This window comes from Capra hircus, chromosome 9 (genome assembly GCF_001704415.2).
Source record: "Capra hircus breed San Clemente chromosome 9, ASM170441v1, whole genome shotgun sequence".
Lineage (NCBI taxonomy): Eukaryota > Metazoa > Chordata > Mammalia > Artiodactyla > Bovidae > Capra > Capra hircus.
The window spans coordinates 59,078,205-59,326,474 of NC_030816.1; the positions used below are offsets into that span (position 1 = coordinate 59,078,205).

The following is a 248,270-nucleotide window of genomic DNA, read 5'->3' on the forward strand; positions in this document are numbered from 1 at the left end:
CTTAAAGAACTCCAGAAAACCCAAATTAAACTCACGCACTATGTTTTGTTGGCCTTTGGGGGCTCTCCAAGAGTTGTAATGCAGCAGTAACATTATCAAATTTAGTTCAAATCAAAAATACATTTTATGGCATTGAAACATGTATAATATATGTGAAATGAATCACCAGTCCAGGTTCGATGATACAGGATGCTCGGGGCTGGTGCATTGGGATGACCCAGAGGGATGGTATGGGGAGAGAGATGGGAGGGGGGTTCAGGATGGGGAACACATGTACACCCATGGTGGATTCATGTTGATGTATGGCAAAACCAATACAATATTATAAAGTAATTAGCCTCCAATTAAAATAAATAAATTTATATTAAAAAAAAATTTTACATCCCCCCCAAAAAAGAAATACATTTTAACACATAGAACCATTGAACAAAATACAGTGGGCAAGTCTTCCCTGGTGGTCCAATGGTTAAGAATCCACCTGCCAAAGCAGGGGACATGGGTTAGTTCCTCGGTCCAGGAAGATTCCATATGCCACCAAGCCGATGCACCACGACTACTGAGTCCATGCTTTAGAGCCCATAAGTCACAACTGCTAAAGCTCGCAAGCCCTAAAGCCTGTGCTCCTGCAACAAAAGAAGCCACCGCAACGAGATGCCCATGCACCGCAACTAGAGAGGAGGCCCCTCTCAACGCAACTAGAAAAAACCTGTTCACAGCAATGAAGACCAGCGCAGCCTTTCCCCTCCCTCCCAGAAAAATACTGCGGGCAATGTGATTAATACCTTTTACATTCTTTTACTTGCATTTAGTTTTGAAGGGTTGAAATAAACCAGTATCCATTATATCAGTGAAGACATATGAAAAAGTAGGCTTTAGAAGAACTCTGCTTGATTTATAGACATGATATTGTTTTGTTAGGAAATAAAAAACAAATTGAGGTAAGGACCAATTATGAAATAGTAGGTAAAACAAAAGGCTCATAAATGTGTTCTGAGTTATTTGTAAATGTTTTGTTTTGTCGTCTGATCCCTCTGTAACTTAGCAGTATTGTATGAGGAAATGGCCGAAATTCCTAGAAGCTATTTCACAGTCACATAGCCTGAAGTTAGTAAATTCTACAGTCCCCTTGGCAAACTCTCCATGTTCTCCCTTTGGAAATGTGATAAACTTGTTTATTCAATTTGTCAGTTTTCCGTTTCTGAGTTTCTTCATTGAATCTGTTATCTTCTTTATGTAACCAAGCTGTCCCAAGGACTGTGTGGCCACAGTTACAAACAGAAATTAAGGATATGAGTAATAACAAAGAAAAACAGTTTGGAAAAAATGGCGGCCAGAGGAACGAGAATGTTCAGCTGAGCTGGGAGGTGTTTGCTATGACTGAACTGTTCCTGAGAATCAGTGTGGGGATGGCGAAAGCAGCAAGGGAGAAAAGGCTTTTTTCTATATCAATTCTCTGTGAATTTGCTATTTATTTCCTTTGGTTTTACTTTGGGAGTAGAATGTCAAAGAACAATACGGTATATACATTTTATTTCTTATCTTAAAAAAAACTTAAGTAAGGGACTTCCCTGGCAGTCCAGTGGTCAAGACTTCGCCTTCCAATGCAGAGGGTACAGGTTTGATTCCTGGTCAGGGAGCTAAGATCCCACATGCCTCACAGCCAAAAAACCAAAACATAAAACAAGAAATACTGTGACTTTAAAATGGTTCATGTTTCTTAAACATCTTTAAATAAAAAAACTTGAGGAAAATAAATATTTTTTTCAAAAAAAACCCCCAATAGTTTGTATAACACAAGGTTTTATTAATTGTAAATGAGATGGGGCAGTTATTTCAGCTTTAAATCATACTCCATAATACTAAATGTGTCTTCCAAGTTGACTTTAAGACATGAAGTGTGTCTTCTCCATCTCTGTGAAAAGATAAGAGTTTTTCCTCTGCACGGAGTGCCACACATTCAGGTGCTGGGATATGAGGTTTCAGACAGGACTGGCTGGAAAGCCCTTCAGATCCAGTTCTCTTGGTCTCCTGAGAGATAACGACCTTGTGAACAGCAGCTAGCACAGACAAGAGGAGTCCAGGGAAGCTAGACTCTCTTTACTCCGCTTACATTGGGAGAGACCATGAGTGGACTGGCTGTGGTAGTGGTGACTATCAGTCATTGTAGAATTTTTCTTCAGTTAGCAATGAGGATATCACTAGAAAGACCAAAACCACTGTGTTTCAGTGACAGTCATAGAAATGGGACTTCTAAGCTCTCCTGTTCTCTCACTAGGACAACAATTTGTAGACAAGCCCATTGTTTAGTTGCTAAGTCATATTCAACTGTTTTGTGACCCTGTGGATTGTAACCTACCAGGCTCCTCTGTCCATGGTATTTCTCAGGCAAGAATACTGGAGTGGGTTGCCATTTCTTCCTCCAGAGTATTGTCCAGATAGGCCCATAGAACTGTAGAAAACTCCTAGGGAGTATCCCGGAGTTACCACTGGAAGAGGAACCCAAGGAAAGAGGGGTAGCCTTGGTGCTCACAGTCATTTAATTTAAATGCTATATGCTTCAAGGTGAGATAAGATATGTCAGTTGCATTTGTTACTTTAGAAAAACAGGGAAAATTAATTCTTTCATTAAAGAGTCAGTAACTGTTTAGTAAATAAATCCTGTCTAAATTTTGTAATACATCAGAAAAGAGTGGTAAAGACGTAACCCAACCTCTGAATGATGGTATTAAACAGATTTCCCTCTTTCCTCTGAAGGAAAAGCATAATTCTTCCTACATTATGATCACTCGGGCCTTTTGAATTGAATGAAATAGTGCTGAGCTTTTAAAGAAATTGTTGAAATATGTTGAATTATTCCTAATTAATCTTCTTCATTTTTAAAATAATCAGTCATCTCCTTCGATGAAGATCTTATTGGATAAACCTTGTAATTCTCTAAGATAATACTTTTTTTGGTGTTAAAGTTAATCTGTACATTTAAATTTATATACAATCCTAGAGCTCAAAATAGATTCATTAAATGTGTATATTTTCAAAATAGATTCATTCAATGTATATATTTTAAAATAAATGCATTAAATGTATATAGTTTCTCAATTGTAAAATTCAGATACATAAATTAGAAAAAAGTCTTTGGATTATTTCCAAAGGATAATAATTAATGTGAAGTTCAGCATTTTAGGAAGCATTTTCACATACATGATCTCATTTGTTATTCATTACAACCTCATGAGTTGAGCATTTCCCTATTTGATAAATAAATTAACAGACTCCTAGAAGATAATTAACTTCAACATCAGTAAGAGGCTAAGATGTGGGTCCTCTGCATCCAAATTCTCTGTCTTTCCCACTATAATGCATGGTCTGACATAACATAATACTGTCATAACTGACGGCAGCCTGTGTATGCTATTTCCTCTAAGTTTACAGATGACTTAGTTTTCACAATGATGGTCCTGTTTTGCTTGTATTTTTAATAGAGAAGGAAACTCTTTTCAATCAGTTATTTAAAAAAATTATAAGTTGTTTGCAACTCAATCAGAAGAATCAAGATCCACAAAGAGTTTGAATCTTATATTTGTTTTTTCAGTTGATATGGTAACTGTTCACTTTATTTATTACATTTCTCTTTGGCCTCTTTGACAGTGATGTTCTTGAGATGAGAAACTGTCTTCTTCCTCATTTTATTTCCAGATCCTACCATAATACAGAGACATAGGCAGCACTTAAAAATGTCAAATGGCAGACGCATGGGTGTATGGGTGAATAGGTAGGAAAAAGGATAGAAAGGAAAACGGAGAGGTATATACGTATATGGATATAAAGATGGAAGGTTGGCTGGGTAAATATTGCAATTTTTCAGTTACAATGAGATGTGCAATGGCCTAGTGAAGTTCCTGTCAGTGAGCATCAGAATGAGCACATTCCTATTTCCCCTCAACCCTCCTTGTGTCTATTTAGCAAAATTTATACAGAAGCTTGGTAGGGAGTTTTAGGGAAATCCTTCCCTATATCTCTAAGCTTTCCCAGGCTCAGAACCAAGCTGAAAAGAATGAGAAAAGGAAAGGTTCAAACCAAAACCACTCAATGAATACCAGTCCCAGGCACGGTCACAAAGAGATAATGCAGTCCTGAACTTCCAAGCAAATGTCTAGGTCAGCAATAAAAAACTTTTGTGTTGAGTTTTCAAACCTGATATTTAACTGTTTTCATTATTACCTCTAGTTTCTATTAATTGCCCTATGATATGCTTAATATTTTATAGATTCTTATTTACTCCTCATTTCTACTCATTAGGTTCAATATTATTAGCACTGTTTTACAGATGAATAAACTGGAAGCTTGTGGAGATAATATTACATGTGCCAGACCAACAATAGCAAGCAATACAGTCTCACTGTGAAAACAACTCCAAAGTTCATGTTATTTCCACTACACCATATCATTTGGCCTCTTCCTTTTCATGGATGTTTAGCACATTTAAACACATGCAAGAAGCTGCTAGAAATTAAGAGCCACAGTAAACAAATTAAGTTCCTGTCAATAGGGAGCATATGATCCCACATGGGAGAGAAGGAGCATACACACAGGATGGTTCAAAGCAGACAATGAAGTAAGCCAACCAAAAGCAGAATGCATCACTTCAGAAATGACCCCTGGTTAGCGTGGCCAGAGAAGAGTTCCTGAAAGGGACAGTATCTATACTCGTGCTCAAAGAAATGGATTTTCTAGAAAGAAAATAGGGGCATTCCAGTCAGCAAAAAAAACCCAATGAAGAAAATCAGGGTAGAACAAAGCATATTAGATCATCCCAAGTAGCCCAGTTTGGATAAAGTACACAGTGTGTATTTTGAACTAGCTGTCTTTCTCTCTATAGAACATTTTTTTGTTGGTGGTGGTGGTTCAGACTTAGAAGTTCTGTCCCCATCTCTGAAATTTGTGGACATGTATGTTGTTGTCACAATGTATGAAAGATTCTCCTGGCATTTAGTGAATGGGCTCAGTGAGGCTAAATGTTCCGTAATTCTTGGAACACTGTGATGCAACAAAAAATGTCCCTTCCCCAAAGGCCAATGTTGTTTGCAATGAGAAATATGGGAAAGAGTAACAGAAGGAAAGGTTGAAGTGAGACGGTTCTGGAGCACAGTAAGCTTTGCATACAAGGCTACAGAGTCCAGTATGATAGACAAGTATGAACCAATGAACTCCTTAAGCAGGAAGTAACGACATCAATGCTTTTGGAAAATTAACATAGGAAGGACTCAAAGGATAAACTGGAAATGGAGGAGACTGGTGAGAATGTTATAAACTGGCAGGTGCCTACCAATGCTTCATGAAGCACTAGAGGCTTGGGGCTTCTCAAATCCCCAAAAGATTATAGCAGATTAGAAAGAAAGCCCTTCTTTTGACACCTTTATGCAAGTTGCAAAAAAGCTCCCCTTCCTCTAGGTTGGGCTTCCCTTGTTGTTCAGCTGGTAAAGAATCCTCCTGTAATGCGGATAGACCTGGGTTTGATCCCTGGGTTAGGAAGATCCCCTGGAGAAGGGAAAGGCTACCCACTCCAGTATTCTGGCCTGGAGAGTACCATGGACTGTATAGTCCATGGGGTTGCAAAGAGTCGGACACCACCTAGTGACTTTCACTTTCACTATCCTCTAGGTGGACACAGACCTGTGCCAGGGTGTATGACCTGAATTTTAGCCCCTTTACCCCTTGAGAGAGTCACCTTTTTCAGTGGGGCTGATGGTACAAGAAGGGATGGAAAGGCAGGGTCAAATTCCAGAAGGTTGCAAAAGATGTAGAATAGAAATGGTTAACTGATTGCAGTCAAGGGTAAAAGAGAAAGAGAGCTGATTCTGCTTCATGAAGCCTGGAGAACTTTACAATGGTGATGCCATTATTACCAAGAAGTAGGTCAGAAAATGTTTGGAAGGTGAAATTATCTATTTAGCTTCAGACATTTTGAGATGACGGTGCCTTCTGAACAACAACAAAGAAATGTCTTAAGGCCACTGATTACAACAGAGCAAGAAGACTGGGACTGAAGAGGACCACGATAGAGTGACCAACTGCTATAACAAATGAGCAAACAAATTTTAGTGACTCAAACATTATTTTGGTTATTGTTGAACATAAAGCAGTCCAAGGCCAACATCCCTGGGCTGGAAATGGCTTTCTTTCACATGGTAAGTTGGGGACCTAGGTGCTTTCCATCTTTGGGTTTGCTTTTGTCCTGGGAACCTTTAGTATTATCTGCATCCATCCAGTAAAGGGTAAAGGAGAGAGTAGAGAAGGCATACCCACCTCCTCGTAAGAATCTTGGCCTGGAAGTGACACACATATTACTTCCACTCACATTTTGTTTAGACTTGCATGACCACATCTAACTGCAAGGGAGGCTGAGAAGCGTAATCTACCGTGTGCTCAGGAAAAGAGGACTCTGATATTGTGACAGCCCGCAGTCTCTGCCCCAGGGGAGGCCTAGCTCGTCTCTCTTTAGGTAGAAGTTCTGTGAAGGCAGAGACTATTGGTCTTCTCCACTCTTTCTCCATCATCTTGTACATTGTCTGAAAACGATGTACAACACTTGACAAATGAAGTTACAGCTGAAGTTATGGGTGTGGAAAACAACTTCAAAAGGAGAAACTGTGTAAAAGAAAGAAGAGAGATAAGAGGATTTTTTTTAAAGATTTATTTATTTTTGGCTGTGGTGGGTCTTGTGGCAGCAAACAGGCTTTCTCTAGGTGTGGCAAGCAAGGCCTCCTCTGTTGTCGTATGTGGGCTTCTCATTGCGGTGGATCCTCTTGTTGCAGAGCACAGGCTGTAAGGCACATGGGCTTCCGTAGTTGTGGCCCAGGGGCTCAGTAGTTGCCACTTGCAGGCTCTAGAACGCTGGCTCAATAATTGTGGCACGCGGGCTTAGTTGCCATATGACATACGGGATCTTCGCAGAGCAGGGATCAAACCTGCGTCCCCTGCACTAACAGGCAGATTCTTAACCACTGGACCACTAGGGATGCCCAAGAGGATACTTGCATAGCAAAAATTATTTTGTATTATTGTTGGTACCATTTGTGGAGGACCTGTTATATACCTAACCTTCACAACAACCTTACCAGGTTGTGGATTTTATTCACCACATTTTAAATATGAGGGAATCTGTACCTCGACGATGTCCACCACCAGAAAAGTTCAGAGCCAGCATCTCGACCCTGGGTCTTCTGATTGTTCATCTCAAAATCTTTCTAGAACACCAAGGTCCATTTAGTGGGCAAAAGGCTAAGCAACCTTGACTGTTGCATTGTACCCTAGAAGGAGAAAGAGGCCTTGGAAACTCATGGAGCTGTCGCAAAGGTAAGTCAGGTGACTTGGCAGATTTCGCGTTCTTGGGTTACGTTGGGACGCTTGCAGAGCTGCCTGGGAAATCATGAGCCACTCCATATATAACCAGTATTGGATGTCGTGCTCTGTTGCTTCATTCAGCAAGCCTTCCCCAGAGAACTCCCAGCTGTTGTGCCGACCTTAGCTTGGCCGCTATGTTGCAGTAACTTTGGCTTTCCTGTTTCTGAGACGTTTACCACGTGGTGACCTATTAATTGTCTGCCTTCTTCAGCAGCCACCTCTGCTGATGTCACATAAATGCCACCTGCCCTCAACAATGAGGAAAACAAGTGCCTCGTCAACTAAGGTTTAGCCCAGGCTTCTCAGTTTCACTGAGAACTCTAGGAACTTTCCTATTGATTTTTTTCTCTGAGAAGTTCCTTGAACCTCTCCACTTTCCTCCTCTTCACCACTACAGCTATCAGTTCTCCCCTGAATTACTTAACAGGTTTCTTTCTGGTCTTCCCTTATCCATTCTTTTCTCTCCCTCCAACTTACCCAGGCTTCCCTTGTGGCTTAGATGGTATAGAATCCACCTGAAACGTGGGAGACCTGGGTTTGATCCCTCGGTTGGGAAAATCCCCTGGAGGAGAGAACAGCTACCCATTCCAGTATTCTGGCCTGGAAAATTCCATGGACTGTAGAGTCCATGGAGTCGCAAAGGGTCGAACCTGATTGAATGACTTTCACATAGCCAATTTATCCTCACAATTCAGCAAGAGGAATTTTCTTTTTTTATGTTCATATAGTCTTGTCATCTCTTTGCTTAAAATACTGTAAGAACTTGCTCTGACCTTAGTATAAAGATCAAAAGAGGTTTTCAACCTTACAAGAGCCAGACCCACCAACCTCATGGGACACTTGCTTTCTCAACTTCTGCCTCCTGGGCACACCGGCCTTTTTTTGGGTTCTCACACATGCTGGGCTTTCTTCCCATCCTAGGACCATCACATATGCTAGCCCTCCTTGCTCCTACCTAACTGTCTCCTATTCATTCTTCCCATCACAGTTCAATAATTACCTCCTCACAAGTTTTTCCCTTAATACTTAGCTAAATCAGGTCTCTCAAGGTGGCCTGTGTTTTTCTTTTATAACACTAATCACAGTCTATGAGTATACGTGTGTGTGCACGTGTGTGCGATTATTGGGTTTATGTCTATTTCTTCTATTACTGTATCACAAATACTAGCACAATGCCACTTGGCACTTAACAGGTATTTGTTGAATGAGTAAATGAATGATTTTGCCATTTTAAAAAACAGAATGTGTTCTCTGGGAGAACAATCTACACCACACAGAACCCTTGGGAAAGGACTTTCAGATTTGAATCATTTTGTAATACGGTCTCTTGTTTGGCATTCAGGGAGTAATTTTATTTTAAATAAAAATATTCTGTGGTTGATAAGTCAAAAAATTAGTATGAGTCACAGCAGGAACAAGAAAAATTAAACCTCGTAGTATTGGTGACATTCTGTTCTGAATATAAAATTGTAGTATTTATATAATATTTATTAGCAAAAAGGTGATCCTTTAATGCGCTCTTCTGCTCATCTAGATTTACATTATTTAAAAGTCTTTGTTCGTCAAGTTTTGTTTTTCCTTTAAGAATTTCAATCCTAAGGTTTAGTAAATGAAGTATATATACAGTTCATGAACATATTTTAAGACTTTTGGGAAATACTCTAAACAAAAGCTATTTTGAGGATTAGGAAATAGCTTGTCTGAATATTGCCAAGTGAATCTGGAGTAACCTTTCTGTGGGATGCAATGAAAAAAGCAAGGCAAGAACTTCAACATTCTCAGTTCAAGGTTACAAGAAAATGTGAACAAAAAGTGTTTCTCATCCTGTTAACACTCGGACACACAGAACATAAAAACAGTGTCTTCTTTCACTTACGAAAATTTTTAAACACACAGGGAAACTTTGACCTTTTGCCTTTTAGCTTCTCTGTGAGGGACTCACATCGATTTTGACTTCTTTTTCTCCTTCCCAACTTCATACTGTGTATTTAATGACCCTTGTCTACCTGGCCATCCCACTGTATACATACAAAGTGAGTTGGCACTAGGAGAGGAAGAGAGGGCAGCCAGATGCTGTGTGTATAATGGTAACAACATTGTAATATCAGAGCTTCCCTCTCGGCTGCCAGCTGAAGGAGGAAGGAAAATGTTTCATTCATAACACATTAAATATAAATGCCCTTTCTAAAAATGGGCAAAGATAGATGAGTGTTGGCAGAGTCAGGCCAAACAGTTACTCAGGGCAACAGCAAATTCTTACACAGGAGTGAATACAGCTCTTAAGAACTAGGAAGCTTATTTTGAAGGGTCTGTGTCTTAAATCAAATGTTTTGCTCTATCATTAAGAACTTCAGAGCCCCAAGGACTATGTTGTTTATATGAAAACTGCTAACTATTGTAAGGGTGTTATACATAAAATAAGTGTATTATATAAGTAAAATAAATATTTAAAATAAAATTAAACTGTTTTTAGGGAGTGATGGCATTCAGAAATAACACTTTACAAGCCCAACCAGAGAGAGCCAAAGGGAATTTCAGGTTAAACTCAACAAAGTGGGGCCAGCGCCCCTACTGGCGAAGTGAGGCACTGCACACTCCAATGCTCGCCTATGTGAAGTACACTTGTCGGGTAAGCGGAGATGAAGTGAAGTGGAAGTCGCTCAGTCGTGTCTCTTTGCGACCCCATGGACTATAGAGTCCATGGAATTCTTCAGCCCAGAATATTAGAGTGGGCAGCTGTTCCCTTCTCCAGAGGATCTTCCTGACCCAGGAGTCAAACCGGGGTCTCCTGCATTGCAGGCGGATTCTTTACACCAACTGATTTATCAGGGAAGCCCCACACTTGCCAGGAACCAGGCACTAGAATCAGGGTATTTTTTAGAAAAAATGGGGCGAGTATGGTGCAGTGGAACAGGGCAGCTGCAGAGAGAACTGACAGTGAAGGCAAAACCCAAAACAATGTTTCTAAAAATGTTTCAACTGGGCAAAAAGGAATTCTCTTGTGAAAACAAAGACTCACAGCCAGACTCGGAGCTGAAAAGCCCATCCAGCTCTTTGTTCAAGATGTCTCCACTTGGGCAAACTTTCTCCTATAAGAACACACCTCAATTTTTTAAAAAGAACCTTGCTGCTGCTAAGTCGCTTCAGTCGTGTCTGACTCTGTGAAACCCCATAGACAGTGGCCAACCAGGCTTCTCTGTCCATGGGATTTTCCAGGCAAGAGTACTGGAGTGGGGTGCCATTGCCTTCTCCAGAACCTTAGATAGCATATAATCCACCTCATTCATGTTATAGGTAAAATATATTAGAACCTAGAACCAGACATAGGGAAAATACATTTATTCATTATGCTATGAAATATAGAAATAAATATATTTATGCCATGCACTACTAATTTTGTAAATTGAAAAATAATATGCTAAAGTTAGAGACTGAAAGAAAGCCGAGTAAGTAACTTTTTTTTCCTTAGGAAATCTAATGAGGTTCTACTTAAAATTCACAAAGAAGGGATACTGAATACAGCAAGAGAGGTCAGCTATGATAGGACAAAGCTAATTAAAAACCAATTACATTCTCAAATTAGCCAAGAAACTATAGCAACTCCTACTTCAGAAGCAGGGTCTCTTTCTTAAATTTAGCTTCTTTGGGAGTAGAAATAGTCTGTTGCTGCTGCTGCTGCTGCTGCTAAGTCGCTTCAGTCGTGTCCGACTCTGTGTGACCCCATAGACAGCAGCCCACCAGGCTCCCCCGTTCCTGGGATTCTCCAGGCAAGAACACTGGAGTGGGTTGCCATTTCCTTCTCCAATGCATGAAAATGAAAAGTGAAAATGAAGTCGCTCAGTCGTGTCCAACCCTCAGCGACCCCATAGACTGCAGCCTTCCAGGCTCCTCCATCCATGGGATTTTCCAGGCAAGATTGCTGGAGTGGGGTGCCATTGCCTTCTCCGAGAAATAGTCTAACATAGTAGAAATAGTAGAAATAGTCTAATAGCCATCTTCAGTGATGAAAAAAACCAAACCATAGGCTCCTGAGACAGCCACACACAGCTACATGAGTGGCAAAATCAGGACTCAGGCCATTTTTAAGGTCTGAGAAAACCAGCTCTTCATTTAAGATACAATCTTTGTTCTATATGTTTGCCACTCAAATCCCCTTGTTCTAGTATGTTTTCTTCTTTGACAATGGCCATAATAGCCTCTAATTTTTCATATTTGCGTAGTATTTTGTATATATCTGTTTCTATTTTTAAGCATTTCTTAGCATTTTGTTGGTTGAATCATTAATTTTCCATTTTATTTATATATTTTTGGCTGTGCTGGGTCTTATTTCATGTTCAGACTTTTCCCTAGTTGCAGCAAGCAGAGGCTACCTTCTAGTTGCAATAAAGGGCTTCTTGTTGCAGTGGTTTCTTTTGTTATAGAGCACAGGCTCTAGGGCTTGTGAGCTTCAGTAGTTGTGGCACGTGGGCTCAGTTGTTGCAGTTCCTGGGTTCTAGAACACAGGCTCAATAGCTGTGGACCATGGATAGAAGCAACCTAGATGTCCTTCGGCAGACAAATGGATAAGAAAGCTGTGGTACATATACACTATGAAATATTACTTAGTTATTAAAAAGAATGAGCTTGAATCAGTTCTAATGAGGTGGATGAAACTGGAGCCTATTATACAGATTGAAAAGTCAGAAAGGAAAACACCAATACAGTATATTAATGCATGTATATGGAATTTAGAAAGATGGTAACAATGACCCTATATGCAAGACAGCAAAAAAAGACACAGATGTAAAAAACAGACTTTTGGACTCTGTGGGAGAAGGTATGGGTGGGATAATTTGAGAGAACAGCATTGAAACATGTATCAGTGAAATAGATGACCAGTCCCAGTCCAATGCATGAAACAGCACACTCAAAGCTGGGGACAACCCAGAGGGATGGGATGGGGAGGGAGGTGGGAGGGGGTTCGGGATGGGGGATACATGTACACCCATGGCTGATTCATGTCAGTGTATGGCAAAAATCACCACAATATTGTATGGTAATTAGCCTCCAATTAAAATAAATAAATTAATTGTTTAAAAGAAATAGTTGTGGACCATGGGCTTATTTGCTCCTTGGCATGTGGAATCCTCCTGGAGCAGGGATCAGACCCTGGTCTCCTCAGTTGCCAAGTGGATTCTTCACCACTGAGCCATCAGGGAAGCCCCTGAATCATTATTTTTTTACTACTAAATCTATACGTAAATTAAAGACTGTACTGGTTAGGATGAAACTAAACTGCTATTACAAATACAAAATTTTTAGTGAACCAAAGGCAGTTGAAGTGTATTTCCCACTTATGCAACAGTTCAGGACTGGTATCCATGCTGGGTAGGCCTCTCTCTTCAACCTATTGTGTGGCTCTTCTATCCTCTATGGATACAACAGCACCTCTAGCTAGCTGGCAGACGTGGAAGGAGAGCCAAAAGGACCTAAACACACATTTCTGAAAAGTCCCAGCCCAGCTTGAACAAGTCACTTCCACTCCAAACCAAGGGAGAAAGAAAACTGAATTCTGAGTACTTGCCTGGCTATTGTCTTTCCACTAAAGAAGAGACGGGACTGATCATTGGTAGACAGCTGACAATCTTTGCCATAGTCATCCTCTCAAATCCATCACTTCAGGCTTTAGTCTTAGGTAATGTGGGGAAAGGAATAAAATGTACAGCTGCATTTTATTCCTCAGGTTTCTTCCATTTGTCCATGATTCATTGAGCTCCTGCTGCTGCTGCTACTGCTAAGCCACTTCAGTCGTGTGACCCCATAGACGGCAGCCCACCAGGCTCCGCCGTCCCTGGGATTCTCCAGGCAAGAACACTGGAGTGGGTTGCCATTTCCTTCTCCAATGCATGAAAGTGAAAAGTGAAAGTGAAGTCGCTGAGTCGTGTCCGACTCGTAGCAACCCCATGGACTGCAGCCTTCCAGGCTCCTCCATCCATGGGATTTTCCAGGCAAGAGTACTCTCTAACTTCTCAGAGTCTATATTAACAAAAAACACAAGGCTGTGAACAATTAAATATAAGCTGCACAAATAAGATTTTTTTTTTTACATCAAAGGCATACTCAAAATCAAACTGAAATTAACTTTCAACATTACCCAAGCAGAAAACTTTTACTTATTTTTTCAAATGTATCAGTCAGTAGGTTAAAACCCATGTCCTGAATATAGACTTTGCTCAGGGCCCCTTCTTCATCCATGCTCTGAATATAAACAAATATAATATTTGTATCCTGAACATAAGAAGCTTCCTCGCTAGTTCAAGAACTAATAATAGAAGTATATGATTTCTTTCTCAGTTTGAAAGTCTGCAGTGCTGCTATTACACATCTAAGCTAAAGTCACTTCCTTATTATATATAAACCATTTTTTAATTGGTTTTTACTTTTTGTTGGATGGATTTTATTCTTAAAGAGTTTCCCATCAAATATTTAAGGTATATGTGATTCATCCTTTGTCTCCTCTATCACCAGGTCTCACTGTAGACAAAGCAAGAAGCGCCACAGTCTTGGTCTAATTACAGCTTAGCCAAATGAGTACATACTGAACAGCGTCAGCCCAAATCAACAGGCCACCCACCACGAGAGTGAAAAAGAAGACACTGATTTCTCCTGCAGAGAACTGGAAGAGCTTTCGATGGAAACAGGAGATTATTGTGTTCTGTCATTGGCAAGTGCAAATAGTGCCTAGCACAGTCACCCACAGGCCATAATACTTAACAAATATTTCTGAAAACATGATAGTAAAAAGAAAAATAGTGGTTAGACAGATGTATGGCACAGTATCTTCCTCCACACTCCCTCCCCATATTCCTGCAGAAGTAATTCTAGGAAGAACATTGTACAGGAAAAAAAAAAATATATATATATATATATATATATATATATATAGTTGCTTATGGGTAAGTAACTGGGATTTTTGAACTAAGTTTCAAAATAATTTTAAATTGTGAAGCTCTAAGTTTCAAAATATTAAAACATAAGATCTCTTTTCTATTCCAACCTAACAGTCTAGTTTTTCGCTTAGTAAAATTCCTGCTTAGTTTTTAAGTATTGGTTTAAATTTTGCCAACTGGAAGCAAATAAAAACTTGCGGATGTGCTATAGATAAATGATTCTCAAATGGGAGTTGGTGGGAGACTATCAGCATCTCAGCAAGATAATGGAGCTAGGAATGTGTGGCTTGGAAAGCTTCCCCAAACTGACTCTACAACTCCCCCACCCTCATCCTTACTCAGAACTACTGTTTGAGTTGTTACTTAATGACTTAAGATTGAACTGCTGTCATGGATGCTTAAGATCGAAAGAAATGGCTGGAAACCTTGTGAATAAAAACAGTGGCCCTTGGAATGCAACTGGTGCAGCCACTAGGAAAAATACTAAAAATAGAGGTTCCTCAAAATATTAAAAATAGAACTACCATATAATCCAGCAACTGAATTCCTGGGTAGGTCTACCTTGACTCACAAGAGAGTTATGATCTGAGAAAAAATCATAAATTGAAAATATCATAAGTATAAAATGTATTTTTTTCTACCTACCAAACATCATACTTTAAACATGTTCAGAACACTTAGGTGGGCCTACATTTGGGCAAAAATTACCTAACACACAGCCATAGTAGTCACATCCATACATGACTACTGGAGAAACCATAGTTTTGACTAGACAGACCTTTGTTGGAAAAGTAATGTCTCTACCTTCACCAGAGACATTTTTTAATGAAGTGTTAAATATCTCATGTGATTTAGTGAATACTATACTGAAAGCTTTGACTGTGTGGATCACAACAAACGGTGGAAAATTCTCAAAGAGAAGGGAATACCAGACCAACTGACCTGCCTCCTGAGAAATCTGTATTCAGGTCAAGAAGCAACAGTTAGAACTGGACATAGAACAACAGACTGGTTCCAAATTGGGAAAGGAGTACATCAAGGCTGTATATTGTCATCCTGCTTATTAAACTTTTATGCAGAGTACATACGTACAAAAGGCCAGGCTGGATGAAGCACAAGCTGTAATCGAGATTGCTGGGAGAAATATCAATAACTTCAGATATGCAGATGACACCACCTTTATGGCAGAAAATGAAGAACTAAAGAGCCTCTTGATGAAAGTGAAAGAGGAGAGTGAAAAAGTTGGCTTAAAAGCCAACATTCAGAAAACTAAGATCATGGCATTTGGTCCCATCACTTCATGGCAAATGGATGGGTAAACAATGGAAACGGTAAGAGACTATTTTCTTGGGCTACAAGATCACTGCAGATGGTGACTGCAGCCATGAAATTAAAAGATGCTTGCTCCTTGGAAGAAAAGCTATGACCAACCCATAGAGCATATTAAAAAGCAGAGACATTACTTTACCAACCAAGGTCTGTCTAGTCAAAGCTATGGTTTTTCCAGTAGACATGTATTGAGAGTTGGACTATAAAGAAAGCTGAGCACAGAATTGATGCTTTTGAACTGTGGTGTTGGAGAAGACTCTTGAGAGTCCCTTGGAATGCAAGGAGATCCAAGCAGTCAATCCTAAAGGAAATCAGTCCTGAATATTCATTGGAAGGACTGATGCTGAAGCTGAAACTCCAACACTTTGGCCACCTGATGTGAAGAACCAACTCATTGGAAAAGACCCTGATGCTAGGAAAGATTGAAGGTGGGAGGAGAAGGGGGCGACAGAGGATGAGATGGTTGGATGGCCTCACTGACTCTATGGACACGAGTTTGAGTAAGCTCTGGGAGTTGGTGATGGACAGGGAAGCCTGGTATGCTGCAGTACTTGGGATCAGAAAGACTGAACAACTGAACTGAACTGTACTGAAAGTGGAAAACAGAATGATCATATGTGTAAAGAATGGTTGTATGATTACCCTCATAATCTCATGACTGACTGGGATCTTTGGACACAGCCACGGCCCAGCATCAGTAAAATAGAGTTCCTCCTACTACATATGCCAAGCTGCATATCTTTTTAGAAAAGATCAGAATTTAAATGGGGATCATTTTCACACCATTGTAAAGTTGAAAAGTCTTAAGTCAAACTGTTGTAACTCAGGGACCTTCTTATATCCAAAAGAAACCAAATCACTATCTTAAGGAGATATCTTCATCATATGTTCACTGCAGCATTATTTACAATAGTCAAGGCATGAAAACTAAGTGTTCAGTGACACATGAGTGGATAAAGAAAATGGATATGTATGTGTGTAAATGCATGTATATAATGTGTAGACATTTTCCCACTACTTCTCATTTCTCTACATATATATGCATGCATGCATGTTTAGTCACTTCAGTCATGTCTGACTCTGCAACCCCACAGACTGTAGTCTGCCAAGTTCCTCTGTCCATGGGATTTCCTAGTCAAGAATACTGGAGTGGGTTGCCATTTTCTTCTCCAATATGTATATAAATGTTCAGATATTTTCCCACTATTCCCATTTTCCTACATATATATGCAATTCAGCCATTAAACAAAAAAGAAGTAAATCCTGCTATTTAGGACAACATGGATGGAACATGAGAGCATTAGGCTAAGTGAAATAAACCAGACAAAGAAAGATAAACAATAATCTCCCTTATATGTGGAATCTTAAAAATCTGAACTCATAGAAACAGAGAACAGATTGGTGGTTACTAGAGATGAATGGTGAAAGGTGAGGGAAATGGGTGAAGGTGGTCAAAAAGTACAAACTTTCACTTATGAGATAAGTAAGACCTAGGGATGTAATGTACAACCTGGTAACTGTACTTGACAACACTCTTTCCGAGACCAGGGGCGGCGGCCGGGAGGAGCAACCCCACACCCAAGAAGTGGTGGCTGGGCGGCTGCAAGAGGGCCTAGAGGAGCCATCCCACGTTGAAGGTCAGGAAGGGCGGTGGGAGGAGATACCCCTCATCTAAGGTAAGGAGCAGCAGCTGTGCTTTGCTGAACCAGCCGTGAAGAGATACCCCACGCCCAAGGTAAGAGAAACCCAAGTAAGACGGTAGGTGTTGCAGGAGGGCATCAGAGGGCAGACACACTGAAACCATACTCACAGAAAACTAGTTATTCTAATCACACTAGGACCACAGCCTTGTCTAAGCCATGCCCACGGGACAACCCAAGACAGGCAGGTCATAGTGGAGAGGTCTGACAGAACGTGGTCCACTGGAGAAGGGAATGGCAAACCACTTCAGTATTCTTGCCTTGAAAACCACATGAACAGTATGTAAAGGCAAAATGGTAGGATACTGAAAGAGGTACTCCCCAGGTCAGTAGGTGCCCAATATGCTACTGGAGATCAGTGGAGAAATAACTCCAGAAAGAATGAAGGGATGGAGCCAAAGCAAAAACAATACCCACTTGTGGATGTGACTGGTGATAGAAGCAAGGTCTGATGCTGCAAAGAGCAATATTGCATAAGAACCTGGAATGTCAGGTCCATGAATCAAGGCAAATTGGAAGTGGTCAAACAGGAGATGGCAAGAGTGAACGTCAACATTCTAGGAATCAGCGAACTAAAATGGACTGGAATGGGTGAATTTAACTCAGATGACCATTATATTTACTACTGCGGGCAGGAATCCCTCAGAAGAAATGGAGTAGCCATCATGGTCAACAAAAGAGTTCGAAATGTAGTACTTGGATGCAATCTCAAAAACGACAGAATGATCTCTGTTCATTTCCAAGGCAAATCATTCAATATCACAGTAATCCAAGTCTATACCCCAATCAGTAATGCTGAAGAAGCTGAAGTTGAACAGTTCTATGAAGACATACAAGACCTTTTAGAACTAACACCCAAAAGAGATGTCCTTTTCATTATAGGGGACTGGAATGCAAAAGTAAGAAGTCAAGAAACACCTGGAGTACCAGGCAAATTTGGCCTTGGAATGCGGAATGAAGCAGGGCAAAGACTAATAGAGTTTTGCCAAGAAAATGCACTGGTCATAGCAAACACCCTCTTCCAACAACACAAGAGAAGACTCTACACATGGACATCACCAGATGGTCAACACTGAAATCAGATTGATTACATTCTCTGCAGCCAAAGATGGAGAAGCTCTATACAGTCAACAAAAACAAGACCAGGAGCTGACTGTGGCTCAGATCATGAACTCCTTATTGCCAAATTCAGACTGAAATTGAAGAAAGTAGGGAAAACCACTAGACCATTCAGATATGACCTAAATCAAATCCCTTATAATCATACACTAGAAGTGAGAAATAGATTTCAGGGCCTAGATCTGATAGATAGAGTGCCTGATGAACTATGGAATGAGGCTCGTGACATTGTACAGGAAACAGGGATCAAGATCATCCCCATGGAAAAGAAATGCAAAAAAGCAAAATGGCTGTCTGGGGAAAACTTACAAATAGCTGTGGAAAGAAGAGAGGCGAAAAGCCAAGGAGAAAAGGAAAGATATAAGCATATGAATGCAGAGTTCCAAAGAATAGCAAGAAGAGATAAGAAAGCCTTCTTCAGCAGTCAATGCAAAGACAGAGGAAAAGAACAGAATGGGAAAGACTAGAGATCTCTTCAAGAAAATTAAAGATACCAAAAGAACATTTCATGCAAAGATGGGCTCGATAAAGAACAGAAATGGTATGGACCTAACAGAAGCAGAAGATGTTAAGAAGAGGTGGCAAGAATACACAGAAGAACTGTACAAAAAACATCTTCACGACCCGGATAACCACGATGGTGTGATCACTCATCTAGAGCCAGACATCCTGGAATGTGAAGTCAAGTGGGCCTTAGAAAGCATCACTACAAACAAAGCTAGCAGAGGTGATGGAATTCCAGTTGAGCTGTTTCGAATCCTGAAAGATGATGCTGTGAAAGTGCTGCACTCAATATGCCAGCAAATTTGGAAAACTCAGCAGTGGCCACAGGACTGGAAAAGGTCAGTTTTCATTCCAATCCCAAAGAAAGGCAATGCCAAAGAATGCTCAAACTACCACCCAATTGCACTCATCTCACCTGCTAGTAAAGTAATGCTCAAAATTCTCCAAGCCAGGCTTCAGCAATACGTGAACCATGAACTCCCTGATGTTCAAGCTGGTTTTAGAAAAGGCAGAGGAACCAGAGATCAAATTGCCAACATCCGCTGGATCCTGGAAAAAGCAAGAGAGTTCCAGAAAAACATCTATTTCTGCTTTATTGACTATGCCAAAGCCTTTGACTGTGTGGATCACAATCAACTACAGAAAATTCTGAAAGAGATGGGAATACCAGACCACCTGACCTGCCTCTTGAGAAATCTGTATGCAGGTCAGGAAGCAACAGTTAGAACTGGACATGGAACAACAGACTGGTTCCAAATAGGAAAAGGAATATGTCAAGTCTGTATATTGTCACCCTGCTTATTTAACTTCTATGCAGAGTACCTCATGAGAAACGCTGGACTGGAAGAAACACAAGCTGGAATCAAAATTGCTGGGAGAAATATCAATCACCTCAGATATGCAGATGACACCACCCTTATGGCAGAAAGTGAAGAGGAACTAAAAAGCCTCTTGATGAAAGTGAAAGAGGAGAGGGAAAAAGTTGGCTTAAAGCTCAACATTCAGAAAATGAAGATCATGGCATCTGGTCCCATCACTTCATGGGAAACAGATGGGGAAACAGTGGAAAGAATGTCAGACTTTATTTTGGGGGGCTCCAGAATCCCTGCAGATGGTGATTGCAGCCATGAAATTAAAAGACACTTACTCCTTGGAAGAAAAGTTATGACCAACCTAGATAGCATATTCAAAAGCAGAGACATTACTTTGCTGACTAAGGTCTGTCTAGTCAAGGCTATGGTTTTTCCAGTAGTCATGGATGGATGTGAGAGTTGGACTGTAAAGAAGGCTGAGCGCCGAAGAATTGATGCTTTTGAACTGTGGTGTTGGAGAAGACTCTTGAGAGTCCCTTGGACTGCAAGGAGATCCAACCAGTCCATTCTAAAGGAGGTCAACCCTGGGATTTCTTTAGAAGGACTGATGCTAAAGCTGAAACGCCAGTACTTTGGCCACCTCATGCAAAGAGTTGACTCATTGGAAAAGACTCTGAAGCTGGGACGGATTGGGGGCAGGAGGAGAAGGGGACGATAGAGGATAAGATGGCTGGATGGCATCACGGACTCGATGGAGGTGAGTCTGAGTGAACTCAGGGAGTTGGTGATGGACAGGGAGGCCTGGTGTGCTGCGATTCATGGGGTCGCAAAAAGTCAGACACAACTGAGCGACTGAACTGAACAGAACTGAACTGAAGACAGTAGGACAATAACTACATCTAATGGGCTTCCCTTGTGGCTCAGTTGGTAAGAATCCTCCTGCAATGTGGGAGACCTTGGTTCCATCCCTCGGTTGGGAAGATCCCCTGGAGATGGGAAAGGCTACCCACTCCAGTTTTCTGGCCTGGAGAATTCCACGGAATGTATAGACCATGGGATCGCAGAGTCCGACATGACTGACCAACCTTCCCTTTCACTTTCTTTAAGAATAAAACCCATTTTTAAATTTCAGAAGTAACTCTAAATTTTTTGTGATTATTTTTTCACATAAGTTCATTGATTCCTACGAACTTGTTCAAAGCCTTCAAAATCTACTTGTTGCCCTGATGTTTTAAAGTTAACTTTTATTTCTATAATTTGTACAAAGCAGGACTCTCTCCAGAGTTTAAGATGAACAGCAGATTCACCTTTTCTGTCATCAAGTACCACTTGTCTCTATTTCTGATACCCACAACATAAAAATTAGTAATTGCAATGTTATCAGCCAATGTCTTAAAAAATATCATTAATTCAGTGGATGACACTGAGAGGAATGATACTCTAAGATAATAAATTATAGAAGGAGGCATTAAGCCAAATACTGAACAAATAATCAACCTTTCACTACCTAATGTATATGGAGTTTCAACAAATGATTAGGTCATCTTTGATAGAAACCCATCTCAATTATTAAATAATATCCAGTAAACCCCTTCCTTCAATTTGGCTTTGTAAACTTTCATTTTGTAAAAATCTGAAGTAAGCCAAAGAACAAGAATATACAATGGATTAAAAACCATTTCTTCAATAAATGGTATTGAGAAAACTGGACAGCTACATGCAAAAGAATGCAACTGGATCCTTTTCTTACTTATACAAAAATTAACTTAAAATGGGTTAAAGATTTAAATGCAAGACCTGAAACCATAAAACTCCTAGAAGGTAACAGCAGATAAGCTCTTTGACACCAGCCTTAGCAATAGTTTCTCTGATATATCTCCTCAGGCGAGGGAAACAAAGGCAAAAATAAACAAATGGGACTTCAGTTCAGTTCAGTTCAGTTCAGTCGCTCAGTCATGTCCGACTCTTTGCGACCCCATGAATCGCAGCACGCCAGGCCTCCCTGTCCATCACCAACTCCCTGAGTTCACTCAGACTCACCTCTATTGAGTCCGTGATGCTATCCAGCCATCTCATCCTCAGTTGTCCCCTTCTCCTCCTGCCCCCAAATCCCTCCCGGCATCAGAGTCTTTTCCAATGAGTCAACTCTTTGCATGAGGTGGCCAAAGTACTGGAGCTTCAGCTTTAGCATCAGTCCTTCCAAAGAAATCCCAGGGTTGATCTCCTTCAGAATGGACTGGTTGGATCTCCTTGCAGTCCAAGGGACTCTCAAGAGTCTTCTCCAACACCACAGTTCAAAAGCATCAATTCTTCAGTGCTCAGCCTTCTTCACAGTCCAACTCTCACATCCATACATGACCACTGGAAAAATCACAGCCTTGACTAGACGGACCTTAGTCGGCAAAGTAGTGTCTCTGCTTTTGAATATACTATCTAGGATGCTTATAACTTTTCTTCCAAGGAGTAAGCGTCTTTTAATTTCATGGCTGAAATCACCAGTCTGACACTGTTTCTACTGTTTCCCCATCTGTTTCCCATGAAGTGATGGGACCAGATGCCATGATCTTCATTTTCTGAATGTTGAGCTTTAAGCCAACTTTTTCCCTCTCCTCTTTCACTTTCATCAAGAGGCTTTTTAGTTCCTCTTCACTTTCTGCCATAAGGGTGGTGTCATCTGCATATCTGAGGTGATTGATATTTCTCCCAGCAATTTTGATTCCAGCTTGTGTTTCTTCCAGTCCAGCGTTTCTCATGAGGTACTCTGCATAGAAGTTAAATAAGCAGGGTGACAATATACAGACTTGACATATTCCTTTTCCTATTTGGAACCAGTCTGTTGTTCCATGTCCAGTTCTAACTGTTGCTTCCTGACCTGCATACAGATTTCTCAAGAGGCAGGTCAGGTGGTCTGGTATTCCCATCTCTTTCAGAATTTTCTGCAGTTGATTGTGATCCACACAGTCAAAGGCTTTGGCATAGTCAATAAAGCAGAAATAGATGTTTTTCTGGAACTCTCTTGCTTTTTCCAGGATCCAGCGGATGTTGGCAATTTGATCTCTGGTTCCTCTGCCTTTTCTAAAACCAGCTTGAACATCAGGGAGTTCATGGTTCACGTATTGCTGAAGCCTGGCTTGGAGAATTTTGAGCATTACTTTACTAGCGTGTGAGATGAGTACAATTGTGCAATAGTTTGAGCATTCTTTGGCATTGCCTTTCTTTGGGATTGGAATGAAAACTGACCTTTTCCAGTCCTGTGGCCACTGCTGAGTTTTCCAAATTTGCTGGCATATTGAGTGCAGCACTTTCACAGCATCATCTTTCAGGATTTGAAAGAGCTCTACTGGAATTCCATCACCGCCACTAGCTTTGTTTGTAGTGATGCTTTCTAAGGCCCACTTGACTTCACATTCCAGGATGTCTGGCTCTAGATGAGTGATCACATCATCATGATTATCTGGGTCGTGAAGATCTTTTTTGTACAGTTCTTCTGTGTATTCTTGCCACCTCTTCTTAACTTTTGCACAGGAAAAGAAATTACCAACAAAATGAAAATACAACTTAAAATGAAATGAAAAGGCAGCTAAAATTTCCTGGCTGGTCATTTCAATTATTCTCCTGAATATATTCTTAAACTTTCATCCTCCTTTGCTTTGTGAGATTTACTATGACAATTTCCAAATACAGTTACATATATCGCACTGCCAGCTGAACATAGATGGAGAAAAATACACAATTATATCAAATTTTCAACAGCTCTTTACCTATCCTCACTCTCAGTGGATGACCTTGGCTACTGTTTAAAGAGAAAAACAAAGTAACTTGAAGTTCAGTTGCTCAAGCTCTCACTCCAGCTATGTATTTCCATCTTTATCCGCATACTTTTTTTCATCCTGTTTCTATAAAGGAACTGTATATGGTCCTATCAAAGATCAACATCTCCTTTTGTGTACCATATCCCACCCCTTCTCACCTATTAAATGTTGTCTCTCCAGCAATTCTCCCCTTCCTCTTCTGCCTCATCAATTGTTTCCCTTCTCTTTGCATTATTTCCATCAGCATTTATGACCAACCTAGATAGCATATTCAAAAGCAGAGATATTACTTTGCCGACTAAGGTCCGCATAGTCAAGGCTATGGTTTTTCCAGCGGTCATGTATGGATGTGAGAGTTGGACTGTGAAGAAGGCTGAGCACTGAAGAATTGATGCTTTTGAACTGTGGTGTTGGAGAAGACTCTTGAGAGTCCCTTGGACTGCAAGGAGATCCAACCAGTCCATTCTGAAGGAGATCAGCCCTGGGATATCTTTGGAAGGAATGATGCTAAAGCTGAAACTCCAGTATTTGGCCACCTCATGAGAAGAGTTGACTCATTGGAAAAGACTCTAATGCTGGGAGGGATTGGGGGCGGGAGGAGAAGGGGACCCCCGAGGATGAGATGGCTGGATGGCATCACTGACTCGATGGGCATGAGTCTGAGTGAACTCTGGGAGTTGGTGATGGACAGGGAGGCCTGGCGTGCTGTGATTCATGGGGTCGCAAAGAGTCGGACACGACTGAGCGACTGAACTGAACTGAACCAATAATCTGTTATTTCACTCATCTTACAAAAAAAGAAAACACACAGACACACCAAAAAAAAACAAACTGGTTTTTGACCCCAATTCCTTTTTCAACTATTATCCCTCCTTATAGGAAAGCTCCCTAAAGGAATTTCCTACAATTGCTCACTTAATTTTCTCCCAGCATTCTCTCCTGAACCCATCTCATTTGAGTTTTCCTCCCCAGCCGAGCTGTGCCTGTCAGGATCATCAGTGACCTTATGATGCTGCTTCTCAAGGTCAATTCTCAGTCCTCACAATGCTTGATTTACAAGCGCTATAGGACACAGATGATAATCCTTGAAGGACTTTTTTCACTTTGCTTCCAGGATCCCACACCTCCTGGCATTGCTGGTTGCTCCTTCTCAGTCCCTTACCATGGCACTCCCTCCTTTCCTTTCTTGCTTTATTTGTATATCAGTGTAATTTTTCATATGTTTTTGTTTATTTTCTCTTTCACTCCATCAGAATATTCACTCCTTGACTGTATGAATGTTTGTCTATTTATTCATTACTGTAAGATGGTAGCATATAGAACAATGTCCAGATCAGTTAATACCCCAAAACACTTATTTATTTAATGAATAAATTAATGAGTGACACTAACCAAGAAAAGCTTTGAAGAATTCCAACTGGGGGACTGATGTAGTTTAAAGATGTAAATAAAAATATGGTAGACATTAATAAATATTGTTCAGTTACACACAATCAAGTGGTTTGCTGAGTTATCTGTCTTGAGTTAGAGAAGCTAAAAATAAAATGAATGGGGAGATAAAATAAAGAAACACTAAAAGTGTTATTTCTAAAACTATTTTATTACCAATCAAGATGAAACAGTAAAGTTGCCTACTTGATTTACCACAATAATTTGGATTAATTACAAATAATTTTGGATTAATTAAATTCAATTTGAAAGTGTATATATTTTAATCCTTTATCTCTACCAAAGCAAAAAGGTAGTATACAATTTCATAAATAGCTGTACCACTCTTGGTAGAAATCAAAATTCACTTTACCTCTGACTCCAAATTAAAAGGAAAGTCTTTCAGCCAGACTAATTACCTGCTTTCCAGTCTAACATTGTCCTATATTAGAGTTTTTCAACCTTGGCACTATTTGCACTTGGGGATGAGTAATTCTTCGGTGTGGGAGGCTGAACTTTGCATTATAGGGTGTTGAGTAGTTGGCTTCAAGCCACCAGATGCCAGTAGCACCTCCCCAGTTGTGAAAACAAAAAATGACTCGAGACACTGCCAAATATCTCTAGGAGAAGAGGGGCGTGCATATCATTCCCAGTTGGGAATCATTGCCATAGAGCAGTGACAATGTCAATAACGTTAACATTCCTGTATAGCTTCAAGCTGTAACCCATGAAATGCATTGTGGGATTATTATGGAAAAATGCAACCAAAACAAGAAAGCTGATCACACGTGTATGACTTAAGGGAATACTGAAAATATCTCCCTTGAAAAATAAAAAGCATCACTGATTTTTTTTTTTTCCCATAACATTGCTTTAGCATTTTAGAAAGATGTTACGTGGAAAGTAGAAGTTATCATTAAGTGGTTTGGGTTATAATGCTTTAATGATAGTCTGGGAACAGAGTTCAGGACCAAGAGAAAAAGTTTTAACAGGGAGAAAAAAAAGTGCAGAACGTGAGAAGCCTCTGAATTAGGGAATTCTATTTATTTAAGGAACTACACAGGTTTTTGGTGATAATGAGAAGTAGAGGATGTATCTCTGAGGGAAAATTCTATTTGTTGACTATTTAGAATGGTTCTGTATAGCAGCATCAACTGAGGAAAGAGTAAAACTGAAATAATCAATTTAAAATAATATGACAATTTTAAACAACATTAAATAATCAATTTTACTAATTTTATGATCTGTGCTAATAGTTTAAGTCTAAAATAGCTGAAAATGAAATTATTAAAAAGTAACTGGAACTCGGACATAAAAGCATCAGTCAAGTATCGAGAAATACTTTTTAAATCTATTTTTAAGTGAACTCCTCAGGTCTCGAAACTTTCTTTAAAAATTCCTTTTTAAGTCTTTTATGATGAAATTTTGTTTTCTTTTTTCTAGCAATTGTTAACTTCTCAGATTTAATTTTATTTTTTAAGTAGTAAGATAACTGGTTATGCCAGAGAGAAACGCTTACCAAGGAAGCAGAACAACCAACAATGCTGGCTCACTTCTTCTGGAAACCAAAAACGAGAGTTTCTAGGCAGATATTTTACAGCATTTGGTGATTGTCAATACATAGAATTTTAACTACTTATAAACAATTATCAAATTGTTATGTTTTATATTTCTCTCCAAAAAAGTGTTCCAGCATTGAAGTACATGTGCTTTCTATGATAATCTATTTTTAAATTATAAATACTAATTACTGAAATTGGTATAAATCAATCTAAATGCACATTTCATTAGAAATTCTACTCCAGTTTGCAGAGTAATTTGAATCTTAACTTCATCTACTTTTCTAGGGAAGCTACATTCAAGGAGCAAAATTGATTCATTTGAGTTTCAGTTTCTATCTTTATCCTGAAACAAAAAGTACACAAATAAATAACAACAGGATCCAAAGGCAGAAGTTAATGGAAATTTAAAAATATTCGTTAATCTCTCGGGTCCACAAATTGGATAACAATTCACAAAAATAATGTCCCAGTCACAATTATACATACTTTAAGATATGCTCAGGCTGACATTTAAATAGATATTGACAAACCAAAAGAAGATGCACCTTCATTTGTTTCAAAAACTCTTGAAATATGCTTTTACTTAATATGTCAGTTTTACATCTTTACATTTTATACTATGGTTTTGAGAAATAATGTTTAATCAAAAAAAAAAAAAAAAGAAGAAGAAGAAGCTCATCAGATATCTGAATTGAGGCTTTGAGTTTAAGAAGCAAACTTGGGCTGTGAACACAGCCCAAGTGCTTCAAGTACCCGTTAATAGAGGATCTCCGTTCCTCTGCCAAAGCTAATGAGTAAAGAAACTGCGTTAAGAAATACAGCAAGAAGAAACATTCAAGAGCTTCTTGCCAAACTGCTTGCAATATGCATAGTCGTGAGTGAGTTTTAAAGTCTCAGCTTTTATTTAGCTATATTTCCAACTGTTTAGTTAATCTTTATTGACTTGTATATAATTCCCAGAAACAGGAATGTTTGTGACTTGAGAGAAGTTTCCTGGTGTGCTAAAATGGCCTGTTTACTTTCCTTTGCTAATTCTCATGCTTAGTTAGGGATCTGGACAGTTGCAAGGCCAAAAAGAGTCACCTGGAATACTGTCCCCAGGGGAGAGGGTTACATTTTCTATATGTGTGTCCTGTTCAAATCATAGAAAGAGCTGTTTTTGTTTTGTTTGGGTTAGCACTGGTCAATTTTAATGCTTCTCACTAAAGTTAAAAACCAGAAGGTCTGAAGGCATGCTGTACCACAGGGGAAAAAGAGCCGGAGAAACCATGAGCTGCACAAAGCAAGTATAACTGTAAGTGAAGACACTGTGATGAGCTGAACACAGAGATAAACGGGTAAATGTGGTTTTGATTACACAGTGACCAAAATATTCAAACTAAAAATATCTCAATCTGAATTAGCAATCCATATATATATTCTTGCCAAACAAGAGCAAAACAAGCAGACCAAAGCAAAAACTTGTGCTGTGTCGCCATCTCAGTCCTGTCACAAACCCAAATCACATCATCTCCAATTTTAACCCCCCTAAACATATGAGCACCAGTCATCAAGTCTTGTTGATTATGCCTCATAATGTCCAATGAATCCTCTCCTCTCCATTTTCATTGTTGCTGCCTTGCTTAAGGTTTTATCCCTTTTCCAGCCACATGTACCATGGCTGTCTCCACCCTTCAACTCACACTCTTGCTTCAACAGGCTTTCCATGGCCTAGAAACACTACACATTCTTAGGCTGCTCCTTGAGTTGAAACTTCGTTACTTCTAATTCATTCCTCAAGGCCACCTGCATCCCATGCTTCCAGAAGAATTAGCATCTTTCCTAAGTAGTATACTAGTCTTGCTACCATAGTACTGCCACCTGCATTATACTTGAAAGTGAAAGTGAAAGTGAAGTCGCTCAGTCGTGTCCAACTCTTTGTGACCCCATGGACTGTAACTTGTCAGGCTCATCTGTCCATGGGATTTTCCAGGCAATAGTACTAGAGTAGATTGCCATTTCCTTCTCCAGCGGATCTTCCCCACCCAGGGATCGAACCCAGGTCTCCCGCATTGTAGATAGACACTTTACCATCTGAGCCACTGGGGAAGTTGCTCTTACTAGACAATGCTTTCTTCTTGAGGATTTATTCAACTTTCTGAATCCAGTTGCTGTAATAGTGTTCAGCATCTGATTAGCGGCCATAATTTATTTTAGTTTAAATAACCACATGACCATAGAACAACTGGTTAAACAACAAAGTATTAAAACTTAGCAACTTAAGATCAATGTATTCAATGCCTGCAATGTGGGAGACCTGGGTTCAATCCCTGGGTTGGGAAGATCCCCTGGAGAAGGGAAAGGCTACCCACTTCAGCATTCTGACCTGGAGAATTCCATGGACTGTATAGTCTATGGGATCAAAAAGAGTCGGACACGACTGAGCCACTTAAAAAAAAAAAAAATTCATTGATAACTTATGTAGCATTTAGTTTGGTTTCAGTGTTTTTCACAATCTTTATCCAGGCTTAACAATGTTTGTATTAGCTAGGGACCAATTCATGTTAGAAAAAAACTCAAAGAAGAAAGAGATTTAGGGCTTCCCTGGTGGTCCAGTGGTTAAGAATCCACCTGTCAATGCAAGGGACACAGGTTTGATCCCGGATCTGGGAAGATCCCATATGCCAAGGAGCAACTAAGCCTGTGTGCCGCAACTACAGAGCCAGCGCTCTGGAGCCCAAGAGCCACATCTACTGAAGCCACATCTCCTGAAGCCACATCTACCTAGAGCACATGTTCCACAACAAGAGAAGACACTGTAACCAACAACCTGCACACCACAATGAAGAGCGGACCCACTCCTCCACTTGTTGCAACTAGAGAAAAGCCCACGTGTAGCAATGAAGACACAAAGCAGCCAAAATATGAAATAAATAAATAAATCTTTTAAAAAAAAAAGAAAGTGACTTAGAATGAAATCTTTACTCTCAGTAGATGTGCTTGATAAACATCCGTTCCTCCATGCAGTTCTTGGGCATCCTGTTACCTTGTGCCTTATATTCTTGCAGCAGACAAATGAGAGCTATTCCAAGAAACAAATTTACTCAGCATTTCAGCAACGTCACAAAGAAAAGGTGATCATAGAAGACATTAATAGAATTCTTGAATGCTGAACCTGTTCTTATTTTACATTGACTTTTATTTCCTTAGATAAAAAAGCTTTCTGTATTCCATTTACATATTTCATCAGAACAAGAAATACCTGTTGGCTAGAACTATAATGATATTTTCTTTTCCTCAACATGATAAAAAATATTTGAGTACCTCTCTATGGGTTATTTTCTAAATACTGTACATGACAGGTTAAGAAAACACACAAAAAGTCTATTTACAGTGCCCATAAATAATACCAATATTTAACATTTAATACTATTGTAAATCTTATATATATTTACTCAAACATTACTAAAGCCCTTTGTATTAAGAATTATGTTTAGCTTCACTTTACAGATGAAGAAAAGGAAACTTAAGAGTCAATAATTTGAAGGTACTAGGAAGTGTCATGGAGAAGGCAATGGCACCCCACTCCAGTACTCTTGCCTGGAAAATCCCATGGATGGAGGAGCCTGGTAGGCTGCAGTCCATGGGGTCACTAAGAGTCGGACACGACTGAGTGACTTCACTTTCAATTCTCACTTTCATGCATTGGAGAAGGAAATGGCAACCCACTCTAGTGTTCTTGCCTGGAGAGTCCCAGGGACGGGGGAGCCTGGTGGGCTGCCGTCTATGGGGTCTCACAGAGTTGGACACGACTGAAGTGACTTAGCAGCAGCAGTAGCAGCAGCAGGAAGTGTCAGACCCTGGAATCAAACACAGCCTGTGTGGTTCCAGAGCCCACGCACTTAATGGCTGCCTATGCTTTGGAGGGAGGGGAACAGGAAGAGGGGGAAAATGCTACCAAGTAATTCTGCCAAGTTACATTATTCAGTAACCACATGAATACCTTTAAATGTTTTTGTACTTTCACTTTTAATCTATCTGGTGTATATTTGTGTGTGTGTATATATGTTTTGTATATGCTTAATATATGTTTTACATATATTTTGGAAAAGGAAATGGCAACCCACTCCAGTATTCTTGCTTGGAAAATCCCATGGACAGAGGAACCTGGGGGGCTACAGTCCCTGGGGTCACCAAAGAGTATGACATGACTTAGCAACTAAACAAATATATGTTATACTTTGAATTATCTAGAATTTTTTTCTAGGATGGAAAAATATACAAATCGTATAAACACATTTTGAAGAGAAAGGGAGTAAAAAAAACTTTTAAACATTCTAGAAGTCTTAGATATGGTAAGTTTAGATATCATGAAATTAAAGAAAAATAACCACAGTGCTGAAAATTGTCCTAGGAACAAAAGAAGTGGAACTTCAATACACTAACATTTTAATTCGCATTCTGGGGGAAATTGCATTTTCATGAATGCTGTGAGACCTTTTCCATTAGCAATGAAGCTTGAACATCCTCAGCCTTCTCTTATGCCCTCAAGTGAGAACTGAGTTATGACTGGTCATCTTAAGAAGAAAAAGACTATTCCAGGACAGGAGATGGGGTATGGTAGGGGGGTGGCTAAGGAAAGGCCTGACATGTAGCTTGTAAATTGCAGCAGCTGTGGCCTGTTTTCACTAATATCTGACATGTTTCTTTGGCCACTCGCCAAATTGAGCTGTACCCAGCACTTCTCCCATCCTTCCTGTGCCTCCAAGATCCTTTGTAACTGCTACTTGAGACCTCAGTCCACTCAAAGCAATCCCCTCGGTTCCTTCCTCCCCTTAATGTGCAGGCATCCCACCCTAATTAATTAACCCAACACCAGCTTCATCCAGGACCTTCCCACACTCGGCCCCTTCGTGCAGCCCAGAAACATCAGCACATTCCTTACTTCATCACTTGTCAACTCCCTTTCTGTTAAAGACCAGTGTCCCCTTTCCCTGACCTGGCCTCTGATTTGATCTCACTTTAAAGTATCCCACTTTAAGAGACAGTAACAAATGCTGCCTTTTTCCTGTTTGGTTTGTTTATTCATGTTCACCCGACCTACTATAATTAAAGACCATGAGACTTAGAAGAGCTCAGGAAGACACTTTATGCATTTGATACGTGGATAAACTCCAATACTGGATTTGTAATGAAGCCTCACTTTGCCGAATACTAAACGTGTGACCTTGTGTGAGTGCCTTAAGCTCTTGTCGGTTGCTCAAATACTTATTGGGCACTCGTTTACTACACTGGGTTCTGTTTTAAACGTTGGTGTTGCACTTTTTAAAAAAATACCAAAACTAAAAATATCTAAAGCTTATATTTTAGAGGGGGAGATGACCATTAATAAGATGTTTATAATATAAATAGACAGTCAAGGAAAAAAACAAAGAATAAGGGAAGATGAATAGAGAGTGCCAATTGGGGGGAAAAGAAAAGGTGTTAAGTTGCAATGGCATAGTCAAGAATTACTGGACATGGCATTTAGTCAAATCTAAAGAAGTGAAAGAGTGAACCAAGTGGATATCTGGGAGAACTGCATTTGCAGCAGAGGAAACAGCAAGTTCAAAGGCCCTGAGACAGGACGGCTTGCCTTGAGTGTTGAAGGACCAGTTGAGAGACAGCTGTTGCTAGTGGGGAACTGGCAGCAGTAGGAGGTGAGGTCAGAATAACAGGGGACTGGAACACAAGGGGCTGTGGGTGTGACAGTAGGGACCCTGGCTGAAATGGGAAGTCACTGAAGGGTATGTTTAGAAGAAGAAGAACATAATTTGACTTACCTCTAAGAAAACCTCAAGTAATTCCTAAAATGGGGAAAAAAATTATGTGTGGTTAAAAGCAGATTGCCTGCTCAAATCTCAGTGCCACCACTTACTAGCAATGCGACTTATAAACTAACCATTTGACCTTTCTAAGCTTCAACTTTCTCAGTTTAAGGTAGAATTGATCATAGTTCACATTTTCTAAGGTTGTTATGAAAAATAAATGTGATAGTATGGGTCATCAAGGCGCTGAGTATGATAGAGTCCAGCATACAGAAAGGGCCAGTACTTGCTATATTCTCAGGCTGGTGAGGATCAGATGATGTGGTGTGCATGGAGTACTCCGTACGCTGTCCAGCATAATGAGCACTTATCTGCCACCCTAGCATCATCAGTTACTAATCTATTGGCTGTTTTGAAATACTTTGTACATTTAAAAATTTTCTAATACCATCTTTATGAAGAGAGTCTTTATCTGTTAAGGAACCCAGCCCTGATTTTGGAGAACCAAAGGTGGAGCTCTAGAATCTCCCTTGCTGACTCTACTCTTAGTGGTGATCGACTGTTCTAAAAACTAGTTATACTCCATCGCTTTATTTTAATGGGAATGATCAAACCACCAAAGCAGCTAAACGCAGGGAGAAGTGACATCTAGATTTACAAAAGACAGAGATGCATGATTAGAATAATAAATTGCAAAACATGGAGAAATTGGGTGCTATTTTTTAAATGTTAACTTAGGGCACAATTTATGTCAACGTAAATAAATTATGTTAATTTCAGAAGTAGCTCACTCCTAGATATATTCTATTCTCTTTATGCAAAGGCTTGACCTGGTCTGCAGGGACAAGCGACTGGGGGGAGGGGGATGAAAACATGTAAGACAAGAGCCTCAGTTGCCTTGATCCTCACTTTAGAAGAAAATGTGGCCTCCTTAGATCCCTGATGACATCCATCCACTCCAATTTCCCTTATACACTTCCACTCTGGAAGTGAGGTGTGGGATGGAGAGAGCCGGTATCGACTTTACCTTAACAGTTCACAGCTTCTCTACGCCTTCAAATTTAAGTCGTCTCTTTTGCATAAATATTCATATGTGTTTTTTGCTTTGCTCTTCCAGGTAAACTGGGTCTCTTCTAGTTCTACCCCTCCCTTCTTCTCCTCCAGAGGGCGCCATTTCGACAGGGACCTCACGGTAAGTTCCTGGATTTGGGGTTTGGGGTTTGTTATGGGTGGGGAAGGAGCTGTCTTGTATCTGTGTCAGCGCCTTCGCCCAGTCTCTGGTTCCCTGTTCCCTGGGAACCAGGGACACATCCTCTGCTGAGTCAGGGCTGGATGATGGCACACGTGGTTCTCTCGCTCTTGGTGTGTTGAGATGCAGGGTGCTCCTCAAGGGTGCCTCTGCTGGGCTTAACCCACGACCAGCACCGCCCTCTGCACTCTCCTAAGGAGTCTAAGAGGCCTGGACCTGGAACTTCTACTCCAGGAGAGAAGCTGAGACATAGGTACCCCATTCCCTTGCATCCTTTACCCTCTCCTCCTCCTATTACCCTCTGAGGGCAAAAGAGACCAACTTTCCTTCCCTCCCAGTAGCTTCAGTCAACCTCTTTTCTGGATCCATTAAGAAGGGCAAGGAGCTTGGAGGGGAAAACTGGCTAGCTAATAAGGAAACACTGATTGGGAAACAGGTCCAAAATGTCACTCCTGTTGGCATGATACAGTAGTGATGGCCTCTATCATGAGGTCACTGCTTATAGGTCTTCCTCCAGCCCTGAGCTGGAAGCATCTTGAGAACAGAGCTGCTTCTAGTCTATCTTTGAATCCCCAAACGGTACTGCACACAACCCAGTATTTGGCACAGAGTGGAATGACTAATAATGATCTAGGCTGAGATTTCAGGTGAAAGTGTTCATCTTTGTGTTCTGACTTTCAACCCTAAAATTCAAAATGCAGAAGACAAACATTTACAATTTCATTGAATAGTTCTATTTCATAGCCCTATTAATATACCCCAAAAATGTTAATTAAGACTATGCCAGCTAAAGCTTCTATTTCTTGTTTGTTATCAGTAACATGGTGCAGCATTTTTGCTTTCTAAAAACTTTAAAACATTCCAGAGAAAACTATCAAAGTGATTATTACAGCATCCTAAAATCCTTGTGTTGGGGGTGGGGTACTTAATACAGCAGAAATTCATTATCTTACAGTTCTGAAAGCTAGAAGTCTAAAATCAACATATTGTCAGGGCCACGGTCTCTCAGAAGGGAGACCATAGGAAGGATTCTTTCTTGCCATTAAAAGCTTCTGGTGATTGTCAGCAGTCGTCGACATTCCTCACCTTCTGGTCTCATAACTCCAACCTCTGCTTCCATCTTCACTTCCTCGTCTTCCCTTTGTGTCTGTGTTCAAATTTCATTAGCCTTATAGGGACATCAGTCAATGGATAAGAGCCCATTCTAGTCCAGTATGCCCAATCTTAACTTGATTACACCTGCAAAGACCTTTACATGAGGTCACATTCACAAATTCTGCAGTCATGGATTTGAATAGCCAAGTATGGATGTGAGAGTTGGACCACAAAGAAGGCTGAGTGCTATAGAATTGATGTTTTCTAATTGTGGTGCCAGAGAAGACTCTTGAGAGGCCCTTGGAAAGCAAAGAGATCAAACCAGTCAATCCTAAAGAAAATCAACCCTGAATATTCATTGGAAGGACTGGGGCTGAAGCTGAAGCTCCAACACTTTGGCCACTTGATGTGAAGCCAACTCATTGGAAAAGACCCTGATGCTGGTAAAGATTGAGGGCAGGAGGAGAAGGGGATGACAGAAGACGGGATGGTTGGATGGCATCACCGACTCAACGGACAGCATGTATGCTCTGTTGCTTCAGTTGTGTTCGACTCCTTGCAACCCCATGGACTATAGCCCATCAGGCCTCCCTCATCCGTGGGATTCTCCAAGCAAGAATACTGGAGTGGGTTGCCATGCCCTCCTCCGGGAGCTCTTCCTGACCCAGAGATCGAACATGGGTCTCCTGCAATGCAAACGGATTCTTTACCACTGAGCCACCGGGTAAGCCCAAAACACAGAATAAATAAAGAGTTTACTAGAGAATCCCACAGTCTGTAGCCTGCCAGGCCTCTCTGCTCATGGAATTCCCCAGGCAAGAATACTGGAATAAGTAGTTATTCCCTTCTCCAGGGGCTGTTCCTGGCCTAGGGATCAAACCGGGTATCCTGCATTGCAGGCAGATTCTTTGCCCTCTGAGCCACCGGGGAAGTCCCAGAATGGACATGAATTTGAGCAAATCATGGGAGATAGCAAATGAAAGGGAAGCCTGGCGTGCTGTAATCCAAGGGGTCCCAAAGAGTCAGACCTGACTTAGGAACTGAGCAACAACAACCACCATTCAACCTAGTACACCAATTATGTTTGGGGATTTTAACATTCCAGTCTCAGTAATTGAGAGAATAAGTAAACAAAAACGTAAGCATCAACCAACTTGCCCTAATTGGCTATATCGGACACCATAGCCAACAACGGCAGAACACTCAGTCTTCTCAAGTGCACCTAAAACAGTCACCAAAATGAGTCATAAAAAAACAAAGTTACAATCAATTCTAAAGGATTTTAATTATACACAGTGTTTTCTGATGAAAATGGAATTAAAATAGAAGTCAATAACAAAATGCATATAAAATCCTCGAACACCTGAAAATAATGAACATACTCTAAATAACACATTTCTAAGTAATTTTGGAATTACACAACACACTTCCAAGTTTTTTCTGTGTCTAAAGAAAGAATTATAAAGAATGTAAGAAATATTTTGAACTGAATGTTACTGAAGACACAAGGAAACTAACACCTTATTTTTACACTTATGTAGAAAAAGACCATCTTGCAATCAAAAACTTAAAGGGATGAGGGTAAGAAGATCTTAACCAGTTGCACTTAAGTAAATGACCTTTATACTACTTGTTTTAGCATACTCTTTTAGCATTCTCTTTTATTTCATTAAAATATTGATTTTTTATAAGTTAGCATCTCTACCTGAATCCTATGGAACTAAACATCCCCTTAGACAGAAATGACTAAGATTTCCAAATTTTTAGCTACCTGGAGAGTTAACTTCATAACTACTTAAAGGAAGTTTTTTAAAAACAATTAGACATGTATATAGCGTATACATATATGCGTATACATACATAGTAAATCAGTTCACTTCAATTCAGAATTGAAATTCAACTAAGAAAAGATAAAGAGGATAAAGAGAGGAATATTAGTTCAGTTCAGTTGCTTAGTCATGTCCGACTCTTTGTAAACCCATGGACTATAGCATGCCAAGCTTCACTGTCCATCACCAACTCCCGGAGCTTACTCAAACTCACGTCCATTGAGCTGGTAATGCCAGCCAACCATTTCATCCTCTGTGGTCACCTGCTCCTCCTGCCTTCAATCTCTCCCAGCATCAGGGTCTTTTCTATGAGTCAATTCTTTGCATCAGGTGGCCAAAGTATTGGAGCTTCAGCATCAGTCCTTCCAATGAACATTCAGGACTGATTTCCTTTAGGATTAACTGGTTTGATCTCATTGTAGTCCAAAGAACTCTCAAGAGTCTTATCCAATATCACAGTTCAAAAGTATCAATTCTTTGGCACTCAGCTTTCTTAATGGCCCAATTCTCACATCCATATATGACTATTGGAAAAACCATAGCTTTGATTAGATGGACCTTTCTCAGCAAAGTAATGTCTCTGTTTTTTAATATGCTGTCTAGGTTTTTCATAGCTTTTTTTCTAAGGAGCAAGCGTCTTTTAATTTCATGGCTGCAGTCACCATCTGCAGTGACTTCTGTCACCATTTCCACTGTTTACCCATCCACTTGCCATTAAATGATGGGACTGGATACCATGATCTTAGTGTTTTTGAATGCTGAGTTTTAAGCCAGCTTTTTCACTCTCCTCTTTGATTTTCATCAAGAGGCTCTTTAGTTCTTCTTCACTTTCTGCCATAAGGGTGGTGTCATCTGCATATCTGAGGTTATTGATATTTTTCCTGGCAATCTTGATTCCAGCTTTTGCTTCATCCAGCCTGGCATTTCACATGATGAACTCTGCATATAAGTTAAATAAGCAAGGTGACAATATACAGCCTTGATGTACTCCTTTCCCGATTTGGAACTAGTCCATTGTTTCGTGTCCAGTTCTAACTGTTGCTTCTTGACCTGCCTACAGGTTTTTCAGGAGACAGATCAGGTAGTCTGGTATTTGTTATTTTCATCTCTTTCAGAATTTTCCACAGTTTGTTGTAATCCACAGTCAAAGGCTTTAGTGTAGTCAATGAAGCAGAAGTAGATGTTTTTCTGGAATTCTCTTGCTTTTTGTATGATCCAATAGGTGTTGGCAATTTGACCTCTGCTTCCTCTGCTTTTTCTAAATTCAGCTTCAACATGTGGAAGTTCTCAGTTCAAGTACTGTTGAAGCCTAGCTTGGAGAATTTTGAGCTTTACTTTGCTAGCATATGAGATGAGTGCAATTGTGCAGTATTTTGAGCATCCTTTGGAACTGCCTTGAGATTGGAATGAAAACCGACCTTTTCAAGTCCTATGGCCACTGCTGAGTTTTCCAAATTTGCTGTCATACTGAGTGCAGCACTTTCATAGCATCATCTTTTAGGATTTTAAATAGATCAGCTGAAATTCCATCACTTCCACTAGCTTTGTTCATAGTGATGCTTCCTAAGGCCCACTTGACTTCGCATTCCATGATATCTGGCTCTAGGCAAGTGATCATACCATCATAGTTATCTGGGTCATGAAGATCTTTTTTGTGTAGTTCCTCTGTGTATTCTTGCCACCTCTTCTTAATATCTTCTGCTTCTCTTAGGCCCATACCATTTCTTTCTTTTATTGTGCCCATCTTTGCATGAAATGCTCCCTTGGTATCCTTAATTTTCTTGAAGAGATCTCTAATCTTTCCCATTCTATTGTTTTCCTCTATTTCTTTGCATTGATCACTTACGAAGGCTTTCTTATGTCTCCTTACTATTCTTTGGAACTCTGCATTCAGATGGATATATCTTTCATTTTCTCCTTTGCCTTTCACTTTTTTACTTTTCTCAGGTATTTGTTAAGGGCTCCTTAGACAATCATTTTGCCTTTTTTAATTTCTTTTTCTTTGGGATGGTTTTGATCACGTCCTCCTGTACAGTGTTACAAACCTCCGTCCATAGTTCTTCAGGCACTCTATCTATCAGATCTAATCCCTTGAATCTATTTGTTACTTCCACTGTATAATTGTAAGGGATTTGATTTCGGTCATACATTAATAGTCTAGTGGTTTTTCCTTCTTTCTTCTATTTAAATCTGAATTTTGCAGTAAGGAGTTCATGATCTGAGCAAAAGTCAGCTACTTGTCTTGTTTTTGCTGACTGCATAGAGCTTCTCCATCTCCAGCTGCAAAGAATATAATCAGTCTGATTTCAGTATTGACCATCTGGCGATGCCCATGTGTAGAGTCATCTCTCGTGTTGTTGGAAGAGGGTATTTGCTATGACCAGTGTGTTTTCTTGGCAAAACTCTGTTAGTCTTTGCCCTGCTTCATTTTGTACTCCAAAGCCAAACTTGCCTGTTACTCCAGGTATCTCTTGACTTCCTACTTTTGCTATTCCACTTGTCCTCTATGATGAAAATGACATCTTTTAGGAGTGTTAGTTCTAGAAGGTCTTGTAGGTCATCACAGAACCATTCAGCTTCAGCTTCTTTGGCATTAGTAGTTGGGGCATAGACTTGAATTACTGTTGGTTTGCTTTGTAAACGAACAGAGATCATTCTGTCATTTTTGAGATTGCACTCAAGTACTGCATTTTGGACTCTTTTGTTAACTATGAGGACTACTCCATCTCTTCTAAGGGATTCTTACCCACAGTAGCAGATATAATCATCATCCGAATTAAATTCACCCATTTCAGTCCATTTTAGTTCACTGATTCCTAAAATGTCGATGTTCACTCTTGCCGTCTCTTTGACCACTTCCAGTTTACCTTGATTCATGGACCTAACAGTTTCCTGTGCAATATTGCTCTTTACAACATTGGACTTTACTTTCATTACCAGTCACATACATAGTCTAATTGTATGTGAAAAATCACATATCAATTTGTTGCATAGGCCTCCAACCTGCAGTCTACAAGTGCAAGTTCATGATGAGTCTCACTGAAAATTCATATTTTGCAAATATATGTGTATTTTCTAGAGAGGGGTCTAGAGCTTTCATTAGATTTTTAGCAAAATCTATAAACCCAATTTTTTAAAGCAGTTTTTAGAGATTAAAGTGTATTTCAAAGCTATTCTTTACTCTCCATATTCTCTTCCCTCTAGTGACACACAGGGTCTTGGTCTGTTGTTGACATTTTGGATGTCCGAGTAGTGAACAATGCAAAACATTGAGAATAATCCTTTTAATGCAAAGAATGACCAGATGTGATAACATAACACAGCCTTGTTTGAGATTCTTGACTTGTTTAAAATTTAAGTAGCATTACATCTCTTTACAGAACTGGCTTAGAATAAGCATGGAAACAGCTCTTATGCGGTCTATGAGGCCAAAAAATAAATGCAATTCTGCACATTTTTTATTTAAAAGCATTCACAAGTGACATGTGAGGCATAAACGTTGGCCAAAAGCCATAGCTAAGCATTGTGTTAAAAAGGATACTATTGTTTTTAAGCCAAAAACTATTTAGCAATCAGTTCTCCATTTCCTAATTATTAAATTAAGAATAAAACCAGAAATATATATATATATAAAGGGCTGTGCTTTAAGTATTGTCTTTCAGTTTAATATCCATGACTACTCTTACAAATCCAAACAAAATTGATCAGTAGCCTACATAAGCAGTCATGTAGAATAGAAGAGGACTTTCCTATTTAGGCTAGGAGAAAGAATCATGCTAGACATGGCTTGGTGAGATTTTGGGAAATAAAATTAATGAAATAGATATGTGCTAGGAGAAATGATTCTACACACATGTTCTGAATGCTTCTGCTTAGATTAATGTTTTCCTGCAAATAAAACTCTTTATTATCTATTTCAGGTCAAATAATGTAGCTATGAAGATGAATTTAGAGCTTCCCAGGTGGTACAGTGGTAAAGAATCCACCTCCTAATGCAAGAGACTCAGGAGATGCAAGTTGAATCCCTGGTTCAGAAAGATCCCATGGAGGAGGAAATGACAACCCACTCCATATTCTTGCCTGGGAAATTCCATAGAGAAAGGAGCCTGGCAGGCTACATTCCATGGGGTCGCAAAGAGTTGGATACGACTGAGCAACTGAGTACACATATACACAAAGACAAATCTACAGTAAGCAAGGTGTTTATTTGATCATTCAAAGCCAAGAGATGAGAGTCATTCTAAAAAAAAAATACTAAAATGAGCAAAACCACTTTGGAATTTCTAAATATAGCACATATAAAAGATTTAATCTGTGTGATAACAGATAATGAAACCTCAAAACAAATCCAAATTTTTTCCACATCCTCAAGATATGTGTTAGTATTATAGACCTTGAAAGAAACACATACCTTATTTGACATCACATTTAAATATATATGACTCTCCTCTACATCTGAGTGAAACGTTTTTGCTACTCACCCTTTATTATGCTGCTAACATATCAATCTCAGAATCCACTTCTGTCTTGGAAAGGTTTAGTAAGATGTACAAAAGTAAGCACTCTAACTTTTTTTTTTTTTTTTTTGCCATGCCACACAGCTTGTGGGATTTTAATTCCTTGACCAGGGATTGAACCCAGGCCCTCCACAGTGAGAGCTCTGAGTCCTAGCCACTGGACTGCCAGGGAATTCCCACTAACAAATCTTAATAATTCACTTGCAAATGGAGATAGTCTGAAAATTATGTCACAAGTAAAACATCCTTTTTGAATCTAAAAGGCAAGACTTAGCAATGTGTTTTTCCCATTATGTACTTTGCTTCAGGGTTCCATCAGAGGTACACTTAAAATTAAGAACTGTATAAATGAACATGAGTGGAAAATTTATGAGTCTAGGGCAAAAGACACTTGGAAGGCAGCATCACCTTCTCCTCTGTGTAAAATTGGTCTCAGGAAAGTCCAATGGACAGCGTCATGGCCTCCTTTGTGTTCTCTTCCCCAACCATCCATGTGTCATAGAATTAACAAACCCACATTCTCAAGTCATGTTTCCTAACTTGGTCTGACTCTTAAGTACTTCAAGATGTGCATTAGGTCCATTTGCTTTTCTCATTTCCCATTTGGTGATTCCGAAAGGACATAGAAATACAAGGAGGTTGACTAAGGCATCCTGAGAACTGGTGTTCGGAAAACCTAATCATCAATAAGGAATAGCTTTCTCTCAATTTTATACTAGTTTTAACTTACATATCAAAGTTGCGAACTCAAAGGCCTGTAGGGCCAGGTGGTCCACTGGAAGTCAACAGAGAACAAAAGTTTGTGGCCTTCAGAAAATGGGCAGTTGCCAGTCCGACTCACCTGTTACGGAGGAAGGGAACTCTAAGACAGCCCAGATATCTGAATTTTTATTTGAATACTCCAGATTACTAAATACAGTTACTAATTCCAAATTTCTTAACTACTGTTAAGAAAGAGTGAGGACCTGAAGACATGGCATGGCAACCCATGTTTCATGTGTCTGTGACCTCTGGAAAAGTCTTCTCAAAACCAGTATTGGCCGTATGTCTGTGTGCGCTTGGAAAATGATCGCATCTGTAGGATGGATGCGAAGTCTGCCCTAGAAGCAGCCACTGAGGTCCATCTCAAGGTGAGACTTCATTGATTCTGAGTTATAATCATCTTCCCCATGTCTAGTACTAGCTCTCAGACAAGGGCGTGGCTTCTGACCTAACTGTTGAACAAAGAATCATGTGTACCACCATCTGTCAAGACTCAATGAGACTAGCTTTTGGAATCAATTCCACTATTCCAATTTTTAAAAATTTAACATAAAAGAAATTTGCAGTTCTAATTACAAAATCAAGTAAAATTCACCCAGAAAAATAACAAATACAGATAAACAAAGGGAAATCTCTAAAACATTCACATTCCCACTACGTACCCACTAGACCCTTTTAGTCTCTAAGTGTTTATCTCTTTTAGAAAAATGACATCAAATCAAATGTATTTTGTAGTGTATATATATATATATATATAGTCAAGAAATACTGATTTTTAAAGGGGTATAAATGTAATTTTTATAAGATTAAATTTTATTCATTTCATTTAACATAAGCATAAATATGTCCATTTATCAAGAGTATGGTGTTGAAGATAAAAAATAAAGCCCAAAACAGGAAAAAAAAATGCAAAGCAACTCTCCCCTGAAGAAAACAGTTTCCCTCAAATCACCCACTAATTTAACAACAAAATTTTTCAAAATGTTAAGAAATCTAGGATTATTACTCTGTAATGATAAAGCCTAATAAATCTAAAGTGAAAATAGATCAAAATATATTCATTATATCACAAAGGATATTACTTAGATATAAGAACAAAGTATCAGAAAATATAAGTTGTTAATAGATTAAATAATGAATCTAGAGAGATTGGGAAGAAAAGATAAGGTCACTACAATGAACTCTGAAAATTCTATAATGTATATGTAAATAGGACAAGAAAAAAATATTATTCATATATAGTAATATATAATATAATAAATATTTATATATTAATACAATCAATGTATCTTTAAAATATAATAAGTAAAATGCAAAAATACAAAATGTATATGTAAATATAATGTCAAATACATATTTTGACCTCTACTAAAATCTCTTGCTAGTTAAAGCTAATATACTTTTTTTTTTAATTTATTTGGAATTCAGCAGTGGTACAGATTTTTGTTCACCTTTTCCCTGAGAAGGCTAATTAGTGAAATAAATTACTAATTGATTATTAGTCATTAATAATGACTAATTATTGATAATTAGTCAGATTATCAGATTAACTGATAACTGGGAAATTAAAAAATTAACATTTTGGAAGGTTATTTCTGTGTTAAATTTCTCTCCATTATTTGGCCTTCTCTTGATAAAAACCCTCTATGTTACAATAGTCAAGAATAGCCAAGAACAAATGAGTTAAAAGCAAATAAGAAAAACATTCTTATATAATACAACCAGACAATGAAGTGCTTTTTTTAGAATAGAATTTTCTCCGTTAGCAGCTCCAAATACTAATACAGTCTTGATTTCCAAACAAGTTTCTTTCTTAGATCTGTTTTAAATAAAATCTGATCACTCTAAGAGCAAAACTTTGCATGAAAACATATATTAGTGGAATTGATATATCCAATCGTCTTACAGTTGCCTCTCAAAAGTCACATGCACCCCAATATTGGGTTCCATTGGTCCAAAAACAAGACCTCCAAAATCTGTAAAAAATGCTGTATCACCTATCTTAAACTAATATTCAGAAATTATTAGGCCCATCCAGAACTGATGCAGCTTTCCATTTATTCATTTGCTTCACACACACAATCCAGTGATACATCTCTTCCCTGCTAAGCATCCTGTTCTCCATTTCTGAGATTAAATAAATCAGTTTTATGAAATCATCTTGCAATACAGATGCTCCCTTTTCCCAACCCACATATTCTCATAAAAATTTAACAGGAAAATTTTAAAACATCTCGTCAACATTGTTTTTGCAAAGCAACTGTTAGTTATAAACAGTCTTTTAGGTCTCAAGGAGATTTAAGATACTTCAAAGACTTGGTTTAAACCCTCTAAATCCAGGTTGCTCTTATGTATTTTCTAAAACATCATATGTTAAGTTTAATGCTTAAAATTTTTTTTAATGTTTTGTAACACACTGGAAAAATTTAAACTGATCTCATTCTAAGAAACAGACATTCCTGGAATTTCTGTTTTCACTAGTTCTTTTCTTTTCAAAAGATAAAGAAGCAAGTGCTTCTGCTCATTGTTTTTACATAAGTGCCTTCGAACTTATTCAAAGAAACCATATATCTCATCTACCCAAAGTAATATATAGTAACATTTTAATTCATGTTTTACCAAAAAAAAGAGAGAAATTACCACTTAGTTCTTTCAGAATGGCCTTCTTGGTTACTCTTCTTATCAGAAAAGAGGCTGGTCTGTTTTCTTTTCGTATATCTTATGGGTCAGTGGCAAGAAAAAACAAATAAAGGCCATCTTGATAATTATTAGAAGTTTGTCCAACTATTAACCAAGGAGTCATGCTAATCTGAATTGCTCAGTTAATAGATACATGGTTCAATTTTTGAAATTCTGACTTACATAAGTTATAAAAGCATACACAATGGTGAGTATTAATTTTAAACTGAAAATCGTAGGGTATGTTTTCCCCTCTAAGCTTTAGGTAACCATTGTATTACCCTGGCAGGCTTGGGTTATTTGAATTAAAAAAAAAAAATCTCAATTTGAGAAAGTAGTTTTCTATTTCATAGCAAAGATTCAGTTGGGCCAATTAAATAATTCCTCAGCTTTCCACTGTTCTTTGCACTGGTAAGAAAGAACCATAAGCAACAATAATTTATTATGTCTTGTTTTAGTACATACTTTGAAATTTTTATAACTAAGAGGAACACAGTTTTTTAAAGGTCCATTTCCTCTAAAATAAAACAACATGTATCTCTTACCGCTGGCTGGACATATCCCCTTAGTTTCAAAATTAGAGAATAAAAGACTCAATTGTTTGTCTATTTGTTCTACTTGTTGTAATGTCAGTTCTATCCATGCAAAATAATAGATGCTTTAGGAGGAATTATTTACATGTCTATTTTGCCCAGTGTGATGTGTACTCTTTCTATCATATGTGGGGAATATACAGGAAGTGATAAGTCCTCAACCAGATGCTGAAAAGTCATCTATAAAAAAGATAATCGTATTTTAAGATTAATTCACAATCAAATCATGGCTGTAATTACTATTTGCTTTGTGTTTTCTGCATTTTTAAATTTTTCCAAAGTGAGTGAAATGAGCCTACTAAAAAAAAGAAGAAAATCTGAATCCTGATTTCCCAAGGACTTGTGGCAGATTAAATACCATCAATTTCCTGGACTAGCTCTTGAACATGTGGAGACATTAATAAAAACAAAAGTATGACATCTCCCTCCCATCAAGGAAAAAAAAATTAAGTGGTATTCAGGTGTAATGATTGCTGCTAAAAGAACACCGTATTTATAGTGAAAACAGTTTATTCTCTCTCCCATTACAAAATTAATACCTTAATGCATTTCTTTGTTTAATTTTATAACTCTAAAGAAGAAACTTTCTTTTGAGCACTTCTGTGTCTAGTATTGTTAATTACTAGAGAATAGCAAGTTTGGAATCTTTTATTTCTTCTTTTTCTCCTTCTTCTTCTTTACTCCTCCTCTTAATCTTCCTCCCACCTCCTCCTCCTTCTCCTTCTTCTTTTCCCCCGACCATCACAAATGTGAACACACATATACACAAACACACACACACACACATACACACACACACACACACCCCCCAAGCACAGAGTTTCTGTCTGGCTATACAGTAATTATTTAAGCAATATTTGACACACTGTAATTATTTAAGCAATATTGAATAGTCATGATGTCAGTTAGTCAATGACAATCTACCCTAGAAACTTCAACTCATGAAGTCACAAAAATGATGCTTTTCATAGTTAATAAACACTCAGAACCCAGATTCCTACAGTGGAAAAAAAAAATCAGTGTTAAATCCAGTTACCTTGTCATTTTTTCTATATTATCTTCAAGATCCACCCCCATCTATCAATAGAAAATCTTTAAAAGACTTACATAAACAGTTTGAAATTCTCAATGAGTATTCCCAATGAGATTCCCCATTGAGTACATGCTTATTTTCCAATTTCTTATTCTTGATGACCTATATAGTAAAGTAGCCAAGCTTTCCAACTGTCCAGATGATAATAGTAATTAACATAGTATATAGAGAGAGATGATAAGTATCCTTAGAATAAAATGCAAATTAATTATATTGCCAAGGATCATCCAAATTTCTCCTTCACTCTTGTATAGACAACAGATACCTATATTTTATCCTGTGTTCATTACACCATTTATTCTCTTATTTATTCACTTTTGGGTCTTTTAAGTTTAATTGGAAGCCAGTGGACAGTCTATGGGGCTTCCCTGTTGACTCAGTCAGTAAAGAGTCTGCCTGCAATGTGGGAGCCCTGGGTTTGATCCCTGGGTTGGAAAGATCCCCAGAGAAGGGAATGGCAACCCACTCCAGTATTCTTGCCCGGAAAATCAATGGACAGAGGAGAATGGTGGGCGATAGCCCATGGGGTTGTAAGAGTCGGACATGACTTAGCAACTAAACCACCACCAACACCAGACAGTCTATTCAGTGGTTTTAGACAGTGATTTGTATGGTACTCATGTCAATATTAAAAGACATTTACTCCTTGGAAGGAAAGTTATGACCAACCTAGATAGCATATTCAAAAGCAGAGACATTACTTTGCCAACAAAGGTCCATCTAGTCAAGGCTATGGTTTTTCCAGTAGTCATGTATGGATGTGAGAGTTGGACCGTGAAGAAAGCTGAGCACCGAAGAATTGATGCTTTTGAACTGTAGTGTTGGAGAAGACTCTTGAGAGTCCCTCGGACTGCAAGGAGATCCAACCAGTGCAAACTGCCTTATGACCTAGCAATCCCACTTCTGGGCATACACACTGAGGAAACCAGAATTGAAAGAGACATGTGTACCCCAATGTTCATCGCAGCACTGTTTATAATAGCCAGGACATGGAAGCAACCTAGATGTCCATCAGCAGATGAATGGATAAGAAAGCTGTGGTACATATACACAATGGAGTATTACTCAGCCATTAAAAAGAATACATTTGAATCAGTTCTAATGAGGTGGATGAAACTGGAGCCTGTTATACAGAGTGAAGTAAGCCAGAAAGAAAAACACCAATACAATATACTAACACATATATATGGAATTTAGAAAGATGCTAACAATAACCACGTAACAATGAGACAGCAAAAAAGACACAGATGTATAGAACAGTCTTTTAGACTCTGTGGGAGAGGGAAAAGGTGGGATGATTTAGGAGAATGGCATTGAAACATGTATAATATCATATAGGAAACTAATTGCCAGTCCAAGTTTGATGCAGGATATAGGATGCTTGGAGCTGGTGCACTGGGATGACCCAGAGGGATGATATGGGGAGGCAGGAGGGAAGAGGGTTCAGGATGGGGAACACGTGTACACCCGAGGAAGATTCATGTTGATGTATGGCAAAACCAATACAATATTGTAAAGTAATTAGCCTTCAATTAAAATAAATAAATTTAAATTAAAAAATAATAATAATAAAGGAGATCAGTCCTGGGTGTCCATTGGAAGGACTGATGCTAAAGCTGAAACTCCAGTACTTTGGCTACCTCATGTGAAGAGTTGGTTCATTGGAAAAGACCCTGATGCTGGGAGGGATTGGGGGCAGGAGGAGAAGGGGACGACAGAGGATGAGATGGCTGGATGGCATCACCGACACGATGGACATGAGTTTGAGTAAACTCCGGGAGTTGGTGATGGACAGGGAGGCTTGGCGTGTGGCAGTTCATGGAGTCGCGAAGAGTCAGACACGACAGAGTGACTGAACTGAACTGAATGTCAAAATTCTATAAGATTAATTACTGTATCCTATTCTGAAGACCTGTCAGGAGACCACCTGTCCTGCAATAAGTAAATAACGTGGAGTTATAAATCTCTGTATATTTAATAGATAAACATGTAAAACTACAAGAAAGACTAAGCTTGTGCATATCCATGAAAGGAAGTCAGGTCTCATTTCTTTTCTTGCAAAGAAAATTATCAGAGAATCATTCTGCAATGAAGACTCAATCCTATGCCTGGGATGTCCAGGCACATCAAATAGTAACATTTTTCACTGCACCTAAGCACCTTCCTACACTATTTAGCACTCAAAGATGTTCTGTCCCGGGCAGGAGTACCCTTGGAAACAAACTTTCCAAAAGCTCAAGGGGATGTTGGCTGTGCAAGATCTCTTTGAAGTGCTAGAGCAGGAAAAGGGAGTGAAAAGTTTTGACCAATTAGCAATCAACAGAATGGAGTGTCTGACTACAATACCCCAGGAGTTCATGATGCCACGTCTCAAACCCCATTCGCAGGCCACTCATCTCATCCAGTTACAAAGCCACTTCTTTCCTATACATATTTTTAAAAAGATACTTTAAGCTAAAGGATACAACTTGTGTCTGTGATTTAAAACATAAATGTGTTTAATCAAAATGACACAGGAGAGAAAGGAGATTAGAAAGCCCTGAAGTCCTGTTGAATCTCACTGAATTAACACTAAACCTTATGTAGCTCAAGGAAATCCAGGGTTTTTTTCCAATAAAATATAATCCCAGATCAGGACTGTGAAGGTTATAAAAGAGTCAATGACATCTTTGGGGAGAATTATGATTTTAACCCTACTGCCACTACTGAGCTTCAATAACTAGAACCTATCTCTTTAAAATCCCTCTTGCAAATTGAATGAGATCTACTTTATCTCCCTTGAAACCACATGTATGTTGAGATTTTTACAAAAGTGACAAAAGTGTTGTACATGCTACTGAAAGAGATTTTCTTTCTCTGAATTCTCTACAATGATTAACTAATATTAACTATATAGTTACAACCACCAGCTCTATAACTGACTCTGCTGCTGCTGCTAAGTTGCTTCAGTCGTGTCTGACTCTGTGCGATCGCATAGACGGCAGCCCATCAGGCTCCTCCATCCCTGGGATTGTCCAGGCAAGAGTACTGGAGTGGGGTGGCATTGCCTTCTCCAATCCATGAAAGTGAAGAGTGAAAGTGAAGTCGCTCAGTCGTGTCCGACTCTTCGCAACCCCATGAACTGCAGCCCACCAGTCTCCGCTGCCCATGGGATTTTCCAGGCAAGAGTACTGGAGTGGAGTGCCATTGCCTTCTACGATAACTGACTCTACATGATGTAAACCTTAACTCAGTTGGAATTCGGTTAGTTACATGGTTTCTAACTGCATTTCAAAGCTAATAAACTCTTGTGTGCTACAAATTCAAATCAGTTCAGTTCAGTTGTTCAGTCACGTCCAGCTCTTCACGACCCCGTGAATTGCAGCACGCCAGGCCTCCCTGTCCATCACCAGCTCCCGGAGTTTACTCAAACTCATGTCCATCAAGTCAGTCATGCCATCCAGCCATCTCATCCTCGGTCGTCCCCTTCTCCTCCTGCTCCCAATCCCTCCCAGCATCAGGGTCTTTTCCAATGAGTCAGCTCTTTGCATGAGGTCCAAAGTATTGGAGTTTCAGCTTTAGCATCAGTCCAGGACGGATCTCCTTTAGGATGGACTGGTTGGATCTCCTTGGAGTCCCAGGGACTCTCAAGAGTCTTCTCCAACACCACAGTTCAAAAGCATCAATTCTTCAGTGCTCAGTTTTCTTCACAGTCCAACACTCGCATCCATATATGACCACAGGAAAAACCATAGCCTTGACTAGACGGACCCTTTGTTGGCAAAATAATGTCTCTGTTTTTGAATATGCTATCTAGGTTGGTCATAACTTTCCTTCCAAGGAGTAAGCATCTTTTAATTTCATGGCTGCAATCACCATCTGCCGTGATTTTGGAGCCCCCCAAAAAAAGTCAGCCACTCTTTTGGCCACCTCATGCAAACAGTTGACTCATTGGAAAAGACTCTGATGCTGGGAGGGATTGGGGGCAGGAGGAGAAGGGGACGACCGAGGATGAGATGGTTGGATGGCATCATGGACTCGATGGTCATGAGTCTGAGTGAACTCCGGGAGCTGGTGATGGACAGGGAGGCCTGGCATGCTGCGGTTCATGGGGTTGCAAAGAGTCGGACATGACTGAGAGACTAAACTGAACTGAACTGAACTTTTCACTCTCCTCTTTCACTTCATCAAGAGGCTTTTTAGTTCTTCTTCACTTTCTGCCATAAGGGTGGTATCATCTGCATATCTGAGGTTATTGGTATTTCTCCCCGCAATCTTGATTCCAGCTTGTGCTTCTTCCAGTCCAGCGTTTCTCATGATGTACTCTGCATGTAAGTTAAGTAAGCAGGGTGACAATATACAGCTTTGACATACTCCTTTTCTTTTGGAACCAGTCTGTTGCTCCATGTCCAGTTCTAACTGTTGCTTCCTGACCTGCATCTAGGTTTCTCAAGAGGCTGGTCAGGTGGTCTGGTATTCCCATCTCTTTCAGAATTTTCCACAGTTTATTGTGATCCACACAGTAAAAGGCTTTGGCATAGTCAATAAAGCAGAATTAAATCCCATGAAATGTGTGAGTTCCAAAAAGTTCTCAGGTATTCCAGCAGGTGCTGGATTAATATATGTAATGTATCCATGCAATAAATAATATCCTAAAACAAAAAGATTTTAATATCATGTTTGGAAGTTATAATTAAACACAGTCTCTTCCAACTGATGCCACAATCAAAAAGTGGCCCAGTCTTAGGCAGTACTTTACTTTAATGAGGAGAATGTAAATCCTTCAGTTCAGTTCAGTTCAGTTCAGTCGCTCAGTCATGTCCAACCCTTTGTAACCCCATCAACCGCAGCACACCAGGGCTCCCTGTCCATTACCAACTCCTGGAGTTTACCCAAACTCATGTCCATTGAGTCAGTGATGCCATCTACCCATCTCATCTACCCCTTCTCCTCCTGCCTTCAATCTTTCCCAACATCAGGGTCTTTTCAAATGAGTCAGCTCTTGGCATCAGGTGGCCAAAATAGAGCAAATAGAAGAAACTTGTCCATATCAACAATATCAGCACTGTTTTGACAGGCAATCAATAAGTATCTGTTGGATGACCCTTTTTTACAAAGAACATGTATAAGTGCTAACCACTCTCCATTCAATCTAATATCATAACATCTGATAGAGTCCTTGGAGTTCTATCTTGCAAACCATGTTTTAAAACACATGTTGGAGCCAGATTCATCACAATTGCAAGGCAGAACATCATAAGGATTCTGCTCAGCCCCTCAATATGCAAACATCAAACTGCAGTCATCAAACTCAAATGCTCACTGATGAAACCAAACCAAAAAAGGCTAAAGAGGCTCTTTTTACTCAGTGGGAGAGAAAACTATGTAAAATGTAAAATGAATATTCTGTGAGAATATGGAAATTACCATAGCAAGTAAGCAAGCATATAGGAATTTAAGGTTAGCACAATCAACAGCAACCAAATTATCTGCACCAGGTGGAAAGCCCCTAGCAGATATAACTAGTTCCTAATCTTCCATATGGGGCTTCCCTCATGGCTCAGATGGTAAAGCATCTGCCTGCAGTGCGGGAGACCCAGGTTCCATCCCTGGGTTGGGAAGATCCCCTGGAGAATGAAATGGCAACCCACTTCAATACTCTTGCCTGGAAAATTCCATGGACTGTTACAACTTCATGAATTTAACTACTTGCAAACAAAAACATTTTTTTCTGTTTTCCGGTTTCCTTTCTTCTACCTGGTTCAAATGAATAGACAAATTAAATAACTCTTTACTTCTACAGTGCTTCTTAGAGACAGATCACATGAGTATCTCATGGAAAACAATTCACAATCTGGTAAGTGGGCAGAAAGACTGGGATTAGATTTCTATTTCTTTCAAGGTGGAGAGCACATTTCCATGCTAGCACATGGACATACAGAGCATGCACTGTTTGACACTATATAAAATCAAAGAAGAGTGGGGCACAAAAACTTACACATGTGTCCATAGCAGTATTATTCACAACAGTCAAAAAATGAAACCAATCCTAATGCTCATTAGCTGATGAATGGATAAGTAAAATGTGGTATATCCATTCGATGGCATATTATTAAACCATAAAAGGGGATGAAGTACTAAAACATGCTACAACATAAATTTCAAAAACATTATGCTAAGTGAAAGAATCTAGTCACCAAAAAAAAAAAAAACAACCAAAAACATTTTTTTTAAGCTATGCCTTTGCATTTAAAAAAAAATTTTTTTGACCATGATGCCTATGGGATCTTAGTCCTCTGACCAAGGATCAAACCTAAGCGCCCTTCATTGGAAGCTCAAAGTCTTAAACACTGAACCACCAAGGAAGTCCCAAGACCATATATATGATTCCATTTGTATGAAATATCCAGAACAGGCAAATCTATAAAGTAAATTAGTCACTGCCTAGAGCTGGAGAGAAAAGGAGGGAATGGAAGTGAGTACTAATTGGTGGGGGTTTCTCTGTAGTATAAGAGGTAATACTTTAGATTGTAGTAATGTTTGCACAATCCTGGGACTGTACTAGAAAACCTTGAATTGTATGCTTTGTTCAGTTCAGTCACTCAGTCGTGTCCAACTCGTTGCGATCCCATGAACTGCAGCATGCCAGGCCTCCCTGTCCATCACCAACTCCCTGAGTTCACTCAGACTCAACTCCGTCGAGTCAGTGATGCCATCCAGCCATCTCATCCTCTGTCGTCCCCTTCTCCTCCTGCCCCCAATCCCTCCCAGCATCAGAGTCTTTTCCAATGAGTCAACTCTTTGCATGAGGTGGACAAAGTACTAGAATTTCAGCTTTAGCATCAGTCCTTCTAAAGAAATCCCAGGGTTGATCTCCTTCAGAATGGACTGGTTGGATCTCCTTGCAGTCCAAGGGACTCTCAAGAGTCTTCTCCAACACCACAGTTCAAAAGCATCAATTCTTCGGCACTCAGCCTTCTTCACAGTCCAACTCTCACATCCAAACATGACCACAGGAAAAACCATAGCCTTGATTAGACGGACCTTAGTTGACAAAGTAATGTCTCTGCTTTTCAATATGCTATCTAGGTCGGTCATAACTGTTCTACCAAGGACTAAGCATCTTTTAATTTCATGGCTGCAGTCACCATCTGCAGTGATTTTGGAGCCCCCCAAAATAAAGTCTGACACTGTTTCCACTGTTTCCCCATCTATTTGCCATGAAGTGATGGGACCAGATGCCATGATCTTCATTTTCTGAATGTTGAGCTTTAAGCCAACTTTTTCCCTCTCCTCTTTCACTTTCATCAAGAGGCTTTTTAGTTCCTCTTCACTTTCTGCCATAAGGGTGGTGTCATCTGCATATCTGAGGTGATGGATATTTCTCCTGGCAATCTTCATTCCAGCTTGTGTTTCTTCCAGTCCAGCATTTCTCATGAGGTACTCTGCATAGAAGTTAAATAAGCAGGGTGACAATATACAGCTTTGACGTAGTCCTTTTCCTATTTGGAACCAGTCTGTTGTTCCATGTCCAGTTCTAACTGTTGCTTCCTGACCTGCATACAGATTTCTCAAGAGGCACGTCAGGTGGTCTGGTATGCCCATCTCTTTCAGAATTTTCCACAGTTTATTGTGATCCACACAGTCAAAGGCTTTGGCATAGTCAATAAAGCAGAAATAGATGTTTTTCTGGAACTCTCTTGCTTTTTCCATGATCCAGAGGATGTTGCCAATTTGATCTCTGGTTCCTCTGCCTTTTCTAAAACCACCTTGAACATCAGGGAGTTCATGGTTCACATATTGCTGAAGCCTGGCTTGGAGAATTTTGAGCATTACTTTACTACCATGTGAGATGAGTGCAATTGGGTGGTAGTTTGAGCATTCTTTGGCATTGCCTTTCTTTGGGATTGGAATGAAAACTGACCTTTTCCAGTCCTGTGGCCACTGCTGAGTTTTCCAAATTTGCTGGCATATTGAGTGCAGCACTTTCACAGCATCATCTTTTAGGATTTGAAACAGCTCAACTGGAATTCCATCACCTCTGCTAGCTTTGTTTGTAGTGATGCTTTCTAAGGCCCACTCGACTTCACATTCCAGGATGTCTGGCTCTAGATGAGTGATCACACCATCGTGATTATCCGGGTCATGAAGATCTTTTTTGTACAGTTCTTCTGTGTATTCTTGCCACCTCTTCTTAATATCTTCTTCTTCTGTTAGGTCCATACCATTTCTGGCCTTTATCGAGCCCATCTTTGCATGAAATGTTCCCTTGGTATCTCTAATTTTCTTGAAGAAAAAGACCAGGCTCCTGGTCTTTTTTTGTTGACTGTATAGACCTTCTCCATCTTTGGCTGCAAAGAATATAATAAATCTGATTTCAGTGTTGACCATCTGGTGATGTTCATGTGTAGAGTCTTCTCTTGTGTTGTTGGAAGAGGGTGTTTGCTATGACCAGTGCATTTTCTTGGCAAAACTCTATTAGTCTTTGCCCTGCTTCATTCTGCATTCCAAGGCCAAATTTGCCTGGTACTCCAGGTGTTTCCTGACTTCCTACTTTTGCATTCCAGTCCCCTATAATGAAAAAGACATCTCTTTTGGGTGTTAGTTCTAAAAGGTCTTGTAGGTCTTCATAGAACCTTTCAACTTCAGCTTCTTCAGCATTACTGGTTGGGGCATAGACTTGGATTACCATGATATTGAATGGTTTGCCTTGGTGATGAACAGATCATTCTGTCGTTTTTGAGATTGCATCCAATTACTGCATTTTGAACTCTTTTGTTGACCATGATGGCTACTCCATTTCTTCTGAGGGATTCCTGCCCGCAGTAGTAGATATAATGGTCATCTGAGTTAAATTCACCCATTCCAGTCCATTTTAGTTCGCTGATTCTTAGAATGTTGACATTCACTCTTGCCATCTCTTGTTTGACCACTTCCAATTTGCTTTGATTCATGGACCTGACATTCCAGGTTCCTATGCAATATTGCTCTTTACAGCGTCGGTCCTTGCTTATATCACCAGTCACATCCACAGCTGGGTATTGTTTTTGCTTTGACTCCATCCCTTCATTCTTTCTAGAGTTATTTCTCCACTGATCTCCAGTAGCATATTGGGCACCTACTGACGTGGGGAGTTCCTCTTTCAATATCCTATCATTTTGCCTTCTCATATATCAACTACATCTAAATAAAGTTGATTTTTTTAAAAAGCAGAGGGAAGATTTGAGTAATTATCTAGGCTTAGATTTGTCATTTGGAGGCACAATTGTCTACTTGCTTTTCTAAACAGATTCTATCAAATTCACTAGAAAATTACTGTCAGCTCTATTTCCTTGATAATGTAATTCTTGTACTTCAAAACCATTTTTAAGGAGTTTTTTAAAATCTCCTTTTTATAAAAATCTAAGAAAGTTATAAAGCATGACAAACTTTTAAGGAAATTGTATCAAAAGTGATACAATCACTATCATTATTTTTGTCCTATTCCTTTATTTATTCCTTTGTTGTTGTTCTAATAGGACAATAATTTGCTTCAGCTTTACCCAAATGAGGCTTTGTTTTTATACGTGTCAGCATTAACCTGAAGCTAATCATTTACCCTGAGTGGTGTCAAAAAATGACTTATTTTCAGGATAAGTTAATAATATCTGAAATAACACTGTTATGCTCTGTCAGCCACCAACATACACTGGAGTGAGAAAAGAAAATGCAGTTGGTTAACTGACCTTGCACAGTTTAACTGTCAAATAAATTCCATAATGGACAGCTCAGAAATCTAATTTGGTAATCCTGAGAAACTCCCCTCCTCCTCTTCGTCCCTCCCTCATGCTCTCTCGATGGTTCAAGAAACAGCAATTATAACATTGACATCTAGCTGTAATATGTGGAGTGTTTCATATAGCTGCCTTGATACTCATGACATCATCCTAACTTTCCTAGAACCTAGAAGATGCTGTCTTAAATTATAATTTTCATACGCTGATGTAGTCTTTCATTTCTTTTTGGCAGAGAAACTAGAAAACCTTATAAATGAGAAATACCTCAAGTAACAAAAATCATGTGTCACATTTGGCTCCATGAAGAACTACAAATCTCTGAAAAATGGCAGATTTTTTCCCACAGGAAGATCTTAATGAACTCCCAGTGTAGATCTGTACCTTATCTTTGACCACTGTTTAAACTCCATCTCTGACTAACAAATCAGGCAAGATCTCCAAAAGCGACTTATGGAACAGGAAAAATCTCTGCTCAACAGTGTTCCAGAAGTTCATGATCATGGGAGTGATGCCACAGTAGAAAGTAAACTATGAAGAGTCACAGATCTTGACTGAAAATTGCACCCCACGACGGCTGAGCTAATCTCAGGCTGTTTTAGGTGACAGGAAAATTAAAGTGAGGGCCTTTGCACTGGCTTTCTTCTTTAGCTACCAACCAAAACGAGTTCTGTGAACATTTATTCAAGACCTGGAGCCGTGTTCAGTGGCACAAAGGCAGAGCTAAGCAGAAAACAACCCTAGACCAAGACCTTTGAAAGCCAAGAATTTTCAAATGAATTTTCAAAAATACTACCTAAAAGTATCTGCTATCTCTTAAACAGACTGAAATGTTTAGCATTATAAACACAGAACATAGTTTTCTTCTTCAGTATTTTATAAAGCTCAAGAGCTCTACATAATAATCATAAGCATGCCAAATGATTCATAAAGGATAAAATTCTGGGGAAAGGCGATATTAGAATTGAAAAATAGAATTTTATAACAGTCAAAACCATTTTATTATTGGACAGTTATGTTTTGCTTTTCTGAAAAGAAATATACAATAATGACTTTATTTGTTCAAATAAAACACACCTGATGCTCTTGCACATGTTTGAGAAAAGGAAGTCTGTCTCCCCTTACATGTATAATTTCTTTCAGTCTCCTGGTGGTAAACATTCACAAACAGGGAAATCATCAATGATTCACCTTACACATGAAATGTAAATAATATCTGGGAGTAAACCCACTGCAAAATTATGTTACTTAAATCTTTCTAATAGTTTATCACCAAAATAAAAGGAGTGAAATTTTCTACTTTTCTCAGCAATTTTTTTTCCCAGTTACAGATTTGGAAGCAAACAGAATAGTTCACTTTTACGTTAGATATTTTGAAGCTTTAAGTCTTGCTAGATCCCTTTATAAAAGCTACCTGTGGACCAATCCTAGGCCTCATGTTCATTTCACAGACGCCAAGATTCTACGGCTGCACACGGAACAGAGTCCTGAATGAAACGTGTTAAATAGCAATCATCGAGTCTATTAAAGTGGTTCCAAATTGTCCAGCCCTGCACTCAGGATTCACAATAAGTCCCTGGGTTGGCCCTGGCTAAGCGACAAGTTGATGGGGCAGAAGGTGGGGAGGAAAATGACCCCGGAAGCAGAGTGTTGGTTTTACACCCGCTGAGTATCTGTTACAAGTGAATTTCCTCTGGCGCCAGCAGGTATTTTGAGCAGGCATCCAGAGGGATCCCAGAGGGGACGGAAGGGAGTGGGGGAGATGGAGCTGGACGTTTGGGGATCAAAGTTTTAAAGATCTCAGAGGAAAGCGGTAAGATCTGGATTGATTGGCTCAAAAGCTTCAAGTGAGATGTAGAAGGTATTTCAAATTTCTGCGGCTTAGAGCAGCGGAGGAAGCGGTAGAACGGTGGAGAGTAAAGAAGATCCCAGGGGATCTTCAGACCGGGCCAAGGGAGTAAAATTCCAGACAAGTCCACAAGGACGAGAGGCGCTACCGTCGCTTTCTACCTCGGGATCCCCAGAGGGAAGACCGTGCCAGCACGCTGGGGCTCGGCTGCCACCGCTCTCACGGGTCCTATGTCGCAAGAGGGGAAGCTGAGGCTCCCGGGGGTACCAGGGGCGCTGAGGTGCGCGCAGAGGCCGCGGCCAGTCTTCTCTGGAGGTCTGAAAGGCAGAGCCATTAAAGCCTGGCTGCCCGCTGAAGCGCTCAGGAAAAGTGACTGCGATTTATTTGGATTAGTCACTATACAGGTCTGGGGAGACAGCTATTTATCCGATGCAGGTCCTTGACAAATTGACTGGGCAGGGCTGCAGAGGACAATCCCTCTGACCCAGAGCGGTGCTGGGGCGGAAAGCAGGATCCTCCCACCTGCTCCGACCCACAGCGGCGCGCACAACCTCGGAGACGCGCATCTCCACCTGCGGACGCGCGGCAGCCTGCCGGGGGCCCTCTCCGGGTTGGAGGGGCTCTGGCTCGGCAGCCGGGCCCTTTCAGGGGAGACTTCCATTCTCTCTCCGGCGGAACCTCCCTGGGTTCCGGGAAGGTCACCGAATCGCGATCCGCCCTGCAGGTGATCCAGTTCTGAGCCCACATTGAGGGGATCCACCTTGGTAAAAATCATTTGGTCTGGCAGCATCCGGGTCATTTATCAGAGCGGTCGTTTGGGGGTTTTAGAGAACTATCACAGTGTGAACCCGAAATTTTGGCGACAGTAATGTTCTCACTGGTTCTTAAGTGAAGATAACTTAGCCCCTGGTATCACCGATTCTGCAGTTGGTCCATTCCAAAAGCCTACAACTTGTGCTTTTACAGTTCATACATCTAATGAGAAAAGAACAAATCCGTTCATTCTATATTTCTGATCTTTTCTGATCAATTTATTTCTTCGAATTTATTTCTATCGGTAATATATGAAGTGCTAGATTAAAATCTTTTCAAAACAAAGAAGTTTGTACTAAGTATCGACCGACAAGGATAAATGGGTAATTTTCCAACTTGAAATACAATCAAAAGGGTTTGTTTTTCCAACAGTATAGGCTTTTCATGTAATTTCTTGTTACCTCAGCCTTAAGGCAAATGATGTATTATAGTAAGTAACGCGAAGATGTAAGACTAGACCTAAAATAACGGAATTTTGACCAGGAGCTCGAAATACTGAGGACAAGTGAACAAGATCTCTTTGCTTTCAGAATCTGAAACAGCATTTTTTGGACAATCTCTAAAAATCTCTGCATCAAGCCATGATGTTAATTCCTTTCATCTTTTGCCTTTATGTTAAAGACCTAAGCCTGTGAGAATCATTTGAGTAAATTCTTTGTTATTCAATAAAAGAAATCGGATCCCTTCAGTTAAAAGGATGAAAGTTCAGTGCGGCCAGAAGATGAGGGTTTTCACCCTTTTGATGGAGACTATTTGAACTCGAAAATTTTGCGTGGCTATCTATCTTGCTAAAAGTCAGGGCGAGATAATGTGTAATCTGGCTCTGATTTCTTCTGGAAAGAAAACATTGAAATGACTGCTCATTTATCACTGTGCCCACCCTCCCCCTCTCCCACCTTGGTTTAATTGACTATGTAACTCCGAGCTGTTTGTGTCTTAGCTTGACTGTTGGAAATGAAACCAACTCCGTGAAGGGAGAGTTTTAAATTATCAGGTTTATTATGGAAAGAAATCATAAGAAAAACATACAGGAAACGGTTGAAAAACTCTACCATCAGCCAAAACTTTGAGGAACCACCCAAATTTTGCGACGACTCATTAGGTTTTTCTTCTTGTATGACTGCTTGGTGAATCTGCAAATGTAGATTCCCTGACTAATAGTAACTACTTAAGAGTTGAAATACTATTTGTGACATTATCCTTAAACAGATTGCAAGAATACCTACTCTAGTGATTATGGAAATTAAAATGATCAGATCATTTGTTTTTAGTCCAAGTAGCTATTTTAGCCAAACAGACACAGCATTTATTTCCTCTAAGCAGATGCCTGAAATCACACACACACACAAACAAGTCATATAGACTAAAATTTAATCTCATTAGTAATCATTTATAGAACTTATATTTTTATTATATATATATGTCAAGATTTTTTACGATGGTAATCCACAATTTTGACAAGAAATCAGTGAAACAACTACTCCCGAATACTGAGAATGCATAAATTAGAATAATCTAAAAATGTTCAAAAGTATTATTTAGAAGATTAAAATACATATGCCGTTTAACCTAGCAATTCTATTTCAGGAAATTTACTTGACATAAAGAATTAATATCAAGGGATATTAATCATGGTATGTGACTAAAAATTATAATTTAAGGAATATTCACAATAACAAAACATTGGAAACTAATATGAAGAAAAGGAAAAATGATTTTGCCATTTAAGTGTGTCATAGAACATTTGGTGACATCCAAACACATAACATGTAAGATAAAATGAATTAAATGAATGTTTCATAAAAAATGAGTGTGTGTGAAAGTCTCTCAGTCATATCTGACTCTTTGTAACCCCAAGGACTGTAGCCTGCCAGGCTTCTCTGTCCATGGAATTCTCCAGGCAAGAATACTGGGGTGGGTAGCTCTTTCCTTCTCCAGGGATTTTCCCAACCCAGGGATCGAACCCAGGTCTCCCTCATTGCAGGCAGATTCTTTACCATCTGAGCCACCAGGGAAGCCCAAATTATATTCATAGAAAGTATTTGGGAAGACATATATATCACAGAGTAAGGATATTCTGTATTTTTTGTTCAAAAGTTTTATATTATATATATGAAATTTTAAAATACAGAAAAGCTATTGATAGCAAGTAAGTCTTCCCTTTCATGATTTTATCCATGTTGTTATTGGAGTTGTTGGCTTTTTCCATATTGGTTCACAAAGTTCTAATTGATTAAGGAAATAAATCTTCTTTCTATCATGTATTTCCAAATATTTTTCCCATTTGAAATCTGTTTTGATTTTCTTTATTTAAAATATGTATGTAAACATATTTATTGGTCTTTCCTGGCTTTCAGGTTTTGTGTTTGCTTGGAAAGCCACCTGCCCTATACACACACACTAAAATTACAGTGTTTAAAAGTGTATCACTTTTCTCCTACTAGTTTTATGGTTTTACTTTTTTACTTTTAAATCTTTAGTCCATTTAGAATTTATCTGAGTTCAAGCAGTGAAGTAGGGATACAGCCTCTTTGCACTAACATGATGAGGAATGCAATTTTCCATTGATCTGAAATATCACTATTTTCAAAAATTAAATTTTCATTTATATTTGGATGTCTAGACTCCTTATATTGTCCAAACAATGTGTCTTTTTACTCAGGTGCCAACACACAATTATTTAAATTAATGTAAGTTCATAATATATTTTAATATAGGACACCATTCCTCCCTTATTACTAAAAAAAAAAAGAATATATCTGGCAACATAAAATCCAATTTATCTAACAAAAATTTTATTTGTATCTGTATTGATATTACATTAAATTTATTAACTAAATAGGGACACTTGATGTCTTCAAAATATTAAGTCTTCAGACCAAGAGCAATATAAATTTTCGTGATGAGCTTTCTTTTCCAATTAAAAAAAGAAGTGTTCTTCAGTGAGTATTACACTGTCTGGGAGGAACTATATTCTATTAATTGAAACTACATGTTCTCAAGTTTATAAGATCTTGAGCAAGTTACATGAACACTTCATTCCTCCTTTTTTCCTGGGTATTAATAATACAGAAATAATAATAGCACCTGCTTCAGAGAGTTGTAGTGAGAATTCAATGAAAACCTCTTCAAAGCAGTTAAAACTGTGTGTAGCAACTGTAAGTGCTCAAAACATTTTTCCTTTCTTTGTTATTGTTATTACAAATGGAACCTTTTCCCCTTTTTTATTTTCTAGCAGATTGTTACTTGTATGAAGAAAACTGTTGATTTTATGAATCAATTTACAAACTACCATATTTATTAATTCTCTTATTATTTCTGTAGCTTTTCAATAGGTTCTCTTCAATTACCCAAGTATGTAATTTTATCATCTGAAAGCAATTGTAAACTGAAATTGCTTTCAGTTTTCCTCCTGAAAACAACTATAAATTTTCCTTCTCTTATGCAATTTTACTAACCCATTTCTTTCTCTTGTATAATTGCCTTGGCTAAGACTTCTAGAATGATAAAGAATAGTAGTAGAGATAATATAATTTTTTCTCCTTGACTTCAATGAGAATATGTCTAATTCCTCATCATATGTTTTTGTCACGTTACAGAAGTTTCTGTTTAGTTATACCATAATATTTATTTTTTCAATGACTGCTTGTGTAGTTAATGCTGTTCCAGAGGAATGAGGTTCACATGCTCTGTGTCCATCGCTTGGGAACAGAGGTACCAATGGGAACAGGAGTATCTCAATTTCAAGACTCGTAAAAATATGAACATAATTATTAAGTCAATGTGCCTATCTATGCAGTTAATATAGGCGTCTTCAGATATTAAAACTATCAAACCATGTCTCTGAAATAGTTCAAACAATTATAAAAAGAAGGATTCCCCAAGAATCCCCTTCTCAGAGAACACCATTTCATCTGATAAGGCATCTGGAAGTTACTCCACTGAAAAAGATTTCTATCAGAAAGGGGTAATTAAGCAGTAGAGAAATATCAGTCAGAAAAACCTGGATTCCATCAAATTCTCCCTACTTCTGAATGAGTGAATTTGGGCAGATAATTGCTCTAAGTATTAGTTTTATGTCTGTAAAAGGAGATGATATCACATACCTGGAAATGTTATGAGAATTAAACATGATGACACGTCAAGCACTCAGCCCTCCTGATATGAAGTAATTCTTTCCCTTCAAATCAAAGTCTTCCAAATTATTACTACATTTGCTTTTAATAAATGATTAATTCCTAAGAGCGAATCAACTTGTCCTTCACACCTTAGTGCAAATTTACTGCCTTTTAAATACAAATATTACTTTTGGAGGCTAATGTTGCTGAAATGTTTGTAATCTTATAAAGTCTTAATAATGAATGCAGAAGGAATTGTTACAAAGAGGAAATAAACCTACATTTCTATCAAACTACCAAATGAATTGAAGGAATATAAAACATGATATGGTCCCAGTGAAATTTAGTCTTTTAAAAGGCATAAGACATAGATTTTTTGAATGTAATTCTTTGCTTTGCACTTGTTTAAATGTCATATGGAAGAAAAGTGATTTATAATTATATATCATGGCTAATATTTTCATCAAAATTATAACAATAATTCAGTTGTAATTATGTTACAAATTTAAGAACTTAAGTATTTTAATTGTCCTGAAATTGGTGCTTATTAAATGCTTATTAAAATGCATAAATTAAATGTATTTACATTTAATGCATTTACAGTCATTTTGTTTACAGAAATTTTCATGGTAAGTGGATCTGCCCAAACACATAGAATGGGAATTTCTAGCTTAAAATTGATAAAAGCTCACATTGCAGACTATAATGATTAATTTCTCTAGAAACTTTAGGTTAAGATATACATCTAAATTGTCAGAGAAGTAAAATATTTTACTTAGAGAAAGGGGAAGAAAAAGAACCATAACTTGGAGCATACAATAAACATAAGATAAAGTGCATGCATGCTATGCTAAGTCGCTTCAGTCATGTCCGACTCTGTGCGACCCCATAGACGGCAGCCCACCAGGGTCTTCCGTCCACAGGATTCTCCAGGCAAGAATACTGGAGAGGGTTGCCATTTCATAAATAATAGCAAAAGGTCATGATCATAGAAAACTTAGGATGTACTAATCTGTGTGTGTGTGTGTGTGTGTTCTCACATCACCCTCATAACAATCCTATGAAGCTAAAAGAGGTTAATCATGCAGTTAGAGAGAAGCAGAACTGGGAACCACCTAACCGTCTAGATATGTGTATGCATGCTGAGTTGTGTCCAACTCTTTTGTGACCCCCATAGACTGTAGCCCACTAGGCTCCTCTGTCCATGGCATACTGCAGGCAAGAATACTGGAGTGGGTTGCCATGCCCTCCCCCAGCAGATCTTCTGGACCCAGGGATCAAACCTGTATCCCCTATGTCTCCTGCATTGGTAGGCAAATTCTTTACCACTGAGCCACCTAGGAAGCCCGGTGCATTTGGATACAGACTAGCAAAGCCCATTGTATCCTTGGACTTTGCATGTGTAACAACCAATAAATTCTCTTTGCTTAAACCATGATGGGTCTTCTGTCACTTGACACAGAACCAGTACAAAGGCTCATTTTTATTTGGGAGTCTAAACAATGCAAGATAGAGCATTCTAAAGTGAGTTTCACAAATAACAACAACAAAAAAATTAGCATGGCCATTAACTTCAACGTCGTTCCTATAGCTCTTACCAGCACAGTTTGCTACCAACGCTGAAATAACATTGAGTGGTTTGAATTTCACCTCCTCTACTCTCCTTTCCCTCCTGTCTAATGGAGCTGCTTAATGAGTAGTGAAAAGTCCCAAAAGGTGAATGAGAAAGAGAATGGGATAATCAATTCCAAAGGAAGTAGATGTCTTTAGATCTAATATCAAGTCTTATATAGATGGATGCAATAAATATCTCTGTGTCCTTTTGTTGTTACTTAGTCACTATCGTATCCAACTCCCTTGCCGCCTCAGGGACTGTAGCCTGCTACGCTCCTCTGTCCTTGAGATTTCCCAACCAAGAATACTGGAATGGTTTGCCATTTCCTTCTCCAGGAGAATCTTCCCAACCCAGGGATCAAACCCAAGACTCCTGCATTGGCAGGCAGATTCTTTACCACTGAACCACCTGGGAAGCCAAATATGTTTAGTAAAGGCAAATTAATAGTCATAGAAAACAAATCAATGTTTGCCTAGGGCTGAAGGCAGAAGTGAGGGAACTTCGCGGAGTGAGAGAAATGGTCTAAAGTTGGATTGGGATAATAGTGACGGCTGCATACCTCTACAAATTGACTAACACCTTTTTTAATTTAAGGGTGAAGTTTGTGGTATATACATTATACTTCAAAAATCTGCTGACAATTAAAATGCTGTCATAATAGCTCTGAAATACTAAATCTGATCATTGATTTCACTTAAGGCAATTAATAAATTATTTGGGCTTTTGAACAACCAGCTTCAGTACATTAAATTTTGGCATTTACATAGATTGCTTAACTAGAGCATTTTAAAGTAAAGTGAAAATAGGAGAGGTCTGGCAGCTTGAAAAGACTTGCTATTGAAGATGGCAGCTGAGTAAGAACGAGCTGGATTATTTACTAAGTGGCCTACAGTATGACACTGGAATGATAACTACCAATCCACATACTAGTAGAGAAATCTCAAAACAGCAGCCGATTTCCCAAGGGATCTTATGTCATGATGAGGAAGGATTACAGGAAACTTCTACTAACACTTTATTTTCCTTCCTGGAGCTCCGGGAGAGGTTTCAGTAACTCAGTAGACAGGTCAATGGCTACTTACCCTATAGAGTTACCCACAGCCTTCATGATAACTTATGCCTTGCCTACTCCTTTTAAAACCCTCCTTCCTTTTGTCAGAGGCATGTAAGTTTTGTGTTTCCACAAGTTTGTAACTCTCAATTGAGTTTGGTTTGTGACCTGGTAGTTGTTAACTGAAATAGGACATCACACCAAACATGTCTTCAAAGGAAACCAACTACAAGAAAGCCAGGAATAAGACCAATTTGGCCAAATCAATCCCACTCTTCTGGATATAATTTAAGTGAAACAGAGCATTTTCTGTCACAAAATGGACAGACTTAAAGCTAAAATATGTGAAAAGAAAGCTAAAATATTCAATACTGTTTCAAATTACAATTATGTTTGTGGAGCAGATAAGGAAAGGAATTACTTAGATAATTTAGTCTCTTTCCTAAGATACCAGTTTTGTCTCAGTTATCTTGATATTTCAGGAAAAAAAAAATTGTCATAGATTGTGCTAAAGCTGAAAATTCTTCTAATGGTTTTGCATATGTGCAAACAGTGTAAGTGAAGTATGTTAGTGTAGAGTTTAACATACTAGAAACAAGCAGTTCAAAAAGGCACTATCACTCTTAACATTTTCCCTGTAGAGAAAATTACTAGATGACAGAGCATGTGGCCACCTGACAGATAGCCATCAGCATAGTTTGTACTAGATTCTTTTTTATGTTATTTAAAAAGAACATTATTCCAGATATTTGGTATCTCAACAGGATTGAGTTTCTCTGGCACTGAATACTTTTTTAAATAGATATCAGTCACTTCATTTAAAAATTCATGAGCATTTTAGGATGTGAGAAAGAATATTTTATTCCTGTGTCATTCTTTTCTATAGGTGAAAGATATAAGAATATCTACAGGGGCTTTAAGACAACATGATTCTTTTAACTAGTTTCACAGTACGTGTCAATACCACAGCTAGTATAAAAAATGGAAGTCTAATACAATGTGAGTTTTTTTATATGCCAATGTGGTTTATTGTCTTTATATGCCAATGTGTTTTATTATTTTTATATGCCAATATGTTTTATTTTAGCACACATATACCTCTGAACGATCATTAAATAATATAGTGCACTAAATTTAGCTACTAAAATAATAGCTCACCTAGAAAATCCCTCAGGGAGGTCACTCATTAGCATTACTCCCACTGATCCAGTGGATTTCTGTTAGTATAAATTGCTATTTAAGATCTAATAAAAAAGAAAAGATCTAATCAGTTCTCATATTTCACCAATGAACCCATAATAATATGGCCACCAGAAGCAGAAAGAAGCAATGAAGGACTCTTCTCTAAAATCTTTAGAAAAAGCACGACCCTGTGTACACCTTGATTTTGAACTTCTGGTCTTGATAACTGTGAGAGCGTACATTTCTGTTGCCTTAAGCCACCCAATTGTGTGGTAACTTCTTACAGCAGCCATAGCAAATTAATGCAAGTCTTGTCCTTTAAAATCCCTAAGTTCATTCTTTAGTCATTAAGTCAATAGACAAGGGTTATTGGCCTTTCTTAATAAGAATGAAATTAGAGGGACTTCCTTGGTGGACCAGTGGTTGAGACTTCGCTTTCCAGAGAAGGGGGTATAGGTTTGATCCATGGTTGGGGAGCTAGGATCTCACGTGCTTCGCAACCGAAGAGTCAAAACATAGAACAGAGGGGCTTCCCAGGTGGCGCTAGTGGCAAAAAATTCACCTGCAATGCAGAAGCCGCAGGAGACACAGGTTTGATCCCTGGGTCAGGAAGATCCCCTGGAGGAGGAAATGGAAACCCACTCCACTATTCTTGCCTGGAAAATCTCATTCACAGAAGAGCCCAGCAGGGTACAGTCTAAGGGGCTGTAGAGTCAGACACAACTAAGCAACTGAACATAAATACTAGACCAAATATAAAGACTTTAAAAGTGGTCCACATCAAAAAAATCTTTAAAAGAATGAAGTTGGAGGCCACAATTATAAGATGTGACCTTCTGGTTTTCAGTTGGAACAAATTTTTTTTTAAACTGAAATCTAGTTTTCAAAGTTGGTAACAGCATTGCCAATGTATAGGCAGCAGATTGTCTTCATTATGAATAGCCTATTTTCTTTTCAAGAAATGCAAGCAATTATTTAAAATTGGGTCCATATAGAGGCCAAAAAAAGTCATTTATTAATGGAATTCCATCACTTTTTAAAATCACAAAAAGTCAAAAGAGATGATAACCCAGCATCAAATTTAAAATAAATATCCCAAATAAATAGGACTATTATATATAAATATAAATGTGTCTGTTCAGTTCAGTTCAGTTGCTCAGTCATGTCTGACTCTTTTCAACTCCATGGACTGCAGCACATCAGGATTCCCTGTCCATCACTAACTCCTGGAGCTTACTCAAACCAATGTCCATCAAGTCGGTGATGTCATCCAAGCATCTCATCCTTTATCTTCCCCTCCCTGCTCCCGCCTTCAATCTTTCCCAGCCTCAGGGTCTTTCCCAATGAGTTAGTTCTTCACATCAGGTGGCCAAATGCTTGTAGTTTCAGCTATTAATGTGTCTATAAATCTTTGGCAATAGCTTTTTAAATTAAAAATACAGCTACTTGAATGATAAAGAAATTTATGATTTTTACCTCTAGAGTCAAACTTAGTGATATCAGCAACTTACTATGAGGCCTTTACAAAACATGATATATCTTTATTCTACCACAGTCTAGACTTCAAAAATATAATTTTGGGGGAAAAGAAGAATGATTTCTAATTTAAAAAATAAACACATTTAAATCACCAGAAAGTGAAGGGAAAAACTTATAGTAGTTATAGCTTAATACTGAATAGATTTTTAATTTTGTGACTGCCATCATAAGCTGTTTTTCAGGACAGAATTCTAGATATTGAAATTACTCCTGTCCTCCCCCACGTTTTTAGGGCTTAGTCGTTAGAAAGCAATTTCTGCCAAGGTCAATTGTTTTTCATATTTTTATTTATTTTTATCTTAATGCAGCACGCGGGATCTAGCTCCCTGACCAGGGACTGAACCCAGACCTCCTGCACTGGGAATTCAGAGTCTTAACCGCTGGATCACCAGGAAAGTCTTGAAACTGATTTCTTTGTTGACATTGCTGTTGAAAGCCACATCCTTTGTAATCTTCAGTTCAGTTCAGTCACTCAGTCGTATCCGACTCTTTGCAACCCTATGAATCGCAGCATGCCAGGCCTCCCTGTACATCACCAACTCCCGGAGTTCACTCAGACTCACGTCCATCAAGTCCGTGATGCCATCCAGCCATCTCATCCTCTGTCGTCCCCTTCTCCTCCTGCCCCCAATCCCTCCCAGCATCAGAGTCTTTTCCAATGAGTCAACTCTTCCCATGAGGTGGCCAAAGTACTGGAGTTTCAGCTTTAGCATCATTCCCTCCAAAAAACACCCAGGGCTGATCTCCTTCAGAATGGACTGGTTGGATCTCCTTGCAGTCCAAGGGACTCTCAAGAGTCTTCTCCAACACCACAGTTCAAAAGCATCAATTCTTCAGCACTCAGCTTTCTTCACAATCCAACTCTCACATCCATACATGACCACTGGAAAAACCATAGCCTTGACTAGACGGACCTTAGTTGGCAAAGTAAGACGGACCTTAGTTGGCAAAGTAATGTCTCTGCTTTTCAATATCCTACCTAGGTTGGTCATAACTTTTCTTCCAAGGAGTAAACATCTTTTAATTTCACGGCTGCAGTCACCATCTGCAGTGATTTTGGAGCCCAAATAAAGTCTGACACTATTTCCACTGTTTCCCCATCTATTTGCCATGAAGTGTTGGGACCAGATGCCATGATCTTCTTTTTCTGAATGTTGAGCTTTAAGCCAACTTTTTCACTCTCCTCTTTCACTTTCATCAAGAGACTTTTTAGTTCCTCTTCACTTTATAATCTTACCCCTAGCCTAAAGTGAAAATCTGTGGGAGGAAGTGAAATGCAATTATTGAAAAGGGCCATAAAAGTAACTGTCTTAGCAACAACCTTCATCATCACAACAACCACTGTCTGTGTTTGCCACATCCTAAGCACTGTGCTGTGCTGTGCTGTGCTGTGCTGTGCTTAGTCACTCAGTTGCGTCCAGCTGTTTGCGACCCTATGGACTGTAGCCCACCAGGCTCCTCACCCATGGGAATTCTCCAGGCAAGGATACCGGAGAGGGTTGGCATTTCCTACTCCAGGGGATCTTCCCAACCCAGGGATCAAACCCAGGTCTCCCATGTTGCAGGCAGATTCTTTACCAGCTGAGCCAGCAGGGAAGCCCAAGAGTACTGGAGTGGGTAGTCTATCCCTTCTCTAGAGGATCTTCCCAAGCCAAGAATCGAAGAGGGGTCTCCTGCATCGCAGGCAAATTCTTTACCAGCTGAGCTACCAAGGAAGCCATGTTAAGCACTAAACTAAGTCATTTTACATGTTTCATGTCTACGAACACACCCTAAACATTCTAGGACGTATGTCTGCTGTTATCAGATTAAATAGGAGGGCTCTGAGACCCAGCAAAGTTAAATGAAAGGACTTGTCCAAGTTCACACAACAAACTGGTTGTAAAAGCAGAACTTAGACCCAGTCCCTTAGTGTCCTACTTGCCACAATAATTTAAGAGAAAAACATAAGAACAAAAGTCACGATTCTATTAAGAACATCCACATTTTATAATTTAATAGGATGTGAGCATTACATTATCCATCCAACATTTAGTTCACCCTTCTGCCTAGATTCATTTGAAAAGTGTTATACTCTACCCTTCCTGGGTAGATTATCTCAGTGTGGTCAGTTCCTCAATTGAGGTAAAAGGGAAAGAACGTAATAGTTCCTGTGAGGGGCAGTTTATTATGTGCCTAAAATTTTAGCTGAAAATAATACTGGTTTTATCTAAAATATGTGACCAGTTAAAAAGACCCCAGTACAGTCAATCAACTGTTTGTTTTGTCTATAGAGTAATCCCCCAAAAGACATTTATCAAATTTTATTACTGAATTGATCTAACCTATGTCTATTTCTGTGTGGGAACTGTGTGGAAAACTCAAATGCACGGGATGGAGAATTCCTAAATTCTTCTACTGATGGGCTCTTTAGAATTGATTTAATGCTTCTAACTAAAGAATGGTCCTCCTTTCTCTAGGCAGAGTACCCTCTTCAAATTTTAAGAATGAGTATCAGATGACCCTCCTCGTCATAGACCATGTATCTGGATTTAAAGCTCTTCATCCTAATGATTCCTCAGAAAAGGAAACCAAGACAAAGTCCGAGGTCTGTTGTTCTTATTGTTGTCATTGTGGTTGAAATAACAACATTGGAACACAGTAAACCCTCAGATGACAGTTCTAGGCATATCCTGATTGTATTGAAAGCTGGAAATAATAATAAATAAGGAAAACATTTTTTTCCAGTTATAATTTCCAAAGACAAATGCCAGGGATTGATTTGTGTCCTTTCTGCCTCCAAATACATGTCAAAACCCTAACCTCCAATGTAACTGTATTTGGAGATAGGGCTTTGGGGAGGCAGTTAAGGTTAAGCAAGGTCGTAAAGGTAGTGTCTGATAGCATCGCTGGCCTTATGAAGATGAGGAAGAGACTTTCTATTTTTCTCTTTACTCAAAAGTACTCAGAAGGGAAATCATGTGAGGACGGAGCAAGAAGGTGACCATCTGTAAGCCAGGAGGCAAGTTCCCACTAAAAACCAACCATGCCGGTCCCTGATCTCCCATTTCTAGCATCCAGAACAGTAAGAAATAAATGCTTGTTGTTGAAGTCACCAGTCTATGGTATTTTCCTGACTAAGATAATAAACTATTAGAAAGCTTTAAAATATATCAGAAAAATGAATAAATTTTTAAAGTGTTCTACTTGCTCTAAACCCATATAAATTTACCTGCTGCAAGATCAGATTGATAGAAATTAAACAGGCAACAGAGAAGGTTTCAGTTAGGGCCAGAAGTCATAACAGCCTTAACAACCTACACATTTTTATTGATCATTTCTCAAATATGGTAACTCTAACAAGCCATTTCACCAAGAGTAAGTTAATCACAGCATTAGCTGGAATGGTTCACACTGGAAAGGCTGAATGAATGTTCTCAGATGCATAATCAGAAGTAGGTTGTTAAATATTTTTCAACTAATTCTAAGCTCCAAATAAGTGAAGTCCACTGGTACTTAGAACAAATTACAAAATTCATAAAGAACTTATGATCTGCCTTTTCTATCAGAATCAAATAAAAAATTTTATCCTAGCTACAGTTAATTTGACCCTTTATGCTACAAATATACTGGCAGAAACTAAACTGACTCCCTTTCTTTCTACCAACGGGTCCCCTCAGCTCTGAGTTTAGCAGAACATATTCAGACACTACATTTCCAAACTTTCCTTGCAGCTAAAGAGGCTAATAGAATGGGAGCAGAAATGATATGCATAACTTCCAGCTCCGATTATTATAAGGAACCTGCTTGCCCCCCACCCTCTTTTCCCTCCTTCCCGAGGGCTGGTGAGGGTAAGCTGACTTCACCTGTGTATCTGAAGTCATCCTCCCAAAGGATGACAGAGTAATACGACCGAAGAAACCTGGGTGCCTGGGTATCTTCATGAAGTAGAGTCAACCACCCACCCTGGACCGCCTGCCAAGGTCTGCACTACAAGAAAGAGAGAAGTAGAGTGTGATGTGTCTGAGACACTGTATACTGAACTTGTGTTTAGTCCTCTAAATAATGAACATAACTTACAGTTCACGGTGTACTTTCCACATGCTATGGCCTAACATCCACCTGTGTATTCAACAACTATCTTTTAAGTACAGATTTTGTGTTAGCCCTGCACTAGGCTCTGAGCACACAACTAAGCCATGCACACAAAGTCCCTGAATTCATGAAACTTTCATTACAGTAAAGGAGGAAGACACTTTCATTACACTGATGAGAGAAAATAACAAACACAATAATTTCAAGACAGTAACAATAATTTAAAGTGAGGGTTCTAGACTCAGATTTGTCCCGTTTATATCCAGACTTTGCCATTTATGCCCTATAAGGGCCAGCCTCCAAGAATGATCCCCATTCCCTTACACACACACACACTGAACCACATCTCCTCATTTATAGGCCTTTCCCTTGAATCTGGGCAGGCTCCATGACTTACTTTTGACCCACAGAAAGAGGCTGAAATGATGCTGTGTAACTTTTAAGTTGAGGTCATAAGAAAGCCTTCAGCTTCCACCTGAGTCTTACAGAAAGGAGACTCACTTTCTGCTCACCCAGAAAGGAGTTAACTACCATGTAAAACGCTCAACTGCCTGAGACTGCCAGGCTGAGGAAGCCACATGGAGAGGCTGCCTGGAGAGAGATGCCTGGCCAGACCCTGGCTGACATAGCCATCCCAGTGTGTGAGTGAACTCATCTTGAATGTGCAGCCTAATGAAGCCTTCAGAGGACTCCAGAAACCTTCTGACTGAGAGATGCCAAGTGAGGACCAACCAGCTGAGCCCAGTCAACTCATGGAACCAAGAGAAATGACACAAACTCAAGTCACCAATAAGGGTTATTACATAGCAGAAGCCAACTGGATCCCCAGCTTCATGAATTAAACACATTTATTAATCTCCCTGTGCCTCTGATTTCTCATCTCTAAGGTTCCTATATCATAAGGTTGCTATTAGAACTGAGTTCATCTGGAAAGTACTTAAAACAATGCCTGGTTTACAATAAACATTTAGTCAATGTTGGCTACTATTAGTTATCATCAATAAATAAAATATTGATGATGGGACAGAAATATTCAGATACTCAGGAAGATGACTTTGAGCTTAGACCTGAAAAGTAAGCACTCCACCATCCAGAGAGCCAGGGAGGAGCCTACAGACAAACAGGTGCAAGGATGAGGCACCTGGGGTGGCAACAACCCACTGTTTTTGAGAGACAGAGGAATGAGCAATGTGGTTGGAGGGTGGTGAGCAAAGTAGAGTCATGTAAGCCATGATGAGGAACTTGAATTTTATATTAAACACAATGTGAAGTTTTGAGGGATTTGGGAAGAGGAATGACTTGAATCAATCTGTTAGAAGATTTTAGAAAGGTGAGAATGGAGGCAAAAGGATCCCCTAGAAGACTTCTGCAGTCATCTTAGTAAAAGACTTTGGTGATTTGAACAAGTGTTTAGCAGGGGAAATAGGGAGAAGAGGGCAGATTTAAGGATGAGCTCCTTGAATAAGTGGCCCTTGGGCAGCCCATCAGGTTCCCATGGTAAACTGAGATTTATTTTAACAAGGTCACTTTGGAACTTACATTACTTTAACCCATTAGACAGAAATCAAACCATTATACCCAAGGATGGCTCAAATCTATCTCATTTTGTATAGGACAGGCTTCAATTGCGATAGATTATTATTACGAAATACTGGATAACAAAATATAAGTTTTTCACTCATTTCCTATTATTCAAATAAGAAAAGTAATTCAAAGCAATATTTCTGAGTAGAGGAGCATTACAAGGTAAATCAGGTTTCAAGTACAAGTGGCAAGGCTGTGGCTGGCCACTTATGTGAGCCTGCACAGAATTCATGACCATGGAGGGCCTCCTGGGTTCTTAGTCCCTTCCAGTTCTAAAAGGCTATTCGTCTGGGGCTCTGTTTTAAAATTCTACACTACCTGGAAATATTTTATGCTCATGAGGTCAAGAGTCAAACTCTGAGTACTTTTTTGATGGTCCAAGGAGCTAAACTATGTGACTCATGACTCTTGGCTCCTCAAGGTTAAAAGTACCTGCCACAGGATGTAATTACACACAGATAACCACCAGAAGGAAGGTTTGATTGTAATGCCCATATTCTCCTAATCTGACAGGCAGGGGGCTGACAGTGAGTTGGCCTCTTTATCACCATCAATAAACTGTATTAATCCAAAAGAGAGGGCATATGTGTATACACATATGTATATTCACTTTGTTGTACAGCAGAAACTAGCATGATGTGATGAGGCAACTACCCCCGCAAAGAAAAAACCATGTAATGCTTTATAGGTATCATTCATATAATACTGAAGTTTTGTTTTTTTTTTAGGAAAACTTGGGAGGTTTTGCTCAGGCTTTATATGAAGACATGGAAAAGTCATCACTCAAGCAGCTTTTTCTAAAACTTCACTGTTATTTGTGGAAAGTCTCTGCCACACATTTCTATTAGGATTTCCATTTCACAGATTCACAGATATACTAGACAAACTTATGGTTACCAAAGGGGAAAGCAGGGGAGAGATAAATTGAGAACTGGGGATTAACAGATACACAGTACCACATATAAAGTAGATAAACAACAAGAACCCACTGTATAGCGCAGGGTTCATATTTAATATCTGATAATAACCTTTAATGGACTTCCCTGGTGGCTCAGATAGTAAAGAATTCGCCTGCAATACAGGAGATCTGGGTTTGATCCCCTGGGTCAGAAAGATCCCCTGGATAAGGGAATGGCTACTCACTTTAATATTCTTGCCTGGAGAATCCCATGGACAGAGGATCCTGGTGGGCTACAGTCCATGAGGTCACAAAGAGTCAGACATGACTGCGTGACTAACACACACACAAACAATAAACTTTAATGAAATAATCTGGAAAAGAATATATAACTGAATCACTTTATTGTATACCTGAAATATTGCAAATCAACTATACTTCAAATGTAACTTAAAAAAAGATTTTCATTTCACAGAGCAGTTCTTCCTTTCATGATGACAACAGAAAGGAGAGATTCTGTTGATAAAATGGGAGAATGGAGGTTAAGAACCTCGTATGGCACCTGATAGGAGAGTTGCTCAGGTTTCCGTCTCTTCTTTCCTAATACTGAGCAGGTCTAATCAAATAAGTCAGCCTTAAATGGCAACCCACTCCAGTGTTCTTGCCTGGAGAATCCCAGGGACGGGGGAGCCTGGTGGGCTGCCGTCTATGGGGTCGCACAGAGTCGGACACGACTGAAGCGACTTAGCAGCAGCAGCAGCAGAAGACGACTTAGGAGGACAATAAACTTGATTTGTGAGAATTTTACCTCTCACTGTCTATGTTTCCTTCAGCTCACTTGCTCCTTATGGTAGACTGTTCTTCACATGCTCCGTCTTGGTTGCTCTCAGAGTTACATTATGGAGCACATGGAATATTAGGTTAACTCTTGGGTCTAAAAGCCAGGATGAGTCTTTCTTTGGACTTTACTGTTGTTGTTTTCCAGCTTTAAACTTTAGTGCTATAGCACTGGATATACAATTCATCGAATTAAATGTGAAAAGGAGGGGGAGGGTAAGGTGAACACCAAGAGAACTTATGAATACTGAGCATAAACATTGCTAAGTAGGAAAAAATATGAAAAAGAATGTATATACAGTATATGTATAACTGAACCACTTTGCTGTACAGTAGAAATTAACATAACATTATAAATTAACTATCCTTCAATAAGCTAAATTTTTTTTTTAAAGATGCCAGGTAAAGATAATAGCATCACCATCACTGATGTCCTCCATAGCCACCAGTCTCACTGACTGCTGCAGGCACTTAGGCTGCCAAAATATAACAGGCCAGCATCAAATTATAAATTATAAATTCAGAACGAGTAAGGGGAGATAATGCTGACTTAACAAAATAAGTTAAAATTTAATAAAGTAGAGTCAAATTCCAATAGTCTTATAAGCTGAAGATGGAAAGTAATCAATCAATGGCACAAGATACAGTGGTAATGACGGTCAGTGGAGAAAGAGGTGTCAATTTGCATGCAAAGTCAGCATATAGTTGAACTGGTGGTGGTTACCATCAAAGAAAGAAAATAACACACCTGGAGGTGTTAATTATCAGTGAAGAAACAAAGAGAAAATTGGCACCTTTGCCAATTTGCCAGCCTGTATGTCTCTTGGACAAACAGTAGGGAGTATGAGAAAAGGATTAAAATTCAAATTTAAAGACATATTTTTCTACTCCCCTGGGAAAGAGAATGTGATGGTAGATGAAGTCAGTTCAAAAGAAGCCTTGATGTTTTTCCTCTCATAAAAAAAAGGAAGCAAATTATCCCATCCAAGTGAGACTGAATCAAATTTGAACTTCCTGAAAATTTATCAGTTGATAAACCAGGATTTAAGTTCAAGGATACATTCCATGTCTAATCTTCATTTTACTACTTTTAGAGATAAATTTTCCTTAGCATTGAAATCTTTCAAAGATAGCCTTTCTTGCAGAACAAATTGTTAGAAGTGTGCAACAAATTGGCCAGATGTCTTTGTGGACATAAATTCTCTCTTAAAAGTAAGGTAAGAACTTTTAGTTAACTACCTCATGCTCTCAAATCACTGGTTTTCTCTTTAGCTCTTCGAAACTTTATGTTGAAAAGATTTCTCTTGTTATTGAAAGAGTTAATACAGTTTCTCAAAAATGCTTCTCTTCTCACAGAATTATAGTTTATATTTTGGGAGAATCTGGCACAGTTTAAGTTACAGCTTAACTGATTTTCTTGGTAGAATCCAACAATAAGTCATTCCCCCAACCCACCTGTCCCTAAGTGTTTATTAGCAGGGTAGACACAAAATGTCAAGGGGAAGAGGTATTATTCATATTAATCTATTGTCTTCAAGACGGCACCTCAAGGTACCTAAATAACAGCCTTCTTCATAGCTTGCTCCCAAACTGGTAGCTATCACTTAGAGAGTTTTTACAAATACCCCAAGTTCATTATCAATCCACTCATCCTTCCCAGTCTAAATGTGTCACTGTGGGATAGTTGGACTTAATTCTTACTTATCTAAAAAAAAAATAATTACTAGGCGTGCGCATACATACACACACATACACACACACACATAAACTCAGCTTGTGGCATGAAGCTATTTTGATCCTTTCTAGAAATTGCTATTTTTAAGAAATTGATATTTATTGCACACTTTAAGACTTAGAAAATCAGACAGCAGAAATCTATTCAGTTGTATATATCACTATGATTGTTATTATCCCACAAACAGTCTCAGTAGTTTACCAGCTGAAGTGAAGCAGAAAACCAGACCCTCTTCCTCCAGTAAGAAAAGGACTCCAAGTAAAATCTTCTGAGCTTACTAGCTTTGTATGTGGTAAGTCCATAGTTCTGATTCTTAATCATCATCCCATTCCAGAGCCCAAATAAATAATCTGTGGTTATTTTGCATATATCTCAGTATCTACACACACATATACACATTTCACAAAGTATTGGTCAATGCCCATTTCACATAGCTCTTTTAGTCTAAAAATAACTTTAACTTTCATGTCTTACCAAGACTGAGAAAAAGGAAGGTAAATCAAAGAAATCTAGTTTGAGAATCAGAGGGGAAACATTTAACAGGCCCGTTGGGTGTTCTCTTAATGCTGTTTTGGATCTCAGATTAAATTATTATACTTTCTGTGTTGTAGGGCTGGGTCATTTGTGCATGAAGACAAAGGCAAATTCAACTTGATATTTCTATCATCTCTGCTGTGGGAAGAGTCCTTTTCCTGGTTTATAACATCAGTCACTCTCGTAATAAATCTTGGTAGTGGATATGGTCATTTAAATCTCCACCTGCACAAACAACAGAAAATAAGAGAGCTCATAAATCTCTACACTGGTGATTAACAAATTTTGGATCCTGGGCAAAGATATTATGGAGGGGGGGTCTCCCTAATTCATTAATAAAGACTGATTTGCTGACAATCTGTTTAGTTTACAGCATAGGGGGAAAGCAAACAAGACCTTGCTAACAAAACAAAACCTTAGAGGTTAGTGAATTCCCAGCTGAGCCCAGGATTAGAGATATGGTATCTCAGTTTAAGAGAGGGGTACAGATTCCCAGCCAAAAGCTCAGAATCCGCTCTTACATTCTGCTCCAGCCCCCTCAACTTCAGTGCCTAATTCCAAGGAAAGAAAACCTGGAGAAGAACTAGTAAGAGAGATCCATGCCTTCTGTATCTCTGGTTTCATTTCATCGATGTCATTCAATCCCTTGAATTCTGGTCCCCTTGCTTTTCTACGTACTCCTTGAATTTTCTTCTTCTCCAGGAAAGATGGTTGGGGCTGGAGTTAGGGGTGGAAAAAAAAAAATCTTTCTGAACTGGATAATATTGCTCAATGTTTTGTAATGTCAGCCTTACAAGCAGAACCCCAGTAGCCAAAAGAAGGCAGCACAGGGAGGGAAGAAAGCAGAAGTCGGGGACCAGGTGATACTTGAGGCAACTAACATTTTAAGACAATATTAAATGAATCTCTAGAAAGAAATTTAGGGGAAAGTTTTAATTTCATTAAAAAAATTATCAACTAACAAAATACTTTCCACAAATCCATGTTACTCTATCTCACTTCCCCCCCACGGCCCCTTAAATGTGTGTGTTGTGTGTGGGTGTGCAATGATTATGTCTGGTGTGTACACACGGCCAATTCCTTGATATCTTTAAAGCGACCAAGGGCAAGTGGATTTTTTGGTACTTTCTGTCATCGCCCTAAAGATCTTATAAAGCACCTACTGTCTTAATTCACTGCAGTTAAGGTGAGAAGATATCTTGGAAAAGCCACAGTCTTACAGTGTTGGCAGGAGGTGGTGGATCCGTGTCTAAATTTTCACTGGTGTTTTCTGTGAGGAAGTGGGGAGCCGGGGGTGAGATCTGTGGGCTTAAGGCCCAGAAAAAGCAGAGATGTGGTCGTTTTCCTAAAGTTCTCAGACAGAGTCAGCTATGACCTCTTAAGAAGGAAAGCCGGCCTTAAGAGATGGGCCCCGGGAAAGGAGCTTGGGTGGGCCCCGCTGCTCCCTGGTTCATCCCCAAGTGGGAGAAGGTGACTGGTATTCGCGTCCTGCGGTGGAGTTGGTTTCCATTACAAGTTGGAAATCAGGGGCCGTGCGTGAGTTTCCCTCGGGCTGTGAAAGGGGTCTTAGAGCTTTGCTGGTGCCTGGCAGGCCCCTCCCCTGGGCGGCAAGGATCCGCCTCTCTATTCCCCAGATAAATTCCTAGTGTCCACCGAATTCCTCCGCGCTCTCTCACAATCCTCTCCGGCCACGACTCCGGGGGTGGGGAAACAGCGCTTCGGTTTCCAGCCCGCAGAAGCCCTCGCGGCTTCTTCTCCCGACTCTGCGAAGGGGAGAGGGGTGTGAGACCCAACCAGACCCCCACCTCCCGGCTCCTCAACCGAGGTGGCCGCCTCACACTCCACATTCGGGGGCTCATTGGTTTCGAGGTCTCTCTCTCCTCTTCCCTCTCTCCTCTCTCCCTTCCCTCTCTCTTTCATCCTCTCCCCCAAACATGTCCACCGGCTCCCTGAGCGATGTGGAGGATCTTCAAGAGGTGGAGATGCTGGACTGCGACGGGCTGAAAATGGACTCGAACAAGGAGTTTGTGACTTCCAACGAGAGCACCGAGGAGAGCTCCAACTGCGAGGCCGGGTCTCCCCAGAAGGGCCGCGGCGGCCTGGGCAAGAGGAGAAAGGCACCCACCAAGAAGAGCCCCTTGAGCGGTGTCAGCCAGGAGGGGAAACAGGTTCAACGCAATGCGGCCAACGCGCGCGAGCGAGCCCGGATGCGGGTGCTGAGCAAGGCCTTCTCCAGGCTCAAGACCACCCTGCCCTGGGTGCCCCCGGACACCAAACTCTCCAAGCTGGACACGCTCAGGCTGGCGTCCAGCTACATCGCCCACTTGAGGCAGATCCTGGCCAACGACAAGTACGAGAACGGTTATATTCACCCGGTCAACCTGGTAAGTTTTCGGGTGTGGTGGCGGCGTCTCGCCTCCCGCACTCCGGCCACAGCGCGCCCCCCGTGGGTCCCCCGTATGAGGGTGCGCGCCGGGCTGGGACCCGCGCATCTTGGTCACCGCCAGCCAGTGCCTCTAGGGGACCCTGCGGGCGATCCCCACAGGATCCTCATTCTCTGCCTTCCAAGCTGCGGAACGCGGTGATTTATGCGAGTGTTTGACATGGCAGCCCAATTAAGAGTTTGCAAGCACGTAGAGCTGGCAAAGAGGAGGGATCCCCCGCACTCAGTGCCTTGAGGGCTGGTGCCGGACAGAGGACACCGAGGAGATGCTACGCGCTAAGGAGGCATTTTAGTCATCCTTTTACACTTCCTTTAGCCAAAGAGTAGAACTTGATCTTCCTCCTCCTCTACTTCTTGTAAATAAAAACATCCCACTCTGTTTCTTTCCCAAAGTTTTCCATACGTAGAACTTTACATATAAACACATCGTGCCCCCCATAACTGTCACCTAAGTCCTCAACTATTTAAATATTCTGCACTCCTTCTGTCGATGGATTAACACTTTTGAATCCCAGAAATTTTAGCAAATATCAGCATAATCAGTACATTCTCACAACTGGTAATGTAATAAATAATATTAAAATAGGTCACTCTCCTTCAAAATTTAAGAACATGTTACTTTTTATCTTAATAAGTAATGCTCATTGAACCTAATATTTTTCTCAAAGGCATTTTACTGTTTAAGAAATATATTTTAATTCCCTCTTTGCATTTGATTTAATTTTAAGGGTTCCAGGCTCTAAAGAAAAACAAAAACTAACTAGCACCTTTGTTTATATATGATAAGAAGGAGACGTTTTCCTCTTAAAAGTCTTATCAGTCAGCACTAGGGAGACAGGTTTGAAGGTTTGAGTGGTCTTCTCTCTGAACTGGTTTCAGGAATGGTGGAAGGGGTGGGTAGGAGGGGGTTGCAAAACCATATTTTGCTATAGAAAGTGTTTTTCCTTTCATTAAGAGTCAAGTTTTCTTAAGTGAGTAAATAGCTTTTAAAAATCTGGACCTAAAATGAAAGCAGTGCCTTCATTTACAGCTGTTGCTGCCTTCATCCCTGATTAAGAAACCTTAAGTGAGCTTTATTATAAACATCAGGAAGAAGGGAAGAGAAAGCTGTGTTTGCTCAGCCCTGTAGGAACAGTCTGAAAATTCGCCGGTATATTCTTTTATTAACATTATTTGTTTTTAAGAGCTGGCGATTAATTTCGAAACGGTGATGAAAAGCCCGCCTTTGTGATGGAATGAAAGTTAGAAGTAGTGAAATCCCTGGGGGTGAAAGCGAGAGGGCTGGGAGCCTGACCAGGGCCTCAAAAGAGCCTGACCAGAGCCAGAAGGGCGCTTCACCTTGAACCCGATGCCCAGCGGTTCGAGATCCTTCTCGGCTTCCCTGCTCAAGTCTCACCGCGGCATCTGCCGCCGGGCTGTGCTTTTTCTCTTGGGTTTTCACTTCGAACCTAGTGTGAGCCCCTCTTTGCTCTACCACCTCGAGCTGTGACTTGGCGCCAGGGCCGCTTTCTGCTTTATCCAGTCACAGGGCGCTTTAGGTCACAGAGTGAATTGCAGAGATAACGGGCCTCTCCAACTTACCGCCCGCCGCCACCCGCGCCCTTTACTCTGGTCTCCGGCTCCGGCCTCCTCCCACCCCTCCTCCACGGCCACTTACCTCCTCCACCCTCTTCTCTCCTGCAGACGTGGCCCTTTATGGTGGCCGGGAAACCCGAGAATGACCTGAAAGAAGTGGTGACCGCCAGCCGCTTATGTGGAACCACGGCATCCTGACCTTGGAGGTGCGAGTCTGGGAAAGGCGCGCTCCCGGGGGGAGCGGGCCCCGGGGAAGGCGACCCTTGCCCTCCCCGCTCTCTGTCTCTGCTTCCCCCTCGCAGCTCTCCTCTCCCTGTCCCACCCCGCGAGAACACTTTACAGCGACGAGGAGATTCGTTTCCAAACCAGAGAAACATCAACTGTACTTACAACGATTCCCATCTATTTAACTTTATTAACTTCTACCGTGAATGACTCTGCGAGCCTTGCTGGTCCAAGTGCAATATGTAATTATAAATATATAAATAGATAATAAGAGCCTATCAATGTGTATCTTTTGTACAATATGTTGTAAAATGTAGATCATAGAATAGCTGACTTTGACAGTCACATTTATAAAGTAATTCACTTAAAGATATATTTTTTTCAAACAAATTTTGCTACTTCCAAAAATAAATCTTTCTTTATATTGCTAAAAGCCCTGCCGTTTGGTGTGATTTCTGAAAAATATATTTGGAATAGAAAGGTGGGGAACCATGGGAGCAGGTCGATAATAAATGTGGTCCTTTTGAACCTCAACCCAAACTTATTTGAGAGATAGAAAATGATTAAGTATGATTTCCACCATGAAGGTGCAAATCATATTTTGCACTGAAACCTCAAAAAGAAACGAGTCTCAAGTTTGCAGATTACTATTAAGACAAATAAAAATATTGTAACTAAACAAAGAAAAGAAAGGATTAAAGTTAAGAACAGCCACACAATTCAAGAGAAAAGAAAAATCTGATTTTCAGGTATCCCACAGTGTAATTGCTAACACAAACAGGAAGGTAAAACCCACATTCTATAACCTTCCAGGTGCATACATGAACCCACGCAACCCCACGCAACTGCAAACGAGTGAAGCAATAAAGGGAGCGATGAAAAATGTAAATGCCATACCTCTGGAATGTGTTCTACGATTTTCGAGGGGCTGCAACGTGTATCATATAGTTTTCTTAATAATTAATGAATTACTTCTAACAACGCGCATGCCTGCCTTTCTGTTAAGTTAGCCAGTGCATTCAGAGCCTTTCCACGACTTCCGGCGAACTGGGTTTTAATTTAAACATCTTCCAGGCTACGGAACAGCTCGTTGGGGAAGATTAAGTTCAGATAAACAGAGGCGAGTCCGAGGAGCCTGGGACCCGGTTCCCTCGCTGCCCCAGCGCAGCCCGCGGCGGCCGATGAGCCAGATGCCACCGGGGCTGTTTAATGTTCGGGGTTATGACCGCAGTGTTTACAAGACGTCTTCGGTTATTTATACTGTTATTCCTCGCAGAGGGCCTTGAAACTTCCGCTTCATTTGCTCTTTCTTTTCGATTTTTTTTCGCCCTTTTCTCAGCTCGATTTGGTACCTGGAGTAAGAGCTCCCTTGCTCCTGCACTTACCTCCAACCAACCCCCTTGGCCGCTTAGGGGTGGAGCCCTCAATCCGGCCACAGAGGGGAAGGAGCCGGGGATGCTCTTGACCTGGGGAACCGCTCTACGGGAGGGACGTTCTCTTCCCAACAGAGTTAACATGTTAGCATCTCCGTTCTCCGAGGACTGGGAACGCGGGTGGTTCCTCATCCGCGTGCCTGTCACTTGCGCTCTCAGGGTATCAGGCTTCCCTCCTCCTCGCTTCCCCTCTCCCTCTAGGAGACCGTCAAGAGATCATTTTAGGCTCTGACCATCTCCACCTTTCCCACATTTGCTTCTACCAGAGGTACAGTCGACTCTTGACCTGCGGATCCAGAGTTCAAGTCAGAGATGAGTCCCAAAGTGACTCAGTTGTTTGTGTTCCACTTCAGCAAATTTTCCGAGCTCCCACTGAAGATTTTACAAAGCGAATATTCAAAATTCTGAGCACTCCAATGTTATGTGGCAGCCTTGAGGGGAAGGGGCTTTGGGGGAGAATGGATACATGTACATGTATGGCTGAGTCCCCTTAGCTGTTCACCTGAAACTATCACAACACTCAACACTGTTATTAAGTTATATCGAAACACAAAGTTTAAAAAAATAAAAAAATACAGAACACTAAAAAAAAAGAAAATTCTCGACACAGGCGGCCCCTGGAGAAATGTCAGCTTGCTCATTCTATAACAAGCCCAAACAGCAAATGAATTTGTGACAAAGTCCTCCTGCCTCCCACCAGCCTGCGCTTTCAACCGGAGGCCTGAAGCTGTGCACTGTGACACACTAATTAAACCCTAGTTTTACGTCCAGTTTTTCTCTGAAAGGGTGTAGATCTTTGGTTTTGTCCTCTAGAAAAGTGGCAATAAACGTGATTATAATGACAATGATAACGGTACTCATACTTTTCCTCTTTTGCCTCACAGAGCTTCAGTGGCGCTCAAATGAAATTATATTTTTTATTTTTTGCTATTGCTTTGTAAAGGAAAAACTCTGGGCAAATGCTGGTCAGTGGTACTAAGTAGCTGGGGGTGAGCTACCTATACTAGAGCCGTCCTGAAAGTACTGGAGCAGGAAGCTCAAAAGGGTGTATTTATAAGGCACAAGCAAGGTCTTTTTGTTGCAGGAACCAAAACACCTCTTCAGTGCAATGTTGAAGGTTACATTCTCTCTCTCTCTCAAACACACACACACACACACACACACACACACACACACACACACACATCTTTACCCATACTCCTCAATGTTCTCCAATTTCATCCAGAAAAATTCAGAGAGCAAAGATAGGGACTGGGACAAACAAATAGAAGGACTACACTAGTGCCTGGCTGCTGGGAAACCCTGAGCACAGAGGTCTCAGCCTTCGAGCCTGGGCGCACTTGGGGACCCAAAGGTTGTTTCTTGAAATGAGCAAGAAATACACTGGAATGGCCAGGTTGTGGCTACCACTAGCCCTGGCATGGGGCAGTGTGACTGCTCCACCCTCTTCCACACACACATCCACAGTCTAAACGTCTCTTCTTCCCAGGGGCCTTTCTCTTCTGCCTGGGTCATCAGCACTCCCACCCACCACGCCCTGCTTCCCAGGGTCTGGTGCTCTTCTGAAGCCTGTTGCTGCTGGCCTCGGGTTTAAAGGGGGCAAGCTGAAGAGTTTGAGAAGGCTAGGTGTTAACTCTTTTCTGTTTGATAGAATTTGCCTGTGAAGCCATCTGGTTCTGGACTTTCGTTTGTTGGAAGATTTTTAATCACAGTTTCAATTTCAGCACCTGTGATTGGTCTGTTCATATTTTCTATTTCTTCCTGGTTCAGTTTTGAAAGTACTTTTCTAAGAAAGTATCCATTTCTTCCAGGTTGTCAATTTTATTGGCATATACTCTAGTAATTAATTATAGTAATCTCTTACCATCCTTTGCATTTCTGCAGTATCAGCTGTATGTTTTCTTTCATTTTTAATTTTTTTGATTTGAGTTCTTTCCCTTTTTTTCTCAGTGAGTCTACCTAAAGATTTATCAACTTTATCTTTTCATTGATCTTTACTATTGTTTTCTTCATTTCTATTTCATTTATTTCTGCTCTGGTCTTTGTGATTTATTAGCACAGGGAACTTTACTCAGATAAGAGGGGATATATGTATATATACAGCTGGTTCACTTTGCTGTATAGTAGAAACAAATACAACATTGTAAAACAACTATACTCCAATAAAAATTAATTTTAAAAAATGAAGGAGGCAAACAGCATCTGAAAGAATTGGGGGACCCTGTTTACCACAAGTCAGATAGTTAGGGGTGGGAGGGCAGGGAGTGTCCTGTCTGTGACCTCTTAGTTATAATAACTGTCTTAGAAGGTGCTTTCAGAAAGAACCAGGAGAACAACCACAGCAGGTTGTAGAAGCCTGTAAGGAAAATGAAATGCTTCATATAAACGTGTCTGCTAGTTCTCAGCAAGAGACAGATACTGAAAGTGAACTGAAGATGGGGGAAGTCCCTTCTGCTTCTCTCTCTCTCTCTCTCTCTCTCTCTCTCTCTCTCTCTCTCTCTCTCTCTCTCTCTCTCTCTCTGGTTCTGATTGCTTCTGTGGATTCTTACAGGTAACTCCTTGTGCTTCCAGCACCTTTGCCCACTGTCACATCAGAGACTTCTCTCTAAACAGATAAGTGGTAAACAAAACAAGGTCAGTAGCTGACGTAGTGATCAGTGGGAAACACTGCCCAGAGAAGCTTTTAAGCCAGCGGTTCCTGGTTCCTGGAATGTGTATGGGAATCACCTGAACAGCTCCTGTAACCAGATAGCTGGATTCCATCCACTCTAGTTCCAGATTCAAGAGGTCCGAAACGGGCCCCAGAATTCCTACTCCTAACAAGTTTCCAACGGAGAAGGCAATGGCACCCCACTCCAGTACTCCTGCCTGGAAAATCCCACGGAACAAGGAGCCTGGTAGGCTGCAGCCCATGGGGTCGCAAAGAGTCGGACATGATTGAGCGACTTCACTTTCATTTTTCACTTTCATGCATTGGAGAAGGAAATGGCAACCCACTCCAGTGTTCTTGCCTGGAGAGTCCCATTGACAGTGGAGCCTGGTGGGCTGCCGTCTATGGGGTCGCACAGAGTCGGACACGACTGAAGGGACTTAGCAGCAGCAGCAGCAGCAGCAAGTTCCCAAAAGAGGCTGATGCTGCTGGTCCGGAAACCACACTCTGCGAAGCACTGTTTGGAGATCTATCTCATTAGAGAGACAAAGGACGTTAATGCACAGGGAAATAAAATATATAGGAATTACTTTTTCTTAAGAGTCTGCACGTTCTGAACTCCAGTTTCACTTGCTTTTCTATTCGCTCCACGGTGGCATGCAGTGTATTCTTAAAGCTTAAACCCCGGCTGGGACATCGAACCACTCGTCCTCAGAAAATAACAGATTTGTGCGACCCTGGTGTACGGACGTGTGTGAGCGCTCGTTTTGGCTCTCAAATTTCAGGCATCAGGCATGGATTAAAGGTTTGGATGGATGAAGGCCCGACTGTTGTTGGCTCCATTGCGACCCCTAAAGGAGAGAGAAATCTGGGCGGCCAGGACTCAGGCCCCCTACAACTTCTCGGTGGCCCAGAGGGTCCCTCGGTCAAAGCCAGGTCAGCAAAGATTCCCCCTTCACTCCACCAGGAGTAGAGAAAAATTATTTATTGGTTTGCTCTGCACTGACGTCCAGTGCCCCCTGCAGGTGGGGAAGTCGGCCTGGGGCTGGGGTGCAGGGGACTCAGGGTGGTGGGGAGCGCAGGGCAAGTGCCCGGTGGAGCTCGCGGACAGGAAAGGGACCAGAGCCAAGACGTGGAGTAGAGAATGGATCCTCCGACGCTTTTCTACCGGGAAGAGAAGAATGGAGGCTCCGAGTTAGGAGCCCCAGCATACAAAGCCTCCTGGGTCTGCACGCCTCTCCGCCCGCCGTCGGAGACAGCCTGGTGCGCGTGTCCGTGCGGACCTGCCGAGCGCAGAGACACCGCCCGGGGGTAGGTTCTAGGGTAATGACCCCCGCTCAGCCAACGAGGAAAGGCGTGGGCTCCAGCCAGCCGTCAGTCAAACCTCCTTTCTTAGCGTTGCATCCTGTTCTCCCAGTTCTGGCGTCGCCTTAGGAAACTCGCGAGGTGCCAGCGGCGTCATGAGAGCCTGGCTGGCTTCCTTCACGCATCTAGGTTCCAGGCGCCTTTGATCTTTCGATCTGGCAGACTCAGCTGGTCCACCTCCAGCCCCGTTCTTGGCAAGATTCACCACCCTGAAGACTAGGCTAGAGATCCCTTCCCGGGGCAGAGGGAGGAGACAGCGGTGGAAAGGGCCGGGAGAACAGTTTAGAATGTCCTCGAGTTAGGAGACCAGACTTCTCAAGGCAATGCCACGTCATACTTTGTGCCCAACACCCAGCAAAGGGCATGACAGCTCAATAAACGTTGAACTGTGAGGGAATCATTAAGTATCTGAGGCTATGGTGAAGGAAGATACGATGGAGAGCAGTTGGAGCAAAGAAATTGACAGTGGGGTTGTTGCCATGGTTAAACTGAAAGTCAACCTCTTAGTTGAAGTCTGGGTGTACATTTGAGAAAGGAATAAAGCAAGCAGACATATTTGGACCAGACGGCATCAACTGGGGCTGGGATATTTGAATTGCCCTCACCCGTGACATTCAGATAAAGTCTGCTCTTTTCCTCTCCCTGTAGAACATGGCATTACTAGTTTTGAATTTATAGGTGAGAATCATTAGTTTAAAAGGTGGCTTGACGAGTGGCAATGATTTGAGAGACTTTATAAGACTAAAATGTAAGTTATATGACTAAAAAGATCCATATTTTAAAATTAATCTGGGTGATAATAAGTAACTTGTTGCGTTTTATGTAGGCTAGACCAACATCTAATGGCGGTACAGTGGGAAAAGCTTTTGACTGAATCCTTGGCAAGAAATATGACGTTTTGGGGCCCTGACCCTTCCATCTGAAAAACCGGTATAATAATGACTGCTTTGCAAATGCTGCCCAAAAGGCAAAGATTTATAAAGCAACTTAAGTGTCCATTAACAGATGATTGGATAAAGATGTGGTATGTATATATACAATGGAATACTGCTGCTGCTGCTAAGTCACTTCAGTCATGTCCGACTCTGTGTGACCCCACAGACAGCAGCCCACCAGGCTCCCCTGTCCCTGGGGTTCTCCAGGCAAGCACACTGGAGTGGGTTGCCATTTCCTTCTCCAATGCATGAAAGTGAAAAGTGAAAGTGAAGTCGCTCAGTTGTGTCCAACCCTCAGCGACCCCATGGGCTGCAGCCTTCCAGGCTTCTCTGTCCATGGGATTTTCCAGGCAGGAGTACTGGAGTGGGGTGCCATTGCCTTCTCCGACAATGGAATACTACTCAGCCATAAAAAGAATAAAATTTGCAGCAAGATGGATGGGCTTAGAAGGCATTATGCTAAGTGAAATAAATCAGATGGAAAAGACAAATACTGGTTGACTTATCATTTATATGTGGAAACTAAAAAATACGACAAACTAGTGAACATAACCAAAAGGAAACAGACTCACAGATATAGAGAACCAACTAGTGATTACCAGTGGGGAGAGGGAGGAGGGAAGAAGCAATATAGGAGTAGGGGGTTAAGAGGTACAAACTGTTAGGTAGGAAGTAAGTTATAAGGATATATTGTACAACACAGGGAACAGAACCAACATTTCATAATAACTATAAATGGAGTAATGTGTGCTTAGTTGCTCAGTCATGTCCAACTCTTTGCAACCCTTTGGACTGTAGCCTGCCAGGCTCCTCTGTCCATGGGATTCTCCAGGCAAGAATACTGGAGTGAGTTGCCATTTCCCCTTCCAAGGGATCTTCCGGACACAGGAACTGAACTTGTGTCTCCTGTGTCTCCTGCATTTGCAGGAGGATTCTTTACATTGGGGAAGCCTATTTTAAGTGGTGTGCAACCTTTAAAATTGTGAATCACTATATTGTACACCTGAAACTCACATAATGTTTTATATCAGCTCTACTTCAATTTAAAAACTTTATTAAAAAGAAAAGATAATGACTGCTTTGGTAAGATAGGGTATGGGGACGATGTCTGCTACATGACGAGCACTAATTAATATTGGTTTTCTTCTTCTGGTCATTAAGTTATAAAAAGTGCCCAAAAGAATGACATGCAGCTCCCCTAAATAGTTATCTAGCCAACAGTAATTATGAGGAATTATTAAATTCTTATGATAATCCAATTGCTTCAGTTCATTCTGAATATTAAAACAGACCTCACCACCTTATCCATGGTGGATCTTGCTCCTAATTCTTTGTTTTTCTTTTTGGCCACACCATGGGGCCCATGAGGCATGTGGTATCTTAGTTCTTCAGCCAGGGGACAAACCTGTGTCCCCTGCATTGGGAGCGCAGTCTTAACCACTGAACTGCCAGAGAAGTCCTCTGCCTGTAACTTTGTATTTCAGCACTCCTAACTATCAATAACAGGTCATCACTATTTTCTTTCATTTCTGTTTCCTTACTTAGTTTCTGTTTGTCTTCACTAGCTCCATGAGGGCAGGGGCTGTGTCTGACTGGTTCACTTTGGTGTCCCAGCCCTTTGCACAGTGACAAGCCCATGGCACATGCTTGAAGGGGGTTGAATGTAGAAAGTTTAATAATAGGCTTTTTAGAAATACCTCTGTCTTGTAGATAAGTTCATATTGCCTTGCTATAACCAAGGGCTGGCTTAAATATATCATCTAATTTCAATTTTAGAATTTGGTAATGAATATTTATTCAAAAATAAAAATAAATCTCTAATGAAGAAAAAAAAAATCACCATCAATTCTTTTGAAGGGGAATTAACCTGAAACATTGGTCCTCACAACGTGTGGATTCTCCTTTTAGCACTAAATCCCAAGAAAGGGTTGATAGTAAATACTGTATCTTTCAAAATAATGCGTGTTTCCCTTCAGTATTCCTACTATCTCTGGGGATCAGTCACCTCTAAACTTTTCTGCTTGAGTTTTGAGATTATTCAGTAGTGAATCTTAGTCGAGGGTTTTTCTTCTTCTTTTGCACTTTATGTGAATACCGCCATCTTCTGTTGCCCTCTAATCTCTTACTTTCAGGCATCTGTCACCCACTCAATAGCTCCTTCAATTATCTTCTTTTTTTTTTTTTTCCCTTAACAAGCATTCTTTCTCTCTCCACCAAGGACTAAAAAGCAACCCAAGACATCTCTAAACCCAGGGGAAATTTTTAAGCCAATAGGGGTCATTTGGTTACAAGGAACAAAAATCCCTTCAAACTGGCCCAAATAAAAAGGGGAATGAGGCATTGTAAAGATAGTCCAAGGACTCTGGCTGACATCTCCAGGCAAAAAATAAACAGTAGGGAAATATCTATTGGGAAACTGAAAGTCAAGAGTAAAACTCCCTTTCTGTCTCTCTCTGGAGCTCTCTGGGCTCTTATCTCTGCTTTCTCTGCCAGTCTTCTGCATTTTCTCCTCTGATTTTTCTGGCTCACTTACTTTCTACTTCTCCTGAATTTTTTATTTCAGATGGGATTGGTTTGTTAGATTGCTGATTATGGCTCCAATTCTATAAGAACATTCAGTTGCTGGATCCAAGATCTAAAACTTTAGTCTCAGCACCTCTTAACTTGAATTCTTAAGATAAGGAATATGCGTATAAACTACTATAGACATGTTCTAAGAGGTTCTGATTAAATTCCCCATGTCACTTGTATGCCTCTTGTCCCCATCAACTGTGGTAGACTGGGGATGGGTGAATAGGCTGGCTGATGGCTGGGGTAGATTCTTTGAGATGTAGGCTCTGAGTGAGACAAGAATCCCAAATCTGTTTGCTACAAATGTAATCTAATGAAACCAGCATTGAGGTGTCTGTATATGGACTACCTTGTTTTATTCTGAAACACCAATGGCCAGCAATGTGTGTTTGGGAAAAAGTCATGCCCACAGAATATACTGTATTTGTACTGGGTAGAAGGGTAGAGATACCAACATCAAGAAAACATGTAGTCATATAACCAAATGATCTACTTTACGGAATAGAAGAATTGTACTGAGAAAATCAGCGCCACTGGTATGCCAATACTATTGAACATATTGAGGAAAATGCTAATCACATCCACCTACATTTCAAAGAGACCATGCATATGAACTATCATATTTCACCTTCAAAGCAACCCTAACCAGGAGTTATTATCATCCTCACTTTACATATAAGGCAACTGAAATTTACAGAAGGGAAGTAAATCACCAGAAGTTATATGGCAGGTAAGTGGCAGAAAGCTGAGTATAGAATTTTTCTATTTAATTAAACTGAAATGGGCTCCAACCTTGAACAAAGGAGAGTCCCTAGGATAAAAGAAATTAAGGATGGCTATAACCCTAAGGAAAAAAAAAAAAGAAATCCTTATGGTAAGCACAAGAAGACACGTTTTTTTAGATCAGAATTTTTGTTTTATACTCATTTAAAGATCTCTTTTAGACTTATTTATTACTATATTTTTATTCTCTATCACCATTGAAGATTCAAAAAAAGGAACTGTAAGCAAAATAAATTAGTTAAAATAGTCTAAAAATCTTTTTTGTATTCACAATCCAATTTATTCTGAATTATTTATTCACTGTCATTAAAATCTAATGAATTTCCACCCATATGTATCAGTTTTTGTCATATAATAAACCACCCCCAAACCCAATGGCTTAATACTGTAAGTATTTGTTATTGCTCATGCGTCTGCAAGTCAGTTGGGCAGTTCTGAGGATCTGGACAGAGCTCTGCTGTTCTCCCTCAACTTACTCATGTGTCTATGGTTGGGTGGCAGTTTGTCTGAGGGCTGACTGGTCAAGGATGGCCCCACTAACATGTCTGATGGCAGCCTGGCTACTGGCCAAGGCGGTGAAGGTGACAGAGCTGTGTGTCTCTCATCATCCAGTAGCCAGCTTGGACTTGCTTTCATGGTGACTGGGGAGGGAACAGAAGTTCACACACTTCTTGGACTTGGGTTCCTAACTTGCTAGTGTCACATTCAGTTCATTTCAGTCACTCAGTCGTGTCCAACTCTTTGCAACCCCATGGACTGTGCTGCACACCAGGCTTCCCTGTCCATCACCAACTCCCAGAGCTTACTCAAACTCATGTCCATTGAGTCAGTGATGCCATCCTACCATCTCACCCTCTGTCATCCCCTTCTCCTCTCGCCTTCAATCTTTCCCAGCATCAAGGTCTTTTCAAATGAGTCAGTTCTTTGCATCAGGTGGACTAAGTATTAGAATTTCAGTTTCAGCATCTGTCCTTCCAAAGAATATTCAGGGCTGATTTCCATTAGGATGGACTAATTGGATCTCCTTGCTGTCCGTGTTCTATTGGCTAGTGGCAAGCACAGAGCACCTTATGTTCAAGGGATAGGGGAATAAAGGCTACCTCTTGATGGGAAAAGTTACAGACACATTGCATAGAGCAAGGGTACAGAGAAGGGTAAGATTTTGAACCATTTTTATAGTTAATCTGCCATATTAAAGTTTTCCTAAAAGCTTTATTCAGAGTCTATTCCTTCTAAAAACTATATTCAGAGTCTAGCCTTCTGAATTATTTCCCATTGTGAATTGCCAGTATCTAATGATGTACCACCCAATTGTGTCCTCTGGGTCTAAGAAGAATATTTCTTAGAAGAGATTTCCTCTATCATTACTGTGATTTTCTTCCAAGCCATTGATACCCATTATGAAAATTTCAGTGCTTATACTTTCTTGATTTTGTCAGAAGGGAGAATAAAGAAAATACAAACAAAAGCTAATCAATCTTTCTTTTACCTGTTCCTAGAAATTTGGAGGTTTTTTTAATACTAGTTTTGTTGACATGTGTAAAGGGATGAATGGTGGACTTAAAGACATCTGAAAATTATAAATGTTATTATAATTGGAAAAGTCTTTGCAGATGCAATTAAATTAAGATTGTTGAAATGGAAAGGTTATCCTTGATTATTTGTGCGGGCCCTAAATGCCATTACAAGTATCCTTATAAAAGAAAATGAGAGAGAGGTTCAACACACAGAGGAGGAAAAGGTGATGCAAAGACAGAGGTAGAGATGAGAGTGATGAAACCACCAGAGGTTGGAAGAGGTTAGTAAGAGATTTGCCCTTAGAACCTTCAGAGGAAGTGGGACCATACCTATACCTTGATTTTGACCTGGTAAATCTGATGTTGAACTTCTGGCTGTCAATCAAGAAAGGATAATTTCTATTGTGCTAAGACACCAAGTTTGTGTCAACAGCACCAAGTTTGTTGCAGCAGCCACAGGAAACTAATTTAGCATGCAATAGACAACTGGTTGCATGGATCTCGGTAACAAAATGTAACAGGTCATCTACTTGTGATTTACTTCCTTTCCTAAGTTTTATAAAGCATTTGGATGTAGTTTTGCAAAAAGGTACAGAATTATAGATATTCTGCCAATGAAAAATGCTTTTGTTCCTACACATTATTTCTCTATTTCCATGCCTTTATAGGGGCTTCCCAGGTGGTGCTACTGGTAAAGAACCTTCCTGCCAATGCAGGAGATATAAGAAATGCAGGTTCAATCCCTGGATTGGGAAGATCTCCTGGAGAAGGAAATGGCAACCCATTCTAATATTCTTGCCTGGAGAACTCCATGGACAGAGGAACCTGGTAGGCTACAGACCATAGGGTCTTTATATGTATGTTAAGTTAGTTGCTCAGTTGTGTCCGACTCTTTGTGACCCCATGGACTGTAGCCCACCAGCCTCTTCTGTCCATGGGATTCTCCAGGCAAGAATACTGGAGTGGGTTGCCATTTCCTTCTCCACTTTATATGTATAACAAAATTATATTTATTATTTATATATCAAAACAACATTTTTCTGATGCAGTAAAATCTTTCTAAAAGCATTTTCAAAGGCAGTTCAACCCAGCATGGATAATACTAACAATATAGAAAATTCAGAAAATAGACAAATGTTAAGATGCATTTCAATTTTAGAAATGTGAAAAATAATGCATCTTAAAATTATGATATATAGTAGCTCATTTGATTCCTTGTATCTTCACTGAGTGACCACAGTATGTAGGACTCTGTGTTACACACTGAAAAATAGTTGACACCCTGCTTATCTCCAGCATAGGTCTTTCTCTCCATTTGTTGCAGAATCTCTTCTCTGCAAGAACCTGAAAGAGCAGGGCAGTCTTGTGTTCTAAAAAGCACCTACTGTGTCAGTTTCCAGAAAGACAGGCTACTGGGACATACAGGTTGCTTCTGCCACACTGTAAGTGCTGCAGACAGCTCAGCCTGTCAGTCAGGAAGCTAGTCCAACATGGCACATTCCCTCCAACCCAAACCAACAAATCTGCCAGAAGTGGACAAATATCTGGGGAAGTGATTTCAAAACGTTCCTTTCTGCATCCAAGGTGGTTGTCCTGGAGGCTTTTATTTTACCAGAACTAAATCTGGATCTCAGACCACTTGGAGATGGACTATATATAGCAAGCCATCTTTCTGCCACACTAATATAGGAAGTCATTTTGCAAATATGTACTCTTGGTCCAAAGCAAAATATTTTCAGGATATGACAGGTACATTAGCTGAAATTTATCTTAACTACTAGAAATTGAACACCAAAACTATGAATGCTAGATCATCAAAGTCAGCCATGCCTTGTGATAGCTGAACTTAACATTTCATGACTTAACCTGCCCAGCCTTCTATATCATCTCAGGGGCCTTCCCTATAAACAATTATGAGCTTCACAAAGCTTTTTGTTTCCAGAACCTATCTTTGCTTTATTTCTCTTCTCAATCTTATAAATCAACTCATAGATTATATAATACTGAATTCCACTATCTTTCTCAATTACATGATCAGATATACTCTAACATATTCAGTTCAGTTCAGTTCAGTCGCTCAGTCGTGTCCGACTCTTTGCGACCCCATGAATCACACCACGCCAGGCCTCCCTGTCCATCACCAACTCCTGGAGTTCACTCAGACTCACGTCCATCGAGTCCATGATGCCATCCAGCCATCTCATCCTCTATCGTCCCCTTCTCTTCCTGCCCCCAATCCCTCCCAGCATCAGAGTCTTTTCCAGTGAGTCAACTCTTCACATGAGGTGGCCAAAGTACTGGAGTTTCAGCTTTAGCATTATTCCTTCCAATGAAATCCCAGGGCTGATCTCCTTCAGAATGGACTGGTTGGATCTCCTTGGAGTCCCAGGGACTCTCAAGAGTCTTCTCCAACACCACAGTTCAAAAGCATCAATTCTTTGGCGCTCAGCCTTCTTCACAGTCCAACTCTCACATCCATACATGACTACTGGAAAAACCATAGCCTTGACTAGACGGACCTTAGTCAGCAAAGTAATGTCTCTGCTTTTGAATATATTATCTAGGTTTTTTAAAAGAGATACTTTCAAAAACTCATAAACAAGCCTGAGTTTTAGGGGCTCTGCTACTAAGTTACTGTGACCCCAAGCTAATCATTTAATATTGCTGTGCCTTGATTTCTTCACCAGCAAGGTTTTTTAAAGTTCCCTTCAGCATTAAAATTTTTAAATGGGCTTCCCTGGTGGCTCAGAAGGTAAAGAATCTGCCTGCAATACAAGAGATTCAGGTTTGATCCCTGGGCCAGGGAGATCCCCTAGAGAAGGGAATGGTTACTTACTCTAGGATTTTTGCCTGGAGAATTCTATAGACAGAGGAGCCTGGCAGGCTACAGTCCACGGGTTTGCAAAGAGTTGGACATGACTGAGCGACTAAAACTTTCACTTTCAGCATTAAACTAAAAAGTCACAACTCTAGAAACCACTTCATGTGGTTTTTGAGCCAGACTTCTAGTATTTGGCCAGGAAAATGCCCAACCACTCTCAACAAACTAAAAAGACCCAGAAACTGTTGGTACCATAACTACTTTTAGACCCTCTCCTGGCCCTGACTACAGAACCAAGATGAACATGCAATGTCTTCTAAGGCTCTCTCTCTCATTAGAATGATTTTCTTTTCTACATGAATATAATATTTAGAGAAAATCCAAAAATAAATGATATGTGCAAATCTAGTTAGTTACCATTCTGACCCTAGTCTGGGCTTATCTCCAGTGGCTGAATAAGCAAAACAGTGCTGAAAAGATGATGGCCCAAAGGCATAGCACTCTGAAACTTATTGAGTCTTTGGAAGATTGAATGTCTTATCAAATTTTATTTATCCTATCCACAGTTTACCTAAAAGTTCTATTAGTTTCAGATATTTAGATTATATTTTACTTTAGGCCATGATACCCAGTTTTTTAACATATATGTTCCTTTCTAGTTCTTTTTCCAGTAGAGGTTATTATAAGATATTGAGTACAGTTCCCTGTGCTATACAGTAGGTCCTTGTTGTTTACCTATTTTATATATAGTAGTGTGCATATGTTAACCCCAAACTCCTGACTTATCTTCCCACTCTGACCCCACTACCCCCTTTGGTAACCCTAAGTTGTTCACAATATTTATTTTGCTTACATCTTCCAGAAGTAGAATTCTGGGCCAAAGAGTGTGACCAGTTTTAGGCTCTTCATACATTTTGTCAAAAAGCAGCAATTACCTAGATCACTACTTGGACTGAATTTGAAATTTAACTGTTTTTTCTCTTGCCCATATAAGGAAGTCTAACCACTGAGCAGGGAAAGAGAATGAGGGCTTAAGATGAACAAGTTTCTCTCATCTCTGCTAATTTATACCACAACCCCCTTTAGGAACAACTTACTGAGCGACAACTTCCCTTTCACTTTTCACTTTCATGCATTGGAGAAGGAAATGGCAACCCACTCCAGTGTTCTTGCCTGGAGAATCCCAGGGACGGGGGAGCCTAGTGGGCTGCCGTCTACGGGGTCGCACAGATTTGGACACGACTAAAGTGACTTAGCAGCAGCACAACTTAAAAAACTAATATTTATTTTGGGGTAAAGGTTGAAAGAGAACATAAAAAAATAAAATTATTATAACTGTGCAGCTGTTGGGGGAGGGAGCAACCTTGTTTCCAAGTTTTTGTCTTTCCATTCCATCCCTGAGAACCTTTAGAAACAAAATTTTACCTCATGTGCCTCATACAAAAGACTTTTACCCCCAAATAAGAAAGCCTCAAGATAGGTGTTTCCAAATTAAAACAAATTATCTTTAGTAAATTTTTTCTGATAATAATCTATGATCATTTTAAACCATTTGGAAAGAAAAGGTTTACTTCCAGAGAGATAGATTGATAAATATAACAAAATGAGATTAATATAGAATATACAGTTCACACTCTTGAGAGTCCCTCGGACAGCAAGGAGTTCAAACCGTCAATACTAAAGGAAATCAACCTGAGTATTCATTGGAAGGACTGATGCTGAAGCTGAAACTTCAATACTTTGGCCATCTGATACGAAGAACTGACTCATTGGAAGAGACCCAGATGCTGGGAAAGATTGAGGGCAGGAGGAGAAGGGGCCAACAGAGGATGAGATGGTTGGATGGTATCCCTGACACGATGGACATGAGTTTGAGCAAACTCTGGGAGATAGTGAAGGACAGGGAAGCCTGGTGTCCTGCAGTCCATGGGGGTTGCAAAGAGTCAGACACAACTTAGCAACTGAACAACAACTCTACTATTTGTTGCCTAATATTATGAAACAGGCTTTTTGCCACATCATACAATTTTCTTTCCTTTTGTTTTTAAGAACATGATTTTTAAAGACTGGGCAATTTTCCATTTAATGGAGAAACTGTAATTCATTTTTGAACATATAAGTTTTTCTAACTTTCTTTATGATAAATAATTCTGCACTGAACATCCTTATACATCCTTATATCTTTGATTACATTTTAGATTATTACTTTGAATAGGTTCCAAGAATGAGCCTTTATAAATATTGTGAAATTGCTTTACAGAAAGTTCATACCTATTCAAACTATCACTAGCACTGGTCCCATCACTTCATGGGAAATAGATGGGGAAACAGTGGAAACAATGTCAGACTTTATTTTGGGGGGCTCCAAAATCACTGCAGATGGTGATTGCAGTCATGAAATTAAAAGACGCTTACTCCTTGGAAGAAAAGTTATGACCAACCTAGATGGCATATTCAAAAGCAGAGACATTACTTTGCCGACTAAGGTCCGTCTAGTCAAGGCTATGGTTTTTCCAGTGGTCATATATGGATGTGAGAGTTGGACTGTGAAGAAAGCTGAGCACTGAAGAATTGATGCTTTTGAACTGTGGTGTTGGAGAAGACTCTTGAGAGTCCCTTGGACTGCGAGGAGATCCAACCATTCCATTCTGAAGGAGATCAGCCCTGGGATTTCTTTGGAAGGAATGATGCTAAAGCTGAAACTCCAGTACTTTGGCCATCTCATGCGAAGAGTTGACTCATTGGAAAAGACTCTGATGCTGGGAGGGATTTGGGGCAGGAGGAGAAGGGGACGACCGAGGATGCCGTGGCTGGATGGCATCACGGACTCGATGGACGTGAGTCTGAGTGAACTCCAGGAGTTGGTGATGGACAGGGAGGCCTGGCGTGCTGTGATTCACAGGATCGCAGAGTCGGACACGACTGAGTGACTGGACTGAACTGAACTGAACTGAGCACTGTATAAAAGAATATCTATTACAATGAACCTTCATGAATGTTTGGTATTATTCTTTTAAGTCTTTGTCAAAGATATCTCATCATTTTTTCTAAGTTGCTTTCAAACCATATCAGGATAAGTTCATTTATTTATTTATACAGATTTTACTGAAAGAGACTGCAAGTATCTGCCTCTAAAATTGCTCAGATTTCTATGAAAGACAAGTTATTTCCCTTGACAGCATTTGGGTTGGGTAGCTGCTGAGTTTTGTGATCAATTAGAGCTAGTTATCATCATCCCCTAGAGTCTCCCTAAGTGTCTGGTCACATTTGCTTCATGATTAGCTTTGTTGTTATAAAATATTAAGAAACATGTAGAACAGATACCCAGTCATACCTCTTGATTTGCATGGAGTTCAGAAGTCCTTTGAGAAATAAAATGAAACTCTTTACAGTTGGAGTTACGAGATGTATAGACCTAATAATCTGTGGGTCCCCAAAGTAATTTGGAGTGGAGGAAAGGCAGAGAAAGCCGAGTGAGAAGGAGTGGAGTGGAGTGGGCCAAACTGTGTAGATAGATACCAAAGAGAGCATTTTCTCCTGCAAGAATAAAAACCTAGACGTGGCCAACCTCTGAGCTAGCCACTGAGGGCTGAAAGAACAGTAATCCAGGTAAGCAAATTATTGTGATATGTGAACCCCTTTTTTCAAGAGGGAGTCATCAGAAATAAGAGACTTCTAAAGTGCACAAATAATACCAGGAAACAGTCTTGAGATCAGCAGAGGAGGGGGCAGAAACCCATGGGAAGAGAGGGAATCTGTTGTCCTAAAGAAGGTGGTTCAAGGAGAAGAATGACAGCTGTCAACCTCAACGGTGCAGGAAGTTAGAGGAATGAGCACTGCTCCGAGGGAGCCAGAAACCAGTGTTTCTGATTACTCTGAAAGGACAGCCCTGATGCTTCAACCTACCTCCTGATCCCACCCAACCAGTCCTCCAGAGATTCCAACATTGAAAATGACTGTCTACAAAGTCAAACTCCTAGAAATTCATTATGAAAAAGATTACAGCTTGCTAGTCAAGAGAGTGGGGACTTCGCTCATTAAGATGTGTGGGGTACAAATCTGAAAGATGTATTCTCATCAACTGATGAATCCTTTTCAACTTTGTGAAATTTATGGACATCTTATCTGGCTGGAACATAGTGTGTACATCCACTATTGATTAAGAAAATCTTTTTACTTCTCAAATTAAAAAGCTATTAGGGGAACATCCCTGGTGGTCCAGTGGTTAAGACTCCATGCTTCCAATGCAGAGGGCAGGGGTTTGAACTAAGATCCCACATGCTGTGGGTGGCCAAGAAACACAAAACTTTTGGTTATGGGAAGTTCCCTAGGGGCCTAGCGATAAGGATTTCAGGATTTTACTGCCGTGACCTGTGATCAGTTCCTGATCAGGGAACTAAGATCCTGTAAGCTGTGAGGCACAGCAAAGGAATTATTAATTAATAATTAATCATGGCCCACACCAGCCAGATGTAATTCTAATGAGCAGCCATGTTTAAAAACAACTGGACTATATCATGATCTTTTATCTAATTTGTTTCACTTTTTCTATTTCACATTTAGTGCTCCCATATCATTTAGTTTATATTTTGAATTTCTCCATCTCTTTTTTTGTTGTTCTTTCTCATGCCTTTATCAAGTATAGTAAAAAGACTTTTATGTACATTTATATAGTAAGTATCATATATGTATTTTAGAAAATATGAATTTTTGCTTAGCTAAAAAGTTTATGACATTTTAGTTCCACTTATTTGACTAAGTATGAATAGAATGCTAGATTTCTAATTTATATTCACTCAAAACTTTGACATAGGTTCACTTATTCTGGCATCTAGTATTACTGCTGAAAGTCTAGAAAGCTTATTATTTTAGTGATTTTTTAAAATTTTGAATGAGGCTTGAAAATTCTATTTCTGATTATAAAAAGAAATACTATGTTAAAAACAGGAAATTAACGTGTGATACAGTATTATTGACTACAGATTCTGTTCAAATTTCACAAAGTTTTATGCTAGTGTCCATTATTTATTTTCATACCTTATTAAAGATTCCACATTGTATTTAATTGCCTTGATTATCTTTAGCTGCATGCAACAAATTCTCATAAATTCTCTTTTCATTTTATTGTTACAAATATTTTCTAATTTTCCTTGCTATGGCTTCTTAGACACGCTCATCATTTAAAAGTGGACATTCAATTTTCAAGTACATGGTGTTTTTAAAGTATCTTTGAGGGTTCCCTTTTCTCCACACCCTCTCCAGCATTTATTGCTTGTAGACTTTTGGATCACAGCCATTCTGACTGGTGTGAAATGGTACCTCATTGTGGTCTTGATTTGCATTTCTCTGATAATGAGTGATGTTGAGCATCTTTTCATGTGTTTGTTAGCCATCTGTATGTCTTCTTTGGAGAAATGTCCATTTAATTCTTTGGCCCATTTTTTGATTGGGTCATTTATTTTTCTGGAATTGAGCTGCATGAGTTGCTTGTATATTTTTGAGATTAGTTGTTTGTCAATTGCTTCATTTGCTATTATTTTCTCCCATTCTGAAGAATGTCTTTTCACCTTACACTGTTGGTGTGAATGCAAACTAGTACAGCCACTATGGAGAACAGTGTGGAGATTCCTTAAAAAACTGGAAATAGAACTGCCTTATGACCCAGCAATCCCACTGCTGGGCATACACACCGAGGAAACCAGAACTGAAAGAGACATGTGTACCCCAATGTTCATCACAGCACTGTTTATAATAGCCAGGACATGGAAGCAACCTAGATGTCCATCAGCAGATGAATGGATAAGAAAGCTGTGGTACATATACACAATGAAGTATTACTCAGCCATCAAAAAGAACACATTTGAATCAGTTCTAATGAGGTAGATGAAACTGGAGCTGATTATACAGAGTGAAGTAAGTCAGAAAGACAAACACCAATATAGTATACTAACACATATATATGGAATTTAGAAAGATGGTAACGATAACCCTGTATGCGAGACAGCAAAAGAGCCGCAGATGTACAGAACAGACTTTGACTCTGTGGGAGAGGGAGAGGGCGGGATGATTTTGGAGAATGGCATTGAAACATGTATAATATCATATAAGAAATGAATCACCAGCCTAGGTCTGATGCAGGATACAGGATGCTTGGGGCTGGTGCACTGGGATAACCCAGAGGATGGTATGGGGAGGAAGGTGGGAGGGGGGTTCAGGAGTGGGAACTTATGTACACCCATGGCGGATTCATGTTGATGTATGGCAAAACCAATACAGTATTGTAAAGTAAAAAACAAATTAATTAATTAAGTATCTTTGTTATTAATTTCTTATTTTCTTCTCTGTAATCACCCTGTGTGTTTTTTCAGTCTTTTAACTTTATTGAGGTTTTCAATGGCTAAATCAAAGATCTCTCTTGGTAAATATCACATTGCACTTGAAAATATGTGCCTTGTTTTCAAATGTCTTTTGGTATTGATTTCTAATATAATTCCACAGTGATAAGACTACAGACTATCTATGGTTTCAATACTTTTAGACCATGAAATCTTTGCACCTGGTTTTATGTCCCTGGATATGTTCCAGTGTCTCCTGGTTTATAGTCTATGGGAATTTGAATAGAAATTGTAACTTGCTATTGTGTAAAAATTATATAAATCTTAATCATGTTGGAAAAATATCCTGTGATTTACCACATGAAAAAGAAAATGAAAAAGAATGCATATATATATGTATAACTGAATTACTTTGCTCTACAGCAGAAATCAACACAATGTTGTAAATCAACTATGCTTGAATAAACTAAAAAGAATTTTTAAATGAAAAACATGGACCACAGATTCCTCCAAATAGTTTTTTTTTGCTTAGAAAAAATATGTACAAATAGACTAATGTATACACACATTTACATCCATGAGTACATACATAAACATGTAACATGTTATTAATAGTTTTAATTTCACAGTGATAAAAAGGAAACCAGTTTCATTTTCCTCCTGTTACTATGTTATGCAGACTCTCCTCTTCTGAGTGAGGAGCAGATCCCTAATGATATTTTGGGCAGACACCAAAGCATTTCCAATACTTTGTAATTAAAAGACATATTGTCTGGTTTAAAGTCAAATTTCATTTCATACATATTTTCATTAGCCATGGTCCATAGCTCCAGAGACCTGCAGTGAGGTTGGTCATTACTTGGGTTGCAGTCAAGGGAAGTGGGTCTCACTTTTCACTTCTTCTATTTCTGAATTTATTCCTCTGGTGGTGGGGGTTGTGAGGGAGAATAAAAGAGAATGTTTCCTTATTGATTGCCTATGCTTGCGGTCCTCTGTTGGTTGTTGCCTCTCACTTGTTCTGGCTGCCTTCTATGTAACAAGGGCCCAAATATATCTTCTCACTTGGGCTCAAGAGTACAGGTCTTCTGCAGGCTTTCTTCTGGAAGGGCAATATTGGGAAGGAAGTGGATGCTATGAAGCCATACCTCTGTACAGTTTTACAAAGCGGAGTCTGTCTCTACATCACCACGTCTAGCTTTCCCAACTCCTTCAGCACCTTCTCTCTTGCCTCTGTCCTTTCACCCTGTAGTCAGCTCTCACCCATCCGCCATCTGTCTCCACTTCTGTTTTCCCTTGTTAATGTGCATACATGGGCTGATTGATGAATTGACTGCTTTTACTGAAATCCCAAGATTCTCTTCAGGGAACAAGATCTAGTCTCATTTATTAGGCACCCCCAGGTGGCTCGGTGGTAAAGAATCTGCCTACCAAGCTGGAGATGTGAGTTTGATCCCTGGTTGGCAAGATCCGCTGGAGAAAGAAATGGCAACCTACTCCAGTATTCTTGCCCGGGAAATCCCATAGACAAGGGAACCTGGTGGGCTACAGTCCACAGGGTAGTGAAAGAGTCGAACATGACTTAGAGACAAAACAACAACCTCTGTAAGCAATTATCCTGACCTTCTCTTCCTTACTTGACTTCTGTGGATTTTGGGCGGGGGTGGTAAGCATCACCCTTCCTCTTTCCATGGAAGTCTGTGAGGAATAAACAGAGATCCCACATATACCAACAATATCTGACTTCAAAGACTTTTCCCAACCCTGCCACTATTCCTGGTCTTCTATTTATAGGACTGTAAAGGAACACTTGAGATGATAGTTGAGGCTGGAGGACGGGGAGGGGGTATACTAGGGTAATGACTGGAGGCAACAGAATGAATTTCCTGGTTGTTTTTAGCCCTAATAGAGATGTCAGCCCACAAATGTTTGAGCTTCCTTGGAGGATGTCACTGTAGAATAGGTTACCTTATGATCCTGTGCCCGTAGAGGAGCTAAATGGTGCTAGTCCCAAATCAAAGGCAGGAGAAGACCTATGTCTCAGTTCAACAGTCAGGTAGAGAAAGTGAATTCTCTCTTTATCTCCTATTTTGTTCTATTCAGGCCCTCAACAGATTGGTTGGATGGATGATGTCCATCCACATTAGGGAAGGTAATCTACTTTACTCACTTGATTGATTTAAATGTTAATCTAATCTGGAAGCACCTCACAGACACTCCCAGAAATAATGTTTAACCATATATCTGGGCATCCTGTGACCCGTTAAGGGTCATCAAGTTGATACATAAAATTAACCATCGTATCCTGTAATTAAATGATAGAAAGCTTTAAAAACCGAATTCAGCCCAGACATCACTAATAGCCAGACCCTTCTGGAATGACAATCTGAGTCACTTCACTAGGTAAAGAACACAACTAACTGAGGTGCCTTGCTGAGGCCAATGGGAATATAAAGTGGGTAGTGGAGGAAGATAGCTATAAATGACAGCTACAACCATGTAACCAGCTGCAGAAGTTAGGGCTATAATAGTTGTAAGTATTTCTTCCTAGATTTGTTACATTTTGATTTATTTTACGCAATTATTTTTGTCTGTCTCATTATGTTTGTCTTATTTCTTTATCATCTAAGATACAATGACAGTTAACTTTATATCATAATTTTAAGTATATTAAAAAGAAGACTGACCGTTACGCTAGGACTCTGCATCCTCTTTTGGAGAAGGGTTCATGTGTTTTGGTTGTGATGTGTGATGTGTGATGTCAGGTGTGTGATGTCAGGATGTGTGATGTCAGGTGGAAGCATGACTTTGTGGTTGTCTTTATTCAGAGGTTAAGTATGGTTTATGGAGGTTTGTGTGTGTGTGTGTGCCAAATTGACAAACAGTGGACTTCAATGGTCTTTTTGGCCTGTCAACTTGGCAACGCTACAGTTTCCAGGTACTAAACCAAAAAATCCATAATCAATTAAAGTTGATTTTAAGTAAGAGCAATTGTTCTGGATAATTTGGATGACACCATTCAATCAACTAAAGGATCTTAAAGTAGAGCTGAGGCTTCCTTGAAGAAAGAGAAGTTCCACCTGTGAACAGCAACTTCGGCCTATGCCTGATTTCCAGCCGCCCTTCCTGACAGCCTGCCCTGTGTATTTTAGACTTGCCTAGGCGGCCCCCACAATCGCATAAGCCAACTCCTTGCAATAAATCTCTTAATATATGTCTCCTACTGGTTCTGCTTCTCTGATACACATGCCAAAAGAGAATTAAGGCTGCAGATAGAATTATGATTGCCAATCAGCTGCCGTTGACTTTAAGATAGGGGGCTTTAGCTTAGATCATCCAAGTGAACAAAACACAGTCATAAGTGTAGTTAAATGTTGAAGAGGGAGGCAGAAGGGTCAATATGAGTGATACAGCATGAGAGAGACCGGACTGCCAACGCTGGCTGTGAACGTAGAAAGCAGCCATGAGCCAACATGGCGGCAGCCTTTAGAAGCTGGCATCGATGAGGAAACTGCTTTTCCCCTAAGCTGCGAGAAGGAATGTGGCCCTGCTGACATCTTGAGTTTAGCCCAGTGAATCCAACTTCCAGCTTCTGACCTCCCAAACCGTTAAGATAAGAAATTTCTGTTGCCTTAAGCCACTAAGTTTGTTTGGCAATTTGTTACAGCAGCAATTAGAAACTAATATATCAAATATAAGAAAACTGTCAACATTTTCCTTAGACTAAGATACAGAGTTAGGAGTATTCCTCCTGGTTTTGTTGTAAACATGTTTGCATGCATTTTAAGCACTTATTTTTGTTTTCTTCCCTCTTGTTCCTATATCATTTAAGATATATTAATGACAGTTAACTTTAGATCACATTTTTTAGAATATAAAAAAGGAGAGTTAACATTACCTACAGCAGAGGATAAACTAGAAAGGAAGAAGCCTGGGGCTGATGGAGTATACCCACAAAGGAAACAAACTTGGAAGAGAGGCCCCCTTCCCAAGGCCAGGATTCAGCTTCTACTACTAAAGAAATCCACTGGACAGAGATTTGGGTGCTGTTCTGATCCACGGGTGACTGGAGGAGAGGCTGGCAAGCAAGGAATTTCAGTTGGAACCAGAGAGCCAGGAACACTCTTCTGGGGTACACGCAAACAGAGGCTGGCAAACTAGAAACCTTGGCTAAGCCTCACCAGGAATTCAGCTTCTGGGGATTCTGCAAGGGAAGCCATCCACAAGAGGGGGAAGCCATCCACAAGAGGTACTGCACCTCAGAAGTTGGTGTAAAGCCACCAAAGGAGATGCTGGGTAGAGACCCCTGCAGGAAGGTGCTGTGTTCTGTTGGGCACTGGACTCTGTAGGCTACACACACACATGCTGCAGGAGCCTGGCCTGAAGCTGGCCCAGGGAAGGAGGTGCTAGAAGCAGCACATGGGTGAACACAAAGGACACTCTTCCTCCTGCCATGTCCCTCCAGCGCCCTCTACTGACAAAGCTTAATAACCCATCAGCTGCAAAGGAGAGATGCTTATAAAACCCAGCTCTAGAACAGTGGATTTAGAGCTGAGCAAGCAAAAGGATGAATTTGGAGCTGACAGCAATATCTTGATAATTGGAACACTGTCAAAACCATTCTCTTTATGTGTTTGCATTTGTATGTTCATCATACAAAATGGATTTGTAAACCAACTTCCCAGGGATCTAAACCCTAAGGTTTCTCTAGACATCACCATCACTACGACCATGTTCAGAGAATTTCAAGGCAACGAAAAACATTTCCTGAGACTTGCTCTAGGACAGATGCTTGCACACATTATCACCCTGATGCAGGATGACACAATCTTCATTGTTATATATGTGTGTGTGTGTGTGTGTGTGTGTGAAGTCACTCAGTCGTGTCCAACTCTTTGCGACCCTGTGGACTGTAGCCCACCAGGCTCTTCTGTCCATGGGATACTCCAGGCAAGAATACTGGAGTGGGTTGCCATTTCCTTCTCCAAGGGATCTTCCCAACCCAGGGATCGAACCCAGGTCTCCTGCATTGCAGGCAGACGCTTTATCCTCTGAGCCACCAGGGAAGCCCTAAGTACTTATATAAGCATTATATAAGTACTTGCTTTGTTGTTAGTTGCTAAGTCGTGTCCAATATTTTTGTGATCCCATGAACTGTAGCCCCCCAGGTCCTGAATGGGTTGCCATTTCCTTCTCCAGGGGATCTTCCTGACCTAGGGATCAAACCACATCTCTTGCATTGGCAGGTGGGGTCTTTACCATTGAGCCATCGGGTAACTAACTACATGCTATTCTTTTTACTTTAACAAGCATATGATGAAGTTCCAGAACACACAGCTATTAAGTGATGGATCTAAAAACCTGAACATAGGACCAACTAACTAGAAAATTGCTGCTCTTCACTAACTCAGCCTGACTTTATCACCAAGAGACTAATTTTTGTGTAATGTGCTAAGAAATTCCAAGTACTAGGCAAAAAATGTGGTTCCTCAACTACGGTCCTGCCTTTGTGAAATCCTGCTGGCAAGAATTTTTAGGATGACATCTTTTCTGAGAAAGCATTTTAAAATTCAATAGATGTTATGGTTTTCTTTAAGAAATTTGATAGCTTCATCCTGATTACATTAAAAGTGTAGTTGTACTCATCTCTGCCTCTATGAGATTTTATCAGCTTAACATCTATGGAGCACTAAGTAAATGTTAGGCATTAACTAAGTTAGGCATTCTGCTAAATTTTGTGCATGCCTCTTCCTGTATAGTCTTTGCCACAGTCCAGTGAGTAGGGATTACTAGCCCCATTTTCAGGTGAAAACTGAGACTGGAGAAGTTGAATAATTTGACCAAGTCATCATATAAGCGGTGGCACTGGAATTTGAATCCAAAATAGATCTGCCTCCAGAGCTCAAGTTCGTAATCATGAGGCCAGGGTTCATCTAGTCAAACCTGTGTTGTACAATTTATTTCAAATATTCTAGATTTTTAAGTTTGAAAAACATAAAATGGGCTTAATATATTAATAAAAGAAATTGGGCCTTTGAGATTATTAGACTTCTTTAAGAATGTTAGGGATCCCTGGTGGCTCAGAGGTTAAAGCGTCTGCCTACAGTGTGGGAGACCTGGGTTCTATCCCTGAGTCAGGAAGATCCCTTGGAGAAGGAAATGGCAACCCACTCCAGTATTCTTGCCTGGAGAATCCCATGGATGGAGGAGCCTGGTGAGCTATAGTCCATGGGGTCGCAAAGATAGGGGGAGCCCATTTCTAACCATTAGAGTAGCAGGAAAAGAGTTTCTTATATAGTACCCCTTGAAAGTGAAAGTGAAAGTGAAGTCGCTCAGTCATGTGTGACTCTTTGCGATCCTATGGACTGTAGTCTACCAAGCTTCTCTGTCTATGGGATTTTCCAGGCAAGAGTACTGGAGTGGGTTGCCATTTCCCCTTACCCATCTTCATTAATTTCAAGTGAGGTAGGACAGACCCATAGGTTTGGGCTTCTCTGGTGGCTCAATGGTAAAGAATCCACCTTCCAATGCAGGAGACATGGATTCGATCCCTGGGTCAGGAAGATTCCCTGGAGGAGGAAATGGCAACCCATTCACTCCAGTACTTTTGCCTGGGAAATCCCATGGACAGAGGAGCCTAGAGGGATTGATGCTGAAGCTAAAGCTCCAATACTTTGGCCACCTGATGTGAAGACCCAGCACATTGGGTAAAAACCCTGATGCTGGGAAAGATTGAGGGCAGGAGGAGAAGGGGGTGACAAAGGATGAGATGGTTCGGTGGCATCACCAACTCAATGCACATGAGTTCGAGCAAGCTCCAGAAGAGTGAACGACAGGGAAGCCTGGCGTGCTGCAGTCCATGGGATCGCGAAGAGTCGGTCACCACTGAGGGACTGAACACCAAACAATAACAAAGGGTTTCTACATGCCTTTCAATCTGTGGACATGGGTCAATTATAATATCTTCCTAGGACTTCAGGCAGCTCCATGGCTAGGTCTGCATGTGCTAGGTCACACCAATCGTTCAACCCTATGGACTACAGCCCTCCAGCCTCCTGTGTCCAAGGGATTCTCCAAGCAAGAATACTGGAGTGGTTGCCATGCCCTTCTCCAAGCTGCTAGGTCTAAAAGTTGCAATGACTAAGAGATGGTAATTACTGTTCTAATTAATGGAAATTTCACCTTGCATAATTTTCCCAATTCCCAGTCTTCTCTGAATAAACTCCTCCATTCTGTTCAAGTATTATACCACACGGTGGCAGCCTCGTTTCTTGTTTTCTCTTCTGTATTTTCAAGGCCGAAATCCTCAGTATTGCTGAATGAGTAGTGGGGTTGAGAAAAAATCAACTGATTTAGGACCAAGTTTCAGAAGGAAACTAGTGGGCGGGGGTGGGGGCGGGGGCGGGAAAGTGTGGACCTTAGTTGCCTTATTTATGAAACTGAATTAATCTCTAAAGTCTCTTCAAAGCTCTGATTTATGATTCCGAAGCTGACTTGACACTGAACTTGAATCTACTAAGACTGAGAGAGGAGGATGATGAGACAAAGCCTTCAGGAGCAAGCTGACAAGCACAGGCAAAGAGTAAGATGAGAAAGGGCACGAAGTGAGGTGCTCCCAGCATCTTTCAGATGGAACATAAGAAAACAAGTTCAGCAAACCTCTTTGAATGTTTGAGGGTCTCCTGGGCAAAACAAATTAAGGAGACTGCGATGGAGGTTATACATGAGCTGGAAAACACTGGTTGTGTTTAATTCCCAGATCCTAAAAAATGTACTTAAAACCAATCATTATATATAAAACTACCACCTCAGAGGAAAACCAGAAAGAATTCCCAATGAAAATAACTCTAACAGCTGCTCCTAGGACAAATACAAAAACATTCTAATTCAATCATAGCATGGTTTCAGGGGAAAACCAATACCTAATCAATAATGTTATAGCTCTTCTGAAGAAAAAATAAGCTACTAGGAAGATAGTAGTCTGCATGGTGTCTAAAAAAGGGGAAGCAGAGAGGAAGTCATAATGTCTTCTGTAGCACTGTTTAGGAGAGAAGGTCTTGATCTCATTACATATATATTTGGATCCATTTGAGGTTAACGTCTTTTTTTCAGCTTTCTTGGGGTTTCTTCTGCCTTTCTTTTCTAACTTGATACTTCCCTAATGACTTTTCAGGCTTTATTCCTTAGAGCAAGTAAAAAGCTTGTTAATTGTGATTGCTAAAACTTCTGTAGCTCTATTAATTTTTATTTATCTATCAATAATTCAGAGATTTATTAGCATATCAGCTCTGATATAAATTTGTAAGTTTCCCATCATATATCTATTAAGTTTGTGCATATCTTCCCAATATTAACATGGCTACTAGTTTTTAATGGTTAATATATTTCTGGAACAATTTGAATTTTTTAGTTTGCCTTCTTTCTGTTCTTTATAAAAAATATTTTGGAAACAATATAGTTTCTCTTTTCTAAAAAACTTTTAAATCCACTAGAAAAGTCTCTTTTTGTAAAACTGATGAGCTTAATATATTTATACACAGAATATAGTTGAACTATTTTTAATCTTTGGAGAATTTTGAGCATTACTTTACTAGCATGTGAGATGAGTGCAATTGTGCCGTAGTTTGAGCATTCTTTTGCATTGTCTTTCTTTGGAATTGGAATGAAAACTGACCTTTTCCAGTCCTGGGGCCACTGCTGGGTTTTCCAAATTTGCTGGCATATTGAGTGCAGCACTTTCACAGCATCATCTTTCAGGATTTGAAACAGCTCAACTGGAATTCCATCACCACCACTAGCTTTGTTTGTAGTGATGCTTTCTAAGGACCACTTAACTTCACATTCCAAGATGTCTGGCTCTAGATTAGTGATAACACCATCATGATTATCTGGGTCGTGAAGATCTTTTTTGTACAGTTCTTCTGTGTATTCTTGCCACCTCTTCTTAATATCTTCTGCTTCTGTTAGGTCCATACCATTTCTGTTGTTTATTGAGCCCATCTTTCCATGAAATGTTCCCTCTGTATCTCTAATTTTCTTGAAGAGATCTCTAGTCTTTCCCATTCTGTTGCTTTCCTCTATTTCTTTGCATTGATCGCTGAAGGCGGCTTTCTTATCTCTTCTTGCTACTCTTTGGAATTCTGCATTCAGATGCTTATATCTTCCCTTTTCTCCTTTGCTTTTCGCCTCTCTTCTTTTTACAGCTATTTGTAAGGCCTCCCCAGCCATTTTGCTTTTTTGCATTTTTTTTTCATGGGGATGGTCTTGATCCCTGTCTCCTGTACAATGTCACGAACCTCATTCCATAGTTCATCAGGCACTCTATCTATCAGATCTAGGCCCTGAAATGTATTTCTCACTTCCACTGTATAATCATAAGGGATTTGATTTAGGTCATACCTGAATGGTTTAGCGGTTTTCCCTACTTTCTTCAATTTGAGTCTGAATTTGGTAATAAGGAGTTCATGATCTGAGCCACAGTCAGCTCCTGGTCTTGTTTTTGATGACTGTATAGAGCTTCTCCATCTTTGGCTGCAAAGAATATAATCAATCTGATTTCAGTGTTGACCATCTGGTGATGTCCATGTGTAGAGTCTTCTCTTGTGTTGTTGTGCTGTGGAAAATTCTGAAAGAGATGGGAATACCAGACCACCTGACCTGCCTCTTGAGAAATCTGTATGCAGGTCAGGAAGCAACAGTTAGAACTGGACTTGGAACAACAGACTGGTTCCAAATAGGAAAAGGAGTACGTCAAGGCGGTATATTGTCACCCTGCTTATTTAACTTCTATGCAGAGTACATCATGAGAAACGCTGGACTGGAAGAAACACAAGCTGGAATCAAGATTGCCGAGAGAAATATCAATCACCTCAGATATGCAGATGACACCACCCTTATGGCAGAAAGTGAAGAGGAGCTAAAAAGCCTCTTGATGAAAGTGAAGGAGGAGAGCGAAAATGTTGGCTTAAAGCTCAACATTCAGAAAACGAAGATCATGGCATCTGGTCCCATCCCTTCATGGGAAACAGATGGGGAAACAGTGGAAACAGTGTCAGACTTTATTTTGGGGGGCTCCAAAATCACTGCAGATGGTGACTGCAGCCATGAAATTAAAAGACGCTTACTCCTTGGAAGAAAAGTTATGACCAACCTAGATAGCATATTCAAAAGCAGAGACATTACTTTGCCGACTAAGGTCCATCTAGTCAAGGCTATGGTTTTTCCAGTGGTCATGTACGGATGTGAGAGTTGGACTGTGAAGGAGCCTCAGTGCCGAAGAATTGATGCTTTTGAACTGTGGTGTTGGAGAAGACTCTTGAGAGTCCCTGGGACTGCAAGGAGATCCAATCAGTCCATTCTGAAGGAGATCAGCCCTGGGATTTCTTTGGAAGGAATGATGCAAAAGCTGAAACTCCAGTACTTTGGCCACCTCATGCAAAGAGTTGACCCATTGGAAAAGACTCTGATGCTGGGAGGGACTGGGGGCAGGAGGGGAAGGGTTCGACCGAGGATGAGATGCCTGGATGGCATCACGGACTCGATGGAGATGAGTCTAGTGAACTCCCAGAGATGTTGATAGATAGGGAGGCCTGGCGTGCTGCGACTCATGGGGTCACAAAGAGTCGGACACCACTGAGCAACTGAACTGAACTGAACTGATCTTTAATCTATATTTTCTGATTTTTTTGCATGTGAGGTTAAGCCATTTACGTGTATTATGCTTACTGGAAATTTAGAACATGTTTCTTCTATGTTCTCTTTTGTTTTACTATATGTTTTTTCTCTCTTGACTTTCTTTATATCCATTTAATTATTTATTTGTTTTGTTGTTTAATTTTTGCTTTCTACTAGATGGGAATTTATAGTCTTTTCTACTGTTTATAATAGCAGTAGTCTTCTAGTAATCTTACTTAACAACTCAACAATACTTAATGTTACACATACCTTAACTCCTCTTTTAAACAATACAAGTCTAAGGATGCTCTTTTTCCATCAACTTCCACTGTGCTCCCCCAACTTATGCATGCATGCTAACTGGCTTTAGTCTGACTCTGCAATCCTATGGATTGTAGCCTGCAAGAATACTGGACTGGATTGCCATGCCCAACTCCAGGGAATCTTCCCAGCCAGGGACTGAAACTTCTACTCCTGCAGCTTCTGCATTGCAGGTGGATTCTTCACCAATGAGTGACTGGGAAAGCCCCCAACTTACCTATTCAGTTCAGTTCAGTTCAGTCGCTCAGTCATGTCCGACTCTTTGCGACCCCACGAATTGTGACCCCACGAATTGCAGCACTCCAGGCCTTCCTGTCCATCACCAACTCCCTGAGTTCACTCAAACTCATGTCATCGAGTTGGTGATGCCATCCAGCCATCTCATCCTCTGTCGTCCCCTTTCCTCCTGCCCTCAATCCCTCCCAGCATCAGAGTCTTTTCCAATGAGTCAACTCTTCGCTTGAGGTGGCCAAAGTACTGGAGTTTCAGCTTTAGCATCATTCCTTCCAAAGAAATCCCAGGGCTGATCTCCTTCAGAATGGACTGATTCGATCTCCTTGCAGTCCAAGGGACTCTCAAGAGTCTTCTCCAACACCACAGTTCAAAAGCATCAATTCTTCAGCACTGAGGCTTCTTCACAGTCCAACTTTCGCATCCATACATGACCACTGAAAAATCACAGCCTTGACTAGATGGACCTTTGTTGACAAAGTAATGTCTCTGCTTTTGAATATGCTATCTAGGTTGGTCATAACTTTTCTTCCAAGGAGTAAGCGTCTTTTAATTTCATGGCTGCAGTCACCATCTGCAGTGATTTTGGAGCCCCCCAAAATAAAGTCTGACACTGTTTCCACCATTTCCCCATCTATTTGCCATGAAGTGATGGGACCGGATGCCATGATCTTCGTTTTCTGAATGTTGAGCTTTAAGCCAACATTTTCGCTCTCCTCCTTCACTTTCATCAAGAGGCTTTTTAGCTTCTCTTCACTTTCTGCCATAAGGGTGGTGTCATCTGCATATCTGAGGTGATTGATATTTCTCCCAGCAATCTTGATTCCAGCTTGTGTTTCTTCCAGTCCAGCGTTTCTCATGATGTACTCTGCATAGAAGTTAAATAAGCAGGGTGACAATATACCGCCTTGACATACTCCTTTTCCTATTTGGAACCAGTCTGTTGTTCCATGTCCAGTTCTAACTGTTGCTTCCTGACCTGCATATAGGTTTCTCAAGAGGCAGGTCAGGTGGTCTGGTATGCCCATCCCTTTCAGAATTTTCCACAGTTGATTGTGATCCACACAGTCAAAGGCTTTGGCATAGTCAATAAAGCAGAAATAGATGTTTTTCTGGAACTCTCTTGCTTTTTCCAGGATCCAGCGGATGTTGGCAATTTGATCTCTGGTTCCTCTGCCTTTTCTAAAACCACCTTGAACATCAGGGAGTTCATGGTTCACATATTGCTGAAGCCTGGCTTGGAGAATTTTGAGCATTACTTTACTACCATGTGAGATGAGTGCAATTGTGAGGTAGTTTGGGCATTCTTTGGCATTGCCTTTCTTTGGAATTGAAATGAAAACTGACCTTTTCCAGTCCTGTGGCCACTGCTGAGTTTTCCAAATTTGCTGGCATATTGAGTGCAGCACTTTCACAGCATCATCTTTCAGGATTTGAAACAGCTCAACTGGAATTCCATCACCTTCACTAGCTTTGTTCATAGTGATGCTTTCTAAGGCCCACTTGACTTCACATTCCAGGATGTCTGGCTCTAGGTGAGTGATCACACCATCGTGATTATCTAGGTCATGAAGATCTTTTTTGTATAGTTCTTCTGTGTATTCTTGCCACCTCTTCTTAATATCTTCTGCTTCTGTTAGGTCCAGACCATTTCTGTCCTTTATCGAGCCCATCTTTGCATGAAATGTTCCCTTGGTATCTCTAACTTTCTTGAAGAGATCTCTAGTCTTTCCCATTCTGTTGTTTTCCTCTATTTCTTTGCATTGATCGCTGAAGGCGGCTTTCTTATCTCTTCTTGCTACTCTTTGGAACTCTGCATTCAGATGCTTATATCTTTTCTTTTCTCCTTTGCTTTTCACTTCTCTTCCTTTCACAGCTATTTGTAAAGCCTCCCCAGACAGCCATTTTGCTTTTTTGCATTTCTTTTCCATGGGGATGGTCTTGATCCCTGTCTCCTGCACAATGTCACGATCCATTGTTCATCAGGCACTCTATCTATCAGAGCTAGTCCCTTAAATCTACTTCTCACTTCCACTGTATAATCATAAGGGATTTGATGGCATAAAATTTCTAGAGTAGTAATAAAGTACACAATTTTTCCACCACTAGAGGGCAAGATACATTTTCAAGATTATTTTGTATATTTCAAAATAATGTTATTATTTATCTAAGTTGTGAATTGAATTATTTATCAAATGACCAAATAAAGTTTATTTCAAGGAGGTGATCTAAGGACATATTTACCTCCTTAGTCTTTCAAAATCCAAGTAAATTAGCAGGGAAAAAAATATAAAAATTAATTCAGAGCACTGAGACGAAGTCTATGATGCCAGAAGACTAGAGCAGTGAGGAATTTCTGAACCACACAAAGGTGTCACCCTACAGTGTTAAGTCTGAATAGGAATAGGATGGCAGGAGGTGGCAGACTAAAGGATACTTCACTTAGTGTGGGTTGTCTGAATGTCTACTGAGAAGTGTATTCATGTATTACCTGGTAGAATGAAAGATTACATAGTCATTTTAAAACAAACTATATGGATAGAGATTTAATGATAAAACCTAACAGAGCTGAGAATCCTTGAGACCCAGGCCAATACTTTGGTTTCAAAATAGAGAATAAGTTTCTGTTGTTTTAAACCACCAAGTTTGTGGTACTTTGTTACGGCAGGCCTAGAAAATGAATGCAACCTTGACAGCTTCAATATAAAATAAAAGTGGGGAGGAGAGAAAAGGAAATGATTAGTAAATACAAACAACCATATGGATATAAAAAGCTAATGGGTAACATACAAAGATACTACAGTCCCTGGTTCTGTAACTGTTCAGGAGACCATAATTCCTATCTATGGCTTTCATTTTCCACTACCTATTCTGTATTTCCCGTGCCTTCAGTCAGAAACTCAACTGGTTAGGATTCTTTGCTTGATGAAATGACCCAAATCTTCATTTCCAAAGATTCTGAGTCCTCAAGAAAAGTACTTTTTATTTTTTGTTGATTTAATTTTTCATTAGCCTTAATATTAGACATGAAAGTACTAAGCGGTTACCCGGAAAATCTTTTGGGTTCCAGACTCTGGTCCTTACCCTCACTTTTAGAGTAAGAAAGCCAATTTCCCCTTGGTAACCAGGACCAATCACTCCAGTCTGAAGATTATCCCATTTTTGTTTGGGTGGTATAAGGAACCCCAAATGACCAGTTGGTGGCCTCGTCATTCAATGTAGTGGAATCATAGCATATCCTGAAGGTGCATTCTCTCCATGGGGACTAAGATCTCTATACCAGCAGCAGCAAAGTTTTTAGGTAAGGGAAGAAATATCCTGAGAGCAGACTGTTAGGTGACATTGTGAAAAGAGACACTCATTGCCACACCTTGATTCAAATGGATTCTACCTATGAGAGGGAGAAAGCCATATAATGGTCTCTGATTCAAAACATAATTCGGTCAAACAGAATCCCATTTTTCCAGAGTACTGCTTCCCAAATGACCATAACAGTGTCATTAGTAAGTCATTTTAATGTTCATTTAAGCCAGTTGCTTCCAAGTGATGGCATATGTGGTAAGGTCAGTTAATTCCATAGACATGGACCCACAGCTACACTTCCTTTGCCCTGCACCAAGTACCCTGATTAGATGCAGTGTTGTGTGTAATACACCAGTGGTAGATAAACTACTCTGTGACTTCAGAGTGGTGTTGGCAGAAACATTAAGAGTAGTCAAGACCAAACCATTTCTAGAACATGTAATTATTCTAATGAGGACAAATCTTTGCTCTCTCAATGATGGAAGAGGTCCAATGTAATCAACCTGCCAGATGGCTGGTTCATCACCCTGGGGACCAGGGCCATATCAGAGACTCAGTGTTGTTTTTCTGCTCTTGACAAGTTAGGCATTTGGCAGCAGTGTCAGCAAGATGACCCTCACCATGGGGAAATCCAGGTCGCTGAGCACATGCACAGCCTGCATCCCTGCCGCCACAGCCACTCTGTCCACAAGCCCACAGAGGAAGCTCTGAGGTAGCTGGGCAAATCAGAGTGTGCCATTTTGTCCACCTAATTATTGACAGTCTCCTCTACAGCAGGTACCCTTAGTGTACATTCAAATGAGACACAAATATCTTCACAGTCCGCTCCCACTCAGAGAAATCCATCCATATCCAATACTTCTTTCCCATACTTCCTCATCTCCAATCTTCCGGTCCCATTCCATCTAGAAAAACCATTAGCAACTGCCCATTCTGGTCATTTCTTACATCAGATATGGCAGATAAACATACTATTCAAATTATGCCCACTTAGAAGATTTTCCTTCACCCTTGACTGTCCTGCAGACCCCTGGGAGGAGCTGGGGACGCCACTGTGCTGCCAGAGGTGGATTCTAGAAAAGTCTCCTATGCTTCAGGTGCCTGGCAGGGAAGCAAAATTTTTTCCTCCTTCAGTGTCACTCCAGCCCTTTTTCTACTGACAAAGCTTAACACTGTGATAGTTAACAAAAGAAGAATATTTACTGTGTCAAGACCCACCTTCATAGAACAATCACACAGAGTGAATTTGGAACTGAGTCATAACTCAATCACAGTACAGTTATTATATAATCATCCTACCTCAGCTCAGAAACCCACCGCTCTGTCAACCACTGTGGCTACTGTACCTCCCATTTGGATTTGCATTAGATTGGAGGTAGGTAAAGAGTAGAAGTTGTTGCCCCAAATAGAAGGAAAGAGTACTCTTCCCAAAAGAGAGCAGTTCTGGGTTGACAAAACAATAAATGGTCCCTTCACATCACACTTGGCTGCACAATAAACACACACACACAGAGTTTTCTCCATATTTATAGTTTCTCTTGACATAAAGTGATGATCTCATAAGAAATTGAAAATGTACTTAATTCCTACCCAGTGGAAGGAGAAAACTCAAAGTCATATCCAGCACAAATTCAGAGTTTTTGGGTGTAGTCAGTCTTAACAGGTCCAGATGCAGCTAACTGATGAATAATAAATTTTCCCCAACATACAAATATACAACAAAGGAGGTGGAGGTGGGATAACAAAAACTAAAGGGAAAGGGTAAAAAGGAGACACAACATGTGATGGCTGTGAGATCACATCATATCCTGTTGGACAAGAGTAACAAGCAGAGAACTGAGTATCTCTGGTGAGCCAAAGTGCCCAGATTTCTTTTATCTATTATCCTCAAAGACCCTGCCTTAGAGGAGTGGTAAGAAGGAATCTCCTAGGACTGCCTCAGCAATTGAATTCATCTTCCTATAGAGACGGAGAATGGGACATTGTCTTTGAGGCAGTACACAGGTTGGTAGATGCCTTTTGCCAGGGTGAGGACTTTCTGGCAACACCTTCAAACTTACTTGGCTGCCAGTCAATGTCATTTGGGGGAAATCCATTAGCTTGTTATCAGAAATCTCACTGAGACATAAGCTTTGAATATGGACTCTGCCCTTCCTGTTTCTAGCTCTTGGAAACTGACCTGGCAACTTCACCAACCTCCCTAGATCTCTATTCACTGTCTTTGCCATAGACACTATCTGATCACAGAGGAAGGGAACAGCTGGTATCATAAAATCAGGTTACAGTATCAGACTCTGTCCCATAAGTTGCACATTACTTAACTGGCAAACTGGAATTACTCTTTCAGCTGGGGTACAGAGTGTATAACAGGAGCTATTCAAGAAGAATTCTGAGAAATGAGGATCCCTGACACCTCTGCTCTGCTTGATCACTGCATTCATAGTTAGTGTGTTAACTTCATGTGGGGCAGAAAATTTTGTCGTTTCAATTGGCAGAGTAGATATTATCTGATCTCTACTAGTGTAGGATAACTAAACAGCTGGCAGAAAGGACTCCTCTTAACAATGCTGTTTCAGTACCATTCCACTACTGCTTGTCTCTTCAGAAAGCTATACTGAACAGTTTTTCTATATCAAAGCACTAAAGGAGATAAGTCAACATATTTCAATAGCCTGATTTTCTTTTTATAGCCAAGTTCATAAAACTGGAGCCTTAATGGGCATAACTATGGTAAAGAATCAGATTTGTTACCAACCCAACACAAATATTTCTATAAATACAAAGTTGCATGTTTAGATGTAACAGTGATGTCAGATTACTGAAAGTTTCAAAATGTTCCTCTTGATTTCTATAACTATTTCATTGCTGATCAGTGCAGTTTACAGATGGGCTTTTGCCTTTATATCACATTTTAAACAGCATTTATCCAACTTATAAAGCTTACTATTTTACCAGTCTAAATATCAATTTCTGTATTAATCAAGAGTCTTGGTTTGGCACAATGAGGTACCATCTTACACCGGTCAGAATGGCTGTTATCAAAAAGTCTACAAACAATAAATGCTGGAGAGGGTGCAGAGAAAAAGGAACCCTCTTACACTGTTGGTGGGAATGCAAACTAGTACAGCCACTATGGAGAACAGTGTGGAGATTCCTTAAAAAACTGGAAATGGAACTGCCATATGACCCAGCAATCCCACTTCTGGGCATACACACCAAGAAAACAAGAATTGAAAGAGACACATGTACCCTCAATGTTCATTGCAGCACTGTTTCCAATAGCCAGGACATGGAAGCAACCTAGATGTCCACTGGCAAACGAATGGATAAGAAAGCTGTGATACATATACACAATGGAATATTACTCAGCTATTAAAAAGAATGCATTTGAGTCAGTTCTGATGAGGTGGATGAAATTGGAGCATATTTTACAGAGTGAAGTAAGTCAGAAAGAAAAACACCAATATAGTATATTAACACATATATATGGAATTTAGAAAGATAGTAACAATGACCCTATATGCGAGACAACAAAGAGACACAGATGTAAAGAACAGACTTTTGGACTCTGTGGGAGAAGGCCAGGGTGGGGTGATTTGAGGGAATAGCATTGAAACATGTATATCATCGTATGTGAAACAGATCGCCAGTCCAGGTTTGATGCATGAGACAGGGTGCTCAGGGCTGGTGCACTGGGATGACCCTGAGGGATGGGATAGGAAGGGAGGTGGGAGGGAGGTTCAGGATGGGGAACACATGTACACCCATGGCTGATTCATGTGAATGTATGGCAAAAACCACCACAATAATGTAATTAGCCTCCAATTAAAATAAATAATATATATATATATATATATTTTAAAAAAGAGTCTTGGTTTGGAACATATGCTGTATATTCTAACTTTTCCTGGCACCTGGATAATAAATAATATTATAGCCTTACCTGGATCTTGACCAATGGAGCACATTATAAGACTAGTGAAGCCCATGGGCTTTATCTCATTGTCTTCTTTCACCTTGAAATGAATTCCTTGGTCAGTAAAATCGTGTTCTAAAGCTAAAGCATTCAACAAGTCTATGGGGAATGGTGGTTGTTGTTTAGTTGCTAAGCCAGGTCCAACTGTTTGCAACCCCTCCTCTGTCCATGGGATTTTCCAGGCAAGAATACTGTAATGGGCTGCCATTTCCTTCTCTATAGAGAATGGTGCCTGCAGTAAAATCAAACCCAATTCCAGAATGAGGAAATAATATAATGAGGCAAATTCCTGACCTGTCTGTGACAAAAGGGGAGTCCAAAGCAGCTGACATGCTTGATACCAGCTATATTGCTGGTCTCTTGTAAGGAAGCTGACAGGTAAAGACCTTAGCCATGGTTACTGTAAAGCTGACTTATCCACAGTGGCAGTGATCATTGGAATAGAGCCTTTCTCCTGCCATTTCCTTGGTAAATCAGACCATGCCACTCTACCACTTAAAACCCTTCAGTTCCCCCAACATTTGAAAGAAAATTCAAACTCTCTTACACATGGTCTGCAAGGCACTGAAGGTACAAGCCTTAGTTTCTTGTCAACTTTGCCTCATGTCCACTTCCCCTTGCACTGATCATGATGCCCCATCTAGGCTACTCAGTTCAGTTCAATTCAGTCGCTCAGTCGTGTCCGACTCTTTGTGACCCCATGAATCACACCATGCCAGGCCTCCCTGTCCATCACCAACTCCCACAGTTCACTCAAACTCATGTCCATTGAGTTAGTGATGCCATCCAGCCATCTCATTCTCTGTCGTCCCCTTCTCCTCCTGCCCCAAATCCCTCCCAACATCAGAGTCTTTTCCAATGAGTCAACTCTTCTCATGAGGTGGCCAAAGTATCGGAGTTTCAGCTTCAGCATCAGTCCTTCCAATGAACACTCAGGACTGAACTCCTTTAGGATGGACTGGTTGGACTTCCTTGCAGTCCAAGGGACTCTCAAGTCTTCTCCAACACCACAGTTCAAAAGCATCAATTCTTTGGCGCTCAGCTTTCTTCACAGTCCAACTCTCACATCCATACATGACCACTGGAAAAACCATAGCCTTGACTAGACAGACTTTTGTTGGCAAAGTAATATCTCTGCTTTTGAATATGCTATCTAGGTTGGTCATAACTTTCCTTCCAAGGAGTAAGTATCTTAATTTCATGGCTGCAATCTCCCACACAGATAGCTCTAGCCTGTCTTGTTCCCTCCGCCTGGAACACTGTGCACCCCTTCCATTTCCATTCAGATAACAACCTGAAAGTCATCTCCCCACTACTCCACAGTCCTGACTCTCTAACCCAGCCTCTTGCTTGTTGTCTTCATTACACCTAATACAAGCTATAATTATTTAATACTGTTCAAAGAATAAATGACTATAGAAACTGAAACAGATCAAAGTTCCATAATTCTACAGTGTCTTTAAATGCTCACATATTTTACTGAATATTCAGAGTGGGAAGGAAAAGATCTATAGGCATCCTTGAAGACCCCATAAATAGGGAAATACTCAAATGGTTGCCTCCTCCCCAACCCCTCAGAAGTCAGCCCAAGTCATCTATTTCAAAAAGGACTGTGGTATTAGCATGATTCATGGCGGATGCACACCAACCAGAAGCCAGGTATTCATGAGGCCCTTAGGGCCTTTTATTAAAATTAGAGCTGCCCACTGGTCTCATCCAGGGAGAGGCTTTTAACTGCAGCCCAACTCTGAGCAGAGGCCTGCGCCGGCCCGCCTGGGAGTGGGACTCGGGGGCCCGGCGGGTATCCGCACCGCTGCTTCGCGCTCCCGGACCGTTAGTCCGGTCTCGCTCTCGCAGGCAGCACCCTTCAAGTGGCCCCCGAGGGGCCCCGAGGGCCCAAGCGCGGCCGTTCAAACTGGCGAAGTGTGCGCCTCTGGGAGTCCCCCGGGTCATTCCAGGGCCACTTGGGCGCGGAGCCGCGGAAGGGTCTCAGTCCTCAGGCGCCCGGCTTCCGTGTGAGCAGAGCCGCCGCCGCCGCCTCTGCCCAGCAGCCCGGACCCAGCGTGCAGCCGCCCTCTCCCTCCTCCCATCCTTCTTGGATCCGGCTACGCGGCTTAAAAGCCTCTCAAGTGCTTCCCGGCTTCCAAGGCAGAGTCCTGACCGCAAACCCAAGTTGAGTATGGAATATCAAAGGGGCAGGCGACAGAAATGTGACCTAACCCCTATTATCTATCACCTATCTATCTATCTATCCATTCTTTTACCTGTCATATCCTATCACTGTATTTTAGGACTAGGATTAGCATTCCTTCACGAGAGCTTGATCACGTAAGTTAACGCGTTTAACCGAAAAAGCGGTCGGACTTTTTCATAACAGAAAATGTATTCGTCAGAATTAGAAAACAATTTTTAGTTGTTGAGGACCAGCTTCGCTAACTATATTGAATGGTGGACCTTTCCTGTGAATTGAATGAGCTAACAGAAGTGGCAAGGTTTTGCCCCACCCCCACCCCTCAAAATAAAAACCCTAAAGTCCGTTTATATTACACTGTATGCCAGAAATTACGTACTCATGTATAACTACTAGCTAAAAATGTACAAGGGATGCACAGTTTTTTCGAAATCTTTCCAGGCGGTTCTCAAGCAAAAGAAATCTAGCTTATTACACACCTTTCCTCACTAACCCCACCTCGTCAAGCCCTTAGGCAGGCCGGGCCGACCCGGACACCAGGAAGGAGGAAGGGAAAGTGGAGGAAGAGGCGGGGGAAAGTGACGGGAGCAGTGAGAGCCGGATATGACTGGCTAGCGAGGAACCCAGGAGGGCTCTGTCCGGCGGCGCTCTAGCCGCCGAGCGTTGTCTCTATGCTCCCCCGCGTCTGGTCTATTTATTGTCGCGGGGAAGCAGCGGCCGCCCTGTACCCGGAACAACAAAGCACGAAAGACGGAGCCCGAGCCTTCGGGGCTCCTAGCAACCGGCCGGGGCAGGAGTTCCATGGAGACTGGGGAGCGTGCTCGCCTCATCATCATCCTTATCCTCCAGCTTATCCTTCGCGTCCGCCGCAACCGGCAGCAGCGCTGCCGCCGCGTCCTCTGCCGCCGCCCGCTCTTCCCACGGTAACCCGGTCGGCGACCCTGGGCGGGAGGGGTAGCGCGGGCTTCGGGGCTGCCCGAGTGCCGGTTGCGGGGCGTCTTGGCGCGGGGCGGGCTTGTGCGGAGCCGCGGGCATGCTAGTGATGGAGTGTGCGGGGGCGGATGCCTGGGCAGGGGGGAGAGCAGCTCCGATGCGGGAAATTGGTCCAGCGGCCGAGGGAGGGTCCAGCTTTCAGGACGGGGTGATATTTGGGGATCTCGTCTGGGATAACGGTGGGGGTGGGGCGTCACTGCCTGGGAACGTTATCCGGCGGGGTGTAGGATAAGAAGAGATATTTTTATTTCTTGGGTTAGCCACCACTGGGAAAGACTGGAGAAGGGAGATTCCCCATCTTTGTGGAGCCCTCACCCAGGGGATGAGAAATCGTGCAAAGATGCTAAAAGGGTCCGTTGCTTCCCAGAAAACTTCATGCGGCCTCGGCCGCGGCGGGAAGGCTCCCAAATAGCACCTTGGTCGGTTCCTACTTTTGGCAATGCCTGCAGCACCTCCCCCCACCCTTTTTTTGTTGTTGTTGTTGTTAGTAGTAGTAGTATTAACCAGAATTAGGCTTGATGAAGGATCTGAAACTGAGGAGGATAAAATGGGTAGGACATAGGACTAAGCAAGGTTGAGAACCGGGGTAAGAGCATAATAGCCAGTAAGAGGTCTAAAAGTAAATTCGATTGGAAATGACGGTTTTTAAACTCTCTCCTTCTGCTGAGATGTGCTTCTGCGGGCTCTGTCAGTGTGTTCATTGCAATAGGATTCAGACCGCAGCCAATCCACGTCTGTGAGCTCTCTGACTGCATCTGTCACCTGCAGTTCTAGAGAGACACTGGCAATTGACCAGCGTGGGCTTGGGTATTTAGGGTTGAGAAGAGTGACTTAAAATTGGCTCAGGGAAAGAAAAGGAAACAAGCTTGGTGTGATTTTTGTTTGCAGAGAGAATGACATTTTCCGTGGGGAAATTGAGAAAGAGAAATATGAGAAGGTTTAGCTAATTTAGCACAATCTGCAGCCTTTTGGAAAGTTTGAGAAAATGGCAGTTAAATCGAAAAAGGACTTTTATCATCACTCTGTAGTTGAAAGAATTATTCACAGCTGATATCTTGCTTACCAGTTTGTGCCATCTCTTTAGGCCTTAGGCCTCTGTTTAATGGTTTTATGCTTCCCAAACCTTTCTAGGTCAGTAAATGAGGTTTTCCTGTGGCATACTGAAATGGCCATATATGCATGCTACAGTAATACTATTTTTGTGTCCAGCGGGAACAAAGCTCTTTAGTTGAAGATTAAAGATGAAAAGAAAATTGATAAATCACAGAAGCAATGATGTCAACCATGGTTTCTCTTTGTCCCTTACTTTTTTTTTCCCTCTTACTTTTCCCCTAAGTCTGGCTTGTCTTAAGCAAAAACGTTTCATCCTGATCCCCCAGACCCCTGCTTTTGTATTCTGCCCTCAAAGTCAGTCTCCGAGACTGTCATGATCTGCTGCTTTGTGCTCTTGATTGGTTGATGTCAGAATCGAGTTTTTGACTGGGTATTTTCATGGAATTGAGGTACAGCATCTCTTATTAAACCAGTTTCGTATATGTGCAAAGAGGTGTCAGATATCTTTAACAGAGATGTGAAATATAAATATTGTATGTGTGTTAAGTTGCTTCAGTCGTGTCTGACTCTGCACCCGTTTAGACTGCACCCTGCCAGGCTTCTCTGTCCATGGGATTCTCTAGGCAAGGATACTGGAGTGGGTTGTGTGCCCTCCTTCAGAGGATCTTCCCAACCCAGGGATCGAACCCGCATCTTGCATTGTCAGGCAGATTCTTTACAACTGGCGCCACCTGGGAAGCCCGGGAGGTACAAATATTGGGAATTTAAAATTGCATTTTAAACCTCTTGAGAAGAAAAACCTAATATTGTCATCTGTAGATTAGTGAGTCAAGGACTTTGGCTTACTCTCTTGTTTGAGGTTGTGCTGGGGGATGATGGCACTTGAGGTGCTGGAGGATATTCTTGGTTCATGTGAGATTCAGTGAGTTCCCTCTGCCTCAGGGCTGCTGTCACACTCACTTCATTTAGATCTTAATTGCTGCTGCCTCTTTCCTTTACCGCTTCTGTGTTTGAGGAAAAGGATTTAAGCCCCAGCTACCTCAGCTTCTTCCTTTATTAACAATCCCTGCTTTCCCTGCCGTCTGCTCCAATACTTGCAACATTTCGTGTTGTCTTAGTTCCTCTCTTCACCTAATCATGTCCCAATCAAAAATGATTCCTTATGCTATTTGTATTATTCCCGTTTCTTAGGGAGTTTTCAACATATGTCCTTGGCCTGTGTATCCTTTTTAGTAACTTTGTCTGTTGCATTTTCCTTCTGTATCCCTCCGCTTATATTGAGAATGGAGTGTTCATGTCAGATGTTCTCTATTCATTCTGAACCAACAACTGTTGGTTGTATGGTATGACAGGTAAGAGCCTTATGCTGAGAATCAAGACTGTGCTGAAATAAGGCATGTAAAAATATTTGAACTTTTAGGAATAAAAGGTGTTACAGAAGTCCAAGTGGTAACACTGTAATTGAAGATGTAGTCATTTTTTTTAAAAAAAAGATAAAAGATATAGTACAGCTTGCTCTGTGTTGTTAATTGAACCTTAGATTTTCATAATTTGTACTCTAAAAACCTTGTCTTAACATCCAACTTTTCAGATCATTTTGCATCTGAGTACTTGACTGAAATTATGCTTTGCCAAATTAGAGGGGAAAATTAAGTGAGTCCCATAATATTTTTTCATGTGTGGGAAATTGTCATATCAAAATTTTTGTAGATGTATATATATAGAGAGACTGTATAGCATTTGCCATAAAGTAGAATGAATAAATAGAAAATTTACAGCTGAAAACTTCTGGAGAGTGTTCTTTCTTAGCATGGATGTGGCATAGTATTTAAAAATCAGCAAATATTGTATAATTTAGTTAAGTGGGTATCAGGGCTGTTTTTTGGTGAAGGCCTATAATTACCTAGTGATTGATTTCTTTCTGTTGCATCATAGCCCATGTGATGAATAATTATTGCTGTGAAAAATAAAGTAAATGGATTTTAGAATTGATAATAGTAAAATGTTTCCACAGTGTTCTCAAAACCTGTAGTGCTTTGGCAATTTAGCCGTTTTGTGGCATTTGAATTAATAAATAAAGATTTCCTGAAATTTACACCCGTGTTTATTATACCTTTAATATGTCTGATGCCATGGTGTATAAAGCTGTATTAAAGGTGCCTCTCATCAGGTGCGTTTTGTGCACTTGTAGATAGCAGGGAAATGACATAGGTAGACACCAAAACGTGACAAACACAAATCTGAATTTTAAAGCCTGTATTACATGCTTCCTGGTGCTAGACTTACTGGTGTATGGATTTCATCATGCCTGGTAAATTAGAAGTTTCTTGGGGATCAGGACTGTAAATTGCCATCCTGTTGTATGTTTGTGTGTGTGTGTGTTTTGAAGATTAATTAAAGGGTATACATATTTTATTTCTTTCCTTTCAGGGACTTATCTAGTAGATGAAGGGAACCTTTAGACATCTAATCTAATTAGTAATCTAATCCTGATGCCTAAAATTAAACTTTTATATTCGCTGTATATTCTAAGCAACAAAATTTCTCAAACATGATTAGGGCTTTTTTTTTTTTAACCAATTCAAATAATAAAAATAGTGGTTTACTGCTTTGAGTTAATACTGTATTTGCTCTTGTCCCATGACTGTCACTTTGAGTAATTTCAAAAGGGTAAAAGAGTATATTTATCTGAGGTCTTCCCAGGCCATGTAGACAAATTTGATTCTTGTATTGTGACACAACCTTTGATTTAGAAAAAAAATGGAGTAAGTATGTTTGTATAGTTGTGAAAAAACAAGATTCCAGAACTGTGTCATTAGTAGAAAGGAATCAGGTCAGGTGGTATCAAAAATTGTACCCATCTGGTCTTTTCATGTGGTTAACGGGTGATAAAATTCACAATTTGGTTTAAATGGCTTGTTTTGTAATGCGAAGTGTGCTGCTGGGGATCCCACTAAATACTAAAAACAAAAACCATAACATAGTGAATAGTGAAGTCCCTCAGTCGTGTCTGACTCTTTGCGATCCAATAGACTGTAGCCTACCAGGCTTCTCCCTCCATGGGATTCTCCAGGCAAGAGTACGCAAGAGTACTGGAGTGGGTTGCCATTTCCTTCTCTGGGGGATCTTCCCGACCCAGGGATCGAACCTGGGTCTCCTGCATTGCAGGCAGACGCTTTAACTTCTGAGCCACCAGGGAAGCCCCTGGTGAATTCTGGGACAGTTCAAATCAGCCTTCATGTGTGAGTCCATAATTAAGCTATTTAAAATTCCCCCCCCCCCCCAAAAAATGCACCATAAAACTTTTGACTGGCGACTTTGACCATGCAGTATTCATCTGTCAAGAAAGAATACTGAAAATCAGATTGCATCTTTATGGACGGTTTTCTCAGGACCTATGTGGATGACTCTTGGTATTTTAATTGTCTTCATTACCATCATAGACTGCTGTCCATAGACACTAATACCTGATACACTTTTGTTTTGTAATTCAGTAAGTGAGAACTCAGAATATTTTAATTAAGAAGTCAGAATTTGTTTTTTATTAATGAAATGGTTTCAAAGAATCAGGCATTAACTTTCTTCCTTCTGATAAATTACAGTTTTTATTGTAAAATCAGTTTTGATCAAAATCTGTTATACTTTCTTGAGACTAGGCTTTGTATAGCGCTTGTGTGGACTCTGGATACAGGCTGCGTGTGGACTCTGGATACAGGCTGCCTGTGTTCAGTGTGGTTGCGATGCTGCTTATTAGCGGTATGGCCTTGAACAAGTTTTTTCACTGCCTTCATTCCCCAGTTTCTTATCTGTAAAATGGGGTTAATATTAGTACCACCTCATAGGGTTGCTGTGATAAGGAAGTGTAAAGCACTTACCACAGTGTTGTGCGAAGTTAGCTGAAAAGATACTGGCTGGTGCTTGTTGCGGTGGCACGGTTAAAGGGGAACCATGTTATTTCTTTCAGTTGGAAGCGATTAAAACATTGAAACTCTTTGTAATGCTGCCTGTTGGACTCATCTCTGCTGTTAGGTCTTGGGAGGGGGAAGGACTTTTTGTTTTAATTTTGAATCGTCACACAGACATCTGGTTATCACTTATGGCAGATGGACTCAGTAAAAAAGAGACATCTCTGTTTCTTGGAAAAGGAAGGCCAACAAAGGCTGGTCTGGCACCATGTTGCAGCTATTGAAATGCTATTTCCCTGTGGACTTGACTGCTTGTTTAGTTGTATGGTACTTCTGAATAAAAGGAATAGACCCAATGGTTTCATTTAGCAGAATTAGTCTTTCTTTAGAATACACTATTTTTTACTTTAACCATAGGTGATGGTAAACTTGAAACTTGCTGATGTCATTGTCAGGCCATTTAACTTGAGGTTTTTGTGTCAGTATAAATGTGCTCTTCATAGTAGCTTTCTTGTCATTTTAGAGGTAGCTGAAACTGCTGCTCTGCTCTGACAATACAAGTAGCTCAGGAATGACTGCATATAATTGCAAGATTATTTGTTAATGGTAAGGTTGACACCAAATACTGAGACTGCCTAATCAGGGAATAACCTGATAAATATAGCTTTGTTTATTAGACTGCTGTTGAAATGGCTAATTTTTTTAATGTTAAGTCCAAATGGTTTAGTTTTATGGGCCTTTGAAATTATTGACTAGAAAATAAATATTTCTGCTTAAGTATAATAAATCGCAAACTGTTCTCTCCTATTTTTGGCTAATGTATAGGTCTTAGTTTTTAGTTGAAATAATATTTTTATAAGACATGGAAGTTTATGTAAAACACATTATTAAAAGTATGTTTTGCTTTCAATATATAGGGGTAAAATTTTCTAATTCTTCCATATTGTGCATTTTTTGTTTTAGTTGGTTTTTATAACCCTCCCTCCCCCAGATTGGTAAATATGTTTGTGTTTAGAGGCGTGACTTTTGTTTTCCTTTTTGAAGAGAGTGACATCTAGTTGATACTGTTGATTTCATTGAGTCCTAATAACTACATTGGCCACAATAGAGGAAGTATTGATGTTATATTGTTAACATCATTCCTAGATCTAGATTCTAGGAATTCTAGATCTAAAAAAATATTGAAATAAGCATAGAAATGATCCTGGCTGTTTCATATATATATTTTCATATATATATATATGTATGTGTGTGTGTGTGTATGCACAAGTATATATCCTTTAATTTTAGATATTCTGAGGACTGTATTGGGAACTTTCATGACAACAGGCCTTTAAGGTGTCAGTACTATTGCCCAGAATAAAAGCTAGGTGTTTTATTCTGTCACATGGTTAATATTTCCCTGGTGTTGTCAACATCATTCTTTCTCAGGGACAGGTGTTGCCATCTTTCAGACATGAAGATAACACCAATGTGTAACCACAAAGTGCAGATCTGAAGATGGGCATTTGGTTTGTGAATATGGCCAACACTTAATAGATCCTGTCATTGTTTGAACCTCTCTTTAGGTTCATGAAGAACCTGCAGCTTTTATGAAACAAGAACCTTTTCTTTTTAATTTGCCAAATACTTTTGTTGAGCCCCAACCCTTTTTTCTTTCACCTGCTTATGGCTGTGGTGAACATCTTGTATATCTCCAGTTTCTTGTATGCATGTGCAGCCTAGTGAGGTTGTAATGAGCCTCCCTTAATTGCTTGTGGGTTGACCGCATCCCAGGATGTGGCAGGTTAGGGTGGTGGTGGGAGCCACAGCTATGTAGAAGACACAGTCACCAGTTCATTGGACCTTCCTGAAACAGACTTGGTGTGCTCATCTCAAAAGTCTGCTGGATTTCGTAATTCAGTTCTCGCCTCTGTTTTGTTGGTGGGGGAGAAGCTGAGATAAGGGATTTGACATGGTTGAACAATTCACAACTGATTAAAAAAAATAATGATACTAATCTGTGAATAACGCTTGTTTTCATCATCGCAGCAGCATATTGCCAGTGTAAATCTTGTAATCTTGAAAATTCCACTTCAATGCATAGTGTAAACCTACTTGGATAATTGTTCATTTGTCTATATATTAAGAATGCATGCCTTTAAAGGTACTCTTAGTAGGCTTTTTGTTTGGGGCCTGTTAAATTGGAAGAGTTTCAAATGTCTGAAACTATGTTCTTAATTTATCTGTATTGTATCCTCACTCTCACTTTGTAAAGAGAGGAATAATGGCTTTATTATCAAACCAAAGATCCCTGTGCTACAGGTAACTGACAGGGTAGATAGTCTGTAACCAGCTATCCTGGAATGAATTTAGTGTATGGATGAATTAAGACTCTTGGGACTGAAATGGACAGTGTAGTTTAGGAAGAGGGAAAGGGACTAGGTACCAAAAGTGCTAAGAGTTGGTCTGTGTGTTTTAATCAAAATAGTTCTTCCTTACATCAGATACGTATTATATTTCTGTATTTGTAAAAACTCCTGAAACACAGTTACCCTTTAGGATTTGGGGATTTTAACTAAAAGTGGTAATGACTTGTTAGACACTAGAAGCACTAAGTGGAACGTACCGGAATGTGAGATAAGAAAGTAATAGAATTCTGTTGGATAACTTGAATAGCTGAGGCTACTAAGATTCTTATTGTTTTACTGGAGAATGTTTCCTCTCCCCATTTATTCCCCAACCCCACAATTCTTTTTTTTTTAATTGAAATATAGTTGATTTACAATATTGTGTTATTAGTAACTTCTGCTATACAGCAAAGTGATTCGGTTATACAAATATATACATACTTTCTTATATTCTTTTTCATTATAGTTTCTCCCAGGACATTGAATATAATTCCCTGCTATACAATAGGACCTTGTTGTCAATCCATTCCTCCCCCACCCCCTTCCCACTTAGCAGCCGCCCAACTCCACAATTCTTTCAGTTGTTCTTTTGCATTTAATTCAGCAACTACTGATTGAGTTTAGGACCAAGTACCAGTTACTAACCCACATTCCAAAGATACACATTTATATTAAATTGTTCTCTTTAAGGATCACAGTGCCTGCAGTCTAGTAGACAGTTACCGTACAGTTGGTGCCTACAGTCTAGTGGACAGTTCAGTACAGTCAGTACCTTTGCATTTGCTGTGTCTTCTACTTGGAGTCCCTTCTCTCAGTGTTTCATATAACTGGCTCCTCCTTAACCTTCAAGATCTCATTTTGAAAATAATTTTCATTGCTGAAGAAGTTAAGAAGCCTTCCTGGATCACTTTGAAGTTTCTCTCATGTCATTTCCTTTATAACATAGATCACATTCTCTAATTATTCTCATTGCTTGTCTGTCATCTGTTTCTTCCACTGGAGGACAACTGTCAGGAGGGCTCCTTACTTGACCATTTTATTCTAAGCAAGTATTTCTGAGGGGATTAATTATTTGTTTTGGATACATTGGTTTAGCACAATGAATATGCCTAACAGATAGGAATCTGGGTTCAATCTCTGATAGGTTAAGATTGAAGTAAGACCTCTAAATTTATGGATAGTGATTGAAGCCTGGAAAGCTTAAATTAAAAAGTATTTTAAGACAATGATTTATAACCTTCAAAGATCTTAAATCCTTTTGAAAATATGAAGAAAACAGTGGCCTCCTCAGATACATATCCAGGTTAGTGTGGATATGATTCCAAGGGAGTTTGCTGTGTAGAACCTGTTGTTGAGCTTTTAAGGGACTGTCACTGACTTCCCTGAAGAATTTATGATTTAAGAGGCAGACAAAGCAATATTTGAGATAGGAGGAGAACCTAGGAAAGGTGCCTCAGAAGCCAAGGGTAGGGGATAGTGAGGAAGAATTTGGGGAATCAGGGGTTCCCAGTGCTTTATGCTCTGCTGCGGCTGCTAAGTCGCTTCAGTCGTGTCCGACTCTGTGTGACCCCAGAGACAGCAGCCCACCAGGCTCCCCCGTCCCTGGGATTCTCCAGGCAAGAACACTGGAGTGGGTTGCCATTTCCTTCTCTGATGCATGAAAGTGAAAGTTAAAGTGAAGTCGTGTCCAACTCTTCGCAACCCCATGGACTGCAGCCTACCAGGCTCCTCCGTCCATGGGATTTTCCAGGCAAGAGTACTGGAGTGGGGTGCCATAGCCTTCTCCGGCTTTATGCTCTGGAGTAGTCCAATAAAAGGAAGTGTCAGCTGTGACACTGGATTCAGCAAGGAGCAGTTTTTTTGTAACATTTCATCCCAGGCAGAGGCAGAAGGCAGATTGTGACAATTTAAGGCATGAATCCGAGTTAAGGAAACAACACATGGGAAACAGTGCAGAAATCTTGATGTTCTCTATGATAAACAGCCCTGATAATGAGACTGTAGCCCATTTTAAGGACCTACTGAGAGGGAAATTCCATCATTTTGTTGACCTGTTGTGGTGTTTCAGCCCAGTGGTTCTCAACTGACTGCCCCATTAGAAACAACTTGGAAATGTTTTTAAAATCAGGGCCGTGCAAAGGTTAGTTAATCAGTATCTCTGGGGCTTGTACCTCTTTTATAGCTTTTATTTTGTTTTGTTTTGGCTTTTTCTTAGAAGTTAAGAACCAGTCAGAAAACCTCCTTATTACTCTTGTATGTTCTGTGTTAGAACACTTTCTTGTACATTATCATCAGTTAACTTAGCTTACTGTTGTGCTAGTTTTAAATCAGTGCCCTGTAGTCCTTTTTGCATTGAATTTGAATTAGTTTCTAATTCAAAACATTTTTTGTGGCTTTCTTCTGATCTTTAGCCGAGTTGTACACATTTGTCTTTTTTGAATGATACAGCCCTCAATCAGTGAAAGATATGCCCATTTCTGAGTAAAACAAGAAATTCTTAATGGTGCTAACATGTGGAAAGTATTCACTCTGTAGTCCTGTTTGCTTTTATTTAAATGTTGCTCTTTTTTTTTTCCCCACTAAATAGCAAAAACTGTTTTTTAACTAGAACAGTTTGAACTCTGTACACTGTTTTCCAAATAGCTAATTTCATAACCTTACCTTCCTGTTTTTAAAATGGCAGTCATACATGACCCAGACCTTAAACAGGTTGTCTCCATTAGAACATACATTTCATATGAAAGGTAAGCCTATAAAAGTGGTTGAAAGGAAACTGTCAAAATAGGAAATTCACCCTGTTGTGTTTTCACCTTGCAGTGCTTTCTCTGGATTAATTCTTGATGAGCTGTCAGAAGTTGAAGCTTGAATCCTGCATTCACACCCTTGAAATAAAAATAAAATATGGAGAAAAATGATCTTTATGCATGCCAACCTTGACACCAGCCACAAGCTGGAAGAGTGTTTATTCAGTTTGTTAGCAACCTCATGAATTAACATTTTTGCTTGCAAAGAAAATGATAATCTTAAAAGAGTCTGCTGTGTTAATAGCATCAGTGTAATGACTAGATTAGTCACAAATTGTAGTTACTTATCATGGGTAACTTGAGACAGATACCAAGATTCTCTATAAAGAGATAAACTTCCTAATTTTTTAAATGAAGTTTTCCTATTTTTTCAGATACCTAGCTAAGTAAACATTAGCGAAATGTCTGTTTTGTAATTTGTTGTAGACTTGGTCAGACTCTTTCTTCTTGTCTATTCCTATCTCCATCTCCCGCATATTCCCACTGCCCCCCCCACCCCCCCCCAAAAAAAACCTGACATAGTCAACAACTACTTTTTGTTTTGGTTTGAAATGATTTTGTTATTGTTAGGTCTTTTTTTTTTTTTTTTATTCACTGTTAAATTTAGTTGTTTTCTAAATACTGATATCATTTACCAGATACATCAAAATTGTTTTATTTTTACCCTTGCTTTTAGACCTGAAACAACATGATCTGTTTTTGCATTCCAAAGCTGGAGGACCACAATGAATAACTGGAAATCCTTTCCATTTTTGCATGTTTCTGTATCCATGGAAGATGAAGAAAGAAGATAATAATAGTAACAATAAGAAGAGCTAAATTTGAATGCTTACCATGTACAAGTACTATGCTAAGTGCTCTGCATGAAATTTTAGTTTTCCCAACACTTGGCAGTAGGTGCTGTTATCTGCCTTTTTTTACAGATGTGGAAGTTGAGGCACAAAGGCATTTAATAACTTTCCCAAGTCATATGACTGATAAGTGGTAGTCTGGATTTAACCCAAGTAATCTGCTCCAGAGCCTGGCCTCTTAAAGCTTGTTTCTCTGTGCATGTTTGGAGATAGTGCTTTTTAATAATCTCAAGCTAACAGTTAACCTCTCACAGACACTTCATTGAATGTGTTTCATGCCTTGGGACCTATGCCAAGACTGGGGTACAGAAATAAGTAAGACTCGATCATTCTTCTGAGGAGCTTATTGTCTACCACGGAGATGCTGAAATATGAAATTTCACTGTAGTGTGAGAATGCTGTGTAGTGGGTCCCCTGGCAGCGTGGTCATGGGTCTCATAGTGTTCATCATGGTCATGGATGCCCTGGCTCAGTCTTAGAGACCAGAGGTCTTAGTACCTTTGATTTCTTATTTTATCCAGCACGGCTTTAATTACCTTCTACATGTGGGTTTCTAAGATTTCACCTGCAGTCTAGACCTAGGCCTGTCCTCAGCAGTGGACTCTTATCTGATTGTCTGTTTCTCCTTGTGGATGTCTCACAAGTTCCTTCAGATCAATGGGTCAAAAACAGAATCCTTACCCCCTGCTCCTTTTCCCATCTCCCCTTGCAAACCTGCTCTGCCTCCAGAGTCCCTGTCCCAGTAGATGGTATCATAGGCCACAAACCTGGAGTCATACTCCATCTCCATTTTCCTCTTCTCCATATCAGTCGCAAAGCTCTGTTCCCTCTGTCTCCTAAAGAAGTCTCTTTCTGACCTACTGCTTTGCCTCTTCATCCACCCTGCTCCTACTACTGTCCTTTCTCACCAGGACCGCAGTGGTGGACGTGAGTTTTCTGCCCTTTCTTGCCTTGCATCCCATTCTCTTGTTAAAGAAATGGCAATGATAGGGTCTTATGAAAAGCAAATACATTATGTCATTTCTTGCTTCTCTTTAGCCCACCATTATCTTGGAATAAATGTGAAAATCCTTAACATGGTCTGGAAGGCGGGACTTAACCCCTCCCCGCATCTCCAGCCTGATCTCGTGCCCCTTTCCCTCTTCCCACTCTAGCCAGACTGGCCCTTCTTCACATCTGAACAATTCACATTCCTCTCCTCAGAGCTGAGAATGCCTGCTGTCCCCTCTGCCAAGTCTTCCTCACTACTGGATCCCCATCCAGTAGGCTGGGGCCTGATGCTTAGATTACCGTTTATTGTCCTAGAACTGATTATGAATGAAGGTAACTTGTAGAACAAGTAGGAATGAGTGAAAATAGGCATTAATCCTGTTCAGCTGAAGAAATAGCATAAGCAGGCAAAAGACTGACGCTTCTGTACATATAAGAGCATTTATAAAATCAGTATGATATCTCAGAAGGAGAATGAGCAAAGAATATGAGGCAGTTAGCCTAGAGTAAATATAACTATTAATATTTGAAAAGTTCACCTTCATTAGTGTTCAAGGAAAATTAATGAATTCAATATTGCTATTTTTCTTAGCAAAAGTTGCAGATAATTTTGTTGACTAGATGCAACAGCTTATGCATATGATCTCAACCCTGTTTAGTATATACAAATAAATATGTGGACTTAGCAGCCTAAAAACATGTGCCCATATGAGCATAGAAAAACAGTAGTAATTATCACAGTGGTGGGACTATAGATGACTTTTTTACTTTAAATATTTCTTATGTAATCAGAAAATGACATACAACCTTTAAAAATCACATGTTAAGACCGCTTATTTGAAATACTAAGAAATCTAGCCAAAATAAATTTTTCTTTTACATAGTAAGGAATCTCCATGCCAGATTTCTTCATCTTTGAGTTTGAATCCCCAGATTTCAAGTTGTATTCATCAAAATATACTTTTTCCTCTTATAATAGTTCATTAGTTAAAATTAATGTTACCATTGACTAGTGTAATGTTACTTTAATAGAGCATATTATAATTTGTGCTGGAGAAGGAAATGGCAACCCACTCCAGTATTCTTGTCTAAAAAGTCTCATGGACAGAGGAGCCTGGTGGGCTACAGTCCATGAGGTATCAAGGGCTTGGACACAATTTAGCGACTAAACCCCACACTATTATAATTTGTGAGGTACTCACTAACCCCTCAAATCAGTCATATGCTGGGTAAATAGTGTTGTTTGTATTTTGCATATAAAGGTAAGAACAGTTTAGAGTCAGTCCTTGTCACATAGCATCCATTGTACAGTCCACACCTTAACACCCAAGTCTTCTTACTTCACAGATACATTTTAGTACATATTAAACTAGTGAAATCCTTAAACAGGCTACTGTTTAAACATTGTTAGTACAGGATAAGTATTAGATTATATATTTTCAAATTGCAAAATGCTTAGTTGCTCAGTCGTGTCCAACTCTTTGCAACCCCATGGACTGTAGCCCACCAAGCTCCTCTATCCATGTGGATTCTCCAGGCAAGAATACTGGAGTGTGTTGCCATGCTCTCCTCCAGGAGATCTTCCCAACCCAGGGATCAAACTCAGATCTCCAGCATTGCAGGTGGATTTGTTTTTGTACTGGAACTTTTTTATGATAGTGTAAACTGGTGCCATCTTGGAGGCTGGCTACCATATGTACCATCTTTAACACATGGAAAAATTAAGTGAATGAAGGACAGGCATAGTAGATAAAGTATAAATATGGGATTGACATGAAGCAAGTAAGCTGATAATCTTTGTGTATAATGTTGTGATCTGCTGCAAAAAAGATGTAGCATCTTAGTTTTATGAAAAATAAGCCTATAGATAGACTGTAGTAATATTCTAGGATATTGTTTTTAGGGCTTTTTGAATTTTACACATTGACTTTATTATTAGTAGTAACTTAATTAGGGGATCAGTAAACAAAGGTACGCATGAATGGAAAGGTACAAAGTTTGAGCCAATGCATATCTGAGGGGTATGTGAATAAATGATTTGGTTAAACCCTGTAACTCTGAGGTCAGAGACCTAGTTAATGCCTGTGCAACAGAAGTTAATGCTCAGGAGTTTGTTCTCAGGCTGTTAATATTCATAGGTCTGGATGGTATTACTGTAAGTGAATTAATGAATGAGTAAGTATATCTATTTAGAAGACAAGGAAAGCCATATGTGGTCCAATTATGAGTGTTTAATGTATTTTTGCTATTAATGCATTTCTAAAGTGCTCGATTCCAATGTAAATCTATTTGGATAAATAGCATACAGAGATAAATACCTGGAAATCAGTGTTCTGCATTATTTGAGAAGTGCTGACTGCTTATTGAAAATAAGAAGATATGATCTTATTGGTTATGTCTGGGAGTAATGACGGAGAAGGCAATGGCACCCCACTCCAGTACTCTTGCCTTGAAAATCCCATGGATGGAGGAGCCTGGTAGGCTGCAGTCCAGGGGGGTCTCGAAGAGTCGGACACGACTGAGCTACTTCACTTTCACTTTTCAGTTTCACGCATTGGAGAAGGAAGTGGCAACCCACTCCGGTGTTCTTGCCTGGAGAATCCCAGGGATGGGGGAGCCTGGTGGGCTGCCATCTATGGAATCGCACAGAGTCAGATACTACTGAAGCGACTTAGCAGCAGCAGTGACTTAAGCACTCATTCAGAAAATCACCATTGTTTAAATCTTCCTCCACCACCTTTTAGGCATCATTACAGATATTTTCATTGACTGAAACATAAAATATACTTCTCCTTACCTATTTTTTAAATAGATGGTTGCTGGCAACCATCAGAGTTATTTAAAAACTAGTACTTTCTCTGTAATAACCTACAAGGGAAAAGAATCTGAAAAAGAATAGATGTATGTATATGTGTAACTAAATCAGTTTGCTGTACACTTGAAAGTAACACAACATTGTAAATCAGCTGTACTCCAATGTAAAATAAAAACTAGAGAAAAAGAGTATTTGTAATTTTCTTGATGTAGATTTTTAAAAATTGTAATAACTATTCTGATACCAGTCTTCAGAATTGGTATTTAGAAAAAGTCAGAGGTAAAAGGTAGATACATATGTAGTGAGGATAGAGAATGACGTCACCAACTCAATGGACGTGAGTTTGAGCAAACTCTGGGAGAGAGTGAAGGACAGGCAAGCCTGGTGTGCTGCAGTCCATGGGGTCAGAAAGAGTTGGTCAAGACTTAGCAATTGAACAACAACAAATTATGGTTTTGTACATTCTTTTTCTTTTACTTAAGCATTTGTTAACTGTTTTTTGGTAATATGAGTAGTATACTATATAATCCTTTCCTTCAGAATCCTTTCCTTTAGAATATACAAGGATTTTTGTGGTCAGGCATATTGTTAGTGAAATTTTCTGCATGTGGCTAGAACACCAAGAACTGTTGGTATAAAGTATAAGCTGTTGGGCCACACACAGAAGTGTCTTCATGATGTGATGCCACCAGGTCAAACAGACTTTGCAGTTTGGTCCTCTGCCTGTGCCGTTGCCCCTGAGTGCTTCCAACTCTTCTCTCTGCATTGCCCATTTGAATACAAGTGCTTGTTGTAGGAAAAGGGGGGAGTTCAGAATGGGTTGTCAGTTTAACTAAACTACATAATAGTTCTAGACTGAAAATTGAAATGTAGTATGTAATTCCTAAATGTGTCTAGAGTATGTCTTCATCTCAGAAGTTGGAATCTTGGGATTTGAGAGTTAGATGGGCATCTTAGAAGCCATCTAGTCACATCTTTTACCTAATAAAAGACTCATTCTGTAACAGTCCAGCTTATCTTGCCCTGCCTCCGTTTTTTCGGCCACTTATCTTCCATGGGGCCTGCTGCTTTGCAGGTATTTGGTTTCTGGTGTGACTTCATAAGGTCTCTTCCTCTGGGCCTTCATTTGGATTTTTTGGTTTCCTTTTTATTTAGGCATCTGAAAGCAACTGCTGTCTTTCCTGTCTTGTGCTAAATGTCCTGAGACTTTCCTCACACAACTATTTTTATATCTCATGCCATCCTGCTTTCCTCTGGATATCAGTGCCCTCTTTAAATGATAAGGTCAGGATATTCTAGATGTTTTAGTAGCAAAGAGGCTAGTAATTCCTTTGCTCTGAATACTCTATCTGATCTGGTTTTTCTTTAAAAAAAAAAAAAATATATGTATATATATATATATAATTAACTCCCACATTGTCTTAGTGTGGCCTATTGTGAGGAAATTTGTTTTTCTTTTTAAACAGCTTTTAAAAATTATTATGGACATTGTTTAGACCAAAATGTAGGGAGAGCAGTGTGATGAATACCCTTATATCCTTTCGCCTAGATTTAATCATTGTTAAGAGTTGAGGCAGTAATATGGCATTTCTTTGTCTTAAAATTATACCTACAATCCAGATCTATTCTGTACTCAAATTTTCCTAATTTGTTTGGTTCCTTTGGCAAGATTCCAGATATTGAGGGGATCATCTGAAACTTTACCAAATCTGTTTGTTACTGAGTTCAGATAGTGATTCCAGACATGGCATTTTCCCCTTGACTATTTCAATATGCATTTTAAAAAATAAGCGTAATCTTCTGTATGACTACTGTATTATTTGACCTAGCAAAATTAATAGCAGTTCCCTAATACTATCTAATATATTCAAATTATCTGTCGTATTCAGATTTTAACACCTGTTTTGTTCAAACCAGGAGCCAATCAAGGACCATGGTATACAGGTGTTTTCTTCATCTTAATAAAAATGTAAACTTTATTTACATTAGATGTCATTTTATTGATACTGCCCCATTGCACTAGCCTGGAGATCTGCAAACTTTTTCTTAGAGGACCATATAGTAACTACTTTAGGCTTGTGGGTCTTTTGGTCTTTGTCACAACTGCTAGGGCTTCCCTTGTGGCTCAGCTGATAAAGAATCCGCCTGCAATGCCGGAGACCTGGCTTTGATCCCTGGGTTGGGAAGATCTGCTGGAGAAGGGAAAGGCTACCCACTTCAGTATTCTGGCCTGGAGAATTCCATGGACTGTATAGTCCCTGGGGTAGCAAAGATTCAGACACCGCTGAGTGCCTTTCACTTTCACAGCTGCTCAGCTCTGACACATAGTCATTAAGCAAACACATGAGCATGACTGTTTCAGTAAGATTTAAAAAAAAAATCAGGGCCTGGCCCATTGGTTGTTATTTTGCTGACCCCTGCCTAACCTGTTATGGTCTGTTTTTGTTTTTTGTTTTTGTTTTCTATCAGTATGATTGTTCTCAAGTTTTGTGTCAGTTCATTAATACCATCTGGTTACAGTATTCTACCTGTGAATCCATTAAATGGTAATAGTTACCATTTAGTGAATACATACAGTATGCTATGTACTTGACACAGATAATTAGTCCTTACTTCTTAAAGACACCCTGGGAGATAAGATGATATTATCACTAATCAGAAGAGAAAATTAGGACTTAAGAGAGAGGTTAGGTAACTTACCCAGTGTCACATACCTGAATGTGAACACTAGGTCGGCACCCTGTTTTATAAGGTTTATGGTGTACTATTAATGTTAAACCTGTGTGAAAGAAGACCCTCTTTGTAAAAGGCAGACTATTAGCCTTTCTCCATCTCGGTCACAGGTGTGTATTGAGAGATGGTTGAGTAATCTGTTGGAATCAGGAGCACAAAATGTCTCTTTCCTAAACTGCTATTTGGGGAACTTTATAAAGAAAGTGCGGTTGGTTTGGATGGCATGTCTTGTTTGTAGAAAAGAAGGATCCCTAGGACACCACCTGGGCTCACACTGTGTTTGCAGCTGGACTGTATCCAGGCTGTCTCTGCCATTTCTCAAATCATGGAGAGTAGTTCTGTGGTTAAACCTTGGAGGACCCACCCACTGTATCCTCAGATCCAACTTGCTGCTGCTGCTGCTGCTAAGTTACTTCAGTCGTGTCCGACTCTGTGCGACCCCATAGATGGCAGCCCACCAGGCTCCCCCATCCCTGGGATTCTCCAGGCAAGAACACTGGAGTGGGTTGCCATTTCCTTTTCCAATGCATTAAAGTGAAAAGTGAAAGTAAAGTCGCTCAGTTGTGCCCGACTCTTAGCGACCCTATGGACTGCAGCCTACCAGGCTCCTTCGTCCATGGGATTTTCCAGGCTAGAGTACTGGAGTGAGGTGCCATTGCCTTCTCCCAGATCCAACTTAAGTACCCTTAAAAGTAGCCAGAATCTACTTTCTGTATTCTCAGTTTTATTTTACTGTATTCTTTTGGCTTTTAGTTAGATTTTAGGCTTATTTTTGCTTTGTGTTCGTAACAATGTTTGTTGTGCCCTTTTAGTTTAAAGTATCTTTTCTGGTGTGCTCAGTTGCTAAGTCATGTCCGACTCTTTTGTGACCCCATGGACTCTAGCAGCCCACCAGGCTCCATGTCTATGGCATTTCCCAGACAAGAACACTGACTGGAGTGGGTTGCCATTTCCTTCTTTGCTCCTGGAGAATTTTAAATGTAGTAGTGTTGGCTGTAATTTGTCTTAAAAACCAGGAGGTGGCGATGTTTTCCAGTTGATGCTTTAAGGTTGTGGTTGGAATACCACCAGGAGGACCTAACTTGTCCATAAAAATCTGCTTCAACTCAATAGTGCATCTTAATACAATGCTAGAAATATGTTATTTCCTGAAGTAGGACAGCTTCAGCTTTCAACTTTGCTTTTTATTAGAAGGAAATACTTGACAAACTCATAGTTGGCATTTACTTGAGAAACAGGACAAAACACCTTGTCAAATCATGTCTTAATATTAGGCCTTGGGCAGTGGGGAAATTACCAAAGTCACCCTGTTGCCAGTTCTCTGAATAGAATAATTGTGAACATTTTGGCACTTTTAGTACATACGTAGATATATAAACCAAAATGAACTCTATCAAATGTATGTTTGTTTTCACATTATCAACCTCTGTCTATATCCATGTAGTTATAATTTATAAAGTCAGTTTAGTAGTCTGTTGTATTAGACTATGCTATACTTTATTTAACCAACCCCTTCTGCATTGGCACGTAGGTTTCTGCTATTAACAGAATTGCAGTATATCATCTTTATTTATACTTTGCTCAGTTGAATAATTTCTCAAGATGCATTCATCAGCAATGTTTGGTGTTTACCAGTATGAGTAGTGGTATCTCATTCTTTTAAGTTAGCACGTCCTCATTGCTAGTGATTTTAAGAGCTATATATGTCTAAAGATAATTTATAAATAATGGTCTTAAAAAAAATAATGGAAATGCAGCTATTGTTAGAATCAAGGGATAGTGAAAACATTATATATCCAACTTCAGATATACTGAATGCACTTGGTTATCACTGCTCTAAATGCTCATACAAGAAGAGAGAAAAAGTTCAAAACTGACATATTAAGCATCCAGCTTACTTTCCAATATAAGAAATCAAGAAAAGAGTAGATCTGTAGAAGGAAGAACATAAGGCAAAAAAAAAAAAAATTAATAAAGAGGATCAAACTACCTATCAATAGTTTGTCCTTTGAGCAAACAAAAAATAGAAAAACTTTTCAGCAAGATTAATGATAGAAAAAAAAAAAAACAGGGATAAATGATACTATGATGAAGAGATAAGTATACTGAAGTTGAGTTTTTAAAATTTGTATGAAAACCATGAAAAATTAAATGCCATAAAATGTTAAATTTTAGGAGAACTGGAAAATTTCCCAAGAAAATTTAATTTGGGAAAACTGATCAAGGAAGAAATAGAAGACATCAAATGTCTTAAAACTCTTAAATTGAATTAAGCTTTTAAAATCCACAAAGGAGACAAGAAACAGGTCAAGACAGTTTTCAAATGAGGTCTTCTAAAACTGTCTTCCAGAGGTGTTTTTTTTTTTTTTTAAGAAGAAAGCAACCTAACTTGTCTAGTAAGTCTGATATCACCCATGATACTCAAACCAGATAAAGTCCAAGAAAGGATTATAGACAAATTCTGCTTACAAAAATAGATGAATTAATCCAAAATGAAGTATTACCAAGCCAAATCCATTAATGTATTTTTTAATGATTTATTGGGTTCAAGGATATAATGTGTATGTCATAACTTTAAGAGGAATATATGAGAATAATAAAACAACTAATTGGCGAGAATGGAGTTTTCTCCAGAGGAAAGGAATTGAGGACCTTATCTAAGAGAAGAGCAGGAGGGGAGACATCCATTGTATTGTAAATTATACTTTTTAAGCTGGATGCTAGAAACATAGATGTTTATTTTTGTCATTTATGTTGTCTTAAGTATTTTGTACTGTAGTGTTAGCAGGCTTAACAGCTTTGTAAATTTAAATGCCACTTTAAAATGGTGTTCTTTTTTGTGGATTTGCTGAAACCTATTTCCCTTGGATGCATGCAAACAAGTTTAAAAGTTTTAAATGTGTAAGCCATCCTGAAATATAGTAAAGAACACTACATATGCATTTTCATGGCTACTAAGGGGCATGTGGGGCTGCAGTCCATGGGGTTGTGAAGAGTCAGACACCACTGAGCGACTTCACTTTCACTTTTTACTTTCATGCATTGGAGAAGGAAATGGCAACCCACTCCAGTGTTCTTGCCTGGAGAATCCCAGGGACGGGGAAGCCTGGTGGGCTGCCGTCTATGGGGTCGCACAGTGTCGGACACGACTGAAGCGACTTAGCAGCAGCAGCAGCAGCAGCAGCAGGGAAGAAAAAGACTCTTAGCTCTTCTTCATTTAAATGAGAGTGAGTGGCTTTGGAACTGAAGTTTCAGGCTTGCTTTTAGTTTCTTTTTTTCTTTCTGTTACATGTTTGTTTGTTTGTTTTTTTTAATAATAATGTATTATCATCAAGTAAACACTATTATGTTTAGTTTACCTCAATTTTGAGATGTAGTAAACTAGTGGCACTCACTCTATTTTGGATTCATTTTGCTTCTAACTTCATGGTTCCATTTTGACTTTAAAGCAGTTTGTACTTGACCTGAAGCACTTTCTTCAGGAGCTTTTAGTTTTGCTTTTTGTTTTGTTTTGTTTTTTTTAAATTTTTCCATACCCAATATTTAAAAAATTATAGTTTTGGATTCTAGCTAATGATAATTCTAATTTAAACTGAAGATTGAACTGTTGGATTTTCTAGCATTTATTCACAAAATAATAATAGAACATTTTCTGTGTATGAGATATGATGCCAAGTCATGGATGTGACTTTAAGATGTAGTCTTGAACCTTCAGAATATCATAAGTGAAATAGATGTTTAACTATAGGTACCATGAAAAGTGAAGTTGCTCAGTCATGTCTGACTCTTTCTAACCCCATGGACTGCAGCCTACCATGCTCCTCCGTCCATGGGATTTTCCAGGCAAGAGTACTGGTGTGGGTTGCCATCTCTTCTCCAGAGGATCTTCCTGACCCAGGGATTGAACCCAGGTCTCCCACATTGTAGGCAGACGCTTTTACTGTCTGAGCTATCAGGGAACTTCAAGGTACCCTAGGGAACTATAGGTACCATAGTTACAAGCAATTTGGAATATTTCTTTCCTACTGGGAATTAATTCTTCCCATCTTTTTTATAGCTGTAGCTGTGTATGTGTGTGTTTAAACTGGGTTTTAAAAGTTATGGGTATGTTTTAAAGTAAACAAGTGGGATCTGATTAAACGTAAAAGCTTTTGCACAGCAAAGGAAACGATAAGCAAGGTAAAAAGACAACCTTCAGAATGGGAGAAAATAATAGCAAATGAAACAACTGACAAAGGATTAATTTCCAAAATATATAAGCAGCTCGTACAACTCAATACCAGAAGAACAAACAACCCAATCAAAAAGTGGGAAAAAGACCTAACAGACATTTCTCCAAAGAAGACATTCAGATGGCTGACAAACACATGAACAGATGCTCAGCATTGCTCATTATTAGAGAAATGCAAATCAAAACAAAATGAGATATCCCCTCACACCAGTCAGAATGGCCATCATCAAAAAGCATGCAAACAATAAATGCTGAAGAGGGTGTGGAGAAAAGGGAACACTCTTGCACTTGTTGGTGGAAATGTAAATTGATACAGCCACTATGCAAGACAGTATAGAGATTCCTTAAAAAACCAGGAATAAAACCACCATCAGTTCAGTTCAGTCACTCAGATGTGTCTGACTCTTTGCGACCCCAGGGACTGCAGCACGCCAGGCTTCCCTGTCCATCACCAACTCCGAGAGCTTACTCAAACCCATGTCCATCAAGTCGGTGATGCCATCCAATTATCTCATCCTCTCTCGTTCCCTTTTCATCCCGCCTTCAATCTTTCCCAGAATCAGGATCTTTTAGAATGAGTTAGTTCTTTGCATCAGGTGGCCAAAGAATTGGAGTTTCAGCTTCAAAATCAGTCCTTCCAATGAATATTTAGGGCTGATCTCCTTTAGGATTGACTGGTTGGATCTCCTTGCAGTCCAGGGGACTCTCCAGAGTCTTCTCCAACACCACAGTTCAAAAGCATCAGTTCTTCTACGCTCAGCTTTCTTTATAGTCCAACTCTCACATACATACATGACTACTGGAAAAATCATAGCCTTGGCTCATCGGACCTTTGTTGGCAAAATAATGTCTCTGCTTTTTAATATGCTGTCTAGGTTTGTCATAGCTTTTCTTCTCAGGAGCAAGCATCTGAATTTCATGGCTACAGTCATTATCTGCAGTGATTTTGGAGCCCATGAAAATAAAGTCTGTCACTGTTTCCATTGTTTCCCCATCTATTTGCCATGAAGTGATGGGACTGGATGCCATGATCTTTATTTTCTGAATGTTGAGTTTTAAGCCAGCTTTTTCACTCTCCTCTTTCACTTTCATCAAGAGGCTCTTTAATTATTCTTCGCTTACTGCCATAAGGCAGAAACCACCATCAGTTCAGTTCAGTTCATTTCAGTCACTCAGTCATGTGTGACTCTTTGTGACCCCATGGACTGCAGCACCCAGGATTCCCTGTCCATCACCAACTCCCAGAGCTTACTCAAACTCATGTCCATCAAGTCCATGATGCCATCCAACCATCTCCTCCTCTGTCATCCCCTTCTCCTCCTACCTTCAGTCTTTCCCAGCATCAGGGTCTTTTCCAGTGAGTCAGCTCTTCGCATCAGGTGGCCAAAGTAGTGGAGCTTCAGTTTCAGCCTTCCAATGAATATTCAGGACTGATTTTCTTTAGGATTGACTGGTTTGATCTCCTTGTGGTCCAAGGGACTCTCCAGAATCTTCTCCAACACCACAGTTCATTTCTTTATAGTCCAGCTCTCACATGCGTACGTGACTACTGGAAAAACCAGAGCTTTGACTAGACGGACCTTTGTTGGCAAAGTAATGTCTCTGCTTTTTAACATGCTGTCTAGGTTTGTCATAGCTTTTCTTCCAAGGAGCAAGTGTCTTTGAATTTCATGGCTATATCATCTGCAGTGATTTTGGAGCCTCCCAAAATAAAGTCACTCACTATTTCTTTCCACTGTTTCCCCATCTAATTGCCATGAAGTAATGGGACAAAATGCCATGATCTTAGTTTGCTGAATGTTGAGTTTTAAGCTGACTTTTTCACTCTCCTCTTTCACGTTCGTCAAAAAGCTCTTTGGTTCTTTGCTTTCTGCCATGGGTGGTGTCATCTGCATATCTGAAGTTACTGATATTTCTCCCAGCAATCTTGATTCCAGCTTGTGCTTCATCCAGGCTGGCATTTCACATGATGTACTCTGCATATAAGTTAAATATGAAGGGTGGCAATATACAGCCTTGATGTACTCCTTTCCCAATTTGGAACCAGTCTGTTGTTCCATGTCCAATTCTAACTGTTGCTTCTTGACCTGCATACAGATTTTTTAGGAGGCAGGTAAAGTGATCTGGTATTCCAATCTCTTTAAGAATTTTCCACAGTTTATTGTGATCCACACAGTCAAAGGCTTTTTTGTAGCCAATAAAGCAGAAGTAGATATTTTTCTGGGACTCTTTACATGTGGTCCAGCGGATGTTGGCAATTTGATCTCTGGTTCCTCTGCCTCTTCTAAATCTGGCCTGAACATCAGGAAGTTCACAGTTCACGTACTGTTGAAGCCTGGCTTGGAGGATTTTGAGCATTACTTTGCTAGCGTGTAAGATGAGTGCAATTGTGCAGTAGTTTGAGCGTTCTTTGGCATTGCCTTTCTTTGGGATTGGAATAAAAACTGACGTTTTCCAGTCCTGTGGCCACTGCTGAGTTTTCCAAATTTGCTGGCATATTGACTGCAGCACTTTCACAGCATCATCTTTCAGGATTTGAAATAGCTCAGCTGAAATTCCATCACCTCCACTAGCTTTGTTCGTAGTGATGCTTCCTTAGGCCCACTTGACTTCTTATTCCAGGATATCTGGCTCTAGATGAGTGATCACACCATTGTGGTTATCTGGGTCATGAAAATCTTTTTTGTACAGTTCTTCTGTTTATTCTTGCCACCTCTTCTTAATATCTTCTGCTTCTGTTAGGTCCATACCATTTCTGTCCTTAATTGAGCCCATCTTTGCATGAAATGTTCCCTTGGTATCTCTAATTTTCTTGAAGAGATCTCTAGTCTTTCCCATTCTATTGTTTTCCTCTATTTCTTTACATTGATCACTGAGGAAGGCTTTCTTATCTCTCTTTGCTATTCTTTGAAACTCTGCATTCAAATGACTATATCTTTCATTTTCTCCTTTGCCTTTAGCTTCTCTTCTTTTCTCAGCTATTTGTAAGGCCTCTTTAAACAGCCATTTTGCCTTCTTGCATTTCTTTTTCTTGGGGATGGTCTTGATCACTGCCTCGTGTACAGTATCACCAATCTCCATCCATAGTTCTTCAGGCACTCTGTCTAGCAGATCTAATTGCTTGAATCTATTTGTCACTTCCACTGTATAATCGTAAGGGATTTGATTTAGGTCATACCTGAATGGTCCTGTGGTTTCCCTACTTTCTTCAATTTAAGTTGGAATTTGGCAATAAAGTATTCATGAACTAAGCCACAGTCAGCTCCCGGTCTTATTTTTGCTGACTGTATCATCTTTGGCTGCAAAGAATATAGTGAATATGATTTTGGTATTGATCATCTGGTGATATCCATGTGTAGAGGCTTTTCTTGTGTTATTGGAAGTGGGTGTTTGCTATGGCCAGTGGGTTCTCTTGGGAAAACTCTGTTAGCCTTTGCCCTGCTTCATTGTGTACTCCAAGGCCAAATTTGCCTGTTACTCCAGGTGTTTCTTGACTTTTTACTTTTGCATTCCAGTCCCCTATGATGAAGAAGACATCCCTTTTTGCTGTTAGTTCTAGAAGGTCTTGTAGGTCTTCATAGACCCATTGTTCTTCAGCACCTAGACTTAGATTACTGTGATATTGAATGGTTTGCCTTGGAAATGAACAGAGATCATCCCGTCATTTTTGAGACTGCACCCAAGTACTGCATTTTGGACTCTTTTGTTAACTATGATGGCTACTCCATCTCTTCTAAGGGATTCCTGCCCACAGTAGTAGATATAATGGTCATCTGAGTTACATTCACCCATTCCGGTCCATTTTAGTTCACTGATTCCTAAAATGTCGATGTCCACTCTTGCCATCTCCTGTTTGTCCACTTCCAATTTGTCTTGATTCATGGACCTAACATTCCAGGTTCCTATGCAGTTTTATTCTTTGCAGAATTGGACTTTACTTCCATCACCAGTCACATCCACAACTGGGTGTTGTTTTTGCTTTAGCTCTGTCTCTTCATTCTTTCTGGAGTTATTTCTCCACTGAACTCCAGTAGCATATTGAGCACCTACCGACCTGGAGAGTTCCTCTTTTCAGTGTCCTATCTTTTTGCCTTTTCATACTGTTCATGGGGTTCTCAAGGCAAGAATACTGAAGCGGTTTGCCATTCCCTTCTCTAGTGGACCACATTTTGTCAGAACTCTCCAGCATGACCCCTCCATCTTGGGTGGCCCCACATGGCATGGCTCATGGTTTCACTGAATTAGATAAGCCTGTGGCCCTTGTGATCAGTTTGATTAGTTTTCCGTGATTGTGATTTTCATTCTGTCTGCCCTCTGATGGATAATGAGGCTTATGGAAGCTTCCTGATGGGAGAGACTGACAGGCGGAAACTGGGTCTTGTTCTGATGGGCAGGGCCATGCTCAGTAAATCTTTAATCCAGTTTTCTGTTGATGAGGGAGGCAGTGTTCCCTGCTGTTGTTTGACCTGAGGGCAAACTATGGTGGAGGTAATGAAGAGAATACCAGCCTCCTTCAAAGGTCCCGTGCACGCTCTGCTGCACTCAGTGCCCCCACCCTGCCACCATATAACCCAACAGTCCCCCTCCTAAGCATATACCCTGAGGAAACCAAAATTGGAAAAGACACATGCCCTCAATGTTCCTCGCAGCACTGCTTACAATAGCTAGAACATGGAAGCAACCTAGAGGTCAATCAAAAGATGAATGGATAAAGAAGTTGTGGTACCTATACACAATGGAATATTAGTGTTTAGTGTTAGTTGCTCAGTCGTGCCTGACTCTTTGCGACCCCACGGAATGCAGCTCATCAGACTCCTCTGTCCATGAGATTTTCCAGGCAAGGATACTGGAGTGGGTTGCCATTTCCTTCTCCAGGGGATCTTTCCAACTCAGGCATTGAACCCAGGTCTCCTGCACTGCAGGCATATTCTTTCCCGACTGAGCTACAAGGGAAGCCCCAATGGAATATTACTCAGCCATAAAAAAGAACACCGTTGAGTCAGTTCCACTGAGGTGGATGAACCTAGAGCCTATTATACAGAATCAGAAAGAGAAAGATATATATCATATACTAACACATATATATGGAATAGAAAGATGGTACCAAAGAATTTATTTGCAGGGCAGCAATGGGAAAACAGACATAGAGAACTGACTTATGGACATGGGGAGAGGGGAGGAGAGGGTGAGATGTATGTAAATAGTAACATGGAAACTTACATTATAATATGTAAAATCGATAGCCAATGGGAATTTGCTATATGTCTCAGGGAACTCAAACAGGGGCTCTGTATCAACCTAGAGAGGTGGGATGGGGAGGGAGATGGGAGGGAGGCTTATGAGGAAGGGGACATATGTATACCTCTGGCTGATTCATGTTGAGGTTTAACAGAAAACAACAAAATTCTGTAAAGCAATTATCCTTCAATTAAAAAGTGAGTTCAGTTCAGTTGCTCAGTCATGTCCAACTCTTTGCAACCCTATGGACTACAGCACACCAGGCTTCCCTGTCCATCACCAATTCCTGGAGCTTGCTCATACTCATGTCCATTGAGTCAGTGATGCTATCCAACCATATCATCTTCTGTCATCCCCTTCTCTTCCTGCCTTCAGTCTTTCCCACCATCAGGGTCTTTTCCAATGCGTCAGTTCTTTGCTTCAGGTGGCCAAAGTATTGGAGTTTCAGCTTCAACATCAGTCCTTCCAGTGAACACTCAGGACTGTTCTCCTTTAGGATGGACTGGTTGGATCTCCTTGCAGTCCAAGGGACTCTCAAGAGTCTTCTCCAACACCACAGTTCAAAAGCATCTGTTCTTCAGTGCTCAGCTTTCTTTATAGTCCAACTCTCACATCCATACATAACTACTGGAAAAACTATAGCTTTGACTATATAGAGCTTTGTAGACAAAGTGATGTCTCTGCTTTTTAATATGCTGTCCAGGTTTGTCATAGCTTTTCTACCAAGGAGCAAGCATCTTTTAATTTCATGGCCGCCGTCACCATCTGCAGTGATTTAAATTAATTAATTAAAAAATGTGTATGTTTTAGGAATAATGTAAGCCTTTTGAACTAATTTTAGAGGTAATCAATTCTTTCCTCTTTAATGCTGAGAGAAGTTTACTCAGGTAGAATTTTTCACGCATTGATAAAATGGTTTAGCTTCACTCAGAATTGGAAGGACTATGATAGGCTGTCAGATGCTCTGTAGGAATTGAGATTTGTCTCTTACTGGCTTGCCATTTGAATTATCCTACTTAAAAGTCATATGAAGTGTTTAGCTGTAAGAAGTGAAAGGGGACGACCGAGGATGAGATGGCTGGATGGCATCACTGACTCGATGGATGCGACTCTGAATGAACTCCGGGAGTTGGTGATGGACAGGGAGGCCTGGCGTGCTGTAATTCATGGGGTCGCAAAGAGTTGGACACGACTGAGCGACTGAACTGAACTGAACTGAACTCTTGTTTTACAAGATAGATGTTAACTGTTTGCAAATGCATCTCTTTTTTAGTACTGCTTTAAAAATCTGGGGTTTTCATGTAGTATGCCTGCCTCTTTGTTTTCCTTAGGAATGACTTTCTCATATTTTACTCTTGATACATCTTCTGTGACTGTTTGCTGGGATGCTCATCTAAAATGTGAATACTTCCTAACTTATCTATGCCCATGGCTTTATTTTTAGATTTTAAGTTGCTGATGTATGGAAACAATCATCAAATTTTAATTAACTTCAAGGCTTCTTTGCATTCTCAAAGTTTGCATTCCCCCTTTTTTTTTGACTTATTTTTACCTTGTATGTTACCCTTGTAGTCTTTCCAGACAGTTCAGCAGTTAATACTCAGAGTAGGAGATCTGAATCATTTGTTTTAGCCTGTTTGATGTAAAAAGCCTGTGTGAGGTGGTAAATTCAACATAGTTCCTTCATATGTAATTTCTCTTTTAAGTCAGGCTTTTTGTGGCCTCTTATCATGGGATGTGTATCAGTCAGGATTAGATTTGGCTGCATATAGTTAAAGTCCACCAGGAGGGCTTAAAATAGAAATTGATTTTTCCCTCACGTTCGTAAAGTCTAGAATTAGAAAATGATGGGGGTGATAAGGAGTTTCACAATATCAGGGTCACGGGCTTCTTCTGTCTTACTGTTCTTCCATGCCCGTCTCATGATCCTGAATGGCTTCTTGAACTCCAGCTCTCACATCCAGACTCCATCCAGCAAGAATGAAGAAGAGCAGAAAGGCAAAAGGGTCCTCTGGTTAATTCGGTCCCTCTGAGCAGGCTTCTCAAAAGTCATGAAGCCATATTGTTTTACATTTCTTTGACAGTACAGCACTTGTGTCCTCTTGGGGAATGTCTGTTGCCAGGGAGGCTAAAATGTATAGAATTTTTTTTTTTCCTGCCACAATGTATCCAGCTAGACATCTGGGTTATGTTCATTGTGAAGGAGGGGTGAAATGGGTGTTAGGGTGAGCAGTCAGAAGCCTCTGCCTCACAGTTATTTCTGAGTTCTAATAGGAAAGTAGCAAGTGGAGCAATATCTGGGTTATGATATAATCATGGAAAGTGATGGCTAAGAAACCTCTGCTCTACCTGTGGACTTGGACTTAAACTTTTACCCCTAATCATTATTATTTTTTGTGTTACTATTTTCCAAGTATATGTGTTAAGTACTTTTCATACATTTTATGTAGTTCCCATGGTAGTATCTGTTAGGCACTGTCCATTTCATGTCATAGGTGAGAAAACCAAGACACAGATAGATTGTGTAATTGGCCTACATCCTCAGAATAGTCAGTGGGGAATCGAATGTTGAGTGTGCACTTAAAGATCACCACTGATAACTGCTCCTCTCCTCTGTTTATTAATCTGTCCACCTATGTATCTATCCCTCAGACACCACTGCCACCCCTGTCCCCGCCTCTTGTACCCAAGAATCATTTGAGGTTGCTCAAGCACAAAGAACAGAAAAACAAACAGATAGGTAGATTGAACTAAATATAAGAAAGAAAATAGAATGAAGTTGAGGTTCAAATGATACACAGAGTTCAATGCTGTATGATCCTACAGAGATGCTAAAAGTCACCACCTGACTTCTCATTGTGTCCTACCAGAAACTAAAAGGCAGAAAAACAAGGTAGAATTTTTTTTTTTTTAATGTGGACTCTTGGCTTTATTTTTTAGTCATATAATAATTTGAATCCTTATAAAGAATACTAGTTCTTTTTTCATATAGTGCTTCAAGGAATTATAAAGATAATTATAATAGCGTTGTTACCATTTTCTGATTTTTCTCTTTGTGGGATAGGTCAACTGAATTACCATTGCTTTTTTTTTTAAGATATGCATACTCAAAGAGAAAATATTTTAGCTGGATGTAGATCGTGTACTTAGTAAAACTAGGGCTCATTTTTGTTTGTTTTTAGAAATATTCCTATCATTGTTTTGAAAAGATACACATTCTATAAGATTGGGATCTTGGTAAAAATGGTATGGTGCTAAACAGTTGTTTGTTAGAGCTTCCCCGTACATACACAGGCTGGTGAGCTGCTTCAGGACATCTTTTGTCTTATTTCTGTTTTTCTCCAGTCTCCTCAGTGTGTAGAGGTTTTCAGTAAGTGGTTAATGAATGAATGGCTAGTAAATGAAGAAAGTCTGTTAATGAATGTTATTATTAATATCGCTGTATCTTAAAACTTAAGAAAGTCAGTGGCCCTACCGGAATAGAGAAAAAGTAGGTCATTCTCTATATAGCCCTTTCTAGTTGTATGAGGTGGGTTTTAGTACCGTTAATGGTTGGACATTGGGACCGCATAGAGTCCAGCCCTTGAACATGTTGAGTTTGGAGAATCACCATAGCTGTGACACACCTGGAAAGTGGTGGCTGTAAAGGCGAGTTGTAAGAGTTAAGTCTGGCAAGTTCCTGGCCTGTAAAAGTTACTGATTGGTTTTAAGGAATGAAAGTTAGATTCAGATTTTCAAAGACTTTCTATGACACGTTATCTTTTTAAAAGTGACGTTTTCCATGGGGCCAAGAAAGGACATGATTTGAATAACATTTGAAAAATAAAAAATAGAGATCTACTTCTTGCATTTTAGTTTTCAAGATTCCTTGTGACCAAAATATTAACAGAACATTTGAGTTTAATTATTTAATTATTTGTTTTTACTTCTCAGGATGTGATCTTCGTGGTGGGAAGCCAAGTTTTTAAACTACCCCAATGGATGCAGACAGTGATGTTGCATTGGACATTCTAATTACAAATGTAGTCTGTGTTTTTAGAACAAGATGCCATTTGAACTTAAGGAAGATTGCTTTAGAGGGAGCAAACGTAATTTATAAGCGTGATGTTGGAGTAAGTATCTGATTTTTGTTATGTGTGCTACATAGCCTAAATTTATAGTGCTGTGAATGACATACTAAGTAAAGAATGAGGACAATACCTTATACATTTATTATAAAAATTAAGAATGGGTATGAAGGCCCTGCTGAAGCTCTAAAAATTAAATGCCAGTATATCTTGGTAAATTTGCATTAGTTCTTCAGGCTAGAAATGAAGTACAGATGAATTCAATTACAAATTTCAGTGAGTCACAAAGATCTTCATGTTCATCAATAATGCCATCTTCACTTTTAAAAAGAAGTAAATAATCTGCTAAAAAGAGAGGGACAGGCTTAATGCTGCATTGAAACTTGAGCATGCCATATGGCAGACAAGTCATTATTCCTGGGAAGGTTAACATCTTGAGTTGATGGACAAGCTGGTAGCGAAAGACAACTAAAGGAAGAAAAAACTCTGTTTCTTACTTAGGTAAGAAATTTTATAATGTATTTTAACTCGAATTTTGTTTTGAGCCTGTGATAAATTGGGTCTCCCCAGGTTTACTAGCTTTCTAGTTTAATAATATATGACAGAGAAAGAGAGGAAGTCAAAATGTAACAAGAGTTTTAAGAAGAAACGTCCAGTTCCTTTTTTTTGTTACATATTCAGTAAAACATTTAGCTCTTTTATATATTATGGCCATTTATTAAATATTGCCATAAATGAAAAGTTGCCATGAAAATTTAAATTCACATGTTATCTTGGACCTTAGTCCCTGACCTGTTTACACTCACACTGTAGAAAATTTAATCCAAATCCATAGCTTTAAGTGCCTTTCATTTCTAAGAAATCTAAAATTACATCTCCAGCTCCAAACTTCCTCCTGCATTCAAGATTTGCACATCAGTCATGAATATGTAATAGGCATATCAGCTGTAAGACACGGAAGAAAGTAATGAGCACCATGAAGCAGAGACTAGCAGGGTTAGAAGTCACAGAGGGGTGAAGGGATGGGTGTGTTGGTGAACTGGTCAGGGAGTGTCTCTCTGTAGCAATGACATCTGGGGAGAGACCTGAATGAAGTGAGAACACTGAAGGAAGAGAATGGCAGATGAAAGTAACAGCGATGCCAAGTTCCTAAGGCATGCACAGTTTGGCATGTTCGAGGATCCATGCAAGTTGCAAATTCCAGTTATGTGAACAGAGTGAGAAGTTGGAATGTGTACTTGTAGTACATTGATTTCAAGTATATAGTGAGAGATATAGACAGGCCTTGAATTTTTTATTAATTAAATGTCCTTTTGAATTAATATGTTCTTTATGTTCAGTGTGGTTCTTGATTTCAGAGTAGGTGTTTTGGAGAACAGTTATTTCAGTCTTAGGTAAGCTTGAAGTAGTATTTAAACATAAAATGGCCGTACAGAGGAGAACCATGTGTGGAAATTAACCAAGCTGTTGGGTTTTTGGTTTTCTTTTCTTTTTGCAGAAAGTATTAATGAAGCTTAGAAAGCCTAGAATTACAGCTACAATTTGGTCCTCAGGAAAAATTATTTGCACTGGAGCAACAAGGTAAATGTTACTTGGGTTTTTATTTTTTAATTTTCCCCTCATGGGAAAGACATTTTTCCAGACTTGAACACAAAATCACATGTACAGTTTGTTGTGTTCCTCAGTATAAAATTTATTTCTTGTGTAACTGATAATCTTTTTCTTTCTTTCAAACCATAGTGAAGAAGAAGCTAAATTTGGTGCCAGACGTTTAGCCCGTAGTCTCCAGAAACTAGGATTTCAGGTAACGTTTTCAAAAGCTATCCAAGCTGCAGATATCCAAAAATTTATTTCTACAAGTTTTATATATATATAGGATTGAAGAAGTCTCCTCAAGATCCTCTTATGATCGACCTTTTTTTAAGTTGTGTAATTCTGTCCCTTCAGCTCAAAACATAGTGCCAGACTTTGCCCACAAGGATGTTTGTATGGGATCCTGGCTTTTTCACAAATTGCTTTCCCATAGAGAGAGACTTGTTTCCTTATAGATTAACTGCTTTTCAACTCGTGACATTTTTCACTTCTCTCTCTGTCATTCACACTCTCTCACACACATGCACACACACAATCTGTGTTTGATCATCACAAGAATGCTGTGTCAGGATGATGAGTGAGAGCCACAGGACCCTATTGACACGTACACACTGCTTAGCAGGCTCTCAGCCTTGTAAGGTGACCATCTCTAGCAGGTCAGCCTTATAAAATATAGTTTCTGGAGGCATGACTTTGAATAAAATGAATATGTATCCTGGACTCACTGGGTCACTTAGAAATGATCAGTAAGTAAAAGAAAAAGAGATGGGCCTAGGCAGTTTGGGATTTGGGTGGCAGGGGATGGGGGGTCAAGTTTCTCTCTGATGACTGCAGTCTCCCCTGAGGTGGAAGGTGGCCAAGCAGGCACCGAGGTGCTGGGGGGTGTGGGGATGTTGGTGCTGGCCAGGAGTTCGGTAGAGGGCCGAGACTGATGGCAGGGCCACTGGATACGTCTTGTGACTTTCTCTCATTGCCTTGTGACTGTGCTGAGTTGGAGGATAGTTAGTTCATCCAGATTTGCAGTTATACTAGGAACAGTTGAAAGGATTACAGGGTAAAATCATTAAAATATTGGCAGAAGTGGCTAAAGTTATTAATATTGAGAGGATATTATTTTCAGCCTTGGAGCCTCTTTTCTTAGCCTTACATTAGAGATGTTGCGAGAAATCCCAGCGAGTTAAAGACACAATGTTGTCACTCTGTTCCTCATTCTGTCCCCCCAAGTGAGCCAACATCTAACTAAATTCACAGAAACATGATTCTACCTTACTGCGTATAACAAGAAGTCTGGCCTTTGGACCTCAGAGTCCACTGCTTTTTGAGTTTGAAATGACAGCTTTTCCATTTTGACTCTTTTTGGAGGAATCTGCTTTAATGTTACCTCACTGTTCTCCCTCTTACACTGATAGATTAAATATCCCGTTTAAAGTACAGTCTTAAAATAAGATTCAGAAGACCCAGATGTACTGTTTTATTCATGCAGTTATCTCAGGCTTTGTTTATTTTTTAATAAAGTTTTTGAGCTCCCCGCTTCTCCGCTTTAATTACAGCAATAAGCAGTCTCTGGTAACTTCAAATATTAAATCATGCTTTAAATGTTTCTGTTTATCTTGTTTGCTCTTATTTTTAAGGATTAAAATTTAAGATTTAAAATTAAGATTGCCACAATGAGTAAGTTTTTTGTTTGTTTGTTTCAAAATAATTCATTGGTTTTACTTCTCTCCTAAAGGTAATATTTACAGATTTTAAGGTTGTTAACGTTTTGGCAGTGTGTAACATGCCATTTGAAATCCGTTTGCCAGAATTCACAAAGAACAATAGACCTCATGCCAGGTAGGTCTTCAAAGAATCAATATAACTTATCAAATTTGAAATTACTTGTCAGTCGATAAGTATTTATATTAATTGTGGCTTTTTTGGTATAGTTATGAACCTGAACTTCATCCTGCTGTGTGCTATCGGATAAAATCGCTAAGAGCTACATTACAGATTTTTTCAACAGGAAGTATCACAGTAACAGGTATTTTATGATATTGAAACCAAGCTTGTCAATTATGGATTGAATAAGATGAGGTGTTCATACCAAAATAGAGATAAAGTATGCTTTTCCCCTTCTGCCCTCCTCAGAGAGCCAGTCTCCTCACTTTTAACACAGTTGTTGTTCAGCTACTAAGTCATGTCTGACTCTTTGCAACCCCATGGACTATAGCATGCCAGGCTTCCCTGTTCTTCACTATTTCCCAGAGTTTGTGCAAACTCATGTCCATTGAGTCAGTGATGCCATCCAACCATCTCATCCTCTGTTGCCCCCTTCTTCTCCTGCCTTCAATCTTCCCCAGCATCAGAGTCTTTTCCAATGAGTCGGTTCTTCACATCAGGTGACCAAAGTATTGGAGCTTCAGCTTCAGCATCAGTCCTTCCAATGAATATTCAGGATTAATTTCATTTAGGATTGACTGATTTGATCTCCTTGCTGTCCAGGGGACTCTGAAGAGTCTTCTCCAGCACCACAGTTCAAAAGCATCAATTCTTCAGCACTCAGCCTTCCATATGATCCAACTATCACATCCGAACAGGACTACTGGAAAAACCATAGCTTTGACTCTACATGCCTTTGTTGGCAAACACAGTAGATGAGTTTAACCTGCTTTTAAACACTATTGTGAAATCTTATGTATACAGTTTTGTGTCTGTCTTCTTTATCTTCATCATTACCTTAGTAGATTCATCTGTATTGTTCCACATAGTTGTGGATCAGTCATTCTTATTGCTCTTTAGTACCCAGCGTGTGAATATATTGTTCCATGGGCATTTGAGTTTTCAGTTTGAAATTAAGAATATTCTAGTATATGTTTTCATATGTTGTTTTTAAGTTTATGATGTCTTGCATTTAAAATACTCAAGCCTGTTTTATGAACTTCATAGAGGTTTTACATGAGCAGAATATTAAAATATAATTGGTATCTATTTGTAATGTGTATTTTGTTATATCTTCTGAGTCTTTTTAATTATTTGGAAGAGGTGATTTCAAAAGAGTAGGCATAGATGTCAAAGGGTAGCATTAGGTGTGCAGGGTGATTTTTTTTTTTAATGGTATTGTGGTTATAATTTGTTCATAGACATTACTTGGGAATCAGGTCCAGTCTTTGGCAAAATTAAGGAAAACTACTTTAGGTCCTTGAATTTTCTTTTTATTCCATTAATCCTTAAAGGAAAATACACCTATAAACGTGCAATAGAAAAGCTTTAGTTTTGATTCATCCATGGGTTTTCACATCTTCCTTGGAGACTTTTAAAGGCTCTTGCCAGGATCATGCCTGAATCTTAAAATGGAGTGATGGGGAACAAGTCTCTTTCTTTCCTTCTCTGGGTTTCTACACTTTGGAGCTCAGACTTCACAGGGTTCTAAAATATATAAAGTCCTTGCTAAGTATGGAATTGGGCTTCCCTGGTGGCTTAGTGGTAAAGAATCTGCCTGTCAAGCAGGAGACTCGGTTTGATCCCTGGGTTGGGAAGATTCCCTGGAGAAGGACATAGCAACCCACTCCAGTGTTCTTACCTGGGAAATCCCATGCACTGAAGAGCCTGGTGGGCTACAGTCCATGGGGTTGCAAAAAAGTCAGACACGACTTAGTGACTAAACAACAAGAAGTATGGAATAAAATAATGCTTATGTAAATATATATATATTAAGTTAATAGATCATTAACACAATGGCAAACTGAAGACCATTGACCTGGTTACCTAGTATGCATTATATATTAACATCTGGAATACCCTCTGAACTGTTAGGTCAGTGGACACATTCTGAGTGGTCCTACAGGCAGAGCTCTATTCTCTGGAGGGACTGAGGTGAGTCAGGAAAGGGTTCTCAGTGGATGCATATGTACATTTTTAGGATCTTTCAAAAAGTAAATGTAAATGTTAGTGGGGGAAAATACATGTATTTATGTATTTATTCAAAATAGATTTTATGAAAATATTTTTCACTGTTCTATATATATTTTTACCTATTTCGATGAAAGCTTACTTATTTTAAAGTTACTCTTAGCATTGTATGGATTAATAAATATATTACATCACCTCATCCCTGGTGCTTTTTTGTTTTTAATTGGCAGTTATTGTTCAGTCACTAAGTCATGTCTGACTCTCTGGGACCCCATGAACTGTATCCTGCCAAGTTCCTCTGTCCATGGGAGTTTCCCAGGCAAGAAAACTGAAGTGGGTTGCCATTTCCTTCTCAGGGGATCTTCCCAATTCAGGAATCAAACTGGTGTTTCCTGCATTGGCAGGCAGATTCTTTTCCACTGAGCCACCAGGGAAGTAAGCTGTAAGGGTGAATGACCCGATGAGTAGTAAAGATGTGAATCCCAGATAGTGGTAAATCTATGGGGATGTTCAGCCGTGCAGTTTATAACAGCCCTCTGGTTTCCCAACTCTGGGAGCAGCTGTGTTTACTTCTGCTGGGTTCCTTGATACTCCTGTGATGAGCTTCAGTCGTAGCCTAACCAGAAGCCAGGTTACAGTGACCAAAAGGATAATATTATTAATAGTTGTCTAGTTCTGTCCTGTTTTCCCTTCCTTTAATGAGTGTATTTTAGCACTTCGTATTTTCCTCTGTGATTGTGTGTGTGTGTTTAATATACTTTCTTTTCACAGTGGTGCCCAAACCAAGATGAATAACATCATTTTATGTTTGATTCCCTTTAACTGTTTGTAAAAAATTGTATTTCTTGGTTGTTACTATGACTGTGTGTACAGTTATATAAGTGTAGATTTTTAAAAGAACAACCTGATATTCTAAGGTACTCAGTTCTTTGTAATTCTGGGAAATCAGCTTTTCCTAGTTTTCTTCTGCCTCTTCTCACCTCTTCCTCCATTGTGTTGTTGCAGGACCCAATGTAAAGGCTGTTGCTTCTGCTGTGGAACAGATTTACCCATTTGTGTTTGAAAGCAGGAAAGAGATTTTATAATTCACCACTTAATTGGTTAGAATCCTTAACTGAGCACCTTTTAAAACCTGCTGCACATTGGACTCAAAAGGAAAACCGGACCAACAGTAACTGAGGAAATAGACTCTTTTATTCTTTCACGGCTACAGTGTAAGCTCCAGGCCCTTTGGATTTTATTTCAAACCTTGCTGTAATATAAAAAGGAAGTTTACAAGACGTGACATTGCTGCTTTTACAAAAGGACACTTCTATTTATTTTCGCAGTGATTTTCATGTCCCCGTGAGCAGAGCTGTCGCCGTGTGCACTACCGCAGATTGCTTTGTTGTTGTCATTATTTTTTTTCCAGTTTGAGCTAATGTGTTTTATTTGTGAATAGTCTTTTACATTTTTGTATGCTGAATATGGGCACCAAAGAACCTGTCAAAGTTATCTTTTTCAATTGAATGTGCACAAATAAAAGTTTGGAAAAGATCTCTCTTCATATCCATTCTATAACTTTTATTCCCCATTTTTCTATTTTAACAAAACTTGTATTCATAATTCTTTTTTTTAATCTATGCAAGCTTAGACTTTTTGCTAAAGTGTGTCAGCTTCGTTTTGAAGTGTATTTTGTAAATATACATATGCCACGTGTGTACAGTATCTTTTAATGCTCTGTTACCAAATATCAAATAGGAATTTTTTTTTCTTGAAGATTAGAAATGAAAACCTGTATATAAATTGTAGGGAACCAGAATAGAACTTTATAGATTAAGCATAATGTTTTATGTTGCTAATTTAACATGGTAGAAAATGTTAACCATCTTTTAAAAGTTGCAGAGTTGTAGTTTTAAAAAAAGAAACCTCTTATTACCTACAAGATAAATACGAGAAAAGCTGTGATGGGTTGTACCTCATATGTACCTTTGTTATTCTGGAAAGACTCAACTCTGGTTATAGGAAAAGAATAATCTGAGGTTGATACTCAAGGCTGTATATTAGGAGTCTTGTCAGAAGTTGAAACATTGTGCTGTTTTAACAAGAAGTGCCCCAGGGTGACTATATTAATACTGCAGTTCAACTTGAACTTGAAAGCCATTTTGCAAGATGAGTCTTTCTCCTTGCTGTGTCTTATTGAATGAAGCTAAAGAGTGACTATTCAATACATGGGATTGTGACTTTAAGTTAACAGTAAATACACATTTGTGAACAGTAAATACACATTTGGCTCACCCATGAGCCCAGAATGGTAATAAGAGTATCAAGCTGTAGTGATGCTCGACCAATTGAGTATTAACTAACAATGATTTTACCTAGAAATAAAACTAAGTGGAGAGTCATACTAGCTTCTCAGTAAACATTAATAGAGATAATAATACAACACAGTCTTCCACTAAAACCTTGAATTCCAAAATGTTTTGGAACCTTTGTGAAAAATTGGAACACTTTAACCTCTATATTCTAGTACATTTTCCCTACCATGTTCTAAAATCTTGAAAACTGTACTGAACAAGACATACTATTTTATGTTTATCTTTGTCTTCTCGATACCTTCCCCTGCCCTTCCTCTCACTCTTCCTAAGTTGGAGGCAAGAGCTAACTTTTATATTTTCTCTCTTGAGAGAGACTTAATTGTGATTTTCAGACTTCTTTCTTTCTTTTTACGTTTGTGTTTAGGTAGCCTCATAAAATATATACAGAATAAAATTCAATGGAAATTATAGGTTCTGGGCAGACTGTTTGAAAAATTTTGAGTTTTCACTAAAACTTAATTAACAGTAATTAAGTGATCTCCTGTTCTGCAGTGTTCACAGAAAAAGAAATGGAGAAGGAGGGCTGGAGGGGAACATGGGCTGGATATAGCCAAGATGCAGATCCAAATGTTGTAAGACTTTTCAGTATTGGAGGGACTTGAAAACTAGGTAGATCAGTAGCTCATCAAAACGCTTTCTCAGAAAAGAGGAAGAAAGACAATCTGACTGGGTCTGGTTTCAGGGCTGCTGCTCGTGTGTCGCCTGGCAAAGTGTCACGGGTGTGACCCACTATCCTTAAAGCTGGTAAGAAATGAGTGTGTCTGATGTCTTCTGGCTTTTCACAAGTGCTGTACATTTTTTTTATAAATAAAAACTGTAAATATATACATAAAAATTACAAGTGTTCCCCCTTTTTATTTTTAAAAGTGAAAATGCTGTACTTGGGGTTGTATTGGGTAAAAATTAGTTTGAAAATAGAATTGTTTCATATAGATTCTGAATAATAAAAGAAAAATAGAGTGCTTAAGATAGTGAAGTTGAAATCACTTAATGATAAACCTGCTAAGTTTATAAACAGTTTCCTGCCCATTTACAATACATGGCTAAGCCATGAAATAGCTAAAGGACACACAGTGTTTGAACTTGCACAGTTTAACAGTTTTGTTAGTATCTTACAATCTGTGATGCTTGGCAAAGAAAAAAAATCATACCGATTAATTACCTGTTGTGGCCTTTTTTAATGTCAGCATGTAATTCCACTGAAGGTTCTTAATAAATTTCTTTAATCGATTACCTCTACAGAACATACTTTCCCTTCTTCCAAAACAAATGAACAATGCATGCTCAAATTTGAGTGAGAAATGTACTGTGCAGAATGGAGAATGCAGATCTTTCTTCATAAGTTCCCCTGCCAATTTTAATGTAGATAGTGTTTTTCAGCACCAGGACTTTTAGTCATTCTCCTGAGTTTCTGATAATACAGTTTTACTGTTGCTTACAGAGGCTGAAGTCTGACCACTTCATTATAAAGGGCTGCAGTAGATCTTACTTCCTTATATCAAACTGGGACAGTTTGTTACGGGCTGATACAAAAATTTCAGGCTAAATGAAAAGGGCTTTTGACTCAGGATTCTCTTTTCTTCAGGGTAATCATATTTTTGTATTCTTTTTCAACTTCGGTTGTTCAGTATATTTTGTGTGTGTTTCCCATAGCTTAAGTCATTTAATGGATTACTGCATAAATGATTTGAGATTTTTTATTGTAGATTTTCTACCAGTGTACCAAAATTTATTGGTAAAATGCCTCCCCACATCTTAAAATTCAACTGGTGCAGTACAGAAAAGAGCAGACCATTACTGTGTGGGTGAAAACCCAAGTTTCTGGTACAGTCAGTGATCTCTGTTTCATCATAGAACATAGTGAGGGAATCGTCCCAATGTCTAGATGTCATTTATTATATCTGCAAGCATCTGAAAGTCAGCATCAGTTATAGCCCATAGGCTGTAACTTGAGGTAGTGATATTCCTGAGGCGTGTGAAGAACTGCAGGAAACTATGGATCTAAGTTATCATGAAAGCCTTACAAAGAGAGACGTGTACAAGCTTAACTTAGTAACTCAGACCTAATTAGTTACAGACTTGGATAAATAACCTAATGACCTGACTCCTTTTCTCATGTTTTACTAACAACTACTACTAAATAAATATGATCCCATGATTTTGAAAGTATCTTTTCTATTCATATATTTTTTAATGGATAGAAAAATGCTTATCTTTCTCAACTATTGCAGAGTTGTTTCTTTTTTAATACATTGTAATAACATCAAATTCATAAAAGAATATTTTGAATTACATTGCAGTTCATGATTCATAAGATGGATAATCTTTATAGTTGTTGAACTATAATTAGAAATGATCACTAAAGTCCTAACCAGGACCCTATCCTAAGCTAGAACATGTGTGCAATTGTCTATATTGTGTCTTGGTTCTTTTTTACACAAGACCTAGTGTGAGGAGTGTCTTGGTAGGCAAAGAACTGTAAGCTTAAGTTCGGACAACTGATGTGTCTGAATAATAAAGCCACAACAGGCCTCTGTGCATAATAAACCTTAAGATAAAAGTAGTTCTCATCACTGGTTCATCGTCTTTCAAAGGCTACTCTGTGAAGAAGTTGGAAAATACTGAACCAGCTGGTATTATTTTTATCCTGGTATCCTGCTCAGAGTAAGAAAGAGACCACTTGGGACCTTGTTCCTCAAATACCTTTCATGGCTCCTTTAGGGGGTGGGGTAATGAGTAAAGACTGTGTAATTTCAGGATATCCTTTTTAAACTAGCTCCATGACACTGAAAAGAAAACGCAGGAGTGGCTAACACATATTGATAGACACCAGAAGTATTCTCTTTCTGTATCAACACTTGAAGGGTTTTGAGGCCATTAGATCTCTGAAGAAAGCTGCCCTGGCTGTCCCTTACCCCGTAGATTTTTAGACTCCAAGAACTGCTCTTGGGGTTTTCTTTTTTGAAGCTGTTTTGGCACTAATTCCTCCCGGTGGTGACTCATAAAGCAAATGTTGTTTTTCACATAGTTCCTGAAAGAGAAAGAGGCACTAATGAAAATGTCATTCTTAATTTACAGTATTTGGGGGGGAAAAATGTGCAGGCTATCATTTTTTTTACCCTGGGGCTTTAATGTTTTAGCTGTGCAAAAAAGACCAGTGTTTATTGCAAAGTTTCCATGTGTCACGAAATTACGGGCACCACAGACCTTTGATCAATCTCATGCAAAGGGTAAGGTGGGGTGGCTTCTCAGAACAACCATGGCATTCCTGTCTGCAAGGAAGGATTCCAAGGGTAGTCTTACATAGAATGAGTGGAGATCACAATCCAGATCCTCTCGTTTTTCCCCCGTTTTCTCAGACTGGTTACCAATATGCCTATATTTGTGTCTACACATTCTGCTTTCTGCATTATTCTCTTGCTCCTGCTTTAACAAATTCATTTCTACAAGATTATTTCCATCAGCATAGAAACATGGTCTAGTATTTTATATTTACTTTTAAAAAGACCACCTTCGAACCTTTCTCTCCCCTTAAATATACTGTCCTATGGTTTATCCAGTTCGTTGAGTGGCTACAACATTCCTGGTGTTCTGTGTTTGGAGTAAAGACCTTGCTTTCAAGGATCTTACATCTTAACAAAGGAGACAAGCACATAAGCACATGATTTCAACTAGTAAGAGTGCTAATGAGAAAAGTAAACCAACAAAGGGGGAAAGAATGACTTAGTGGGGACGAGGAGGCCTTTATCACACTGCTGGCATCACCAAAGATGAGGTGACATTTGATCAGAAACTGGAGTGAAGTTAGGGAAGAAACCATGTGAAGGTCGGCAACTAAGGACCATGTTACGGAAAGTCCAGCATGGCTAGAACATGGGAGCACGTGAATGACAGAGGTGCCGCTGGAGGGGTAGGTAGCAGCCATAGTTCATGTTGAAGTATGGCAAAATCAATACAATATTGTAAAGTAAAAAAAGAATTTAAAAAAATGTAGTAGGATTTTGAGCTGAAGAACGACATTTTAAAAGATCCATCTAGCTGCTGTATGGAGGATGGACTGCAGAAGGTGGAAGCTGAAAGAGGACTAGTTTGGAGGTTAGTCCGGATAAAAGATGGCTTGGGTTTAGCATAGTACTGGTAGAAAGTGTATGTTCGTATGTTCACAGCTAACAAGACTGACAGTGTAAGGAACACAATGGATGAATCCCACGCCTCTGGCCTCAGAAGCACCCTTGGCCTCAGAGGTTCCCCCAAGCAAAAGACTTGTGGAGGAAATATGCGAAGGGCGGTCAATGGTACTGGGAATCCAGAGTTCTGTGTAGGTCATATTAAATTAGAGATGCCTATGGACGCTCTAACCAAAGATGTCAAGTAGACGGATTTGGGAATTGAAAATCAGGTAAAAGGTCAGAGACCAGAGAAAATCATTTGGGTATCATCAATTTATGGATGGCTTATAAAGCCAGGGGAATACACCCAAGAAGTGAGTGTAGATGGAGATCAAGGATTAAACCCTAGGCATTATGGTATTTGGAGGGAGGGAGGGAGGAAGGAAGGACGGAAGGGGAAACAAAGGAGACCAGGGAGTCACTGATGAGGGAGGAAAACCAAGAAAGTACAATATTCTAGAAAATAAGTAGAAGAAAAACTGCTTAAAGATGGGAGCATGGAGAACTGGGCACATACAGCTTGAGTCACATAACACGGGAACGTAAGGGGTTTGGTAACAGCAGAGGTCATGGGGGATAAGAAAGCAGCAAAGAAAACCTGAGTGGGGTAAATAAGTACAACACAGAATGAGAGGTAAGGATGTGGAGAAAACAAACAGAAGATACCCTGTAACTGAATAGTGGCAGCAAGGAGTGGGTGGTACCTGAGGGGAATTTGAGATCTGAGGTCTAGGGAGGTATTTTGTTTAGGATGGGAAGTACTGGAGCTGTGTGTGTGTGTGTGTGTGTAGTGATAATCCTATGCTGCTAAGTCCCTTCAGTCGTGTCCGACTCTGTGCGACCCCATAGACAGCAGCGCCCCAGGCTCCCCCGTCCCTGGGATTCTCCAGGCAAGAACACTGGAGTGGGCTGCCGTTTCCTTCTCCAATGCCTGAAAGTGAAAAGTGAAAGTGAAGTCGCTCAGTCGTGTCTGACTCTTCGCGACCGCATGTTCTGCAGCCCACCACGCTCCTCCGTCCATGGGCTTCGCCAGGCAAGAGTACTGGAGTGGGGTGCCATCACCTTCTCCAGATAATCCCATAGAAGGGGGAAATTGATGACATACTCAAGACTAATGGACGAATTGGCCATTATACCAAGAAGCAGAAAACGGGCACAGATGTAGGTAGTTTGGTAGATGGCATAGAGCATGAGGTGGGATCTTTATTTCTCTCTCTCTCTCTCTCCCTCTTTTGTGCACTAAAAAGCCAAGACCATCAGCAGGGGGTGAGGAAGTGGGACGGAATGCTGGAGGTTTGAGAGGTGACAGAGTGTGAGGTCGCCATCTAGGACAGTCGGAAAACCAACTGCGGAAGGACATTCCTGGAAACCTACTTGAGATTTACATTCAGCAATTTAAAACTGAACTTACCTAGCACGGTTGGCTATTTTCTCCAGCCATGTGTAGTTCCTCGGATGCAGGGAAAAAAACAGGCTAAGAATAGACTTAATCAGATTTGCCTGATTAAGAATAGACTTAACTAAGATTTGCCTGAACAATGAAGGGAGAGGGGACAAGGTAAAGGAAGACGTGGTGCATGGAATCCAACGTAAGAAAGGAAGTGGATGATGACTCTTCAGTGGATTCCCAGTCCTGGTAGGTGTTAGAGAGTGAGCTGAAGTGCAGAGTGGTCCGAGGGTGCTTGGGAGGCTTGTGAGAGGGGCAGTGATGAGTTAAGACAGTCAGGACCACGATCGTCCTGTTTGTTCCCATTCCCAGCAAAAGTGGACTGTAGCCGATGTCTTCACAAACTTCCACTCTCAAGCCTCCTCGGTCACCTCTGTCCTCCCAACCCCACTGAGACTGTACCCAACAACCCGTAGTCACCACCCCCCTTTGTACTTGGCCACTCCGCAGCATTTAACATCATTTGGTGCCACCTTCCCACAACACTCCTCCTGGCTTCAGTGATTCCATATTTTCCGGGCTCCTCTCCAACCCCGCTGTTGGCTCCTTTTCAGTGCTTTCCACGGTCACTCTCCCCTGCTTGTTCTCTAAATGTTGGCATAAACTAGGGCTTGGTCCTGGACCTCATTCTCTTTGCTCTGCTCTCCGACTAGATGATCTCATCTGGTTCCATAACCTACATACCATTTACTCCCAAATCTGACCCAGACTCTGAATGTCCCCAGAATCTCATATATCCAGCTGCCAGTGAATACACATCCATCTGATGTCAAATGGACATCTCTGTAATCTTTCCAGCTCTGAAACCAAGTTCTCTTTCAGGCTCCCCCATTTTACCATCCATGCAGCTTCTCAAGCTAAAAATTTTAGTTATTATCCTGACTATTTCATTGCTGCGGTTTAGTTGCTCAGACATGTCCAACTCTTTTGCAACCCCATGGACTGTAGCTGCCAGGGTCCTCCGTCCATGGGATTTCCCAGGTAAGAATAGTCGAGTGGGTTGCCATTTCCTTCTCCAGGGGTCTAGCCAGCCCAGGGATTGAACCCACATCTCCTGCATTGCAGGTGGATTCTTTTACTGCTGAGCTACTGGGGAAGCCCCACTACTTCATTGCTGCTGCTGCTAAGTCACTTCAGTCGTGTCCGACTCTGTGCGACCCCATAGACAGCAGCGCCCCAGGCTCCCCCGTCCCTGGGATTCTCCAGGCAAGAACACTGGAGTGGGTTGCCATTTCCTTCTCCAATGCATGAAAGTGAAAAGCGAAAGTGAAGTCGCTTAGTCGTGCCCGACTCTTAGCGACCCCATGGACTGCAGCCTACCAGGCTCCTCCATCCATGGGATTTTCCAGGCAAGAGTACTGGAGTGGGGTGCCACCTTACTCCTATATCAAATTCATTCATTCACCCATTCATTTTCAATAATGTGCTTCAATTATATGCAAAGAAATTATTCCAGGTGCTGGGAAACTACAGTGAACTAAGTATACAAAAACTAGGGCAGAGACCCTGCGTCTTGAGCATTTCCTGGTTGTGTCTGGGATACAGCAGACTGACCTATACAGCTGGTGAGAGTGAAAGTGGGGAAGAGTGGTAGGATATGTAGACCTGTATGGGCCTGAATACACATTGGAAGGACTGATGTTGAAGCTGAAGCTCCAATACTTTGGCCACCTGATGCAAAGAGCTGACTCATTGGAAAAGACCCTGAGGCTGGGAAAGATTGAAGGCAGGAGGAGAAGGGGATGACAGAGGATGAGATGGTTGGATGGCATCACCGATTCAATGGACGTGAATTTGAGCAAACTCCTGGAGATGATAAGGCACAGGGAGGCTGAGTGTGCTGCAGTCCGTGGGGTTGCAAAGAGTTGGACATGACTTGGCAACTGAACAACATGGGCCATCAAAGCTGCTGGAAGAGTTGAGCAAAGGAATGGCTTGATCACATGTAAAGGGGTCACTAGTTGCTGTGCTGAAAACACTGGAGGGGATGGAGTCTGAAAACAGGACCAGTTGGGTGGGTCTCAGGTGGCTCAGTGGGTAAAGAATCCACCTGCAATGCAGGAGAGGCAGATGTGGGTTCGATCCCCAGGTTGGGAAGATCCCCTGGAGGAGGGCATGGCAATCCACTCCAGCATTCTTGCCTGGAGAATCCCAATGGACAGAGGAGCCTGGTGGGCTATAGTCCATAGGGTTTCAGAGAGTTGGACACGACTGAAGAGAATGAGCATGCACAGATGGTTACTACAGTAATACAGGAGAAAGCATGGTGACTCAGATCAGAGGAAGAACAGTGAAGATGGCCAGGTTCTAGATGTATTTGAAATAAGAACCAACACTATATTCCAAAAGATTGAACATGGAGTGGGAGGGAAGGAGAGGGAAGACTCGAAGGTCTGTGGCCAGAGCAAGTAGAAAGATAAGGTTGACCTCAAGTGAGGTGGATGTCTGTGAGTGGAGTAGGTTTGGGGGGCATCAGGGTTGAATTTAGATCATGCTCAGTTTGAAAGATTTATTAGACATTTGAAAAAAGGTGTAGAGCAAAGAGTTGAATAAACAAGACTTGAATTCAGGAAAGATATTGAAGCTAGAGGTATAAATGTTGAAATCAGTGGCATATGGATAGTATAAAGGCCACGGCTTTAAGATCAATGAGCCCGTGAGGGATAGAGAGGTGATCAGAGGATGAAGCCCCTGGGCATGCCAACTTTAAGACAGTGAAACATGAGATGGATCCAGCAGAGGAGGAGGAGTGAGTGGCAGAAGACAACCAGGAGGTTGGTCCCGGAAGGCAGTGAAGCAAGGGTCTCGGGAAGGAAGGCACGCTCACCCCAGTCCATGCTGGCAATGGTCACTATGCCAGCCATTAAGATGCTGACCGAGAACTGACCGCTGGGTTTAGCAATGTGGAGTAACCTGGATATTAAAAGGAACAATGTCAGTGGAGTAGTGCCCACAAAAGTCTGCTCACTGGAGCAGGTTCATGAGAGAATAGGAAGAGAGGAATTGCTGATAGGGAATAAAGACAACTCTGGAAGAATTTTGCTATAAATTATGGCAAAGAAAACATGAAAATAAATGATAGCAGAGCAAAACCTAGGGAGGAAAATGGGACCAAAGACTTTTTTGTTTTAAGATGGGGGGGAAATTAACATAAGATCTTTCTGCTGATGAGGAGTAAAGATCCAGGAGAGAAGGAAGATATGCATAAAGGTGGACCAGGAGTACTGCTGGGGAATGATCTGGAAAAGGGAAGGGAAGAGGGTGCGAAGTGGTCACCTTCATGAAGCAATGAGTTAAAGGTAGAACCTGGAGGGATGGTACTATATTTCAATACAGACACTGAGATGTGGGTGAAGTGGAAGGTTAGGGAAGTTTCCTTTCTCATTGTGTTCATTTCTTCTGTGAAGTCAGAAGTAGAGACTTCCCAGGTGGCTCAGTGGTAGAGAATCTGCCTGCTAATGCAGGAGACACAAGAGACTTGGGTTCAATCCCTGGGTCAGGAAGATCCCCTGGAAAAGGAAATGGCAACCCACTCCAGTTTTCTTGCCTGGAGAATTCCATGGAGAGAGGAGCCTTGTGGGCTACAGCCCATGGGGTCACAAAATAGTCATACACAACTGAGTGAATGGGCATTCATGCTTCCATGAAGTCAGAAGTAAGGCTGTCAGCAGGAATGAGGAGGGCTAAGGAGGTGGGCTTCCCTCATAGCTCAGTCGGTAAAGAAACTTCCTGCAATGCAGGAGACCCAGGTTCAATTCCTGGGTCAGGAATATCCCCTGGAGAAGGAAATGGCAACCCACTCCAGTATTCTTGTCCAGAATCCCATGGATAGAGGAGCCTGAAGGGCTACAGTCCATGGGGTCACAAGAGTTGGACATGACTTAGGGACTAAACCACCACCACCAAGGAGGTGGCAAAGTTCCAGAGAGAGGAGCTGGTGTTGAGCAGTTGTCTAGGAGAGGCAGTTCATGGACAATGGATATGGGCAATTGCCAGGCGGCATGGGAGGGGCCCTGGAGGTCATGAGGGGGATTGAAACTGGGACCCAGCCCTGTGCTCACGTGCTTTCTCTACCATGTGCAGCTGTGTGCCTGCAGACACTAGCTTGGCACACCTTAAAGTAAATCAGGTCACATCACTTCCCTGCTTAAAGTACTTTTGTAGCTTCCCATTGCACTTAGAATGAAATCCACACTCAGTCTGTGAAGCTCTATACATCCATTTCCACTGACTTTCTCACTGAATCTCAAAGATTGCAGCCTCCTCCTGGGCATCTTTCAGTTCTTATAACAGGTCAAGTATGTTACTGTAGCCTTTGCACTAGCTGTTCTCTCTGCATGAATTCTCTTTCCCTCTCTTTGCAGGACTGACTCTTTATTAGCACTCAGTTTTTATCTGAAATGTTATCTTTCAGGATACCTTCTCAGATCACCAATTCAAAGTACCCACCCAACACACACACACACACACACATTTACTATCTTAATTCTTACGGCACTTTGCTCACTGATTAACGTGATAGCACTTAGAGCAGCATGGAACAGATGCTCGGTAAATATTCAGCGAATAAATGAATTTGTGTGAATGAATGAAGGAATGGCCACATAAAATTAGCTGCTAAAAGTGAAAAATAATCTAAGCCTTAGAGCTAAAATATTTACAAAACATTAACTTGTGTTTCTCTAATTGCTTCCACTTAAACTGGGGAAAAGAATGAAAGTCACAGCTGAAACAGCACATATGGCAAATATCCCATTTTGTGTTTGTAGCTGGCAGGGCACGAGTTCAAAATAAAATCCTTTCAAATTACATTATTAGTGAGATCTTTTCTGACCTCTCCGCTGAGTCATTGTTTATCTTACAAAAAATTTAACAACTTTGGAAGAAGATGTGTTTTCTCAGCCTTGTAGAAACAGAAGGAAAAGAAGCCAGCTCTAAATATGAGAAATGAAAATATTAAGTGGAATGGAGTATCAAATTTGAAGTTAATTCGATCTTATAAGTAGTTTCCTTTCTTGCTTAGAAAATCATTGGGCATAACATCTGAACTCGGTGTTTCCCTGGTGACAAAAGTTGATTCTTTGTTTCACCAACTCCTAAGTTCAGAAAGACTTTCTTAGCTCAGCTGTGGCCTTCCTCCATCTTCAAGTTTTCTTCAGCTTTCATGTCCTCTCAAGTTCCCTGGGGCTTTCTGCCGCCCCATGTTCACTTAGCTAGTTCAATAAATTTTCAATAAAATTATGTATTTTACTTCTAGTCTTGTCTCCACCATTTCCCTCCAGGGAACCTTGTTTAACACCCATAGTTCATACATAAATTTGGTCAATTTACACCATTCAGGCTGCTTACTTCCTAATTTTTAAAGCATTGGATAATATGCTGCTTCAAGCTAAGACTTGTCCCAGGCTCTTTGGTGGTGTAGAAATCAGTTAACCAAGATTTCTGAAAGCAACTGTTTCCTTTCTGCCCTCAGGTACTGGGCTTCCCTGCAAGAATGCAACCCAGGTAGATACTGCTGCTTGCTGCTGCTAGAAATGAATTCAAAACGCAGAACTGTTTTGCCAACTCATCTTTCATAATTCACACCTGTGCCATTATCTGTATCTGTTCTACATCAACCTCCTGGCACAAGAAGAGTCTGCCTTTGCTTTTGGATCTCTCCTAATTTGCTATTTAAAACTTTCTTGGAGAGGGTCTGGATTGAAGTTTGAGTAATTGTGTGACTCAAAAGGAACAGAAATGTGATTCTTTCAAAAACATTTCATAATGCAGAGTTTTGCTAATTTAGATGAATTTCTTCCCTACCCTGAATTCTAATGCATACTTTTTGTTGAATTTTAGCCACCCAAATCAATATGTTCTTATGAATACCGTATTCTGGAGGTCTGCTGGATAGAAAGACTGGCTTTTCTTAAGTTTTGTCTTCAAATTTTCATTTGGTTTGAAATTTGATACATTCTGACAGCCCCATATGAAAAAGAAAGATCTAAAAGATTCTTAACTTTAATTCATTGAGAACATTCTGCTTTCAGACTTTTTAAAAAAGAGTGCGATAAGGAGTGATGCATAGTCTTGTTCAGTTCATTCATTACAGCTTTCTCCCTACTTCAATTTTTTAAATTAGTACTGCTCACCAGGGAGAAGGCAATGGCACCCCACTCCAGTACTCTTGTCTGGAAAATCCCGTGGACGGAGGGGCCTGGTAGGCTACAGTCCATGGGGTCACTAACAGTTGGACATGACTGAGCGGCTTCACTTTCACTTCTCACTTTCATGCATTGGAGAAGGCAATGGCAACCCACTCCAGTGTTCTTGCCTGGAGAATCCCAGGGACGGGGGAGTCTGGTGGGCTGCCGTCTATGGGGTCGCACAGAGTCGAACACGACTGAAGCGACTTAGCAGCAGCAGCTCACCAGAATTGTACTGAACCCTTACCTTTAAAGGAATTCTCTTCCCCAATACACGTGACCTTCCTTTGCACTTGCCAACACCGTGTATTGCAATGGTCTGTTTTCTGGTCTGCCTCTTCAAGTAAGGAAGTTATGGACTCTGGATATCTTCTGTTCTTTCCTAATACAGTGTCTAGACCATAGTAGATCATCAACAAAGAGCTGAATGAATCATCTCTGCAGTTGTGGGGAGGGAGCAGTATGGTGAAGCCCATTCATCTCCCTTTTCTGAACACATACCTCTTTCTCCTCTCATTGCACAGACTGTTAGGTCATAGATTAAATCTCATCCTATGATCCACAGATCAAAACCTGTAATGATTTATATTGTTGTCTGCAATTTAATACCCACATACAGTGAATTCAGCATTGGATCAACAGACCACATGGTGGATGTTTTTCAGTCATCCACGAGGAATCAATTTTAATCTAGGCACTGTAGAAGTTACATAAGAAAGATAATGGGTCGAGACCATCCCTGGAAACCAAAATTTTATAACATACTTAAGGAAGTGAAACCACAAGAATTTTAGCTAAGGCAACATAAAAAGAAAATAGGACTAGAAAATCTTGAACATCCAGGAGAAAGGAATACTATCCAGGGCTAGGGTTACTCAAGGCTTTGAAGATGAAGATTTGGCCTTAAGGCAAAAGGGTATATGGCTAAGATATCAAAGATAACTATCATGTAGGAGTAGAAGGAGAAAGATGGAATTAAGAGTTGATGAGGTAGGAGAAGAAGACCCAGGGGGAAAAATTGTTTCTTAGGAGGTAAAAGGGTTTCCCAGGTGGTGTTAGTGGTAAAGAATCCACTTGCAATGCAGGAGAAGTAAGAGATGCAGGTTCAATCTCTAGGGTGGGAAGATCCCCTGGAGAAGGAAATGACAATCCACTCCAGTACTATTGCCTGGAAAATCCCATGGACAGAGGAGCCTGGCAGGCTACAGTCCATAGGGTTGCAAAGTGTTGGACATGATTGAAGTGACTTAGCATGCACGCAGGAGGTAAAAGACTTTCAAGAAACAGTAGGGGTGGGACTTCCCTCACAGTCCAAAGTAGCAAAGACTCTGAGCTCCCAATGCAGGAGGCCTGGGTCATTCCCTGCTCAGGGAACTAGCAGAGAAGGAAATGGCAACCCACTCCAGTACTCTTGCTTGGAAAATCCCATGGACAGAGGAGCCTGGTAGGCTGCAGTCCATGGCGTTGCTAAGAGTTGGACACGACTGAGCGACTTCACTTTCACTTTTCACTTTCATGCATTGGAGAAGGAAATGGCAACCCCCTCCAGTATTCTTGCCTGGAGAATCCCAGGGACATGGGAGCTCGGTGGGCTGCCGTCTATGGGGTCACACAGAGTCAGATACGACTTCACACCAAGAAGCGACTTAGCAGCAGCAGCAGAGAACTAGATCCCACATGCTGCAATTAAGACCTGGTGCAGCCAAATAAATAAATGACTTTTTTTTTAAAAAAAAAAAAAAAGAAAGAAAGAATAGATGTGATAGGTTAAATGTAACAAACAAAAGACCTTTGCCCTTCATTTCATCAAGACATAAGTCAATCGCTATGTGAATCTGGGCTGGCCTTAGGACTTGTACTGACAATAGAAAGTGATGGAAGTGATGTAGCGGGACTTCCAGAATGGAAACTTCACGGAACCTTGCAGCTTCTGCCTCCACTACCTGGGAATGCTGCCCAGAGTCTGACAGGTGAGGAAGCCACATTAGCCTCATGGAGGATGAGGCCACCCGAAGAGAATTGAAACTCCCCTCTGGGTCAGCATCTTCCACCAGCTGCCCTTCCTGCTGATACTGGAGTCACATGACTGAGCCCAGGTGAAATAAGCAGGGGCCCCACCCAGTCAAACCAAAGAATCATGGGAAATAGCAAGTAGTGTATTTCAAGCCACTACATCTGAGGAGGCTTTATATCTAAACAAACCAATGATGTGAAACAAGCTCTTAGGGAAGGATGAGAAGTAAAGGGTGACCAGTAGAGGTGGATGTCAACAGGGTCCTGGCATCTCAGTTCTAGAAAAGGCCTGCATCTGTCAGATGTGTTTCCAGTCTACAGATGAATGCACTGCGTTATTAAGGTCTGAAGATATTCCTTATGTAACTCATGTATGTGTAATTAATTGTCTTGTTCAGATTCTGCGCTCACCAAGAAATCCAATTGTTTGACTTTAACTTATATAGAGCCAAACAATGCTCTGACCAGGCCAAGGGGCTATCTGGCTTTCATGACAACTATATATATATATATTTTTGTAAGTGAATAATTTTCATTTTCATTGAATACATATAAAATAAGGCCTATCTGCATCAAAAATTAGCCTTACAGTTGATATTTATGTTGAATTAAGAGAAAAGCTTTTCTGCTTACTAAAAGGAAATGTCTTTAAAATGTAAGCCTTTTTATGTTTGTCTGTTTTTGGCTGCCCCACTCAGCTTGTGGGATCTTAGTTCCCCAACCAGGGATTGAGCCCAGGCCCTGGCAGTGAGAGCACCGAGTCCTTATTACTGAATGGCCAGAGAATTACTTGTAAAACATTTTAAAGTATATAAAGTACAAAGTAAAAATCATCCGTACTCCTACTTCCTTTATACCCTAATAACAATAATAACAAATAATTGTTATATAATACTCTTAAACCAGGATTAAAAACTCGGCCTATATATTTGCACGCATATACCTCTCAGTGTATGTCAGTTTACCTCTCAGGTTTATTCTTCCTTCAGGTAAAAGCTGAAGAATCACTGTGCTTACAAATTTCTTTAGCCATCATAACATTTCTCTCTAGTGTATTGGAAGTATTTTTAGAGGAAAATCAAGCTGTAAATATGTATTTTCCTCCTGTTATGTTAAACCCTAAGCACAAGTATTCCTGTATTTCGAGTGGAATGATTACATGCTAGGAAGAGGTGCAAGTTCCCTTTCATGCCTGACCCCTGCGCACTGGTCACCTCCTCCCGCAGGCCAGTTTCATCACTCAGAGTTGTGAGTTCTGTTCCTAAAGAAAACAGGAGTTTTCTTTACACAGCCCACTGCTGTGTTGAATTGTTTAAGCAATCTCTCCATGTGAGTTTTTTTTTTTTAACCAGTGTTCTAATTGCCTATTCATGTAGGAAACTCTCCATCTTGCATAACATACTTTGTGCCATATTTGGAATAATTCTAGACATTTAAGCCAGAGAGTTTTCCTGGTAATCTTAGCCTTAATGGGTGTTTAGGGCTTCAAGAAACCTACCAGTGTGATACAGAAGGCTGAAGCCCACTGTTTTAGCACAGGGTGAGCATGTCATTCTGGGACCAATCTGAAACCCCAAACAAAAAAACCACTCCTGTGAGGGGGAGGCGCAGAGATGGGAGAGGTTCTTCAATCATTACTGAAAAGAGCTTTGGAAGACTAGAAAACCATGCTTATTCTAAATTCTTAGGTGAATTATGCCAATTAAACATATAGCAGAGAAACTGGAATTATTTTTGAGATACGGTTCCCCACCAAAGCATATATCCTAAAATAATTTCAGGTATTATCATTTCATTGTATATAAAAGCTGAATTTTTGAGCTAAGAGTGCTGTTCAGAGAGCAACACATGCAATACTCACTCTTTTGCCAGCTCCATTGATATTTGTTCCAAAGAGCATCCCTTTGTTTCAGGTATAAACACAATAACAAAAACCAGGGATGCTAGACTCATAACTGTATATATAAAGCACACCCACGGCAAGCCAATGAGATCTGGGGGAGACGAAAGAAACTAGTTAGAGATGCATTTTGTGTTGCTTCCATCCCATTTGTGGATAGACGCTTCTTAGGGCACATATAAAAACATATGTATTTTCAAACATGCCAGTAGTAGCCAGGGAAATAGCAATCACAAATTAAAAATATAGCCAGCATCTGAAAGGTTCATTTTCACAAACAACCTCAGCTCTCTCTGGTGAAGTGAATAACAGTCTTGTAAGGATCACAATTTAAACCCAATGCCATTTTCTTGGTGAACATACTTTTTGTTTTCAAAATGGTAATAGACATGTTCATTGCAAAACAAACAAACAAAAAGAACCTCGAATAACACAGAAACACATAAAGCTGAAAGTAAGCTATCCTCAAACAACACAGAAACACATAAAGCAGAAAGTAGATACTCTCCTCTCTCCTCACCCCCTACAGTTCCTCTCTTGGGAATCACTGCCATAGCAGTTTGGTTTCTATTTGGTCGACATTTGTAAAGACATATATACAAATGGACTCTTCTTGGAATGAGCTCCCCCTTCTTTACTCTGACTTGAATAAATCACTTCATGTTGGCAGTATTTCATCATTTTAGTAGCTGGCACTGTATTTGCAATGCTGCTTCCTGGATTCAGAGGGGAAAAAAAAGTGATAATGGTTTGAATGAAGGATATTAACTTGCTAAGAAGCATCAGCAAGAAGCAGGATCCTCCAGGTTTTGATGGATCTCATCTGCTAACATAGTGTTTCCTCTGACGGCTTCTTGCCAGAGGTACTGTCCCTTTGTAGTACTGACCAAAGTCAAGGTAAGGTAACTAGTGAGAGGTGGCCCCCAATGCACTCGAGTCTACCCTTGTATTGTGGCATCCTGTGCACAGCAGAAAGTCCAGTGTAGCCAGGAACAGAGAGGAGGAGCCTGGCTCAGACCAGCCACAGACTGAAACAGTGCAAATAGCCCTTAGTGGCCACAAATCACAGCTAGTCAGTCGGGAACACTGACCGAGCAATTATGCAAGAAGGCAGTTTGGTAAATGCAGAGTGGAAGGATCTACATATATTAAGCGCTTGCAGGCCAGCTGTGCTGAGGTGGGTTCAAGAGGGAAAAAAGACCAGCGCTACAGTCCTCCTGGCAATTTTACTTAAAGTCTGCTCTCTCTTGCCTTTCTTGCTGCTGGTGCATGGTCTCCCCCAAGCGAATACTTAATAAAGAGTTTAAAGATTTGGTCCTCCTTCCCTCTCTGGGGCATAAAATCAGAAAAGTGGAAGGTGGGGCGGGGGAGCTCATCTCATCAAACTTGTCGCCTTTCCTGTCTGAGTACTTACAGGGACAGGGAGCTTACCACTTACAAGGATGTATACTTCATTGTGAATCAGCCCTGTCTGTTTCACACATACTCCTCATTCATTTCTAAAGCCAAGTCTCCCTTCTGGGAATTTGGGTTCAGAGGCTCTGTTTTGTTCTCTGCATCGGCCTTCTCATTCCTTCTTCAAGACATGCCGCAAATATTTCAATGCACCTCCACCCCTTCCTGAGCATCCTTTTGTCCAAGTCAAACACCCCGAGCTCCTGCAACTGTTCTTCACAGACCACAGGCCATGTGCCCATGTCACCTGGTGCCCTCCTTGGGGACACACTGAAACTCTCTAAAAATATTCTACTCAGAGCTGAAAGCAATACCCAGCTGTATTATGACCACAGGAGGGTATGTCTGTGTCTCCGTAACATTCTTCTTTTATTGGTACAGCTGACATTGCACCAAAAGTCAGTGCCCAAGGGCTTGCTGTCAAGCAGAACCCTTATATCTTTTACTTGGAAAATTGACTTTTTGAAAAGAAGTATAGAATTTCAAATTTAGTCCAATGAGATGTCATCTACAGGTCTGAGATCATACCAGGATTTTTTTTTTAATAAATGAATATGCTCTCCAATCATTTGTTCTAAAAGTCCACTCAGAACTTGAGTCTTCATCAGCTCATCCTGTATATTAGCTATCCTTTCCAGAGATTTGTGTCATCTTTACTTGTCCTCCATCATTTCCATTCTTTCTTTTATATTTCTCTTTCTCTATATAAATGTCAGGTAAGGGTGTGTGTGTGTGTGCGTGTGTGTGTGTGTGTGTGTGTATGTGAGAGAGAGAGAGAAGGTGAAGGGCATGGATCTATGTGTGTGATCTCAGCAGGAGACATATGGTTGGTGCAAATGACCAGTTCCTTTGTTTCGTCTTAGGCTATTTCCAAAAATGTGGGACATAAATATTTTAAAATTTTATTAAAAACACAAGCTAAATTTAATTAATAACTCCAAAAGTTCACTTCCAAAAGTAGATGTACTAAAAAAGAAAACAGAAAAGTGGTCAACAAGATTCAGAAGTACATGAGTTCAAAGACTCTTGTTTTTCCCTCTAGATATATATTTTTTTGAGTATACATCCCCTGGAGAAGGAAATGGCAACCCATTTCAATATTCTCGCCCAGAAAATCCCATGGACAAAGGAGCCTGGTGGGCTACAGTCCATGGGGTCGCAAAGAGTCAGACGTGACTGAGAGATTAAGTATGCATGCATGAACCACTTCTGAAAATGTATATATTATCTCCATATTATATATATATGCACTATTTAAAATTTATGCATTATATATATATATATACATATAAAATAAAGAAAACTCAACTTATTAGTCAGTTTTTGAGGATGCTGGGGAGCCACCTTATTATTTTGAAAACTAGAAAATAAAGAGAAAGTTTCAAACACTAATCTTGCTAGTATATGAATCTAGTGTATGATCCATACTCAGGGCAGGCAAACAACTAATGAGAAGAATTTTCTCCTTAGAGAAATACTGCTGATAAAAATTCAGTTGTTGTTAAGTCGCTCAGTTGTATCTGACTCTTTGTGACCCCATGGACTGCAGCACACCAGGCTTCCCTGTCCTTCATCATCTCCTAGAATTTGCTCAAACTCATATCCATTGAGTCGATGATACTATCCAATGATCTCATCCTCTGTCGCCCCTTTCTCCTCCTGTCCTCAATCTTTCCCAGCATCAGGGTCTTTCAGGGATAATGGAAGGAAAATAATGGATCTTGGCAATGATCCTCAAAGGATGCAGGCACGACAAGGTGGGAGACAAACAGGACATGCCTCTAATAGCAGGACACACGCCATCATCTGGGAAGGGGTTTGCAAATAAACAAGAAAAGCTAAATCTTTCCCAGCCTCTACAGATAAATAGGCTTCTCAGATGGCTCTAGGGGTAAAGAATCACCTGCCAATGCAGGAGACGCAAAAGACTCGGATTCCATCCCTGGGTTGGGAAGATCCCCTGGAAAAGGAAATGGCAACCCACTCCAGCATTCTTGCCTGTAAAATCCCATGAATAGAGGTGCCTGGCAGGCTCCGGTCCATGGGATCACAAAGAGTCGGACATGACTGAGTGATTGACCACTCACAGATAAATAGCAGTTTACAGGAAACACACAAAGGACAGAGGGTCATGTGATATGACTACAATCAGCAAATCCAGCCTGGGAAAAAGTATATGAAACAAATGACCCAGCTTCTTTATTAAAAATACAAAGTGTGGGGAGGGAGGAAACATGGAGTTGAAACCTGTAAATTCTGAGACGTACCAATCAACTGTAAATCAGTTATTTGAACTGTGATTCAAATAAAGTGAGAAAATAATTATAAAACAATTGGAAGGATGTGAACCCAGACTGGATACTTGATACCAAGGGATTATTATTAGTATTTTTTTTCGGGGTGAAAATGCTATTTTAGTCACAGTATGTAGATGTCTTATCTTTTAGGGGTCCCTGTTGAAACTTTAGATACGTGTTTGGAACATGACTTAAGCTAATTTGGGGGCAGAACAAGTGGGGTCATGACTGAATTAAGGATTGATAACTTTAAATTGGGTGGTTGGTACATCAAGTTCACTGCCATCCTCTTTACTTTTGAGCGTTTGGAAATGTTGACAAGAAAGTGTTTTTCAGGTGATGTACTTCCCTAACACCTGTCCTAAGAGCATAAAAGGCCTTAGGGAAAAGCAAGTTCTTACCTGTCACCGTCAAAAATGTCAGAGAGATGAGGAGATTGATGCCCCAGTTCATGCTGGAAGTTAGAGCCATGGCACGTCCTCGAATTCCACCAGGAAAAATCTCGCTCAGCACCAACCAGGGCACTGGAAGAAAGGGAAGAGTGGACGGGGAGCAGCAAAATGATGGAAAGTCCACTGAAGCTGACAGCCAGCTCACTGCCCTCTGCGAGATTTGTGGTTGCAGGGCCGTGTCCTTCTACATGAGGAAGGAGGAGGGATGTGCTTTCTTCCCTCTCCAGTCAAATATGAAACTGAGGGAGCTTGACAAGGGTCCCTGGAAGTAGGGGGAGCAACATAAAGGGCTGGGGCAGGTGACTCTGTCCTGAGAACTGCAAACGGGAAGCGCAGTGGCTGGGGCCACCTGCCCACGACAGGAGGCAGCTTGGAGGCTCTGCCAAGCACAGAGCCTCAGTGCCAGATGCTGGCTCTACCCACTTTCCTCTGGGCCCTATCCTGTAATCTCCTCTGCCCCTAACCTTGGAGAAGTCCACCATCACAGCTACCGAGTGGGTAGGCTCCGCTCCTTTCCCCCACTTGGGCTTCCCGGCCTGTGGCAAGCTGGGTGGAGAGAAGCTCTCAATTAAATGGAGCTCTAGGATTTGATTTTGTATCAAATATTTGACTTTCTGAAAGGAGACTCTTCTTGGCACAAGATCTGATCCGAGGGCTTTTTGTGATCTGAGAGTGACACAGAATCATAGGATCTGCCTGATGGGATTACTTGACTTCTGCTCACAGCCCATCAAATCCAGTTTGCCTAATAGCTACAAGTTCTTTCAATGGACTCCGCCCTTTACAAACCTTGTTATCATTGGATCCTCGCTGAATCCCTCCTCATTAGAGACTAACAGTACTCTGCCCCTCTTTTAAAGTAGAGGAAACTGAGGTTGAAAGGAGTTCATAATTTGCCAGGATCCCAACACTGGCTTCCCAGGTGGTGCTAGTAGTAAAGAATTTGCCTGTCAATGCAGGAGATATAAGAGACGCAGGTTTGATCCCTGGATCGGAAAGATCCCCTGGAGGAGGGCGTGCAACCCATTGCAGTGTTATTGCCTGGAAAATTCCATGGGCAGAGGAGCCTGGTGGGCTACAGTCCATGGGGTCACAGTAAGTTGGACACGATTGAGCAACTAAACACTAACAGAGTTCAGAGGTGGCATGGAGCCCGGATCGTCTCTGGATCTCACGCTTTTTCATCTCGGTGCGCTCTTGGGAGTGGCTCAATAAATATTTGTTAATGAACATGTAGATAAGGAGTATAAGCACTTCTGATGCTGAAGAAAGAAGGGCTTAGGAGTTGCCCCAGCCCTGGCTCAGTGCTGCCTAAGTTACCTTGTGTTGCAAACCCAGTGTTTATACACAGACCAGCTGCATCGTCCTACCCCAGAGGAGAAAGAAACAAGAGGCTGAGGAGGGCCCCCCTTGACCAGCAACCACTCGGGCTGCCTGCGCCAGGATCATGGGGCTGTCACCTGTGTCTCTGACTGAAAATTTATCTCTTGTAGCAGGATCACGCTCTGTACAGAGAACATCTGCTCAAAGTAAATTTGCTGTTTCAAAGAAAAATATTTAAATTACAGAAGAGGGCTGCAAACACATTTTTTCCCCTTGATTATTTGCTCCAAGTGGTTACCTTGAGGGTATGGAAGAGAATCACAAGCAAAGGAACATGATTATTGTTGTTCTAATTAAGAAGGAATTCCAAAGTAACACTCCAAAGCCCTCCCCTCCACTCTGTGCCCCAAAGTCTCTCACCAGGTTCCTGCAGATTATATCCTCGGAGACCAGTGCAAAGATCAGGTAACCTTGCCCTGAGCTTTGCAAGAGAGAGGATCTGGCTCTAAGAAGAATGATAGCTGCGTAATTTTGGTGAAGCCTTTGTAACAAGGCTATCCTTGAGCAAGTACAAGATAAAAGTAAGTAAGTTCACTTTGTCGAAGACAAATCATCTATGCTACAGGCCAGTCCCCCAGGCTCCTTCCTGCCATGGGTATTTGATGCAGGTAGAGGTCCTGCTTTCAAACTGTGGTGTTGGAGAAGACTCTTGAGAATCCCTTGTCCTGCAAGGAGATCAAACCAGTGAATCCTAAAGGAAATCAACCCTGAATATTCATTAGAAGGACTGATGCTGAAGCTGAAGCTCTAAAACTTTCGCCACCTGTTGCAAAGGGCCCACTCATTGGAAAAGACCCTGATGCTGGGAAACATTGAAGGCAGAAAGAAAAGGGGATAACAGAGGATGAGATGGTTAAATGGCATCACCGACTTAATGGACATGAGTTTGAGTGAACTCCAGGAGATAGTGAAGGACAGGGAAGCCTGGTGTGCTGCGGTCCATGGGGTCTCAAAGGCGACTGAACAACAATGACAACATTAAAATAGCTTTAACAGATCTCAGAATCATAAAGAGTACAGGTTTTCAGATCCATAGAGAGTGAAATAAAAATCTGAAAGTGTTATTTGCAGCAAGGTAGAACTTACTGAAAGGATAAAGTCCGTCCATGGCAGTCTTAGGTGCAAGATGGTGCCAGAATTTTGTCTCCACTGAACAGTGGAAAAGGGCTGTGAGTACCCAGAGCAGAGGGAATGGAGAAGCTGTTTCAATTCGTAAGTAAACAGCAAAGAGGTATAAACTATCACAGGAATTTAATATACTGATATTTAATAATAGGTAGAAGTTTGGTTTTTTTAAAATCCCAAGTGTTTTTCCAATGAGAGAGCCTAATTCCTCACCACCAAAAATCAAGTTATTACCACATGCTCTCTCTGGAGTAGTCAGAGATATAATAATTCTTTCACAATGAGTGCAGCCATTCACTGCAGGTGAGCAGACCCTGCAACAATTCTCCTTGACATCTATTATTCCACCTTTTATCCTTCTCTTCCAGGACCACCTCTGCAATAGGTGCCTCTATAAATGTCTGCGTGAGTCTTTAAACTCTTCTCCAGGTTACAAGGATTGAGGAAATTTTGGACTTGCTGGGAGATGATTGTCCACAAATATTGAGACTCGTATTTCACTCGTATTCAATCACCAAGGTTGCCTGTCAGAACAGGCCTGATCCAGATGAAATCTGTGGTGGTTAGGGCTGCACAGAGTGCCATAAAATGACCATGAGGGACAAACTCGTTGAAGTGGCCCTGTGTGCAGCAGAGGACACAAACTTGGATAAATAGGGCCAATCAGTGGTAACGGCTGAGCTCTGCCATGTCAGCAGCCATGCTTATCTCCCCCTCCTCCTATATTTCGGCCACTGCTGAACATTTTTTTCCCACTGAGGCTGTCCTTTCTCTCCCTGTGCCTTCAGATGTAAACGCTGTAGCATTTCAGGCATGCTTTCCATTTGGCTTGAGCATTTCCTGAACCACGTGGCATGGCAGCCTCAGGTCTGAAAGACTCATGGAAGGCTTGAAACTCTTACCTTACCTTGAAACTCTTAGGGAACTCCTAGCAACTTGGAGGAAGTTCTACATTTAGGCTGTAGAGTTCTGAACAACCTGATGGAGCCAGTGTCCTATACTTTGTAGGAGTGAAGCCAAATCCTATGGCTTTTACTGACTTTGTAGGCAATGTGCAGCAAACCCAGCTCTCCTCTCACTGTAAAGAGGTACTTAAAATGTGAATTTGTAAGGGAGTATGCCCATTTCCTTCCAACTAGATGTTTAAATTATGATCTTATAAGCGACTTGAGTGGGAAAATCTTGTCCTTTAAAAATATACTCCTTCATAAGCCATCATCATGATTCCCAGGTAGCTCAGCTGGTAAAGAAATTGCCTGCAATGCAGGAGACCCTGGTTCGATTCCTGGGTCAGGAAGTTCCCCTAGTGAAGAGACAGGCTACCTACTCCAGTATTCTTGGACTTCCCTGGTGGTTCAGATGGTAAAGAATCCACTTGTAATGCAGGAGACCTGGGTTCTATCCCTGGGTTGGGAAGATGCCCTGGAGAAGGACATGACAACCCACTCCAGTATTCTTGCCTGGAGAATCTCCATGGACAGAAGAGCCTGGCTGGCTACAGTTCATGGGGTCGCAAAGGGTTGGACATGACTGAGCGACTAAGCACAGCACAGCAAACCACCATCCACAACATCAGCAATGATATTGCAGCTTGTCTTTACTTTTTGTATTTTTCCTTCTCTCAGTCTCTCTGGATTTTGCTCACTCCTGGCCGCTTTTAAAATAGATACCTTATTCAAGAATATTAACAAACCAAGAAAAGCAATGAAATAAAGCCTCAAGTTTCCCCAATCTTTCTATTCTAATGATTTCTAGTCAGAATCAATCAGAAATGATTTTCTAAAATATTTTAGGAGAAATTGGATTACATGGATTAATTGGATTAAACTTTAAATCCTTAAAAACATTCCAGAGTTAAAAATGGAACCCTATTGTGAACAGGTGCCAATTGGGAATAAGAACTGTGGTGGGGTCTCCAGGCTTTCATGCTTGTGTAGCCTTTAAAATAATTAGAAAAGCTAAGTACTTTCTTTCATCTATAAATCAACATCTCACTTTTTTTTTTTACCACAAATTTAAATGACAGCAAATATGCAATTTCAATGATTTTATTTATTTACTTTTGATGCCATTTAAACTCTATGTTTATAATAGAGAATATTTATATCACTCAAATAGTTCCAGTGGAATTTAAATACCATCTCTATTTGATAGTCATCTTCATCCATTTAAAAATATAGCAACATGGCATTTAACATAAAGTTTACATTTTTAAATAGATGAAATGTTCTCAAGAATAATAAAAATTGATGGGGAGTCGAAAATTTTTTATAATAGCAGTCTCACTACATTCTTTAAGTTAACAAAAAAAATTGTTGTAATGATGTATCAGTTGATAACTTGATTAGCTCAGCCCATAGGTTTGTTAAAAGCAGATTATTGGAAATATCTAAGCTTAAGAAGTATTATTATATAGTCACTAGAGTCATTTTTCTAGTCCACATCTACACCAATATCTCCAACTGCCTTTTTGATTAGTGTTCCTCAGGTTTTTATAGTTGGGGACACACTGTCATAATAAGATTTCTGGCAGGTAATGGATGTGCTTTCTTTTAAATGGAAGAATAGTTATTAGTGGGAAGATAAGGAAGAAGAAACTTTAGGAAACAGATTTTTCCTAAAGGTCAAGAAATTGATTTCCTTTAATGAATCACTGAAGGAAGATTCCAGAAAGTAGCCCCCAGGAGTATGCTTATCCGAATTTGCAGATATTTTGAACTAGAATTCAAAATGCAAAAAAGAGAAGGGAAGGAGTTACAAAAAAGTAATCCACTCTGGTTTACAGTATGATGTGAATAGCGTGCTTCACACATGACATTTTATGTTGCACTTTTCTTATGAATGATGCTTCAGTATTCATAATAAAAAGTATAATAAAAAGTATTATAGTTTCTAATGTTGCAAGTGTTCTTTGGAAAAATGCTTAATGTGTTCTGAAGAACAATAAAGTAACAAGTGAATACTGTGCTTATTAAGATAGGGTTAAAACTTTTACTCTATTTCTTTAATGTTTTCACTGTCTGATATTCATAATTTTAAAGGGCATGAGGCAACAATCATAGGGCAGGTCGGAGAGGAAAGCTAAACCCCAATGTGTTATATTATGTGAACAGTCATTTTTGATGGCAATGTAATAAATGGTGCGATTTCTGTGTTTAGCTGTGTTTGTGCTACAAAAATACAGTTTCAGATTCTTTGGTTCTTTTGGGAACCACTGTGCATTATCTAACTCCAAAGAGGAAAGTGAAATTTAATTAGCAACGGGCACATATTTCTCTTCTCTAAGTTTTTCCTCTTTTGCTTGGAGGCAAATTTAGTATAAAACCATTCAGATACTATTGTTGGTTTACTTTGCGTTACTGTAATGACTAACACCAGAGGACCACATAAATCACCACTTTAATCAAGCTAAATATCTTTTAACTTAATTAACTGGGGAGGAGGAGGAACAGTATTGGTATGAATTTTGGTGACAACTGAAACATAACACTTGAAAGAAAAAAATTATTTGGAAGATCTTAAAGGTAGACACACTTACCACAAACCCATTGGGTGAATATGATTGTATAATGGCTACATTTGATAATAAAATTCTTCTGTTTAAAGAATAATAATTTAATCAATATGCTTTTTCTCTAAAAGTATGTATTATTCCATAAGAATGGTAGGAAAAAGAAAAGATTGAACACTAAAAAAGTCTCTGACTGTAATGGTTTTGAGTATTAGAGGCCTGGAGCCTAGAAGGAAATATGAAGAATATCAAAATCTCTTTGGAAACATCTGATGTAATTCTGATCTGCAAGCCTTTGTTCTAAACCCTGTATATCTTGAAGTCTAGTAGCTAAGTAAACTTCCAAATTAGAACCTGCTGTTCCACATCCCTGGAATTGTCATCATCTTTAACTATGAAAACATCACATGAACAATTTCTTTTAGAAGAGCTCATTATTTAGTTATAAATTTTAGATTAAATGTTATGGCAAACGACTCATATGCTTACTACTGATAGCTATCCTCCAAAAGGCTGCTTAAACACCGCAAAACCAGACAAACAAAGCTAGGCTCTACAATCTTTGTGCCTTAAAAAGTTTCAAAGTTTTGTTTTAAACAGAACATTGTTTAATATGTTTTAGAATATTTGAGTTGAAAAACAATTTTTCATGGGTCTTGCATTTCAGTATGTTTCCTGAAAAAAGCACTGACTTTGTTCCAGACTGTCTTTCTAAGGATGTTCATATAATAAGCAGCCTTGGAAGATGGAGTGTCTCCTCTGGGCAAAAGTTTGCTTACTATTGCTTAAATTAATGTCTCCCTCCAAGGGAAAAATCAGGTTGGTTTACTGTTTATTATAAAAGACTTGGGTTCCCCAAGGTTGGGATTCTTCTCCTCTAAAATAACCCATTCTATGTGTAGGTGTCATCTGGCCTGGTTCATGATGTCAAGGCATTAGGGCTTGGGGAACCATGCAAATGCTGTTAACTCTGGCTATTGCTATTCCTAAGAGTAATAAGCTGTCTTTTGTCTCTGACCAAAGAGTCTAGGGTCTTTTGCCAAAATCCATGAAACTGAGACAGGCTAATTTGTAAACTTGCTAGTGGGCTCAAATATCAGCCAGTTTATAGTTCTTGAGAGCTGATTATTTGTAGCTATGGTATGAATTTTTTTTAAAGATCTTTTATTACCATTATTAACTTTAGACTTCCCGCTTACATCTGAGAAATTTTACATGATTCTTAAGCCTCAGATAATCCACTGAAATATTTCTATAAGCTCTAACACTAATTAAGTAAGGAAAAACAACCCCCAAATACCAGACTTAGACTTTTGAATATTTCTGCTAGGCAAACCGGGAAGAAATTATCTCAACACTTTTTTGGAAAGTGTCAAGTTTTAAAACATTCAATTACTAAACCAAGATAGGAATTATTATCCCATGATATAGCTAATCTCAGTCTTTTTTTCCACTTCAGGAGAAGGGTTGAATCTTATATTTGGAGAACATAATAGAAATAAATATTTTCTAATACCATACATTTTTTATGGCCTTAATTTTTGTAACTTTAAGACATGAAACTTCTTAAGTAGCCAAATGAATTAGAGATGGCTCCACATCCTCAATTGAGTAGCTTTACTCAGACATAACTTTTGGTCAAATGTGTATGAGGTTCCACTCAAACCACTTTTATTTCTGATGCCCTCTATATTGATACAAACTCATACTAGAGAAGATCAGGATATGTCAACAGCTGACTAGAGAGACAGCACCCCTACATCACAGAAGCTGAAAGAGTTCCAGAAACTTTTTTGGACTCATCTAACAAATATTTCTTAAGCCTTTACTGTGGGCCAGGCGCAAGGTTAGGCTCAAGGAAACAACAATGAACAAGACACCCAAGACACAGAGTCTAAATTAGTTGCACCAACTCAGAACAATAGAGAATTGGTTATTTCTCAGCCTAAATCACACCTTTCATCAAAGCCTCCAAATTTTTTGTAACATCTGTCTGATATACTAGAAGGCTCTCTCAACTGTAGGTAATGCAGGACTGAACCATACTTCAAGCAATACATGTGTTTTCTTTACTCTTGACCTAATTGGAATGATGCTTGGAAGGGAGGTGAGAAGGACCATGGCATCATAATTCAATATGGGGCTATGGAACATTTGTTATGTCTCCTGAAATGGCTTAAGCAAAATGCCAGCTGAGGTCAGTGCTTGGCATTACTGGAAACATCCATCTCATGTCTAGACTGTACGCAGATATTTAATAGCACTAATAACTAAGTGTATTGAGTCCATGCCACCCACCAGGCAATGCACTAGGTATACTCCATGCAAATATCTTTGTTCAACCTCAGTTAAACTGTGAGGTAGGTCAGGAAGCTGAAGCCTGGGGAGATGGATTGACTTGTCTGGAGTCCTACACCATGGAACTGCCAGTTCAGTGTCAGGAAGCTTGATGCCAATGTCTGGTCTGAATTCATGCACTTTGTTTACAACCTCTGCAGGCTTTCTTGCTCTCCTCCCAAAACTCCTCCTAAACCTTGAGTGACCCCCTTAAGGCCATTGATCTTATCCCTGATCCTTCTTTATTTGTCTCCATCACTCTTACTTCCACTTAAATGTTGACACTTCTCTCTTCTCGAAGCTGTATTATACATGTGTTTATTTTCTGTCTTATTGCCTGTCCCCACCACTAGCTCCATGCAGGGGAGGTGTGGCTTTCACTCATCCATCCCTGAGTCACCATCAATGGGCACCATGCCCAGTGGGTCATGACTGAGCCATTCACATGCGCTGGACAAGTGAGTGACCAGATGGATCCCCACCACCTTCTGCCCCTCTCCTCTCTTCCAGGTCCCTCCAAGATGCTTTCTTGCTGGAGCTCCTGCTTATTTGGAAAAAGAGATAGGGGGAGGTGATTTGGTGTCACCTGTCATTCAATCCTTAGGGTAAAGTTCTGCTTGAACTTGAGAATACAAAGGCAGTTAAAGGATAACAGTCATAGCCTCATTATGGAGCCTAATATGTGACCTTGGACAAATTACTTCAATCTGCTGTAATGAAAAGATATTAGTCATAAGATAAGAAGAAGAGGTTAATTAATTAATTTATGGACATAGGAGTTCTTGGATTTTGAAAAAAGACCCTAATAATTGTTTTGAAAAGAACAGTCACACACATTTTTCTGAGTTACAGAGGCTATTTTAAGGAAGGCAGCTACACAAGTATTACCTCAAATGAACTCATGAGATAATAACTTTATGCTTTGGGTTTGGACTCATTTCTGCTTTACTTTTGAAGCCTAAGAAGAAGACAAATCTCTGTGTGGCTCTATATCCTCACAATGTCAGGGATCTTTGGTTCTACCCTGAAGCTTGAACTACAATAGAAAAGTATTCATTACTAGAAGGAGCTAAAATGATCAGAATCACCCCAGAAAGAGTGGAGAGTCAAGTTAAGATTTTGAACATATTTTAAAGGGAGAAATGAGTCGTGTAAAACAGAATGTTTCATAAAAGTCTCTAATAGAAGCAGTGGGGTATATATTGTGATTTCATTTGATGGAAGAGTTTTAGTATGAGTTATAGGAGGGCAGAAGTCCTTAACCTCTATGAACCCCTTCAGCAGGCTCATGAAACCTATGGATTCCTCTGTAGAATAATATTTTAAATGTATAAAATAAAATATGTAAGATTACTTGGTAGCAAATTTAAGCCCCCTTCTGAATTCTAGATTTCAGAGTACCCCAATTATTCTAGACTCAGGCAAACAGAGGACCAGAAAGTGAAATAATGTAGGGCATACACTTTAGCCTAAAAATAGAAATACTTTTGACAAGAGAAACTATGTTGTGATCTAATACAATGAAGGAATGTTGTTCTAAGCCAACCCATATTTTAAAAGATTTAATAAAGATGATTTAATTTTGCTTTTGAGTTTTCTTTGGAACAGCAAGTACTTTTCTCTTTATACCCCTGTTGACACAAAGGATTTGCTTCTATTACAAGTAATAAACTCTCTAAATGAAATACCTGAGCAATAATCGCATCAGGTTAATAAGTTTTATGATGCATTCATGATCTGGCATGAAAATTTGCTCTTAATAAAAATATTCTTTAAATTTCAAATCATTTGTGCCAATACTCTAGAATACAATTTTGGTTACTGAATTGGAATTCTTATGGCATGGTTTCTTTGGAAAAGAAAAAATTAACTACAATATGAACATGGACATAAATGCCTAACTCTTAGCAAGAAAAGAAAGGAGAATTATTCAGATCTCTTCTAAAAACTCTAGCAGAATTGATCGTCTCAAGCCATCAATGTGAATTAACTGCTTGTTTTCCTTAAAGGGAATGGTGGCTCAGCAGTAAAGTTCAGTTCAGTTCAGTCGCTCAGTCGTGTCCAACTCTTTGCGATCCCATGAATCGCAGCATTCCACGCCTCCCTCTCCATCAACAACTGCCAGAGTCCACCCAAACTCATGTGCATCGAGTTGGTGATGCCATCTAGCCATCTCATCTTCTGTCATCCCCTTCTCCTCCTGTCTCCAATTCCTCCCAGCATCAGGGTCTTTTCCAATGAGTCAATTCTTCACATGAGGTGGCCAAAGTATTGGAGTTCCAGCCTCAGCATCAGTCCTTCCAATGAACACCCAGGACTGGTCTCCTTTAGCATGGACTGGTTGGGTTGCCATTTCTTTCTTCAGGGAATCTTCCCAGATCCTGGAGAAAGAAATGGCAACCCACTTCAGTATTCTTGCCTGGGGAATCCCAAGGACAGAGGAGCCTGGCGGGCTACAATCGATGGGGTCACAAGAGTTCGACAAGACTGAGTAACTAAACCACCACCACATTCTGTCTCCTACTGCTTGCCTTCTAGCCTCAGGTGTGAATATCTGAATCAGTGCTTGAAACAGCAATCACAAGTGGAAGAAATCAGGAGATGATGGGTTATTTCCCTTTCCCAAATGCAAACCTCCTTCAAACCTGAGAGTCTCATCCCATTAGCTTTGCTTTTGTTCTAAGAAATGCTCTGAAAGACTCTTCTCCATGTGAGAGCAAAAAGCAGAGGTGTCAAAAAAAAAAAAAAATCTAGTACTGCTTTTAGATACTCTGTCTGAAATTCCCAAATAACTCTTTATGACTTGACAAATGCCCTAAGTGCTTCCAACTACTTGTTTCTGAGCACTGCTAATTCTCTTGCATCTTCTCTTAGAGGCCACAACAGAAAAGGATTTTTAGAACTCATGCCCAAATTGAGACAGGAGGGAAGGGGGCAGGGCACAACCTTTAAAAGAATGACAAGGCCATTGAGGGTATGATAAAGGCTGGTTAGAAGAGATTAGACCCAAAATGGCAGAAGATTGACTTTCAGTGAACCTTAGGCTCATTATATGCTCATTATAATATATTAGCATGTACAAAAGGACACACCCACAGGCACCATGACAGTTCTGAGGCTAACCATAAAAGGTCAGAGTGGGCAGTGGCTCAGTTCCTGGAAATCTCAGTCCCCTTCTTCAAAATAGTTGGAATAATTCTCCCACTTATTAGCCTATGAAATTATCCAGCTCATACAAACTAACCACCCCATATTTTGGGGCCTCTCGCCTTCTGAGATGGCTTGAACTCTTTCTGTGGAGTATGTTTCTCCCTAAATAAACCTGCTTTCCTATTTACTTTTCAGGACAGATTCCTTTTGCCTGACCTCTTGTATCCTTCACAAGTGTCCTATATTAATAAACCTACTTCTTGCCCGTCACTTTGTCTCTTGCTGAATTTTTTTCTGCAGCAAGATATAAATAACCTGAGGTCCATTAAGTCTTGTGACCAGGTGTGTGGTTTCATCTGGGAGACTGTGGGTTCAAGGCCCCTCTTAAGCCAGAAATTGTGGGTTCAAGTACCAACTGAAGTGCAGCTGAATTGGGAGTCCCACCCAAAGGACTGAGGTTAGAAGACTGTGGGTTTGAGTCCCAAATTGGGGTGTGTGATTGCAAAGTGATGGATTGTTCTGCAAAAACTTGATGGTTTCAGGACATACAGGCTTTTCTGTGGCAACCTAGTGACCGTAGCTTTGTTAGTACCTAGCCTACCAACTAGATATAGCTTGACACAGATAAAGAAACACAGGCCAAGACTTTTCCTGTATATTCATCTTTGTTTTAAAGTTCTTTCGCTCTCCTCCTTAGAAACATGAATGTACCCCTGCATCATTTTCAAACAAGTGGTGCTAATTAAAGAACCTGCCTGCCAATCACGAGACAAAAGAGATGCAGGTTTGAATCTGGCTTGGGAAAATCCCCCCGAGGAGGGCATGGCAACCCAGTTCAGTATTCTTGTCTGGAGAATGCCATGGACAGGGAGGCTGGTGGACTACTCTTGGCACAAAGAGTCAGACAAGACTGAGCAACTTAGCACTCAGCATGACTTCAAAGGACAGAAGGAAAAAATATGAGATGTCATGTCTCCCCTCCAAGAGCTTACAATCCAGTAACCACATTCTGGTTAATAAACCAGTAAACACTCAAAAGCAATACACTGTTTCATTAAGGACTAAGTTGCTATCACATGCTAACTTTCATTTACATCATACACTACAGGATCCAAAACACATGCCTATGCGTTGGCTCCCTTGATACTCACCTATACTCTGTGATGTAGGACAGGTGTTATTATGCCTAGTTCATGGATTTAGAGGAGAAGGCAATGGCACCCCACTCCAGTACTCTTGCCTGGAAAATCCCATGGACGGAGGAGCCTGGCAAGCCGTAGTCCATGGGGTCACTAAGAGTCGGACACGACTGAGCGACTTCACTTTCACTTTTCACTTTCATGCATTGGAGAAGGCAATGGCAACCCACTCCAGTGTTCTTGCCTGGAGAATCCCAGGGGTGGAGGAGCCTGGTGGGCTGCTGTCTATGGGGTCGCATGGAGTCGGATATGACTGAAGTGACACAGCAGCAGCATGGATTTAGAAACAGCTTCAGAGAAAATAAATGACTCAAAAATCACATAACCAGTAGGCAGAAGAACTGAGATTAGAACTCAAGTTTTCTGGTTGCAAATTCAGGCTCTTTGTAGCCCAGAACTGAACTACTCTACACTAGAAATAACTGTTGGTTCATATGAATAAAGACCTTGAAGAAAGGAGCAAATTCATAGAGGAGATAAGACTTTCACCGAGCTTTCAAGAAAGGAGGGATTCGGGGAGACTAGATGCAGAATGAAAAGAGGTCACAAGTGCTTTCTGTCTCCTGACCTGGGTATGGAGCAGTGGAAAATAAAAATGCATAGAGAGCAAAGCATTGCCTCATGTCACAACTCTTTGTATCCTAAGGAATCTAAATGTATTTCTATGTGAATGGTAGCCCTGGAAGAAAAGCCTATAGGCTATGATGTAAATGGTTGTCTTGGAGTCATGCAGATACCCTGATGGAGTTGGATGGATGATGGAAGGTCTTGAAAATCACACTTCCTTTCCTTCCAGGATGTGTGATATCATAGTAGAAAGAGAATGGAATTAGGCTTCAGATAGATACCCAGAGATCTAGTCCTAAATCTCTGTGATCTCAATCTCTCAGAATTTCTTATTTCTTTTCTATAAAAAGAAAATGTAGAGTACAGCATTTCTAGTCTTCTTTCCATCTTGAAAATGATTTGACTTTTCTGATATGGAAGAAAGTGGGAAGTCATGGTAGAGTCATGAGCTGCGGTGACATGAGGAACATGGTTGTTTAGGGAATACTGGTATGGTGGATGATGTATGCAGAAAGGCTGGAAGGGGAAAGAACCACAGGAAGGGCTTCCCAGTAATCTCAGGATGAGACCATAAAGTATAGATGAGGATGGCAGAAAAGAGAAGGACAATATGAACAGAGGAGTCCATTTCGAGGGAAAATACAAGAACGTTTGATCATTGACTCCATCAGGAAATGGTCCCAGAGCGTTAGAACTGAGGACTGGCAGAGTGATTACCCCATGGAAAACAAAGACAAGTCTTCTTGGCATAAGGGGAATAAGAATTCAGGAACAGCTTCTTTGTGTTCAGCTGACAGTGAAGCATCAAAATGGAAAAGTCCAGCACTCATTGGGAAAAAAGGAACAAGAAGTCATGTGAGGTGATGGAACTGGAGATACGTGACGATCGTCAGCCTGAGGGAGACAATTAACATTCCTGAGAAAATAAATATGAAAGCTTTTATCATGCATTAGCAAAAGAGTGTCTTTGGTTTTATAGCTAAAGAAACAAAAGCCAAGAGACAGTAATGAAATGATCTAACCTCTTTTTTAGAACTAGATGGAATGGAAGCTAGTCATATATTTTAACAAGCAATGTTTAATTAAAAGAAATAAATGTCTACACAGAAGACAGAATACAATCTTTGATCCTCTGAAATATTTCTTTCCAGATTCATATTTATTCTCTTAGTCGAGTTTATCACCTGACTATTTTGTCCTATGCCAATTTAGCTAAGCTGGAACTACATTTCCCAGAATTCCCTTCCCCATGTAGTTCTGGGTGAGGGTTGGCCAAAAGAGAAATTTGCCTGAGACTTGGAAGGCCAAAGTGACACTGAGCCCTGTGCTTGGGGGGTTGGCACCCTGGATATCAGTGCAGGATGTATAAGTTGTTATATGCTGGTTGTCCTTGTTGGCATGGAGGAGCAGCCAGTACACCCAGATCTCCTCCTCCAACTTCTCCAAGGACCAGGCCAGGCACATGGGAGGGGTCTGTGGAAAAGGATGTGGGTTTCCTGCAGGTGGCCTGCATCATCAGAACTGACATGGTGAGAGACAGATGTGGGTTACCATTTCTCCTTAGGGATTCTTGCTTGTCCTAGCAGGGTCCCTGGTCTTTGCTGTCCCTGCTCCAAGTCCAGCTTTTCCTCCCACCTGCCCTGCTGCCCTGCAGAAACTTCAGGCAGCATCCAGATGCAGAGGGTGCAGGCTTCCCAGACTCCACCAGCTTTCCTCTGAGGCCCTGATGAGCGACCTTCTCTCTTTCCTCTAACTGTCCCTTCCAGATCTGTGCTTTCTCAGCAGCTCCCACAATTATGTGATGTCTAACCCCTGCAGAAAATTCCTTATCTCATATCACTCATAGTGGTTCTACTTTTCTTATAGAATTTCTCACAGTGTCTTCTCACCAGGCCTTTGTCTAGCAAGCCTCCCTTTAATTGACTGTACTTGTGCATTTCACTTATTCTCAAGGTATCATCAGCTATCAGAAAAGGATGATGAGATTTTTAAATGCATTTTAATATTTCTAAATAGGCATCATGATAGACGGGGAACCAATATCAAAGTTTGGGCTACCATAAGGTTTAGGGACACTATCTATTGGCTACTGGTGACTGAGCTGGAAACCTCCATAGTGCCCAGAACTACCCAGGTGCAGCTGTTAACAGAGAGAAAGAAACACCTATCTTGTTTAAGCTACTTTCATTTTGGTCTTTGTTGGAGCTGAGCTTGAATTTCAACCAATATACATGCTAAAATATTTTAATTGTTTAGTTATTCAAATAAATGCATGTCAAAACCTTCTGCATTTCATTATTTTCCTTCTCTTTTAGCCCATAGTTCAATCTTGTAAAAAATGTACATGCTCACTTACCTAGCAGAGCTTCAGAAAAAGAGACTACCTCTATCTTGCATAAAATGCAGTGGCTCATTTAATGACTTCATGCAATGGACAATAGTACACAATTTTCATTTATTCCTATTTCTAATACATCTTCTGGCATCTGGTCCCATCACTTCATGGGAAATAGATGGGGAAACAGTGGAAACAGTGTCAGACTTTATTTCTTGGGCTCCAAAATCACTGCAGATGGTAATTGCAGCCATGAAATTCAAAGACGCTTACTCCTTGGAAGGAAAGTTATGACCAACCTAGATAGCATATTCAAAAGCAGAGACATTACTTTGCCAACAAAGGTCTGTCTAGTCAAGGCTATGGTTTTTCAAGTGGTCATGTATGGATGTGAGAGTTGGACTGTGAAGAAAGCTGAGGGCCAAAGAATTGATGCTTTTGAACTGTGGTGTTGGAGAAGACTCTTGAGAGTCCCTTGGACTACAAGGAGATCCAACCAGTCCATCCTAAAGGAGACCAGTCCTGGGTGTTCATTGGAAGGACTGATGCTGAGGCTGAAACTCCAATACTTTGGCCACCTCATGCGAAGAGTTGACTCATTGGAGAAGACCCTGATGCTGGGAGGGATTGGGGGCAGGAGGAGGAGGGGACGACAGAGAATGAGATGGCTGGATGGCATTACCGACTTGATGCACATGAGTTTGGGTGAACTCCGGGAGTTGGTAATGGACAGGGAGGCCTGGTGTGCTGCAACTCGTGGGGATGTAAAGAGTCGGACACGACTGAGCGACTGAACTGAACTGAACTGAACTGAACTGAATACATCTTCAAGGAGAGGACTGAACTAGCAATTAATGGTTACCATCAGGACCAATACAGTTCTGTCTGTTTTGTTCATTTTATAAACAAGACATGTTTTCATGTGAGCAAGTCACTTAACTTCTCTGAGATTCAGTGTCTTCATTTGTAAAATCTGGTGAATGTTTTTCTTCCCAGGCTTGTTGTGAAACCTCCAAAACATGTGAAAGATTCCTAGAGCAGTGTTTGATATAATATTAGTTGACTCTAAAGTTTAAATTATATATATATATATTTTTTTAATTAGTGTAGAATAATATTTGAGGAATTCTAGAAGGTAAATAATAAACAGCCTCCAATAATTTTCCCCCAAATCAGACTGAACTTCCTAAAAGGGGAACTCTTGCTCTAATACAGTAATGTATCAAATGATATATGGTGTAACTGAAGAATTACTGCACTTTACAAAGTTATCCAAAAACTAAAGAGAAGAGTAGCATGTGCTCAGGAGGATTCTTATAATGACCAGGCTGGCTCTGGAAGTTTAAAATCAGTGTTTCTCATATTATAATATGTAGCATGTATTAATCTCTGCCAGTCTGAGAGGTTCCCTGAATGAAAACAAACCAAGAAAAGGCATTCTTTTCTTAGATTCTTAGTTGATCTGTGATATTTCGAAAGACTAGATCAAGAAACCTGATGTAAAAAGGAAATATTTTTACTTTTATGATAAATATATAGGTGAAAAAGGGCTTCCTTGGTGGCTCAGACAGTAAAAATCTGCTTGCAATGCGGGAGACCTGAGGTAGATCCCTGGGTTGGGAAGATCCCCTGGAGGAGGGCATGGCAACTCACTCCAGTATTCTTGCCTAGAGAATCACCATGGACAGAAGAAGCTGGTAGGTTACAGTCTGTGGGGTCGCAAAGAGTCGGACTCGACTGAGCGACTAAGCACAGAGGGGAAAAAAGATGCCAGCAAAGGAAATCAATGGAGCAATAAATACTACCTCAAGTTTATCAAGTGAGCAAAGATTATCGTACTTATTGATATAGAAAGGTCCATAGACAAGGCTAAGCTGTTCCTTGGTAAAAGCTAGCACTCATATCTTGCTCTTAAAGTAGACTTTAATGAGTTTCTGAAAATAATTTTAAAAAGGTGCTTACTCATTTGTTTCATTAGCTGTATGTATCAGAGTTGACAGATAAGCATTGTTATTACTGCATTTTATGGCTCCCCAAAATTCATATATTGAAACCCTAAACCCCATTGGATGATATTTGAAATGGGGCCTTTGGGAAGTAATTAGGTCATAAGGGTGAAATTTCCATGATGGAATTATTACTGTTATAATAAGAGACACAAAAGATATAGCTACTTCTCTCCTCTCTCAGTCTCTCTCCAACACACCAAGAAGTCTGCCTCCACAATACAGGAAGAGGGAGCTGCCAAGGACTGAATCTCCTAACTCCTAATCTTGAACTTCCCAGCCTCCAGACTGTGAGAAATTAATGTTTGTTCTCTAAGCCATGGCGACCCAAGCTGATTAAAACAAGCGTCTCACAGGTACACACCCAAGTAATCGAATCCTGAAATAATGGTAGAAACTTGTTTCCAGGAAACTGTTCATTAATGGTATTTATCATTTTCAGCCTTAAGAAGAAGTATCAGGGTCCAGGAATCTGTCAGAGAGATCAGGGGTTGACGGCACTGTAGTGTTTCCTCTATCTTCCCAAGCACAGTCCTTTATGGGGAAATCTGCCTACCCATATTGCAAAAGAAAGGGCCAGCTTCAGGACATCAATGCTTTAGATCATGTGATCCAATCTAGCCATCACTGCTTATACCAGAACAACCAGTTATGACTTGGCATAGCAAAGAGCAGTGTAGATCAGATTCCTTCTCTGGAATCTGAATGAATCAATATCTAGAGACTGATCTCACAAAGAAGTAGGAGTAGAAGCTAAAAGATGAGGAAGCAGAGAATTGAAGGGAAGGCCACATTGGCTATGTGCAAGTCCAGCCATTAATGAACTCAGATTAAGCAGGCCAAACCTGCTGATGGTTGAACAGAATGAAGCAGACACAGGGAGCATAGCTCAATCCATTCAACCAAAACCTCCTTGAAGACAGGACAGTATCTGTCTTGCTCATTACTGTTTCCCTATCATTGAGCATAGTTCCTGGTTATTAAAACAATTAGTCACCTAATCTACATTATTTCAGTGAAAAGCTAACAGTGGATCTCTAGGTCAAGCCCTTTTCCAGAAACACTATCCAGTGTCTGGCAGCTGCATGTGTTCATGAAATTCCTTCTCCTTCAACACAGCCTACATCTTCTTATTATTCCTGAGCTTCCAACACTTTTCTTTTTTGGAGCAAATATATCTGCTCCTTGATCATTGTAAACAAACATTTCAATATCAACTCTGTGTAAATGAGGGAAGAAAGGAGGAAGTAAGAAAGAGGGATGGAGAAGAATGAGGAGGGAGAGAGAGAGATGCAGACCGAAGCTAAGGGTGGTAGTGAAAGACTGCCCTTGGTTTTTAAGCCCATCATTTTCCAATGAGGTGCAAAAAAAAAAAGAGCTTTCACAACTTCTCTACAGAGAGGTTTAGAGTTTGGATGAGAAGCTAAAAGATTAAAGAACTGCAACAACCAACTTATGCTAGCAAACTCTAGATAAAGTTTGCTGAAGAGAAGTAATTAAACTTTGTCATTGCAATAGACCGACTATATCAAATAAAACAGTCTTGTAGTACCTCCGTCTAGACTGTTTGCACTGTTTTCAATGGGAATACGTGGATTCCCATTCACCCATTTAACAGAGTAAAGTCCTGGGAGGTTATTCTAGTGATCAAATATTGTCCTTTCCCAAATAACGCCTTCTTAATTCCCTTCTTCATTATTACTGGAATGCATCCATTATTGTGTCTTTGAAAAAATCTAAACACAATTTTTTTCTTCCACCTTCAAAGAAACTAGAGAATTACACAGAAGAATATGTCCCAGTAAACTTAGACTTCATAAAACAATATATTCTCTTGAACAACATGTCTTTCGCGGTCTGATTCCTTCCCAATTAATTAATAGTAAAGCATCTTCATCTGACAGATAGGAAGCTCCTCATTGGTTGGATACTAGCCCTGCACATTTCACAAAGCAGATATAATACAGGTGTATTTTCCTCATTACCAGAGACATGAGGTGGCCAATACTACTCCTGGCTTGCTTCTAGTATTTCCATGTATGAAGTATTATAGCAGTAGGATGTGCTGACTGATCAAAAGTAATTGGTAACATTCATAAGGCAAGAGAGGGAAGGAATAAAAACTAAAATACTTACTTGGTCCTAGACCAATTGAAAAGGCAGCAACGTAAACAAGCAAGCTGGCTAAAGAAAGCCATTTCAAAAAAGTGGGGACATCTGCAGAGTCTGTGACGATCTGGTACTCAGTTTGGCTTAGTCCAGCATTTGGTAAGGATGCCAGGGTCGTTTCTCCTCTCCCATCTATGTCATTTCTCGTGGGCCTCGGTGAGCTTCTGCTGTGGAAAGTCATCCCTTTAAAGGATTCTCTAAGAGTGTCATTGCTGGCTGATAAGTTACCTGGTCCATGAAACACAGACTCATCCAAGGACTGGTTGATAGGACTATGGTTTCTGCAGATACTGGTGAAGTTCATGTGGATGTTGAGATTCACGATGCCCATGGTCATCAACGAAGCTGCCATCACAGAGGAACCGATACACAGGAAGGTTTTGCTCCCAACCTGGTCTACGAGAAGTGTGGCTGGGACGGTGCTGATGACCTTGACGACCCCAACTCCCGTGGAGGCGAGGCTAGCTGCCTCATTGCTTTGGAAGCCAACGGACTTCAAAACAGTAGATGCATAGAATAATATGTTTGGCTGGCCAGTGATCTGTACAAAAAATACCAGTGTTAAGCCTATCATGATTCGGGTCCTCATGTTGTCTTTTGAACGAAACAGATCCCAAAAACTGTACTGATATTCATCTTTCAGGGAAGACTTTATCACAGTGAGTTCATCGGTTGTATCTGAGATAGCTCTCAGCTTTCCAAGAACCTTACTAGCAGCTTCTTCATGTCCCTTCATCACCAGAAATCGAGGACTTGGAGGAAGAAAGTACATTGCAATGGCTTGCAAAACTCCCAAGGGAATAACAAGGCCGAACATGTATTTCCAGCCATGGGAAATGTTGGCAAATGCATAATTTGAAATGTAGGCAAAAAGAATGCCGATGACAATCATCAGCTCGTTCAGCGACACGAGAAGGCCTCTTCTGTGTTGGGGAGCAATTTCTGCGATGTAGACACAAGTGGCGGTGGAGGAGAGTGAGATGAAAACTCCAATAGCAATGCGCCCCCCTATAAGAGTGGTGTAAGATAAACTGATAATCAAGACCAGGCTCCCAAGTCCAAGAAGGCAGGAGGACAAAATGATGGTGGCCCTTCTCCCGTACCTGTCAATCAGGACCCCTCCAATTAGAGAGGCCAGGAGGGCCCCGATAAGCAGGGAGCTCACCACCATTTCCTGCTCATGGCAGGTCAGGACTAACAAGGTTCTTATTTGCAGAAGAGCCCCAGAGATGATCCCAAGTTCATACCCCACCAGGAAGCCGCTGACAGCAGCTGTGACAGACGACAGGAGAGTATACATGCCACAACCTACGAGCAGAGAGAAGAAACAGGTCAGTTCTGAATTGCATCCGATGGAGACTCAGCCTCGTCTAAGTACATTTTCTATAGCACTGATAAACACATATATGTGAAAGTCACTCAGTCATGTCTGATTCTTTGCAACCCCATGTACTATACAGTCCCTGGAACTGTCCAGGCCAGAATACTGGAGTGGGTAGCTGTTCCCCTCTCCAGGGAATCTTCCCAACCCAGGGATCAAATCAGGTCTCCTGCAGGCGGATTCCTTACCAGCTGAGCAACTAGGGAGAACCATAAACACATATAATTATAGTCAAATAATACAGTAACCAAAACATGATTAGATAAAGAAGGAAAAGTCCTTTTTCTTTCATTTTTGGGGAGGAGGGAGTGGAGGCATTTACATGGTTTGTGTGTGTGTGTGTGTGTGTGTGTGTGTGTGTGTGTGTGAGAGATGTGACATTGGTTTTCGTTTTGCACAGACCCATATGTGAGATAAACAGAAGACCGATGATGGGGCCTGAACAAGCAAGAACGCAGTTTTGTTCCTGCTCTGGTGTTGGATTGGAAATTCACAAAGCCTGGTTCCTCAGGTCCTGCTGTCTAAGGCAAACCCTTGAGGGCAGGATACAGAGGGAAGCAGTCTCTGGAAGGGCCTCAGTCTGCCCAGTGTGGAATCTGGGGGAAAATGAAGCACAGCGTCCAGGAAACCTGCCCTCCTGTCTCCTTGGCCAAAATTCAGCCACCCCTGGCTTTGCTGAAACACAGGAGGCTGTTGGGGAAGACCAGGGTGTGAGTGCCTTCGCAAAGTCCGGGCTGGGTCAGAAAGAAGGGGTGGGGAAGAAGAACAAAAGGGGCTTTGTATTGTTTCATTCATTTGAGGTTAACATCTGAGGGAAAATGGCAAAATGTTATTGTTGTTGTGTGACTAAGTCAGGTCTGACTCTTTGTGACCCCATGGACTGTAGCACACCAGGCTTGTCTATCCTCCACTATCTTCCAGAGTTTGCTCAAATTCATTTTAACAGGCAAAATGTTAAGTCATTAATTTTCAGTGGTAGGTACACCGGTGTTTGTTACATGTTTGTAATTTACTCTGGGCACCTGATGCAAAGAGCCAATTCATTGGAAAAGACCCTGATGCTGGGAAAGATTAAAGGCAAAAGGAGAAGGGGGCGGCAGAAGATGAGATGGTTAGATAGCATCACTGACTCAATGGACATGAATTTGAGCAACCTTTGAGATACAGCAGAGCACAGGGAATCCTGGAGTGCTGCAGCTCACGGGGTTACAAAGAGTTGAATGTGATTTAGTGACTGAACAACGACTTGTCACAACAGAAAGGAAACAAACAAACAAACAAGACAAAAAGCCAGGGAAAAGCATCGCAGGCAGAGGAAGCAGTAGCTTCCAAGGTCTGAGCACAAGGAAGCTTAGGGCATGTTTCAGGAACTATCAGATGCCAGGATGCATGGGGCACAGCCTGAGCTTGGATAGGGAAGCAGAGGTGGTGTGTGTCAGTGAGCATGGGTAGGTACAGAGGCCAGATAGACTTCATGCTGGACCTGGCAGATCACAGTGACAATTTTTATTGTATTCCCAGTACAGAGGGTGCATGCCTACTGACCAGTGAAAGGGAAGGCATTCTGAGCTTCTTGCTTTTGTGTGGAGACTAGTTCTTCAAGGGGCAAGACTTGTAGCAGGGGAGGGTAGTTTGTAACCTTAGTGTTGATAGGAAACAGTGCCAGCTTGCATTTGCTTGCATTTGGGTGTGGGGAATGGAATTGATGACAAGTGGACACGACTGAAGCGACTTAGCAGCAGCAGCAGACAAATTCAAGAGTTAATTTGAAGGTAAAAATGATGACATTTGCTCATGAATTGTGGTAAGGAAGTGGATCAGAATCAAGATGGCTCCCTGGTTTGAGCAGTCGTTTGGGTTACTTTATAATAGTACCCTGTACACGGGCTTACGTATTATACTATACAGGCAATAGACTGACCTAGGGAAGAAGGCCAGGGGACCTGGCTGTGGGTGGGAGTGAAAGGAGAAGCGGAAATCAGAAGTTCCATATTAGACTTGCTAAAATGTTTGTTTTCCCTGTAGAATGTTCAGATTAAAATATCAGGTAGCGGATTGAGCATACAGATTTGGAACTTAAGAGACAAGTCAAGCCTGGAGAGATGTATTGGGGATTCAGCAATGTGTATGTGATATTTAAAGCCATGGGAAGGGATGAGATCACTTTGGGAGACAGAACAGAGAAGCAGGAGAGACAGGACAAAAGATGAGGATATAAGGAACACCAGCATTCAGAAGAGGAGACAGCAGCAAAGGCAACAGAGAAGAAGCAGAACTGAGATATGTGTGAAATGGACTAGAAACATGTACTTGGACACACAGTTATCACAGGCTGAGCTAGGGCTGAGATTGTGCCATTCTGGAGTAGCAGATATAGTTTTAAAATGCTGTTTAGCTTTGGTGAAAGGAGCAGGTCAAATAAAGGTGATCTGAAACCACTTTCCCCTGCTACAAGTATCGAAGGTACTTCACATCTCTGGGATCCTGATGGCATAAGGAAAATGAAAGACTCCAGAAATAAAATTTTAAAAGCATCAATTATTTAGATGGAGGAGCAAATAAAAATGCAATAATCCACAATAAAATAAAGTTGAGGTATGAGCATTGTGAACACAAGCCATTAAAATGAAACTACATCAGCAACTTATTCAGCTAATCGGAAAACAGGTATGAAAAATCCCTACACAGCAGGTGTTATCTCTTTATATGTAACACAATGAAACAAAACAAATGTGGTTCTTACCCCCCAAGAAACTTAACATTCTAGTGATATCTCTATTATTTTTCATGTCTCTTTTAATTTTCATGTGCAAAATCACTTTACAGTACTCTTGTGCCCTCAGTTTCCACATAAATTATTTTCCCACATAATCTTAAAATTCTCAGCAACAGATTCTTCTACCAAAAGGAGATTTGGATCAGATTTTCATATTCAGATAAGAATATTGTATTTCTTTGTATCTTTTCTTGTCATTGTTCATTTTATCTAAGTCTGATGTGTTGATTAGGGTGTGTGCTTTGGCGATTCATCTCCAATATTCAGATTGGAGAAATAGTGATTCTGGAGACTGATGCACCTGGGGAACAGGTTGCATGAGGCCCCTCAGAGGGGATTTAGAGGGACAGAGGGCTGCATGAAAGTACTGAGTCAAGGACCTGGGGGAAGAGATGCCAGAGCTCTGTGAGCAGCAGATGTCTTTGCCACATTGTCCTTCTCCTTCCTCTTCCTTAGTTTCTCCCTCTTGTTGGATGGGAAATAGTGCTTCCCTACAGAAAGAAAGACCCTTTGAGTTATATCCAGATACTCCTTGATGCTCTATCATTCTACTTTAGAGAGAGTTGAGGTGGTGGATTAAGTGGGCAAGCAGGTGGAGGAGGGTATAAGTCCCAGGCCCAGCTTCTTGTGGTCTGGGGGAAAAAGCTCCTGACAGAACAGAGACATAGCCTTTTCTTCAGCTTTCTGGACTTAACTCCATATGCCTAGTTCTTTTATTCAGAGTTCATAGGACACTGACAGACTAGGGTGTGTGCAAAGGGTCTAGAAACCATCCCAGTTTTTCATCGGTCCTCTTGATATCCAGCAGCTAGTGCTGAGTACAATTCTTCAGAGATATAATAAAATGTCTCTATATGAATTGATAAAAAATTATCTGTACAAAATTGCAAGTTTTTAAAAATTATATGTCACAATATTATCTATCTATCGATCTATCTTTTCATACTGTTCATGGGGTTCTTAGGGCAAGAATACTGAGGTGCTCTGCCATTTCCTTCTCCAGTGGACCACGTTTCATCAGGCCCTCACTAACAGGGACATGCCCTTCAACCACTCAGCATAGCCGGATGACATGCCCTGGGCCCTGGCTGTCCCACCAAAGAAGTGGTGTTGGAGAAGATACTTGAGAGTCCCTTGGACTGCAAGGAGATCTAAGCAGTCCATCCTAAAGGAAATCAGTCCTGAATATTCACTGGAAGGACTGATGCTGAAGCAGAAACTCCAATACTTTGGCCACCTGATGGAAGAGCTGACTCATTGGGAAAGACCCTGATGCTGGGAAAGATTGAAGGCAGGAGGAGAAGGGGATGACAGAGGATGAGATGGTTGGATGGCATCACCAACTCAATGGACATGAGTTTGAGCAAGCTCTGGGAATTGGTGATGGACAGGGAAGCCTGGTGTGCTGCAGTCCATGGGGTTGAAAAGTTGGCGACACTTAGTGACTGAACAATCACCTATTTATCTAGGTAATTTGCCTTCAACAGCTGCATCCCAGGCTTCCCTGTTGGCTCCTTGGTAAAGAATCTGCCTGCCAATGCAGGAGACACAGGCTGCCAATGCAGGAGACACAGGTTCAATCCTTGATCCGGGAAGATCCCACATGCCATGGAGTAACTAAGCTTGTGAACCACACATATTGATCCTGTGTTCTAGAACCTGGGAGCTGCAACTATTGAAGCCCGCACACCCTAGAGCCCAAGCTCTGCCACCAGAAGCCATTGCAACGAGAAGCCAAGCACTGCAACGAGACAGGAGCCCCTGCTCACCACAACTAGAGAAAAGCCCCTGAGCAATGAAGACCCAGCACAGCCATGAATAAATAAATTAAATTAATTATTAAAAAAATTTTTTTGCACTCCATGACCTTATTCTCACATGGGCGAGGTGATACCAACATAGGTTATATGCTACAGAATTAAGCTAAAGTCTTCATTGTCTGAATTTTAGTGGAAGAGTATATCTTCCCTGTTATCTGCTTTAAGGGCTACTGCTCCAAACTAGTTTCCCCATTCATCTCACTGCTGCTTATTACTGCTGAGGTCCATTATGGTCCTCAAGCTGCCCATTCAAGATTTGGAATTTTAATTTAGGGTGGAAGGCTAGTCCCCAAGTCTTCCAAGATCTCAACCCTGTGACACCTTAGGACTTCCCGCACAGGAAATTTTCCTGGTGCTACTTTACCATATAAATAAAATGAAGAAAGACATAAAGTAGGGTTTCTTCTTCTTTTTTTTCTGTATCTACCTTTTGGTTGCTGATGATAGAAGCAGGATGCTACCCTATGGATGCCAGAAAGCAGAGATGACTTTCCCCAAAAATCTGACAGAGACCAGGAGGAAAGAGAAAGAATGGCTGCTTAATCATGAATGGCAGAGTCTGGGGCAGGACAGAGTCCAGGGTGGACAGAAGAGAAGCAGCCAGCGCTGAAGGAGAGAGGAGGGTGAGGAATCATAATTAGAGCCTTTTCAACAAACACCCAGCCCTGAAGTCAGTCCGCACTTTCAGTTCATGGTGAAGTTTAGCATTCCTGGCCATTCTGCCCATGGATTTGCTTCACGAGAGCCCTTCTCTACATCCCTGTGTCCCCCTAAAGGTGCCATAGGAGATTCTCAGCCTTTTGTGGACATCACAGAAGTAGAAACTATCTAGAAACCTCTAACTGGTACCCACAGGCTGCTGGGTCATGCCTACACTCTGAGTCTGGCTGCTTTGTTATTAATAGACCAGTCGTGTTCCTTTGGAGCAAGGATAATTCCTTAATAAGATAATAAAGTAAAACTGTTCCTATTGAAGCTGTGATCACAACCCAGAGGCTTTATGCAAATGAGCACTGAGACCCACATCCCTGGCACAAAGGATGGCCAACTCCCACAGGCTAGGCAGCTGCAGCCACTTCCACAACAATAGCCGCATTGTCTGCTGCTCGCGGTGACTCAGACGAAACCACAACTGTAACTGGCTTGCACCCGAAACACTCCACCTTTCATGATATCTGACTTTGTGCCCACTTTCTTCTTTCCTTTTCTTCTCCTTATGCCTATTATATTGTAAGTACATAATGGAGTACACAACAGACACTTGCCGGAAGACTGACTTCTTCACCAAACTGGAAAGCGTGCACACACAGGTTCTTTTTTTGGCAGGCAGCCAGGTCATTATGCAGCTTGACCAACTGTGAAGGTTTCACACATTGAAAAGGGCTCCTACTTCATGACTTGCTTGAGAAAAACTTGCAGTGGCCCCCAAATGGCCTTGCATCTGTGCTCTCCCTGCTCTCGGCTCCTCCTTCCCGAACACCTGTAATCCCAACCCATCACTCAAGAGTCGTTTCAAGTGCCACCATGCCCAGGGTGACTGGCCTGTTCTGTCACCTTCTGCTACCCCACCCTCGACCCCTCTGGGCTCCCACTGTGCACAGAATATGGGGTTCCAGACATATGAAGGCATATTAGTAAGTCACTTATTTATTGACCTGTTTGTCTTCCCCTCTCACACAGGAAGACTTTGAGGCAAGAACTCTCCTTTCCTTAACATCTGTATTCTCACCTCTAGTCTTTGGCATAGTAGTAGTCTTCAATAAATATCTGTTGAGTGAATCTCTAGTCTTTGGCATAGGAGTAGTCTTCAATAAATATCTGTTGAGTGAATAAATAAATTCACACTGGACCTCTTTTCTCCAAAAGTCGTACTGTGACTGGTGTGGACAGAAAGCCTCACAGCCATTCCTTTACAGGGCCTCTTACTTGCAAATGTGAGCAGTGGTTGATTTCATGTGTCCTTTTAGTTATATCTAAGTGTCCCACCCTCTGCGGGGGAGAGACCTGAGCTCCCTCAGGCAATACTCCAGTTAGGAGGCCCTGAGCAGTTTCTTATCTTGACTGTAACACAGACCAGCTAGAGGAGTAAGTCTTCATCCCAGTCATATTCTACAAGCAGTGGCTCCTTCAATATGGGACAAAGGAAACCTTGGAAGGGCCATAAACCCTCAATCCATAAGAATTAGTCTTGGACCAGAAGCTGCCTATCCTAACAAGAGACAATACTTCATAAAGTTGGAAGTGAAGAAAGGGTTACAACCCCTCGTGGAAAAAGTCATAAGATATCTTGCTGCCCTGACAGTTTCCATGCAATATTCCTATGCTGCCAGTTGTTAAGCCAAATGGGGAATATATGATGGAACAAGACCTTAGAGCAGTAAATGCGTCACCACTGTGTAATGGTCCCTGTACATCCCTTCATGGCCATCCTTACAACATATTAGCCCAGATCTCTGAGGATGCTAAATGGCTCAACTGCTGGATCTCTAGAATGCTTTTTTTGCATCCCAGTTCATCCATCATCACAATATCTGTTTGTCTTTGAGTGGACTAACCTCAACTCAGGCCAAAGGCAACAATATACCTGGACAATATTGCCTCAGGGGTTTCAGGACAGCAAAGGTCCATCTAGTCAAAGCTATGGTTTTTCCAGTAGTCATGTATGGATGTAAGAGTTGGACTATAAAGAAAGCTGAGCACCAAAGAATTGATGCTTTTGAACTGTGGTGTTGGAGAAGACTCTTGAGAGTCCCTTGGACTGCAAGGAGATCCAACCAGGCCATCCTAAAGGAGATCAGTCCTGAGTATTCATTGGAAGAACTGATGTTGAAGCTGAAACTCCAATACTTTGGCCACCTGATGCGAAGAGCTGACTCATTTGAAAAGACCCTGATGCTGGGAAAGATTGAGGGCAGGAGAAGAAGGGGACAACAGAGGATGAGATGGTTGGATGGCATCACTGACTCAATGGATGTGAGTTTGGGTAAACTTGAGGAATTGGTGATGGACAGCAAGCCTGGCATGCTGCAGTCCATGGGGTCGCAAAGAGTCGGACACAACTGAGCAACTGAACTGAACTAAACTGAACACTTTTTTGCCCAGACCCTTGGAAAGGAAATAAGGGAAATACACCCAAAAGAGGGTGCTAAGCTACAGTACATGGATGACCTATTGGTATGAAGTCCCTCCATGGAAGCTCAGATCAAAATGTCATTGAAGTCCTTCATTTCCTTGGGATCCAGAGTTAGAGTCTCTCAGACAAAGGCATCAGTCTCCAAACAACAAGTTAACTATTTGGGATATATTATAAACCTTGGAAGCAGACAGTTATCTCCATATAGAAAACAAGCTATATCAGGCCTAAGTGTTCCAAAGACAAAGGAACATCTCTATCTTTTGGGACATGGTAGGATTTTGTAAAATTCGGATTCCAGGATTCAGGCTTATGGCTAAGACCCTGTATAAAGCCGTTTAAGGACCAGATACAGAACTGTTACTTTGGAACAGGGAACAGGAAAAGACTTTTAATGATATCAAGTAGGGCCTCACTAGAGGCCCTGCTCTCAGTCTTCCCAATTTGAAGAAGCCATTCTTCTTCTATGTGGCTGAAAAGCAGGAGACAGCTCTGGGGGGTCCTTGTACAGAAGCTAGGGGAAGTTCTTCAGCCTATAGGAGACTTTTCCAGCCAATGAGACTCCATGGTTGAGACTGGCCTGGGGGCCTCTGGGCAGTAGCTGCCACAGTTTTATTAGTGGAAGAAGTTAACAAGCTTACCTTTGGACAGCAACGGAAGTCCAGACCCCTCATCAAGTGCAAGGGATCCTAGAGATAAAAGGCCACTATTGGCTAACTGAAGGCTGCCTTATTAAGTACCAGGCTTTGCTCTTTGACTTCCCAGAGCTCACCTTCAAAACTTGCCATCCTCTTAACCTCGCTCCTTAATGCCTGCCAAAAGCTCAGAGCTAACACATTCTTGTCTCAAAACCCTTGACCGAATCTATGCCTGCAGGTCTGACCTAGCAGATGTAGCTGTGGAAAAAAAAAGAAGAGTGGTTTACTGATGGCAGCAGTTTCATTAAAGATGAAGTCAAGAGGGAGGGTATGCCATCGTCAGCACCCACAGCGTCACAGAAGCAAAACACTGACAGCTCTAACCTGAGACTTAACCCTAGGGGAAGGAAAGATTGTAAATCTATATACAGAGTTAAAGTATGCCTTCCCTGTTTTACATGCCCATGCAGCTACCTGGAAAGAGAGAAGACTTCTAAATGCAAGAAATTCCCCTATAAAATATGGGGCTAAGATTTTACATCTCATAGAGATGGTTCAGAAACCAAAACAGGCAGCAGTCATCCACAGCTGCAGGTATCAAAAGGGACCTTCTCAAATTTCCCAAGGAAATGACGGGGCAGATCAGAAAGCAAAGGAAGAAGCCCAGATACCCATAACCAAAAAGGCATTAATCCCATCCCTTACCCCTTTTAATGTTATACCCAGGCACTGGACTTTAAGAGAGATCTGGGCACGAGACAGAGGGGGTACCTAAGGGAACAGATGGCTGGTGGCATATAGGTCAGAAGTTTCTCATATATCTCTCTGATCAATGAAAAAATTATTGAAGGGTTACATGATTCTCTTCATCTGAGGAGAGATGAAATGTCTGTGATTGTTTTCTGACTTTTTTTTTTTTTTACAGGGAAAAGGCTCCCAGAGATGATTAAAAAAGTTACTTGAGCCTCTGCCCTCTGTGCCACCCATAATCCAGGAGATAACCTCAAGCCTCCCCCTCTTAAACCCAGTCCAGTGTGGTGGGACTTACCCAGGAGACAGGACTAGCTAAGTTAATAGATTTCACTCAGATGCCCTCTTTTCAGGACTTCAAATATTTGTTAGTCTTCATAGATACTTTTACTGGATGGACAGAGGCTTTCCCCTACTAGAACAGAGGAGGCAACTTAAACGGCTAAGGCTCTCCTAGAGGAAATTAATCCTAGATTTGGATTGCCCCATCACCTCCAGAGTGACAACTGGCCTTCAGTTGCAAAGGTCACTTAACAGATTCACAGGCTTTAGGGAATAAATACCACCTCCATTCATCCTGGAGACCTCAGTCCTCAGGAGAAGCGGAACAGGCTAAAGAAAATCTTGGGCAAACTCCATCAGGAAATGTCAGAGTCATGGCATCACCTGTGGCCGATAGCCCTCTTAAGGGTCAGGGCAGCTCCTAAAGCAACCATCAAGTTAAGCCATTTTGAAACAATATTCGGAAGGCCATTCCTTACTCTGGACATGTTAACTGACCCAGAAACCCAGGCTCAACTTAAATACATTATAAACCTAGGCCAGGTCCAGAAGGCAATACAAGATTACGGCAACTGAGTGCAGCCCGCTCTAGATGACAGTCCTAGGTACCCTGTTGTAAACCCTAAAAGACCTCAAAAAATGAGTCCCTGGTGACCAGCTTCTCTCAATATGGAAGGGTTCTTACCAGTCTTTCTGAACACCCCTACAGCAGTTAAACTCCAGGATGTCACCAGCTGAGTTCATCTGTCTAGGATTAAACCTGTCTCCAGTGATATGTTACAGGAACCTGAAGACCCACATTCCAGCCATCCCTGTGAATCCACCCCTTTCTCCAAATCTCCAAAGGATCAGGGGCACCCAGAACAGACTGAAAATTCCAGGTGGATGAGTGAGCCACTCCAAGACTTGAAGCTCTTATTCAGAAGGGATAAAAAGTCTTCTTAGCCTCTGGCTAAGTACCTCTAGCCACTACCTTCCTTTTGCCTTCTGGTACTCCAATATACCTACAGATTAATTGAGATGCTCTGGTAGATTTAGATAAATATTGTCTTTTTCGCTCTCACCTTCACTCTTGGAATTTATTAAACTTCTCTGCCCATGCTGGATGATTTAATTATGATCCTGACTGGTGCAACTTGTTGTTTAGTCACTAAGTCATCCAACTATGAAGCTACCAATTGCCTTAGCTTTTCTATGCCTCTGCAACTAAGACCTTTTTAGTCCAGGAAGCACTTTGGCCACTGATGGGAAGAACTGACTCACTGGAAAAGTCCCTGATGCTTGGAAAGATTGAGAGCAGGAGGGGACAGGGGAGACAGAGGATGAGGTGGTTAGATTACATCACCGAGTCAACAGACACGAGTTGAGCAAACTCTGGGAGATAGTGAAGGACATGGAAGCCTGGTGTGCTGCAGTCCACGGGGTCACAAAGAATTGGACATGACTTAGTGATTGAACAGTTCAAGGAGGCTTGGGACCAACAGGTTCAGTCCTTCCATTTTAGAAATAGAGAAATATGTGGTCTCTTATTTCTTATCTGGACAGGGCCAAAGTTCCTCTCTCAGTTGTCCTCCTATTGATATTTTGGAGTTTATGTCCACAAGGACCCAACTCGAATTGCTTACTGTGGGTGGGGGTAGGGTGGATCTGTCTCCTGCTTCATATTCTTTTCTCTTTCATCTCTATCTTCTTGTCCTTTTTTTTCTTTTAATGTTTATTCCTAGTAGCTTCTCTTATATATCCTCCACATCACAGGTTTCAGATAATAATTCTGCTTTTGCAGTTTTAGACCCGACACTTCACACATTTCATATTAGGTCTATCTGCATCTCTGATCTCAACTAGCTCCAGTTCAGTTCACTTCAGTTCAGTCACACAGTCGTGTCCGACTCTTTGTGACTCCATGAACTGCAGCATACCAGGCCTCCCTGTCCATCACCAACTCCCAGAGTTCACTCAAACTCATGTCCATAGAGTCAGTGATGCCATCCAGCCATCTCATCCTCTATCGTCCCCTTCTCCTCCTGCCCCCAATCCCTCCCAGCGTCAGTCTTTTCCAATGAGTCAATTCTTTGCATGAGGTGGCCAAAGTATTGGAGTTTCAGCTTTAGCATCATTCCTTCCAAAGAACAACCAGGACTGATCTCCTTTAGGATGGACTGGTTGGATCTCCTTGCAGTCCAAGGGACTCTCAAGAGTCTTCTTCAACAACACAGTTCAAAAAAATCAATTATTTGTGCTCAGCTTTCTTCACTGTCTAACTCTCACATCCATACATGGCCACTGGAAAAACCATAGCCTTGACTAAACAGACCTTTGTTGGCAAAGTAATATCTCTGCTTTTCAATATGCTATCTAGGTTGGTCATAACTTTTCTTCCAAGGAGTAAGCGTCTGTTAATTTCATGGGGGCAATCACCATCTGCAGTGATTTTAGAGCCCCCAAAAATAAAGTCTGACACTGTTTCCACTGTTTCCCCATCTATTTCCCATGAAGTGATGGGACCAGATGCCATGATCTTTGTTTTCTGAATGTTGAGCTTTAAGCCAACTTTTTCACTCTCCACTTTCACTTTCATCAAGAGGCATTTTAGTTCCTCTTCACTTTCTGCCATAAGGGTGGTGTCATCTGCATATCTAAGGTGATTGATATTTCTCCCGGCAATCTTGATTCCAGCTTGTGTTTCTTCCAGTCCAGCATTTTTCATGATGTACTCTGCATAGAAGTGGTGACAATATACAGCCTTGACGTACTCCTTTTCCTATTTGGAACTAGTCTGTTGTTCCATGTCCAGTTCTAACTGTTGCTTCCTGACCTGCATATCGGTTTCTCAAGAGCTCCATCTTCACCTCAATTTACTCCTATCACCAGCTGTTGTCCTGCATCTCATTTTTTTCCCCACAGAGTCCATTTTTAAAAAATTACAGACAACAGAAATCAGATACTGCCCAAAATATATGTGTTTCCTGTGAAGAAAAATCTTAGAATGCATGTTTTCCCTTTGTATTTAAAATGTACTTGACAGTAACTGGCTTGCCAAGTTCTGTTTACCCAGCCCCTAAATCAGTTATGATATTTTTGACTGTAGGAAACCAAAAACCTGAAAAACAAGGGCATTTATTGTTTAGTTTGTGAGAAGGCCAAGTTGAATTTAGTGTCTCCAAGGATTCACGCTCTACCCATCCATCTGTTCCTGCCTGCACAGAGGGCTGGCTTTTGTCCCCAATCTGTCACCATATGTGCAAGGTGGCTGTCACAGCTCGGGGCTTGAGATGCTCTCACAACCAGATTCACAGTAGAGAAGGCTTAGGACAAGTAGTTATCCCCATGTGCCTCTTTCCTCTTATCATGGAGGGAACTTTCCAGAAGAACATTGAAAGATGATGCATTCACAACATGCTAACCCAAAATACAACACCTTGGCATGTTGAATATTTCATGTGAGAGGTACTTTCTGTTATACTCAGAGGAAAAGAACATCCTTATCTCAGAAAGCAAAGGGGCACCAAGAAGAATTTGAATGAAGAGACTTGCTAAGTTTCCCCTGGTTTACTGCACTTACCTCATACTCCGTCATATTTTCATGACAAATCAAGCATAAAAATATTCAGGCTTAATCATTTCTTTGAGCTTTTATTTCCTTATGAAGGTTTCCATGTCACATAAAACTTACATTAATTAAATATGGATGCTTTTGTGTTAATCTGTCTTTGTTGGTTTAATTTTTGGACTCAGTCACAGGCCCTAAAAAGGTTGAGGATAAATTTTTACCTCCCCACAAAGACTTATCCTCATGTCTCATTGACCAGAACCAGTGTGTTCCATATAGTCAAACTTGGCTGCAAGAGAGAATAAGTATCTGAACCTTCTAGTTCGCCAGTTGGAAAAGACAAAGAAATAAAAAGGAAGTTGGGATAGCAATTAAGTTTTCGGTGTCTGACACACCTCACTATAACCACCCAGTTGCAGTTGGAAATGTTCTTAGTTAGACTTGAAGGAGCAGTTACCATGCACAGATGCTAGCCACACTTCTGATGTCTGTAAGTTATCTTTCTGGTGTGACCCCACTGAACTGAGAAAGGAATTTTTTTCCTTCTACTTTTTGGTCCCCTGACTGTGAACAGGGGATAACATCTCTGCATTGTATAAAGCAAACTTTCTTTTCTTTGCTTGTCAAAAACAGTACGTGCAAAACTGCAACTTCTAGAATATACCACTCCACTGGCTCATCTGAGCGTTGTCTCTTCTTAACACTGATTTTCACATTCTAGAATACCAGTGTCCTTCATTTGTCTAGCCAGAGTTGCTGAAATCTTGGAAATTGTAGCCCCTAAGAGATATAGAATGGGAAGTGATGGTGATAGGACAGGGTGGGAAGAATTATACTATGGAGAAAAACCTTCTGACCCTCTCAAAAAAGCAGCTCCAAGAGGTCTGTGGAGATATCATCCTTTGATCGATGAAAATTCTCTCAGTAGGGATGCTCAGTGACAGATTGTGGAAAGCCAAAATATTACTCCCTTTTTTATACATTGGGCTTCTCCAGTGGCTCAGGAGTAAAGAATTCGCCTGCATTGCAGGAGCCACAGCAGACGTGGGTTCAGTCCCAGGATGGGGAAGACCCCCTGGAGGAAGGCAAGGCAACCCACTCCAGTATCCTTGCCTGGAAACCCCCATGGACAGACGAGGCTGGCGGGCTATAGTCTATGGGGTGGCAAAGAGTCAGACACAACTGAGCAACTAAGCGCAGCACAAGTTCTAACCCACTGGTAAGTATATCTGGCTTTAGCGTTATTGCAATTTTGCATCTCTTCCCATCTTTTCAAGAGGATTTTCAATAGACAGTTAAGAGGGGGTGAATCTGGAAAACAAACCAGCAGCCATTCACCCAGAGACCTCTGACATCTCCAGGAAGGAGATTGTCAATCAGTGTGAATTGTGGTGAGTGAGGCACATTTGAAAACTGATAAAGTCTTCAAAAAGGATCTTCATCCCATCAACGCTTACTAAACATCAGGAAAAATAGCAACATACACATTTGTCTTTCAAGATTCCATACATATGTGTAGATGTGCTGAAATAAAAAGTTTTAATTCAAAGTGTGAGTGAATGCAGAGTAGCTGCCTGCCATTCTATATTTTCTAATCATTAAATGCAACACTGTTAAAACTATTATGTGAGAATTTGAAGTTATTTTTCTGTTTAAAAAGGAGTCCAAGGACTCAAAAATGGTTGAAAGTCATCCTCAGTGCTTTAAAAATTCTTTAATTAAGGAAATGAATAGGGAGAAAATAACATTGTAAAGCTTGTGGATGTAAAGTTCTTAGGAAGAGCACTTTATTTACTAAAAACGAATACCTGTATGACCACCTCAGGGTTAAGGGAAAAGGCCATGGGTCATGTTGATAACACAGAGGTGAGCCATGTTCTTACATGCGTTCCCAAACATGAACCCCCCTCCCACCTCCCTTCCCACCTCCCGTATGTAAGAATTAAAGATTTTAAAATTTAAAAAAATAATAATAATAAATAAAACATTTTAAATCTTAAAAAAAAAAAAAAAAGAGGTGAGCCATGGGAGGGAGAGAGAGAAAGGGAGCAAATGCTAAGAAGCACGAATTTGTGTGTGTTTGTGTGTGTGAGACAGAGAGAGAGAGCTCAAGAAAGAAAGAACAGAACACAGAAATAAGACAAATGAAAAAAAGGTCAGGAGAATTTGTCAACTTGTAGAGGATGGGTAAGGATGAGGAATGAAGTTAAGAGAAAAATAGTACAAGAAGTTTGTACCTTCTAGCAAAAATTGGTTGACAAGAAAGTCCCTAAGGTGGATTTGACAGGAGAATTGTATGAATGGGTCCACCTAATATTTAATTGCACTATAGCCCTCTTCAGATTGTCAGTAAGAATCTACCAAGAACTTGAGTGAATGGGATTTGAGTATATGAAGGAAAAGATTGTAATCCATGCATGGACTAGAAGAGGGATAAGAGAAAAGACCAGCTTTGGGAAGCAAAGGGCAAGAAACCAGGGTAAATAGGAAGTTGGTGCAAAAAGTGATCAGAAACCACTTTCTGATCCTAAGACTCCTAAGGTACACCAGTATACTGTATGTGTTTGAGGATGGGCAGAGAGTTGGGGAATAAAGAGGCATGTGACTTTAACTTTATGGGAGCTGGAGCTATTTTTGTTTAACTGTTAAAAGAATAGTGGGACTTTCCTGGTGGTCTAGTGGTTAGGACTATTTTCATTGCCAACGGCCTCATGTTCAATCCTGGTTGTACCACAAACTGAGGTGCAACCAAAAAATGAAAACTAAAAGAATGGTAAGGGTTTAGAGGCATGCAGGAAGAGTTTTCCAAGACCCCCTAATTCTGTCACCACTATCATCACGTTCAGAAACTTTTCTTGATTTCTGTAATCCAATAAGATCTTTTCTCAATAATTCCTTCTATCATGTTACTTATCACACAAAGGTTTCATGACATGTCCCTGCTTAACATCTTCAGATTCGTTCATAACCTTCTTTCTCCTTCTTTGAACTCTGCGTTTTCATCAGACAAATATATTTGTAGTTCCCTGAATGTGCCATTCTTTCTTCTCAAAACTCATATACAAGCTATTTTCTCTGCTTAGAATGTTCTCTGTAAACTTATTGGCCTCAGTGATACTTGCTTGACTCAGCTTAGCCATGCTGCCTTATAGGATCCCCTGTGCACTACCAAGGCATATGTGTCTGGTCACCTCCTCCTGTCTACATTTCTGGGTCTCTTCTCTCTCATCACCCATTGGTAATTGCATATGCATTGCACAGATGTCTCTGGTTTACCATTGGACCCAGGTTCTAGCATCATGTCTGATTCCAGGAGATGCTCAATATTTGCCAAATGATTGTCATTACTTAGATTCTTATCTGTCTGATAAGTTGGTAAAACTTATGGACCCAGACAATATTTTAGATATTTTTATTTTTTACACTGAAGTATCTTGCACTGTACCTGTTACACAGTAGATAGTCAATAAATATTGCAGAATTAGAACAGGCTTTAGTTTAACTCAACAAACACTTCACTCATTCACTGATTTAACAATTAAGCATGTACTCCATGGCAATACCATCTTGGACACAGAGGGCAGACAGGTTCATCTGGATGGACAGTGCCGTCAGCAGGGTGGGCGTATTGAGCACCGTGCAGACACATTTCCTAGGCTACAAGATAGTGTTACTTGTGCCATGTACACATGATCCCTGATGGCAATACAGAGGAAAAGGCACAGTTCCTACCTCATATGAGCTATACAGTACTTTCTAAACAGCTAGCTCAGAGATCTGATAGGTTCAAGAATACATATTTTAATCCAGAAATTTATAATCTTATAGAAAAAGACATATCATATGGAAAATTAGGGAACTAGTTAAAATGAGACGCAATGAAGTTCTGAAACAAGGGTAATGGGGACCCAAATTCACAGATTAGAACATGGATCAGAGCAGAAAGTAGAGACATCAGTGTTGGATGGTATTGTTGCTCAAGAGCAAAACCCTGGCGTGGATTTAGAATGTGCAAAGTGAAAGTGTTAGTTGCTCAGCCATGTCTGACTCTGTGCGACCCCATGGACTGTAGCCTGCCAGGTTCCTCTGTCCGTGGAATTCTCCAGGCAAGAATACTGGAGTGGGTAGCCATTCCCTTCTCCAAGGATCTTTCTGACCCAAGGATCAAACCCAGGTCTCCTGCATTGCAGGCTGATTCTTTACCATCTGAGCCACCGGAGATTTATAACACTGAGGTTTAGATCTCTGGGCTATTATCCATGCTACATGGAGCAATCATTTTGCTTTTCTCCCAGAGGTACCTCAGCTTAACACTGAAGGTACAGTTTGGAATCAGAGTACCTGGTTAGTTAGCAGTTGGACTCTGACATGTCTAGTTTAATCTTTCTGTTCCTTTGTGTCCTAAAGTAAAGATAATAATATCACATACCTCATAAAGTTACGAGAATAAATGAAACAGAAAAGTAGCTGGTGCACACTACCAAGTGCTTAGTAACTGTTAGCTTTTGCTCTCTTGGCTTCAGTTTCCTTATCTGTCAACTGGGGGTAATGTCACTTCATGGAATTACCCACAATAATCATTCAATAACGGTTTGTTTAGTCTGAATGGAGTTTTGCCAAGAGAACACACTGGTCATAGCAAACACCCTCTTCCAACAACACAAGAGAAGACTCTACACATGGACATCACCAGATGGTCAACACCGAAATCAGATTGACTATATTTTTGCAGCCAAAGATGGAGAAGCTCTATACAGTCAGCAAAAACAAGACCAGGAGCTGACTGTGGCTCAGATCATGAACTCCTTATTGCCAAATTTAGAATTAAATTGAAGAAAGTAGGGAAAACCGCTAGACCATTCACGTATGACCTAAATCAAATCCCTTATGATTATACAGTGGAAGTGAGAAATACATTTAAGGGACTAGATCTGATAGACAGAGTGCCTGATGAACTATGGAATGAGGTTCGTGACATTGTACAGGAGACAGGCATCAAGACCATCCCCATGGAAAAGAAATGCAAAAAAGCAAAATGGCTGTCTGGGGAGGCCTTACAAATAGCTGTGAAAAGAAGAGAAGCGAAAAGCAAAGGAGGAAAGGAAAGATATAAGCATCTGAATGCCGAGTTCCAAAGAATAGCAAGGAGAGATAAGAAAGCCTTTCTCAGCGGTCAATGCAAAGAAATAGAGGAAAAGAACAGAATGGGAAAGACTAGATATCTCTTCAAGAAAATTACAGATACCAAGGGAACACTTCATGCAAGGATGGGCTCGATAAAGGACAGAAATGGTATGGACCTAACAGAAGCAGAAGATATTAAGTAGAGGTGGCAAGAATACACAGGAGAACTGTACAAAAAAGAGCTTCATGACCCAGATAATCATGATGGTATATTGACTCACCTAGAGCCAGACATCCTGGAATGTGAAGTCAAGTGGGCCTTAGGAAGCATCACTATGAACAAAGCTAGTGGAGGTGATGGAATTCCAGTAGAGCTATTTCAAATCCTGAAAGATGATGCGGTCAAAGTGCTGCACTCAATATGCCAGCAAATTTGGAAAACTCAGCAGTGGCCACAGGACTGGAAAAGGTCAGTTTTCATTCCAATCCCAAAGAAAGGCAATGCCAAAGAATGCTCAAATTACTGCACAATTGCACTCATCTCACACGCAAGTAAAGTAATGCTCAAAATTCTCCAAGCCAGGCTTCAGCAATACGTGAACCGTGAACTTCCAGATGTTCAAGGTGGTTTTAGAAAAGGCAGAGGAACCAGAGATCAAATTGCCAACATCCACTGGGTCATGGAAAAAGCAAGAGAGTTCCAGAAAAACATCTATTTCTGCTTTATTGACTATGCCAAAGCCTTTGACTGTGTGGATCACAATAAACTGTGGAAAATCCTGAAAGAGATGGGCATACCAGACCACCTGACCTGCCTCTTGAGAAACCTATATGCAGGTCAGGAAGCAACAGTTAGAACTGGACATGGAACAACACACTGGTTCCAAATAGGAAAAGGAGTACATCAAAGCTGTATATTGTCACTCTGCTTATTTAACTTCTATGCAGAGTACATCATGAGAAATGTTGCGCTGGAAGAAGCACAAGCTGGAATCAAGATTGCTGGAAGAAATATCAATAACCTCAGATATGAAGATGACACCACCCAGAAAGTGAAGACGAACTAAAGAGCCCCTTGATGAAAGTGAAAGAGGAGAGTGAAAAAGTTGGCTTAAAGCTCAACATCCAGGAAACGAAGATCATGGCATCTGGTCCCATCACTTCATGGGAAATAGATAGGGAAACAGTGGAAACAGTGTCAGAGTTTATTTGGGGGGCTCCAAAATCAGTGCAGATGGTGATTGCAGCCATGAAATTAAAAGACACTTACTCCTTGGAAGGAAAGTTATGACCAACCTAGATAGCATATTGAAAAGCAGAGATATTACTTTGCCAACAAAGGTTCATCTAGTCAAGGCTGTGATTTTTCCAGTGGTCATGTATGGATGTGAGAGTTAAGCTGTGAAGAAAGCTGAGTGCTGAAGAATTGATGCTTTTGAACTGTGTTGTTGAAGAAGACTCTTGAGAGTCCCTTGGACTGCAAGGAAATCCAGCCAGTCCATCCTAAAGGAGTTCGGTCCTGGGTGTTCATTGGAAGGACTGATGCTGAAGCTGAAACTCCAATACTTTGGCCACCTCATGCGAAGAATTGACTCATTGGAAAAGACCCTGATGCTGGGAAAGATTGACAGCAGGAGGAGAAGGTGACGACAGAGGATGAGATGGCTGGATGGCATTACTGACTCGATGGATATGAGTTTGAGTGAACTCAGGGAGTTGGTGATGGACAGGGAGGCCTGGTGTGCAGCGATTCATGGGGTCCCAAAGAGTGGGACAGGACTGAGCGACTGAACTGACCTGAACTGATGGGGTGAAATCTCTCTAACAAGTAAAACTTTGAAACAGTCTCTTACTGATAGCAAAGGAAGTAAAATGATACCTTGTTTCCAGCATAACAATTCTGCCTTTTCATACATTCCTGAATTCCTTTTTTGGCAATACCTACACAGTTCAGTTCAGTTCACTTCAGTCGCTCAGTCATGTCCGACTCTTTGCGACCCCATGAATCACACCACGCCAGGCCTCCCTGTCCATCACCAACTCCTGGAGTTCACTCAGACTCACGCACGTCCATCGAGTCAGTGATGCCATCCAGCCATCTCATCCTCTGTCGTCCCCTTCTCCTCCTGCCCCCAATCCCTCCCAGCATCAGAGGCTTTTCCAATGAGTCAACTCTTTGCATGGGGTGGCCAAAGTACTGGAGTTTCAGCTTCCGCATCATTCCCTCCAAAGAAATCCCAGGGCTGATCTCCTTCAGAATGGACTGGTTGGATCTCCTTGCACAATGGGAGTTACATCATGAAAAATTCTTCCTGTGATTTTGCCTTGAGTTTTCCACAATTTTGTTTCCCAATAGAAATGAAACATTCATTAGCTACGGATGTTCTTTCACAACACTAACTGATTAAAATTACAACTTTTCCCCCTGTTCTTTATTTATTGTCTCTATTTCATTTCATGCCCTGTGGCATGTGAGATCTTTAGTTCCCCAGCCAGAGACTGAACCTGTGGCCCCTGCAGTGCAAGGGCGGTGTCTTAATCATTGGACCACCAGGAAAGTCCCTCTCTTTTTCTTAAAAAGCCTTGCACTTCTGAGGCTGAGATGCCATATATAAATTAGCATTGCACATGGCTCATAACTAGCATAAAGTGTGTGGAAACAAATGCATACAGGGGCAACGCATTATAAAATAACAATAATATAAATAAAATAAAATGGATGCAGCTAATAGCCGCAGAGCCTAATAATGGCAGGCAGACCTTCGTCATGATTGTTTTTGAGAAACAATTACTTCCAGTTCAGTTCGGTTTAGTTACTCAGTCATGTCTGGCTCTTTGTGACCCCATGGACTGCAGCATGCCAGGCCTCCCTGTCATCACCAACTTCCGGAGTTTACTCAAACTCATGTCCATTGAGTCAGTGATGCCATCCAACCATCTTATCCTCTGTCGTCCCGTCTCCTCCCGCCTTCAATCTTTCCCAGCATCAGGGTCTTTTCCAATGAGTCTGTTCTTCACAGTAGGTGGCCAAAGTACTGGAGTTTCAGCTTCAGCATCAGTCCTTCCAATGAATATTCAGGACTGATTTCCCTTAGGATGAACTGGTTGGAGATTACTTCCAAGGGATGCATAATTCTACAATTTAAATAATGCTTGATTTTCTTAAGGGGAAAGAAAATATTTCTATAAGTCAAAAGTTTGCATTTTTCTCCCTGATACTTCAGCACAACAGTATAAAGTGAGTCATGGTCAAAAAGAATGAAAGTTCCTAAAGTGAGAATAAGGTGATAAATTATTTTAGTCTCATCACTTCTACCTAAATTGTATAGAAAAATTAGTATATCACTGAATCATAACCATTTAGCAAATACATAAATGAGCATGCTGTGATACAGGAAGAACAGCTTTACCAAGGAGCCAAGACAGGAAAAAAAGAAAAAAAAACTCATATGACTTTATGTTTACTATAAAGGTAACATATTTGGCTCAACATTTCAGCTGGGAAATACTTGCAGGGATTTCAGGTTCTGTGTCTTTTTTTTTTGCCATGCTGCTTGTGGAGTCCTATTTCCCTGACTGGTGATTGAACTCAGGCCCTCAGCAGTGAAAGTACAGGGGCCTAACCACTGGACTGCTCTGGAATTTCCAGAGGTTGGATACTTTCTGAGGGAAGACAGGATAGGGAATTATTCTCTTTTGGTATTTGGTCAAATAGCTGCTTGGAAAGCAGCCTGTTTCAACTTTTCTCCTTTCTCACACCATGACTTGGTATACTTCTAGGTGGCTTTCTTTCATTGCCTTATTTTATTCGCTAACTCATCCACTTGGGAAGGCTCTTCATGAGAAAAAGCTGAATTTGGGAGCCCCAATTCCATTCAATTTAAATGCTTGTGCTTCGCAACAAGCCACCACAGTGAGAAGCTGGAGTACCGCAAGGCCGAGTAGCCCTGACTTAACACAACTAGAGAAAGCCTGCACACAGCAATGAAGACCCAGCACAGCCAAAAATTAATCAGTTTTTAAAAAAGAACTAACTATTCTTCAATGACAAAATATTACCGCACATGTCTATAGCAATTAAAAACTGCATTTTAAGATTGGCTGATTCACCTTTAATACATACATGTAAATTATTTTCCACAGTCGCCTCCAGAGAGGACTCATTGTATTTTGAGTTCTGTTTTTCTCAGCTACTACAGGGTCTAGACCACCAAAAAGTACTCTCTAGAGAATACATAAAAAATATACCTGAGGGCTCCCTGTAGGGTTCCTTCCAGCTATTCACCAGGGTTGTTCCTAAGAACTCAGTCATTCAGGTCCTGCCGGCAATCTTACTAGACAGAAGGGTGATGTTGAAAATATCTAACAACCGCACCAAGGTACTGTCCTATCAAAATAGACATCGGTTTAAACCTGCTCGGGCACGCTGGTATCCACAGGCTAATTTCAAGCCCTCCAGGTCAGGAGCACTGTTGGTGGCTCCTTGTCTGCCAAGCTCTGCCACCACGGGCACTCATCAGTGCATGTCTGCTGCTGTGGGGGCAGCCTAGAGGAGGTTTGCGACAAGTGGCAATCTTCCCTGACCTCTCGGGGTGACATGACACTAAAGGGGAAAAGATCCCTGCTGTGTGAGTCAACACCACCCACCCAGAGTCGGCAGTGGAACAGCTCCCGCCATATTTGTTTAGAGGTTTCTCCCTTACCTAGGAAATCCTATGGACAGAGGAGCTACATACAGTCCATGGAGTCACAAAGAGTCGGACACGACTTAAACCACTACCACCACAGGTCCCAGAGAAGCCATTTACCCAGGTCTCACTGTCACAAAACCCCTCAAATTTATATTTTTGATGTGATTTCCAAATGAGGTGAAATCTACAGACCCAGAGAGAAGCTGATTGAAGAGAAAGAGGAGATGGCTATCTTTAAATTTGGTCTTATTTTCAGCAAAAACATCTATACAGTTCAGTTTAGTCGCTCAGTCGTGTCCCTCATAAATTCAAATGTCTATAAATTCTGCCATTTCCTTGGGAATATCAAGCCATACACAACTTCTTTGTTTCTGCTGTTGTAACTGCCATTTATTTGTTAGATACACATGCTTTTAAAAGCACAAGTTTTGTCACAGGTTTTGTCACTTTTTCTTCTGATACATATATACTGTATATGGTTTATTTAAAAAATTGTCCATGCTTTTTTAAAGGTATAGTTGACTTATAATATTATATTAGTTTCACATATCACTTTTTAATATGTGGAAAGCCTGGGAAAATGGGAATGGCCAAGGTCTGGGTCTTCCCAAAGTTGGTCTCACAGTCAAAGCTCTGTGATCAGGTCAAGGTGGTCAGTCTGACCTTCTCTTCTCTGATAACAAGTCTATTCCCCAAAGTCTTCTCAGTCTATCTTACAAGTAAACTTCTCCTTGAGCTGTCTGAGGAAGCCTGAGAAGGCCAAGCTTGACTCAATTCAAGAGGGACCAGTTTAGGCTGACTCTGAGAGCCCAAGGCTCACAGTAGGAGCACAGTAAGTATGCCCCAACCTCGAAAACATGACCGGCATAACCTGAGCAGTGATGGACCTGAGGTTTGCTAATATAATCCTGAGCCAGGAGCCGGCTCAGGGCCACAAGGGATGCGAGGGGAGCAGAGAAGCAGCCAGGCCACAGGGCTTTCTTTCTACACTCCCACTTTCCACTAAAGAAGTGCCATGTTTACCTGTCTCACGTACTGACCACCTACACAGACTCCATTTGCAGAAAGGAGTTTGCAGCTTTGAACATGTTTGAGGACAACTGCCATAGTGCAGCCGCCTCACCAGCAGAGGTGTGCATTTCGTGACTCCCAGACTGCAGGGCTGCAACTAGGCTTAGAAGGGTCTGGGAGGGGGTGAAGTGCCATCAGTGTCGCTGATTCAGTGAGCCTAGTTCCAGCGATCTGGGTTCCAGGACATCGGGCAGCTGGATCTGCGGTGTGGAAAACATGTACTCACACAAGTATTGTGCTGTTTCTGACCTTTTGGGCAGACCTGAGAAGGAAAAGCAGAGCGAGTGGGGTAATGGAGGACTTAAGGAAAACCCCTTCTTAACTAGTTGTTGAATCATGAATTAGAGGAGCCTGGGAGACCCAGCTTCTGAGGTGAAGGAGCAGGCCCCACTGGGCCATAGGCTGCCAGGGTCTGCTTTGATCAGCCACCCCCTGAACTTGGGCCAACCACACATCTTCTGGACTCCTGTTCTCCTTGTGTGAGGTGCTCTAGCCATCTATGTTTCGCACCTCATCTATATCTGTTGCTGGCTTTAAGTACCAAGATTTCAAATTGAGCTCAACCTTGCCCTACAAGGTCAATTATAACATGTCTATGAAAGCTGAAATGTTTACTAAAAATGTACCCACTTAAGCCATAACTTCTTGAAAATGAATTTAAATTCATTAGCTTCTAGCCACTGGAACAAAGCATTCCTTCCAGTTTAGAGGGTTTGGCCAAGGAAAACCTGCCAACCTTTCTCACTATGCACGATAGCATTAAGGGGTGCAATCACAGGGTTTCTGTTCTGTTTCATTTTTCAGTATCTCAAATGCTTTAATTACCTTATTCTGGGTTTATAACTCATTCCTCTTTGCACATTGCTTTCCATCTAGGAATACAGAGCAACTTGCTACTTTCAAATGCAGGAAAAGAAAGATAATTATTAAGCGTATTTTAAACACTTGAAGTTTCCTGCAGGAAGCCATGGAAGTTTAAAATATAAAGAGGTTGAAAGAAGTTTTTGTCAAATATTTCATTTGACATCTTTGTAAATCAGACAAAAATACAACCTTGATAGAAGAGGCGAACTAACTTGTCAAAACAGCTGAGCAAGTCCATACTATGTGTTAATTATATATGGAGATCTGTATAATTGCCTTTGGGTACCAAGAATGCCTAAGACAATTTAGGAAAATTTATGAAAGTAATAATAAGGTTTGTATTTGTCTAAATACAAGCTACATATAGCACCCATCAAAGGTGTATTCATTAAGGAGTTAAGAAAAGCATTTAGGTTTCTTCTTCTACATGATCAAGATTCATTTAAAGTTAAATGTAAAAGACAACTGATGGTATTTATTCACTTAGTGTTTCTTTTCAACAGTTTAAAGTTGTACTTTAAACTGAAAGTTGTGTGTGTTCAACCTTTAGAAGTATACATATTTGCTTTCCATTGTGAACTTGGACAATCTGACCTATTAAAAGGACATATGCTTTCCAAGACATATCATAACTAAATAGTCCATTTTTGATTGTTACTGTGGAGGCCCCTCTAGCATAAAATTTGTTTTCAACTTCTTTGCGACATTTATCACGGACTCTATATAGTTAATGCTTTTGTCGCTATTACCACCTCAACTCACCCTCTAGCTCAATCTTGAGAGAATTCAGAGAGAACTTCGCCACTCTTTCTCTACTCCCCAATACAAATTTCTTTTGTTTGTTCTTAGACTTAGATCACACTTAGAGAAAGTGGTAGCTCTGCTGAAGAGAGGACTGGGCCATAGTGTAAGGGACCCCAGATATTAATTCTTGACTAGAAGGAGGGAAGTTAGAGAGGGCTGAGCTGGAAGAGGGCAAGGGAGAAGGAGAGCTTCTCCATTTACGAGGAGGGGTTGATTGGTGCCCCAGTTCCAATGTGGATTCAATTCCAAGATCAGACAATGCCACCATGAAAACCTAAGCATATAGGGGACTTCACCTGGTGGTCCAGTGGTTAAGACTCCGCCAGGGAATTGGGGAACTAATACTCTGCATGCAATAAATAAATCAAATTAAAACAAAATTCTTTTAAAAGAACAATTGTTAAAAAAAATAACTAGTATATAGATCCATCCCAAGGTGAAAGATTAATGCTTTTTGTATTTATTTGGTGGTTTGGATTATTCATGAAATTCTAATATATGGCCTGGGAATGTATTATATGATTAGAGGGAGCAGAGCTGAGAGAAGCAGGGGAAGGGGGTATTATTTGTGTTTGATTTCATTTCATATTACAATGAGTTCCTATTCCTTTGAAGACTAATTGATCAGGAGAGGCAACTAAATGTAGGCAGTGTGTTTGTGAAAACTGTAAATATGGAAGTGAGGAAAGGCATTTGGTTTAGCAAACTTAACTGAAATGAATGAAAACTTTTCCGAATTTCACTTCCAGAAGGAGAAGTATTAAACCTCAGTCTAAGATGCCAGTTTTAAAGGAAGCAGGAGCAAGTAAGCAGAGGTTATAGACTCCAAACAATGCTCAAATTCATTACAAAAAGATGCTGGGCACTTAAAAAGAAAGTTGAATTTATTGATTATGTAACTAATAATTTTAGGAAGCCTCCTTAAAATGCTGGTTTTTAAAATGGTGGTTAGAATGTCCAATTGTTACAGATTATCCATGTGTGACAAGAAATGAAAAAAAAAGTGTGTACGTGGGGGTGTGTGGGGGTGTCTTCATCGGCGCGATTATCTTGCCAGTCAATTTCTCCAAATGAAAGAGATTTATCCCTGATACAGCCCACACAGAGGAGGGGACCCGGCTTAGGAGTAGTGAGACTTCAGCCTTCACATTTGAGTTCCTTGTCGCTTCTCCCACGAGATCCTGTCCCCTTGTCTCCAGGCACCTTGCACGCTCACGTGGACACACACAAGCACACGCACACACACGAGTGAGACACGCGTCCAGCGCGCTCCTCTCGCCGTCCCCCAGCCAGGCTGCCTCGCTTTACCTCGCGCCCAGGGAGGATGCGGGCCGCCGCTGGCTCGGTCGCTGCCATCAGTCTCCGCCGCTCGCCCCTTCGGTTTCAGCAGACTGGGGCCCTCTGTGTTTTCAACAGGTACCATGGTCACGTAGAAGTTACAGCCGTTCCCTGGGCACCAAACCACCCCGACTTCCCCAACTGACACGAGCGGTCACTTTCCCCATAGTTGCATGCTAAAGAAAGGTGGGGAAGAAAAAAAAAAAAAAAACTTCGAGCAAAGCCAATGTGATTTGTGACCAACTTTGTTTCTATTTCCGAAAGCTTTGCCCTTTTCGGTGACACAGGCTGTTGCTATTCCAAGCAGCCTATCACAGGCAGTGGGAGGGCCGAATCTCCGGAGGATTGTTTTTGCCTGCAGATGCAGAGTTGGAAGCAAAGGATTTCAAGGCTTGGGAACCTGAGCTCTGACAGTGTTTGGCCCTTAGGTGGTGGGGAGCTCTCCTCTTCCTGCACCTTTGAAAAGAGGCAGAGAAGAGAAACAGGCAGATCCAAGCGCAAACTGAGGGAGGGCCTGGAATACTCACAGATGGTATTAGTTAATCTTGCAGAGGGAGGAACAATTTATGCAGAGACACACCAGAAAGGAAAGTGTGTCAATTTTTCTGCAAGGCTGTTATTCCAAGAGTCATGACACTTAGGGAAGTCCACAAAGCATGAAGCATAGTCACTGTTTCAACCTGATGTTACCCTAGGTAAACACTATACATACTCGCTCTCTCCAAGGCTTGTCAGACAAATCAAGGCAAAGTCATAATGCACAGATTCTTTGGACTTTTTGCACCCTGGGGTTACAGCAAGATAATCCAGTTTATTTATGCATAGCTGTCTAAAGGAGGAACCGACCCTAAATTTCTTGTTGCGTTGCCCGATAGCCTGATGGCAGAAGGACGGTCATTTCCAATTCTGAGAGGCTAGGCTTTATGGTCCATGGTGAGGCTGTGGTATCATCCAATCTGGAGCAAAATCAGGGCCTGAGAAGAAGGACTTTCTCCCCCCTGATCTGTGACTATATTTCTATAAAAGACCTTATAGAGTCATGACATTTTACCTTCAGTTATATACTTAGCAAACCATATTTCCTGAAAAAGCTTAGAGAAGAAATTGGGATCATTTTTGAAAATCATTAAGAGGAAAAACTAAAATTTATGAGAGCACTAATGCACCAGAAATTATGCTGAGGGCATTAACACAAATGATTCTTTTTGGAGGAGGGGAGAAACTGTGAGGCAGGTACCCATACTACAGAGAAGAAAATGGAGGCAAAGTGACCTACCTCAAAAATAGCCGCTAGCCTGTGGTGTGGCTGAGACCAGGAAGCCAGGTGATCTAATGCCATAACTCTTATATCCTAACTGTCAAGCCTTGAGCTTCTATGATTTTCTTGGTTTCTGTCACTTTCAGCACTTCTTCACCTGAAGAAGATGAACTGCAGCTTTTGGTCCTTGTCATTCCTGTGGACAGAGAAACAAGTTCGTACTTGCAGAGGCAGAAGCTGAACTGTGCAGAACTCACTTTCATCATTTTGGCTGGATCCTAACACACCTCTAAATTATGATTTATATGTTTCCTTTGCTCATCTTTAGATGTTTCCATGTATTTCTTTTCCTTCAGAGAATCAGGCAGCAAATGGAAACAAACCTGTGTTGATTCAACTAGCGTTTATCATGCACCTATTATATGTCAGCTGCTAGTGCTGGAAAATGACAGTTATTTGAGTGTAGCCCAGCCCCCTTCCAATTCAGAGGTGAGTGGTTCAGACTCCAGCAGATTAGCCTGTCCCCACTATAGAATGTGTGGTGTGGTGATGCTGTGGCTTGTATTTGTTCCCAGGATGTGTTATCATTGTAGGAGCAACAGTTTTGTTTTGTTTTTTTTAATCTTTAAGACACACGTATTCTAATCAGCTCTCGATACTCTCTTGGTTTCTGTCTTCTCTCTGCTGGGAATCAATGACCTCAGCTGGGGACATGTTCTTGTGATGGATCAGCTGTATAATTGCTTTTGTTTAATGATCTCAGGCCCTGTGTCTCCAGCAGCTTCCTGGCACCATGGATGTGTTCGGGTGTTTTCTGTAGTCTTTGACCAAGTAGAAGATAAACCTAATTCCAGCATCCCTTTCTATGGTGAAGAGCAATTCAGCAATTCTCAGTTTGCTTTCTGTAGCCGAACCGCATAGGACCTCCTAAGGCAGAAACCAAGGAGACATGCAAAGGAATAGCATGCATTGTGACTGACCACACTGCTCCTGGTACCTCTAATTCTGTTCTTTATTTCATTGTTGACCCAGTAGGGGCCACTGGTTCTCCCCAGCTCTGTTCTGTGCTCACTTCTCTCTTTTAAACAGAGTAAAGTTTAGGAGAAAAAGTCTTTTCTCCCAGACTAGTGGGAAATATTCTTCTGACGAAATTTCCTGAAGAACACTGTACTTCTCCTTCATAGTATTTTGTACACTTACCGTGATACAGTTTCATTATAGTTACATACAGCAGTTTGGTTCAACCTTCCTTTTTTCTGCTGGATCACAGGCTCTGTGACAATGGACTGTGTCTGTTTGGTTCATTATGGATATTCCAAGTTCCTGGCACAGAGTGAATGCTCAGTAAATATTTGCTGGATGACAGACTGATTCCTGTAAATCCAACTAACTTTAGCATGACAAGAATGTAAGCTGCATGAGCGCAGGCCCCTATGTCCATCCTGAGCATTCATTCATCTCTGTGTCCCTAGCTCTAAGCATAGTGCCAGACATGCAGCAAGCAGCAAACCCTCAATAAATACATGTTAAATAAGTGACTGCTCACATATGGGCTCTTAGTGACCTGATTAACTGTGTAGTTTTTAAAAACCCCTTTGACTACCTTCTGAAACACTTTGTCCTTGTTTTCTTTTTTGGTACTCTCTGTAAAGCAAGTATCGCCACAGGCTGTCCCTGTTTAATGGAATTTGAGCCACTACTATCCTTAAAAACTGTTCCTCCACTTAAGGAAGATATAATCAACAGATGGATAGTTCATCTCCCATAATTTCAATAATTTTGCTACATACCATTTCAGACTGGGCTTCCTTGATGACTCACTGGTAAAGAATTCACCTGTCAATGCAGGAGATGGGGGTTTTGTTCTTGGGTTGGGAAGATGCCCTGGAAAAGAAGGAAGCGGCACCCTACTCCAATATTCTTGCTAGGAAATCCCATGGACAAAGGAGTCTGGCAGGCTATAGTCCATGGGGTTGCAAAAGAGTCAGACATGACTTAGTGATTAAACAACAGCAACCACCATTTCAGACCACCTGCTCATAGTTAATGCTACCAAATCCCAAACTATACATTACAGCTTATAAACTGACAAGGCAAATAAGAGGAGATGAAGAAGAAGGTAAGCAGCATCACCTCTGCTGTGTATCCTCCATGTCTATTTTTATGATGATTTTTCTTAAACCTTGCAACAACTTTGTGAAGTAAAGACTACTGCCTTCATTTGGCAGAAATTGAAACTGAGAGGTTTATGAAACATGTCACAGGTCAAGGAAAAAAAAATCACTTTCCAATATTTCATCCCGAAAATTTTCAATGTAGGAAAACCTAGATTCTATAATCAACATTTTACTATGCTTGCTCTTTCACCTGTGTATCTGGGTTTTAATCCCTCTATCCATCCATTGATTCATTTTAGATTTTATGCATTTCAAAGTAGGTTGAAATACTTTGGTATGTATGTCATTAACTAGAGTCCAATAATTGTTTAGGTTCTTTTTTTTTCTTTGAGAAATTTTACATACAATAATATGCACAAATCCCATGTGTAACATTATATAAATTCAGAGACGCACATACATATGTCCACTCCAAACCTCTACTAAGTTACAGAACATTACTATCATCCAATTAGTCCCCTTATGTCTTTTCTGAGTAACTTCCCATCAAAACCCCTAGCAGCAACCAATGTTCTGATTTTCTTCACATGGGTTACCATTCCCTGTTCTAGCTCCTCATAGAATGGAATCAAAGAGTATATACGCCTGTGTAAGGCTTCTTTCACTGACCATAATTTTGACATTCATCCATATGTTTGTGTGTATTAGTAGATTATTCTGCTTATTGCTGACTAGTATTCCATGGGTAAATATATCACAGTTTATCCATTTTCCTATTGATGGGCAACTGGGCTGTTTTGTTTGGGCTATTATAAATAAAACTCTTATGAGCATTCTACAAGTCTTTTTGCAGAACATACCATTTCAAAGCACAGCAGTCCAAATCCATTTGATTCCAAAACTCACATGCTTTCCACTACACCCTGTTGCTTCTCTGTGTTACATCCCATTGCCCTATGTTTTTGTGAAATGTACCTCCTGAGTTTTTATCCTAAAATAGTTCATTACAGTATAAACACAAATGGCAAATATGATCTCTGGACAAAAAATACCCAGATACCAGTGCAGGTCTTTTTAGCCATAATCCAACAAAATATTCATCTTGGTAGGAGTTTTTTGGAAGAATATTTATTATTTTACATGTTCATACTATCCAAATAACTTTTTCTAAGGGTATCCGATATTTTTTAATGGGTAGAATATTAATAGTTATAACATATTGATTAAATTTCCTCAGATTATAAAAGAAGTCTGATTAAATTAATTCTATGTCCATTTGATATAAAATTATAAAATGAATTGTTAAAAGAAGGATAATATAGCAAGATAATAAAATATTATTTCTATTATTTGAAATGAAAACATCAGAGAAGAAAATTGCATGTTGATTACCACCATAATAATTTTTTTAAGTATGCATATTGGCAGAGACTAGAGGGGAATTTGGAAAAATTGAAAATAACAAATACACTGACAGAGGAATCTTAGGTCACATAGGAATTTAGACTAGTCCTAATCATGGGTAAATCATGTGTAAAAAGTATTTTCTGAAAAATATTTTCTTAATGTTGTTATAATACTATCTATCTAATAAGTATAAATCTGAAGAAAAGTGCTTCAAATTAGGATTGCCATATAGTGTTGTGCATTATGTACGTCACACAATTATAGGTGGGTCATTCGCATTCCCTTAGACAGAAATTTGTTTGTTTATAAAACAGATTTTCCATAATCCAAGTTAAGATGTAATTTGCACAAAGATCCATTTGGGCAATTAATGGGGCTGTTCAAATTATAATCTTCCTCTGCTTTGCAATGTCTTATCTGTTAGTTCAAACTATATCTGCTTTTGTATTGCTAGCTATATGAGCACCCGTCTCCATTCTATTACCTATGTTTCCAATTAAATTATTCTTAATTTTTAAATTTTCTTCGGTACTATTACATGCTCTTTGGATGGTGGCATCCGCAAAGAGTTATTCAATGACCAAGGCTTTCCTTTAGGTTATCTTTCTTTTTATGCCATAATGGCAGAAAAAAAATTACTCTTTATTCCCCATACTTGGTAAATATTTGGTTTGAGTGTCTTGTGCATGTTTGCTAAGTAACTTCAGTTGTGTCCAACTCTTTGCAACCCTACAGACTCTAACCCACCAGGCTCCTCTGTCCATGGAATTCTTCAGGCAAGAATAGTGGGATGGGTTGCCATTTCTTCCACCCGGGGATCTTTCCAATCCAAGGATCGAACCTGGGTCTCCTGCATTGCAGACAGATCCTCTGCCATCGAAGCCACCAGGGAACCCACCCCCATCTCTACTGTCACTCTCTAAATCCAGACCACTTTCCACCTCCCATGTGGACAGCTGTAGTGACCTCCAACTGGTCTACCTCACTGCATTCTTTGATCCCCAAAGCCCACTTTCCATGCTACAGCCAAGACTTTTGTCTAAAATCTAAACCCTTAAATGGTTCCAGTTGTTTTAAACCTTTGACCAACTGCCAACTGTTCTTGGGCCTGGTCTACATTTCTTAATGAGTCCTAAAATGCCCAGCATGATCTGGCTTCAGCTGATTTCTCTGGCTGCATCTCCTGCTGTTTCCTCACTGGAAACTGCAATCTAGTCCCAGCTTGGACTTTATGATGGGCCAGTGCCTCCTTGACCTCATACTCTTTTAGACATTCTTGTCTCATTCCTCACTGTAGTTGCCTCAGTTCCACCCCCAGCACAACTGACCCAACTAGGAACAGAGTTCCCATGTTCAGGGAGCCAAAGGGATGAGCCAGGATCCTCTCTTTGGGGGTCTTCACTCTCTAAACTAAATTAGAGATTGGTTATATGTCAGTCAGATTTCTCTTTGGGAATTTCAAACAGGAAGGAATTTGACACAGGGAGCTGGGGGCTTATAAAATCATTGGAAAGCCTGAAAGATTCAATTCCAATCATTGAGAAATGACTCCCAGAATAATACACAGCCGACTCATCAGCTGAGCTCCTATATCTAAGGCTATCTAATGGAGCAATGAGTTCAAGATGCATTGTTTAAATCTAGGCATCAGTTTTAAACACAACTACCCCACAACTGTGGGCTTCACAAGTGGTACAGTGGTAAAGAATCCACCTGCCAATGAAGGAGATATAGGAGACGTGGGTTCAATCCTTGGATCAGGAAGATCCCCTGGAGGAGGAAACGGCAATCCACTCCAGTTTTCCTGCCTGCGAAATCCCATGGACAGAGAAACCTGGCAGACCACAGTACATGGGGTCACAAAGAGTTGGACATGACTGAGCGTGCACAACGCACCCCACATCTGCATTCTCCAAGAAGTTATGGATGTCAAATACCGCCTCAGGAAAATCTTACATTCACTTAGTCTTATAGGCTAGTGGAAACTCCCAAGGAGGCAAAGAAAATAGCCTCCCATCATATCTACCTTCTTTTTTTTTTTTTCCTACCATTTTGCAGATACTTCCAACTGATATCTAGAGCCTGATTGCAAAGAACTCTGGGAAATGTAGTTTTCTACTCTATCCAAGCCGAAGGAAGATGGAATGGAAATTGAAAGGGCCATTCCACTGAATCCACCAATGGTGGGTGAATGTTTGGATTAATATGAAGTGAAGTCTGGGGTCAGAGCTACGGCAGGCCATGGCAGGCCAAAATCTGTACAAGCCAGAGTTATGGTAGAGGCAGCAGAGGAGATGTGCAAAATAAGAGAAAGCTGGGTGGAGAGGAAGCAAGAGAATGAAAAATCACAGAGTGAAACAGAGAAGTGGAACTCTCAGGTCAGGCCCCGGGAGAATTGGCTTTTGACTTTCTATGACGTCTGGCTGGACTCTATACTTGCCCTTCAATACTTGAGGAATTGGGAGGTATGATCTTTTCCTTCCTTTCCCACTTCCTCCCCATCTCCCTCTGCCAGATGCCTCAGGCTACTCTGTCCTCCCTTTCCCCAAGTTGGGCCAAGGACCCCACTCCCCGCTCGCATGGCACAGAGTGCAGTGCTGACATAAGGTGATGACTTCCTCAACTGTTCTCCCTACTAGACTGCAACCACTGTGCCCACCTGGCAAGTTGTGATCACATGTTCCCTGCCACTCCTCCAGAGTCTAGAGTGGTGGCTGAAACCTTGAGTTACTCACTAAATATCTGCATAAAGAAACACAGGAGAAAAAGATAGAGATGAACAATAAAACTTCAAATTGATTTTGTATTGGTTCATTATAAAATCACTTTGAAAGTAGGTTCTAGGACTAGCTTTGGTTTTAATTCTGGCTGTATCACTTACTAACTCGGGAACCTCTTTATGCCTCAGTTTTCTCATCTCTAAAATGGGATAATAATAGCACCCATCTCTTAGAGTTCTGATGAAGACTAAATGTATTAATATAAAGAAAAAGAAAGTATTTAGAACAGTATCCTACCATTGTTGTTGTTGTTGTTCAGTTGCTCGGTCACGCCTGATTCTTTGTTACCCCATGGACTGCAGCATGCCGGGCTTCCCTGTCCTTCACCATCTCCCAAAGCTTGCTCAAACTCATGTCCATTGAGTTGGTGATGCCATCCAACAACCTCGTCCTCTGTCGTCCCCTTCTCCTCCTGCCTTCTACCTTTCCCAGCATCAGAGTCTTTTTCAGTAAGTCAGCTCTTCGTATCAGGTAGCCAAATTATTGGAGCTTCAGCTTCAACATCAGTCCTTCCAATGCCTCAGCATCAGTCCTTCCAATCCAACCATAGTGACCCTCAATAAATAATACCTGCCGAATCCAAGGGGCTCCATGGAAGTACAGGTAAGTCTAGAAAAAAAAAAATAAGAGTAAGATCATATAAATGCTATTGTATTTTTTGTTTATTATTCACTTGACTTTAAGCCATTCAAATGATTCTTCTAGGCTATTTCCTTATCTCTAAGATAGTAAAACATACACTTGCTTTGCCAAAAGCTGATAAATTTTTTTTGCCATGCAGCTAAGCGCCCTTCTTTTGGCAAAACCTTGTAATTTTCTGTTGGGAAATGACATGCCATTTTGACCTGCCAACTAATGTGCACCATCCCTTAGCCAAGGGGTAGGCTTTTAATGCCTGCCACAACAAGTAGGTGTTCTGTCCCTGGAATGTGAGTCTTGAGAGGTGACGCAAGGTCAATACCTGAGTGGAATAGTCACTCATTCCTGATAACAGAACAGAAAACACCACCCACTATTACCTATTTCTCCAGAAGTTTCCTGGTTTCTCCCAAGACTTCGTTCTTCCTGTTTTTTCATGCAGTCCTATATAAAACAGTCAAAGCCCAGCAACACATTTGTTTTTGGCTACTGTTGACCAGCGTCCAAAGATTCCTTAGCAAAAATTATCTCAAAGGACTGTGGTTAAGATAAAATCAGAGAAAGTATTTGAAAGCACTTTGAAAAGTGTTCAGGTGCTATATAAATATAATTTATCCACTAATGCAATAGCAGTAGCAACCATAGAAGAGAATCAAGTTAACGCTCAGTTTATTTGTTTATCCAGACAACATCAGGCGCTCTTTCTAAATAAGGACAGATACAGCATATGACGGTGGACTGGCAACTGACACAGTGGTGATAAACTAGAAAAGTCCACGCGTCTCCAGCCTCTACAATAGCATGACCTGACTCAACATTTCACAGAGCCACACACCCAGCTGGAGGCCCCAGTGAGATCTTTAACTTTCAGACAAATCTGGGGCCTGGTCTCACTACCAGAGGATTTCCCAGGTGGCTGGGTGGTAAAGAATCTGCCTCCCAATGCAGGTGCTGCAGGAGATGCAGCTTTGATCCCTGGGTTGGGAAGATTGATTCCCTGGAGGAGGAATCCCATTCCAGTATTCCTGCCAAATAATCCAACGGACAGGGGAGCTTCGGCTGAGTGCCGAAAAATTGATGCTTTTGAACTGTGGTGTTGGAGAAAACTCTTGAGAGTCCCTTGGGCTACAAGGAGATCCAACCAGTCCATCCTAAAGGAAATCAGTTCTGAATATTCATGGGAAGGACTGATGCTGAAGCTGAAACTCCAATACCTTGGCCACCTGATGCAAAGAACTAACTCATTTGAAAAAACCCTGATGCTGGGAAAGATTGAAGGTAGGAGGAGAAGGGGCCCACAGAGGATGAGATGGTTGGATGATTTCACCGACTCAATGGACATGAGTTTGAGTAAATTCCAGGAGCTGGTGATGGACAGGGAAGCCTGGCATGCTGCGATTCATGAGATTGCAAAGAGTCAGACACAACTAAGTGAATGAACTGAACTGAACTGAACTGGGGGGACCCTGGTGGGCTACAGTCCATGGGGTTACAAAGAGTTGGACAAGACTTAGTGAATGAGCACACATGAATGCTTACCACCAGGAGAGAAGGGGAGAAGAGACAGTGCCAAGAAACAATCAGGTCCCATCTTTCAAGCCCCATTTTTAGAGCTTACTTTATGAAATGGCAGGGGTCAACGTCTCAGTCCTTCTTTCCCTGATGGTAAAGAGAGTCAATACCTTAAAGTGGAGAGAATCAACTCTGGTGTTAAGATAAGAATGGATTGGCTAGGATTGAACCCATGTCTCCTACAGCTCCTGCATTGCAGGCAGATCCTTTTCCTCTCCTATCCACCTGGGAAACTCTCTTGGGTAGGGTGGTACTTCCTATTTCCTCCTCTACAGAGGTTTGAGGTATTAACAGACATTCTGAGGAACTGAAAAATGAGGGGGCTCTTTTATTGTCCAAAATGTTTGAGAAATTCCCTATATGATATACTGTACTTAGAAAGAAAGTGAAAGGCACTCAGGGAAGCCCATACTGTACTTAGGACACCAAGAAACATTTTATAAGAAAATTTTCAGTATAGACACAAAATAATTTAAAGGTAGATTCTCAGCCTCTGAGAATCATGTTAGGAGAAATGTAATTTTAAGGTAGATTTCCCCTAACTTCTTTAATTTTAATCCTTCTTTTCTACACAAAAAAATAAATAAAAATTTTTTAAAAGCATTAATTTTTAGGAGGACACAGTTTGGGCAATCTGTATTCAGATGCTGGTGGGATTGGGGTGGTTTTGCTCACAACCGCCCACGCCGCTGAATTTACTCTTCTCTGCTGCCCCCTTTTGACAGACAGAAGGAAAAGCAGGTTTTCCGCTACAAGGGGCTAAAGGACTCTGGAGACTGCAACAGTAGCTGCCAATGTCTGCTGGGAAAAGAGAGCACCACATTGATGGGGGCGTTGCCTTTGTCAGCTGCTGCGTGCAGTTTTGTGGGTCTCCTTAGCTGCTTGCTCCTGCTGCCTGCCTGCCTGCCTGGAGTAAAGGGAACATAGTTGTTCTTTCAAACACTCATTCACCCGTTTTCACAAGTGTCATGTACTATGCACCCAGCCCAATGCATGGTGATGTGGTGGAACAATGAATGCAACCGGAAGAACTCAAGACCTTTCCAGTTGATCTGACTGCGTTCTTTGTACCTGTGCCCTGACCTTCACTTTGACTCTAATACTCTTCCTTTCTAGATATGGTTCTCTGAGACTGGGACCTTTGATCGAGGCTTCTTATAGGCATTAGTGTTAAATAGGCATTAGTGTTAAATCAAACGGTTGAATCAGTTCAATTCACTTCAATCGCTCAGTCATGTCCGACTCTTTGCAACCCCATGGACTGCAGCACTCTAGGCTTCCCTGTCCATCACCAAGTCCCAGAGCTTGCTCAAACTTAGGTCCATCGAGTCAGTGAAGTCATCCAACCATCTCATCCTCTGTTGTCCCCTTCTTCTCCTGCCCTCAATCCTTCCCAGCATCAGGGTCTTTTTCAATGAGTCAGTTCTTCGCATCAGGTGGCCAAAGTATTAGAGCTTCAGTTGGTTGAATAACAACTTATTTTTTCACCATGAAATATTTAAACTCATTTTTAAGTTCAAATAACCACATTAATGTGTATCTTTTATGGCACTCATCTCCTTTTTTAATTCTTGTTCTAAAATAGATAAGAGTTGGAGAGAAGAAGGGAGGTTCGCATAAGCTAGAACTTGAGACCTAAAGTTGGCATGAGGAGCAGGCAGGCCCAACACACATCTCATGTTGAAAAAGCTGCAAGAAAGAAACTGGAACTCTCAAATCATGAAAAGATATAAAGGAGCCCTGAATTTCTTTTAAAAAATCTTTTTAATCTTATCTTTTCTAGGAGTACAAGAGCAACCCCTCTATCTTCCAGCCTGACCAGAGAGCCCGAGTTACAGGCTAAGCTTTTGGAATTTGTTTGAGGGTAAGGGGAGTCCCTGATGGAAATTAATCAGGGAATAAGTGACTGTAGGTCCCAGGCTGAGAAAAGTGGGAGGATTAAGTAGATGGTGCCACATTGACAGATTTCCAAGGCCAGAAGTGATGTCAACTGATGAGATATCCCAGGTGTATTAGTTAGTAAACTAACAAAGCTACTGTAACAAAGTACCACAGACTGGGTGGCTCAGACACAGAAACTTAATTGTCTCATAGCTCTGGAGGCTACAAGTCTGAGATCAAGGTGTTTGCAGAGCCATGCGTAACCTCAGCCTTCAGATGGCATTCTCCCTATGTGTGCATGTATCTAGGTGTTCTCTTTTTATAAGGACACCAACCATATTGGATTAATAATGACACAAGTCTCTTTATAAGGACACCATCCTAGTCCCGTATGACCTCCTTAACTAACTGCATCTGTAAAGTCTCTATTTCCAATAAGGTCACTTGCTGAGGTCCCGGGGGTTAGGCCTCCAATATATGAATTAAGGGAGTGGGGTACAATTGGGATCCCACTTGGAGAAACCTTTCTTCAGACATTGTGCCTGAATGTCTGAGAACTTCAGAAAAGGATTCAGAGTTGACTAAAAATCAGAGGATGCTGCAGGTCAGTTCCCTAAGTCCACTCTTGAAGGCCGTTGAAAAGGTTGAGATCTGTATTTAAACTGGAATTAGAGTCTTTGATACAGAAGCGACTGGTCTGGGAGATATACACCTGTAGCTCAGAACTTGCTCATTTAAACTGGGCTTGCACACACGCACAGTTGAGTGCCCCACACTGCTGCACGTCCACCCTCACTGAACCTGTGTTCCCTCCCCCTCCCCAAATGCTCTCCTATCCATTGAACTAGGTGAAGGAAAAGGGGAGAAGAGAGACGAGGAGCCAATTGCTCACTTCCATGCAAACTGGAGCGAGACATGGATGAGTTGACTTCAGCAGCCCATATCTTGCCTGCTGTGGCAGATGGGAATTTAGCAAAGCAATAAAGAGCCCTGACTGCTCTTGTGCACGCTTTGGGGATCTTATTGTGGACATCATTCACCTGGGTCCCCTGGGATGGGGTGGTGCTGAGGCACAGAGAGTACCCTCTGGCCTGGTTCATCCCTCCCCATCTAAGAACCTGGTCCTTGAAGGAGTGGCCTGGAACCCAAGTGAAGAGACCAGCAAGCCCCTAGTGGCCCCAGTGGAGACTAAGAGCCCTGCTTAGCCCAATGTGGGAAGATATAGAGAAAGCCACTGAGGGATTAGGGAAGCCCAATGGCTCTGTGTTTCCTTCTCTTATGGTAGATGGTGCACAAGAATGACTTTGCAGCTTGACAAAGGCAACTCGGGGGCATTTGCAGTGATCTCAGCAAATTAGGGAGGAAAACAAGGAGTGGGGGAGCTCCACACACCAAGAAATTAGGCTCAGCTGGCTCTTTCTGTGTTCTCTTTTACTCCACACTACAGGGACCCCCCAAAATGAAGGGAAGAACAGTGAGGAAGAAGAAGGCCCAGTCCCCAGTTAGGGAACAAGATCTGGGTTTGTCAAAAATGGGCTCTTCCTCTCTGGCTGTCTTTAAGCCAAACATTGCTCCCTCAAATTTCAGGTTTGTTCATTGCCCTCAAACTGGGCAAAGAAAATTCTAAACCTGAGATTCATGAGGAGCTGGGAAGTTGCCTCGCCGTCCACTGGCTGCAGACTCAGGCTCCTAGTCTAGGAGTTCTGAACCCTGCTTCCAGTGGAGAAGCTAACATGCTGGGAAACAGACCTGGGCCCCTGGGAGGTATGACAAAGCCGAGAATACTGTTTGCTTTTCAGAGACTCCCGGATTGTGCAAGAAGGTAGGAGAGAGAGGAGAATGATAAGATTGTCTGAAAATAGCAGTTTGTGTCTTGCTGCTCCTGTGTGTTTACCTCCCCCATTCCAGAAGACAGCCAGGCCCCAATGTTCCGGCAGCAGCTTTGTGTGGCGAGGCTGGAAGGAGCGGTTGCCAGGCACCCAGAAAGACACCCCTCCTCCTGGCTTTTGTGTTGCCTAGGCCTGCGCTGATCCCGGGGAATTGTGCTGCCTGAGAGCGAGAGCCAGTGGAGTGAGTGCTCTGGGTAAGAAAGACCTAAGTGCCTGAAGGGACACGCTCCCCTCCAGAACTGGGAGTGGAGGGGGCTTTTGTGATTCCACACCCAGTGAAGCAGCACTCCTCACCCGGACATATTCACAATCTTGAGCATTTAGGGGCAGAATCTGAGAGGAACTGATTCTAGGTTCACCCAGAGGGACCGTTCCTTCCCTCCTCACTTAGTTCTTCCTGGAAATCAGAGCTGCCCCAAGCTGCCCCTCTCACACTGGGGGCTGGGGAGCAGAGTCAGTCAGTTGCTCAGTCATGTCCAACTCCAACCGCATGGCCTGCTGCACGCCAGGCTTCCCAGTGCATCACCAACTCCCTAAGCTTACTCAAAGAGAGCGGAGAACAGAATGCATTCATTTCAATCCGCAATGGCTCTTTCACATGCACAAAGCTCCTCAGGCCTCCTCTTACCACCCAGTTCATTAGAGTTATTTTTAGTTCTCCTATTGGATTTTTCCTCTGGCCTCCAATTCTCACTAGAGCACCTCTCAGCTGTTATAACCAAATGAATTTTTACATTCTCAATATTTATAGGGTTTATGCTTTTAGCGTCTTCAGCTCTAATTAATGTATTCATAATTTGTCTATGTGTTACCATATTGGTCGATTGGACCCATGCTGGGGTCCGAACCCCTGCTGAGACCCTTTGTCTTGGCCAGGAAGGCCGTTTCTCTTAAGTGGATTTGTTCAGCCAATAATGAAACCAACGATGAGACTGGAATGGCACAAGCTTTATCAATGGCCAAAGAATAGAGAAGCAGGAACCTAGTTCAAAATTTGGGTGGAGACATCAAATGTATATGATGATCGAAGTAATGAAGGAGGGAGTTGGCAAGAGTGGGAGGAATATTCATGACATATCCAAGAACAGAGGTGTGGTTTGGTCCCATATCTGATGCAACCCTCCTTTTCATTCCTCATGTGGGTTTTTCCCGTTGTTCTCATGGCAGTTTTCATGGCACTGGCTGGTGTGTTATTTAGCATGCTGGAGTGTTATAATGAGGGTATAATGAGGTTCAAGGTCTGCTGGAAGTCAAATCTTCCACCATCTTGGGGCTAGCTGGTACTAACCAGTTCTTTTCCTCTTTGCAGCTTCCTCCTAAAACTTCAATAAGAGTAATTGGTTTCCATTTAAGGGAGAGGCACAGGTGTGATTCTGGGGCAACTGCCTTGGTAATATATAGAGTGATTTTTAAAACTGGTATTCACCATACAGCAGTTATAAGATGATGATTCAATTCAGTTCAGTCGCTCAGTCGTGTCCGACTCTTTGTGACTCCATGAATCGCAGCACACCAGGCCTCCCTGTCCAACACCAACTCCCGGAGTTCACTCAAACTCATGTCCATTGAGTCAGTGATGCCATCCAGCCATCTCATCCTCTGTCGTCCCCTTCTTCTCCTGCCCCCAATCCCTCCCAGCGTCAGAGTCTTTTCCAATGAGTCAACTCTTCACATGAGGTGGCCAAGGTACTGGAGTTTCAGCTTTAGCATCATTCCTTCCAAAGAACATCCAGGGCTGATCTCCTTTAGGATGGACTGGTTGAATCTGCTTGCAGTCCAAGGGACTCTCAAGAGTCGTCTCCAGCACCACAGTTCAAAAGCATCAATTCTTCGGCGCTCAGCCTTCTTCACAGTCCAACTCTCACATCCATACATGACCACTTGAAAGACCATAGCTTTGACTAGACGGCCCTTAGTCGGCAAAGTAATGTCTCTGCTTTTGAATATACTATCTAGGTTGGTCATAACTTTTCTTCCAAGAAGTAAGCGTCTTTTAATTTCATGGCTGCAGTCACCATCTGCAGTGATTTTGGAGCCCAGAAAAATAAAATCTGACACTGTTTCCTCATCTATTTCCCTTGAAGTGATGGGACCAGATGCCATGATCTTCATTTTCTGAATGTTGAGCTTTAAGCCAACTTTTTCACTCTCCTCTTTCACCTTCATCAAGAGGCTTTTTAGTTCCTTTTCACTTTCTGCCATAAGGATGGTGTCGTGTGTATATCTGAGGTTATTGATGATTATGAATATGCTATTCATTAAAGAACTAAGTGAAGTAATAAGACAGGATACATAAAGAAATGTCTTCAATGTCACTAAAAGCTGTGACACAAGGAGAAAAAAACATGTCCAAATGTTAAAATCAAATAATTTATTGTCTTATTCTTTATTAAGTGCTCAAAATCATACCATGTTTTAGATTGCTTTTTATTTGAACCTATAATTTCTTATAGATTTTTTTTGTTTGTTTTTAATTTTGCCTACTTTGTAGTCTCACTAAAAGAAGCATATACCTTTACCTTCTCACTAAAGTCATCTAGCTTCTTAATATTTGTCAAGGTGAATCCACTCACCTTCTTTGACTTGTTTTAGTTTGAACAGGTTGTTTTCCAGGTCCACTGCATATTCTTCATCATAGTTTACTTTCCTCTTTCTTGACCTCATGCCTTCTTCATTTGATTCATTTTAAGTTTTCTTGAAGTATAGTCACAGTATTTTTTTCAAAAAGGTAAATAGTAGAAAACTATTTGAACTCTGGAGTCTAAGAATACCTTTATTTTGTCTGCATGTTGAATTAATGGTGTGAGTAAATACATAGCTAGATTAAAATAAGAACTTTGAAGGCATCCAGCAAGAGGATGTCTACCTAATTTTCCTTCCTTTTAGAGAAACTTGCATTTTTCTTTCCCTTTCTTAAAATCTTTTAAGCTGTTTTACTTATCCCTGGTATCCTAAATTTTTATATTTTGGTATGAATTTTTTCCGGTAGTCATGTATGGATGTGACAGTTGGACTATAAAAAAAGCTGAGCACCGAAGAACTGATACTTTTATTTTTTTTATTTACTAGGACATGTCTTTAATACAATTAATATTTATTATAATGTTATGATTAATATTATGACTTTTTCCATTAGATGATAAGTGTATTGTTCTAATTTACATATTTGATGACAATTTTGACAGAAGTACCTAGAAGTACTTTTCTCTAATTCTCAAAAAGGCCTCATCTGGGCTACTGGTGACCCTAACAACCCATGGTAAGGGAGGTTTTATAAATCAGAGTTCTTCCCAAATTTTATAAAGTATCCTGGGTTTTTGAATGCTGATCAAATTCCAGTAGTACATCTTGTCATTTTAGGCAAGTCATTTAACTTTATGAGACATATTTTCTCTTCGGTAAAGTCAGAGCTGGCCTGATGATAATTTTGGTCTCTTTTTCTCTATAACTACTTTACGACTCTCCTTATGGAGCAAATACATCTATGACCCGCCTGAGAGGCATGGATCCTTGAGGAGTCTTCCAAATGTATCCAAAACATTGAAAAATATCTCAGAGCTAAAATATCATTATCTTTAACATAAATTTCAAGCAAATTGTTATTGAAAAAAGTATTGCAAAAAAAAAAAGAAAAACTGGTATTTTTGAACATCTACTAGACATCCAGCTCTTACATTCTCTCAGACCCTTTATAACCATGCTGCGGGTTATTGTTTTTCTCAGTTTGTGGAAAAGGAAAGAGCTAGTATGTGGTAGAAACAATCACAC

General features: G+C 40.7%; 3 protein-coding genes across 3 annotated transcripts; 2 read left to right on the forward strand and 1 right to left on the reverse strand.

The window, feature by feature from the left end:
• On the forward strand, nucleotides 79,435-82,456 carry TCF21 (transcription factor 21). The gene is made up of 2 exons (XM_005684779.3): nucleotides 79,435-80,164; nucleotides 81,907-82,456. Exons 1-2 carry the CDS (start codon nucleotides 79,715-79,717, stop codon nucleotides 81,994-81,996), a joined length of 540 nt encoding a protein of 179 aa, XP_005684836.1. The 5' UTR covers nucleotides 79,435-79,714; the 3' UTR covers nucleotides 81,997-82,456.
• Nucleotides 123,796-163,861, forward strand: TBPL1 (TATA-box binding protein like 1). Its single transcript, XM_005684780.3, has 7 exons — nucleotides 123,796-124,049; nucleotides 155,063-155,241; nucleotides 156,695-156,777; nucleotides 156,937-157,000; nucleotides 158,519-158,622; nucleotides 158,715-158,809; nucleotides 161,683-163,861. Exons 2-7 carry the CDS (start codon nucleotides 155,107-155,109, stop codon nucleotides 161,760-161,762), a joined length of 561 nt encoding a protein of 186 aa, XP_005684837.2. The 5' UTR covers nucleotides 123,796-124,049; nucleotides 155,063-155,106; the 3' UTR covers nucleotides 161,763-163,861.
• SLC2A12 (solute carrier family 2 member 12) lies at nucleotides 165,492-231,123 on the reverse strand. Its single transcript, NM_001314215.1, is given in 5 exon segments — nucleotides 165,492-166,065; nucleotides 178,713-178,845; nucleotides 182,905-183,027; nucleotides 202,705-204,045; nucleotides 230,930-231,123. Coding segments are annotated over 5 exon segments (1,866 nt in total). The 5' UTR covers nucleotides 231,045-231,123; the 3' UTR covers nucleotides 165,492-165,911.

Excerpts from the sequence above, each read along its gene's own strand:
- TBPL1 (XM_005684780.3), top strand. The coding sequence starts at position 155,107 with ATGGATGCAGACAGTGATGTTGCATTGGACATTCTAATTACAAATGTA. Across the intron at positions 155,242-156,694 it reads TTTATAAGCGTGATGTTGGA|AAAGTATTAATGAAGCTTAG; the intron begins GTAAGTATCTGA and ends TTCTTTTTGCAG. Across the intron at positions 157,001-158,518 it reads TCCAGAAACTAGGATTTCAG|GTAATATTTACAGATTTTAA; the intron begins GTAACGTTTTCA and ends TCTCTCCTAAAG.
- TCF21 (XM_005684779.3), top strand. The coding sequence starts at position 79,715 with ATGTCCACCGGCTCCCTGAGCGATGTGGAGGATCTTCAAGAGGTGGAG. Across the intron at positions 80,165-81,906 it reads ATATTCACCCGGTCAACCTG|ACGTGGCCCTTTATGGTGGC; the intron begins GTAAGTTTTCGG and ends TCTCTCCTGCAG.